The sequence below is a fragment of the Corvus cornix genome, chromosome Z (assembly GCF_000738735.6).
Source record: "Corvus cornix cornix isolate S_Up_H32 chromosome Z, ASM73873v5, whole genome shotgun sequence".
Lineage (NCBI taxonomy): Eukaryota > Metazoa > Chordata > Aves > Passeriformes > Corvidae > Corvus > Corvus cornix.
This window is the reverse complement of record NC_046357.1, coordinates 24,009,227-24,255,952: the sequence shown is the minus strand read 5'-3', so window position 1 is coordinate 24,255,952 and position 246,726 is coordinate 24,009,227. Positions and strand designations below refer to the sequence as shown.

The following is a 246,726-nucleotide window of genomic DNA, read 5'->3' as shown; positions in this document are numbered from 1 at the left end:
GGTGTTTAAGAACTTTCATTCATATGTCCTTAGTAATAAAGTGCAAGGGGAAAGAAATTCAGAGCATGTATAATGCATAAGTTGAATGATTTCTAAATAGGATTGTTTCCACATTTTCTATGAGCCATCAATAGCTTTTTAATGGTCCATCCCCAAATCCTGAGAGATGGTAGAATGTGCATTATGCCCATCTGGTGTTCTGATGGGCTCCCATGATAGACAGAAGCATTTTTATTTTACTTTAGTTTTTCCAGGAACATATTCTTTTTCTTTCAGAATAAAACCCTGCTTGCAAAAAAATTACTCCCCAAAAGAGGATGGGAAGTATCTTACTAACTTTCATTTTCCTTTCAACCAAATTCCCTGTGAACTTCTTCATAAAGGTGGTGTGGATGTGCATAATTCAGATGCCAGATCTTGCTAAACCGAAGAAAAATGTCTTTTAAATTTGCATGTAGAAGCTTTAGGCTGTAAGAGATCAGACAAGGTCAGTGTCTGCCAGTCGGCTGACATAGTCTCAATTCTAAGCTGAGTCTGTATATTAACCCAGACCCAAACTGATTTCAGAAAAAAACACATGAAATGGGTTTTCTGAGTCCTAAGGTAATAGGTGCAGGTGACCTGTTAACACAGATTAGAATTTTCCTAATTTCCCAAGTGGGAGTTAAACATAATTCTAGATTTAATAACTTGCATTACAAGTACACATAAATGGCCTTTAAAAAATGAGAAATTTTGCTTTTGAAGCAGAACGATGAAGGTTGCAGCTGTATCTGTAATTTTGCAGTGTATCCTGTTTCTCTGGGTATGCATAACAAAGATTTGTCACTTTCTTCTTCTCAGAAGGTGAGAGGCATGATTCTGTGTGTCCCTTGTCCAGGTTATTTGGTATTCTTTGATCCCAGTTCTGATGTTTTGGTCATCTCACAACTCTTGCTGGGTTCCTGGCTTTTGTGTTTTGTGTTTGCTTGTCAGGGAGTGATGGAGAAAAGTCCTGGTCACTGCTTAGACCTTTATGGGCTGCTGCACACACTTTAGAGGGAAGGAGGAGTAACAGGTAGTTTGACATAGAAACTACTCTGCCTTGTGATTTTATGCTACTTTGAGCCCCCCCCACCCCCCCCCCCCCCCCCCTTGGATATTCTTGCTCTTAGTAAGATATTTTACATCTTTTAAAGAAACTTCTCCTCCCGAGGTATCCCATAGCAGCATCTCAGGCTTTTAGTCCAAGAAAGTTGCACAGCAGCAGAAACAGCTCAAGCTGGGTACCTTTGGGGAGGGACCCTGAAAAAAGAAGTTCCTGGCCAATTAAACAGTCTGAGTTTCCAAACACTTATGTGGCAGCTCAGACCAATAATATCAGGGTCTGGGGTCTTCCTGTTGCTCATCAGGTCTCTTCGTTGTCTCTGGGTGGTCTATTTGTTATCGTATTTAGCTCTGAGGCTGTGTTTTCTGCTGATAGCTGGAACTTCCTTATCTTCCAGCTCCAGCCATCTCTTGGGTCCCTCTTTCAGGGAAGTAGATAAAAGCTCAAAAGTTCAACATATCTGCATGACAGTTCACAGCCTCGAGCCTAAGGATTCAGCCGATTTAGTAACTAGTGATAAGCAGACAGCTTCAGTCCCATGTCCAATATTCCTTAACAGCATCCATCACAATCTTCTTGCTCTTCATCCATCTTGCTTGTCATCTGGCTGGAACTCCTCTAGCTTGTCACCCTCTTGAAAGAAATTTCACATCTTAAATGGCTTGCCATAGAGGGGAAAACACAAGGTGCCGAATAAAAACTTCATTACTTGTATCAGAGTCAGGGAACTAAATGTTTCTTTACCATTAACAAATCTGCTGTAGATAGGATGAAAATGAATTATATTCCCACCTGGCAATTCTCTGCAGCAAAATTCTGCTAATGCCCTTGAAAATGTGAGTATGGTCTTTGATATGGCTGCTGGCCCAATTGCTGGGATTTTCACAACATATTTAGGTTATGTGTATGATCTTGGTATCTCATAAAGTGGATGACCAAGACTCATGGCTGAGGTCTGTTCTGATTCTTGCTTGCTTCTGTTGTCTTTTTGCTGTGCTCTTTAGTTTGGGTTTTTTTACATTTTACAGTGGGTAATGCACATGTCTGAAGGAATATGGAAGTTTCTGTCCTTCTCTGCTGTGTTCTGCAGGTTTTTTCTTCCCACTGTGGATAGTCCATGCATGGAGATGGCTGGAGACAGAGAGCAACCAGCACAGGTTCGGCTGTACAGAGAAAATACCCAGCTAATTGTAATCAAATACATTCCATCCTAAGAAGCACTTCATGGTCCACCTACTTCTCTGTAGAAAGCTTCCTGTCAGCATTAGCTCTGCTGAAAAAACCCCAAACCTTCTCCAGCAGAAATCCTGTGGGCAAACAGGAAGACAAGCACTGTGGAAGATACACATTAAAGTGAACTCTAGTTTGCATTTCAGAAACTCTTTTACAGTGAATTAAGCTGAAGGTTGTCATGGATTTGAAGACCCTCATTGACTGTGATGATTTCTGGCTGGAAGGATTTGTTTATTTTGTTATTTAAGAGATTGTCCCTCTTTGTTTTTCCTGTGTGATGAGAATTGCAGAAATAAACTTCTGCCCTGCTCTGGCTGGAGCTGTGTGTGCCTCAACACTTTTCGCAGAGCATGTTCACATACCACGTTGTATATTTTTGCTTTAATTTTTAACAACAAAAAAAAAGACTTTTAGAGAAATCATTGCTAGATGGTGTGCATAGGAGTAAAGTTAAGTGCTTAGGAAGCCAGTCTTTCTCATTCTCCATCTTCCTTCCTTTTCCCACCTAAACCCAAATAAATTTAGTCACATGAAATATCTGAAACAGAGCTGACAGACACCTTGCTGGGCTCTTCCCCTTGCCTTTGCAGCATGAGGGCAAAGCAAGCACAGGTGATGCTCTAATGCCAGCCAAAACATGCTACAGCCCCTGAAAGAAGCAAGCAGTTGGAGGCACCTAAAAAGCCATGACTTTTAGGAGTTCTGAACAAAGCAACACTCTGTATTTGGGGGTGGATCGTGGTGGTTACTGCCCAGTGCTCCAATTTACTCTCTGTAAGAGGAAGTGGGAAGTAAGAAAGCACAAGAGCCAGCAGATGGCTTATCTTTTTCCTCTTGCTGACCAAAGGAACAGCTCTGACCAGTGGGTAAATCACTCCTGTTTTTCTGATGAGATGCCCAGCAATCCCTGCCAGATTTAGCTGCAGCTCTTTGACTCTCCACTCAGAAACCTGTGGAGGGAAACCTGTCTCTGATGCTGAAGGAGAGGACATCACTTACCTCACCCAAAGCATTCAAGGTCCTTGTATGTTGAACTCCTTTTAGGCAGCTAAAGCCAACTAATGCCTCCAAACAAACCGACTATACTATTAATCAAGCAAGAGAGAAGTGAACTAAGCTGTAGAGATAGCTCCACCACCTTAACATTATTCCTTTGATTCAAGTTAAAACAACAGTAGTGTTGCAAAAAGGGACCAGATGGTTCCTGGTTGGAAAGTTGGGTCTGAGTCAGCAGGACCCTGGCAGCCAGGAGGGACATCCCTGTGCTGGGGGCATCAGGCCCAGCATTGGCAGCCAGGCCAGGAAGGGGATTGTCCCTCTCTGCTCTGCGCTGCGGTGGCCTCACCTGGAGTATTGTGTGCAGTTTTGGGCCGTTTCCTTTTGTTCTTAACACCAGCAGGAATGCACATATCTTCTCTTTATTCCTCTTCTTTTTTTTGGTGGTAATGATGGAGTTAGATGTTACACATGAATATCTAGCATGGAGAGATCTATGTCTTCTACATCCTACAAATTTTAATGCCCCCCATTAATGCTCTCCCTTCGCAGAAGCCAAAAAACATTGAAAGAAGAGGCAGAAAGTATTAGTTTTGCTGTGACAATAATGTTCAGGAATAAGGATGGACAAAGTAGAGCACTCTTGGTTCCATTGACTCCCTGTTCCAAGAAAGGTGTTTTAATGGCATGGTAGTACTTCAAGGGCTGAAAACATTATTGAGACAAACATAATAACCCCCCTTATTGGCCTACTAGATCTATGAAGAACTTCAGTTCTTCACAGCATGTGTCTGAGCTGTCAGTAGTGCTTATTCTACTGAAATCAATCAGCTTCTCCACGAGACAAGTAGTTATTCCCAGTTTTGAGATGAAGGCCACCAGTCAAAAAAACCCCATAATATTTTCCAAAGGTAAAAAAAAAAAGAAAAAAAGAAAAAAAAGAATAAGAGACCATGAGCAAAATCAGCAATAGAAGACTGATCTTCATGTGTGAGAGATTGGTTACGTGAAAAGGGACATATAGATTCAGGATATACAGATTCTTTGCAGCTTACTGATCTGAGAAGCTGGCTACGTGAGAACGGGCACATAGACCCTTGCAGCTAGCTGAGCAAGGTCTCATACGACAATGCACCACGCATCCTGTGTAACAACTGAAGTTACAGAATATTACATGTATCTTGCTCAGTAACTGAACCACCATTGAGTCTTACTGCTGAACTATGGGTTTATTTGCAGAGCCAGCAAGGTTAGGTTTTGGCAGCAAAACAATGGACATCTGTGGTTAGAAGGCCAGGGAAAAAGGCAGAACTGCTGACCACGAAAGGGGGTCTAAGGAGGGGTTTAGAATCAGCTTAGTCGACGTGAACCACTTAGAATGCGCCATTACGAATATGCATAAAGCTTATTATTGTTAGTATATAAGGAGTTCTGGTACAATCAATAAATGGGATTCCTGCTGATCACTCATATTGAGCGTCTGGGTTTCCCCTCTATCGCGACACTCCACAGCTCTTTCTGGAAGACCATTAAGAAAACTTTAAAAATTAGACTTCTTTCTTACTATAAGCACCCCTAAACACCTCCACTCCAGATCTTTTCTGTGCACAGCTGGAAATATTGTCATCTCTCCCTTTTAGTGTTTCTCCGGAGTAAATGCATTGATTCTTCTCAAGATGGATTTTCTTCCATTTTCATCTGACTTTGCTCTTCTCCTGCCAGCACAGTATCCAGTATTCCAGACATTAATCATTCAGCTTATTTGTGATAAATTTTCACTAGCTCTTCTAATCCCTTAATAGCCTCGTGAGCTTTCCCATGCACATTCCAATTCTTGTCTTGGCTTTGTTGTTCAAGCACATTCGTTTTCCTCAGCCGTGTGTTATCTTCGTTCATTCAAGCAACACAACCTTTTGCCACCTTCTGGTCACTCATATCCCAGCCGTCGCCCCTTCCCTGAAATGTCACTGGCTACACAGTGCAAAGATGTAAAAACCCGTTCACACTCTGCTCCACAGACAAATTCATCAAGTGACTGAAAGCTCTACTTTGACGTCACTTCATGTTTTGAAAGCTGAAGCACAGTAAACTTACCCCAAACTGGACTGGTAAATAATGCTCAGCTTCATCAGTCACTTTCCAATTTTGTTGTTCTCCCTTTTATGACCCATACCAACTCACACTGTATACGTTTGTTACAGCATGCTGGTCTTCCTACCTACCTTCAAAGCTTGCAGAACTTTGGGATCCACACATGTCAAAAGTAGAGAGGGGAAAAAAAAAGAAGAGAGGAAAGTGTAGACTTGATCTGAAAATCAGACAAGGATTTACATGCACACACTCCCTAGAAGAAACCAATAGAAAGCACTTGAAATTCAGTTCAGTACGACAAGCTACTACATGGAACGGCAAAATACAGGAAGAAAGCTGTCCTTTTCACTCCCAAGTCTTCCTTCCCTGCAATAACATACCCCACCTATGATTTATGGGGCTGCATCCCAAATATACTGCAGTTTAAAGGTACACAAGATTCACGATACCAGCACGAGATCAACTGACACTTAGAAGCACCATTAGTACCTGCTTTCCAACCGCAGCTGGTAACCAATTGTCTGGCCAATCTTCTCTCTCCTTTCTGCTGCCACCCTTTCAGCCACAGCAACAGCTGCTAAACGTCTCGGCTGAGTGCAAAACACACGACAGGGAGCTCCATTCTTGTAGCAGTCATCAAGGATAAACTGAGGGATCTGGAAAGAAGTGGTTCAAATTTACTTTTTGAGAAAGTCACAGCTTTCTCAGCACAGGGAAACAATTTAACTGCATCTCAGTATTACACGTTGCAACAGACTTTTCAATAGGATTATAACTGCAAATATACCTGAGTGGGCATAAAATAAATTTCAAAGTACAACCTGTTTAGGGTTTTTTTTTAAAAAAAAGTTGAAGTGTCTCTCTCCTGCTTCAGAGAGATCTATAGGAAAAAAAGCCCTGCAGATAATCTCTCATTTTAACACAAAAAATGTATTACTCTGGGTACTAAGAACAGAACTAGCCTTAGAAGAAAAAGGGTTATACAAACATCACAGCTACTTTCCCTTCAATATTTTGTAATATTTTAATGAAAAAATTATATCTATCAGAAAACTGTGAGGAACCATTCATGCTTTTAGTACCTATCTGCTGGCTTAGTATTTCAAAAGCTAGAAAGTGAACTGGAACACAAGATTTTCAATCACACAGGAAAACAAAAGCCTTAAAATAGCATAGAAATATCCCTTACCACATATTACAAAATTGGCATTAGTTTAGTATAAATACTGTTATCTTTTTCATTTCATTGAGGAAACATACTTGAGTAGTTTTTCCCAATCCCGTCTCTCCTATAATCAAAACAATTTTATTGTCCTTTATTGTTTGGACAATTTCTTCCTGTTTTTCAAGAACTGGTAGTGATTGCCTGAAGGAATCGAACTCTGATTCCCCTCTTTTCACTGGGACCTGGGGGATACCGTCATTAAGTCAACCGCTTGTCTTGTTCAATTCTTTGTTTTCTGTGAAGAGAAATTAAGAATTTACTTATACAGACAGAGGAAGGTCACTAAAACACTGCTCAAAAATTATACTTAACAATTAACCTGCCTGACTTTTTCTGCACCCCTGTGGGTAAAGTGACAAACCCGGCACACATTTAGAAGTCAGACTCATAGCAACACGTCCTGTTATGGTGCTTGAAATAGGCATTTTTCAGAACAGTTATTACTTCCATAGGTATTTCAAACACAACCAGACTCTCCCAGAGCATTGCTCCATGCCAAAAAAGCCCACAAAGAGCAAAAGGAGAAAGAGAAACAAAATCCGGAGAAAACCAGCCTGGTGTATTTTGGTGGCCTTCGTATCTGCGTGCACGTTTCACATCTGCAGTTTCCCTAGAAATACACGCTCACAGAGTTCAACCTTTAAGCTATTCCATGCATTTGCCCCAAATCGTATTAATCCAAGCGCGCCGTATCGGGGGTCCTGGACGCACACAGCAGCGTGGTGTGTTAGAAAGCAGTGCCTAAGTAGCCAAAAAACGTGCACATCTTCTGAGGGAGCTGCTTCAAACCCAGCACTGTAAATGCTACTCTGTAATTCCTTGATCATTATTTTCCAGAAGAATGAAAAGCTTGCTGCAAACTCAATGATACGTATTTAACGTGATTAACAGATTCACATGCTAAATTACAAGCTCTGTTGTACTAAGACAAACACAGACTAAAAGATTAGGAGAACTAAAAATACATGCTTGAAAAGCAGAGAAAGATAAAGGTTAGACTCTTCATTAGCTTACCCCTTACATTTCTAAGACATTGTGTTTCAGTACTTTTATTATAGCTGCCCTCTGTTCATTAAACAATCCTATTAAACAACTGAAACAACTGAAAAAAGCAGCAAAGGAAGCGCTTTAAGAACAGACACCACATATCAGAAATATTTAATTAAACAAGGCATATTGGTACAAGTGTTTTCTCTTCACTACAGCCACCTCTGCACACAGAAACACAGTATAGCTCTTCCACTCACAGCTGTTAAAGCAGTAATCTAGATAAAAGTGTTGCTTTCAGAAAAACCCCAACATTTTATCAGATGTTTGTCTTCAGTGAACTCCTTCATATCCTAGAAATCAAGAAGTCTGGACAGTAGTGTCTTAAGGATCACATCTATTTTGTAGAGATCAAGAAACAAAAACTAAACTTCTTGCTTTGTCAAGTACGTGAATTTCTGTAAGCAGCACAGCCAACCTCATTCTTTCCTAAGGGTGTTCTCACACGGCATCACGGTAAGACCTGACTCTTCAATCCCACCTCATGGAACTTGTATGAAGCCACATTTCACAAATGTGCTTCCGAAAAGATTTGGCTGGAACTGGCTCAAAGATCCTGAATTAACTCAGCACAGATCCTAAATTAACTCAATCCCACCTCATGGAACTTGTATGAAGCCACATTTCACAAATGTGCTTCCGAAAAGATTTGGCTGGAACTGGCTCAAAGATCCTAAATTAACTCAGCACAAGGTAGACATCGCAATGTGCGTGATACGACTGCCCAAGTTCCTCACAACACCAGTTATAAAAGACCTTGAAAGTAAAGAAAATTCATGTGTTTGTTTAAAGGTGTATGGTAGGGCAGGCAAGGGGACAGAACAGAAAGGGGTTTGTTGTGTACTCGGGTCGTACGTTGTTGTTTCGAGTGGTGTTGACGGACAAGTCCAAATCCGAAGACACGCTGAACGTACCAGATTCAACAGCACGGGCACTTCCTCGCTCTGTCCTTGGCAAGAGTTCCGTGCGTTCCTTGTTTGTGACATGAGATAGAAACGAAACCCAAACCTCTTGGGCATGACACAGGGCTCGGTATTGAAGGCTGCTGCTTTAGAAACATCATTAAGTCAGAGGGAGAGTACTTGGAAGAAGAACAAACTACTCCTCAGTTGTGAACTGGAGAATTAAATAAATAGAAAATAAACACCCACTGTCTGATGGAGCTGGCTGAAAAATAGCTCTTAAGAGACGTCTACCAAAGCTGTGTACAAGGCTCACTTCAGCGTAATTCTGCACGGAGAGGTCGCACTGGAGCTGAACAATCGATCTATTATAAGGTTATTTTAAGTTTTTTTTCAGTTTTTCAGTTCAGCTATCTGCCAATGCATCTTCAACCAAAGTACATAATGCTAGCTCCTCATAGCTGCTCCTGTGACATTCAGAGCACATTTGATGTGCTCTGTCACCTCAGAGCACATCACAGTTATTACGGAAAATTAAACAGCTGACTAAGATAAGGATTCCTCTTACCATCTTTGGTATCAACAGTAATAAAGGAGAGCTCATAACTCATTTGAAAGAGTCACATCAGAAATCTTTAATTATGAACCCAGACCTGTTACCAGTTTCTGCCTCTTAACAGCATCATCTTGCCTTCCTACAGAAGAAACCCCCATGATCCTGAAAAATGACTCCTCAAGCCCAGTTCTGCTCTCAATTTGCAATCCTGTAAATACAGCAGGGCACAGAGGTAACTGTCTGTTGGGTTAGCTCCCATTTATACGGCTAAGAGTGGGGTGAAGCCTGAGTGCATCCTGCATAACAAAGTTCTTCATACATGCCTTGCTTCTCTCACTGCTTTTTTGACTCCCTGATGCTATCAGAGGGTGAAAAAATGGGAGAATGTAGTCACCCATGCATTGCCTGCTGCAGCCCTGCTAAAGACTGAACTGCAGTCTGCACTCAGCATATGAAAAAACATGAGCAAAGACAGAATTGTGCTTGCCCAAGCTCTTAGACATGGAGGTTTATATAGACTCTTTATACGTATTCTCTTAATAAAAATGACTGGCTGTGGATTTTCTTATTAGAATTAACAAGCTGTAAGTCTTTAAAAATTCAGTTTTCGTGATTGGCCTCAGAAATACCTTCTAATGTTTACTCAAAACAAATAACTCCTGGAATAAGAATTATTTCCTTCTATTAACATATAGCTAAATGCCCATGTATTTTTTTATAAGAAGAATTAAGAGGCAGCACAGTTTTGTGCAAAAACACATCTGCGTGTTTAAATACAATTAGGCATCCTTATTTTACCCTCCCTGGAGGCACTTCTATTATGTAGCAGGTTTTGCTGACTTTTTAATTTGCAGAATATTTCCTCTCTCGCAAACACTCCTATATTCCACAAAAGATGTCAGCTCTAAGAGAAAAAGAACTGCAAAGGAAGTTTATGAAACAATATTATCTATTACATACTGTGTTAGATAGTGTCAGATTTGACTGCAAAATAGTTTGTCTTTTTGGGTTTTGTTTGTTTGGGATATTTTACAGATTTTAAGTGTTGTAAGGCTTGTTAGCTCTTGAAATATGATGCAAGGATTACTGGTGAGCTAATACTATTCTTTAAGGTCAAGTTAATGAAAGAGCACAAGATTTATTTCTCTTTTCAGTTCCTTGACTACAAAAAGTAAAAGGTATTGCAGTATGGGGGGTTTTTAAGCATCATAGTAAATTTGTAACCAGATAGCTGTTGGCTGCTATGATTATTAGTGATCCCATCAAATAAGTTATGTATTTACACACACTTAGGGAAGTAAGACTACTGTCAAATTATAAGGAGCAATACTTGTTTAATTAATTAACTGCAGTGAAAATGGGCATCTCTTGCTTTACTGCACACTACTGTATACACTGGTAGTTCCCCAGAACTTTGGCTGCTGATGTGGGCTCTATGGGGGTGATTGCCTCTGCCCCATTTCTGTAACCTCTCCTATCATCTACTACTGACAGATCATTTCTTATTTATCTGTCTTTCCACTTCCCTTATTCACTGCCATTTTAATTTCTTTTTGAGACATCAAGGAAAAAGCCTTTTGATCAGTTCTGTCCTTGTAAAACAACCTCTCTCAGGTCCTCACTTGCAGCAGTCCAGAGCTTGGGCTGTTGAACTTCCAGGGGAAAACTGCAAGCCTTAGTGCAGCTCAAGGCATGCACAGAGTTCGGCAATGTCTCCAGAATGAAGGCTGGAAAGAGCATGATTCCCAACAGGGTCAAATATACCCCGGTTCTTCCCACAGTTGTCTCCACTACTCCTCACTCCTAAATTGAGAAACTGTAGTTTCCAGGGTGAGCAAATGACAGAGGCCAGGAGGGAGAGTGCAATGATCCTGTGCTAACAGATCTTCCTGTGTCTAGAACATGTTACAAAGGCAGCATGAAAACTGCAGGGATCCCGTGTCTTGTGAGCCTGAGGGGTAGACTGAAGGCAGAAGGATTTCATACCTGTGATTCATGTGCTTGTCTCTGCTGAAACTGGAACTGCGTGGAACTGATGTGCTTCCCAGGGAGATTTATTTATCCAGAATGTAATTTCCTGTTGGAATACCGTTTCACTGAAATATTTTGCCTAAAATAATACCTATGTTGCAGAAATTTTCTGGAGCACAGAACACATTTAACTATTGCAGTCATCAGAAAAAGGTTACTGAGGTTACCTCATGGTCACAGTCTACAAAAAGACCAGTTATCTTTACAAGTGCCCCCACTTTTTTCGATCAAAGTAGTATTTTGTTAACAGAGATACACCTTCAAATGATAGACTCAATAACAGATAGTGAAAATATTCAGTATCTTTATTTACACCTATATAGAAGAAATTAATGAAGGAAAATGAACTTCTTACTTTCTGTATCCGAATTGTGGATCCGTATGTAAGATCCAGGAGTAGCAACCTGTTTGAATAGGAGGGCAGTTTAGGATATTTTTGGAAAAAGGGGCAAACCTGTTCTCATTTATATTCATCATCACAAAAAGGTCGCACTTTTTAGGACAGTTTTACAAGGAGGTTGAGCATTTATGAAGGTGAAGAATGAGTAGGAAGCTTCTCAAAAGAGGCACCAATAAATAGTCTATTTAGAAATTAATATTCTATCTAAAATATTTTCAATCCTAGCTAAAATATCTCAGTTTCGCAGATCACTCTTGGAGCAGGAGGAGAAAAATCAGAAAAATTGGCCTGACAAAAAAGGGAAAAAAAGTATTTTCTTATTTTCTTTTGAATATACTGTTTTAAGAGTTTTCAAACAGCTCTGCTTGCTGAGAATTCCGTGGTAGAGGCTGCACAAGACTTAGATTTCTAGATGGAGCTTCTAGATGGTCTGTGATGTGAAGTGGATCTAAACAAAGTAATGTGAAGGAGGTAAGACAGTGACTTCAGACACAAGATTTTGATGAGAATTTAACTAGCAATTTCCTAGCTAACCCATGGCTCTGTTAGCAGCAGATGCAGTTGGCTGTACACAATGATGTTATTTAAATAACATTCATTTGAACTGACATTAGATGTCTGTTACTTTAAATTTTGTTACCGTGAAGATCAATAAACAGAGATGGTCTTCATCTGAAGCCGACTGAAATACAGGATAATCTCTCCTTTGATACCACCAGGCGTTGCTTTTGATCGTCACGTACGTCAAAGTCTCCAGTCCAATACCTAAGCAGTGGCAGCAATTAGACTAGCTAATCCCCCTGTCTGCCCTACAGCAACATCAGAAGTACGCATTTTCTAAGTTACATCATAGAAAATAAAGTAGGCTTCCAGTTTCACTTCCCTAATTAAAAAAAAAAAAAAAAGGAAATAACTTTTACTTAGCCCTTATATTGCCTGGGCATGGTTTATATAGGCTAGGCACAGATTTAGGTCTGGGCATATCATCCGCATCTTAGTACCTTGGTATACATGTGCAAAGTCATGTGATGTGAGAGTACCTAGTGGCCAAGCCAGCTCCACCCTGGTCCCATGTCCCAGGCTGGCCTTTGTTGTCCCCAGGGAGGTGTCTGATACCCTGGGCTGACCTGGCTGGGATGGCTGGGTGGGTCCTGGCTGCCAGGCCCTGCCATGCCTTCCCAGGCAGCCCCCGTAACCATGGATTGGGATCTGACCTGATCTGCAGAGGGTCCAAGTGATTAGAAATTAGAAGTTAAATTGTCTTATAAATTCCCTACCGTGCTACTTACAGACTGTACTAGGCTGACTCTGCCCGTAGAAATCCCGTGCCATTCTAATAATAAATTCTCTTCTATGTCAATCATAACATCCTGTTAGGAAAGCAAAGCTTTAGTTGTACCTCTGGTTTAGTGCCATCGTCACTCTGCCAATATCCCTAAGAGAACCCGTCTGTGTTGGGTGACAGTGTCACTCACATAACAGTGTCTGTTCACCAAGAACCTCATGGAGCAACAGGGAACTTTTTAGCAAGTGTGTGAAAAGGGCTGATGCAGTATCTAGGAAGTTGAAAGGAATGGTATTCTGGGCAATTGGACTCCTGATAAGTGAGAAAATCTCCTGTATTGCACACCCTGGCTACCTCGCTCAAAGGAATATTACTAAATTAAAACTTCCTGCTTGCAAATTAAGATACTGTTTGTTTTGTTGGTGGGTTTTGAAAGAGGTTAATTGAAAAGTGCTATGGCTGAATGCTATCTAGAAGGAAATTTTTCTCTTTTTTTGGTCGATTGATTTTGGTCATTTGGCAGCTTTTTATGCAGAGTGACTTAAGCTGTTTTCTACTGCAAAAGCATTTATAGTTAAATTTCGAGAGGTTTACAGTGCTTTTCTTCTTCTATTGTTCAACACCTAATTTGAGGCAGACTTGACTTTTGGAGATCACATGAACTTAAGTGTCCTGTTGATTTGGTGGAAAGTCAGAGAAGTCCAGCATCTCTAGAAATCGGGTGCCTCCTGCCCATCTTTCAGAGATGTCAGATTTTGGGTCTCTAAATGTTGGAGAAAAAGTGCAGCGAGTAGTGCTCCAGCATTGTTATTACTGTTTGCATCGACTGTCTGGTATGTGTTTATTTGCATTTGGAAATCAGGGCATTATGGAAAATTTATATTGTAGAATATAGATTAATACTGAAAAATTACAGATCCATTTAACTTATATGAAAAGACAAACAAACAAATACCCAATGGATTGACTGTTAAAATCCACAGTCTTAAATAGAAAACACACAAACTTTTCAAAAATTTCTTTTGAGAAATATCAAGCCTATTTTGCTACTCACAGCAGTTTGGAAGTCTCACTCCTTGCCCTCCTTCCTTGTTCTCTCTTCATAACTTTCTAGGCACCACACACCGCTCACAGCAGGGACACTTCAGGAAGAATTGTACTTTCTGCTGCACAGCACAGTCTGTGTTTTAAATGTGGGGGTTTTGCCATCTGAAGTTCACATTCTTGGCTGTAGGAGTGAACTGCCACATAAATCACAGCAGGCACAGGAATGTGGCGAACTGCAGCTTAGGGCATTGCTCTCCAACTGATGTGATGCATCTTTTTAAAAAACTAGATGGGCATCACGGTACAAGCCAGCAAGCTCAGCTGGTTTTACAGTCTCGCATGCCCTACCACAGCTAGGATATCAGCTGTTCCTATCAGCAAGGAGGAACTGGTATGGGGGATTTGTTATCAGGGGAAGTCAGAACCCACTGCACCAGGTTTGCCTGGGACTGGTGCAAATGCAAAAAAATTAACTACAGCTGATCCCCAGAAACGAAAAAGATAGCAGGAAAAATTCAATTCAACCAACTCAGAAATTATTCACAGTGAGCAGGGAGAAGATAAGGAATGGGTGAATTCCTCATTCACAGAGAAAGGTACTGTGTGAAGCATGTGGCTAAGATGAGAACAAAAGATGAAGTGTTATCTAGATTAGAGGAGCAGTGGGAGACTAGTTTAAAAAAAGGTGAGAACTGGCCAGCTGTGAGGCTTAGCAGATAGCGTCAGGATGGAGAGAGGTTGTTCTTGGAGATTCTCATTGCTGTATCTTGGACCCGATCTTGCTCCATTGATATTGGTGGCCTTGTCAGGAAACACTGTTTCAGGACTCTGTAAAGAATCACAGAATCAAAGAATATCACCAGATGACAGGGACGCAGACGGATACATCGCGTCCAGCTCCCTGTGGTTAAGAATTTTCATTCTTAGTAAGAAGCAGTTACTGTGTTTGCAGAATGTGTGCACGGATTCTTGTCTGTGGTATTGAACAGCTCGTCTATGGGGTCTGGCTGAGCAAAGTGGTGTTGTGACTTCACATCTTCTCCAGTAGCTGCAGTAATCAGCTGGTATCACACATCAGCAACATCCTACCTGGGACTGAGAAAAAGCGTGCGCTAAGAGTCAGACCACTATAGGTCAGAAGATGGAACATCTGAAAGGGTAGTTGCAGTATCCTCTGGTTTCGGTGCCTTGAAAGAGTGTGGAAGTGTGTTGGCTCTGTTATAAATAAAATCTGTAATTCGTGCTATTATATATATAAAACTGAAATGTGATTAGACCCTACAGAGACCGAGTTTCTAAATCCCTGCACCAGCCCGGCTGAGAGAAAAATTTCACAACACTAAAAGTATTTCTTTCACAGTAAGTGAGGATTCCACCTAGGTGGGTGTCGCGGGTTGGGTTTGTGAAACCGGGCGGAAACACCAATTTAGTGTAGTGGTTTGGTCCAAAGTACTCATTACTGTTTATCTGCTGTGAGATAAGAATTAGGAGAAATGCAAAGCAGGCACCAAACTTGAAAGAATATAAAGAAGTTTATTAACAAACCTAAAAGAGGGGAAAAAAAAATTATACCACCTTTAGAACTCTCCTCCTCTGCCCACCTTCCTCCCTTCTCCCACTGACAATGTAAAAAGACAACCCTTAAGATGTTCAGTCTGTTTACCACTTCCATAATAACCTTGGTCAGGCCATTTAGAAAGTCTCTTCTTGCTCGTGCCATGAAAACAGTATCACAACGAGACAGCCGCCCACTTGCAAATATTGTTCAGTCCATTTAGGAAGAGGAGTCTCTCTGCCTGCATGTGAGTCCCTTCCCCCGACTTGCAGCTTTTCCCACAACTGCTTTCAAGGGTCCACTCTTGAAGTTTTTTGGGTACAGTTTTAAGGTTGAGCCGTTCAGAAACAAAAACAGAGGCCCTTCTCCTTCCCTGGGAGCAAAGGGTCTTCATCATCTTCATCGTTAGGACTATCTCTGGGAGCATCTCTAGGGACTGAGGTTTTCTCCTTTCCCGTTTGGAGCAAAAGTCCTCATCTGGTTCATTTCTCCTGTCCAAACTTCTCATGAAATTACAGCTGCGTCAGCATCTGCCTATCTCAGCGCAGGTGCTTTTGCTCACGAGTTGAACACTCCACCCCCATATCTTCATGAAATTACAACGGGATACTCTGATATATCATAGCTTCACAACAGAATTTCAGCTTTAAGCATCTCCTCTCTCTCTTCCCTCAGGTTTTCAGCTCTTCACAGCAATAAAAGGGTTAATCTCACCTCGGCCTTGCAGCTTTGCAACTGGAATGTTGAATTTTTCTTATCGCAGTGGAGAGGGGGGAGAGCCAAGCCGCTTCGGCTGCCCACGGCAAGGCAGTGGGGGGGGTTCCACGGCTGGAACAGGTCCATGGCTTCAGGATGGCCGTGGCCCGGCCCGGCCTGGCCCAAGCAGGGCCTGGCTGGGCCCGCTGGCCCCCACTCGGGGCCCGCAGCCACCTGTCCCAGCACTGGAAACGAGAGAGAGCTTGGAGGGGGAGTTTGCCTATTCTTAAATGTGGATCACAGAGGTGATCACAACTTTAAGTGGCTTAGAGACTTGTCCATATTCAAACTGGCCAGCTGATAGGTTCTATCAGTTCCCAGAGGAAACTGTAAGCACCCCTTAGCAAGGACGTCCCTTCCGGGACTATGCTTGCTAACCTATGACAGTGGGGTTGGATCTTATCACCGGGACATTTGCACCATGACGACTTGATCACCACACTCTGATATGTACATCGCATCTGATAAGGAATCTGGACATTCTGGGAGCTAAAAATAACTGTTCCGGGAACCAGAGATGGCCCATCCATCAGCAGAAATGACCCACTCATCACCCAGGATGGACAATTCATCAGACCCAGGAAAGGCTTTGTGCAGCCCAGCTCCGGGACAAGAAAACTTCATGAATACGAGAAGAATAGAATTAATTCGGACTCTGCCCAAAAACTGTATAAGAAGGGACCAGCCAAAGCAGCATTCGCGAACTTGGGAGGTCTGGTGCGATAGAGATCAGATCTATGAGTGTTCACCCAGCTCCGACCCCGGGCTTGGTGCTGTTTTTCTCGATCGTGGCGTTTGAAACCGATATTTCGGTCGCATAATAAATGTCATTTCTTTATTAATTTTGATTCGGCAATTTTGTTTATATTAGCTCCATACCACAGTGCCCTGGTCATCCAGCAAGAACTAATGTGAGCAACCTAATTTGGAAATCTGCAGACACTGAGAGAATCCGAGAGTGAGCGTATGCGTGCTTGCACTTGCAAGCAGCTCTAGTTAATAAAATGCCAGAGGGACTCTTTACCGTGTAATGACTTACTTAATCAAGGTACAATAAATATTAACAATTAGAACTGTTGCCATCAGTTAGCGTACTTGAAAGGGCCTGTGCAACAAGTGTGATAACTTTGCTGAATTTATATATTCATTAATCCCTGTCAGCAACAAGGAAGATGTTTTGTGGCATGAGCTGGATGTCTTCAAAGACTTCATTAATAGCAGAAGGATAATACCCGATACTGTGAGAGAAATGCATGTCCTTAATAACAGGGTCTTTTTTTTTTTCAAATACAGAAACGGGTTAGGAAAAAAAATTAGTTGTCCCACATTAATCACAGAGTGATGGAATAAGAAATGTAATGTGTGGTGATGTGATACCTTTATTGTATTTTTATATAAGCTTTCTGTACCCCAATGGTTCATCCCTACCTTCCCCACTCCTATTCCCAGCTGGTTTGCCCCAGACCCAAGCCGCTCCTCCAGTGCTACGTGGTTGTTCTCCTCCCCTTGTTCTAGCTCTTTCCCTATCAATCACCCAAACCCCTCCTGTTGTTCCCGAAGGTCCAGTGTCCATCATCTGAAACCTCCCAATTTACCCTTATATGGTCCCCATCAATCCCCCGAGACCCTACCCCTCTAGATACCTCCCCCCTTGGAAATCCCCTAAACTTCGATGCCCCATTGGGGCATGTGATCCCTTTCCCTCCTCCCCTTGAGGCTATTGGCCCAAGGAAATGTCTATCCTCGTCCATAGCCCTCCCTTAGAGATTTCTATTGGTCCCCAGTTAAGCCATCCCCATTGTAACACCTCCCTTTATAAGAGGTTCCCTGGAGCTGCTGGAGGCTTGTCTCCTGGGAGTTGCTTCCAGTTAGAGTTGCATTATCCCGTGTGGCAAGCCTCCTTGCTACTTTTTATCCTTTCCCTCGTCCGGACTGCTGACAGCCACTGTGCCTGGAGCTTCGGCTCCCCTGGGCAGAGCTGAACTCCTGAGGAGCAGCTTTAAAGCCAAGAGCCTCCAGCTGCTCCCCACTCCTGTCGCACAGCGCAGGAGCCTAACCTGGGCAGTGGTCTGTGGCGGTCATTGCGACAGTGATGCTAATGTAAACAGAAATGCTGTTCTAGACCCTTTCAGAATACCTATTTCCAGTAGAGATAAAACACCACCGTGCTGGTGGTGTATCAGTTCTTTTCACAGAAATAAGGATAAAAAGCAGTGCCTAGAACTTAACTAGGTATTGAGAAGGGTGGCAAAGATACTGAAGGAAATTAAGAAGCCATACTATAGAGGCAAGATTTTTTTCTTTTTTCGTCTGGCCTCATGGAACCCGCAAAGAAAATTACTTTTCTTTAAATGAAAAGGAGACCCAACAGACATGGAAGGGTATAGGCCACAAACGCGTTCAGGGACAGAAAAACGAATTGTTGACCTCGCAGGTAAAATTTGATCAGTGGGAAGGAACTGGATGAGGCAAGAGGGGCACCTCAGAATGCTTTTACCTGCATTACCTGACCATACCCCACCAAACAGCCTCCAGTGCAAACGCAAGGCTACAAAAAACGCTGGCGTTTGTTGGTTTGTCTGGGCTTGGCTTCCGCAGCCCAGCCAAAGCCGCAGCCAAAGCAGCACCTCCGAGCCCGGGAGCCGGCCCTGCCCAGCCCAGAGGGAGCAAGCGAGCCTCGGGGCGAGTTTGGGGGGCCCGCACTCGCGGCGGACGCGTTCCCCCCGCAGCGAGGGCGGCTGGCTCGGGCTGGCGGCACCGCCCCGCTCGCTCCCGGTGGGTCCCGCCGTGATCCCGGCGCCGGGCAGCGGCGGCAGGTAAAGACAGGACGATGCCGTGCGCAGGCGGGGAGCTCCGAGCCTCATCTGCCCTGTCCTCCGCTCCGAGCCCCGGCGGGATCCCGGCCCGGGTCTACCCCCGCGGGCGGTGGGTGCGGGGCCGGCGGGGCCCCCACCCCGCTTTGTGCTGCCGCTCGCACTTTGCGGCGCGGCGGGACTGGAATTCCGGGCGCCCGAGGCAGCCTCGCCTCCTCTTCCTTCCCCACCTCCTTCTCCTCCTCCTCCTCCTCCTCCGGAGCGGGGCGCGTGATGGCGGCAGCCGCTGTAGCGGAGGCGAGCAGCGCCGGCAGCAGCAGCACCGATACCTCCAGCACGGGCGAGGAGGAGAGGATGAAGGCGGCTCTTGCAGACCTGCGACGGCGATGGGGATGGCTTCGTCAGCAGGTAGCGGACAGCGGGAGGCCGGCCTCTTTGCTGCTACGGAGCCGTCCCGTCCTTCCCCCCCCCGCCCCGCGTGCCCCGGCGCTCAACTTGTGGGCGACTTGGAGCAGTTGCGGGAGCGCAGCCCCGCCGGGTGCTCTGCGGCTCCGCCCCGCTCCCGCCGGCACCGGGGAGCTCCGGCGGGGCCTCGGCGCCGAGAGCTTCCCGGGACAGCGGGCGAACGCTGCCCGCAGCACTTCCACGTCCGCCGGGGCTGAAAGGTGACGCCTCCAACCTGGTTTTTTATCACCTCGTGCCCCGGGGCAGGTGGTTTTTGCAAGTAAACACACAAAAAGCCGGTCGTAGGTAATCTAGGAGAAAACTCGTACTGTTCTCCCGGATCCTATGATTTTGGTTGTCAGTACGGTACACAGTTTCGTTTAAATTCCTCTGCTGGTCCGCAGAGAGTTTGAGGAGTGTCACCCAGGCTGGTATTTTGGTGTGGAAGGGTGAGCATGTACATTGGCAGGAGATAGTTGGAAATAAGCCACAGTGGAAATTTGATGTGTTTTGGTCAGGAGTTGGTTTTGTGGCAGTGGTATTTCTGAGCTCTCACGCCATCATTTAAAAAATACCGAACTTCAAGAGGTGGGATTTGCCAGAGGTGCTGGAAACTTGCGTTTTCAAAATGAAACTTACGCTATTGCATGCAATTAGTAAGTGCCTCTAGAGAACTGGGTGATGAGCGGGAAAGACTCCACTACTGGAATAAGGAGTAAAGTAGGCACGTTTATTCCAGCGCTGGGACGCATGGGGGATAATTCCTCCAAAGTCATGCGTGCCCACAGCTGCATTCAGCTTGGTACGTATCGGGTTACGAGTCCCATATTCATTGAGTTTCCCAATACGCCGATACATATTCATTGCCTAGCCCCGCCCAGCCTCGCCTCGTATTACAATGAGCCCAAAAGTCATTTACATCCGCGTTGTGCTTGCACAGTGTTGTCTGGTGGTCGTGGGCAGGGGTCTCCGAGATGAAGTAAGAGTCTTCCTCAGATGAAGTAGAGGGTCTTCTTCATGCTGAACTTTTCACCTTTCCTCCCTGTGCATGCTCTTTATGCCCCTGGGCTAAGTCCAAACTTCGAGACTGGTTTGAGTTAGTTTTAGGTTAAAAACAGGATCTTTGGTCAAGATTCCTTCCCTTTATCAATAGTCTCCTATCTTCTTATCCTGCTTTGGTAGGCACAATAAGTGTCGGGCAAGCGGTATGCATTGCTTCTAACAACCCCTTCTTAGTAAATCATTTAATCTCGGCTCCCCCATGCCCCTGATTCAAGGGAATTTCTTCAACTGGCCATTTAACCTGTAACCTAAGCATATGACCCCACAAAAAGGCAAAGTAAACTTGAATCCCCACTGCCATCTCTTTGGAGCCAGAAAGGGTCTGAAAATCTGTAACAGCTGGCAGTCACTTTAAAAATAAAGTTTAAGGATTGTGATATTTCTTATCTAAACAGCTCCCTGAACACTTCACGCCCCCCCCGCCCCCCCGCCTAATGATTATTTTGACAGTTGTGGTTCTGAAATATAAACTTAGAAAATGTGTACTTTCCAACCAGTGTGCTAAGACTGCTTCTCTTTCCGTTTGTTTACAGTCTTCATGGAATTGATTCTGATATCTGAAAACTTACAGTGTTCACGTAAAGTGTGCACTGTCTCCTCCGAGCACACTTGCTGATCTGTACTGTGATGTTTTTTCTGCAGTGTAAACTCTCTGTGTATTTATAATTTAAAGATCTTACTCGGGGAATGTTAATGTTGCTGTTCTAGAGTTTCATACAGACGATTGAGAGATGTTACCATGACACAAGCTACCCCTTTCTGATCGACTAATCCACATTCCCTTAGTTTTGTCCCAGGTTTGTAGTCTGTGTTCTTCTAAGTAGGTGTTTCAGAGTGTTGCTTGAAGTACAGTGTTGAAAACTCTAGGATGTGTCTGAGTAGGGACGCTGGATTTCATGAGGAGATGGAAATAAAGCCCGGGGCCTGGGTGGTGGTTGAAAGTCCTTCAGGAGATGGTGGGTTCATTGTTGAAGGTTGCTGATACTTTGCTTCAGGAGGGAGTTGTGCCTTCAAGGCAGAACTGGCCTTTATCAGAGGACACGGTGTTACAAATTACTATCTTACTTTAAATCTCTGTATGTGGTGTATTGGTGCGCAAAGCACGGTCCCTAGACACGTATTTCTCTGTATGTGTGAGAAAGGAGGGAAAGAATATTTAAGAAATGATCTTTTACATGGCTTTACTTCATTAGATAGCCTGGGTAATGAGTTGTGTAAATGGAATGCCTTTCTTGCTTTCTGTAGTTACTCAATCTCACTTATAATCTGTTTTATGGCAGTGGCTGATGCAGGAGAAGACTTGTCCAGTCAGATTTGGATGTCTTTATAGTATGTGCCATCATAGTCGTAGAGCCAACGTGGTCTGATGTATGGACTCACTGTCCTTGTCAAAAGTATAGCAGCTGGGGGTTTGTTGTTGTTTAGAGCCCTAATGTTTAGGTAATTGCATCTTTTTTAATGTCACAAATTAAAATACAGAGAAAAAAGTTACAGCTGCTTTTACACTAAACTTCATCTTGCCACGCTATGCATCCTGTTTGTCTTGCTTCTGGGTTTATTCATAGAGGGTTTTTTTGTTTCATACGGGCCAGTTGCTTGGTTTTCCTGTTCCTTCTTGCCCTGCTTCCTTGGACTTCCCTTCGCTCATCCTTGTGGCCAACAATTTTTTTGCCTTTCTTGCAGCCTCAGTGGAGTTTGGAGGCTGACTTCTGCATGTCACAAGGTCTTTTACAGCGGGTTAAACAATAAGTAAGCAAGAAATGCCCAGACATCTGTATAAAGAGCTGAAGAGATAGAAGCCAGCACTGTAAAATCAGCTCCTTTCTTGTGTACTAGAAGTAGACTTCCCTGTGATCTATAACCTATCACTAGCATAAGCTTTTTAAAAACTAGCTTATTTTCAATGAAATGGGGCTGAAGTTTGCAGTTTTGCAGCGGCTACTGAGTATAAATTTTATCTTTGAAAATTAGAATCCCTTTGTTTGCAGAGCTGAAGCTTGGTCAGTCATTTCTTTGCCTGGCACATGCAGCAGTTTGTTTATAAGATTTCTGTTTCTCCAGCTCCAGAGCTGTTAAGGAAGAGAAGATCTTTATACTTCTTACTCCTTATGCCAGCAAAAGCAGGCATTTTGTGTGTGTGTTTATTTAGTTCATATTGCATGGGGAAAAGAGCTATTTGTATTCCTAATGAAGTAGCATGGTGTCTCAGCTGTGGAAGTGCTTTGTCGTGCATCAAACTGTAATAAACTGCTTCAAGTAATAGCAGGGAAGTACAGGCACAGATGGAGAGGAGGAGCATGTCCTGAGATACTGATTAGTGTTCAGGCTCTCACCTGAGATATTGATTAGTTTTCAGGCTCTAAATAGGATGATATCAAAACAGTAAAGCCTAATGAAGCATGTACCATTGGTGATTATAATCCAGAAGACACTGAGCTAGGGGATATGGAATGCTAAACCGGTGTCTCTGAGTCTTGCATTTACATGTGCATATTGAAATTTTGCAGCTAGAGAAGAGTACTAAGGAAACGCCAGAGCTTTAACTTGTTGGCTTGTACTGAAATGCCTTTTGATTCTTTTGGGGTTAATATTTATTACTTCATTATTTTAACGTCTTAAAATGTTTGGCATTCTTCTGATACTTCTACAACAAGACGTAATTTCACAAGAAGCAACTAACCAACCAACCAACCAACCAACCAAAAAATACTTCCCTGCCCTCCCCCCAACCCCTCGGTTGCAAAGCAGTCCACAGTTAAGGCTGGATTCTGAACGCTTGAGATCAGCTGGATGAGCATTGCTGAGAGCAGAAGGCTCTTAAACACTGTTCCCATCAGAACTTCAGTTTTGCAGCTGTAGCTGGATTCTGTTGTTACTAACAAAGAGCTGTTAACTGAAAAAACAGTAATTGCTTTTCTTTGTTTTATTCTGTTTGCTTTGAAGAACTTCAGAATCTGATGTTACAGTTATAAACATTTTCAATTTCAGAGGGTTGGTGTTTTGGGGAGGACACCTGTGCTTTTTTTTCTTTTTTTCTTTTTTTTTTGGGGGGGGGGGGTGGGGTACAGTCTGCATATGTAGTCTTGAGTGCTGGGTTTTTATGGGTGACAGGCTTAGATTAATGTCTTCTTCAGAAACCTACTTGCCTTGTAGCTTTATTATATATGGATTGTACTGAAATTCCATTTAGCACATAATGAATTTCATCTTCACTGCAGAAGTCACTCAATGGGTTTTGGATTACTCTGTTCTAACGCTGCAAAGTCTAAAGAAGGTAACTTTGAATTTGCAGGAAATACTTCTGCTTTAAAAAAATTAAGGTATGAGCTGTGGAAATAATGGGTGAAGAAAAAATTAATTTCATTATTAAGTTACAAATATGCTAGCTTTCCAATTTTAACTTTTAAGCATGGATAAATAATTTTAGGATTGTGAAGGAGAAAGGTAAAGCTAGTGTTTAGTTCAGATAGAACTTTGTCATCATATTAACAATAGTGGAATGAAGTTCTGTTTGTAGAGTTTGTGTGAAAATGGTGTTGTCTGTGTACACAATTTTTTTTTTATACACTGGGGTGAATGTCTTACAGAAAATCTTGGTAAAAGTAGAGTAAGATGTTAAAAACCCAGTAAACATACTAACTTTGTAATGAGCATATATGTGCTGAATGACTGTGCCTTCTCCAGCCCTGCACAGAAGCAGTTAAAAGAAACTTGTTGGATTTGATTTGTTACCTGAGTGGTTTTAGTGGTACCTTGCTTTAGGAGCTCAAAGCCTTTGCAAGTACAGGCTGATCCTTCCCTTTTTCATGGGTTGTCACAGTAGTAGGACATTCCCAGCTTTCTTGCTGAGTGTATTTTGGCACCCCCTCAGTGTTTCTGCATCTAGCGGCTGTGTGCTATTAGAGGAGAAAACCAGTACTTTCAAGAAGATAAAGTATGTATCTATTCATTGTGTTTTTAAGGGAGGAGATTTATTCTTCTGTGGTCTCTGTTACTCTCCACAGCAGTCCTTGCCATTTAATTTAATGTTTTTTTCAAGTGCCTGATTTTGCTAATGTGCTTCAACTTCTGTGCTTAACATTTAAAGAGATGCCTATTTGAAGCACAAAAGGACCGATTAAAGGAAGCAGCAAAATCAGTGTGGGTTCTCTGTGACCAGTCAAGTTACCACTGGTGGTAAAACACGTGTTTAATCCATAAGATGACCATTTATGAAGTCAGGCAAACATGTTCAGTCAGGGTTTCTGAGAACTGACTTCGGGCATGAGCTAATATTCTGCAAATAGAGGCTTTCTAGTCTCTGCAGGGTATTCTGTGCTGTTTGAAAGCAGTATCAGGAACAAGCTGTTTGGGAATGGTAGAGCTATTTATCCTACAAGCAAGAGGTTTATGAAAGGTCAACTCTAGCAGAACAGGTGGAAATAAAAAACTGCCTTTGAAGACTTGTGAGAGAAGTCATATTTATTCTGCTAGTTTTGCAGCTACTGGGATTTCAAATTTCAAAAGCAGTTTGATCCCAGTACTCTACAGTCCTAAGTCTGGCCTCAGTCCAGCTGTCTAACAAGGAGACATCATTTAGAAGCAGTCTGCAGAATGTCAGCAAGATTGGGACAAAGCTTTGTTTAGTCCTTGCCTTCAGTCTGGCTCTTCATACAACGGGCTGTTCTTACGACAGCTAAAAAAGCTGTTAAGACCTCAGTACAGGATTTTATTCTCACTTGAGGTCTAGAGTATTTGCTCTGTTTTCTTTAAACCAACTCAGTTTTAGAAATTCCAGGGGAAAAAACCTCCCAAATCTCCAGAACCCCCAAACTGCTGCCCCTACCCCTCCCTGCCCCCCCTCCCCACCCCACCTTGGTAAAATGTATTTTGTCCTTGCACGAGTGCTTTAGTTTGTCTTGAAAACAATTTCATCTTCCAGATCTGTTCCTAGACTTAAGCTTAGTCTCCAGCCGTCTCCATTAGGAGGCTGTCACGGTGTTTGTGGTCCACGTTACTGAAGGATTGCTTTTATATGGATACAGCAGAATACTTACTGTATACCAAGTCAAATGGTGCCTGGAAGCACTGTGCTGTTTTTCACATGATTGTAGTCTGTTTTCTCTGTTTCTCTTGGGACTTGCCTTAGTCAATGATTCCACAGTTTTATAGAATTTCGTGGGGTTTTAGTCCAACTTTGTCTTCCACAGGTCCTCTCAGAGCATCATAACCAAAAAAGGAATAAGCTATGGGGAAAGCCAGGCGGGTGGATATATATGAAAAGCCAGAGAGACATGCTTAGTTTAGGATGGAGAAAAAGGTATCCCTTTTGTTAAATACTGTGTCTAGAAAATACACCAAGAATCAACATTCATTAAGGGATTATGTATTTCAAAGTCTGTATATGTTACAGCTGATACACAGTTGGAGGAACGTATTCCAGCTTGAATTTTCTGAACATATTATATTTTTTATTTAGTTAGCAGTCCTGTTCTTATGTAAACAGCAGACACCTGAAGGGTGTTTTAGCTGGAGCTGCTACTGTTTTGAAGTTAGTGAAGTTACTTGGTGTGTTTTGTGTAAGCTATTGCTTTTGTCTTTCCTCATAGGCACTAACAGTCTGGTAAAAGGGACTAAAGTATATATCTCAGGCTTGTTGTTACAGGGCATTACTGTATTTTCTTTCTTAGGAGCTTGTTGTCCAGGTAGATTGTACTGTGGAAAGACTGACTGAACAGTAATTCACTTGAAAATACAAATGTCAAATTTTTTGATCCCTTTGAAAGCTACCATCCAGCTGGCTTCTAAGCATTGAAGTTATTTGTTATCTTTATTATTTTTAATTGATTTTTCTTTATTTTTCATTGAGATTGTTGCAAGTACCATGTTATTTGGGTTATTACTGTACCTCTCTTTAAAGTCAGTAATTTCAAAGTTAGTTACTTCCCTTTTGTGGTGAAAAAAGAAGTAATTGTTAAACTGGGATGTTTTTGCCTTTTGTTTTCTTGGGTTTCTTGGTGGCAATTCTGAAAGATGAACTTCACAAACATACTCTGTTACTTTCTTCCCAGGGGTGATGGGGAGCAGGGGCCCTCATAGGATGCTTTGGTACTTGGTCTTTCTAGCAAATGCATCACCCTGGGTTTATAGCAGAGGAACCACTGGTGACTGTTCCAGCAGAATGACTGGGATTATGGTAAATATTTGGTCTTAGCTCATGTGTGACTGCATCTTCCATTTACAGCAGACAAGGCAGATGGCGTCCTCCTTAACCGCTGTTGGTTAACTTGTGTTAGGAGTTGCTAAGGAGCAACTTCCTATATGTTTTCAAATTTAGTTTGGCAAAACCTACAGTTTGAAATTCATGGATGGGTTGACTCTGTTGGGAGGCATTTGAATGAGAGAAGAATTGTTCCAGTCAGCTCCTTGGTTTTATTTGTATTTATTGTTTGAGGGTGCCACATGCAAGCTGTGGGTGGCTTCTAAAATTACTTAACAGTCCTCTTTGTCTCTGATTGCTGGGGTAGGCTAGAGATTACCTGAAATTGATTGAAGCAACAGGTCATACATGTTCTGATTTGAAGTAAGTAACCTCACAAAATACTTGGGCACCTGGCCTTTCTTGCAAAAAACACACCCCTCAGCTGTGTACCTGCACTCCTTATGCAGTGAACTGGGAGTAGCAAGTGGAGGGTTTCATGATTTTTTAAGTCAGCCTGTTCTGCCAGATGAGTTGTTCTACTGTGCATGGTCCTGAAGTTTCACTCTGTCTGCACTAGAATTTGTTCAAGGAATCACCTTAGCTGTACACTAGCTCAGTAAGGAATATTTCTTTGCAGCACGGCCAGTTTATATTGTGACTTTTTATCTGGCTGTGTGACTTTTAATGTTGGCACAAGATGGTGGAGGGGGGGAGAAACGAGCTTGGGGGTTAGTTGTGATCCCTCTGGTTATGTCTGCTTGATTTTTAAACACACTTCACTCCAAATGATCTGAACTAAGAAATCCCTCTAAAAGTGAATTCATTTCCGGAAGTGTGAAAGGACAGCGGAGGTTTTATTGAGACTCTGGTATCTCAGCTGGTAGAGGAAGGGCATTAACAAGGCTCGTGTTGTGCCTAGTTGAGTGTTGTCCAAAGGATGGGCTTCAAATGGCATTTAAAGGAAAAGTTGTGCTGTGGATACGTGGCTTTTCAAATCCACCTTATTTTTACTGTGAACATTCACATGCATCTTTTAGAATAAATAGTACATATATGGAATTCATCCTAGTGCAGTGACTTTTGCATTATTGACCTGTGTTAATTAACATCACTGTAATGCTTAATTGTAATCAGCACATTCAATATCTCCTTTCTTCTGAGGGTTTTTCTGCAGCAGTATTTTTTATATTTAATAGAAAAGAGCAGTATTTATGTAGTATTAGTGGTTATTCGATGAAATCCCTTACGTAATTTTTGAGGCTAAGTCAGGTGGCAGAGACCAGACCATCTCTGAATGAAACCTGTGCTCGTGGTAGTTCCTGACCAAGTCTGTAGGTTGAATTGTTACTGTGTATTAGCAGTATATTTGAAACTAGCGAACAGCACAAAAGAAAGCACAGAATGGCAGAGATTCTCTTGACAAGCTCCGCTTCTCTGTTGACAGATGGACCTTTGTTTGCCTGCAACAGTTCAGTCTCCAGAGATGAGAGCCTTGGCCACAAAGGGGACAGACACCCGGTCCTCACAGGTTGAGAGATGCAGTTTGTGCTATCAGTAGGGAGTAGGTGATCAGAGCACAAAGTTTAAGCTATTTGTAGTGAGTAGTAGAATATGCATTTGTTGTGTCATCCGGAAAACACATTTCTGTTCTGGGAAGTACCAGTCGGGGGCTGGCTGTCTTGTCCATACCTCGTATGAAACGGGGGAGAGACACACACAGACACACACCGTGGTGGGGAGGTGGGGAGGGAACCGTCCCCTGCTCCCCCAGAGGAAGGAGTGGTGCTATAGGCTGCCCACTTAGAATAGTACTGTGAGAGGTAGCCAAGGCAGGACAGAGCTGTGAAGTAAAAGCTCAGATGGCTGAATTATGAATAAAGCACACAGGGTTTTGGGGCTGGCTGGTTGTTAACCCTGTCTTTTATCTGATGATGCTCAGCATTGTGGAACTGGATCAAGTTGCAAGTTAGTTGTGAACAAGCACCTGAACATGCAGAAATTGAAACTAGCAGGGAATTTCAAGTGTGAAATTGTCCCACAGTATGGAAACAGTTTTGGAAAAGTGACAGAAAAAACAGAGAAAGAGTACCCAGGAGAGGGAGCCAGTGAGCTGCTGCTGACTAATGCTGACAAGTGTGAGGTGTTTTCTCTTTTTTGTTTTGTTTTGCTTTCTACACTGAAAATAACACATATAGTGAGACTGTTTGTGCAAATAGGACTGGTAACAAATACCTTAGATGGTAGAGGGAAGAATTTGAGGAGTGCTTGGACTTGTTTTAGTTAGTTGTACTTGAAGATCTTTGTGTAATATTCCTGAAGACAGCCTCAGAATTATTTTCCATTCTTTCTCCCTGAGCTCTTCTAAAAGATGGAAGTAACAGAAAATGGGGAAATGGTTGCTCTTCCCCCTTCAGAAGTCCTACTGCAGATGGGTTCTCTGATAGTCTGGGCAAGGTGTTCAATTGCTTAATGCCCTCTGTCTCCACAGCAGCTATTCCAAAAGCCCACCTTGAGTCCCTTTGGGTCTCTGAAATACCCGCTCCGGAGGAAGTCTATGCCCAAAATGCACGGGGCCTCTGGGCCACTCACAATGAGATGTCTCTTCCACTCATTTCCGGTCAGGCTCACCTCAGCTTCCAACAGGGTCAAATCTTGTGATTCCCCTGTCACCTCAACAATAGAAACAGATTCTGCCCCCACGTGTTGCGATGGGATTATTGTACACTGCGCACCAGTGTCAACCAAGGCCTCGTATTTCTGTGGTTCTGATGTGTCAGGCCAACGAATCCACACAGTCCAAAAGACGCGGTTTTCCCTGGCCTCTACCTGGCTAGAGGCAGGACCCCTCTAGTCCTGGTTATCATTCCCTCCCTGGGCATACGTTCTAGAGGTTCCATCAAGGGGATTGGGCGTGTCACCTTCCCTTCCATTATGCCTGACAGCTTGGCTATGGGCAACTGGAGCTACTTCCTTTCTGGTGGAACTTCCTCTCTGAGTCTTGCCCTCCTTCAATTCATGTACCCGTGTTGCCAGGACAGACGTGGGTTTTCCATCCCACCTCGTCATGTTTTCCCCATGAGGTCACACAGGAAGAACCACAGCTCAGCTCTTGGGGTGTACCCTCTCTCCCTAGCTGGGGGACGTCTGCTCCTGGTAACAGGGCCTCTGGTCTGTACCGATGAGATTTGGAGAAGGTTCTCTTCAATCTCTCCTGAGTTTCTGGTGAGTCTCCTCAATCTTGTTTTCCATTTTCTGTAGGCGTTCTGACAGACTTGTTTCCACAGCTGAGATTCTTGCATGTGTTGGGCCATGCACAGTATCTGCATGTGCCCGGAGCTTCCTCACCATAGCAATCATGGTCTCATTCCCCTCATTCCACTTCATCATTGCTAAAGCAGAGGCATGTTCTTGTGGCCCAAGTCGTATGAGTTTTAGCCACATCACTGGTGTACATTTTACCAGGTCTGGACTCTTAATTGTTTGGTCATCTGAGAAAATGATCTTTACCACTGCCAGTTCTCTCAAGCATTGACTCCCTTGTTCTGTGGTCTTTGCTGCACCTGGAGATCTTCCCGGCACAGGTGTCTTTCCTTCACACTTCTTTCTTAAGAGCCGTGTCCACAGACTGAGAGCTTTGGGCCCCCTTGCTATCCCTTGGTCGATACCCGCATCACGTGACAGGGATCCCAAATGCCTCGCTTCAGTATCATCCAGAATTGTCTTATCACCTGTGGCGTCCCAGATGCGCACCAACCAACTTAATACAGATTCATCAGACCATCAAGTCTAATCCTTTCTTAGGCCGCGAAGCTTTTCTATGGACAAAGACTCAATAATGATTTCTGGTTCTGATTCCTCTGCTGGCTGTGAGGATCCTGGCTCCCCATCATCACCCACTGGGCAAATGGATTTAGTTTTGTGTTTCCTTTTCTGGACAGGAGCAATTGCTCTTGGCTTAGGCTCCCTGTCTGGTTTAGCTGCAGCCTGAGTGACTGGGGTGTCTGCTGATTCATCTTCCTGCCCCTCTGCCTGTACCTGCTGCCCTACAGTATCTGGCAGTGTGCAGTAAGCATTAGCCAGGGCCCAGCAGATTGCAGTGAGTTTCTTCTCACTAGACTTGTCATTGCACTTCTCTTTCAGATATTTACCCACCTCAGCTGGGTTCTGAATTTGTTCAGGGGGAAAGCTCCCCCAGGCAACTGGGGCAGAGAATTCATAGGTTTGGCCTATGTCCTCCCATACCCCACACCACTCAGAATTTTCCACACCTGGGGCAGGTGTCTGGTCAGCCTTGCTAGAAATCTCAGCCCTGATTCTAGACAAGCTGCAGACTGTATAGAGGGAACCTACCAGATGAAACACCAGGAAGGTGGTATCTTTAACATCCAGGGAAAAGGGAACATTCTCAAAAGGTGGCGTACCGGATTTGAAGGGGAAGAAGGAGATGAAGGGCTGGGAAACATCATCCCCTACTTTTCCCCTAACCGACTGGGTGTAATTACTAACAGACCCCCAAAGCAGACTACCGAGACTAGGATGGAGAAACAGCAGAGCATATACATTTCAACAGCTCCCAGAGTACCTCTGTTAACCTTCTATAAACCATTATTACCAAGCAGATCAATAGAGCAATCCTGGTTCATATCCCTGCTCTGTAAAAGTTATATGCCAGGGACAAAAATACCTCTGTCTGTGGATAGACAAACATGCCTAGGGACCAGAGAGAGATTATTACATCAAACAGCATGGTGGCTACTGACCACTGTACTCCAATACAAAGTGCTTAAAACCAGAATGTAATTATTACTGTTTTTTTCACTTTCTCAAGCCTCATATAGGGGCCAGATTTTGTCTCAGTTTGAGACACATGTAGGGGGAAACGCTCTGGAAGGAATGTCTCCTCCCCAGAAGTCAGGTTTCAGCACTCCCTCCCCCACCAATATGAAAGGAATTTCTTGGATAAAAGTGAAAAAACCTATTTATTTAACAAGCAGAGTGCCGGCAAGGCACAGGAAACAAATGAGTAATGTCAGATAATAAACCTTCTCGATGTGGAAAAAGCTGGTGGATTCAGAGTTCTTTTCTGTAGCTGGCTCGGCCCCTCCTGAGGTCCGAGGCCAGGATGTGGCATCCCCGCAGCCTCCCTGCCGGTCCACAGGGTCTGATCATCTGGTTCTCGGATCACAGCTAAGCCGAACAGTTCCAGAAGAAGAAGTAGTTCTGGAGCATTTTGGTATGCCGCTGTAGGAAAATTTCTTGGCTCAGCTAAGAGGCTGGCTAAAAACAGGAAGGTGCTCTCTCGGCTCTGCAGTGGTGAGAACATGGGGGAGTGTGTGAGTCCTTGAATACAAACCGCGCTGAAGAATTTGTCCAGCTTCTCTCCCCCCTCTCCTGGACCCAGCTTAAAGCTGCGGGACCCATTTCTGGGCAATAAGCAGATGGTAGGGGAATACAGTATTATCATAAAATCACCCCAAGACAATGGTATGAGGGTCTGGTGTTGGGGTCCCTCCCCCTGCCATGTAGCCCTGGGAGAGGGGCCCTGGAGGGGAGGCACGGGGTTTCCCTGCCCCTGGTCAGCCTCGTTCCCCATGGGTTGTTTTGTGTTCCCCTGCGCGGGCAAGGACCCTCGGGTCCTGTGATTGCCTCAGTTCCTCAGCAGAGCCCCGGCCACGCGGCTGGAGAAATAAACATCTCTGAAACATCTAGCAAGAATCGGTCCATATATATTTCTTTCCCACGGGCCTCCTTGTTTGATACATCGTGTTACAGTATCCCCACTGTAACAAATGGTGGAGAATTGCGAGCAGAACTATCCCTAAGCGACTGATGTGTGAGTAAAGAAACTTTGGATTCCTCTTCTTGTTTTTGTTTTGCTATTCCATATCTAAACTATGGAGGAACGGTGGAAAGACTCTTGTCTCTCAGAGCCACATATGGACATTTATCTTAAACTTGAAAAGATTCTTGAACAACGATTTGTAAATTTTAGCTTAATTCAAGCTCAAAAAGAACTGAAACACTTCCTGGCATGGTTGTTTAAGAACTTTTTCTACGTTTCTTGGGATTTAATTCTTACCAAAGACTTTTGGAACACCATTTGGACACAGTTAATTTTTGAGTCAAAATATATGCTGATGGAAGAATATTTTCGTGAATATTATTTAATTACCGAGACTGTTGAGCAATGTCAGCTGTGTCCTGGCGAAGGGAAGTGTGCCTCAGGGACCGTGTGGCCCAGGCCACGTGCACCGAGCGCTCTGCGAGCAGCAGCGAGGCAGTTCCCGCGCGCGGGCGGAGCCACGCGAGCCGCAGTGTTGGCGGCGGAGCGAGGCGCGGCAGGAGCAGCGGGACCCAGTGGTGCCCGCCTGGCCCCGCGCAGCGCGTGGTGGAGCGAGCCCCGAGAACGCCCGACCGAGAGGGGCGGCGTGTGGGCAGCGGCTGGCGGCGGTGGCGGCGCAGCGGAGCCACACCCAGCGGAGATGCGCGCTGGAGCAGGGTGTGGGGGGTCATTGCTCGGGGGCCCGGCCGAGACGTGGGTGCAGTGCCCGGCATCGGCAGTGCAGCTGTGACCAGAGGAGGTGACGCACGGAGAACTGAGCAGCGCGGCCCGGCCCGGCCCACGCAGCCCCGAACGCGATCCCGGGAAGAGCGTGCAAGCACAAGCAGCTCCGGCAGCCCCAGCAGCCCCGACAATTCCAACATGGGAGCAACCGAAAGAGAGAGCAAAGATGCAGCAAGACAGAAAACAGCAGCCACTCGGAAAAAGGACAAGATCATGGTAGCTAAGATCTTAGGGATAGTAAAATGGTATAATGTTAAGCAAAATTATGGTTTTATAACAAGATGTGACAACCAGCAAGACATATTCGTGCATAGAACTGCTATTAAAAAGAATAACCCTGAAAAATGCATCCCAAGCTTGGGAGATGGAGAAGTCGTGGAATTCAAAATTGTTCTAGGGAGAAAAGGGTTACAGGCATCGCAGGTCACTGGGCCTGATGGTGTCCTGTAAAAGGCAGTATATATGCCAAAAATCGTAGTCATGTTAGACAATATCTCCATTGTAAGTCCCCCCTACAGTCTCCCTTTCCTAATCCCACCTTTCCCTTTTACCCTGTGTCCTATTACCCCCAGTGTATTCCCAATCCGTTTTTTCATCCATGGTTTCCCTCATAAAACCATGCTTTTGCCAATTGTTTCCCCAAAAATCCCTTCCAATGCTGAGTGGGGGATGAAAAGGGGGAGGGAAGAAGTTAAACCCTCTCCTGCCTCAGTTTCCCCACAAAGCATGCTCAGAGAGTTCTGTCTCCCTTCTGTCAGCCCTAAGATGTTCCACAGAATCTGTTTGGACATTTAAAGACTCAGGAGGGTGGCTTGTTTTGTTTTGAAACTGTTCTTGTTATGTTTATCCAGTTGTTTTCATTCTCCTTTTATTAAAATAAAACGGGTGAGGTGTTGGGGTCCCTCCCCTGCCGTGTAGCCCTGGGAGAGGGGCCCTGAGGGCACAGACACGGGGTTTCCCTGCCCCTGCTCAGCCTCGTTCCCATTGGTTGGTTTGTGTTTCCCTGCGCGGGCAGAAGGACCCTTGGTCCCGTGACTGGAACAGTTCCTCGGCAGAGCCCCGGCCATGCGGCTGGAGAAATAAACATCTCTGAAACAGCTAGCAAGAATCTGTCTGTCCATATATATTTCCTTTCCACGGGACTCCTTGTTTGATATAGGCGTGTTACAGTATCCCTGCTGTAACAGTTCACTGCCCAGAGAAGGAGCACTCTGGCAGTTTGTATCTCATATTGAAGAATGGAGTAATGCTGGAAACTGCTTTGGCTGTGGACGTTGCTTGCCACAGACCATGTGAATCCTGTGTTAGTAGATAGAGCTGTTGCACAACCAGTGTTCCCCACCACGAGGTGAGCGGCAGTCCTCTGCAAGAGGTGCGGTTGCTTTTTAAAGCAACACGTGGTCAGATTTACAACTAGGCTGGTTGAGTTGTGAGGTTGTGTGGCTCAGCCGTCTGCAGTGTATGGTGCTTTTGATTGCTGTTGGTCTCCATGATTCATGTTCTTTAATAAAGATGACTTTCTATTCACCTGCATTTAAATTCAAAGCTCTCTTAAGAGGTATAGTAGTGTCCCAGAGTAGATAAGAGCCTATATGGACTTTGTAGGAGCTTGGACATTTGTCAGGGCACTTCTTGATGTTCTGGAGCCACTGTCATTTGAGGCTGATAGTGTGACAGCCTCCCTTGCTTTTGCTGTTTTTGTTGCCAGATTTAGATAGGCATGTGCAGACCTCTGTGTGGGGCTATGTAAACTCCTCAAATTCTTTCCACCTCACTCAAACTGGAGAGAGCTGTGAAAATGGCTCTGTTCTTCAGTGTTTCTGTTTTCCAGCTGTCCATGTTTCTTTGAATTGCTTATGCACTTTCTGTAATGCACAGGAGGAGAGGTTTCAGGGTAATCTCTTCAATCCCAGATTTAATACCAGCAGGGGAAAGATTCTTTAAGCCAAACCAGTCCCTGGAAAATTTAAGTGATGTATCTGTTTTTCAACTGAGTTGTGGAACTGGCATGCATTCTTGAATTAGTACAACTTAAACAAATGCAGCTGAGTATTTTCTTTAAAACACAAGGAAGAAAAAATTTCTTGACAAGATTTTCATTTCGCAGTTTCAAATCATATGAACTTGTTGGTGTCTCATATGAAGCGGTTGGTGCTATTAGATACCAATTCACAAATAGATGAAAGAAAAAACCTAGAAGAGATAACTAATGGAGTTATCTCTTTTGTGAAAAGAGAAATGGTGGCCCAAATATCCTTGCTGTGATCTGGTGTATGTGTTCAGAATTAGCCTTGTGTTAGGCACAAAATAAAGAGGTGAGATACTGGTGATCTGTTTCAGCAGTGGCAGCAGAACATGGCCTCAAACATTTAATGTATTCCACTGTTTCTACTATACACTAGCTGCCTTTTTGACAACTAAGGCCTGAAATTGGTTTCAGAAGCAGAGACTGAGATCTAAACGGGTTTTGAGCCTGAAAAATTTGAGTCTGGGGGAAGGGTTGTTAATGAATCCTCTCAAGTGAATGGAAGGAGCTGCTCTTGAGCTTGAAGTGCTAGAAAGTACTTCATACAGCTTCCAGTGTCTGTAAATGCTATGCAAGTTCTGGTTTGGAAGAAGACACCTCCACTCTCGGCAAGTGCAGCAGATCTACTAGCTTGAAGGGGAAAGAATCTTACAGGTATTCTTTAAATTATTCAAGTTGAATTGTTAAGTGTTGACAAGTGAGTTGTACTGTGGCATTGAGTACAGCTTTATTCTGGTAGGATGATGGCTAATACCATGTATAATTTTCCAGCTATCCAGAGGACAAACAGCTAGACTGCCCTGGGATGAGAGGTCTCGGATTGGCAATTGTAAAGATGTGCTGTAATTCCTGCAATGTAGGAGTACACTGCTCACTTTGTGAGGTGGCAAACACGAGAGACTGTATTCTCATCCTGGCTTTTATTGCTCTCACATGAGCTATTGGTGATGTATTCACCTCGCAAGAGAAGTGATAAAGCTAGTCTGACAACTCAAGCCCTTCTGTCAGCTATAGCATTTTAACTATTTCTAAAACTTGTTTACCATTAAAGCAGGTGGGTGCATTATAACATTTGATGCAGTAAGAATGTAAGAGGAACTTTTGTAATGAATGAAATTTACTTAAATTCAATGCTTTTCATTACCCCTATCATTCTGTTCTCTAAGTCTGCTTTTTTAGGTCCAAAGGCAGAATTTGTCCACTAAGGCAATAAAAAACACAGTGATTTCTGCAGTCATGCATATCCCACTGCACAGAAATTGCCCTTCTGTGTTGTAGTTATGCTCAGGTCACTGGTGTGTTTTGTTTGCCAGTGGATAGAATAGAAGAGGCTGTGGGAGCAAGGAAAGACAGGGAAATGGTTCACTGGAAATGTGCAGAAAGTACCCCAGACAGGAGGCTTAAGAGTGGGAGGAATTTGTGGAGGGCCATTGCATGCAGGTTATGGACCCTGGCTGCTGCTCCTGGGATGTGAGGCTGGGTGGGGGTATGGAGGATGCTGCTGCATGCCAGTCACATTTGCCATAGGGCAGCCTGTCACTGGCCATGGAGAAAGGATCGCAGCATGAATTGCATCATAAATTACATTCTGTGGCAGGAGTGTCTTTAAAGACTGGCTGTCAAACAGGCTGCTCTAAAATGAGTAAATATCAAATATCTATTTACACATTGTGCCAAACTCCTTTTCTCTGTTAAGGAAACAAAGCAGTGAAATGATGTCACATCAATAGATGCTAAAAGCTGGAATGTCTTTCTTTCCTGACAGTTTCCAAGTTTCAGATTGCATCCTCTTCCTTGCCATGATCCAAGGAAAGCACATTGTCCTTTATTCAAGTACATCTGCATTTGCCTGATGTACAGACCTGGTGATGTGGGATTTACTCTGCAGCATGTTTGGGGGAGTGCCAGGCCTTGGTCTGGCAATCTCTTAGCTGGAACAGAGTTCAATGTGATTCGTGACTGAAGTTGGGTTTTAGGGCTTCCCATTTTTCTGTTTAACATCTACAGAATAGGGAAGTGTTGACTTGATCCACCCAGTAACTTTTGAGGCACACCATCTTCAACTGTTTTCAAAAACAAAAATTCCACTTAACATTGATCATAAGCTATTGGGAGAGGGGGAAAAATTATGGTTTGTTTTTTGGGGTTTTTTTTCTGAAGTACTGATGGCATTGAAAGAGATGTGTTTGCAGGTTTTTGAATTTTTAATAGCATGCTTTTACAGTGTTTTCAAATCCTTTGTTCATGCCTCTTTTCCATTTTTTTTTCTTCCCACAAGAGCCCTGATCTAACCTTGTGATTAGCGTAATACTTAATATGGGATGTCTGCTATCTATTCTGGGGAGAGTTTACACTTCAAGTCTTGGTAAATGCAAGGTAAAGTATTGAATGGTATTGGCATATTTTTATTTTCAGTGTATAAAGCTGAATGTATTTTTTAATATTCCTGCTGCTTTCTGTCTCAACAGAGAGAGACCTTGATCTGTCTTTCCTAAGTAAATATAGTTTTGTTGTGATTCCAATTTCAACATTTTCTCCACTTCCTCAGGGTCAAAGTGGTATCACATGACAGTTAGTAGCACATACTGTTTTTCTGATTGAGAAGCAATAGAAGAGAACAGAATTTATCCCAGAAGTGTTGTTTATTTGTGAGCTTATGCACTCCTACTCCGTTGAGGACAAGGTAGGCGTATAGGGAGGCTTCTCATTATTTTTGTAGCATCTTGTGTTTCTTTATTGTTAGAGAATAATATAAGTAAGAAAAAATGGTGTCTGCTTCAGTTTTCAGTGCTTGAAACTTGCAGGGAGTAACTCATTTGCTGTGGTGGTTACTGGCTGAGATTGCAATGGTATTTTCTATGTCAACAGCAGTTATTTTGCTTCTTAGGAAATCACGGAGTATCCTGAGCTGGAAGGGACCCACAAGGAGCATCAAAGTCCAACTCCTGGCCCTGCTCACAACAACCCCAAAAATCACACCATGTGCCTGAGAGTGTCATTCAAATACTTCTTGAGCTCTGTCAGGATTGGTGTTGTGGCCAATACCCTGGGGGGTCTGTTGCAGTGCCTGACCACCCTATGGGTGAAAAACCTTTTAGTAATTATAATCATGATGATGATGAAAATAACAGTGATGATGATAATAACAAAAATGATATAATGCAATAATGACCATAATAACAAACCCCATGTTAAACAGCATTTTCAGACCTTTGTAAAGATGTCTAACAAAAGTTTGAATTTCTGCATTACAGTGCAAAAAAAGACTAGGAGAGCAGGGGTAACTGGAGGATTTAACAAGACTGACCTTTAATAACCCGAGATGCCAAGGAAGAGGCAGTACACTGCAGTAGCTGAATTGAGATCTCCTCTGAAATCTGTAAAGGGCTCCTTATGTACTGAACATTCACTGGGGTCAGCAGAACTGTTATTTGTATTTGTTCTGCTTTCAGCAAGTAAAGTCAAAATCTGTATGTCAGCAAAAGATTATACTTAATGAATTTTTTGTTTAGGTTCTGCCTTAGTGCAGAAAGAATTTGATCTGTTCATCTCTAAGCACTTTCACTTTCTTGTGGCTTGTCTTTAGGTTTCAAAACGTAAAGACAAGGGCTGAACTCTGCCATTGCTTTACAGGCTTCTTAAAAGCATTGATACCTACACTGCAGTGCAGAATTTTCAGCAATCCATTCATTTCCAGCACGGTCAAAGAGAAAACACACATGCACAGCTTCTGATTTACATCGATGTCAAGATCATGGGTTTCAAAAGAAGGCACTGTCTCAGGGCAGAGTTCACAGGACTCCATGGTTATTATGTTTCTGTGCTGTCTGAACTGGGTGTCACCAGAGGAATTGTATCTTCTCTGAAGATCCTGCTTAGCTGGTACTTTGATAACATGATTAGATTAGTAATTAGTGCTGAGTGTGCTGTGTGGCCTTTCATGTGACATAGGATGTGAATAAGCAGGTGGCTGTTACGAAAAAATAATCTACAAAAGGCTTATGGTTCATCGCCAATAAAAAGGCATAATAAGAAATTTGTAGCATGTTTTGGTTTTATCTGAGTCTTTTTCTCTTGCTTACAGGAATGGCAAGAATTGGGAGAGGGAGTGTGAGGTTCATTTGGGAGTTTTCACGAATAAGCAAATTCCTTTTAACACCTCTTTTTTTTTTTTTTAAAGACATTACACCAAAACAGCCCCCCCTTTTTTTTCTTCTTCTTCTTTTTTTTTTTAATAAAGAGACTGACAGAATAAGGTAAAGGTGAAAGAAACAGTTTTTGTAAATTAAATGCTATGACAGCTTGTGCTTTTCCCAGGCAGGCAAAACAGTCCATCGTTTTTTCAAAGAAAAAAATGTTGTGCTCTTGGCTGATGTCTGTGCTAAGAAGGCACTGAAGGAACTACTTGCTCTTGTTGTTTTATAGGTGTTCCACTTCTCAGATTCATTTAAAGAAGCGAGTGAGCAAAGTTCCTGACCTTTCTCTGTCATCACCTTCTCTTAGCCATTTGTTTCAGGTCAGATAATTGTGCTGGTACATGCAGTGCTGGAACAGAGCAGGGAGGGGTAGCATGGGGTTTGCTTGAGCATCTGTAGCTGCAGAAGCAGGTACAGAAGAATAATCTGCAACTGAGGTTTTCCTCCTGCTACAGGAGAGAAACACCTACTTTTCTCATGACTGGTGGAGCAAGGATTTGGGAAAAGCATATGCAAATTTGTTACCTGAACTAGGTCTAAAAATATTTGATGTGAAGCGTTCAGTTCTTTGAGTGTTGCTGTTAAAATAAGAATGTGTCTAGTGTAAAATTGGATGTATCACCTCAAGGCAGTGAATCTTTTCACATGTCTGCCTACTAGTAAAAATTCTGTCTGGGAAGCATTAGAGCATGCAAGTAAAACAAGAAAACTGCTTTGTTTAGAAGTACAGCTTTGGTAATGCCTGATAAAGCACTTTCTAAAATAACTGTTGTTAGTGCTTTTGCACAATACTGCTTTCATCCAATTTTGACATTTAAACATTGAAATACTATTGAGTTAGTGTTTGCAGAATGTTTTCATGATGACCATATTACTCCAAGGAGTCTGATCAGTGAGCCAAAAAACTGAATAACCTCAGGCATCTTTTCTCCTCCTGCATCATCTGTTGGAAAGTTTCTCTCAAGGCACACATTCAGAAATCATGATGAAGTATACTGACTTAATACATCCTTAATGAATTTAAAGTACAATTCTGCCTTGAATAGAGGTCATGTTTTAAAGGTCAAAAGTGCTTGAGCTGGTGATAAAAATGAGCCTTTGTTGTAATTCACTTCTGTTAGCTATGCTGGCTTATGGTGCTGTAAGTGAACCGTGCTGGATTTTCCTAGAGGTATAAGACTTCTAACTACAATTTATTAATTGATGTGAACCTGTCAAGATGCATCAGAGACTTATTACTTGATCTACAGAAGTTACCTAACAGCTTGTGAAATAGCTTATTGTCCTATGGTAGATTTTCAAGGTTGGAGACCGGAAGAAGTGTTTTGAGTTATAAATTTGCCATACCTGCATGTGAGTTGAAGATGGACTCCTGCCCTTTCCTGAGCAAAACTGTGTAAGAAACACTCAGTAAGTGTTTCATAGTGATCCAGACCTTTTCTTCCTCTTTCACTGGGAATGTGAGACGATATATGAGAGGAGACTGATAGCTTTGTTTTATTTGACTTGTTTATATTCAGCAGGTTTGACAATTTTCCATGATGTGAATAGTAAAGGGCCATGCACCCAGGTTTCTAAGGAGCCCATTAATATCTTTTTTATAAAACTTAAAAAATGCCATCTCTAAGATCTAACTTCTTCATGTTCATTTCTGAGCCTGCCCCATTAAAGTCAGCAGTAGCTGTGTTCTTCTGGTGTGTAAGAATTACAGTTGGCAAGTTGTTACCACTGATTGAGTGTGTTGTAGGAACTAAAATACTTTTAATACAAATCTGATGCTAGCTCCTGAAATCAGAGAATGGTTTGGTTTAAAAGGACCATTAGAGACCATCAATTTCCAATCCCCTGACTTGGGCAGGGCACCTTTCCCTAAACCAGGTTCTCAAAGCCCCTCCCTATCTGGTCTTGAACAGTTCCAGAGATGGGATATCCGTAACTTCTCTGGGCAACCTGTTCTGGTGCATCACCACCCTCACAGTAAAGAATTTTTTCCTAATATCAAATCTAAACCTACTCTTTCAGTTTTTTCTCCCCTGTACTGTCCATCTTTCCATCAAAAGTCTGTCTCCATCTTTCTTGTTGGCTCCCTTGTAGGTATTGGAAGGCCACAATTGGGTTATCCCTAAGCCTTCTCTTTTTCAGGCTGAACAAACCCAAGACTCTCAACATTTCTTTGTAGGAGAGGTGGTCAGTTCCTCTAATCAGCTTGGTGTTCCTCCTCTGGACTTGCTGCAACATGTCAGTGTCCTTCCTGTCCTTGGGACTGCCCAGAGCTGAATGCAGCACTCCAGACTCTAGGATCCCACCAGAGCAGAGGGGCCCAATCTCTTTTTTTCTGTCATTTCTCTCCTTTCACTCCCACTATGTCTCATTTTAGAAGTGCTTCACTAGCTACTGAAGATCTAAGTCTACAGATAAGGGGGCCTCAAGGTTCAGACTTTGGCAAGTTATTGCTTTGATTAAATCTGGGGTTTTTTATAGGTAGTCACATTGATTGAGCTCTGTGTTTGACATGCTTTTTCAGAGTATTTGGGGAAATACTGTTTTCCAGATACTTTCTCAGTGGTGTGTGCAACACTGAACTCTGAGTGACCTACTTGAACAGATTAGGGATGAATACAGTGAATATCCTGTCTCAGTATATATAAAAGACAGTGCACAGCAAGTATGGCACTGCTGTAGCACACATGGCTTTCTGCTAGGCAGGCAGAGAATGAAAACTTTTGAACATGGTACGGTGCAGATGCTTTATTGCTGTCACTGAGTGTGTCAAAGCATGAGGTTTTGATGAGGAAATAGCAATACTTAGATGTGCATTGGTAAAAGAAACAGGTTAAGATGATGTTCAGCTTTCCCCTCTGATTATACCACAACCAAATGGTTTCATCAGCAGAGAAAAAGGGAAGGGAAAGATGAAAAGCTTTTCTGAGTGTGATATTTGAATGGTGCTTATGTTCCATCAGCTGGATCTGCATGTTGGGGACAGATTTGGGGTCGCAGTTACCTAGCCACTGCTGATAAAGTCTGTTCCTGAACTTGAAGAGAGTTTGTCTTGCTGTTCATCTGCTTTAGCCTCAGAGTATGTCCTGGGAAGAGCAGCTGGCAAAGTCATGAACAGACTTTATGGCAGAAATTAGACTAGGATGACATCAGAAGAATTAAAGTGTGAGCTTGAAGGAAGGGAACCAGATGAAGAGCAGAAGCAAACAGGGATTGATGGTGTGGGTGAGTAGGGGTGACCCATACAGGCAGAAGAGGAGCAGCCACAGCAAACTTCTCCCAGGAGCCTGCCCCAACAGGACACAGTCAAACAGTCCAAGAAACTGGAAAAGCAGTGAAGAAGGAGATGGGGAACTGAGGGTAGCTTTTTGGATGAGAAGATTGATTCTTCATAGGATGAAAATACTGTTCTTGCCCTCCTTAAGCACGCAGGCAAGAGGTGGATAGATGGGATTGCAAGGCTGTGCCTTTGTGGAGTGGGCAGAAAACTGGAGTCTAGCCTGGCTGGAGCTGTGATGAAAGGGATGGATGAAAACTCTGGTGGTGATGTGTTGTGCAGAAAGCTGACAGCCTTCAGGACCATCAGGTAAAGCAGGCTTGCCCCATGGTGGGCTTCTGATACTTGCCAGGACATAGTTTTGTTGTGACCTCTCTCAGCAGGTAGGATAGTAATACCTTAAGTAATGCGATGAACAGCTATATTCATAATGATTCTTTTTTTAAAAAGATAATTCTTTGCAATTTTTGAAATTTTGAATAGGTACAGTTTAAACATTGCTCCTCCCTCAGAAGAAGTGCTGAGTGCTCACTTCTGTAAGGATAAGAAGATCTTTGTTCTGCTCCATCCAAATGTTGAACTGTAAACTGTATACTCATGCTGTAAACAATGATTTGCGTCTAATAATGAACTGCTAAAGCACACTGTGTTCCTTGCTCTTTTAAAGTAGCTTAGATGTGCTATAACTATCAACACATTTATGCTAGCTATATGGTGATTATTAGAGGATCACAGCTCTATATTTGTTAGGGGACTTGCCTACAGAGAGGGGGACAAGGTCTGCCCATCCTTGGTGATGCATTTCTTGGGAGTGCCTAAGCCCTGACAGTCACTGATCCCTAGATTAAACAACTTCTGAACTTGTCAGATTAAACAGTTTGTATAACCAAGATATTTGATGATGACGTGGTAATTAGCAATAGTAATTGTGAGAGTTAAAAACATGGTGTTAAACACTTGCATTAAGCGGGTCATTGGCGGAGTTTTTGTTTCGAAGATATTTTCTAACTCTTGTTCTGTCTCCTCACTTTGGTTTAAAAAAAAGAGTTTTCTTCTGGCTGCCTTTTTGCAATTCTCTTACAGTCAATCCTAGTTCTTCCCACTACTGCATCTTCCTCAGCCTTTGCTTTTGAGGCTGTTGAGAGACTTGCTTCCTGTTTATGACTGCCAGATAGGCTCCCACCCTTTACTGGCATCCCCTTCTTTGCCCCAAACAGGTGTGGGTCTTTATCTTGAACATCAGAAGCAAAAGTATTTAGAATCAATATCATCTCCCTGATTTTGCAAAGATAGTAAATTATGATTAAAACACTGTACCAATTTGTCTGCATCCTCAGAAATTTGGTGATGTTTTTATGTTGCATTCACTTTTTTTTTTGCTGTAATGAGAAACCCTAACCACATATTTTAATGAAATCTTAAATTCTATGAAAGTTCATCCCCCCAGGTCAAACTTCTTGTTTGCAAGTGATGGAAGTTTGCCAGTATGCTGTGCTTGAAAGGAATCATTGTGTAATATTTGTCCTTTTAGGCTATCCTACCCCATAACAGAATGCTATCAGCTCAATAATGCTGCTTTTTACATGAGAACAAGCATAATGACACAGAAAACAGATATACATCTGTTGATTCTTATTTTAATGTTCAGACTTGGGCTTAAGAGGTGCAAAATTTGTCAAAGTAAGCCACCTAGCCATTTGGTTTATTAATAAGCATGTGTCTACACCTGGGTGTAGTCTGTTTCCAGGAGGTTTCTTTTTCATGCAAATCATGATTGCTACAGACTAAGCCTCCCTGACCTGAATAGCTTTCATCCTCTTTCAGAGCAAACCCTGGCAGGTGTGATGCAACCTAGGGAAGAAGCAGTTGTGATGCAACCTGGAAGAGATTTTCTCCTCTTGGCTTCAGCAACTGAGTATTGGTAAAGGAAGTGGCTGCCATGGCACAGCTGCAGCTCCTGTGCTACGCTCCTTGCTGGCTGACACTTTTCTTTCTTGGAAAAGAGAATTGGTTAGGCTTCAGAACAGCTGTTTGTTATTATGTGCAGTGCAGATACTTTTTATGGCAAGGATTTTTCCATTTGATGTGCATGAAGGTAGAAACATTAGATACTTTTGGTTCAGCTAATGCTCTTCTGTGCTCCACAAAGTATGATTTGATGGTAGCCAGATGTTCATCATTGTTAATCTTCATTCCACAGTTTCCAGGCATTAGAACAATTACTGCCTTTTATCATTGAATTTGGAAGCTCTTGCAATTTACTTGGTATTTCAGTTTAGCATTTGATGTAGGAAAGGCAAGTGACAATACAGTCAGTGTGCTGGGCGGTGTAGACAAATAGTGCTGGCTGTGGCTTTCATTACATCTAGAAATCAAATTAGCATCCAGTATTTCTAGGTTGTGGTCTCATCTGATTCTCCCTGTAAGAGTACACTTGCTTAAGTCCACATACCCATCACTTGCTGATTAGACATCATACGATTAAGTAGAAAATGTGTAAATCTAGTACTTGTGGCCCAATTATTCTTATTTGTAGGTGTTACTTAGAATTACAGAATATGTGGTTCTGGGGATCTGCTGCTACAGCTGAATCCCTACAGAGCTATGGGGCCTGATGGGATCCATCTAAGAATTCTCAAAGAGCTGGCTGAGTCCATTGCAAAACCTCTCTCAATTTTTGGGTGGCCTTGGAAATCCAGAGAGGTGCCAGCTGACTGGAAGCTGATGAAATTGTCCCAGTTTTCAGAAAGGGCAAGGAGGACTACTCTCATAACTGCAGGCCTGTCAGTCTCACTTCAATGCCTGGTAAATTTATGGAGTGGACTATTCTGGGATGTTTTGACAAACACCTGAAAGACAATGCAGTCATGGGTCACAGCCCGCATGGCTTCATGGGAGGAAAGTCTGGCTTATCAAACCTGATTTCCATTCATGACAATGTAACTCATCTAGGTGATCAAGGGAAACCATTTGATGTAATCCTTTTGGATTTCAGTAAAACTTTTGATACTGTCTCTCACAGGATCCTTCTGGACAAAATGTCCAGCACACAGCTGGATAAACACATCATGTGATAGGTGAGCAACTGGCTCATGGGTTGGGCCAAAGGGTTACTTCAAAAAATTAAAGGAGATGTTTGGCTTTCCCTTTACTGGGGAACCCTGATACAGCGGATATCAGTGGAGATACAGTGGAGACTACTAGACAGTAGTGAGGCAGAAGCTGGTTATAACACATGGAAAAACAATAATGAAACTTTATGAAAACAGCTTTCTGCTGGATGCCAAGGTTTCTGTCTAGGTATTAATCACTTGTTTGAGGTTATTGCAGCTTCCATCAAGGTACTTGTGGAGATCTGGAGAAATCCCAGCAGTTACAGTAGTAGCCTTTTCTGGGTCAGAATGAATGAGGCTTAGTGGCTTTACTTCAAGAAGCACTCTTGGTTAGAGACAGATGCCAAGTTCCTTTCTGTGCGAGATTTATTTCCTTTGAAATGGATATATCAAGGAAGACCTCTGTATGAGCCCTATTGACCAGATGAAAATTTATCATGAAGATGTTGTGTCAGAGCTGTTAGTGAGCTAAAAAGCCACCCATATTCTCCTTTTTAATCTTAAATGTTTCCAAAGCATCAACTTAGGGTTCTTAGGGAAATAACTCTTGTTGTTTTGAAAATATCTCCATCCAGAATGTAATTAAATACTACTTGAATAAAAAAAAGAGGTTTAAATAGAGATTAAACATAAAAAGAACAGTATATATGTTTAGTGAGAGTGTTGAACCATTTAACTGGAAAGCAACCTTTACACGTCAGCACATTTGTCACTTGAAAGGGTAGTGATAAGGACACACAGCCTTTCTGTACTTGCTCTCTGCTAAAGGTGGAGGGGTCATACATCTGTAGCATCTAACTTGCTATGTCAGATGGTCAACTTCAGATGCTGTGTAAGCGATGTCACTTTTTTTTGTTAGCAATTCAGATATGGCCCATAAATCCTAGGCTAAGAATATGTGGTGTTGGGCAAGAACATAAACTTAGCTTAAGCTGCCCAATAACACAGCGGCTCTGGTGATCTGTGCCTAGGAAGCAGAGTAAAGCATTTTTAGAAGATAATGAGTACCGCTGTCCTCAGACTCATGGCAATTCCTAGGTTTGTAGGGGAGATACATAGAGGACCATACACAGAACAAGTATTCAAATCAGGTGAAACAGACCCACACCTCATAATGAAACCCGCTGATCTCTTTGACAAAGAGCAGGCATGTACATCTTTGATGGGTAATGTAATCTTTACTGGGGTAATGATCTATGATTTAGTGACAACCTTTGATCTACACAAGCTCTCATTTTAGATTAGTAAAAAAAAAAAAATTGAGCAGCAGCTTAGCACTGCTAATTAGACCAGTCCCTCTTAGTCCTTCATACATTCCATGTAAATGCATAGAAAAAGGTCTAGATGCATTAATAAAACAAACATGAGTTAGATTTCAGCCTGACATGATTTTAAGTGCTGTGTTTTGATGCCTTTGGAAGGAACCAAGTAACTTTGAGCCTTCAGTCCTTGGGAATGCCGCTTTTCTTGTGCGCCATCTGCACACCTGTGTGTTCCCACAGTGCAACTGCTGGAATAAATGGCTGTGCTCTGTAACAGCCTCTTGAATAGTGTTCAATGCTGTTTGTGTGCAAAGAAGCATGATTTCTTGTACCTTAGGTCTTATACCTTAGGTCAGAACTGAAGCTTATTACAAACATGTCACATTTCTTCCTGCTCTAGTTATCCCCTCTGAAGTAGGTAGTACAGACAATTACATGTTTAAAATAATTTTTAACTTCTGAGAAACTGAGACTCAATGAGACTTAAAGTATTATGAGATTGATTAATAAACATATTTGTACCTCTTTGTTGCATGTGCTGGACAGTAAGGTACGGAGCTATGGATCTGTTGTCTAGCCTGTGTGACTGTCACTCCACTTTATGTTCTCTGGTATGTTTCTCATATTCAGGTAAACTTCTGGATGCAGGGCTGAAATTGTCATAAACTACTTGCTTTGAGTCTTCTCATGGCGAGAGGAAACTGCATCACATTGGATTTGCTCTGTAAAGCCCAACACACTTATGAAGACAAATACTTCTCAGAGAGTGGTTTAAGAGGATTATGAAATTAAGATACTTGCTCACGTAAATAGGTGAGAACCTGGTCCTAAAAAAAATTATTTCAGATTTAGTACACAAAACGTGCTTTTGTAAGTATTTGGAGAAGACTGAACAAAGCAGGCACCAGATCTGGCTAGTTCAGTAGTTTGACTTGAGTACTGGCTTTTGAGAGTAAGCATAAATAGTGCATACCAAACTGCAATATTTTATTTATTCTGGTTGACAAAACCCAAAATGGTGCTGTTGACTAGCTTTTTTAGAAATCCCATTTTTCTATCAGAAATACTGTGCTTTTCTTTTATGGTTTCAATATGCATGTGGGTATGATAGATTCAACTGACTTGACTTGACTCACCCAGGTGAACGTTGGTTACTGCTCCTTCTCCAGATAGCCAAGTCCTGGGGAAAATTGCTCTTTAATCAAAGAGCTGTTCTGCATAATAAGAGCAGGAGTGATTGCTGCACCCAAATTCACTGAGCACAGGAATTAGACAGAGCCATTCTTCCGCTACTTTGAAAGCCATGCTCTCCTCTTGTTTTCACAGGTGTGCAGAGAAGACACATTTTCCCATCTTTCTTGAGATGTGAAGGTCTGACTGCTTTTACCTCACCATGCAATTTTTGTGTATTGTGGTATAGCCATAGGCAATGGTCTTCTATTTAGAAAAGCAGATAGAAAACAAACACTGATTTTCTGTCTTGAAGCATTTTGCTTTGAATAATTTCATATAAAATTCAGGAACCAGTAGGATTTGCTGGCATTAAAATGATCAATATTCATAAATTCTCATATACTTTTCTGCTAAAAGACACACTGTATATTGATAAGCCTGTTTCATCTCTGCTTGAAAGTAGACCAGCATGGTTGCATGAAATAATTTTTCTAACATTTAAAAACAGAGCTTTAAAATCACCCAAGTGCATAACACCTTAGCTTGGAGAGCCTTCCTTGTGACTATTTTTTAGGAGAAATATGCTGCTAATGTATATGGCTTAGTGTAAGTGTAGCAAAAAAAGAGAAAAAGCTGAGGAATTTTTTTGGTAGTTGAACTTGATACAAAACCCAAAGCATCATGAAGATCTGTGCTTTCAGTGACTAAATGTGGTGGTAGTAGCCAATGAGGGATGTTGGGCTGCTGGTCCTTTTGTCACCTGTCAGCTTTGCAGTTCTGCAGAGTGGTGCTGCTTGATGCGACAGCTTAGCACGTGTAAGTTTCCTCTTGTACATGGCTCTAAAAGCAGAGATAGTGAAAGCCCCTCTGCTGCTCTTATGTCAGAAGCACAGCTGCAGTTCAGGGGAGAGGTTGGGACCTCTCCCCTCAACTTTGAATGGTGTCTGGACGACTCAGGGCGGGGTGAAGATAGGACAGGGCAGAGCTGGCTTAACAACAGCTGTCCTCCATATCTTTTTACTGCTGAGGATTTCTTGGCCCGTGGAGGCCCTCTGGTACCTGTGTCTGAATACTCATCTAGTGCTGCCTGCTGGGAGAAGTTAGTGTCCTCCACAACTGGAGCACAAAATACTTCAGGATGGTGTGGTCTCTGCTGGAGTTGGAAGAACATGGTGTATCTTTGGCCTTTCCTTGACTAGAGGTCAGAAAGCTGAAGTGGAAGATGATTTTTAAAAAAGTAGAGAGCACTAGGCAATACTCTAACATGAGGATGGCTTTTTGATGGTGTGTTAGTTTGTTAATGTCATGAAGAGCAGAAACACATCAAAATTATGTAAGTTGGGTATAAATCATCAAATTATGGTGAATTTTAAACAGTTCTAATTACTTTAGGGACCGGGGTAGAAAAATCTGGTAAAAGTCTGTTTCCAGTGTCACACAAAGGAGGTGTACACACATTGCAAACTCAGCCATGGTCTTTTAGGTGTTTTTAGCTAACTCCATTTTTTGGGAGGGGAGAAATGGTTGTGTCTGAACCAGGGGGATGTTGGTACAGCAAACCTGTGTCTTGCTCCTGTATGCACCATGGCATTCAGTGAGCAGTGCTTGTTCTCTCTTGGAGTACATATCTCTTTAAGCAATTAATAAACCTGTCATTCAGTGCGCAAACAGCCCTTCTGGTTGGCAAACACTTGAAATGAGACGCTGCAGTTGCGGTAGATGAAATGCTTCCAATACACCTTGAGAAGAGTTATTAGTGTTAGATTTTACCCAAGCTACAAAATGAAAGCTAAAAGGAAAGTAGTGCATGTTAATGTGTGTCATGCTTTTATCTGTGGACAATATTTCTACTGTCTCTGTCAGCTGTGGATAGCCATTTAAATCTTCTGCCCCTACAGCAACCTTGTTCCCAAACTGTGACAGACTTAGAAACAGAGATTGGCTTTACAAACAAGATCCAATTAGTGACTAAAGAGGGAACATTCTTCTCGGGGTGGATAAGTGCCTGGATTCAGTGAAGAACTAGAAACACTTCCATGATAATTAGCATTATTCCTCAAGACAGTATGTAATGAGAAATTGTTTCCATAGTCTTCTGGGTCTCTTTCCGTCTATTTCCCAGATAGGTTAATTGGAGGGCTGGACAGGGCTGAGTAGAGAAGCCTTGTTGTAATCCTGTAGCCCTGCCTTGTGCAGAGGGTTAGTGAAACTGCTGCTTACAGCTGTGGAAGTGCTCAGCTGGAAAAAGCAGATAAAGTAACTTGCACCTCAGTGTGTGTTTGCATACCTGCTATGAATTGTCCATTAATAAACCAATCCGTGCAAGCATTTGATAGTGTAACTCTGGTATTTCGGACTGTACAATTGTATTTGCGTGATCACTTCTCTAAGGTGCTGCTTTTCATTTCAGTCAAAAGTGAGATTTACAGCTGCTTTTTCTGTACTGAGCAGTGGCTGAACTTGTGTGGACCCCATGGTCCACTAGAACAATAGAAACCTGTGAATCCTGTGTACTTCCCTAGCTAGGCTCTCCCCACATTTTGCGAAGTGACTCATAGGCTAGGCCTGCCATAGTTGCCAGAAAATGATGTCATCTGGATACTGTAGTATCCCACATACAAACCAAAGGCTATTTAGAAATTAGGCTGACAAGAACAAAAAGGAAATAGCTGCATAGCAGATGCACGTCTCAATTTTAAAATATGTATAATTGTGTGTGTGCTTATTAAATACAGGGATAGTGCAAAAGGTATGAAGAATAGCATCAGTGTTTCTTGAACTGTGTTTTCTGATGACTGCAGGGTGGGTAATCCTGTTCTCCTGCTGTCTGTCTTGTGCCAGCAATAGTTCACACAGCCAAGCTGTGTCAGATCAGAGAACTGATTTGGTCAAACACTAACATATGTATCTTGTGTTGTTGCATTAGTTCTCAGCAGGATCATTTCTCTGGTTCCACTCTTCACACTATCCCTGGGGCACTGGTGTGACCAAAAATCTAGGGGAAAATGCAGACAAGAATGCAGCAGAGAATGGGAAGCAGGAAAAGCACATTAACTTGTCCAGTGGCTATCTATCTGTACTATAAAGCAATCTTGAAATTACATCCTTAGCCTCACTTAAGTAGTTTGACAGAATTTCAAATGCAAATATCTAATGTATTTACATGAAATGTTTCTTTGTGTTCCCTTCCTCATCCTGCCACATTGTTCAAAAAACCAACATTTGCTCTTGGTGGTCATTGTGCTGTACTGTAACCTGGGGAAGGGCTGCCCTGCGGAGCAACTTGCCATCCTTAGGAGTCCTTTGTCACAGTAACTTGGGTTATTCTGTCTGTTGCACACAGCAATGGAGCTCTGGGCCAGTGGCCTGCACAGGCACATGAAACATGCATTAACTAAGACTAGGGCCAAAGTCTTTTCCTTCATAAAATGTCAAAGGCAAAAGAGGCCAACAGATATGATTTTGTGGGAAAATTAACAGTCTTCTAACACTTTTTGTTCTGTTCTTCTCCTGTTTCTGGCAGATGTATCAATTTGAGTTCTGCTGGTTTGGGAATGTATGTGGAATTTAACTTGCTACTAACCATCATGTTGTCAGATGTCTGACCCTGGCCTGGAATATAGCACACAGTGTATTCCCAAGATGAATGAACTGAGCAGCGTGTTTCTTATTACTTCATTTCTGTTTCTGTGTTAAAACCAAACAGTGAATAAAACCTGGCATGTAAACTGACCCACCTGTATTAAAGCACAGCTCTAAGCAAGGTAAGTCTAGGTGTTCAGCTTATGTAGTTCATTTCCCTGTGTGATGTAGTACTGGTCCTGCCCCTAGGAGCAGTGTTCTTTGCTACTTCTGCTGCTCCCGATTATTGCAACCAGAATACCAACAGATGTTCCTGGTAAGACCATTAAATACAGCATTTAAATCAAATTTTTCGTAATTTAAAACTCATTCAGAAAGAGATCTTTGCCCTTCAGTTGTCCCTAACCTATATCATATCTTGGACCTGTAACTTAAAAGAAGTTAGAAGGGCTCATTATTTGGCTGCCTCCTACTCCTGGAGTGGGATTTTGCATTTAGGCACTGAGGGTACTATCAAAAGAGAATATGTTCCCACCAGCCTGTAGCTAAAGAGCATTGACCATCAGATATTGTTCATCCTGGTTCAAATAATTGTTCTTCATATGTCATAAATGCCAAAGAGATGGCCATGGTGACTGGTTTACATAGATGTAAAAGCCCACAAAGTATGCTTTTACAAAGTAAACAAAACGTAAGTCAAATGTTAGGCATTAGGAGAGCTAAGTACAGACTTGATAATATGTATGCAATATAAAAGGGGTTACAATGCATTCCTCTTGTTTAAATATTTCAAGCCCCCACCCAGACTTAGGTCCACATTGCTTCAATATTTCTAGATGCTTTTGATGTTAGCAGCACTCTGCTTTCCCTTGACATGCACATTCTCCTCTTGGAAAACTCCAGCCATGCGAACTCACATATGTTGAACAGAGCTGACATGATCCCAGTGCTTAGACTGGATTATCGTGGTGACAAGATTTGTGGATTCAAAATTAAGTAACTGGAGGACTGCTGGGCAGCCTGGTGCATGTTCCTGTAAGCATACATACCAATAATAGACGTTATTATGATAATATAAATTTACTTTTAGTCATGTTGAAGTAGCATAGGCTAAATCAAAATTTTTGTAAAAAAACCAAAAAACAAGCAATCACCTTTTCGAGCTTTTTGAGAAGATGCAAGGTGAGGGCACTGGCAATTGCTGAAAACTAGAATTAAGTTTTTGTGCAGGTATTTTGTCATAGAAAACTAAGTCCATTTGACAGAGCACCAAGGAGAGACTAAAAGACTTCCTTAAAATCAAGAACTACAATTGTGTACAGGCTAGTTTTTGTTCTTACATGGGCTGCTGCTATTTCATCTATATAACAGAAATTTATCCAACACAAAGGCAGCTTTTGAGCTCTGGCCACTGTTGAGTTGTAGTAATTGGCAATATAAAGACAATGTTTCTGTTTTGCTCACCATCTTTTTTTAGTTAACTCCTAAAAGTAAAGGCAGATGTGTGGTTACTGCTATACAGCAAATACTGTAATGCATAGTTCTGTCTCATAATAAGCAAATATCTTAATTTAAATTTTTTAAAAAGTCCATGTAAAGTTTGTGTTTGACTTAGAGCCGCAAATGATCTAAAAGTTTGCATAAAGGAAAATCTAATTAACCCTAACACCCAACATGAGAGAGATTGGGAGTTTACCATTTGCATATAAGCACAGCCAGTAGTAGAATACACATATACCGAAATTAGTTTAAAAATGCAATCATGAAGAAACCATGAAAACTTTCTGAAAAATGTAGGTTTAGTCTCCCTCTTAATCTAGAGTTTTCTTTACTCTCTTGCTTCACACAGTTGGTGTTTCTCTATTCAGTTGTTGCAAATACTTCACCCCAGATGTGGTATACTGCAGTGGCAGGAGGGGTTTTTTTCCAAAGCAAACCAGAATGGAGAAGAGAGGCAGTGTTTATGTAAAGTAAGTGGTGTGAAAGGAGTGTGCTATAATTCAAGAATATCATATATATTTATAAATGTAGAATTAAGTTGCTCAGGATTTTGTTAACAAGCTGTTTGTATCTTAGAACCACATCTGCCACCAGAGTGATATTGAAAAGACAGCTTATCTTTCACTTAATGTGTTTGTAAATCAATTGGCAAGGAAAAAAAACCCCTTATTTCTGAAGAATAAATGCTTGCACTCTTTCCCTGGCCAGCCATAGTGAAGACAAGGCACTTTCGTGCTGATACATAGAAGACAATAATTTCCAGCTCTTTGTCTATTCCACTATTTTTCATAGCCCTAAGAGAAGTAAAGATTATGTACTTGCCATGATCAGTTGATGGATAGAAGAATTAAATCTGGTGTTTCTTTCAATGTTCACCATCTGTTCTGTCCATGAATATATTTTATTTTTCTTGAATGGCAACATAAGTTGTAAGACGATTAGTGGAAAAGCAATTGCTCTTGAACATTTTGATTTCCAGCAGCCATCAAATGAGCTGATCAAACCTGCTGCTCAGGTAGGAGCTGTGCATCCCATTTGGCTTATTAGGCTGGATGTATGCTTTTTCTTTTTACTTTCATATGCTTCTCCAGCCCACATCTTAGTGTCACCTTGATGTGCTTGCAGACAGTGCCCTATAGCAATAGGGATTGAGGTTGGTCAGGTGTTGGCTGGGGTGGGCAACACTGGGGTTTGCTCCCCTCTTTAATAGCCTTCTGCACTTCCTTTTCTAGACTGCCATGCCCCAGGTACTTCTATGTTGGCATCAAAATTCCTCTAATATCTTTATGTGCATATCTAGAAACATTCTTCCCACTTAGATACTGGATTTACAGGTTACATTATAGAATTCAGTAGTACTGTTTGGTTTCTTCAATATAAATGATTGTTCATCCCCTCCATGAGAAGCCTACTTCTGCCAGACCCATAACAGCTGAAATGTGGTTTTGATTATTTTCTTCTTTTAAATGAAGCATTTAGTGTGCTATTGCATAGTCTCAATAGGGCTTACCCTATGTGCAGTGTTGTAGTGGCAGCATTCTAAGGAAGAACACAGTTTTTTAATTTTAAGGGACTGGACATTTGACACTTGGATAAACCTTCAGCCTCCTGATAAGCAAGTATGTTGAAAGTAGCTGAATGCTAAAGTTGCAGAGATTTGGCCTGTTTGAGAACTTGGTGCTATGGAAGATGGGGGCACTTTGTCATTGGATGAGGTGTTATATGGCAACCGGGAGGAGTTCTGCTTTTCCACTTTGGAGAAACTCCCTTATTGTAGTGTGGTGATGAAAACATGCCACCAGTCTGGGGAACTTGGAAATGGCTGTCTGCACAAATGTCTCCTGCTTGTACTAGAAACTGGCATTAGAAGCAGATGAAGTTCTAAAGGCTCGCTATATTATGAAGGAATAAAAAGGGCAAGAGGACTGTGCTTTTTCCTTTTTTTCCCATCTGAAGTAGATGAAATTTGTTGAGAGGGTCTTTGGGTATTTTTGCAGCCAAGTGAGAAAAAAGCCCTTGCACCTCTGCATAGGGAACATTTGCTTTGGTGAACACAGAACTTCTGCTGGGCTTTTCATTTCATTGCAAGAACCCTTGCACTCCTGAAATCAGTCAAAGAGTGTAATTCTCATGTTCAAAATTAAGAGCTGTTAAGTTTCTTTCAATATACATATTAGTTCTCCTGAGGAAGAAGAGTATGAAGACATTTTGACTGTATTGCATTTCATATGAAAAGTGGAAGTAAAATATGCTATATAAGGGTTTGGCTGGATTTCAAAGGAAATGTGCAGAAGTTCTGCAAAACATGCTTTTTAAATCTTACATGAAGGGAAATGTCTAAGGATGAAGGTGCTCTGTGTCAGAACTTTGTATTCCTTCAGTTTCAGCTTGCATCTGTTGGAATATGTGCATGATTATACTAACACTTTCTTTTGGGGTCTTCCTTTTTTTGTAAGTATTTCTTGAACAATTTTAGATTCACTATTTCAGCCAAATCTACTGTGATCCCAGGCAATTACCTGCCCCTGATTAAGTGTCTTTTCCAGTGCTCATGTTCAGGTTTCTGACAGTTGAGTTGATGGGAGAGTATGGATCTCATGTATTCCTTGGAGTTTGGCAAGTCGTATTTTTGCTGGGGCACTGCTGCATCTTGTTCTTGACCTGGGCTAAGGTACACAACCCTCCACACCGCTTTAAAACCTTGGTCAGCGTTGTCTACCAGATTTTTCTTCCCTGCTGTAGATCTTGCTGTCCTGGTGTTCATCCTGTGGGTCTGATGCCTTGGAGTGGCTACCTGAAAACAGAAGCTAGACAAGATTAAGAGAATAAAAGAGGGTATTTATTGAAGGGCCTTCAATAAAGGAACACTGTGGTTACAGAGCCCTAGGGCTACACCCAAAATGCACCTTGGGTCATGGGTTTTTCACATTTTTTAAAGTTTGGTCCATTTGCATATCAGGGTTAATTCTCCAGTTAGTATTTCAGGTAATGATGTAGTTACCCCAGGGTTGTTCCACTTTTCCAGAGGCTTAGTTTACGTATCTCAGGGCCTGGGACAACAAGGTGTCTTTGAGTCCAGGCCCAGAGAGGATTTGTTATGTCTAACAGTAGGTAACAAGCTATGTGAAGTTTTTAGAGTTACACACTAAACCAGTACAGGGTCTGAAAATGTAAAAGCTAAATCCTAAGGCATCAGGTTTCCCTTATCTAGTTTCTACTGTGGTTGGCTCTTCCTGTCCGTTTCTCTTGTTGACAGGAACTGTTTGGCATGGTGGCAGTTGCACTTCTCTTCCTCTCCCCTGTGGCAGTTGTTTTCCCAGCACTGGTGTATGAGCGGTGTCTCCACACTCTGCATTGCTGTCTTGCTTGCTGCCACTGCGCAGGCTGGCTGGTTTGCACTGCCATGAAAGCCAGTAGCACCAATGCCCTCCTGCAGGAGGCTTCACACTGCCCACGATGGTCAGGCTCTGCAGGCTGCAACTGCCAGTAGCTCAGAACACCTGTGCCCTGCTAAAACCATACAAAAATATGCTCTATGAATTATAGGGGAAAGTGGTGGCTTCTGGGCATAACTGCTGCAGTATCTTCTTAGAGTGCATGAATGGCACTGTGTAGGTGCTTGACTGGGATAAAGAGTAGAGGAATGGGCAGAGGACGAAGGGGAGCAAATTTGCAGGTGAAAATAGCAACCTAAGTCGCTTAGGTCTTGGTGGAGGGCTGAGTTAACAAGTTGAGATGGTTTGCTGATTAACTTGATCAAAGTAACTAGGTCATTAATAGGCTTGGCAACAAGGTAAATTGACTTAAAATATCTTTTGGTTCAAGTTCACAGGTACAGGGGGGTTTTTCTTCTGTGTTAAATTGTTAGCTGGCTGTAGATTAGAGACCCTGAGAACTGCTGTTTATGAAGAAAAGTAGGAAAGTGCTCCTGTAAAGCATTGTGGTGTTTTTATTCTTGTCGTCTTTTTGTGGTAACAGTAAAGTGAGCTGTACCACCCTAAAAATTAGTTTCCTAATGAAAGAGGGCTGATAAGGATGCCTGGGTGTCTACCCTGTGTTTCACTTTGATTTCAAAATAAAAATGATTGTCATTACTTCCATTTTCTAATACAGAAGTTTTTATGTTAATTTGCCTGAGAGCTCTTGGAGGTGGTACAGGACTATTTCCAAATAGGGCACTGTGTTGGTTGAAAAAGTCTCTGTTGAGCTTCTCTGCAGCAGTTTTTATTTTTCAGAAACTGCTTCTATAGAAATTGACGAGCAAACTATTGTCTAGAGTTTGTGCAGCTAACAGTTTGCTAGAGGGCTAGAGCATGCCGAAACCTCTCTGGAAACAGAGTTGTAGTACATAAGCTCCACGAATTTTGAATTCAAACCATTTGAATGGTTTGAAATAGTCCCTAAAACTTGTCAGTTTTTCCTTTGGATTTTGAAATTCTTGCATTTTTATTTCCTCTTTGTGCATGAACAAGGAAACAAAGAAGAACTTTGTTTTACATTTTATCACTTTGCATAAAACTCTGTGGTTTCTCGTAAGTAGTGTCAAACACCCAGAATAGAGCTTAAGAAGACTTTTCTTGCATATGGCATCTTGTTTGTAAACAATGTGACCAGTAATGGTGATAGCATTCTGGGTGGGGTTGTGTAGCTGCTGTGTGCTCCACTTGGCTTGGGCTACCACTGGCAAGGAATCACCTGCCGCTTTGCTTTTTTGCTGCTGGTTGACAAAATGATGCTGAATATGCAGAGGCATTCGTGGCTTGCCTGAGTGGCAGCTGCAGCGGGAATGGTGTTACAGGACATGAGAGCTTGGGTCAGCCGTGGATGTGTGGTTGTGTTACTGGGTCAGGTAGCCAGACAATGAGGGCTGCTTGGGGAGGGGAGCCAGCCAACAGTGTAGGTGCTGATAGATGGTTTGCCCATTCAAAACACTGAAATACTTCTTGTTTTTTGACAGGATAGAAGAAAATATTTTTGTACTCTGGTACTTGGGGTCATGGTAGTGGCAGGGGAGGGTGTCCTGAATTGGTTCTAGATTCTGTAAGACAGACTTGATAACACCACTGATGTGTTTGTGGCCTTTGAACCAAATGGTGTCCCAGTAGCCTGCTTTTGCCAGTCCCTAATATCTTGTCTGGTAACTGGAAGGCTCTTAGCCGATTAAGTATTCTTTGTACCTCTCTTACTGTCTTGAGTAACTTGAATACTGGTGCATAGATGGTAGGTAGATTCTTATCACTTGGTGAGCACTCTGATAGGGGTATATCACTATTTGCTCTTGGAGAAGAGATTGTCTTGTGTACACGGATGTTGGGGATGGTGATCTCAAAACCCTTAAACTGAAGTATTGTCACCAGACACTGGGTATTTGTTGCATGACATGATTAATTGCACTGTTAACTTTTTACCATGCTGATTATAATCAGCTTTTTTTCTTCCTAGCCTAACCTAGTCTTTGAAGTAGAGTTTAGCTTTCACACTACCTTAATACATTAATATAATTCCTTAGTACATTCCTCGTTCCAAGGGAATATTTTAGAGTTTCGCAGCTAAAACCTCTTGTTCTACCACTTAATTTCTCCAGTCCATTTTCTTAAAGAATTGTTTTATTGCTGTATCTTGAATGCTATCTAGAAAGAGTTGCTTGAGCTGCCAATGACTATTGTAGTTATATGTTCTCAAGAAAAATTCAAACTTACACTGCAAAAATTGCAGACAGTTCTTCACCAAGATCCCATGTCTACATATCATATAGAAATTCTGGTTATGACCCTTAGTGTAAAGCAGTGCTAACTGTCTGCCTCAGCTCTCTGAACAAAACACAATGTAGTTTTGAAACAGGCAAAAAGATATGGTCCTGGAGGATCCAAAGCTTTGTTTGGCAGTTATTGGCTTATATTCTGATGATAAAGGTGAGGCTGAAGAGCACTCAATATTTTTGCTGTTTTCTCTTACAGAGAGGCTGTTTACGTTCACCAGTGTAAAGCAATACATTAATTCCTTTGGTTGGCATTTCTTTGTGGATTATTAAATGCTGTTATACTGCTCCCTGAATTTTCCTCATCTATACCAGACTTGATTTGTATGCATGTGCTTCTTGGAATTTTATAGATTGTTATTAACTAGGTAGGGGAGTACTGTCTCTCCAGCCATGGAAAGTGGAGGAGAGCATTTCTTGCATGATCATGGGAAGAAGTAAACAGGAAAAGGTAACTGTATGTGCTGTGCATGGCATGTCTCACCTAAATGCCTTGGTTTTAACTTTATTCCTCAATCTTGTGTTTCTTTTTGACATGGGACCAAGTTTAAACTCCTTGTTGCAGTTTTGTAGAGTTTACATAACACTAAACACTTTGAACAACAGTTCAGCCTTTCACAAGCTGGCTCTTTCAGTCTTTTCACTTACCTTGTTCTCTCATCCATGTCTTTTAATTCTGACTTGGCTGCTGTCCTGCACCTTTCTTTAAAAGTTGCAGCTGCCTGTCTAGTAGATGTATTTCTTGGGTTTAGTAGTTTCTATACCTGCAGACTTGGTGCTAGTTGCTTTCACAAAACTAACCTTTATCAGATATTAGACAGAAAAATATAAATGTCCATGTCTGATCCAGTGGATTTGAACTGGTCAAGGAGTCAGAACAGCACTCTGCATCCTGCTATGCTCAAGTTCAGTTTCCTCCCCTGCCACAGGTCTTCTCTGTGGCCTCGATGAAATCTTTAGTCTGTGCCTCCTTTGGGGGTTTCTGCTGACCCAGCTGCATTAGTTGCCAATGTGCAGGTCTGCAGGCGGAGCTGTGTCCTTCTGTTGCTGGTCCTGAATCACAGCCTTGGCTTTAACACTTTTGCACACTGTAAAAGCTTCTGTGTTGAACCTGCACTGGAGCTACCTCCCTGGGTCACTTTTTTTCCTTAGAAAAGTGTGATGATTGTAGGCATGGTGGTAATGCTTATGCCTGTCCTCTCAGCTGCAAAGAAAGGTAATAGCACATCCCTCTGAACACCTGAGGACTAATACTTGCATGGAAGGCACTTTGCAGTGGTAAGGGGCAAACACATATAATACTAGATTGTGATGTAAAAACTGCAGTATTACTTGGTTTTCTTAGATATTGTTCCATTTTTGGCTAGTTTGACAGCTGCTAGAAGCAGCACTTCTGATGATGTGGTGGATTTTGGGAGAGGGTTAACAAAAGATGCATGTTCCCTAATGGACAGGTGTGGTTTAGTTTCGGTAGAAGCTTCATCAAAATGATTATTGGATAGATCACTTCATAGAGACTACAGCTCTATTTTCTATGGATTTGGATAGGAATTACTGCCATGGCAGGGTGTGGACTTTGGGTAAAGACGGTGATTTAAGATTAGTGGGACTATCGTGTGAGGAAAGTGTGAGGATTAACTCAAGGACTCATTATTGGTTATTTTACTGCCACATTTCTGAGGCTTACCAAGGGCATGTATCTTCTGCTACTCTTCTGCTGAAGCGGATTGCTTGGAATACTATGAGATTATTCAGGCCAGAACCTTTTAAATTGGTAAGTCTAAAATACCATATGCTGTTTTAAGAGGGTGCCCTAAACTGTATTACTGTACTGTAGCTATAGAAGATGTAACAGAGCAAAGCAAACTGCTGTAGCATGTAGCAAGACAGTATAATGTGCAAGTCTAAACTACAGTCTGCTCAGTGTTTTCCTAAAGCAAACATGGTGTGTTTGGGGGGAAAAACTTGTTTTGCAACATTTCCACACGTACAAATGCTGCATTGTATAAATGCTTTTATTGTTGTGTCTGCTTCTGTTTATCAAATCAGTGTCTGTACAGATTTGTGGAAAACTAAGTTTAGATTAATTCATGTACCAAATTAATCTTCTTTTCAGAGAAAAGCATTGTTTTATTTGTCGGGAGACCCTTTATGTCTGTACGTGGGACTTGTTACAGAGCTTGTATCTGCACTACCTAAATTTCATTAGTGATTTGAGTCTGTTATCTGTCTGAAATTATGCTATCCAGGGCCACCACTGCCCGACTAACACAGGAAATACTTGAGTTTCTGCTGTTGTGTCTCTGCTGCCTATTGGAAGAGAAGGCTATTAAAACTGGAGTTGTGTTAACTTAGTTGCACAGGTTTTGCATGACTTTTAGGAGAGGACTGTTCTGTTCCATCCTTTTTTTTTTTCCCTTTTCATTCAAATCAAAATCCAGTTCTTCACATAAAAAAGGGATACTTCAGACTGTACATTTCAGCAGATACTTTTCCTCTCTTGAGACCTTTGATCACAGACTTAATAATTCCACCTCATTTGCTCACGTAATCTGTTGAGGACTGTTGTTTCTGCTTAGAAGAATTATGTGATGTGGAGATACTTATAGCTTTTTACCAGCTAGGCTCGTAGTTCAATGCCTTAGAAAGCCTCGGGCAGCCTAGAGAGGTAGCACGGGCAATCCAGCATTTCAGTAGCTCTAAGAGCGGCAATAGTAGCTGCAAAGCTGATACCACCAGCAGAAGCAAAGAGGGAGAAATACAGCTTTTGGTTGCCAATTCCTGCAATTAGAAGCTTTCAAATAGAAACAGAGACAAGATGTTCGCAGAAAGGGTGCAAGCCAAAGAGGCCGGGCCCCCTCTTGGTCCTTTCTTTTATTGGGAGAAGGGGAAAGGGGAGGACTGGGGGCGTACCCAGGGTGACCGGCCAATGAGACACTGCTGAAGAGTTTGAGTTACATTTGGTTTTGCCCGCGTTTGGAACAAAGGGCTTCAGAGCACATGACAGAGGCAAGTGTCTTGGGGAAGGGAAGGTCGGAACAGGCAGCAACAATGTGAGAGGTCTCTTAAGGAGACATACTTGCTGTGGTTGTTCAGTCTCCACCACCATGGTGAGCTCCCTTCCTGGCACTGCCTCTTCAGCTTTCTTTGCCAAACCCTGGCACCTTGGAGCCAGGCCAAGAGCGGGGGAAGAGATGAGGCATCTCTGCTGCCATCAGGCTGAGCTTTGCTGGCCCCCCCCGCTCAAGCACCATTATCTCAAGTAGCAGTCCTGGAATTTGCGGTTGATACCCGGTGCTAAATCTTAATGTCTCCTGCAAACAGACAAGGCAGCAAAACAAAGCCTTGCTGATGCTAAGGTTGAGGACTGTCCTGAAACACATGCACATGTGTTGCTGTTGTCAGTTGTGGTGCTGCTGGAGAGTGTCTGTTTTTTCCCCCACCAAAAGACTGCCGAGTAAACAGCACTTGGCTGCTGCTGGGTGCCCTGCAGCCTTCAATGGCCGTGGGGCCATGTCGGGGCTCCAGAGCCAGCTTTCTGAGCAGCACCTTGCCTTGTGGACTTTAATCACTGATTAACCCGCATAAAGGGTGGCTGGAGTAAAACAGATTAAACCAGCATGTAGTATCTGTGCTGCCATCTTGTGCACCAGAATTTTATAACAACTTTAAGATTATTTTGTAAATATGGCAGTGTTGTCATGGCAGCAGAAATCTGGTGTGGAAAAATGTTGCTGACATGATTTATTGCTGGTTCAGTGTGCTGTGCAGGTCAGGCAAGGCGTCACTGCTCCTAGCTTCTGCTTATCTGAATTGAATATGAAATGCATCAAGAAGGGCTTTGATCAGGGAAATGAATGTCACAACAAACTTCACGCTGGCATGCACAGCTCAACTAAATGCAATAATGTGCAGTGAGATCTGTATTGTTTTGACATTTATACACAAAGAATCCACACATTAATGTTTCATAGTTTTCACTATAGCTCTTGCTGAAAGTCAGTATCCTCCCTGATGAAATCATGATGGTAGAAAGCTGATGCTGTTAAATCTAACACTAGCTGGAGACTCAAATGATATGCAGCTTTGAATTTGAACCAGCTTATGGAAGTGTAAAAAAACTGACAACTGCAAATTAATCCAAAATTCTTGCTAAAGGATTTGAAACTTTCTTTATGTGCTGAAGTTCTGAGATCTTGTGTAGCCGAGTGATTCATGGTGTCCTCCATGTTGCTACCTTCATGTTACTTCTTGTATGTAACATGAGAGAACTGGTGACTGGAATGACCTATATCATACCTTCCTTCACCCTACTGCTGTGGTGACCCACAATCGCAAAATTTTATTTATTTCAGACAAGATAAGTTCTTAGGATGGGTGAAACTTTAGATGCAGTATAGGCTGTCTCTGGAGTATGAATCTAGAGCTTCAAGTTTGGAAGATTGTTTCCAGGGTGCCTGGCTCCAGGAGTAAGTTGGCATCAGAGGACTATAGCTCTGACTTGAGCTAAGGCTCCCATGTGTAAGGAATGTTTGGGGCTGAATGCACCAGAACATGAGGGGGGAAAAAAAAGGGTGTGAAGAAAGCAGTTTTTTCAGCTAACCACTCTACTTTCCGCAGCCTCGAAATCAAGCCTCCAAGGCTGTGCACTTTTTTATACAACTCATAGCTTTTGCCATGATGGTATTCAAATTGTATTGTATCTATTTGCATGGGATAGCTGGAAGCTTTGCATGGTTTTCCTCTGGAAATAACCCGTGGCTATTTGTGAAATAACCTTTTCCTAAGTTTTCTGGTTTAGGAGATGTATCATACTAAAGCTTGCAGTATAATGAGAACAAATTCCAAAGTTAACATACAGGTTTTCTTTATAAACAAATCAACGCTACCACCACTAGTCAGCCAAGGAACACACCTAGGTTGCTTTGGCTGCTGTCACCATCCTTTATAAAGCAATATTTAAGCGAATGTTGGCAGCTAAATGAAAATCATATTCTTTTTTAAGCAAATGAAGATTTAAGAGCTGAGATTTCTTAACAAATCTGTAGATTCAGAAACTGGAGACATAGTAGTGTGGAATTTTAAATGATGAGCTCACATGCTTCAGACTGTTGTATATTTCTGAGTATGTCCAAGTAAATGTTTTGACTTAAACCACTTCCACCACTTCAGACATTTAAAGCTAGAATCTAACATTTTGCATTGGGTCTGATTGTGGTTACTATTATTCTCTACCAGCAAGATTTTTTCCTTTGGAACCAATTGGCCACATTGTACTTTCTAGGGCAGCAGTCTGTTTCACTTGTGCTGAAGTAGACTGAAAGGCTGTGGTTGTGAGCCAGAGAGGTAATAAATGAGAGGTAACTTATGTTTATCATGTCTTCACTACACCTTTTCCATAGCAGCATGTAGTGTTCTGAGCTGTGACTCTGGAGTCCCATTTTTTCTTCTTTGAAGGTCTCCTCCCCACAAACCTGGTGCCCTTGGATCTACATCTTGAGGCATAATCTGAAGGGGCAGGGCAGCAAAAGTATAAATTTCACTGCAAGATTGTGTGCCAAATGTGATGGACTTTGGGTCGGTTGTAAAACATATCCTTTCTTCTCTGCTGAATGTTGACTCCAGCATTTCCATTCTCTTGACCTGTGTGTGTACTTTGCTCACCACACACTGTCAATGACGTCTTCATAACTGGTTAAGTTTGTAGTGCAGCACTGTGTCTTCCAGTTCCCTTGAACTTGCCTTGAATGAGATTCAGCAGGGGGTTTTTGTTTTAAAATTCAGTCTGAGCTAATTGTACTGCTGCTGTTCTCACAGAAAGACAGAATGGTTAAGGTTGGGAGGGACCACAGTGGGTCACCTGGTCCAACTTCCCTGCTCATGCAGGGCTATCCCAGAGCACATTGCACAGGATTGAGTCCAGCCAGTTCTTGAATATCTCCAGTGAGGAGACATCCACAACTTCTCTGGGCAGTCTGTTCCAGTACATAGTCAAATGTGGAAACAGGATCTCCTAGTGAGCAGCATGTTGTTTGCTGCTCTTGAGTCTGGTATAGAAGGTGTATTGTTATCTTGCCAGAAATTCACTGCTGAACAGCTCTGCCATGGGTTGTCAAGAGTTAAAACAGAACTGAGCAAAGCAAAAGGGAATTGTACCTCAATATTCATTCCTGTCTGACTCTCTAGTACTATGTATTGGAACTAAAGTTTTGGAGATACATTTTCATTGATCAGATCTAGGTTTGCTTTTTGTCTAAGGCAAATCCTTTGTTTCTGTGTTGGCAAGTACTGCAGTACTATGAAAATCAAAGTGGGCTGTACTTATGCATTCCTAAGTATCTCTCCTTAGGAAAATTCCTGTTTATGCATATTTTATCCAAACGGTAAGACTATAACTGGCATGGGTAGCTCTGTAGGACTGTCTGAAGGATTATTAATTTTAGATGAGCTTTGGTGATGCTGTATGCTTTACTCTGCTTCCTGAGGCTGACTTTTGTCCCTCCACCATGGAGCAGGGTTTGGGTTTAGCTTAAATGAGTGACCAAATGAACCATCATGGTCACCACCGTCAGTTTTTCATGGCCTACCTCAGTCACTAAGTTAGGGTTGTTAAAAGCACAGTTACGAGATTATGTTGTTGAAAAAGGATGGTAGAAATGCATGTGCACATTTGATAGCTATAATAGCCTTACTCTACAAGCTTGATACTGAAGGAAAACATACTGTCTGAGATTGACTTATAGACACCTCATCATGTGTATCAGTGGTATTTACTACTTCTGTTTGGGCAACAGTTTCTGCAACAGACTTAAATGTGACACTGATGCTGCAGTTCTGTGTGCTCAGGAAAACAGTGGGTGAGCCAAAGGCAATGCTGCTTCTTTAGCCCTGAAGAAAAAGAAATTGCTCCAAAGGTATCTATAAATCCTTACTGTCATGTGGACAGCCTCTGTTTCACTTAAAGAAACAAAAGTAGAAGGATTTCTGGTTTTCTCAGTCCGGTCTGCTCCTGCTGACTGTACCATGTTATATAATAACCTTCATAAACTCACCAAACTATGTCTTAAAAAGCAGAACCTCACAAGGTTTGAAGTAGTGGTTCTTTCTGTTTAAAACCATAGTTGCCTTTTGGCTGAATCAGTGTAAGGGGAACAAAACTTCTGTAACTGCAAAAAGCATTGGGGAGAAAAGTGCTGTAGATAATGCTGGTTGACAGGAAGCTCAACATGACCCAGCCATGGGCATTCACAGCCCAGAGAGCCAAACGTGTCCTGGGCTGCATCCAAAGCAGCGCAGCCAGCAGGGCCAGGGAGGGGATTCTGCCCCTCTGCTCTGCTCTGCTGAGACCTCACCTGCAGTGACGCATCCAGCTCTGGGGTCCCAGCACAGGAAAGATGTGACTTAGTCCAGTGGGTCCCAGAGGAGGGTTGAAAAACTGATCAGGGGGCTGGAGCACCCCTTCTCTGGGTGGTGAGAGAGTTGGAGTTGTTCAGCCTGGAGAAGAGAAGGCTCTGCAGAGTACTTACAGCACCTTCCAGCTGTTTGCATAACTGAGTTACAAGGTTGTTTGTATACTAGCAAGATTTAATTAAAATCCTGAGGTTTTCCTTCCTCTGATTAAACATGTGGAAACACAGTAAATCTTTTCACAGTAGATCTTGTTGTAGCTAAGTTCTGCAACTTCCAGACATTGGTAAAACATATCTTATATGTAATACAGCTTGTATCTGTGTTCTCAGTCTTGGACACTGATTACCAAATGCTGTAAGTTATAGTTGCCCTATTGCAGACCCCTAATTTTTTCTAGAGTAGATATAACTTTTAGATTTTTGGCTATAAATGGAAAGAAGCTTTACATCTTTCAGGTCTGCTCCACTTAGTTCTCTCTAGTTTTTCCCCCTCTTTTTTTCACTGACTTACTAACATCCTCCTTCTCAAAAGATTTGTTCTCTTGTATGTTTATCTGGACTTGCGGTTTGACAGGTGTATTCTACATTACTTTTTTTCTTCTTTCTTCTTTCTTTGCATCCTCATACTGTTTCCAGGTTGTTCCTCAGGGTACTGCATTTACCCTTTAGACACCATAGCCTCCCTAACTAGAACAGAAGGGTTCCAGATTAATTTTAAAGGCTTATCACCATGCTGGGAAAAAACTCACAACAGTTTTACTGCTGTTGAATTACGAGAAGTTTGAAAAGCTGAGGAGTAGCTTTCACTTTGGATCAGCATCTCATTTAGAGCTCAGGGAATGACTCAGTTTTATATATAAGTAGTAAATTTTTGTACTGGAAGAAAAATTGCAGGTGGGCACATGTGTGTATCTTCAAAAACAGTTCCAATGCAGTAGCTTTCTGGTGCCCTGGACTTAAGATATTAGAAAAGTCTTTTCACAAGAAAACTGAGAGTTTGAAGTGGAAAGAATACAAAATGCTGCTCTAGGCACACTGTTCATATCTCTGGAGATGATCCACTGAACAGCAGAGTCAGCTGTGGCTCATGGTGAATACCTGCTCTGGCTCAGCAAGCTCCTGCTGCTTATCTGTACAATTCTTTTTCTAGAAGACACATTCTAGGAAATAAATTCTATAGGAAAAGCTAACTGGCTCAGGTAAAAGCCATATTTGGCTGGAAGTACACTTTCTTTGTATATTCTTCCTTGTCTTCTTTGGAGAAGACAAGTGTGATTCCTTAGAGTATAAATCTATTTGGTCTATAAAATGTCATTAGTAAGGGTGACTTTTGGGACCCTTGGCATGGACCCATAATACACAAACATGCAGTGCAGGATAAAGCTGGGAAACTCATCAGGAATATGATTCTCCTCACTGAAGCAGCTTTTGTACTGCAAAACACAGTTCTCCTAATGACACTTGCTTAGTGCAGTTTTGTGTGATATTGTGTCGGATTTATGGATGTTGGTTTCCTAAACAGCTATTCAGGTAGTCTGTGCTTCAGTGAAACAACTTTCATATGTCCTGTAACAAATCCAAAAGTGGAATGGAGTAGAACATTTGTCTAGAGTTTTAATGTGAAACAAAATGATGTAGTGAGCTTTCTTCTACTCCATGGTGAAGTAAAAACTGGCTCATTTTCAACTTGGATCCAAGATTTCAGGTTTCTGAAGTCACCCCTATGGAGGTGATGTCAGATTTGTAATGCTGTCTTGCTTAAAATGATGCTGCCTTAGTTACAGTAAGCAAAGTGAACTAATGTCTTCAACTTTATTCTTGCCTTTTAGCTTTTTATTTGTATTGATATTAATGTCCTAAAACCATGAGAGATTGACTAAGCAAATTAAAAAAAAATACTGGGAGGAAATAAGCAGATTTAAAGCTCTTGTAATGTGATTTAGCTGCTGGAAATAAGAATAATAACACAGGGCCAAAACACTTAGACCACCAATGTAAGGAACTTCTGGTCCAGTGATTAGGACACGAATCTTTTTCAGAAGGGCTTTGGAAGCAATTTCTCTTGGCTACTCAATATAAACATACTAGATAATATGGTTTCATATCTGTTATTTGCCTTCTGAACTGGTTATGTATTCAATTAATACTGTTTTGTCTCCTACCATGTCTATCACATCTTAAATCTCAAACACACAACTAGTTTAGCACCTTGCAGGATTTAGTCACTGTCACTAACAAGAAGCCGTGTTTCAGCCTACTTACTGCCAGGCAGCTCTCAAATGCATGAAGTACCTCGGGCTTTTCAACAAAACCCTCACTCCTCCCTCCAGCACCAGTACTGCGTTTCATGGGTGAGAGTGCAGAACTCCCTTGCAGGAAGGAGGATAATCTGCAGGAGTGCTCTGTACTGTGGTGGGCATTGCTGCAAGGTCATGTTGCAGAGCACATTGGCTACAGGAACCTGCCTCACCCAGAACATTGCTGTCCTTGATGTTCAGAAGGTTCAGCACTGGTGTAGAAATCACAGGGTTTTTTTAAATGTAAACATCAATAATACACAATGCTCCACATTTTCTTCTAGTTTTCAGCTTAAATTATGGTTTCTTCATAAGTCTAGTACTGTTTAAAAGATTTGAGTTAGACCCCTTGGAGTGTGAATACCTCAAAGCATGCTGTTTGCTTATTGATGGGTCACAATCACAGATACGACTCTCTAATCATTTTGATATGCCATGCGAATGAATACGTGGACTTTCTCCTTAGCACTTGTCCTTCTGTTATAATTACATTGTGGTAGTGACATTTAAAGTATGATAGTTGTAGGCAAAAGCTGTCACTCCTATTAAAATACAAATAACAATGTTTCTCAAATGTCTCTGTAGATGGATGGAGGTCTGCTTGGACGAAGAGCTGCCCCCAACTACGGAACTGGAAGAAGGCTTAAGAAATGGTGTTTACCTTGCCAAACTTGCGAAATTCTTTGCACCTAATGTGGTGTCAGACAAAAAGATCTATGATGCGGAGCAGTCACACTACAAGGTAATAACTTTCTCAGTTCTCTCACCAAGATGACAAAACCCAGTAATATTTGTCTTCCAGCTCTTAAAGATTCCTAAGCATGGCTAGTTAGTTTTCTGTATCTCTTTTAAGGCTGTAGAGACTAGATGGAAGATGCACAGGTGTAAGAAGCCTGTATGATAAGTTAGAGATATTTTACCCATAGAAAAATTGTTTTGGTGTGGCTTCACATTTTTAAAACTGCTCAAATTACACTTCTGGCTCCAAGGAGAACATGAGCTTTGCAATTAATAAAGTTATTTCTCATTAGTAATAGAAGTCAAAAGCAATTTGGTAACTATTTCAAGCTTTCTTCATCTTAGAATGTGAGCATATCTGACATTCACTTCATTAGATCTCTGTGTTTATTTTATCAACTTTAACTATGAGAAGCAAAAAGCAAGCTACCAGTAAATGAGCTTAGCTTGTTCCCTGCACAGGATTTTGCTAGTTCCAAGGACCTGGATAATACAGAAATATGTATTCATACACATTAGTCCCACTATGGAAAGCATTATCTCAACATGTAGAGGGGGCAAAAAAAAAAAAAAAATGGTTAAGAATTCCGGTTACATTTAAATGTTTCTCTTGAAAATCTCCAAAACTTCAGAGATTCCTTTTTCCTTTTGCTCTAAAAGATAATATTGAAAATAAAATAAAAATACTTTCCCACTTTATTCTTATGCTGCTGTCATAGGCTTTAGGGAGGGTCAGGTATTCAGGTAGAACTGAAGAATTCCAAGACCTCCTTATCTGTTCTTCATGGAAGTGCTGAGCAGTGTAACTATTTCTGTATTTTGGTTCCTGGTATTTGACATCCAGCCTCTACTCCCAAAGAATACTGAAGGACTGTATTTCTACTTCAATCACAGTCCGCCCTGATCCATACAAATCGGGCTTATGTAATGTGAAAGAATGAGCTGAACTCAGTGTGGAGCTGTTGATGTGTTAGAATGCTTCATTAGCAAAATTGAAGCTGTTACACTTTGGTCTCCGGGTTCAAATAAGCAAACATTCCTTGAACTCAGCTTCAGGATATAAAACTGGGAAACAGGAGGATCAGTAAGTAGAGAATTTGCTTAATGTGACTTTAATAATCTTCTCCTATGTTTCTAACAGAGATCTGGCCTTCATTTTCGGCACACTGACAACACTGTGCAGTGGTTAAGAGCAATGGAGTCCATTGGTCTGCCTAAGGTAAGCCTTTAAATTTCAGCAAAGAAAGTGGCTGGAAATCACTGGCTCACTGAGATCCCCTTTCATCTTCTTGAGCATAAACAGTTCCTTACAGTAAGTCTGCAGGGAAGGGGTAATTCAAAAAACAAATTGAGGAGAAGGTAATGTGGAAAGCAATGGGAGTGTCAGTCCTGTGTTGCTGCTGCCAGTTTGTGTGGGCTGAGGTGGGGAGACACTAGCCGTGTTTTATATCTTATTGCTAGTGCAGTCTCTGGGGGGGAGGCCCTGAAAGGAATATGGTTTAAAACAGAAAACTTAAATATTTGCTTCCTTTAGGTTACCTCTTCACATCGTGCCTCTTGCTGCCTCTTCCTCTTACTGTACGTCCCAGTTTCTCTGCCTCTACCCTGTTTCCAGACTGTTCTTGCACCCTTCAGTGCATCTGCGTGACTGTGCTGCTGCTCTTCTTCCACCAGCTGCTTTCTTGGGTCACCTCTTATATTTACCTTCCTCCTTGTGGGTCTTCACTTGTCATCTCCCCCCTCTGCTGCTGTTTCTGGGCACCAGTGAGTCTATTTTGGATGAAAATCCTTTAAGAAAGGGCTGTGTGCAAACACCCATGCTGCTTGTTTGTACATTTTGGTGGCCACACGCAGCCTGAGGCGAGCAGTTCCCACCCCAGGGTGCCTGGGGGCCAGCAACCCGGTGCTGCCTGAGGCACTGTGGTCAGGCACAGTGGGGATGCTCAGGCAGCTGCTTGAAGGGCTACATGGGCTAATGGTCAGCTACTGTAGGCAAGTTCACTGCAGGCAACCTCACTGCAGGTGCCCATAACTGGGAAAGGGCACTCACGGCTGCCATCAGAAATGCCAGAGAGATGGGAAGGCCTCCTGCCTTTTCCAGATCAGGTTTTTTTTTCCAGTTGAGACCTTGAGCCTTCTGTTCAGCTGGCTGATTTCCACCCTGCCATCCCTCCTCTGAAAGATTATGTTTCTGTTGCAGAGGATGGTCATGCCAAAAGCTTTCCCAATTTCCCCTCACAAAGCTGTTTTGAGCAAGTGATGAAGAGGGCACTGTGCTCCTGACTTAACTCAGTCTGGTCCTATTAACCATAGGACAGTGCAGCCCCGAGTGACCAGCCGGGGCTGGAAGCATGCTGCCAACTCTCACAGTTAACTAAGTCTTTTTATTATATTTTTGTGGAGAAACAGTATTTAGTGACTGGGACCAAGGCCAGGAACAAATTAGTGGTAGAACCAGAACTGGAACTTAGGATGTGACTTCTTGGCTAAATTGCTTAATATTCCTCTCTCTCAATATCTTTCTTTGTAAATGATGTATTCACAAAGTTAGGGGTGCTGGTAATTAAAATTATGCATTTTCAAACCATACTTGATAGGTTTGGTTTGTAATGAGGCTTTGCAAATTGTAACTGCATTCCAGGTTTTGGGCGTCTGTAGAGGACAAGCACTACTGGCTGAGCTTATGCCAAAGGACATTTTCTAAAAATCTTGTTGAAATGCTGTCTGCTTATCTTCCTGTTTTCCCCTCTTATTAAATAGCTTTTATGCTTTATTAAGCTCCTCTTTGTGAAAACTACTGATAAAGTTAAAATAGCATCAGAAGAGACGTGACTCATGGCTGTATAGAAGTACCAGCTGAAATTCTGTAAGTTTAAGGTATGGTTCTGCAGAGTAAATGTTTCTGCTCTGTAATAGGTCTTCTTATTTAACTGTGTGCTCTTCGCTTTTTAGATCTTTTATCCAGAGACTACGGATGTCTGATAGGAAAAACATCCCTCGGATGATATACTGCATTCACGCTCTAAGGTAACTGCTGACAGGAATAAAAGTTATAGTACCTGCCAAAGCTAGGAATGTAAGTCTTGAAATGGCTTTAGGGCAGCCAGTATATCAAAATCTGTCAGAATTTAGAAGTTCATTAATTTTAAGTTGGAGACAAAAGTTGAACTTTGTCAGGGCATTGGCCTAGTAATTTTCAAAATAGAAACTAAGGGCTACTGAATTCAGCACACACATCCCTCTCTCGATAGTACACCCACTCGCAAAGTGAGCATACAATTTCAAAATGCATACTTCAACAGAAATCAAGCAAATTAACAGAAACTTAGCAAAACATTAGTGCAACCATGGAGCAGCCATGCTGATCAGAGTGAAAATAATGATGAACTGACATATTTCTGTCCCAAAACTGAAGCAATTACTTTATTCTGTGGTAATTTATGTAAAAATGAAACATTTTCAAAGATTTCAAAATTCTGAGCAACTTGACTTCTAATGTAAAGTAAGAGCCTTTCACTACACCACTGAAAGTAGAGATTAAAATTTTTTCATGTTCTGCCTTAAGGTTTTCTTCATGTTTAGCACAAAAACATCTGCCCTGTGCTGTCCCTGGTGTGAGAGACAGTGGTATTGGCAGACAGCTCCGCTCTCCTGTGGCTCTTCTAGTTCATTTCCTGCACACAGAGACCTTTCCCTTTCAATATTTTTTGGCACTAATCTTTCAGAGAACATAATTAACTTACACCCCAAACTCTCTTCTGTTTTTAATGGTGTTCAAAGGTACATCAGCTGCTCCAGGGCTAACAGACAGAAACTCTTCAATACGTGCTTTATTGAAACTTTTTTAGGGCTAATCCTTGAAATTGTGACCACTCTTGCACTCTGGGATGTGCAGTCACTCCCAATAAACAGGACTTACCACTAAAGTTCACTGTATTTGCTTTATATGCCAGATGTTCAGTTGACAGTTCAGTATATTTTTGCCATCTTTGACGAGAGTTGCCCCTTGAAATTATTACACTTGGTGTAATGTTACCTGGGAAGTGACTCCAGGACTATTTGAGGGTGGCTCTCGCCTGTAAAGAGGATCCATGGGGCTATAACCCTAACCAGGTCAGGCTGACTCAGTGGGCTGTGTGCCCCCCTAGCTGTGTTATGGGCCAGCTCAAATGTTTTGCAGAAGGTGAAAGAACACATTTAATTTTTCTAGTATTTGCCCCTCATGTACATAGGACATATTAACTGTGGATTTGATTGCTACATAAACAGCAATCCCATCAAATGCCTTCATAATATCTGCCTTATGATTGCAATGGCAATAACTCTCATCCTGAACTGAGGTTTACAATGGATTGAGCTATGGTAGAAATTTTCCTTTCTCCATTGACATGCCCCAGGATTTATGCCATTACCAGAATTAGTCTGTGTTGTCTCAGTTTTCATTTCCAAGTTAGTCCTGTTTAAATTACTTTTTCTTGATGCATATCAACACAAAGCTCTAACTCTGTACTTCTGTACTTAGTATGGGGGTTTTTTTTAGTTCTATTATTTTAGAAATGAACTTTATATCATACGTGTCATGACACACTGAAAGGGACTAGGCCTGGAATGCTTTTATTTATGATGCTTTCCCATGAGGTTGTAGGCTCCTGTGCCTGCATCCTGTGCAGGATGTAAGAATAGAAGAAACAATGACTGAACTTTATTTACTTCTATACCTTCTCCTAAAATGCTTGCCGTAAGTCCTTCACTGGAGTTTTTCAAATCAAACTCCAATCTCAGTACTGAATGGCACTCAGGCTACATTGAAAACTGTCTGGCAAAGAATAGAATTAAGGACAGGTCACTTTGCTTGGCCAGCTGTGTTTCCAGGTGGGTTGGCACCAGAGGAATGCTGAGCTGTATCTGAAACATATATTTGACATCTGAAAATAGTAACATTTTGCAGGGAAAGTCATTGGCTGTTTATTATTTTGCTGATCTTTTGCTGCTAGGAGGCCTGAGGATAGATGGTTACTCTAAGCATGATTGTTTAAATATAGTTTTAGGATATGTCCTGATTCAAGTCTGAGGTTAAGACCATTGCACTTAAGTCATTTGGAATGACTTGTGCTGTCAAATACAACACAGCTCTGGCCAGGAAGGAGTGACTTAGCAAACTATTTCTTATTATATTCCTGTTGAATGTAATTACCTCTTGCTTTTCTCTTACTGAAACATCAATACTTAAAGTATTGACTGGGACCAAGGTCAGGAACAAATTAGTGGTAGAACCAGAATTGGAGCTTCTGGTTCCAACTTGAAAAATACAAAGGCATAGGTTTCATTTCTTGCACCGTTTTTCTTGTGAAAGCAGACTTGGATTTGTTCCTGCACTAAGTGAGGTTAAAAACAGCTTCATTTAAAGTAAGATGTTAACAGTGATTCTTCTTCATAAATAGCAGTGCTTGGAGATATTCTTTCCCTGAAGAATTTAGTTTTCAAATTTTGATCAGTGATCTTGCAAGAAGATCACTGCTACATTCTAGACAAACTATCCCTCTAGAAGCTGGACAGCTTCAAAACATTGTTTTCCTAGGAAGCAGCAGAATAACAAGCATGCCTTGAAAGAAAAAACATGCTATTTTCAGATCTGTTTTTCACAGCATGTTATACATGAGCTAAGCATAAAACAAGTCCTGGGAACATCTGCCTGATATGAAATGCAGTTCTGTATGGGTGATGCTTTGTATTGAAAGGAGTTTCACCTAGGAACTGCTCTTTCTCCTTTGTTTTTCCTTTGTTCCTGATGCCTCCATATTCAGTTTTCTTAACCATGAGGCCCCTGCTTTTGACTTTGTGTGTTTTCTGAGGTTCAAGTTACACAATAAAAGCATTAAGCAAGCTGTTTCAAGTGAAATTATATGTTAACTCAGAGTAGAAGTGTCTTTGTGTTCCCTGCAAGACTAGAAGAACATTTTCAGCACCATCTGGTGGTTAATAAGTTTATGCAAACAAAGGAGCATAGGAAATATCACACATGGTTCAGCATCCTTCTGGAAGTGCTGAACAGCGAAAAAAATACTATTTAATGTTCATAGCACTCTTTCTTCTTGTATCTTTTTATTGTGATGACCCAAAAAAGAGTCAGCATAGTGATGCTGCTGATTTCCATAGCTGTTTGTATGACACCCAGCATTTCAGACAGGATTGTGTCCCTGTCTCAAACTTGGAGCAAAATCTATTTCTGCCCAGAAAAGGCTGGAAGGCAGACGAGGGTAACAGAGGAACCTGGTTCATTACTATAATCTTGTAAAGTCTATGTGCTATTTTTCCCCTGAGGTAGCTAATTTGCATTTTGGACAGATTTGAAAGGTAAGAATGGCATCAGCAATGATTTTGAGAGGCTGCAAAGGAGTGTTAATCTACCTGATATCCTTTGTTGTGTTCATCCAGATGGGGACAGGACAGAGGAGTAGCTGTGGCAGCGTGGAAGATAAATGCTGATTCCACATGCTCCTAAATAAATACAACAGCTACAAATATGTGCTTTGAAATCTCATCCTATTATTTGCTATTAGCAAAAAACCTCTACAACAAAACACAAAAGGGAAATATGCCTCTCTGGAAACAAAAACCCTAAACCCCAAAGCACAATTGCAATGAATGATGTTGGGGTGAAGTAAGTTTGAAAAGAGGTGGAAAACAATCCTTTTGGAGGAATGTGTTGTTTAAGTATTGATTTTAAAATCTATCTTTTTTGATTCTTTCTTGCTTAACTCGCTTATTGAATTTCACTGCTAAATTATAGAAATATCAGTCTTTTGTAGATAAACACATGCCTTGTGTTTGGAAGCTACTGAGAAAATATATATGTATTCAGCTGTTTTCTTTCAGATAGCACCCCAGAGCTCTAGGAATGGGTGAAGATATTTTTCATGCTATATTGAAATTAAAATATTAGCTCTTGGAGAGTACATTGAATCAACTTTCTTTGTTTTCCAAGAACAAAATAGCTAATGACACAAATAATTTTGAGATGGTGTTGGATGGACTTACAGGGTCTTGTTCCTCTACACTTAGTAAGAAGGGTTTCAGTGATTTATGTGTCTTCAGCTAGTAATTACAGGGATGTAATTAATGCAAGTCAAAACAGAACATAGATCCAAAGATATAAGCTGTGCTAAAATGCTTTCAGATCTCAATTTTCCCCCAGTACTAGCTTTTGCATTTCTTTACCTATCTTTCACTAAAGTTTTCTACTTGTTTATAAATCCCCTGTGACCTGAGATACACTGACAGTGACTCTCTCTTAGAGATGCTTCTTTTTCTATAAGACTTAAAAGTACAGAACAAAGAAAATTTTAGTGTCAATTTATTCTGTACTGGCTCATGTAAGTCAAGGGTTAAAGGACAAAGCTTCATAAAAGTGCTTTTCTCTTGTACAGAAAGCAAACCACTGAATCACATACGGAACTTTAAAGCCTAATTTTCTCCTTTGCAGTTTATATCTCTTCAAACTAGGATTAGCTCCACAGATCCAGGACCTCCTGGGAAAAGTAGACTTCACAGGAAAAAAAATGCTAATATAATCATATGTTAGATGGTTTTTTTACCCTGTAAATCTGCTAACATTGTGCATATATTCTATTATGGGCTCTCTCCTCTGAAAACATTGTTACAAACAGTGTTACAAATTAAACAGGTGGGAGGCTGCTGTTTTTAATGATTGTCAGTCTCCAAGGGACAGGAGGGAGCGAGTTTGCATGGAATACTTGTCATATCTTAGAGTCTTTCAAAATGGGGAGGAAAACTGCTCAGAAGCCCTGGCCACAAGCACTTTCAGAAACGTTTTTGTAGGTCTGGTTGTTCGTAGTGAAATTGTCACGCTTATGTTCTGATAATGTTTCCTTTTATTTTTTTGTCTGAACAGAGGAAGAAATCAGCAACATGCGAAAGGAGCTAGAGAAATATGGTATACAGATGCCATCTTTTAGAAAAATTGGTGGCATTCTGGCCAGTGAATTATCAGTGGATGAAGCTGCTTGTAAGTGTGACTCTTGTTGTGTTCTCTACCGAGTGCTTTGACAGGATGCTAACAAAATATTTTCTGTGTTCTAATTCACTTCATTTGCCACCTCCTAATAACTAGAAAGAAAAGCAAGCAAGTTTTCACTATCACATTGCTTCATTGTTACAAGGCCTCTTCAAAATTTGCAGTCTGAGTTTTTTAGTATCCCCATTGAACCATAGGAAGTGCTACCAGAAGCAAAGATTACTTACAATATTTTGAATGGGTTTAATGTTTTGGTAGCTAGTGCTCCTCTAGAATAATGAATTGGGCTCTGTGCGTGCACCATGTGGGTACAATGTAGATGGCCATGGGAACATGGATGTGTATTTTCTGTGTCTCCTCTTTTTATTTTTTGCCTTTTGCAGTTTTCCTAAAACACCTAAACAGGTTGATGTGTGGACAAGTCATTGCTCCAGACAGACAACTCTCTCACATATGGTGTTGTATATGTGGAACTTGCCTCCATGGGTAGCTTTCAATCTGTCTGACCACTGGCGTGTGACCCACAGCATGGTAGAACCCTGCTGGGGGGTAGGTCCTGCTGGACAGTTATGGTTCTTTTGAGCCTGTCTTGAACAGCTTCCATTCAAAAATAGAATTAAATGCTTTTTCTGCTGTCCATGCCTATTCATCTATAAGTCTGGTTGTTTTTCTCTATATCACTATTTTTTTTTTAAGAAATGAAGTGATATATTACAAAAAAATTGCTTGCATTTAAATGATGTGAAATCAAGTGTGCCCACTTAAATCAACACTTGAGCTCCAGTAATTTTGTTCAAGATCCCATTCTTTTCAGCAGGGTAAACTGAAGAACAGAAGGGCTGGCTTTAGAATGTTCCATTGCTGCTTCATTCAATCTTGCAAAGTGGCAAGCTGATTCATTATGGTATTTAGTGTGCTGAAAGTTTCAGAGCCCACAACACACTGATGTTGATTCACATTATCTGTGTTGTATATTTTGAAGCCTGCTTAATATGTGCATGCTTCACCAAAGCTAGCTCTTAAAATGCTGCCTTTTGAAGTGGCAGGAGTTTTTTAGCAGATTTTTAGATATTTAGTGACTATGAAGCATTTTTTCAGGGAGCTTCCTCTGCCGAAGATGAAAGGGCTGAAACATCCTTCACTGAAAGCCTTATTATAGTGTGTAGGGCTTCCTTTAACTCCGAAGTGTTTTCAGTCTTAGAAAAGCAGGGTTTCCTGATGCTGGTTCTGTCCCTTGCTTTGCCCCACAACAGGAAACATCTGCTGTAGGAACCCTCGCACACTAGGGAGGTTGGATAATGGAGATCCTACCAGAGGAAGGGGTCTACCATCCTTCCTAAGTGGAGTATGCAAAAGGAGATACGAAAGTGAAACAACTGCTGATGACTCCTACTCAGCTCCAGCAGTTGTATAAATCAGCATGGAAAGAATAAGCTTAAGTGCTTTCACAGAGAGCTCATTCTTCAAGGAAACCTCTCTCTTATTCTGTGCCTCCAGCCTGCTCTTCCAAGTCCAATCAGGCTGTTTCTCTTGGTAGGTGGGTTGACATCTACCAATATCCGTTCGATTCTCTCCTATCTTGAACCTATCCTTTGTCTGCTTTTTGCTAGCTTCACTTAGGTTAGTGAAGCTTCTTACACAACTGTGGAAGAGATAATATCCTTCCGGTGTGTTCTGTGAGGATGTTTGGATCATGTATGTGCCTAAGGACAGTTTTCTTAGTCCCTTGGAGTGGATATGGATGTACACAGAACCACAGAATGTCTCAAGCTGGAAGGGACCCATATGGACAGTTGAGTCCAAGTTCCTAATCCTCACAGGATTACCCAAATCTAAACCATAGAGCTAGGAGCATTGTCCAGATGCTCCTTAAACTCTCTCAGGTTTGATGCGGTGACCATTTTCATGGGAAGCCTGTTCCAGTGACTTACCACCCTCTCAATGAAAAACCTTTTCCTAATGTTCAATGTGAACTTTGTCTTTTCACAAAGTTTAGTGACAAACAAACCCCTGAAAATCCTCCACCATGCTAGCTGTTTGTACTACCCAGCTGATATTGTGCTGAACTGAGCTAGAGTGAAACAATTTTAGAACAACTTGCTGGCATGAACTTAGTGCTAAGCAATGGATTATCCACCAACAGCTATGCAACTCCCAGTAGCTGCCATTTCTGAGGATGTATAGCTTCACTTCATCCTTCATTTGCCCCATTGAGTTTTCAGTCACATGTTCTTTTGTCTGACTTCCCTAAATTTGTACACTCCTTTGTTTTTCTAGAACCACAAATCTGAAGCATCTTTGCTTTCTTTCATAAACTTGAGCGAAACTGAAGTCTTTCAGACTCTGATATTTAGACCTTCAGTTAAACTTAACCTAAATAACAGCTTTCTAGTGCATGCTTTTCTCCACTTTGTCAGAACCATGCACGGCCATGTAGAGAGAGGGTATTGATAGACTAAGGAAAGATGGTCATTGTGTTTTGCCTTCACACATGTCCTTGGTGGCATGAAAGTAAATCCTAGGCAAGCTGCTGTGATGATAAATGGGGAGCTGCAATGTTCCTCCTTTGGGATATGATCTAGATACATATTTATCAGGAATTACATTTTATATAGTAAAGCCTGTAAAATATTTGAGATTAATGTGCCACCAGACAGCCATTGGGGTCTCTTTGTGGCATGAAGGTACAGATAAAGTGCAGCTCTAGTTAAGTTCTTCACTTGCACTAGAGTGATCTTAGGACCAAATGTGTGCAGGGAGTAACTGGGAAGCGTGTGTGAGCACTAAACTTAATTCAGCTGTAATTGGTTTTGAATTTGTACACTAATGAAAATTTACTGTGTGAAAAAACACGAGCTTTTCTGACTCTTAAGTTTTTGGAGTCAAGCATTTGTTTAGTAGCTGAAGTTTTCTTGTTTTCTCAAAGGAAAGGCTTAACACTTAAGCTGATCAATGGCTGTAGTGAGTCCTATGACACTTTTTTCCCTTTTTCCTGTGTAGTAATATTTTGAGAACCCTCAAAAGCCTGCTGGGTGTTTTTTGCCTCCATTTGAAGTCTGCTGTTTTGCTGTCTCGTGGCAGGTGACAGGAGGAGGGACCATTACATCAGTGTCTCTCATGTGCCTGGTGGTTCATGGAGATTTTGATGTGCAAAGAACCATCTCAGAGAGGCTTAAATGTGATGTGCAGGGCTGCACCCTGCCTGGGGGGGGGTCTTAAATGTGTTTTTCCAGAGGACAAGTTTATTGGATCTTCAATTTCCTTATTCTTGTGTAGCATTTCTCAGGTATACTCCATTTAGACAGTACTTTTATTTGGACGCAAACACACAGCTTGAAGGTAAAAAAATACTTTCAATTCCTCCATGTAATTAGCTTCTAAATAAAATAGGACTTGAGTGATAAAATGTAACCCATATTTTTTTGTCTGTCAGTACAATATTAACCATGTTACAGTTTAGCCCCAGCCAGCAGCCAAACCCCATACAGCTTCTCACTCACTTTCTCAGGTCTTGCTGGTGGGGGAATATCAGAAGAGTAAAAGCTGGAGAACTCAAGGGTTGAGAAGAAGACAGTTTAATAGGGAAAGCAAAGGCTGTGCACACACACAAAGCAAAATAAGGAATTCATTCACTGCTTCCCATGGGCAGGCAGGTGTACAGCCATTCCAGGAGAGCAGGGCCCCATCACACATGATGGTGACTTGGGAAGACAAAACTCCATCACTCCAAATGTTCCCTGCTTCCTCCTTCATCCCCCCCTTTATACACTGAGCATGGTGCCACAGGGTCTGGAATATCCCTTCGGTCAGTTGGGGTCACCTGTCCTGGCTGTGTCTCCTGCCAGTCTCCTAAGCACCCCCAGTCCCCTCCCCAGTGTGGCAGTACCAAAAGCAGAAACAGCCTCGGCTCTGTGCAAGCCCTGCTGAGCAACAGCAAAAACATCTCTGTATTATCAGGCCTGAGTTCAGCACAAATCCAAAACACACCCCCATACCAGCCACTGAGATGAAAATTAACTCTACCCCAGCTGAAACCAGCACACCCCAGTTTGGGTGAAGGGTGAACATGGAGTAGACAGTGATTTGCCACCTTTAAGTAAACACGAAGTTCTACAGTCTAGAGAAAACATGGAGTGGAATGTTCGAATCTGTAAATTGTTGAACACAAACACACCTTTCAAATAAATCAGAAGAAACAGTGACAGCTTTGACTTTTTTGCTTCCTGATATTTAGGACTATGCTTTCAATTTTAGTGCATGCAGCTGTAATAGCAATCAACGAAGCTGTTGAGAAGGGAATAGCTGAGCAAACCATTGCGACTCTGAGGAACCCAAATGCAATGTTGCTCAACGTGGATGAGGAACTGGCGCAGGACTATCAGAATGAGCTCTTTGACGCTAAAAGGAAGAAAGAATCAAATGCAAGACTCAAGGCAGTGGTGTTTCATTTGTACTCCTAGTACATGTGTTCCTTCATGTTTCTTCTTATGCTGTAGTATTATTGTTTCAAAAATAAACCTAATTTTTAAAATTAGTACAATTAGGAAGAAACCCCCACTTTTAAGATAACGAAGAGAAATAATGGTAATGCAATGAGCTAAAAGCCAATTTTATAAGAATATGATTACTATGAGTATGATGCAGCTTAACTTTGCCCAAAGGCTAAAAATACCAGAAGACTAAATACTAAAGAAGACTAGTTTTCCTCCATTAATTGCTTTAGAAAAAACAAATTTACTGCTTAAAAAGTTGTAAACAGAATAATACCCTTTTTTGAGTATAAAGTATAACCTCTGCCACAGATATTTAATATGAAATTATTTACATGAGAGCTAATGGTCTCCATAGTTAAAAATGCTATACTATATTTACATTATTATTTTACAGGAAGCAGTAAACTGCTCAGCCAGTTATGACAAAGTGCTAATTTCTTCAGTTCACTTAGTCAACAAATTGCTTTACAAATACATTCAGTAAATGCTTCAGCTGATGCACTTTAATGACTTCGGCTAATAGCTTTTTTCTCTGCAAACTGTTATGTGTGAACTAGCAACAATTTTGCTTTCTTAGAACAGCCCAATTTCTGATGAAGAGAGAGATGTCTACGAGGAGTTGCTGACACAAGCTGAGATTCAAGGCAATATCAATAAAATAAACAGTAAGCTATTCTGGATCCTTGTGGAAATATGCACACAACACGTGATCTTCCAGATTCCAGCTGAACACAACTTGAGTCCACCTGAACAAACAAAATATTTCTATGGAAACTTGTAAAATATGCACAAGTTGCTAATACCTGCCTATAATTGTTTTTTTCATGCTATTCCTTCTCTACTAATCTTTGGTGGGGGGAGCTAATGTCTGTTTGTGGTTTTTGCTGTAAGGTTCAGAATGAAATCATTTATTGCCTGCTCTGTTTCCTTACATTCTTTTTGTGGGCAGAATACTGTAAATTTTGACCCCTCTTCTGTATAGGCCCAAAATTCATTCATAAGCTTCCACTTAGCTGTGGTTGAACTGCTTCCACACAGGCTCACACAGAGCCAGAGACTCCCTTTGTAGGACTGGACATGAAAGAGGTAATTCTCCGCTAAGTAAAGATTGCCACCCTAGCTGGGTTTTACAGAAAGTGAGATGCTGACAGCAATGGACTTTTTTTCCCCATGAAAGCCTTATTTGCTGTTTATAGGCATTGTTTTCATTTCAGTTCACATAGCTTTAGTCCAAGTGAATGAGGCTATTGACCGGCAAGATGAAGGGGCACTGATGGCAGGTTTGAACCATCCTGCTCTGAGCCTACTTGAAGTTCTGCCACAAAATTCCTCATGGTACCTATTGCAATTGTGTGATTTTAAAGAACAGAAAATGCAGGTAATTGAATGGAACAGGTACTACGTGTCAGTTTGCACATTTTTAGCTGGTTTTAATCTAGAGAGAAATTATCTTTACTCTGCCTTTCAGCATCATTTATGAAAAGTTTTATAAAGATTTGAGAATAATTGATGAACTAATCAATACCAAAGAGCTGCATTTGCTCTAAAGAGCATGATATCCTTGTATTTACTAAGACATAAGAAGAAAATTTAAGGTATAACATGCAGCCCCTAATACTTTGTTTCCAAAATTAGTTATAACTTGAGTACAAATAAAGGTAATATTGAACATTAACATCATCAACATCAAGTTAAAGTGCCAATTGGGTTTTAAGGAGAAAATCTATTATTTTAACTAAGATGAAAATCACAGGAAAAGATTAATGCTGTGTTTACTGAGTCTTGTATTTGATGCACAGGTGATAGTACAATCAAATCCCAGTGTACCATCACCAGACTTTATCCCTTATCTCCCATCAAACAAAAACATAATTAAATTTTGTTTTTCTGATCTGTTAGATAGCAGGCATTCCAAATATGCTCGACAAAAGTGAAATACAGAAAGAAGTTAGTGTTGCCAATGCAGAAGCTGAGGCTCACAAGCTTAGTGGGTAACTGTTTTAATACTCTTTTCCATCACCATTTAGTTATGTTAAGCTAATTGAGTCCACCATTTCTTGCACATAAACAAGGTTTCTCAAAATGAAACCATATGTATTGCATTTTATTCTCATAATCTTTCTTCTCAGTGTCACAATTGCCAAGTCACCAATCTGTGCTGCATTGGATGTACTCCTATTTGAGATAACTAATTTGAGCCACTGGCAAACACAGTGGCTAAAACTGAAAACAATGCATGGCTTGATGGCTTGAACAAATATTTATCAGTGCAGTATTAATACTCAGGAGCAATGGCCATACTTGTAGAATTAAAATGGGAGAATATTTTGCAATCATATTGCAGAAAGAATTATTCACACTTTTAGACACATATATCTAAATCTAACCTATTCTTAGTCTGTTAAGAATGCCACATGACACAAGTTATAGTTTGTAAAAAAAATATAGTGAAAGGGGGATCTAAATTTGCAGTGCATGTGTTGCTGCTTTTGACTGGAAACTTCTTTGCTAGGAAGTTAACCTTTGGTTAATCTGCTGTCATTTCATGCTGTATCTGGGCATGGCTGTTTTGTCTCTGGTGCTGTTTCCAGTGCTTTGAAATCCAGGCTGATTGCTTTTGTAATGTGCCTTAAAGGCTGTGTTGTGAGGTCAGCTTAACTCAGAAGATAAATTTTACTTCATACCTTAAATTTTAGCCTGTTTCAGATTAGTTATGGTGAGGAGTACTTTCTCTGAAAGAGTTACCTCTTGGTAAAGGAAAGGAAGAAGAAAATGTGATGCGTGAAAAGCATTAACAGCAATCTGGAGAGTAACAGCTCTTATGTTTGGCTTGAGAAGGAAAAAATAGTGGCTTTTGTTATAGGACTGTGAGCAATGTAAAGTATGTTTTGCAATTTGCATGCTGGGTTTCAAAACTAGAAGTCAGTACCTTGGTTATTGGCTGCAGAAGTAGTCTAGTCCATTTGTGGACCTTGACTCTTTTCCTCTTTGCTCTTTTCTTTAAAAAAGCATGCATGCTGTAGCTGTGAGAGCCTTTCCTGGTTTCTAACTTTATGAAAAGCCAATAGAGTGAGTCTTCAGGAAAAATGTGGCCTGGTATGACCATGTTTCAGAGAAAATTAATTGAGAGGCAAGGGGTTTTTTTTTAGCTGGGCATGGTTAAAAGGTTTTCCAAGCCTTTGTGTTGTATGATAAGCTCTGAGTGTTGCTGTATACATGAACTGTGGATGGTGTCATCTGTACAAGTAGTCTTGTCTCAGATTTGGGCAGTCAGTGGTGAGTAAAAATGTTCCCTGGGTAACAGTACGCAGAAAAGCCATATGATAAGGCAGAGGAGTAGGGCTTATTGATGAAAAAAGGCATTTGCATAATTGCTATTCTTCATTCGGCCACGTGTGCTCTAATCGTCAAGGTTGCTTCCCTTTTCTGCAAGATCAGAGTGGTGCCTTGTACACTGTGTTCCTGGGTGTGTCCTGGCCTGGGTTTCTTCAGAGGTGACTCCTCCAGGTGTGCAATTATGGTGGCAATGACTAAGCTGAGGGATGTTGTAATGCTTCTGCAGCTGCCCAAGTGGGAAGTGTTTTTCAGCATTTTTCTGCTGGGCTTCAAACCTCTGACAAAGTCAGTTCTGCAAAAAGCAAAACAGGCAAGTTGTTCAGGTGCTGAAAAGGGGTTACACTCATACCCTCATATCCCTCTGTTGTGGTCTGTTTAAATTAAAATCTGAGCTGTAGCAAAGGAATTCATTTCTAGATGGCAGTGCCTGTAATGACTGATGTTCCACATTGGCAGACAAACAAACAGGTGCTGGCATGCAGAGGAAGTTCTAGAAACCATAGCATGTGGATTTCCATCAGTTCAGCTACTGATTTTCTGGCAGAAAATCCCACCCCTCCAACATATTTGGCTGATTTCTACCAGGCCTCCTGAAATAGACACTAATAATGTTGTTGGTACTTCAGGTACTAGCCTGTTTTAGCTAACTCAATTAGATCCTGCTAAAGGAGGAGGTGAGAGAGGAAACGTGGTGCAGAAGGAAGGGAGCATTTGGGGTGAATCAAGACTGAGGTGCTGGAGCTGACATCCGCAGCAGTACCTGCTGCAAGCAGGAGGAGTTAGATCTTTCTCTTTGCTAGGGTGGGGTCAGCTACTTGTTTTGTGTCAAAGGTAAAACAAGCAGTCTCTCATTTCTAAAAGCCCAGAAATTTTAAACTCCTCCAGTCAATTATTTGCTGCATACGTTTGAATAGACACTCTTTTTGCAACATTCAGCAGTCATGTCTTGAAAAATTTCACAAAAATGGTTTTTTCTCTTATGACAGCAAATTATGTTCTTTGTAATAACCTAGTTGTCATCTACATGGCATGAAGAGCAAACAGCATATTAAAATTAATAAGCTTTTTTCCCTGCTGTTCTTTAGAACTTATAGCGGTTGACAATATCAATACAGCAATTCGTAACTGTGATCCTAGTAAAACACTGGTTGCACTGATGAAACCCGAGGCACAGCTGCCTGTTGTTCACTCATTTGCTGCTGCTGTCTATCAGACTGAGCTGTTCAACCTCCAGCAACAGAATGCTGTGGTAAGAGTGAAAAGCTTACAACCTGCTCGTTGATGTTGTGTAGTCAGACCATGAAAGAGCACAAACATAGCATATAGTTGTGTAAAATCAGACATAATTCTCTTGCCATGGTGTTAGGGTTTGCATGAATCGTTTTGGTTGAAAAGGCAATATTGAATTGCAGAACTTGTTTCTTGCCACATTTCAATCTGGCTGAGCTCTTGTGTTGCAACAAATCAACTGACTTTTTTTAATTGTTTCATGCTCTGAATGAGGACTAACTCTGGTTTATATATTGTGTAGAAAAGTAATCCCCTGTTATGAGTAAGACCAGAAGAGATGGGATTGTGGGGAAAAAGAAGGAAAGGCAGAGACTGGATGGGATGTAGAAACCCAATGAGCTTCACCACCACTATTGTGTCAGTCTTGCATGCCTGTGACTAGGAAACTTTCCAGGCTTCTTACATAAAGTCCATCTCCTCAATGGTATCTAGAGTGCGTAACTCAAATTTGTTACACTACTTATTTAGCTCCCTGACTGCAGTACATTATTGTCCCACAGAACTACCTGGCACGTGATGAACTGTCTATTGCAGTAGAAATGTTGTCAGCAGTTGTGTTGCTAAACCAGACCTTGGAAAATAAGGACATCCTAATGATAAAGAATCATCTCAGAGACCCATGCATTGGCTTCAGTAATCTGGAAGAGGAAAACTTGCAACGGTAAAGGTTCATTTTTGTCTTGTCTGGATGAGACTTGGCAACTTCTGAAAAAAATACGCAGGCGTTTTACTGGGTGGGCTGTCCTGTGTTGTGGCTATGAAGTTGAAAGAGCTGCAAGATAAACATGCCTGTTTTAAATTAATAAGGGATCATGTGACAATTGCTGAACTAGTTGTATCTAAATATAAGCAGTAACACAGCCTTGAAGGCTGTAGATGTGTGAGGTGCAGGGAAAGTATCCTCAGAAAGCAAACATGAAGATCTGACAAGAACTTTTGCAGACACTAGAACATGAAACAATTGTAGCTGGAAACTGTTAATCACTAACCACTTTGCAGTTCTAAAAGATGGTCTTTGGAATGAGATAGTGTTTACTGCCTCAGGGTCCAGAAGATCCCTTAAGCCCTGGCCAAGCCCTTTTTTGCTTGCTAGAAAGGTGAATACAATGCTGTGGCATACACGTGTGTTCAGCATTACATTATAGCCTTCATTTGGCTGCCAGCTGCTCGCCTTGTCACCTGCCTGACTTATCACAGACACGTGCTGCTACTGCAGTTGCTCTCTTGTCTATCAATAAAAAATCAGGCAACACGACCATTTGTGAGAGACCTGTGCCCCCAGTGTGTAAGGGAGAGAGCATGGGTATGTGGACCAGTTCCTGTCTTGGCACAGGCAGTGGAAGCCTCCACATGCTTCTGGAAGGCATTAGTAGGCAAAAGAGACCACAGTAGCTGAAGGTCTTCACTAGGTTGTCTGGGGATATGAATCTGAGAGTGGCCTTTGCTGGGTGTCTTAAAGCTGGAAGGAAGGCAGTCAGATTAGGAATAAGAGGCCAGTGTTTTGGTTAGAGAGAGAGAAGAATGACGTAAGATGGTGCAAAACTAATCTGCTACTTTGCCGCTGCTTGTGGTGCTTGTGAGCAAGAGAAGCAACATTATAAACACACAGAAATGGCCCCAAAGTGTCCCAAGTGCCACATTTCTTGTAATGTTACTGACCCAATCTTTAGATTAAGCTGCCAGTCAATACAGATGAAACAGTAGGAATTAATTGGACTCAACAACTAAATAAAATTTTATTATGCCATTACGTTAACCTGTGCTGCCAACCATACGTAGAATATCACAGGAAGCTTTGATTTGCACAAAACAGGAAGAAATAGAGCTAGAAAAACTTCATTGAGGGAGATGCTGTTCAAGGGCTTTCTATCAGAAGAGATGAACTTGTTGGGAATGTGTTTTCTGGAAGAGAGAATTTAGGGGAATATGTCATAGGTCTCCAAAACTGTGCATGTTGTGGAGAAGGTTAATAGAATCAGTTACTAGCTTCTAATAACTCTAGTTGTTTAGGGATTCTTGAGAATTTAATAAAGAAAAGATTGGACCCTATCAAATACAAAGTTTAATTTTTTTAAAAAAGCTGTCATCTTGCAAAACATGTACTGGGGCTCATTCCTCAATAATACATAAGATTTTAAATTAGAGTAGGTAAATTAACAGAGTGTAGCCTTGTTTGCAACTATTAAAGTGATACACAGTCTCCAGCTTCGGAAGCCCTTAAATGCAGGCTACTAAATGCTGGAAAGACAAATTAGATTGGGAAATGATGAATCTCTCCTATTTTTTTTTTCTAACAGTCATTCATTCCTCAGGCTTCTGATGGAAATAGAAGACACGTATTTGATCTGACATATTTTGGCAGTTCTGTGCTTGATTCAGGAATATGAAAATTATTTAACTTATGTACACATAAATTTGCGCTACTGCGAAGGTTTCGAGCTCATCTGATCTGTGAGCCTTCTAGGAAGAGCAGACACAGGCTACAGAGACTGTGCTTGGAGGATCTTGAGCTGTGGGAAGAGTGGCATAATTTTTTTTTTTCAGTCCCTTGCACATGGCTCATTATCTTCCACATTGAGGTAGCAGGAGGTGCTACTACCTGATACTACTGACTGAAATTCTGGTCTTTGAATTAGTGTCAAGAAGACAACAATCGTTTCCTAAAGCAAGAAGCTGACTGTAATTTTTCCCACATTTATCTGTTGCACCATACAGCAAGTTGTATGTATGTACTGTCATCATGCCATGTAACCAAGAAACGTTCTCTGAATTAGTGTACAGGACATTTCTTCAGATCCTGAAGTGCATGTGTAGAACAGGGAGCTTGCATGTCTGCATAATTTCTGGCAAGAGCTGCGTTTTTGAAATTCAGTCATTGGAAAAAATAGTAGCCACTAAGTGATGGTTGATACATCTGACTATATGGCATTTTATCTTGTATATGAAATACACTTATGTATTTTGTATCTTCTTATAGTTATGCTGATACACTATTGTCTATTAAGTCAGAGGCTTCATCTCAAGGCCAAGATTATTTAAGCTGGAATAATATCCAGAACTGCATTGACATGGTTAATATGCAAATTCAAGAAGAAAATGAAAGTAAGTAATTCTTCCTCCACATTGCCCGAAGAGGTCATAGTCGGGTCTTTGGTATGTAAGTCTGTGAACTGAGTGGCCTTGTTCAGACACTCTTGAAAAGAGCAGAGCACTTAAAAATTTTGAAAGCCTCATGATCTTTAAATGTCCTTGAAACATTCCTGTTTGTTTCAGATGGCTGAAAGATATCATAGGGTGCCTGCCTTCTGCAGTGTTAAAAATGCCATGGTTCTGCCTGCTTGGCAGTATCTTCCAGCCCTGGGTGGTCTCACTTTGGGGATTTTGCAGTTGTAAGCAAAGACCATATTGGGACATAGGGGAGGAAACTATAGGCAGTGTTCCATGGAAAAGTGTGTTTTATTGTGTAGATTATTCCAAGTGCTTGTTTTCAACAAGGGAGTTAGTAAGAAGTTAGACAATGCAAATATCTGATTTCCTGTAAGTTGATTTCCTGTCCAAGAGTAGCTTCTTATGCCCACATGTTCTCATGTGAATGGATTTAGAGTTTATTTTTGAAACTGAATGTAACTATATTGCCATAAGAGGGTGGTATTATATTAAATGTGATAGCTGGTCATTTGGTCTTCAAAAAAGATAAAGCACTGAATTCTACCACTGCATATAGAAATTTGAGGCTATCGAGTTATGCCAGATTTGCTGGAGCAAGGAAAAGAGAGGCAGCTTTCAGACTGCCTGCCATTTCAGAATCTGCCTCAGTGCAGTTTGAGAGCCTTTTTAAGACACGGGCTGCTCATGCCCTTCCTGTGCTGTCATTAGTGTCATGCATGCTGCTGTTTCATACTGATAAGGGAGGTTTTACATTGCAGAATTTCTAAAACTGGCTGGATTATTGCTTCCTAAACCTAGTCCAGTGGTTGCCATGTGCCCTCTGGCAAGGTGGGGTGCTGAACAGTTTATTTGACTGGCAGAGTCACTTTTTTGTCTGAACCTCTGCACTTAGTAGGAGTTGGAAGAGACCTTGCAGTAGCAGTGAAAGTCTTCAGGACCAAAATAGCTGCACTTGGTCCCAGTGACACCGACCTCTGCCTGGGAATGTTTGGAGAGGGCAGATGGGCAGAGAGAAGAGGAAGAAGGGAGGCCTCTGTTTCCATAAGCAGGTCCCATAATTGCATGGTTCCTCTCTGGGTCCACCTTGGAAAAACTTGCTCCTTCCCCAAGCCTTATGATGACCTGGATCTGTGACCGCACCAGGTGGGTTGTGGTGGGTCTGGAGACACCACACACCGTTGAGAGACAGTCCATCGGGAGCAGGGATGTCATCCCTCACAGGTGATGGTGAAACCCTTGACTGATGCCTTTCTGGGGTTGCTTTAGGGACAACAAGCAGTGCATTTCAGTACTGTTCAGGGGTAGGAGAAAATTGATTTGACACTTCTTGGCCCAGTCTGAAGAAAATGAGTTAAGGTTTTATTAAATACACTGGGCCTTGTTACTTCCTGACTGAAGTACTGAGTGCCACTGGTCACAATTGTCAGATTGGTTATTAACAGTGACATTACAATGAAGAAGGTTAATTGCTATGTAATGCTATAGCTGGAAGTGCAGTATCTATATATTTGTCCAAATTGGAGTTTCAAGTAATGCGGTCAAAAATCACTTGAGAACAAAATTTTCAGCCCTGTGAGCCAATATGTTAGTCAACATATTTATATGTGATACCCAACTTTTTCTTAAGCTTCATGTAGGTGCTTCTGCCCAGAAAATAGGGGAATCTGTTCTCCTTTTTTTGTCAAGGGTAATTTTGATTTTTAGGAAGAGTTTTATCCAGATATATCAATAACTATGGTATGAAGGAAAGCTGTATAGCATAATAGCTTCAAATGGATATAAGAACAAAAATAATTTAAAATCGGCTGCTGTTGCTGCCTCTGCTTCTTATGTGATTTTTCTGTTCTTCATGTTACTGCTTTGTTTGTACGTGATATCGGAAAAGTTGCAACTTTCTTTGGTAAGTGCCTCTTTAATAACTTTTCTGTTTTATAGGAATCATTGCAATTGGACACATTAATGAAGCAGTTGACCAAGGAAATCCTGACAAAGCTCTAGAAGCCCTGCTATTGTCCACAGCCAAGCTTCAAGATGTGAGACCAGTAAATGCAAGGCATTGTCAGGATGTTCTGCACCATGCCAAAGCACAGAAATGCAAGGTTAGAATTTTTACTGTTGTTTTTTGTGAGAAGTGAAATGCCAATTCTTTTCACTTGCTTCTGTGTCCCTGTCCTGCTGCCCCGATGTTTGCATTAGCTTTGCCAGTGCGGTTGTAAATAAGCCAGTGATGACAAACTAGCGCTAAGTAATTTTGCACTACAACTTATTCTGACTGGCAAAATGGATTAATTCTCAATGTACTAAACTTAAGACTTATTCTGCATATGTCTTGCTACTGACTTGGTGTAATCTCATTTTAATTCTACTAGGTTGTTGCAGCTATTACAAAATATGGGCAGCAGCAATCCTCACATAGTTATGAATTTGTGTAAGGATACAATTACAGGACTGTGTCAGGCAGATAGCTACAGTATGGATGGAAATTGAGGTTTTTGCCAGAAAAAAGTCACAATTATGGTATTACTTAACAAATCTCTGGGAAATATTTTGAGGAGTCTCCTTTGCTTAAGTTGATTTATTGCAGTGGTGTTTTGTACATATTTCTTTTACAGCTTTAACCAAGGTGATGCAATAACAAGGTGATGGTCTTCTACGTGCCTTCAGTTTAAACCTATCTCAGCAGGATGTTGCTATCTGCTTCCCCAAAAGCAGTGGCCTGGTTAGCATACAGCATTACGGCTCCGGGAAGCATAAACAAAGATCAGCCTAGCAGCTTGCAGGATGTGACTGAACACAAGACTAGCTAAAGCTACTAGCACAGCAGTTAAAATGTCCAGTGACTGGAAAACACAAAATTCACACAGTGTCTCTAATGTAACATGGTGAGCTGGGGAAAGTCTGCAAACCCTGGCTTGTAAAGTATCTTCCAGCATTTTTGTCACCTCCTCTGTGGTACCTGCTGTGAAACCATGTGTTTCTGTAATCTGCTGTCAGAACTTTTGAAAGGTCTTTGCACAAGTTAATTTCTCACCAGGGTTCCCAGGTAAGGGCTGGTTTCACTGAGCCCTCAGTGCTGAAAAGCCTTCTTCCTCGCCATGTGTGCTGGGGAGGCTTTTGTGCATTCTGACTTTGCCTGTCCTGGACGAGCCAGGGCCAGTATTTGCGCGCAGTGCGGGTGGTGGCTGCACAGTGAGTCAGGAGGACCCCAAGGCAGAGACCTATAGCCCACAGGTACCTGCACACAGCAGCTCTACCCTGGCTCACTCCTGCGCTGTCCCAGTGCTCCCCAGATGCAAACCTGGTGCCCACTCCTGTCCTGGTGTGAATGTGCTCATAGGAAACAAATGAGTGTTTCCAAATTTTGGAACAAAATTGTACAATCTCTTTGAAATCTTCTCACTCTGAAATGTTTGATGTTCCTAGAGACTTCTACTGACCTTTCTCTTCTGAGCTATTTTGGTTTTGCAGTCTTTTGGCAACTACTTAGAGTACCTCTTCTGTGAACAGGAGTGTTACTTCTGTTTCAGAAGAGAAGAAGACATGGTGCTCCCAAAAGAAATACTCGGATGCGTACTTACTCTTTATGGTGATCAATCAATAGATATCACCGTTCTTTAGGTAAAGAAGTTATTTTGATTGACATTTCCTTAAAGAAAAAAAATCCAGACACAAATGAAAAGGTAGTGCAATTTTTGACGTCTATTTTCCTCTTTTTCTGATCCCTGTTTATAAAGCAGATCTGTCTTAATTTGTGTTTAGCGTGTTTTAAGAGTGAGCTGTGGTAAAAGGAAGTATTTGATTTACAAGGATCAGATAGGTCTCCCTATAAACTTCCTGCCCCAGCATCTGGAAAAACATGTGTGTCAAACCTTCTCAGTTACTCTAAGTAGCTTGCTGTCACTTCCCCACAGCTCTGGTAATTTGGGGGAGTAGAGTCTGCACCCAAATCTACCAGAACCCGTTACAGGTCCTTATCTCAGATCTGACCTATTTGTTCCTTGCTTGAAACTGAAAACTCAAACCTGGAACTTATTTTGTCCTGTAAATCTTAAACCACAGCTTTTAACAGTTGTGAAGGCCTTTTCAAACCAAATGCATTCAGGTCCCGGCGAAGAGAAACCTTGTGTTAAGGGAGTGTATTGTGGATAACTGAGAAGTTAAACAGATGGACCAAATTGCTACATTTGGTTGTAGGGTTTTTTATGTGATAGGTACAGAGGTTTTAGTTAGGTTCACCTTGTTGATATTTTCAATAGTTGTGTCATATTTGAATTATTTTAGAGTTATCTTTAAAATTTGTTCTTGTGTATGTTGAAGGAATGGCAGGATTAAAACTATCTTAAATTAAGAGCCAGAAGAAATAGAAGAAAGAGAGCCTCACCAGGCTGCAAATTCCCCTGAGGCATTTTCCAGTGCAGCTTATTTTATTTAAGTAAAGTTTTTTTACAATAGTATTATCAAAACAACATAAAACATTTTTATCGTCACTTCCATGCTGCAGTTACAAATTCAAATGACAACCACTGAGCTAATTTTCTAGAAACTTAGTATATGTGTAGGTTTTGGGTTTCTGTAAAGGTAAAAGTTGACCCATTGTTTTACTAACAATCAATGATAACTAGTTGCAGGATTTGTAACACTGTAGGTATTTCCTGTGAGGATGTGGAAATAGAGAATACTACAAAATAGCTTCCCGCTTTTGCTTACCAAGCAAGAGTAACACATGCCTGCATTCACACTGATAAGGGTTGGCTCCCAGCAATCCCTGTGGGCTAGGGGAGTGCAGGCGCTGACAAAGTGGAAGAACAAGTCTCCAGTGCAAAGCTGGTTAAGCAGTTTCATAGGAGAGGTAGTCTTGGAAGAGTCAGGTTCTGTGTCCAGGGCTGTAGATTTACTGTTCTGTGAACCTATGGGGACTCTATTTCCAACATCCAGGGCAGTGTTTGCTCTTCACTGCTCCAAGGCATGTACGAAGTGCTTTTACTTGTTCCCATTTTCACTAGGCCAAAAGCTTGGTTTTGTATCACTGTTTCTGCAGTGATCGTTGGCTGAGAGCTAATTTGAAATATTATGAATTGCCCTAAAAGTGCTGTTTGAGTGCTGATTCCTCTTCTGGTACTTAGAAGCTGTGGTGACTGATACTCTGGCAGTTTCTCCATGGCCAAAAAGTGATCTCAGAAAGAAATGGAGGTGCAGAGCTACTTACCTGAATCTAGGCACACAGGTGTTGCAATACGTGTAATAAAATTATAGAGCTGGAGAAGTGTATTTCTGGAGATATTCCTTGTGTGGGAGGAGGTAAATTTAACTGAGATTGTGTTTTCTAATATGTTTTACTTGAAGTATAAATATCACACCTGAGATTTGTTGCTGTCTGGGTTAATACTATACAAAATCATAATTCCAGTAATAGAAATAAATTCATCTTTCCCTGGATATTTTAACCATTGTTAGATAAATATTGGATTGACTTCTAATTTTTGACATCAGAAAATAAAGGAAAGGGTCAAGACAACTGTTTAGGCTGCTAAGACATAAAGCAATTAGATAAAAAGAATACAACCCATCTGTATTGTAATAGTAATAGTTGATGTGATGGATAATAAGGATAATATTGCTCGGCACAAAGCAAATAGCAAAGATGGTAAGAATCAAAAGACTGACTTTTACATACCAGAACCATTCATGAGTCTTGAGTGTTCGTATAATTGAGACATAGCAGAACACGATAGTTGCAAGTGGTATCAAAAACCCGAATATCGCTAAGGACACATAGTAGTAGAACTGGAAGGAAGATATGGTTTCACAGGCGCTGTGCACGTCGTGGCAGGTGTAAATGTCCAGTTGCTTCACGTAATAGCTTTGCTGCATGATGCCAAGCGGGAGCATGTACAAGAAGACGATGGCCCACACAGCAGCGCAGGCGGCGATGGCATAGGCGCGCTTCGGGAGGCCCTTGTAGGTGAAGGGGTGAACGATGGCCATGTAGCGGCTGACACTGATGCATGTGAGCAACAGAATGGAGCAGTACATGTTGCCGTAAAACACTGCCGTGGCCATTCGACACATGGTTTCCCCAAATATCCAGTTGTTCCCATTGATGTGGTAGGCTATTTTGAAGGGCAGCATGATGCAGAAGAGCAAGTCTGAAACAGCCAAGTTTGTGTAGAGGACAGCAGTGCACACAGAGCGGATCCTGAAGAGTAGCATCCACAAAATGATGGCATTAGATGGTACACCCAATAAAACCGCACTGAGGTAGACAGCAGGTATTAGTTTGGTGCTCAGAGAGCTGGTCAGGTACTCTAGAGTGGTGTTGTTCACTTCTGTTAGAGTGGAGTCATTCGACTTTTTTGAGGTGCATTTGTTTTCTCTGATATGGATGGTTGTTGTCTCCCCTTCTATAGCATAAGGGGGGATGTAATCATAGTCTCTTGCTGAAATTCCACGAAAAGTTTTGATAAGAGACACTGTTTTAATTGCAGACCCATTCAGTGAAAATTCTGAAGCTTAGAAATAAAACAGAGTTAAAATTGTTAAAAAGGACAAACTACTGTATTAACATTATAACTCACCTTCAGGAACACAGAAGTATAACCATCTCCATGGGAAAAGCAATAGAAGTTTAAAAGATTTGGTGACATTCTGCTTTGGGTGTTCATATCAAATGTACGGACAACAGTCTTCATTTGCCATTTCATACGCACTTGAAAATTCATCATTAATGTAGTATTAGCTCATCTTTCTGCATTTTGTGTGTTTTCAGTAATCTTTGGTGAAAAATATCAGACACTTCTGTAATGCTTATGACCAGTGGAGGGTTTTTCCCAGTAGTAGGAATGTTGGTCATTCATAATATAAGCAGTCTTGGTTTAGGCTTGATCAGAATGTCCAAAGCAAACACCGTTACTGTCCTTTTCACTTCATGTATGAAATGCATGACTGCAAAAGATGCAAAAAGCCCTATCTAGTCTAACACAGACTAAAGCTTTCAAATTAGAAAACTGAAATTACACTTGTTTTCTTTGGTCTCACATGTGAAATTGTTATTCTTCAGCTTCTGACTAAAGCAAACCAGATCTTTTCAGCTTCTCATACCTGAGCAAGGGCAGTGTCTTGAGAACTGAGAGCAAATGCTTGGGCAGGTATTAGGTGTAATTTACTGGGAAGTGAATAAAACTTTCCAAGCAGCAGGAAAACATCCATGAGTACATATTGCCAGCATGTGGGCAAAACCAGTAATATCACTTCTATTAATGCCTGTTCCTGAATCTTTAGTAGAGAAATTTGTAGAGACATTGACATTTCCACATGAAGCACAAATGTTTTCAAAATGCTTTTTGAAGCCATGTGTTGTAAGATAAATTTTGCACAGTAAGCAACTGTGCAAGTATTTGTGTCAGTTTTGTTTTCTTGGCTGCATTTAATGCAAAATTCCTTACTGTAAAGCCTAGAGCATGCACCATGAAACTGTAATTCAGAAGCAAACTGAAATATGGATGAAAATCTTTGGACTTTTTTTACCTTTCCATATTTGAATAAAATATGGAAAACAGTTTTATTAATGCTTACTGGCAGACTTACAGTAGAATGTTTTAAAATAATAATTAGTATAATTAGTAGACTGCATCATTTTTAGTGGTTTTTTGATGGTTACTCTAGAAAACTAGTTTTAACCGCTCTTTAAAAATCATACGTGTGCCTGCATGGGCAGGTGTGTGTGTGTGTGTGCGTATTTATTTATTTATTTATTAAAAAAAATATTTATGTATACCAGCTTTCAAAATGAGCTTGGTTTGAAAACAGTTCTAATTCTAGAAAAGAAAAAAAACAGGTTTGTTATTTGATCATTTCCTTTAGTTATTTTTATCACAATAGTCATCTGAGCATTTCCTTCTAATAACACCATCTGTGAAGTTGTAACACAAGACTCTACAGGTTTAAAATTATCATGTAATTACAAAAATACTAGATAAAAGATGTGTCTTTAGTAAGTGCAGAAAGTTCCCCTAAATTCTTTACAGAAAATGACTGGGAGAGGTAAGGTGTCACTGAAATGAAAAAATAAAAATCTGCTTAAAAGGAGACATCCTAGAGTAGTTTTCTGTAGTGATGCTTGTACAACTCTTAGTTCACAGCTGGTAAAGAAACTCCATTATCAAAAGCCTGTACTATTTACTAAAATATGGAATGGATACAGAAAGGAAGACTCACCTGTAGTGCAAAGACTGGCTGTAAGAGAGAGCAGTCCAGTGAAAAACAGTATCTTCATTGTAGTGTGTGAAATCCAGTCAGCTGAATGATAGTGCTGCGCTAGTTCATCTCGAGAGGTGTTTTGTGGGGGCTTTTCCCCCTCTGTAAGGGACTAAAGAATGATTGATCTGTCCTCCAGAAGCATCCTGTAAGCATGAGGTTTATGGTAAGGAGCTAATTTGTTCTTTGTCTGCTACAGCAAGAGGGTGTGACGTATCCAAATATGCACACATGACTCAGTTTCAGCCTCAGCCCAACACAGAGATAAAATTGCTTTACAGCAGCAATTTAACTCCTAATTTACCACAAGCCTGAAGCTGATGTGCAGGGTTCTGCTGAAATTAGTACCTACAGATATTTGGAGTAAAAAGGTGTTTTCTGGAAAAATCAGTCCTCAAGGGTCTCATTCAGAGACCAAAATGTCAATGGCTGAACTCTGTAACCTTCTCCAGGGAAAAGCCAGGCTTGGAGAAGAGTGTGATGATCTCAGTTTAGCAAAAGGCGAAGATGGAGAGAAGCCACACATACAAACATGCCTTAGGAAAACTGCATTCTGCTTTGCCTTTTGCCTCCCTACCCACTGTAAGCTGTCTGGCTCCTTTGATCCAGCTACTGCCTCCACTCAGATGGTTTCCACCCCTCCATAGCCTGCAGCTTCTAAAACCTTTCCCCTATTTTCATTTGCTGTTTTGTTGATCCCTTCCTTTTTCTCTGCCTGGCTTTTTTTTTTTCTTTCCCTTTTTTTTTCCCCCTTCATTGCCAAATAACAACAGCTTTTTTCAGCAAGCAAAACTAGCCCAAGTCTTGGTCTGGCTTCCAGGCTAGTTGTGAGGCTCAGCATAAACTGTACGTGGCTTCAGAGCAGTATTTGTGTCTGTTCTTGTGTTTAATGTGTAAAATCTGGATACCAGATGAGGAATTCTTTTCAGTTTCTCAATGCTTTTCTCAAAATTCAGTGGCAGTTTGGGAATTTATTACACATTCTCTCAAATGCTAACTCTTAACTCTCACTTGGTAGAAAAACAAGCAGTGTGTGTCCACTGTCCTGTGATTGTCTGACAACACTTTATGTTATTTATGTATTCTGCTACCTTATTTACATAGATGATGCAAAGAAGAGCATGTCTTTAGGGTTTTTTACCCTGTTTTCTCTTTGTACTTTCTGTGGATATCAGATTTATTAGATCTTTGGCCTGAGATTCAGTGCTTAACCAGGGATACTCATTGCAAAGTTGCTTATTTGTCCCCACTCTTTTAGCTTGAATGTGTTTCTAGCTATTTTTTTTTCCTGAAATATTTGTGTCTATATTATCCTAGAACTCTGTCAATCAATACATTACAGCTTCTCTCATCATTAGTCTGTTATAGGCCTGGCACTCCTATTTCCTCTTTAGCATGAATTTCCCCCCCACCTACTGGATTAGATTTTAAATATTACTTTAACCCTGTTTTATCTGCTGAAGTGCTGGTATCACCAGTGAGCCTGGGCAGTAGGGTCGGTTAGCAGGGATGTTGAGCCCACTTTACTGCACCTTCTATTTTAACTGGGGTTTAATGTCATGCACTTTTAGCCTGTAAGAAGAGCAGTCCCAACTCTGCTGCTTAATTACAGAAATGTTTGCACAAGCTAAGTCATCATTACTAAACCTGAGCTGTGTTGTTATGTCAGTTTTCACTGTTATTTTCTAATGTAACGTGTACTTAGATATATTCAAGGATCCTTTCCAAATAAGGGTTTTGAAAGAAAGCCAACTTCCTGCAGTCTTCTGCTGCTCTCTCCTACTATCACAGTGCTGCCTGATAATGTGGGATTTTATGTGACTCAGACTATTTTGCTGACATATCATGGAAATAAAAATGTTTCAATTTTTACTGATCTTTAGTAGGATGAATTCTATGCCAGCAGTGTCAGCAAATTCTCCTATTCTTTTACACATCAAAACTTTCAGAGCTTTGTATCTGAACGGGATCTTTTCCAAGTTATCAAATAGTATATGAGTGCATTTCATTCCGATTTTAAACAGTCAAATTATTTTTAGTGTTCAATGGCTTTGCAGAGATTGTATATTGGAGCTGTATCAGTATATTGAGACAACTCTTGTTATTCTGTTTTTTCAAGCTTTTTACTGTCCTTTTTCCAGGAATCTCAAGATGAATCAGTGCTTCTCTGGCTGGACGAAATACAAAGAGGAATCAATGACAGAAATAACAACATAAAAGAAGCAGAAATCTGTAAGCATTAACCTGCATCTGCAATGCTCTTGTTTTTCTTGGTCATGGGAAACTAGAATGGGTAATTTATTTTTTCCACTTCAGGGAAGGTGGAAGCCCTTCAAATATATGAGAAGAAATGAAATGCATGTTCTTTGTCATACTAAAATTGAGATGACTTAAAACTATAGGAGTGGTGTTAGTTCTATCTAAAGTGGTAATCTTTAAGGCATGGCTAATAATTCAGTGGATTTGGTTATACAGGTTAACATCATGACCAATCTTTCTAATGTCAGTGTATCTTCATGTGGCTCCCAAAATATATGAATGAGAAGGGATATGCTGTTCAGGAGCTTGTTTTGCTATGTATATGAGACTAAAATCTTTATGCATGTTGTAAGAGCAAATTTTTAGGTTTACAATTTTGCTTATTCATATTTCTTTATATTGTCTTTTATGAAGTGCTAACAAACAAAAATCAGAAACATATTTACTTTTAAAGCAGTGTAAAAAGAAGGCTAGGTCCTTCTGAAACATATCTGCTCTTCCAGTCTGTAAGGAAGAGGAAATCTGTAGGAAAAATGCTGAGGCTTAATCTGTCGGAGTGTTGTGTACTGAATGCACTCAACACCTTTTGTCAAGGCTTGGGCTGAATATAATAATTTTAGAAAAAATATTCATAACACGTAATAATCTTTGGCAAGTAATGTAGAAGCAAGCACAGATGGGTGTGTGGGGCACATTGCAGAGCACAGTGGTGTGCCTGCCTGTTCCAGGGCCAGCAGAGCCCAGACAAGGCACTGGGTATTGGTCAGCCTTCTGCTCCACTTGGCTTTGGGTGAGTCAGTGTCACCTCCTCTTGCACCTTTGGAGCTAGTGAATGCAAGTGCTGGAGTTGGTGCATTCCTGCAGTGCTGTGCTCAGCCATCCCTGGTGCAACGCGACTGCTGTGAGCCCACAGGCACATCAGGAGTTAGTGCTTGGGAAGCTGTGGGTGGAAGAGCTGTCCATTACGAATAGCTATCTCTGCCACAGGAGCATTGCATTTTGTGCTACTATTACTTTAGAATTGATCTACACAATTAATACAGTCTTCACGTAAGAAGGCAGATACACTAAAGATAGCTGAAGTATTTTTGTAGGTCACACATCCAGAGAAAGCATTTGGTTTGGGTTTTCTGAGATAGGGTCAGATGCACACACACTGTCTTAACCAAGCTCTTGTGCTGAGGAGTGCTAATACCTTCTTTTGTGGAAAAACACCTTCTTTTGTGGAAAAACCTGGTTCCCATGCATGCGACCCAGAGCCATGAGGAAGCATCTGAGCACAGAGAAGGGAAGGAAATGCGCAGCTTGTAAACGGATTTGAGTTAAACTTAAAGAGCAACTTGAAAACACCCTCATTTGTGTTCACTGGTGTAAAAGCATTAAGAATATCTATCATAAGCAGCCTGCAGAAATTAGAACAGCATCATCCATATAGCAATACCATACGATGTTGCTATTGGTAAACCACTGCTCTATCCACTACCTAGTTGTAGTAAAATCTTCTAATATAATCTGTGTTGGTAATAAATGCACAGCTTTTCACAATCAAGGATGCTCAGTGGAACTGTTTTAACATGTCACTTTTAGGAAAACAATACTAATCTCCTGTATGCTGCCCTCTGGGTTGAAAGGAAGCATTGTCAGCACAGCACATTCTTAAAGAGCTCTAAGGTTTTGCAGCTAAAACCTGAGATTTAACATTTCCCCATGGCACAGAACCTGATACTTCCTATAACCAACACATCCTGTCTCCGGAAGTTTGCATGTTGTGTTCACATAGTCTAAACTTAAAGTTCATCTTGATCGCAACTTGGAAAGGAACTTCTATTTCATCTATCACAGAGGCACTGTTTTTGAAATGCAAACAACTCCAAAACTTTTGCAAGGTAGTTAAAGATGTATTTTTCAGTTAAAAAAGTGGCTTTGAGATTGCTGCAGTAATGGCAATAAAATAAGCAGTAAAATAAGAGAAGGTACTGGCAGCAGTACTGAAACAGTCTTGATCACTTCCAAACTAACTTTTATGCCTTATATGAATACTAAATGGTGCAGTATTAAAGTTTTAAAAGGCTTTTATAGTTTTCCCTGTCAGTAAAGGACTCTGTATCTTGTACCTTTATTGAGGAAGAAGTGTTCAGTGCACTTCCTAACACATTGTGGTGCTTGCTGTGTGTTTTGTATCACCTTGCTTCACTTGAATGAGTTCAACCATTGTACTCCTTATCTAAGTGGAGAACAAAAAAAGATTGGCCAAGTATCAGCTGTATAGCCTTCAGGAACAGATTTGAACACTGACTTTGGTCTTGCACAGGGAGAGTCTGTCAAAGCAGGAAGTCTGTCTGTCCTGAGAGAGTCCGAGTTACAGGAAAAAGCTGATCTTTGGCCTTGCTGAGAGTTCAGGCTTATCACACCAGCCAACTGCAGCTTTGTATATCACAGCTGTTTAAAGGGAGGATGGGTGTGGAAAAGAGCCCTTCACAGTGTTGATCTGGTACTGGCATCCCAACTGCTAGAGAAACAGACTGGAGCTGACAATTTTCTGGCAGTTGGGGATGGCTAATCCCCAGTTATCTTATGATTTTCCAGGGTCCGTATGGCCTTTCTCTAGAGCAACAGCCACAGTATTAACTGCTAGCACTTAAAATTAAAGGAATAATTTCTGCTGAGTTGAGTTTTTTCCCTGATAAACATTTTTCTTATATTTTCCTTCAAAAATACAAGCATAATTAATCTAAAGACGAGGAAAAGCCAGATGACAGTGGACCTACATAAACAAATCTTAGCTTAAATTGTGTTTTGTCTTTGTAAAAACATCTTCCAGCACCCTTAACTATACGATGAAACAGAGGAAGGAAACCATTCAAATCCTGCCAGAGTTGATGAGGCACATTGGGACTGTGTAAGAGTCTGGGGCCAGCAGCAGCCAGCTGTAATGTGTGGCTTCCCAGTTTTTCCTGCTTCCTTGCTGCTGAGGCCAGGTGCCTGGATATCACAGTGCCACAGCAATGGTGGAAAGACATCTCCAGTACACATGTGCTGGGGAGAGGTCTGTTTCAAAGCACAGAAAACTAGCAGGATGCTGTCTGATAGAAATCCAGATGGTGGTGGTGTGGTATTGTGCATCTGCTTTGTTACTCAGTTGGCTGACAATGTATTTTTGGTTGATCTATAACTGCCTAGCCAAAGCTACCCATTCCACTTTAGTCAAACTAACAACAAAGAAAAACTGTTTCTAGTAGTGAAATCCCTTTCTGCTTGCTCAGTCTCATGGAGTCACTTCTGTACATGGGCTTCTGATATTAGATGCATTTCGGGTCAGCTCTCTGTGTGCAGGGACCTCCTTTATACTGATGTGGATAGACACAAGATTGGGGAAAGTGTTTGGTGCTGCAGCATGAAGTGCAGCTCTGGGGTGCAAAAGTAGCCAGATTCCCTCAAGCCAGGGTATAATGTGGATGTTCTAACTCTATTCACTTGTTCCTCTATGCGTCTTGAATTTAGATGTAAAGGAACTCCTTTAAAGACCAGAGCAGCCATTTCTAAAGCAGCCTAAACATGTAGTGAGTAAGGTACTGTTGAAGTGGCGTGTGCTTCCACTTATGTGCTGCCAGGTGTGGTGGAATCTGTTCCTTTGGTGATGGTGGGATCTGTTCGAGGAAGTCCTGAATTAGAGTATGGGTAACACCAGATAACATCAAAGTTTGCGCATGCTTCACAGCATCACCTCTCAGGGTGCTTTTATGTGCCCTGGAAACAAAAGCTCCCTCTCTGGCGAATTCAAGGGCATGAATTTGCTTTAAACAAGTTCCTGAGGACGGTGAGTTCAAGGGTTGCTTCAGGATACTGACTAGGTTGCTGCAAGAATTTACTCAGGGCCATCAGTTTTCATTCCCATTTTGTACAGTAAAAGTGCATGCTAATGTTCACAGCTTGTAACCAAATTACTTCATGTACCTCTAGAAGGCTCCCAAGTGATCAGCAGATGATGGCCTGTTAGGGCAGGCTGAGTGTGGGGGTACTTGCCATCCTCAGTGCCTGCCCTACTGTCTCCTGGTGTGTCACTTGACGGGGAGCAGCTATGCCCTCAGACTGCTCTCGGTTGTGCTGTGGCTGCATCCCAGCCTGGGTGGAGCATACACTTTCTACCTAACATGCTTGCTGTTCTCCAAAATACTTGTCCTTACAAGCATGAAGGAAGCTGAAAATGGGCAAAGCACTGAATGGCTGCGTATGACATGCTGTCTGTGTTTGCTAGTGTTAGAAGTACATTTTCAAAGTTTCTGGAGGCTAGAGTTATGGATACCTAGAGTATGAGACACTTAATTTTCTATGTTATTATTTTACCCTAGTGGCTGTTGGAATATCAATGCTTAACAAGAGCTTGGAGAAGGGTGATTCACAGCCAATCCTGATGATACTGCAGTCAAAGTTTGGATTACGAGTCATTCCTGAATGTGCTGAAGCCTACTTCAGGAACCTCTCAGAAGCCAAAAACATGAAAACTACAGAAGGTAAAACCTGCCTGAACAGGACAGTTCCACATGTCCATATCACTGAGGCAACCAGAAAGCTAGAACAAGAAGCTTACCTAAAATCACTGTAAATTGAGGAAGATAGCTGCTGGTTTAAAATCTTTTGAGAAATGTTATATTTTTCCAGGTGCTTTTTATATGACATTGAGCTGTTGTGCACATAATGCAGATCACAGTACATGCTGAGAAACAAGTCTAGTGATTTCCAGAGTCTAGCTGAGACTTTCTAGAATGTCAGACCTGCCTCTGGGTGAATTTAGGGCAGCTTCTCTGTGACTGTCAACAGACTAGTCCATTCTCTCAGAAAACCGTATTACCCTCTGATAATTTTTTTCATATTAGCAGATTCAGAGATGCACACATCAGTCTTACAGATTACTGTCAAAGACCAAGCCAGTACCTGACAGTGTTCACAGCCCAGTTATGGTCCCTGTGCATTGCCAGAGCAACAGTTACCAGCAAAAGCTGGGGCTATAATCTGGTTTTAGCAAGATGATGGGGTGTTTTGTCATGTTAGAGCTGCAAAAGCTGGTCACAGCTAATGGCAGCCAAGGTTAATGGTTAACAGACAGCTAACGGTTAAAAAATATTACTGTCAAGGTAGTGCCTGTTCTTACAGTAGATGGGCATGTTTCACTTTGCAACATGAGCATTTTGAGGGCCTTGCTAGCTTTATCTTGGGGCGTTTTGTCCATGAGGAAATGAGGTTTTTCCTGCCTGTCAGGATGCAGACTGGTTTACCAAAGCAATAAACAAGAAAATGATGTGGATATAGGAAATGTCCTGTATGAGGTATGAGTCAGTAAGTCCAGCATTTGGGCAGAAGACAAGAAAAATATTTTTTATAAACACAGTCTGTTTCACTTATGAGTGATGATGTAAGACAGAGCATGCACTGTTTCAGGAGCACTAACTTGGCACATTAGGGTTTGCAGAGGCTAGCAGTGGATCTGTACCAACCTCATAGCTGTTTCACTAACCTTATAGCCATTTTGTTCTAGAGGAATGACCCTCATCCACCCAGCAGGGTATTTTGAAAATCCTTACTACAAAAAGGCGTAAGATACAGAGATTTTGCATGTCAAATGGCTTCACAGCAAGTACAGGGAGGGGAAATGAGTAGAGAGAGCTGTAATGTATCAGTGAAACAGGACAAAAATGTGTACTAATGGTATGAACTGCTTTTAGGGTCTAGCAAAAGTCCATGGATTAAAATTGTAATGAAAGCCATGTACGATTACTATTACAATGTGGAAACTGAGGAAGGTACCTGTGTTGCGCCCGAAGGAGTTCTACCAAAAATGTCGTGGTTAACTGGTGAAGAAATCCAGGTAGGTGGCTAAAACATTTGCTTTTATTGCAAAAGCACCATAAACATTTGAGAGCACATGAGACATGGCAATCTCAAGAGGCTGTGGTGGGTGAAACTGAAGGTCACTTTATCAGTTATCTGCTTCTGACAAGGGCAGCAACTTAAGTCTAAGCAGACAGTAATAGCATAGCCTCCTGTCTAGTGTCTGGCAGTGATTTAGGGATTTCCTTGCTGGAAGTTACAGCATTTCTTTTAATGACTATCAACAGACACCAGTGGAGGAAAGTCTGATTTCTTCCATATCCTTTTTTATTTTATAGGACTTTACATTGATGAATAACAAATAATTTTATTACGTATTTAGGAGCAAGTGGAACCACCATTTTCTGTTTAAATCTAATCCTCTGACAGCATTCTTGTATCTCCAGCTTCAAGAGGATGGGTGCGCTGTTTGAGCTCCCTTACTGTAGAGGTTTTGCACAAGTGTGAAATAGAACAAAGCAGATCACACAAGCCTCTGAGTAATTTGTTCTTCTATTATTCTGAGGCAGCTCATCGAAGTTACAGGCTTACTCCTCTACACAAACAGAAGTCAGTGTAAGTCCCTTTGAAATTCGTAATGCAGCAGTACTTGAGTGTGCTTCTCAGCAGAGAACTCACTGATTCAGTTAGTATTCCTAGATGTCTGAGTTGTACAAGACACTTGTAGGAAAGCAGAACCCTGCTAATGTATAAAAGAATACTCTCTTAAAACAGCATATTCACTTGAATAACTGAAGCTTGAAAGTAGCTCAGTTACCCTTCCTATATGGTTCAGCAGTAACAAAGTAGCTCGCTCTTCTTACTGATTAAAATCTAGGGGCAAATCAGAGGGATTTTGGTAGGGTGAACATAAAGTGCAGAGATGGAGAGAGCACAGTCCAAAGCCTATCTTCAAAACCAGGAGCGATCTGCCATCAAAATACAGGTATTGTTCTAGAACAAGAAGGTAATGTGGCTTGGGCAGCTTTTTGCATGTAATGGGTGACGTGACTGATTGCTACCACTGATAAAATTCTCAAGCAGGTCTGCCTCCTTGTTTTCCTTAGCAGCAGTTTAAAATTCTACATCTGCAAATATGTGCTTTCATACAGCAAATATCCAATTTTAAAAGAATGGATCGTATCCACCTCTAGTGTAAGTTAGTTGGGAAAAGCTCGTACACAGCCCTGGCTTTGTTCTGACATGCTCAGATTTTTTGTGGTGTGCGTAGCTATGCACAGTACAAGACCAGAAGATGTTTGTTAAGCATCGAAGCAAAAATTCCTTGGTAAAGCATGACTTACGAAACACATTCCTTTCTAGACTATCCCTAGTTGGAAGTGGTTTGTTTCTGTTCCATGAAGTTATAGCTGGACAGGGAGTGGCAGCTGCCATGGTGTTCTCTGGCAGTATGTCTTGGATATTTCCAGTTCACTGTACTCCAAAAGGTGTACAAAGGAAACGTTCTGCTGAGTGAGCAAACACTGACAGAGGCATGCATACTGTTTTTAAGTGGTGAAATAGCCAGCTCCTATTAGGAGCAATTTATTCCACTACCCACTCACAAAAAAAAAAAAGAAAAAAATACATGTGATTTTTTTAATCTACAGTAGCTATACCTAATGATTCATTATGACAAATAGCTTTACTGCTAGTCATTATTGGGATTGACTTTTCATTTTCCAGCATGGTGCCTGAGCCCAGTAAAGAATTGTACTTTGAGAAATTCAAAGTCTGTGTGAACAGGTTCAAAATATGGAGAAATGTAGGTAAATAAAGTTCTTCTGTTTTCTTTCTATTGGCATTAAAGTAGAAGTTACTTGTGGAAAGACAACAAGTAGAGGACAAGGCTGGTGTCACGGTCTGGATAGAGATGACAGGCAAAAGCAGCAGTAAAAGTGTCTGTTATGCCTGTTGCTGGGTTCCTTGACAAGTGTTTGTTTCTGAGCTAGCAAACAGAGTCAACTGAGGGAATTGAGAGGTTGTCATCTGTGGTACAAGATGATCCTGAGTGGCTCTGGAAGATTAGAAACTTGGAAAAGAGGCCAGGGCAAGAGCAACGTGGGTCCAGCTAGGTAAGGGATAGCTTTAGGATGCAACAGAGTGACAGAATGTGTAGGGCTGGTAGGGACTACAGCAGGTCATCTGGTCCAACCTCATTTTTCAAGCAGGGTCATCCCAAAGCACATGGCGCAGGATTGCATCCAGATGGTTCTGGAATATCCCCAAAGGCTCCACAACCTCTCTGGTCAATCTGTTCCAGTGCTTGGTTACCCGCCCATAAAGAAGTTCTTCCCCCATATTCAGGTGGAATTTCATGTGCATCAGTTTCTGCCCATTGCATCTTGTCCTATTGCTCAGCACCACTGAGAAGAGCCTGGTCCATCCTCTTGATACCCTCCCTTCAGGTACTGATAGACATTGATGAGGTCCCCTCTCAGTCTTCTCTTCTTAAGGCTGAGTAAATCCAGCTCCCTCAGCCTTTCCTTGTAAGGGAGATGTTCCAGTCCCTTCATCATCTTTGTAGCCTCTGCTGGACCCATTCCAGGAGTTCCATGTCTCTCTTGTCCTGAGGAGCCCAGAACTGGACACACCATTCCAGGTTAGGCCTCACCAGGGCTGAGTACAGGGGCAGGATCGCCTTCCATGACCTGTTGGCAATGCCCTTCCTAATGCCCCCCAGGATACCATTGGCCTCCTTGGCCACCAGGACACTCTGCTGGCTCATGGACAGCTTGGTGTCCACCAGGACCTGCAGGTCTGCAGAGCTGCCCCCCAGCAGGTCAGACCCAGCCTGTGCTGGTGCCTGGGCTTGTTCCTCCCCAGGTGCAGGACCTGGCATTTCCCTTTGCTCAATTTCAGATGGTTCTTCTCTGCCCATCTCTCCATCCTGTCAAGGTCCTTCTGAAGGGCTGCACAGCACGCCAGGGTATGTTGGCCATTCCTACCAACTCTGTGTCCTTGGTGAACTTGCTGAGGAGGCATCTGCCCCTTCATCCAAGTCATGGATGAACAAGTTGAACAGTTAAGCATTGAACCTTGGGAGACACCACTAGGGACAGACCTGCAACCAGACCCTGTGCCACTGATTTTGACCATCTGGGATCTGCTCTTCAGCCATTTCTTGACCCACCTCACTGTCCACACATCCAGCCCACATCCCTGAATTTGTCCATGAGGATGTTGTGAGAGACAGTGTTGAAATCCTTGCTGAAGTCAAGTAGACAATATCCACTGCTTTCCCCTCATCCATCCAAGCAGTTGTTTCATTGTAGAAGGCAATCAGGTTGGTCAAACACTACTGTAGTGAACCCATACAGATTATTCCTGATCATCATCATGTTATCCATGTGGATAGAGATGGTTTCCAGATTGAGGCACTCCATCACTGTTCCAGGGATGGGAGGTGAGGCCGAGTAATGGGCAAGAGCTGGAAGTCACTTATGTGGGATGAAGCCAGTGACTGGGATGCCAAGTATGTGGGTGGATTGCTGATAAGAGTAAAGATGACTTCAGGAGAGTGAAGGAAATAGCATTGGACAAAAAAGTGTGCTGAGATTGGTCAAAATTAACATGAAATGTATTAGGACACCTTAAAAATACAGAAGCAAGCTTAGTTTTCTCTTAATCACAATGGCAGTTTTTTTCAACAAGATAAACAATTATTTTAGTGTGTTACATAGATTTAATAAATATTAGTTTCTTATTAGGGATAATGGTTTCCTGCCTTCTCTAAAATAGGCTTTCTGGAAAGGATTCAAACAAAGGAAAAGCTATGTTGACAGATTAAATGTGCTTCGAGGCAATGTTGCTGCTATTGTTAAGGTAAGAACCCCCCAAGTATGTTTAATCCCTTGACATAGTCTATCACCACCTGGGAATCAGAGACTAGGAGCACAAGTTGGAGGGTTTCCAGAAATCTGTGTGGCATTGGAAGTTGTTTAATTGATAGCTTAAGCAAATTGCTTCTTGAAAGCCGTGTTTGACTTGGAACAGGCTTTGCAGAATTTGAGGGGCTCTTGATAGAGATTTCCTTACATTCCCCTTTTCAATACTAAACTAGAACACATTTGGGATGACAGTGTATTACTTCCTTAAAAGCTGTCAAATCTCTCTCTGAAAAGCGCTCACTGTTCTGAGATGCTAATGGGACTGTTATATCACAATTAGATTGTAGATCATGGATGGAATATTGTGACAGAATCTCCTGTTTCTGAGGGATACTGGTTTAGAATTGAGTCCTGAGACCTGAAGGTAGAAATTATTTCCAAAGATAATGCTACACACAGATGGTAGAAACTTGAACTCAGCTTGATTAAGTGATTTAGTGCGAACTCGTTTATCTGGTCACTGTCCAGTAGGAGCCTGGTAGTACAGTCATCTGTGGCCCTGAGCACACAAGAACAGCATGCTTGCAGAAGTAGACATTCAAAAGTAAATGTAAAACACATACACAAAGTTTGAGCAGTGTCCCTTAAGTTTTTTAAAAATTTCATTTAATTTTCAGATTCAGTCATGGGTCAAAATGTGGCTAGCGAGGAGAGCTTACAGGAAACGTCTGCAATACTTCAAGGATCATGTAAGTAATTTTTCTCCATTTTGAACATGAAGCATTGAAGTAGGGTAGTATGCAGGAGCAGTTTTGGGAAACAGAAAAGAGGGTGCAAGTTTTGCAGTATATCTCTGAGCAGAAGTGTGTCATAACTAGATCCTTTTGCCTAACCTTTCAGAATGACCAAATTGTGAAGATACAAGCATTTCTTAGAGCAAACAAGGCCAGGGAGGACTACAGAACACTAAGTAAGTAGTAACAGTTGCATGTTGTACGTTTGGGGACAAGTATGTTACTGTGTTTAGTCGTTTTATTTTATAAGTTTCACATGGGAATTCTCAGTCTCTTATTTAACTTCAAAAGAGGGTGCAAGTGTTTGTAAAACAGCTGTTCTATAGATGAAACCATTTTGCATAGCTGTACTTTTAATGCATGACAAAAATATTGGTAACTGGCATAAACTTCAAATTTTCTGCTTAGTGATCAGTTTCCTGAGGGCTTTCGGTATTACGTCAACTAACAGGCCTGTTTTCTTCAATTGTAGTTGGTGCTGAAAATCCACCCTTGACTGTTCTGCGCAAATTTGCCTACCTCTTGGACCAAAGTGACTTAGACTTTCAAGAAGAACTGGAAGTAACAAGGTTAAGGGAAGAAGTGGTTACAAAAATTCGATCCAATCAACAGCTGGAGAAGGATTTGAACTTAATGGATATAAAGATTGGATTGCTGGTGAAAAACAGAATCACTCTTCAGGTCAGCAGGCTCCGTTCAGGCCCCCTTGGTAGCATGCACTGAGCACTTGCCCATGTTGAGGGAACTGAGGGTTACACAATCACAGCTGAGGCTGGAAGGATCTTGGAGATCATCTGGTCCAAACCCCCTGCACAACCCAGAACAGGTTGCCCAGGACCATGTCCAGATGGATGATTCTCTCCAACAGTGGAGACTGCACAACCTGAGCAACCTGTGCTAGTGCTCAGTCACCCTCAATTAGTCAAAGTACTCCTGGTAAATTAAGCAGTATCTTTGCATGTTTCTACCTTGTGCTAGCTGTTGTTCTGTTGTCCTGAGTTGTACATCACTGTGTTTTCTTGTGCTGGACACTATTGTTGTGGACAATAGTAACTACTTGGCAGATTTAAAATCTTTCACGTCTTTTCTGTGTTAAATTAGAGTAGACTTCTGATCATATGGAACAAGTTGTTCAATGTTAATTAATCATGAATGAGTCTGTGTAGGAGATCAGGTTCCATATAGTCACTGTTGGCAACCCATACTGGTGAAAGATAAAAATGTTAAAAAACTGGGTAGTGAATAGAGCAGCAAAATTTACAAAGTTGCTAATTAAGGCCCTTGGAGTAATACTGTATTTAACATGACTGGGAAAATGTTCATTTTTCCTGTTTTATGAATATATAATCCAGATTTTTGATTGTTTTTCTGCAGGATGTGGTACTGCACAGTAAGAAACTTAACAAAAAGAGCAAAAGTCAACTGGAGGAGATGGTTATGGTTGACAAACAGGGCATCCAAGGTTTGAGTAAAGAGAGAAGAAAAAAATTGGAGGCTTATCCAACACTTATTCTACCTCCTACAGGTAATTTTTAATGCAAAAATTAACATAGCAGCAAATTTTTAAAGAAAAACTAAAAATATACTGTACTGCTTATTTCGTTTTAATGATTGTAGTATATGAAAATGATTGAGTATATGAAAATATTTCCAAATAACATGCAGACTGCAACAGACACTATGGTTAATTTCTAATCTTTCCTGCAATTGAGAAAATCCTTGTTGTTTTTAAAGTGTGCAGCAAATATGGCTGGTTTTTGCTTGAGTATACTTCAGTCTGTACTGAAGCGGAAGAGAAATGTTTACGTCCATATATCTTTTAGTCCATGTAAATTACTGTCAGTTACTAATACCATGCATTATACGTGGTGGAAGGGAAGTGGTCTGCAATGCAGTTCACAGAATATACTGTATCTGTTCTTATGCTATTTTTATCTCACCTCACTGACATTTTTCTAGAAGAATTTTAGATCCTCCCAGGGCAGCCGCTCTCCAAAGCAGACATGTAGTATGCAAAGTTTTCTTGGTAGATAGCCATTGTCATTTGGTAAATTCTCATTGTCATCAGATGCAGAGAGGTACTATGCAGAGACTGCAAATAAAATCCTTAATGGTGCTTCTCACAGGTTGTGCAGTATTCCGTGTTCCTTATGTACTAGGATTTGGAGAAAAGTAAAACCTGCGTGCAAAAGTGACAGATATGGAAGTCACCATAAGTGCTTTAGGCAAGAACAAATGTAGAGAGCTGCCCTCCAAGTGGGGGAGCTTGTCCTGGACAACAGCATGCATGTCATTTGTTTGCTTTGTAGACTAATCCCACATACCTGGCAAAGCTGATTTTCCAGATGCCACAAAACAAATCAACAAAGTATATGGATACAGTCATCTTCACTCTATACAATTATGCCTCCGATCAACGGGAAGAATACCTGCTTCTCAAACTCTTCAAAACTGCTCTAGAAGAGGAGATAACGTATGTGCACTCACAGAAAGGATTTAGCTAGTTTGTGTTTCAGACAGTTCAATGAATGCTTTGTGCCTAAAAGAAACTGGTGGTTAATCTTTACCATAAAATTACACACATAATTTTATTACAAGAGAACTTTGTTTTCTGGGTGTTAAACTCAAGTGATTGCTAATTCAGGAAAAAAATTATCTTTCTATGGTGGAACATATTTGTCTACGAAAAAATTGCTTGTAAAAAGATGCTAGGGCTTCTTGGTTTGTGCTTGAGTATGTAAGGGTAGAGGAAGTATTATCCTTCTTTATGTAATTTTATGTTGTATAAGTGAAGATTGGTGGTTTATCCTGAAATAATGAAATGTTATTTTATGCCCTTAATAGATACTGGCTGAACAGGTATTTGGGTCTGAATCAGGTATATATTAGCTGCCATTGACTATGCTGTGTTCCAGGACATTACTATAAGACATGCACAATTCAGGTGGTAGTTTCTATATATCACCTTGTTTTATATAAAAGCCTTAAGAAATAGACTATATAAAGAGGTTTCAACATAGAAATAGGGTAATTTTAAAAGTGTGGGGTTTGAAAATATGGATAACTGCATATATAAATCAGAACTCTTCTGTTTCTGATACAGCTCGAAAGTAGACCAGATTCAGGATATTGTTACTGGAAACCCCACTGTCATTAAGATGGTTGTCAGCTTCAGTCGAGGCGCTCGAGGACAGAACACTCTGCGCCAGCTCCTGGCCCCGGTGGTGAAGGAAATCATGGAGGACAAGTCTCTCATAATCAACACTAGTCCTGTAGATGTTTACAAGTCATGGGTAAACCAGCTAGAAATGCAGACTGGTGAGGCCAGGTGAGTGAGGAAGCTGGACTTACTGTGCCACACACATGAGGAATCCCTCAGTGCTGCTTTCCTATTCTTCCTCTGAGAAATTGTACTTGTGTCCATGCACCCCTTCTCAATCTTCCTCCAGCAGAGAGATTTTGGGGAGGGATGCTTGAAAAACAGGTGCTTTAACTTGTTCTGAACAACGAAAAGATCACTTCCCTTGTCATGACCTTCCGAAGTCAATTACTTAATCTTTGTAAGTGTAATAGACTATGCCATGGAACAACTTAGTCTTTTTCTCAAGTTTTTTACTACCAGCATGTTAGTAGTGTCCCAGGCTTTTGAGGAGCTATGCCGGGATGGGGATGTGAAGATGCATTCCTTATATTTGTATACTACTTACCCTCAAAAAAAGGAAGCCAAAGCATCTGAGACTTTTAGTAACAAAACCCAGATTCAGTTGTATTTGTTGGACTTTTGCTCACTGATGGCCCTTATGAAGAAAAAAATAAAGTATTTTATTCTCAAATGTATTTCACTTGGTTTAATTTCTATTTTTTTGCTTTGCAGCAAACTCCCATATGATGTGACCACAGAACAAGCATTGACACACACAGAAGTTGTCAGCGAACTGGAACCATCTATTCAGAGTTTGCGAGCAGTAACTGACAAAGATCTCACATCCATATTCTCCTCTCTCAATATGATGCCGTAAGTGCTGAGCTAGGACTCTCCAAGCAGCAGTTCATGTGCAGTTCACTTGAACCTCTGTGATGGAGATTCTTTAAATCCTTTCTATGCTTTCAAAGGCTTGTGATACGTGCCTCTCGAATCACTTCCCCAGTAGAGGGAGTGGTTTCTCTGCCTCTGCCCCACTTCAGCAGCCGAGCAAACTTCTCCCTGTACTTGAAACATTTTGTGTTTTCCATTATCAACTCATTCTTGAGTTTCAAGGGAGTGGGCAAAAAGCCAATAGCTTAAGCTGACTAGAATGACTGTTTTGTGTTTCATCTAAGTATTTTCCAATATTTTTCCTTTTCATCTGTTCTACATGTAGTTATGGAATGAGATACATAGCCAAAGTTCTGAAGAGCTCACTCCATGAGAAATTCCCAGATGCAACAGAAGATGAACTACTAAAGGTAGACTTCTGAGCACAAACTGCCAGCAGCTTGTTCTTTTAATGCCAAAATGGATTTTTATTAACACTAAACATTCTAAGGATGTGGGAAAGCAGCATTTATTGAAGGAATTTGGCACTTCTTATTGAGTTGCAAAGGGGCTGAGGGAGAAGGGAATTTTGTTGCCACAATCTAGGTATGTTAATCTGGGCGCTCAGCAATTCTTATGGAAGAGAGTGCTCAACCTGTTTTGGATAATAACTGTACTTAGAAGGCTGGAGTTTATCTGAATCATCCTGTGGCTTGGGTTGATACTGAGGTCCTTGTCATCACCAGTTCTTTCACTGAGATCACTGTAGTCCTCTTTTTTTTTTCCTCCCCTATCTGAAGTTGTTAACATGTTAAGATACTGTAATTTAAATGCAATGAGAAAGGTCTCTAAAAGAAAATTTAGAGTAGATTATACTACACTTAGATTACATTACACTTAAGATGCTTGTAAAAGTTATAGAAATGGCATTTGTACAGACTGAAAAATAAGGTGTGAGTGGTAAGTATGTACTGGCATAGTGGCCACTGTTACCCTACCACAGCCATAGTGTCTCTTCAGAGGATTTAGGGGAATTGCTCCATAAGCCATCCAAACAGCTGAGAGACTGACAATGCTCTTAGATTAGGACTATTTTGCACTTCAATAAAGACCCTTTTATCAGTATTTAATGACATGGTTCTAAAAGTACAAGGTTTTAATTTTAACAGAACTTTCCTATTATTCTTCACTGTCCATCACTCCAGCAATACAGATTAAAAAATTACTCATGAAAAAACTTAGATAGCAAATGGAGCACCTGCCTGAAAGCCTTTAAATGTGTAACTTGGAAGTTCTGCATGTGCATACACATAAGCTAAAGCAAATTGCAGAAAGCAAAGTCCTGCCTGTTTCTGAGACCAGGAATTCTTCGAAGTTGACATCTTCAGAAGCTACTGTACCATTGTCATAGAAACTGCACTTTGGGAAATCTGTTCTCTAGATTTCTAGGCTGCATTGCAGTCCAGCCCCATTGGGAAACAATTGGGGTCCCCTTGTCAGTGAGTGCATTAAATGCTGCCAGTATCTGCAGCATTTGGGAGAATGTGCCTCCGGAGCAGAACCTTGCAAAATATAGAGGAGTTGTGTTTGTGTTTAACTCCATGCCTTGCATTAGCTGAACTACAGACAGCACCAAATTGAAATGTGGTTGTAAAAGTCTGCAACTGATGTTCACAGAGGTGTTGTAGGAGGAGTATAATGTAAAAGACCACAGGTTCTTCCAGCTAGCCTCATAGGTAACGTGTGTCTTGATGATTCTTCTAGAACCAGTTCTTATGGTCTAATTCAGAAGTAGAAATGATTGGTCATGTTTTGTGAGGTGTCATTACTGTTTGTAAAGGGAATATCTCTTAACTTTTTTCTCTAACTTTTTCTTTAGATTGTTGGCAACCTTCTGTACTATCGCTACATGAACCCTGCCATAGTTGCTCCTGATGGTTTTGATATAATTGCTATGACAGCTGGGGGCCAGATACACCCTGACCAGAGGAGGAGCCTAGGCTGCGTGGCAAAAGTCCTCCAGCACGCTGCTTCTAACAAACTCTTTGAAGGAGAAAGCGAACATCTGTCCTCTATGAACACTTACCTCTCACAGACCTACCAGAAGTTCAGGTATGCAAAGCCCTCACAAATACCTATAGAATAAGTGCTTTCCTCTAGGATGATTAAGGCAGGTGGACTCCTCATTGATAGGAATTTCCTGTTCATAGTTAAAAATGTTGAATGATACGGCAAAGAGAAATGCTTACTGACAAGGAAATTGGAGCAGGAGTAACAGGTTGTATTTTAGCTTGTGCATTAATTTGAGATCATCTCTGCTGTCTTGGTTGCAGTTCCTTACTGCAAACACAGACTGAGAACAGACTGAGGTAACTCATTATCTAGCAGAAACAATGTCTGCTTTGATTTGGGAGGACAGCTGAACATTTTGTCTGAAGAAAAAAACATTGTTAGTCAGGAAAAAGTTGCAGGTTTTTATTCTCTCATCTTTGCTGAGAGATTCTATACAGATTTCCTTCTTTTATCATGCAGTCATAGGAAACTGCATGTTTGCTACATTCTCAGACAAGTTTTTTGGGGTTATTGCCCATTTTTGGGGGTGACTGTTATTACTTTGTGGTATTGTTGAGTTTTGCAACAAACTTGCACTCAGAATTTCTGTCTTTAGTGTCTGCCCTTCATGAAAGCAAATGCACTGTTCATATAATGGGTTTCCTTGAGAGATCAACCATGGATACAGAGATAATTAAACTTAGTAATTTTAATGAAGTAGTCAAGGGAATGACCAAAACATGAAGAAGCTATAGGGTAGAAAGTGTTATAATAAGAATAACAAATGCTAATAAAAGAGCGCTACTCTAGTTGGCCCTTGATCGCTACAAAAGGAAGAATCCCTCTCCTAATTAAGCTAACTTAAATATCTGTATGCCTGTGCTCTGTACTTCAACTAAATCCTTCTTAGACAGCAATGGTGGCTGCCCTTAGCTGCCTGTTCCCTTTCGGAACAATATTAGCAATATTAGCTATGCTAAAAGCTACTGAGCCTGCCTAGTTCTTTTACTCTGCACTTACGAACTTGTGCAGGAATTTGTTCACACCCTTCCTAAGCCTTTGAGATCATCTGCCTCCACACCCCCTCCTGTAGCAATATTTAGAAGTTTTCTACCTGTTAGTTAAAATTAAAATTTTCCTGCAGTTTCATTGCATACCCTCTTGGCCATTAATTTTTGGACTTGAGTATGAATTCTGCACACATCTCATGCAATACCACTGTGATTTTGTACAATTTGATTTGTAGTCCCCAGCTTTTCCTCTCCAAAGTGAAGAATCACAACTCTTCCCCTTTTTTCTTTTTGGGTTTGGTTTTGGGTTTTTTTCCAATTATTCTTTTCTAATACTTTAAATGTGCTGTGAACCTGAAACATGTATAGTTTTCAACACCACAGGGCTGGCACAACATGGCTCCTGGAGCAAATCCATAGGCATCATCCAAAACCCTGTTTTTCCCAGCTGCCCCATTTCAGGTCCTCTCACTTTGGAAAACAAAAGTGGTTCTCTGACTGGAGGACTCTGCTGGTTCTCAGTTGTCTGTGCACATTCCTGAAGAAGTCAGTAGCTTGGAGAGACATCATTTTGCGAAGCAGGTCTCAGTAGTCCGTGTACATGCTAGTCATACTGAAGTAACACTTCAACCACACTCTGCATTTTTTCCTCTCAGGATTCTTATATTTTTAAACAATATTGCATTTTCTGTCATTTTGAGCAGCTCATTTTCTGCCTAACAGCAAAGTAAACATTTGTGGGACAAATGGGAATTTTGTGCAGCTATTTCAATCAATTCCTTCTTGGCATATCTCATACTACAAAGTGCCTTCATAAAATCAGAGGGAAATCTTTTTATAACTTCTAGAGCATTAAATAGATATTTCTCTAAGTCCTTAAAATTTACCAAGTTAATAACGAGGGGAAAACAACCCAACCCCTTTAAAACAGTCTACCACCAGCTACCCAGGAAAGAGAACACTTCATCATTCATATTTACATATCACCTTCAAAAGGGTCTTTGAAACATTGAGGGTAGATTGCAGGTTATAAGAGAAATATAATGCATGTCAAAGACTTGACTGTGACTCTTTTATACAGGCTAAATAAAGTGAATTTATAAGGGACAATTATTGAAGTCTTTCTCATTTTCTCTTAGGAATTTTTTTCAAGCAGCATGTGATGTTCCTGAACCAGAGGAGAAATTCAATATTGATGGATACTCTGATATGGTGACCCTTAGCAAGCCTGTCATATATATCTCCATTGAAGAAATTATTAATACCCATTCAGTAAGTCAATGAAAACAGACTTGTCAATGGACTGTAGCATACAGATTATCAAATATTTGCAGCTAACATTCTCTGGGGAAAGCTTAGTTTTCTTTCTTACTTTTGAAGTAATTTCTTCATCTCTGAAATGTTCTGAAGTTAAATATTAGATTTTTTTTTTCCCCCAGGAAAAATGCAAATACTGCTTCCATGCAAAAGCATCATCTTGAATAACAATTAGTACATAACACTTTCTGATGAGGGGAAAGAACATTTATGTTCTAGTCTCGTGTGACATTTCTAACTTTGAAACAATTTTCTGTCATGGGTAAAAAAGTGAAAGCAATTTGAAGGAGAGCCTTTGACTCTGGGAATAGAAATTGTGTATTGTGGCTCTGGCATTCTGTCACGTGACTTCTTGGAAGCAGATGCAAACATCTGATTTAGAAAAAATGAAGCTGTGCTATCATGCCTGTTCTTAGTGTGGGTAAAGAACCGAGTAACTGCAGTCTGAAGTATGACTCAATACAGTGTAAGTTAAATGTTTACCACATGTTCCTCCTAAAACTGGGATATCACTATCTGTTTCCTGGCTTGCAATATGTCCCCTGTGTGTCCCCCCGCCCAAGTGAAAAAAAAAACCCCACAAGAACATTTCCCCATTTAAAAAAAAAAGCCCACAAAGAACCTCTCACAAATACTGCCAGATACACTATGGAAAAGGTAGAACACCCAACTCACAGCAGACCACACTGTAAGGCAGTTTTATTCAAGTCAAAACAAATAACCTAATCTGCTAAAAACATACATTCTGGCTTGTCTTTGTGCCTGTTCTTCTAAATTATGAATAGACCTACACCTGCATTTTAATGATCAGCAGTTGTATGTGAACATTAGTCCTGATCAAGTACTCCTTTTAGTGAGTCTAGTGACTGGCATAGCATATCTATTAGGGGCAGTGGTTGCTGCAGAGCTGGTTCCTCACTTAGAAAATACAGTCCTTTCTGAAAGGTATCACTGACATTGTAAGCTACTGGAATGGATATACAGAAAACAGGTATCTTTCTGTGGACCACCAACACTGTCTTTATTCCTTTGCATGTTTAAGGATGAAGCACCAAAATGCTTTGCTTGGGATTAGCACCCTTTATTCTGTAATGATTAGGACTTTGTTAGTCCTAATTGCAAATCTTCGCTCAGCCGTGACATTTAGGACTCCAGAGACAATTCCTGGAGGAGCAACAGCAAGGCTGTTGTTTTACAGCAAGGGCAACCTTAAACTCCAGCCCAGAATCCAGGGTGCTTCCTGGCCTTGGGAAGGTCCTCCATAATCCCAATCATGCCTGGTATTTTAGTTTCCAGATTTATTTTCAAGTATAAAGATACCAAGAAACCTTTTTCTGGATGATGATTTCATTCACACGTGTTTATAGCTGCTTTTGGAACAACAGGATGCCATTGCCACTGAGACTAATGACCTGCTGAACGAATTGCTGGAAGGTCTGGGACCTGTTCCTGATACAGAATCTTTCCTTGGTATGCTGTATTCTGTCTTTATGGGCAACTTCATTCTAGGGGCTGAATTAAACAGAGGCTTGCCTTAATACTCTTGTGTCTCTCAGAGCAATAGCTTCTGGTTCTCTGTTTACTGCAAAATTTTTGTCCAAACACTTATTGTAACATTGCACCTTATACTTGAACCTTTTTCTAGCTGCAATACTCACTCTAAAAATGAATGATGTGATTCAAAATACAAACATTAGTAATATTTTGAATGATCCAGTTGTGCTTAAACTGCAGATAGGAAGCAAGGGATTTTTTTAACAATCCAATCTTAAGATTTGCTAGTGTTGGCTAGAATTTAGAAAAAGTATATAGAAAATTCTAAAACCAGCCTTTTTTTTTTTTATACTTAATTATCCAAATAAAAATTTCATTTTTGAGATCATGCAAATTTATTAGAAAGTAATGCATTTGACTGATACTTAATTTGCATTAATTGTAGCAAATTGTTCAGAAAGTAGCTAGGAGTCATGGATAACACCAACATTCAAGTGAATAGCCTTTTAACATAGCTGCTACTCTTTCACTTCTTCATTATCACTGCATGTTAGGATAAAGGACGTTAAATTGTTTGTATTATTCTTTGAGAAGACAACATAAAAGTTTTGCACATCAGTAGCCTGAAAAGCAAGGATTGGCATGATTTCCAAAATACTGTAATTGGGCTCATAAATAGCTAAGTTATGGTTTTGAATGTTTCCTTTCAGGGGAAAGAGCTGTTGATCCCAATGACCCCAACAGGGAAAGCACACTAAATCAACTTGCAAAAACAGAGATTTCACTGTCTCTAACAAGCAAATATGAGTTACGGGAAAGTGAAGATCAGGATCTCAAAAGTCTGATGATAAAGTAAGTTTTGCTCCAATCTTTATATTCTGGCAATGCTTTTTGTTTTGTTTTTACTTTTTTTTTTTAAACTTTTTTTGACAACTGCCCTGCCTAAGTGCATTTCTGAGGTGCTGAGTGCATTCAGTTTTCAAAAGCCAGTTTGTGTTCAGTGCTACTCAAACTTTTGCCAAAGTCAGGTGAACTGTCAGTTCTTCCAGAAAAATAAATATATTGCCGTTTGTGTTTTGGAGCATGACTGCATCATTACCTAACCTAGTAAGTGTTTTTTCATGAAGCTATAAAAGCACTCTGCTTTAAAATGCCACAGCCTTGAGAAAGCAGAGATGAAAAGCAGTCTAGACTTGTAAGGGTCAGAGAGTATTATGTCCTTTCTTCCCCCTCAAAAATAAACACTTCCCTGATATACTGTCATTAGCCATTTGAAAAGGATGTAACTGTTACTTCAGGAGGAATAGTGCATATGCTGCATGCTTTTATCCAGGAAAGCAAATTGTGTTTATTCTATCTGGTGAATAAATTAAAAAATGGCTATGGGGATACTCTGGAATACGGTCTACTTTATAGTAAAAATTAATTACATAACAGCACTTAATTTCAAATTATTGGCACCCATCTTCTGAAGTCATTTCAAGCTGTCCAGAAAAGGGATTGGCCTACTCTAAGATCCTAGTACAATCTGGGGAAGAACAGGATGCTGCTCTCCTCTATTACCATGCTTATATGTACCACACGTGTGAAGGCAGAAATTCACATTAAAAGTGAAAGACAGCACCAATAACTAGGAGGGCAGATATGGGCTGTAATTAAAATATGATCTAATAAGCTGTTTGGGGTTTTTAAAATCAGAAATAAGTATTCTGGATTTATTAGATGGTGTGAAGTTTTACTTCTGAAGAAGTAACTGTACCTAGGAAGACTATCACTTTAAACCATTAGGTTTTATCATAGAAATCTTGACCATATTTAGACATTTTCCTTGGAAACTTATGCTGCATCTTTAATTTTCTGTTAATTGTTAAGAATAGTGAGCTATTTCAGTAATCCTGTTCGCTAAATTAATAGAATTCTGTAACAGGAAGTTCTTGGAAGTATTATGAATGAATAGGCAGCAGGAATGAGATAAATTCTTACCAAGAAAAAAACTGGTTAACATATCGGAGTCTAGCAGCTTCCCTTTTTTAGCAAGGAAATGCTCTTTGTCTGTTGTCACTAGAGAAATATCTGCCCTTAGTGGTTTGCGTAAACACACTGCAACAAATATAAAATTCCTTCAGAGTTCAGCAGTTCGAGTGCATTTCCACTTTATTCAGTAAATATGATGTTTAATGGAATGATGAAAAGCTTGGGCTTTTCAAAGGTTACATTTATGTCTGCTGTTTTGTCATTATCACAATTAAAATCCACATGCAAGTTGTTGCTTGTATTTTTGTTAACAGTAACTGTTTTACTGTGCTAGTTGGTTACCTGTTTTCTAAAATAAATGGAGGGAAGCTTACATGTATTTCTCTATTCAGACTGTGTAGAAACCAGATACTCAACACTATTAAGGGAAGCCCTGAAACATAAAAAGCTAGAAAGCAAAATTTTACCAAGAATCTATAATAAAGAGGGAGTTTGTGAATTTTATTGTTGAAAAAATGACATGTACAAGTGATCCAGTGATAACTGTTTTGTAATATCCATATATCCCTTTCAAAAGGACCAAAAGACTTATTGTGGATGTGATACGAACACAACCAGAGGATACACTCTCAGAAATATTAGAAACACCAGCCACTGCACAACAGGTAAGTGCTATACTGTGATTGAATAGGGAATAAAGTAATTTATTATAGCTATTTGAAAGCCTTAACAGATCTCTGATAGCTTTCTCCATCACGTTATAACAATGAAATTGTTTGTTGATGGCTTTAGACTATGCAGATTTAGAGTCTTCCAAAATATGAGGCTTGCAATTTTTTTTTTAACTGTATAATTGAAAACAGCTTCAGAGGAAAAGAAAAAAATAAGTCTTGCTGTGAGCTAGGATGACTAGGATATTTTTTTCTTTACACTTTTTGTGAGCAGGGTCTTTTCTCTCCTACTTTATAATACAATCAAATAGCCTGAGGTGAATCTTTCTACTCTTATCATTCCACACCCCCACCCCCCCCATTAAATTCAGTATTGTAATTCAAGTTCCCTGACCCTTGAGTTTATTTGCTTAATCTGTACAAGCAAATCTCAGGGAACTACTGCTATCCTCAGTATGGGAATTGAGTGGGAAGAGCTCACAGTTGAAGTCTTTCCTGTAGACACTGACACAAAAACTGCATCTTAATAATGTGCAGATTTTAGTTAACCTCAGTGTGTGCATGTGTAGGAAACACCTGTGAGATCTGGACAGCCAGGTGACAACTAGGTGTTGTCACTACATACTTAAGATATGCCCAAAGGCATAGTAGAAATGGGGTACTTTGAGACCAAGTGGTAATAGGACATAAAGCCTGCACCCTGATTTTTGATAATCTCATTTGAGAATTCAATGTACTTGAACATTTAACAGTTATCAAAATCTGGAAAATAACTGCTCTGGATTTTTTTTTTTTTTTTTTTTTTTTGCCCAGGAATCTGAGAACTTGAAACTTGTAGAAGAATGTGCCATCTTAGATTCAAAAACTCCAGAGAAAATGAAGAACAGCCAGGCTATTTTTGAAGATGGGCAGCTACCAATAGAACAAAAGAAAAGGAAAATTCAGAGAAATCTCCGGACATTGGAACAAGCAGGACTAGTGTCTTCAGCAACTAAGTACCAAGAAATTATAAATGAGATCTCTAAGGTAAATGGAATGCTTCACTGTATATCGATGGGTTTTTAGCATCTAGCCTAAATCCGTTCCAGTTAGAAAAGTAAAATACATATTTTTCAGGGAATGCTACCCTAAACTACTCAATCCACATATGAAGCAAATTGTTTTTGTTTCCTGGCAAAGTAAGTGAAAGACAGTACATCCCTGCATAACTTCCTGAACTGAATAACATACAACTGCAACCTTTGTTATCCAAATCTGATATTGAATTTGATGATGATGATTTAACTCCTCCCCTGTAATGTATTTCAATATAACTTTGTATATTTTAACAGTAATTGGAATTACTCAGTGGTGTTTCAATTAAGAATGGCTGTGGTCTTGGTAAGGTTTCAAAAGACTCAAACCCCTGTGAAATATTATCTGATTGGTATTAATGCTGATCTGCTGTGGTTGGGCAGGACACAAGAATAGTGGGCCAATGCGGTGCCCATCCTGACAGTCATAAAGCACAGGGACTGTTGTCAACAAATCCTGTTCCACATCCACAACCCATTCTGGCCATAAGAATCTTAGTATATTGAATTATCTTCAGCACAACAATGACATCTTCCTTATGCGTTCTGGGTCTGTTAGGCCCTGCAGAACAGCAAAGTTGTCAATATACCACTGCTTGTATATATGAGTAGCAATGTGATTGCCAGATAAACTGTAGGACTCCCTACAGGTACTGTTCTTTTAAGAACTAAAATGATAGTTTGTGCTTTCTCTCAGTAATTAAGTCAGATTGTGTAATTACAAATTTGAATGGTTATGAACTGAGGCTTTTTAAAATTTCAAATAAATACAACAGTTACATTAATACATTTTTTTAGGATATCCGGAATCAAAGAAGATACAGACATCATCGAAAAGCTGAACTGGTGAAACTCCAGCAGACTTTGAATGCACTTAACTCCAAGACAGCATTTTATGAGGAACAAATTAATTATTGCAACACCTATATAAAAACTTGTTTAGACAACTTAACAAGAAAGTGAGTATTTTGTCTTCTAATGTGTCTTTTAGTGTGTTCTAACAAGAGGGAGATCAGGTGATAATCTGTAGTTTAAAGTTTTGATTCCAACAGATTGACAATCTACAAAAGGTCTGTGAGAGTTGTAAACTGCATCAGCATCTGGAAACTAAAGTCTTGCATTTATTTAAGACTTCCTTTGAGAAAGAGAAGTCTGAGATGTATAGATGTTTTCAATATATTCAGTTGGTGCTACTTTGCAGATCCATTTGCATGCTTTGAGTTCATGAAGCTTTGGGAAGTAATTATTGGTTTCTTCCTTCTTTAAAAGGTTTGGGGTTTGTCTTTAGCATGGAAAAGGAGGAAATAAATGCCTAAATAATTTACCTTTCAGGTATGATGCAGTTACTTGAAAGCAATCCCCCCTACCAATGCCACCAAAGTGTCAAAATGAAAACATTTTACTGACATGAGTAGGAATTTTCCTAGTACACACTTCATTGATCCAAAAATTATCTCTAATTACAGAGCATTTAACATTTATGTCGCCATAAGTTTACAAATTGCTCTTTTAAACAGGGGATTGCGGACCCTTTAGGATCAGGGTTGCATTTCACAACAGAATTGAAAGAAGTGCTAAAAGATGATTAAAAATCATTGGCAAGATGATTAGATGATTCACTGCATGCTCAGAATTCCTCTAACTCTTAGATTTTTTGGGATGTTAATTCTGTTTTTTTAGAGGAGTTCAAAAAAGAGTGAAAGAAAGTTGAATATGGCTAGAAGAGTAGCTGAAGTACTAAAGATCTGACAGGCACATCAAAAGCAAGTTCTCTTGTTCTCTTTCCAGAAATTCACGGAGGTCAATTAAATTAGATGGAAAAGAGGAGGTGAAGGGAAGCAAAAAGCTGAAACAGACCTCACTAAAGTACATAGCTGCAAGACTTCATGAAAAAGGTGTCATCCTAGAAACTGAAGATCTTCAAACCAATCAGTAAGTGCAGTACAAAACAATTCCAAGCATTTTCTAATCAACAATTTCTGAAGGGGTCTGGCTTTTGATGAAAGAAATCTTAACAATTTCCTGTGCCACAGCTAAAATTACCTCAGACTTTTGCATTCAGAAGGACGCTACAATCTAATTGTTGTAATTAATTTTTTACTTTGTACCTTGCTCTATGATTACCTTGGGAAAATATTTTAACAAGCCAGCCCTAGCACCAGCTTACATGGACAAGTACAAGTTTGGCAGCAGACTCGCTATTTATGACCACCTTTTTAAGCAGCTGTAGCAATTTTTTTTCATATATTAACCAGTCATTCTCAAATACCTTAGTAAACCCCAGGTTTTCTGCTCTTCCTCACTATGGCAGTGAACGGATGTGGTGGTTTAACATCCATTTTGTATTCATCCATATTGAGGCTGTGGTAGTGAAAGTCTTCCATTCTTTGCACCTTCCCATCCACCTTCTGCATGCAATTTTTTTTTCCAGGTTTTTTTGTTTGTTTGTTTTTTTCCAAGTGGATTCATCAGGTAGAAGAAGCCACATGAGGTAAATATGTACCTGCAAAGAGACACTTGGGCATGGTAGCAAAGAAAATATGGCTGTCCTGTTTCTGTCCACTGGATGTTTGATCTGATTTGTTCACTGAACTTCCCACAGCCTTTTTTTTGTTTGGCTGGTTTTTTGTTTTGTTTTGGGGGGTTTTTTGTATTGTTTCTCCTTTACAAATGACTTCAGAATTCTGTATTTCATACTACCTGTACACCAGAAAGTCTCTAAGACGACACTGCATGGAGTGCAGTGCAGGGAGAGATTGAGTGATTCTTTTGACAGCAACAACACTGCTTGTGGTCAAAGTTCTTCCATGTTCTGCAGGCTTTTTCCCCAAAACTGTCTCTGGACTATATGAAACTGCACAGCCTATGTATTCAATTACTTTTCCTCTTTCAAGGTTTAAGAACGTGATGTTTGATATCACACCTGGAGAAGAAGTGGGTGACTTTAAAATCAAGGCAAAATTTTTAGGAGTTGAGATGGAAAAAGTGCAGCTTCATTTCCAGGTTTGAATTTTGTTACTTTGCTATATAGTTGCTGTTGCATTTCCTGAAAAACTATTTCAGTATTTTTTTCACATATATGCATGAACTAGTCAATCAGTACAGAGCAGCAGATCAAGTGGAGAATAACAGTGTAACTTCTGCAGGATGCTGGGCATGGGCACTGAGTTAATGTTTATCTTGGGACAACTACATGAAATCAAACCCCACATTAGTTCAGTGGCAAGCAGGACATACTAAAAGAAAATTGAAGTATACCGAAAACAGTATTTCTTTTGGTTTGCTGTTACTGACCATCTACAGCTTAGGATCTAGAGGACACATAATGTTTTCTACACGTATCCCAATGGTTGCTTGAAGTTGTTTAAGTTATGAAGAACCTGGAGTTGGTGATGTTTATCACATCTTGTTGTTGTAAGGTATGGATTTAGACAGACACTAATGATTTTTTTCTCATTTCAGGATTTGCTTCAGATGCAGTATGAAGGTGTGGCTGTAATGAAAATCTTTGATAAAGCTAAAGTGAATGTGAATTTGCTTATATTCTTGTTGAATAAGAAGTTATATGGAAAATGAGTATTTTCAGATATCATGGACTTCATCAATCAGTGGGAAGTTTATTCAGTATTTTTTTGCTTATAAACATTTGTTTGAAGTTTGTCGTTGGATGCTTTTTAACTTTAAAAAACACACCCTAAAACACCAAATGCTCTGAGGAATGTACACAGTGCCTTTTCAGCATTGATAACAAAACAGAAAACCAGGAAAATCGATTCATTTAAACAGTTCCAGATTTCCTTGGTGTTGGTACTTTTAAATCAAAATATTCTTTAGGACACACAGCTATTGTGTAGATCTAAAGGTAGGCAGAAATTGAATTTAGTTGAATATATAAACCTCTTCCTATTGAAACATTTTTAAATTACCTCAGATATATAATATAGTTAATACTAGACTTTAAGTATTTACCAAAAGAAAACCTAATTTGTTTCTAAGGGATAGTTTGAGCAAATATTTAGTTACATACTAGGCCTATTTTGTGGCATTTGTCAATTGCAAAGCAAACTTATTGTGCAATTCAAAAAATTTTATAGGTAATTATAAAGCGACAATAACGACTTACTTCACAAAAATATATTTTGTGATTCATTCCTACTAAATGCACTACTGCCTCGTGCAAAATGACATTTTCTACTTTCACAGCCTTTGGAGTGGTATTGGGGAAATCTGAATAGCGAACAGTTGTTCAGTTTGAAGTATTTGAATACGTAAATTGTGCCTGTCTTTTTTTTTTTTTTGTAAGAAAATAAATGCAATAAAATCAGTATTTAGATTGGGTTTTTTAAATATTCTTTGGAGATTGTTCTATGTAAAATAAACATTACCTAATTAAACTGGCTTGGTCCCTAAATTTCATTTCAAGGAATTATTAAAGCTGCAGTCTAGATGGTAACTGAAAGAACTTCTTTCAGTGCTTTTATAAAATTGCATGTAATTAAGCCTGACTGTCCTCGGTACACTTAGGGAAAGCTGCTCAGCAGTGAAGACTTCATGGCCTTTATGCCATTGAATGTGATGATGACTTTGCTTAGGAGCTATCACTTATACCTACAGAGCAAAAGTGTGTACCACAGGTAATGTGACCAATAGAAAATACTTCCTTCTCTTACTTTTCTTGTGACAAACACTTCAAAAGACAGGCAGTGAGACATTCTGGAATGAATTATAAAAGCAAATATTAAATAAGTATTAACTCTGGTATGGGAATAGAGCAGTGTTAAGTCACTGGCATATATATAGATTACAAGCTCAGCTGATACACTAACTGACGTGTGGTGTTACACAAGCTGAAGAAATTATTACATTTACCAGAGATATTAATTTATGCATGACATTAAGTTTGAACACATGACTACTTTAAAACAGCTACTATCCCTAATTAAAGGATTAAAAAACTCCCACATTTCCATTTTTCTTTTAGCTGGTTATGTATAAGTCATTTTAACATGCCATAAATGCTGCAGTATTGATACCCTGGATAGAAAAGCGAAAACAGCACTTCACTTTTCCTTCCGAAGAGAAGTGAATTTTATTTAAATATGAATTAAATTTCCAATCTTTTGTTCCCCTATTTGCAACAGACTTGATTAATCACAATATTTTTAACAAACTCGAGCTGAGCACTAAGTTTGCAACAGGTGTGATGTTGCTTCTAAAACCAGATTCTTGAGGTAACGTGCCAAAAGCCTGGAGTTCTGCTGGTGAGACATGCCAGAGCCCCACAGACTTTATGGGGAGTAAGGTACTCCTGGATATGCAATTTTGTGTAATACACTTGACACATCTAGTATCTGCCTGGTTCTAAAGCAAATAGCACGTTTCTCAGTTATTTCCTGGTGTAGGCAAGCTTAGAAAAGCGTCTTTGGTCCCGATGTAATGACAAGTATGAATGGTACAGTCTGTGTGCCAGCACTCCCCTTTTCTGACTATTTCCTGGGCTTCCTGTTCTTCCTAGTGCACATCAAAGAGTAATTTCCATTTAATTTCTTTAAACTCCTTTGTAAGCTTTTTTCCTTAATTAGCTAGTTCCATTTAGGGCCTTGTCACTGAACAATACTACGCACCCTGATAAACAGGACTGACCACAATGTTTTCTATCTCCATGTAAGACTGATGGTAGTGTGAAGTACCACACAAATGAGCAAAGTGATTCTGTTATCACCCAATGCTGCTGACAGCTACTACGTACAACAAAAAGACAGGCTTTTTAGAAGCTACTGCAAGATGCAATGTGGGGACTTCAACAATAGATAGGATTTGCTGAAACCAGTTTTAGTCATGCAATGGTGGTGTGGAAAGACTTGCATTGCTGGTTCAAAAGCTGAGAAACAAAGCCAGTGCAACTGAATAGGGCCTCTGCATCAGTTGTCACTACAGGAGAAAATGGATCTTTCCTTGGACAACTTGCCTATCTCTCAATTTTGTCCTCCTTAACTGGTGGTAGTGAAAACAAATTATAATAGACTATCATCTTAGTCTGTTAACCCCACAGCATGCATTTTTCTATCACATGTTTTTAGAGTTGACTAAGAGTGCTTGGTAGCTAACTTAGTTTATTTTGGAACTTTTCATTTTCAAGGGCCTCTGAAGATCCAAAACTATCCATGGAATTGTAGAACAACATCCTTCTGCTTAGGCCAGGCACACAGAAACACCAATACAAGCACTAGCTTTGCTCTGTTTCACTTTGCACTTATCTGTGGCCCTCCTTTAGCTGTCCGTCTTTCTTTTAAAAGAATACAGGAGTAAAAGAACCTTCATTCCCAGAAAACTGAAACACTGGCAGTCACATATGATTTCATAAAGTTTATAACTAGATAGACAACTTTCTTCCTAGATGACCTATTTCCCCTCCTGTGGTATGTTTCTACACTCATCTTTCAGCAGTAACTACCCACCTCTGACATGCACCAGGGTAATCTGTGTATTAAGCAGCAGAAAGATGTCCTTTCACAAACACTAATGATGTAGCAGTCTCACTAGATAGGTACAGGCTTTTTTTGGTAGACTTGGTGTGTTTAACAGAAATGAAGTTTTTTTCTGTAACACACTTCTGCCAGAAAAACCAAAACTCTGAAAAAGGTGCAAGAAGTAGAATTAAAAACTAAAGCTTTAGATATCATGAACTCTTCACCTCTGTTACAATAAGTTGATCTTGAGAGAGGAAAGGAGCAAGTTGATTCACAAAATTACAGGTTACAAAACAGAAACTTGGGTTTCACATGCAGACACAAAATTTAACAAGCATAGTTTTTATTTACTTGCTTTATTTATAATAACTACTTTACAAAGATGAAAGGACATAGCCCTATGACTGTTTATAATGTCTGTGACTAAAACACTCCCTGGAGGTTCCATCTGAGTTTCTCTTCATATGTTTCACAAACTCTGTAAACTAATTTATTCCTCAAGCATGGGCCCACTGGTTAAGGCTTCTTGAAATGTAAGAAAAATACTGGCAATATATGCTTTTTTGAGATCTTGAGTAATTTTTACAATTACCTGTTATACTTCAGTTCTATTTTGGGTTTAGGAAGTTACAAGAGCAACCTTTATGTATGCTTATAGAACTGTGAGACCACCGGAATGACCAAGAACTTCACTTTCTCTTCCAAGATAAAATGATTACATCTGATTAAGGTCTTGTCTAAACAGATGAATAGTTCAATTAAGGTATTTTGTCTAGGTTCCCTAGAGCATCTGGGATGATAGAGGTGTAGAAAGGCTGGCCAGCTGTAAAACATGGATCTATTTCTTGCTCTATACAAATGGAGTCAGCTCCAACCGTACTATAGCTAGTGGGACTATGAGAGGAACACTGTAGAGACATAGAACTTACTGGGAACCAGTACTTATGATTAGGGGAATTTGTTTTTCATGGTTTTTATTCTCCATTAAAAGCAAAGGTCGGTGCTTCTGCAGTAATAAAGGCACTTCATACATACAAGTTCAGCTTTCCCCTCCTTCCTGTTTTTTGCCTGTACTGCTGTAAACATAAGGATATACAGTTGAGGCAAGGACAGCACACCCTAGCAAGCCAGAATGTCCACTTGTAACGCTTCTGACTGTCTTACGGGCTTGATAAATACAAAGCACTTAAATACCACTGGGATGTTCTTAAAGCAAAGAGTCTAAATAATAACTGCAAAATTACCGAAATATTTTCGTACATAACTTTCATGTAGGTTAGTTTTCAACCACCTCTTGATTCATGAGAGTCACTAAAGGAGTACACAAGCTTTCCGAAGTTTGTCCATGGCACATGCCACTGGACTGGGGAGTGGCACCACTTTGTCGGGGATTTTGGAACAGCAGACAGGTCTGCAGGGCTGAGCAATGAATCACTTGTGGGTTGCCCTGTGTTTGTAGAGCAGTCAGTTTACTGAATCCATGCAATACAAGCAAGCTTGGACGTCATCTCCTTTATACGAAGCACATCAATTGTAAGGAGCTTTTCTGAATCAGCGTGATCTTTCAGCTGTGAGTAATGCCGGCATTTCATCTGGCCTTGGAACTGCTCCCGTGAGGCATTCGAACTGCAAATTTGGCAAACTTAGCTCAGAATAATTCCTTGAGCACAACCCTTTGTTCTGGAGCTCCTGACCTCTCAGCCCGCCCAAGCCCGCCACCGCTTCCCGTGTCGCAGCTGGGTGCGGGGGCTGCTGGCTGCGCTCTTTGTCCCGCGGGGGCGGCGGGCGCTGGCCCCCGCCTTCTCCTCCCCTTCCTTCCCCTCGGCGCGCAGCCCCCTCGCGGCACTGGAGCGGCGCGGCAGGAGGAAGTCCCGGAGCGTCCCTTCGCCGGCCCCAGCCTTCTGTGGGCTGCGTTCGCCAGCCCCGCGCTGCCCGCACGCACGGACGGACGGACGCACGGACGGACGGACGCACGGACGGAGGGCCTGCGGGCGGGACGCGCGGCCATGCAGCCCCGGGCGCTGTTGTGCGCCCTGGCGCTGCTCTGCTGCCCGGCGCTTGCCGCCGCGCCCCGGCCAGGTGGGTCCGCGGGCAGGCGGGGCCGGGCACGAGCCCCGGGGGGCCGGCGTGTTCCGGGAACGGGGGGAATAAACAAAAAGCGCCCTAGCGCACAGCACCGTGTGCCTGCACGTAGCCGGGTCGGGGGCCTCCCGCTTGGGATTTTCAGTGCGAGCTTGGGCCGAGTTTTCTTCGGCGTTGTTACACGCGGCTCTTTGTGCTCATGGCAGCGGTGGCGAAAGGCTGGTGGTGGTGGTGAAGGATGGCTTGGAGTGACGCCGTAGCTAAGGAGGCGGGCCGGCAGCAGCAGGTGATGGTGGAAAGAAGGGACCAGACTGGCGAGACTTGCTGGTGGATTCTCTTAAAAAACTAGCATTGCCTTTCATTAACAACTTAAGAAGAGGGAGTGCCAGCTGAATTTCTAGGCGGTGCAAATTTCGGAAGACCTGCCAGCACAAAAGTTCAGAATATCCACCCCAAGTAGATGACTTTCAGGGTTATTCACTAATAGCATCATCAGTACCCTAACTGGTGAGCCCATGGATCCGTCCAGCTCAGAGCTTGTTAGACAATGGAGATTCTGAGAGGAGGAAGGTGAGAGAAGACAGGCATGCACATAACCTCACAGTTTATGGTAGAGGTACAGCAGTATGAAGAGCTATGCATTTAGAGATTAGCAAAGGGCTTTTTCTTATTACTATTTTGCTTGGTTCAGTTTGAGATTTCTTTCAATCAGCTAGTGGTGGTAGTGCTGCTGTAGAAATAACTTAGTCCCATGAGACGGCCTGCAGTAAAGCTCAGGTCCCACGTATGTAAAAGGGCTGATTAGGGGAGCAGATAAGAGGAAACTTCAGAGCATAGCACACGTTGACTACTGAGCTAAACTGAAAGGGGATAGACCTAGTGTTTATCCTGGGAGGGAAGCATCAGGGAGGACAAATAATTCTTGCTAGACAACATTTTGGCACAAGGACAAGTTGTAATGAAGCTGTCAAAATCATGTTTATATGGGAAGCCTAAGGAAAATATCTTTTAAAAAGAAGGGAGTGGTGGTGTGAAAGATAAACTATACATGTTAATGATAGGAAAAGGATTGCACTGTTGGGCGCTATTCTTCCAGTTACTTGATGCACAACAGAACTAATAAAACCTGATCATCTGAATATATCTTCTGCTCTTCTTGTGCTCACTCTCATTGTAAGAATATAATTTCCCCACTGTCGTAGATACCTTCCCTGTTTTTACCACAATGTGCTTAATTCCTGTGGCCCTGCATTGTTGTATCCTGAGGTCTGCTCTGCCCTTGGACCTGCAGCTTCTCTCCTGCTTTTCCCACCTCCACCAGTATGCACAGTTACCACCACATTACTGACCTGTGCTGTTCCTGTGGGCAGGTTAAAAAGCCCTAGTTTGGCAGTAGGTTGATTTTAAGTGTTTGCAGATTATCTGACCAGGTGCTGCTGAGGTGCCTAAGGTCTGAACTTGCGTGGACTTCCCTGCCTTGGGACACTGCTGGCAAGATAGAGGGATGTCACTGTTTGAAGCCAGCACATGTAGTTAAAGTGTTGAGAAAGGAAAGTAAAAAGTTGCAAGAAAACAATATTTCTGGAAAATGTGTTCAGGTTGCTACTACATCAGTTGTGTGATCTAATAATGAATTCTGTATAAATGGAGATGTGGACTCATAACCAATTCAGTGTTTATTTTTATAAAAGCAAGTAACTGTCATTACTCCTACAAGATTGTGTCTTATTTTGTTGATTAATGTGTCTGGCATGCACTTCACAGTCTGCCTTCAAGTGTCTAATTTTGGGCCACTGAGTAATTTAGCTTCTAGATGCTTATCGCTTTGGGTTATACACAGGGGAGATAAAAGAAACCTTTTTGTTATAAGCTAGTATACAGCTGTCACCAGTAATGCCCAGAAATCAGTATTAATTGTTGTCCAGCAGCGCATAGGAACATATTTAACCGGCTTGTGTAGGAGCCTATTCTTTAGTCTCTCACATCAAAGATATCCCTTGGGATATGAAGTCTGCTTGTTTGTAACATCTTGTCCATATTTATAGACCTACAGAAATATTTTTCAAGTTTCTTCTGGAGCTCAAGAGTGCTTTGTAAGATTGGGGTTTTTTTGCTCTGTATTTTTGCTCTGTAATTCTTCCACAGAATAGTATGCAGAGTAGTTCCTTGCATATGAAAGTAGACATGAAAAGAAATTACAACATATCTCTGTATTTTAAAAAAACCCCGAAACGTTGGAGTAAGCAGAATACGTGTATTCTGATTGTGAGATGAACAATATCTATAGTTCTTGATGGAAAACAGCAGAGTGTAGATTGTTAAAATTAGACAATCACAAACGTACTGAGCTTTCTACATAATTCCTCTATGTCCTTGTTGGAGAATTGATGCAAAAACCACAGGCAATAAAAGAACATTCTGGGCAACTTGAATGTTGTGCTGATTCTATGTAATTTTGCCTTTTGAAGTACTTGTTGGAGGCAAAGAAAAGACTTTCTGCATGTCATTTAGTGTCCTGACTGCACACACCACAAGGATAAAACCTCAATGCTTTATCCTGCTCTTTCTTTGTTCATAGTTTACTCATCTTACTCTTTCATACATGTTTAAATTTTGTAGGTATTTCGATAGAGCTGTTACTCTCACTGCTGACATGACAGAGTTACTATTAGTCATAAAAATAGAAATCCACCAAGCTTGATTACTTCTGGACTGGATGACAGCCTAGAAAAATAAGATGACCCTTTGAACACTTATAATCATTATACAAGCTTTACCTCTCTTTTCCTAACATTATTTGAATTATTAAAAAATAAGTAAGCTGTGGTGAATAAGTAGATACAGATATCATTTATATCATGTGATATCTGTAGCTTGAAAACAGTTAGAAGGAATTGTTTCACAGATTCTGGTATAGTTGTAGTTATTTAACAGTACATTCAAAATCTTTTCTGTAGACCTGCTGTATATTGGCAGTCTTGTACTAACCCATTTTAAAGGTAATGTCTGTTTCCCGTACTGACCTTTTTGTTTGTTGTAAAGGTTCATGAAGATCTTTTGAAATAATATGACATAATTTCATCCTGTTCTCTTCTGTGAATAAATCTCTTTTATCTTCAGCTTTGTGGTATAAATACTGACACAAAAGGAATGAAAAGTCTCAGGACAGTATCTATCTTCCTGTCTGTTTCAGAAAGTATGGAGTGCACACTGTTTTTCCTGGAATTACACAGACACTGTGTTATACCAGCAGCTTGGTAAAGGATAAGAACCAATACGTGGCTGTCAAGCTTTCAAATTAAATTTAGTTTCATCAAGAAAGTTTAGATCACCATGTGTTGTATTATCAAGTGGAACAGAAATATCAAGTGTGGTGCCTCATTACATTTTTCCACAAAGCTGGCTTTCAAGTAGTACCTCGTGTCATCTAAGTTAAAGATGGGGACATGGACTGCATACAGGAGTCAGCATGTGTCACAGTGACCGCTATCTTCAGCCTGGCCAGCACCTGTGGTGTGCGGCAGGAGTAGGGAGCAGCTGAAGGCTCGAGGCTTTAAAGCTGCTCCTCTGGAGTTCAGCTCTGCCCAGGGGAGCTGAAGCTCCAGGTGCTGCGGCTGTCAGCAGCCCTGATGAGGGAGAGGATAGAAAGTTGTGGGGAGGCTTGCCTTTGGATACAGTTTCAGGTTTATTGCCCGAGGGGAGTCCAAAGAGCACAAGCACTGATCAGATCTGTGCAACAACTTATAAAGGGAGGTGTTACAACGGGGATGACCTGACAGGGGACCAATAGGGGTCTTTGGGGGAGAGATATGGACAGGGATAGACATTTACGTGGACCAATAGTCTTGAGGGGTGGAGGGAAAGGGGTCACATGCCCCAATGGGGCATCCAGGTTTAGGGGATTTCCAAGAGGGGAGGTATCCGAGGGGGGTATATCTCAGGGGATTGACAGGGACCATAGAAGGGTAATTAGGGAGGGCTCGGGTGACAGACACAGAACAGTCCAGAACTCCGGGAGGGGTTTGGGTGGTTGATAGGGAAGGTGCCAGAACAAGGGGAGGGGATAACCATTTTGGGAGCACCGGGGGAGCGTCTTGGATCTGGGACAGACCAACTGGGAGTAGAAGTGGGGAGGGTAGGGGACGAACCATTAGGGTATAAAGAACATACAAAAATACGATAAAAACATCGCATCACCACATCTCCCCCTTAAAAAATTTAGAAATTGTTTTCTTGTTCACATAACCAGTCTGGTGGAGCCACTGCTGCTTCTTCAGTAACTTCTGTGTGGTTGACTTGAGGGAGTGCAGTGGTGGTGACAGAAAAGCAAAATCTCTTTAACAAACTGAATAGAAACAAAACTAATAGAGTAATGAAGATAACAAGATCAAAAATCATTCACAAGAAAATCAAACCATAAACATGAAAACTCAGGGACAAACAGGGATCTGGGGAAATCTTGGGGTTGGTGACGCTGCTGCCTCCTCCCAGTGCACACATCCACCTGGGGGTCTGGGGGTCTCACTGGATGTTTTGGGGTATATGGTTTCACCCACTTTTGTGGGATCCACCTCACTCCTAGGGGTGTGGATATGCAGGAGTACCCATGACCCCATGTGACCAGCTTGTATGGCCCCTCAACCTTACCGCTCTCCGGATCTCTTATAAGGACTGGCGGATGTTCACACAGAGGGTAGTTGCTGTGTGGGCCGAAGTGTCTTGCCACTGGCGGGTTCATGTTTGTAGAAGAGCAGTTTAGAAAATTGATCACAAAGAGAGCTTTGCTTAGCCGATCCTGTGGGGAAAGCTCTCTACTGCTTGCCCACTGGTGCCTCAAGGTGATCTTGAGAGTTTGGTGGGCCCACTCAATCACCGCTTGAGCAGCTGGGGAGTAAGGGATGCCCTTCTTATGTCTTACTCCCCAGTCATCCAGGAACTCCTTAAAGGCCTCGGATCTATATGCGGGGCCATTATCTGTTTTGATTTCCTTGGGGACCCCCAAGATTGCAAATGCCTGGAGAAGGTGTTTCCTGGCGTGTTCAGCCTTTTCTCCTGCGTGGGCAGAGGCATAGACTGCTCCGGAAAAGGTATCTATACTTACACGTACATACTTTAGTTGGCCAAATTTGGGAAAGTGCGTGACATCTGTCTGCCACACCTCACAGCTCGCCAACCCTCTGGGGTTCACCCCAGTGCCTAAAGAGGGGAGGCCCGACCGCTGGCAATGTGGGCACATATCCACAATGGCTTTTGCTTGACTACGCGTCAGGTGGAACTGACGGACCAGCCCCGGCACATTTTGGTGGAACATTTGATGGCTCAGTTTCGCCTGCTCGAAAACTTTTGGCATCCTGGCCATCTCCGCGGGGGCAGCAAGGACATCCGCTCTCTCACTGCCCTCGGCTATTGGGCCTGGCAGGTCCGTGTGCGACCTCACGTGCATTACAAAGAATGGGTGCTCTCGGTGGGAGACAAGATATACCAATTTCGAGAGCAACCAGAAGAGATGTTCATTTGAAACCTCTTTCAGAATAGCATTTTCTGCTTTCACTACCACTCCTGCGACATAAGCCGAATCTGTGACCAGATTGAATGGTTCAGGGAAACTCTCAAAGGCTCTGACGACAGCGACCAACTCAGCAATTTGAGGGGAACCCTCAACGTAATCAATAGCTGCCTCCCACTGCTGAGTTTGAGGATCCTTCCAGGTCATCACTGATCTATTGGATGCTCTGGACACATCTGTAAAAATTGTCACCGCTTCTAGAGGTTGCCTGCTTCTGATGCCTTTTGGGAACAGAACAAACTGTTCCTGGAATAATTTATGAGTAGGAGCATGGACTGAAATCTGTCCCGTGTAGCTATCTAAAGCTATCTAAAGAGTTCCATTCTCAGCCAGTAGCTGCTCAAACATCTCTTTGGTCAGTGTTCCGGTTTGGCCAAATCTAGAAGTATATCCTTTGAGAGAAGGCACAACCACCCCTCCCCCACCAGGTTTGGGAAAAAATAAATTTTCTTCGAAGGAAAGTGAAGGAGATAAAACTATTTATTTAGCAAACACACGGGAAAGGAAAATAATGCTAAATAATAAAACCTTTCACTGTGGAGGAAAAACCTGGGAAAGTGCTAGAGTCCTCCCTTTGGTCTTCTCAGAGCTGGGGCTTGGGCCAGGGCCAGGCCCTCTGTGCCCGGTGGAAAGTCCTCCCCATGTGCTCTGATGTTAAAGCAATCAAGCAGTCCAGTAGAAAAGGGAGAAAATCTGAAATTCCAGGGAAGGAAAAATTCAGCTCTCAGTCTCTCTCTGGAGAACAAAGCAGCTGAGCCACTGGCCAAAAAAAACCTGTTCTGGGCGCAGCAAGCTGGGTGCTTCCTCCCTCCCCTGCCACAGCTGGGAAACAAAACTATCTCTGTGACTTTGAACAAGCTCCAAACTGCTTTGAAAAAGTTTTGCTCAGTTTTTTCCTTCCCCCTCTCAGGCTCAGTTTAGAGGCATAGAAAGGCACAAAAATTAATTTCTGGGCATAGGCAGCGATATGGGATACACATCATAAAGTGACCCCAAGACAGTCAGTTTGGTGGAGGACAATTTGTCCTGCTCCAAACAGACCAGCAAGTGGATGCATGAAAAGTCACACCCAGCCAGTTCCCAAAGCCTCACTCGAGCCTTCCGAATTAACTGGGCCATCAGTTCCTGGGCCTTAGTGATGGTTTTGGACCTTGTGTTGCTCAGAAACACCCACTCGAAGATTAGGAGAGGGTCTTTCTCGCCCCGGTCCCACTGGAATATGAGCCCACTGAGGTGGGGCAACTTTCCCATTACAATGAATTTGAAGGGCAGTTCCAATTTGCAACGATGCGCCTGCCTCTCATGCATCTTAACCTCTACCTTTTCCAAGGAAGCCCTTGCCTCTGAGGTCAAGGTCCTAGGAGAACTCAGCTCCTCTTTCCCTTTCAAAAAATTGAAAAGGGGCACTAGGTCTTTGGTGGTAATCCCTACCCAGGGCCTGATCCATCCTAAAGTGCCACACAGTGAGTGGAGGTCCGGCAATGTTTGGGGATCACTTTTAATGGCCAATTTTTGAGGAACAATGGTCCTCTTAGTGATCTTCAACCCCAAATATTTCTAAGGGGGCATCTTTTGAACTTTGTTTTCCTGGAGCATGTACCCAGCAGATGTCAAAACATTGACGACTTGGTCAAGGGTGTCCTGAAGTATATGGTTGTTGGGAGCGCACACTAGCACATCATCCATATAGTGCAGGATGATGGCTTCCCTCATGGTGGCACGAATCGGGGACAGCAATGAGGCGATATACCACTGGCAGATGGTAGGGGAGTTCTTCATGCCCTGGGGAAGAACTTGCCAGTGGTAGCACTTCATTGGGGCTTCTCGGTTGGTGGTGGGAACCGTGAAGGCAAACCGTGGAGCATCGGCAGGGTCCAGAGAAATTTTGAAAAAACAATCTTTGATATCGATAACAACAAGATTCCAATTTTGGGGGACCATTGCTGGGGAAGGCATCCCTGGTTGAAGGGGCCCCATGTCCACAATGACTTTGTTGATTTCCCGAAGGTTGTGGAGGAGTCGCCACTTGTCCTTCCCCGGCTTTTTGATGACAAAAACTGGAGAATTCCAAGGGCTGAAAGTTGGCTCGATGTTTCCTAGAGCCAACTGCTCCTCGACGAGTTTGGTGAGCGCCTTCAGTTTCTTTCCTTCTAGCGGCCACTGATCCACCCAAACAGGGAAATCAGTTGTCCAGTCTAGTTTTTGAGTGGGGTGCTCCGCAGTGGCCACAATTAAAAATCCCGAGGGGTTTTCGGGATCTCGAGTCTTACCCCCCATTGGGACATGGCGTCCTGCCCCCATAGGGGTGCCTGGTAATCAGTCACGAACGGGCATAGAGTAGCCAATTTCCCGTCCAGTCTCTAAATTTGTACAATGCTCTTTGATATTTATGCCAATTTTGTCCCTCCGATACCCTGGATTTTTCCTGCTACAGGTTGCAATTCCCAGTGTGACGGCCATTCCCCGCGGGGAATGATTGTGACATCTGCCCCCGTGCCCAGCAGGCCCTCCAAACAGATAGTGTCATTGCCTTGCCGGACATTACAGTATATAATTGGTTTACTTTTTCCCACCACTTCTGCCCAGTAGACATCTGGTGTCTTGCTGTCTACTGGGACTCCCAATGGTATGGGGATAGCCTGGGCAATGACTTGCTCCTTGGCCAGGTAGAAGGGTGGGTTAATACATCGTGCCACCAGCAGAAGTTGTGCCAGGTCATTCATGAGAATGGCCAGGCACACTTCTAGCTCTTGAGGTGTGTGCTTTGTGTCTCCGATGGCCATGTACTTACAGTGTTCCCCTGAAGGCACCAATCTTCCTTCCAGCAGTTCCACTGTAACTACCGTCCATTGATCTGATCGCCACAGGTGGTCCGTTGCAGTCTTCAGAGACAGCGATGGTTGAGGGTGCCAGGTTTTGCTGGGATCCCTTGCTGTGGAGGGAAACCCTGTACAAGAGTCACATCCGATATTGAGGTCACATCCGGTGAGAGTTTCTGTCTTTAATTTCTCCCCACTCCCTGCAGTTCCTGCCTCATTTCTATCATCACGCGAGGCAGGACCAGGCTGTGCACCTAGGTTTTTTTTGGTGCAGCCCCAGGTGCCAATGTCATTGGCGCTCTTCCCCCCCCTTTCCCTTGCTGCATCTGTTGCCCTTTTGGGGCAGAACTTAGCAATGTGCCCCACCCCCAACAATAAAAACAGACGATGTCCCCTCTCAGTCTCTGCGATGTCGGTGTTTGTGCTGGAGCTTGTGGGTGGACCGCCATGGCTGTTGGTGGAACAGGCCACTGAGGTGGTGGTCTGGCGTCCATTGTGGAGGCCTTCTTCATACAGGCCTCCACGAGCGCAGGGAGCGTTGGCTCAGGGTAGACTAGCAACCTGGCGATCACTGTCTTGCGTGCTTCGTTGGTGTTCTCTTTGGCTACTCCGAGGATGATCGTTGGGTGCATGGCTTGGTTCTCCACTTGTCTCTCCGCCTGCGCTCTTATCTTGTCCGCAAACTCAATGAATGATTCGTTAGGGGCTTGTCTAATATTCAAATAACTCTTGGGGGCTTCTGGGGTAGGTGCGGGAAGGGAAAGGAAAGCCTTTCCGCTGCCACCATGATTTTTTCTAGGGCAGCCTTGGGTAAAACCCGGGCCTGCTCCTTAGGCTCTTTGTAGTCCTCCTCACCACACAGGTGGTCTAATGGAAGAGCCAATTCATCGGCATCAACAGCCATACTTCGGTCTCTCCAAAGGTCCAGAAGGAGTGCCTGCAAGGACCACTTCCATGCCTGCTCCCACAGCATGTATTCAGTGGGGGTCAGCAGGCATGCAAACAGGTCCTTGATGTCCCAAGGGACTAGGTCATTGGAGGAAAAGGTGGCCTTAAGAAGCCCTTTAAAATACTCACTTTTCCTCCCAAACTCTTTCTGGGCCTTGCAGCGCTCTTTTTTGTTTCAGTAGGAGAAGGGCCTCCATTCCCGAAGGCCTCCCCCTACCCCACCAAATGAAACTGGTGCGGCATGGTAGACTACTCCCGGTTCTGGGTTCTGGGCCCCAGGCCTGCTGCATCTAGTCCCAGTAGTGCAGGAACCGGATGTCGGGGCGTGGGAACAGGAAGTCAGAAGCAGGGAGGTGGGGTCAGTGGAGAAGGGGGAGGGAACAGGGGAAAAGAACCAGGGCAGGACCAGCTTCCGCCCCGAAAAAGGCGGATTGGTCCTGGAGCACTTCCCACAAGGGAGGAGGGAGGGGCTCAGGGTCCTGGGAAAAGGGGTGTGGTGAAGGGCAGAGAGGGAGTTCCGGGGAAGTGGAGGCAGGGGAGGAGTTAGGAAGAAGGGAATTTTGGGAAAAAGAAGCACAAGGTGGGGCCTGACCCTGCAGTCCCCTCCATCTTGTGTCCTTCGGGGGCCATTTTGTAGATTGGGGAGGGAACAGACTGAAGGGTTAGGGAATGGATAGGGAGACGGGAAAGGGGTCCAGGAGCACCAAGATGGGCGAGGGGAAGGATAAGGAGATGGGTGCGAAGGTTGGGAAGAACGAGGGTAACACGGGGAGGGACAAGGGGAATAACTTGAATCAGGGGTGGAGGAATCGGTACTGGGGATACTGAACCAAACAGACTTTGGAGATGGAACTGGGGTAGAGGGCTTAAGGATAGAAGTCCTGGCCGGCAGGCCCTGCCAACCAAGACCAGGGGGCTGGGGGGTTTGCGAGGAGCCAGGGAGACTACAGTCTTGCCTACTCTGTGCTTTGTGGGTTGCTCCTCGGGGACCACCCAGAGAGGGACTAAGGGAAGGGGTAGAAGGGTTAGGGAGAACTGGGGACAAATCAGATGGCTCTCCTTCCATTATGAACTGCTCCATAATTGTGCTTCAAATTAAAATATAAAGAGAGATAAATTTGGGTACCTGGGTGTCCCCCTCATTAGTTTTTTGTGTGAGCGTCGCCCCCACCAAGTTCCAAAATGGGAGTGAGGTCACATACCCTGGGGACACCCTAGAGTAATAGAAGAAGAGCCACCTTACAAACGGTTTTAACTTTCCCTTTTCAAACTTTTTCCCCCCCGCCTCAAGGAGACCCACAACTTGGAAATAAACTCCCTGCTGCTGTGCCGACAAACATGCACCCATGACTGAAAACTTAAAAACTTGGGGGCCAACCACTCACAACTAAAAAGTATCGGCAACAGCACCTACCCCTACCCACAGCAAAACACAAACTTAAAAGAACGTAAAAGGGTCCAGGAGCACTCAGGGGTACACACTCTCACCCCTCCACACAATCACTATGGCCCCACTTGGGTCCCTTGGCCAACAGGGATACTCACCACAAGCTCCAGGGGACAAGGGTACTACAAGTAGGGTCCCTGGACATGATCCCTCCGGCGCTGAGGGACTACCGTGTCCATCCCCGGGAGCGCCACCTGACAAAAGTGGGTCTGCTCCTACCGGGTTGCTGACGCACCAAACAGATGTAGAAAACAATCCTCTGCATGGGGTCTTGGACCCTCGGGGAGGCCCCACATTGGGCGCCAGCTGTCGCAGTGACCGCTATCTTCAGCCTGGCCAGCACCTGTGGTGTGCAGCAAGAGTAGGGAGCAGCTGAAGGCTCGAGGCTTTAAAGCTGCTCCTCTGGAGTTCAGCTCTGCCCAGGGGAGCTGAAGCTCCAGGTGCTGCGGCTGTCAGCAGCCCTGATGAGGGAGAGGATAGAAAGTTGTGGGGAGGCTTGCCTTTGGATACAGTTTCAGGTTTATTGCCCGAGGGGAGTCCAAAGAGCACAAGCACTGATCAGATCTGTGCAACAACTTATAAAGGGAGGTGTTACAACGGGGATGACCTGACAGGGGACCAATAGGGGTCTTTGGGGGAGAGATATGGACAGGGATAGACATTTACGTGGACCAATAGTCTTGAGGGGTGGAGGGAAAGGGGTCACATGCCCCAATGGGGCATCCAGGTTTAGGGGATTTCCAAGAGGGAAGGTATCCGAGGGGGGTATATCTCAGGGGATTGACAGGGACCATAGAAGGGTAATTAGGGAGGGCTCGGGTGACAGACACAGAACAGTCCAGAACTCCGGGAGGGGTTTGGGTGGTTGATAGGGAAGGTGCCAGAACAAGGGGAGGGGATAACCATTTTTGGGAGCACCGGGGGAGCGTCTTGGATCTGGGACAGACCAACTGGGAGTAGAAGTGGGGAAGGTAGGGACGAACCATTAGGGTATAAAGAACATACAAAAATACGATAAAAACATCGCATCACCACAAGCATGGAGGTGATGTTGACAGAATGAAGGTTGAGTTCAACTCTGAACTTAGAAAGTCTCTGCTTACACAAAGAACACCTAGTTGTCACCAGAGTATTATGCCAGAGAATTCTAACTGAACTTAAATTACTTATAAAATTTTTTGTTCCAATTTACTGTAATAGGATGCTATTTTTAGAAAATTTTTATAATGGAGTAAAAGTGACTCTAATCCTTTCATCTGATAAAGATGTAAATAAGATGTCTCCAAGAATTCAGGATATAATTAGCATTATCAGTAGTGTTCAATTAATTGTAAGCAATAGCTAAGACAAAGGCTGGTAGTTAGTAAAAGGCACCTGACCCAATCATAGCATATTTTTCTTGTAGCCTATTTTTATACTGTTCTCAGTTAGGAATTAGTAATGAGAAGTGGTCAGGTTATCACCGAGGGCATCCACGCTAAGTGACTTGACCTCAGTCATTAAGGGTCAGTGGCTCTTACTGAGTTGGATTGCTAGTTCTCTAAAGCGTGAAACTGTAGCACAGCTCAGGTCCTTCAAAGTTCAGGGACACTGGGATGAGAGAGGTGCTGGTGCCTCAGTTACCATGTCATGCAGTGATAATCTTGGCAACACAAGTACCTAATGCCAGGCTTTACCTTCCCTCTCTTCAAGTCTGTTTATATCTGTGTTCCCAAAAACATACCTTCCTCACATGAAACCATGTCACCTCTTTGTTTGGTTCTCCACACTGTTCTTCAGTGATGGAGAAAGCAAAAAGAACATGTAGACCTTTGGGGGACTAAAATCATCACTGTCTTCTCTTTCAATTATTTTCTGGTTTAGAAATACATATTCTTAGCATTCAAAGTCTTGAATTCATAAAACTTTTGTGTTGGAGATACAATAAGTACAGTTAACAGATTTTTTCTTCACTTTTACTGTTGTCTTTACCATGGAGACAAGCTTCTGGGCATAAGAAATCACGGGGATTCTTTTCATTCAAGTATAGTTATAATCCTCCCAAAAGAGATGAAGACCAGTGGTGTCATTTGTGACACTTCTATTGCAATGATCATTAAATACAGAAAATCTCCTAACTCTGATGTCAGCCACAGGCTGAAGTTAGAGGTGTTGTACAAGAGGACTTGTGCTGCAACTTAACCACCAAGCTAGGAGCTGACTCTTTGAGCCATCCAACTGCTTGGACTAAACTTCTAAAGAAGTGTTAAAGATTAAGGCTCTATAGTTCTGCCTGTTGTTCATGTTCTCTTTAAAAAAACAGAGTAGACCCTTGTATAAATGCGTTTAGTGCCTTCTGTGCAAACACTGAATCTCTGTGTGTGCTTCTGTAATTTCTGCTTCAAACTAAATCATTCCTACTACAGTCTGTGTAACAAGCTCCCAGGCTGAGATTCTCATCCAGCATCTTTTGTTTTCTGACCGGCAGAGGTTGCAGTCTAGTCACTTTGCATATGAAAACTATTCTCTCAAACACTTCCCTTGTTTTGTCTCTCTGCCCCTAGAATGCTGCTGTGGCACAGCATGGTACATAAAGCACAGCAGCTTTAAAAAAAAATCACCAAATTGCCTTACCAGTCCTCTAATCTCCTCCCATATTCAAGTCTGAATTTCACAAAAATCCATGCTGGGTAGGGCCCTTCTCTCACTGCCTGTGCACAAAGGGAGGTAACTGGCTGCTTAAAGCTGCAGCCACTCCTCTCTTTGCCGTCTGCTTCCTTCAGAGGCTTTGGTTAAAAAAATTGGTTTCAGTTACTATAGAACAAATAATTGCTTCCAGCAAGCAGCACCTTACACAGGTGAATAATTCCCATGTACTTTCAGCTCACAGATCTGAGCTAAGACACCCTCATTTTTATTTTAATTGTCTAGGATCCAACAAAGGACCAATTGCACAGCCAAAGAGGTGACCAATTATTTGAGTTGTTGTAACTTTCTCACTTCTGTCTACCCACAGCACACTTGAATTATCCTATGCCAAAGCAGATTAAGGCAAAACTGAAAATGACAGTCTTAAAAATATTTCTCCATACAAACATCTGTGGCTACCTCTCTGTTACAAGCAAAAGTTTGATCCACATCTACCTTGAAAACTGCATGCAGACTTCTGCCATCTCTCTTGATGGGAGCCTTAGGGTTAAGTAAGATGTCTCCAGAGCACACAGAAATATTTCAAAACCATGATGTTCTAATTGCACTTTTACTTTTTGTGATTTTGGCGATGAGTACTTCTAGTGGGAATTTTGTGTATGAGTACTAGTATTTATGCCAGCATCTCATTTCTTACAAAATGTGTGAAGGGTCTGGCCTAGACAGTTCAAGGGTGGCAAATTTCCTGTTGTGTTTGTGTTAAAGTTGCCTAAAGGGAGCATAGATTAGATTGGATCCTTATGTATAGCTAGAATCACTACTTATAAAAGCTTTCAAGCTAAGAGATAGGAGACAAAGGAGGACATCTTACCCAAATCTGTAGCAGGAGGAGCTAAAATAAAATGGCTGATCTGTGGGCAACCTGTGCTTTGAATCAGAAATTAACCTTATTACTTTGTTTACCTAAAGTAATCTTAGTTTTCCTTCTTGAAAGATGTTTTCACTTCTCCATACCATCTAAATATTGGCTTATTAATCTTAATACTTTCTTACTTTTCAGGCTTTCCAAATAACAGCAGCATACCAGGCATCAGAAGTTTTTCCATGTTTTTTTCTCCCAGTGAGCGGGATGATCTTATACCTGTTGATGGTGATACTGAAAACGACTTGGAAGTTGGACCAGGAGCCACCAATCAGACTGGATCATTCCTACCTGAGCAGCGAATGATGTCAGTTCAAACAGCAAAATACCTCACTAGTCCGTGGCTGACACGTTTTGTTCCTTCAGTTTACACCGTAGTGCTTGTGCTGAGTCTTCCTCTGAACATTACAGCGATACTTGTGTTTCTGAAAAAGATGAAAATTGAAAAGCCAGCTGTAATATACATGCTGAATTTGGCCCTTGCAGATGTTCTGTTTGTTAGTGTGCTTCCATTTAAGATTGTTTATCACTTTTCTGGAAATGACTGGGTTTTTGGGCCTCAGATGTGCCGTTTCATCACTGCTGCCTTCTTTTGCAACATGTACTGCTCAATAATGCTTATGACGAGTATAAGCTTTGATCGCTTCTTAGCAGTAGTGTATCCCATGCAGTCCCTGGGGTGGCGTACGCTAACTCGTGCCTCACTGGTTTGTTTCATCATATGGCTTGTAGCGATAACCGGGGTTATACCTTTTCTCCTAAGAGAGCAAACAATGGAAATACCCAAGTTAAATATAACTACTTGCCACGATGTGCTAAGAGAATCTGAACTTCATGGCTATTACCTTCACTTCTTCTCTGTCTTCTCTTCTGTGTTTTTCATAGTGCCATTCATAATTTCTACTGTTTGTTATGTGTGCATCATTCGCTGTCTTAGTTCTTCTACCATTGTTGCAAAGCAAAACAAGAAGACACGTGCCTTGCTCTTGTGCGTGGCTGTCTTTTCTGTTTTCGTTATTTGCTTTGGACCAACAAATGTTCTCCTCTTAATTCATTATATCCATTTTTCATATGACAACAGCTTAGAGTATCTCTACTTTGCCTATTTACTCTGTGTCTCTATCAGCAGCATTAGCTGCTGCATTGACCCCTTTATTTACTACTATGCTTCTTCTCAGTATCAGAGACAATTTTTCAGTCTCTTCAATTGTAAAAAGACTTTTGATCCTAACAGTAGTAACAGCAGTGGCCAGTTGATGTCTACCACTAGTAGTAGAAGGGCTACGTTGACTACTAATGTGAATAACAGTGTCTACAGGAAATTACTAGCAATGCATTGAGATAATGTGTCTGATACATGTTTAATTTTTACACAATTGCAGACAAAAAGAAGACTCTTATATCCAAGAAATGCAAAACCTTTAACCAGGTTGTTGTATGATACATAGCTTCATGGATCTATTATAGTAATGCACAATTCAAATTAAAATTCTGTTTGTGCGTGTGCATATAGGTATATATATATATGTATAGTATATGTAAATAGGTTAATGTAGAGGGGAAAAATAATTTCTAATAGTTGTTGAGTGTTTTTCAAATAAACTTTTTTCAGACAAATCCTTTGCTTTGTTCAGTTTATTGTAGAAATCCCATTTTAGTATTTTGAACTGTATCTATCAGGTTGAATAAATTCTTATATGTGGAACCACTCCATCCATCCAGTAGTTCCTGAAAAAAAAGTGAAAATATCTTTCCAGGCTTTTTATTTTTCACCTATTTGTCATTATTTCTAGAATTATCTATAAACCTATTTTCTTAGCATTATTTTGTATCTCAGGACACTGAAATTGTTAATTTTATATTTTTATATATTCGACTTCAAAACAGTCTGTATGGTTTTCAGAATGTGAGGAATCAAAAACCAGCTATTGCTTGGTGCAATGTGTGACTTGGGAGAAAATTTCCAGCAACTGGAGCTAGCTTATCCTTTGGTGTTCCTACCATTAGCGTATGCTAGGCATCTTGGTTAGGAATGTGGTATTTTTGACAATTAGTTTCACAAAAAGTTGTCAGATTTTATTTCCCAATAAGTCAATGATTCTCCAAAAAATACATGGGGAAGGTCTATTCATCATCTTGTTATGCAGTTTCCAAACATGCTTTCTTGCACATGATTAGTCATCATGCATATTTAGGACTTGAAAATATCCTTTATCCCTCCTAGCATGAACATTTTTCACATTTTACACTGTGTCCATATCTACTGAAATGGCTGTGCTGTTTAGCTAACCAATAGCTAACTTCATTCTGTGGAGCAGTCTTTTGCTACAAAGAACACTAAAGCAAAAACAACAGAAATTCAGTTTTAGAAACAAGCATGTAGGTAATAGGACTGTACATGAAAATAGAAATCAAATTAAGTAGGAATTTGTTTATAGCATTTGCCACAGAAATCTGCCAAGAGGTACAGCTGTCTTCAGTCCAGCATAAGTGATACAAGACCTAATATTTCTGCATATAGTGTGACAGTGAGAGACTTTCTAACCATGACCTGTTGTTGGTTTGTGTCTGTTCCTTAATGGATTTAAGCATGATTAAGTACTGCATTATCAGGGGTTTCCCTAGATTTTTGTTCTCAAGGTTTTGCCATTTTCTAAATACATGAGTGATGAAAATATATCTATATGTAGTTGGCAAGCCTAAGATGCCACAAATGGACATACTCAAGTTACAGTCTCACTTTGTTTAATATCACATTAGGGATGGTCTTGTTTTTTAGCAAAATCCAGATCCATCTTGAAACTATGGACATCTGCTCCTCGCTTGTTGAAAAGAATTACCTCTGTGCTTCCTATAGTTACAGACTGAAGGACTGCTTTTTAGCCCAGGTTCAGAGGAAAGCTATGAAGACGATCAGAGGGCTGGAGCACCTCTCCTGTGAGGACAAGCTGAGAGAGCTGGGGCTGTTCAGCCTGGAGAGGGCTCCAGGGTGACATTATTGCAGCCTTTCAGTACCTGAAGGAGGTTGGTAAGAAAGATGGGGAGACTTTTATCAGGACCTTCAGGGATAGGCTATGGGGTAATAGCTTTAAACTGAAGGAGGGTAGATTTAAATTAGATTTAGAAAGAAATTTACAGAGAGGTTGGTGAGGAACTGAAATGAGTTGTCCAGAGAAGTTGTGGATGCCCAGTCCTTGGAAGTGTTCAAGCCAAGGCTGGATGGGGCTCTGAGCAACATGGTCTAGTGGAAGGAATATCCGTCCACAGCAGGAGGTTGGAATCGGACGATTTGTAAGGTCCCTTCCAATCCAAGCCGTTCTGTGAACTGATGATTCTATGAACTGCTGAGCATGGCCATGCAGCAAAGCAGAATGTGGTAGATTTTTGAAGAAACTAAACCAGGAAAGTACTGCAATTTAGACTGACATATTTAAACTAACAGGAAAACCTAACCATACCTTCATGCTTACTGCACCTTGCACTGCTAGCTGGGAAAGAAAATAAACAGCTTGTTTCAGGGGAAGGAGGGAACATCCGACCAAGAGAAGTGAAACCATTGATGTGTATGCTGTTTTACCCATATCTTCTCCTCTTCAGTTTTTCCTTCATTTTTTTCCATGATGTTGGAGGTAAGGTGCATAATTTTCTATACGAAGCAAGCTAACAAGCTTGTGCTATATAATGTTTGGAGACAAGGATGTGCCAGGCACTAAACATGCATAAGGAATCTTGCTAATGTTCCAGTGATGCCAGGTGCATATTGTGGCAATATTGGTGGAGGCAAGATTTGTAAATCAGCATGGTTTGTGTTGGAAAAATACCTCATACACCAGCCGTCACTAGTGTAACTTATTTCAATTGGGAAGATTTGTTTAATTTAGCATGACAAGAATTTTGCAGGGATTGGTATGTTCTCACATGAAGCATTTCGTCAGGTAATGCTGAGCGTGCATCAGCCTTACAACCTACCTCCTGCAGCCTGACTGCAGACAAAACATGGTCTGCTGGCTGTAAGCTCTACTTCCCTATTTAGATGAACCCTAGTCAGAAATGTGAGCATGGCTGCAAAGTTTGTTAACAATGTTTTGCACCAGGCAAACTCCATCAGGTCATTGGATCTCTCCCCACTTCAGACAGGATTCAGAAATGGAAAGAAAGTACAAGCCAGTTAATAGATCACCAGTTATGGCTTTGCACTGGAGCTCTCTTAAGAGCTGGGGGAAGAATGAGAAGGGTCTGACATGCTGGGTGCAATATTTAAATAAATTTCTGGGTAAGGCCTTTTTTTTTGGATCATTTTATCTTTTTTGATCTGACTGCAGTTTAATCTTGCAAGATGCTGAGCAAAAAGAAAAGAATGTAACCCTCAAACATGTTTAAAATTAATGACCCAAATAAATGCTTTTTCATGATATTTTGCAAGTGCTGTAGAAATGGTTTAGTCATTGCTAATACAGCTGGTGAGGGAGAACAAATACCATGCTATATATAATCCAAGTCAACACTAGAGAGCATTAAAATAACTAGATATGGCTGTTGTAATTTAACTTGTTGGGGAGGAGACCACTAGAAACCAGATCTGAGTATCATGCTGAACTGTAAAATTCTGATTAGCCCTCTAAACCACTATGTGTTCTTGGAAAGGTGCAAAAGTATTGGAATTTTGTTGGAAAAGTAAGTGGCTTTATTTTAAACAGGACCTGTAAAAAGGTTCAGCAAAGTTTTGGGAAATAATTTTTCCTATCTTTGTGCTACCAGCTACACCAGTAGTGGTGCCTGTAGCCTCCCAACAAGCTTCTCTCTTTAAAAGCAGTATCTGACATTCAAAACATGTCACTAAATGCATTGCACACAACATAACTCCATCAAGGTCAGAGTTGATAATGTCAACCTACAATAAAAATCTGTCTTGCTGTTCCCTCACTAAAATAAAAATGAATGACATTGAGTCAGATTCTTTGTCATTCCTTAGTAGACCTGGGAAAGTCACTGTTCTTGCCTTTGGATCATTTTGGCTTTGTGTAAGGAACTTGGTGTCTTCACTATTTTTTTGTGCCACACTATTATGTACTAGAGGCAGCAATTCTTGGGAAGTTCTCATGTATGTGTTCTCATCCTCATGGATGGGGCAGCCTGTGCCCAGGGCAGCACTGAAGGTGGTGCCACAGGGCCTAGTCACAGGGCTCCCAGTTCAGGCTCCAATGGGGCTTGCAGCCTGCTGTTGCTGGCTTGCCATGTCCCTCCCTTTGACTCCTGTAGAAATGGCAGGCTTCTTTTACAGATGCTTCCCTCAGAAGGGAACACAGAAACGAAAAATAATTGAATAGACTTTCAGAGCCAGATTGCCTCTAAAAATTTTATCACTATTGGCTCCTTATAATGCTCTTTTTTTTCTTTTCTCTTCAGATATGTATTTCAATAATGCAATTTTTTTGCTTACAAACTGGAAAGAGCATTCACCATCAGCAGTACAGGAAGCAGGCTAGGTTCCTGAGACCAAACCTTTCAAATCTCTGTTTCAGCCAGGCCCATCTACTCAGTTTATACTCCAGAATGTGCAGAGCCCTTAGACCCTATGTACCTGCTAGAAGGTGATATGGAGGTACACAAGCCAGTGGTAACACTGATGGGAAATAATGCTGCTGAACACTTCCTTTCTCACAGAATGGTGCTTAATTGAAAACAGGCATCCAGCTCTGGAAGGGTGCATTTTGTCACTGCCACCTCCTCCTAGGTCCTGTTTACTGAAACCTCCCTACCCACTGAATGTTTCTTGTCCAAGACAATATCCCACAGAGTTTCCATCATCATTTACATAGCAAGAGGCCTTGGAGATCTACTTTCAAATCACACAGGGTTTACTGTCACCTAGCTATTTTTTACTCAACAACTTAACTCAGAGATTCAAATATTTCTTTTCTGATACGGTCACTCCTGTGATTTTCCTCTCACCTTTTCTCTTTTAAAATAAACAACCTTTACTGCCTATTCAATCTTTTATTGCTCATCAATATTGTTGCAAATAGAATCACAGAATCACAGAATATTCTGAGTTGGGAGGGATCCACAAAGATCATCGAATCCAATTCTTAAGTGACTGGTCATAAAAGGGATCCAACCCATGACCCTTTTGTTACGAACACCATGCTCTAACCAAGAAGATTTCTTCCTGCCTGCAGCAAACTTTAGGATTTGTAAACTGATACCATTCACTTCTGACATACTTTGTAGGAACAATACAATGCACAAAATTTTAGTTCCAAAATTGGGTCAGCTAGCATAACTAGAATAATTGCATAACCTGAATGTGGATAAACTTTTACAGCTTGCCTAAAGCATGTGTACTGAGAACTCAGTCCCAGATGGGGAAAAACAGAGAGAATGAGGGAGAAAACAGTATTAGCCAAACTTCTACATTGTTTTATCTGCCTGTTCAAGTATTAATAAACCTCCCTCTTTCTGAATAATTCCAAGGACATTTTTCTTTAATGCTTTTCTTCTAGGTAACATAAGGAGTAAACCTGTATATTAGTGCCGCTTGTAGGATTTTTTCAGTTTATTTTCAAACTTTTTTTGGTCTCCTTTTCCTGACTCTAAGAAGTATATGCAATCCTACCCAGCAAAGAATATAATACATCTAGTTCCTTATCACAGCTTTAATGACCAAGGAAATGAAAAATATGAAGATTTCTGCTTTTGTCATTCAAAAACAAGCTAGGAGGTGTAATAATATAATATAATACTCCTATCACTGAAAATTACATTTACAGAAGCTCTGAAATACAGCATAGATATCTTACTTTGCTTTAATTTTTTTTTTTTGCATGTTATCTTTAGCAAATTTTTTGTAAGGAGGGACTTACTGCATTTCCCTTGTGAGATGAAACATATTTTAATTTGCTAAACTATATGGACTTTTTTCATTAAATGGTTTCTAACCCTTTTATATCTACATCAGAGATACTGAATGTTATTACTGACAATTCTTTCAAAACTACATTTCAAGTGTTAAAACTACTTAAGAGACAGGCTTGTCTAAAAGTATACTATCTTTTGTTCACCCAACTTATACGTTGTGGTAGGAAAAAGACAGTGTTTTGTGTTCTTCAAACCAGTCTGGATACCTTTCAGGTCTGTATTTTCTTATCCTATTTTATGAACTGGTATTAGTTGTGCACTGACATCTTCTGTGAAAGCAGTGAAAATATTTTCTAACTTGAAAATCAGTCATTAAGCAACTGCTATTTTGAGCAAAGTATTTTATCTTTGCTTGATCACAGTATCTACTGTTTGTACCCTAATGAAATGAGATGCTTTAGTTTCTAACTTCCTCACCCCCCCTTTCCAGACCAAAACATAAAAACCAAACTGAGCAAAGAACAGCCACTCAAGAAAAAGCCACTTCTCCATTCAGGGCTATTTTTTACCCTGGGGGTAAACTAAGGCTTGTAAAAATGCTGCCCACATCATGAGGGTTACAGTTCTCTTATGAATATACGGGAAACTCTGCAAATATACTGATGGTATCTTCTTTTCAACTTTTGCATGCTTTGTCAGGTGCTCAAGGGAGCGAGGTACCTGGAGTGGCTGGATAGTGATACTGGAATCTAAATGGGATTTTAGATTTTCTTTAATTGCCGTGATTTTCAAAACCATTAAAGAAAGGCAAATCCACTCAGCAGAGCAAGCAGACAATTTGCAGCTACACTGAGTGCTTCATGTATCCAGCCCAGCATCACATCCTCAAGCTCAGGCTGGAGACAAACCGCCCCCAGGTCCCTGGGGACAGCTGGGGCAGCAGCAGGTGCCTCTCTGGCTTGGCTGTCCTGGCCCTCATTGCCCTTCGATCACCCACCTGCCAACTCTCACAAGCAGAGTTGCACACCCAAACGGAGGAGGAGGAGGAGAGGCAGCAGGGATGAAGCAACATCCACCTACCTCCATCTGATACCCTCTGCTGCAGTCTGGGCTCACATGCAGCAGCATACAAGCTCTAGGATGTGCAGCAAGCAAGGGTCTGCCTCCTGTTTTCCTGGGGCTCAGGAGCTTGCCTAGCCTCTGGCCCCAAGCATGGGAATAGTTGTGCCTGAGAGTGCTTGTACCATGCAAAGCCTGGGATTCCTCCAGCATATGCAGGGAAGGAAATTTTGCTGGCCTCATCAATAGGCGGGTCCTAGTCTTGCTTGTGCCACAAGTCAGGCACAGCTTCTAAGATTTAGCTGCCTCTGGTGAAGGAAACAAGACTTAGCTTAATGAATCAGCAAACAGGCTTCTCCCACCTAAATTTTTGTGGTTTTGCCTTTTTGAGTAACCTTGGATAGGCTAATTCAGGAGTTTCTGTTGACTGAGGAATAATGTCTTCTGGTCATGGTGCCAAAGAAAAGCAATTAGCTGCCTCCAGCTTTCTTTCATCATTTCCTCCTCCTCCATGAGCAATATACAAACAGCCCAGACTTACTCTGCTCTTAACAGAGGAGGAGTAGGAGGAAGGCCCTATGTGAGGAGGATGGGACCATAGAGCTAGAAGTGGCATTACCCTTTGGTTAGTGAACTAGAACAGCCTCTCTGCTGGCCTGGGACTTGCAGACATGTGAGGTTATAGAGCAACCATATCGAATGCTGCTAATGCACAAGTTACAGCCACTCAGGAGTGTATGCAAGATGGGAACCCACCCTGACAGCCCCCTGCCCTGCATGATACATGTATGTAGTAGTCATTTATCAGAGTTTTATTTTAATCCATTGCTGTCACTGTAAAAACGTCATTCTCAGCAGGCATTTCCTGTTTTTCTTTCTCACATACAGAGGCAGATGTTTTCTGAGCCATAAAACCAGAGTCAATCACTCTTCATAATGACACTGATAACAACATCCAGCCCCACAGCCTAAACCCAGGGCTTCTCTAGCAAACCACAAGTTACAGTCTGCAGCAATGAGACTATATGCAACAAAAGCAAGAAATTTTCAAAGATGACCTTTCAGTATAGTTCAATGGGAACAAATTCTACATTAGAAAAACATTTGGAGCTCATTTTATAAACAAAACTGAAATAGCATGTGTGAGTCCTTGAAGGTGGTGGTGGCTCCTTAAACTCATTGAACAAATGTTTTCAGACAAAGGTAGGGACAAATAAATAGCATTGCTGTCCCAAGAGGTTGCTTGGGGAGTTTTTGATTCTTGCTTGTTGTATTGGACAAGAACCTACTATAATTGTAACATATTTTGACTGAAGCACAGTAAGGGCAGCTTAATTTTTATTATGACCAGTACAGTTTGCTATCACAGCCCTGGTTTTATAAGTAACTTTCACCATATAGAACATTTACTGCTTATTCTAAAATCCTATTGATTGTTGCAAGCAGTTCACTGTGATGGTGAAGAAAGACCGTCAGATCGTCACGTGTCCTTCCCTCCACCACCACTTTCTCTCTAGTGGTCAATGTGGTTTGTCCTAAGATAAAAACACCAGGCAGGTATTGCAGGAAGAACTGTCTGGATGCTCGCATAATTAATGTATTCCAGAGGTGGGGGAGCTGAGATGTTTTTGATTGATTTGCTGCACAGCAGCCTGCATAAGGGTAAAGTGCTGATGGAGACTGGGTCAGCTGGGCAAATTTGTCTCCTGATGTTGCAGGCAGCTTCAGGGTGGATTCCTTCCCTGGCAGAGATGCCTGCAAGGAACACTCAGTTTTGGAGGGTGAGTAAAAAGCACTACCATAGAGACATACAATCCTAACGTAGCAACATAGGTGCTTTGTTGCTTTGTAATTGTGACTTCTGCAAGGCCAAAGACTCTAAACATGTACATTTCTAGCCAACCTGCTTATATTATAGCCCTTTAGAGATCAACTGTTGACCAGTCTTAGATAAAGTCAACCTAGCTGCACCTAGACTTCCCTGAGAAGTTTAGAAAGCAAGAGGGTCTCACTGAAGCTTGTGACTCAACAGGAGGGACAATGACCTGATTATACTATAATCTATTTCAATAGATGACAAAGTGGCTATTTAGTTATACTTCCCTGGCAATATTATTATATCAGCAGTAAATCTAATCATAATGATCCACATAATCACTATGCTGTCCTTCTCACACCTAGCTGAGAGCTTTCTCTCAACAACTCTTTCACAGGTACAAATTATGTAGTTGGATGTTTACTGTGGCAGTTCTGTTCATTCCACCACAGATTTTAATCCCACAAAGAATGAAGATATTAGATAGAGAGTAGAAGGGCTCTCTCTCTGCTCATAGCTCCTCTTGTTGTGTAGTCAGAGTTCTGTCCAGAAAAGTTTTCTAGGCTTTGTTGCTGAGGTTTCTGCTGGAGTCACTGCCAACACATTTTGCATGTGTCTTGGTTTTGGTATCATGGGCTTGTGTGTAGGGTGTAGCAGCCGGTTCTATCAAGTATAACTGTTTCTTTAATTAAAGGCAAGTTATTACACTGTGCAATTTCAGTGAGATGCAGAACAATGAATTGCTGAAAGTGTCAGCAACACTCACTCTATAATAGCTACTGTAAAATTCAGTGCCAGGTGGGAAGCATGACTTCATAACCATCCAAACACTAAGCTGTTTCGCAGATTACTTCCTTCCACACGTTATTCTTGCTGTGCTTTTTGTCACTGTGTTATGACTTCATATATAAGCAGGGCTGGGAAAAGTTGACAGTAAAGAAACACCCTCTACCAGTTCATAAAAAAAGAAAAAAAAAAGTTTTGCTCTAAATCAAGGATATGGCAATCATTAATAAGCATGAGATTTTCACCCTTTAATTAGCTTTCACTAATGCATTCAAGGGATTTTCCCTTCTGTTCCCCAGTCTTGGGCAGGACTGAAGAGCCTTTCACCTACTGAAGGTCTGCTTTTAAGCATACGTGAAAGTGCAGCTTTTTCGGGTTACTCAATTAGCATCACTGACATACTCTCCTCCTATTTAAATGCACAGATCTTGAACAGCCTCTCCCCAAGTCAGAGCTCAGCTTAGACTATCAAACATGCATGATGAAAACTACCCATTATCATCTATTGGAACCTTACACTCATTGTGACAAAAACAGTGAGATAATGAACCATTCTGAAGAGTAACACAAATTACAAATTATCGTTCTTTTAAATCTGAGAATTTACAAATAGAACTAAAAGAACTGCCTATTATAGAACCATTTAAATTAAAAATTACCCTTAAGATCATTGTGTCCAACTGTTAACCTAACATTGCCAAGTTCATCACTAAACCATGTCCCAAAGTGCCACATCCACATGTTTTATGAACACATCCAGGGATGGTGATTTCACCACTTCCCTGGGCAGCTTGTCCCAATGCTTGACAACCCTTTTGCTGAATAACAATTTCCAAATATCTAATCTCTCCTGGTGCAACTTGAGGCCATTGCTTCTGGTCCTGTCACTTGTTACTTGGAAGAAAAGACTGATCCCCACATGGCTACACTCTCCTTTCAGCTATCTTTGGAGAGCGATAAGGTCTCTCCTCCAGACTACACACCCCCAGCTCTCTCAGCTGCTCCTCACAGGACTTGGGCTCGAGACCCTTCATCAGCTTCACTGCTCTTCTCTGGACTCGCTCCAGCACCTCAATGTCTTTCCTTTTGTGAGGGTTCCAAAACTGAACATAGGATTTGAGGTGTGGCCTTGCCAGTGCCAAGTACAGGGGGACAACCCCTACCCTGGTCCTGCTGGCCACACTGTTGCTGATCCAGGCCAGGATGCCATTGGCCTTCTTGGCCACCTGGGCACACCCTGGCTCAGTCGCTGTCACCAGCACCCCCAGGTCCTTTTCCTGTGGGCAGCTTTGCAGCCACTCTGCCCCAGCCTGTGGCACTGCCTGGGGTTGTTGTGACCCAAGAGCAGGACCTGGCACTGGCCCTTGTTGAACCTCACACCATCGGCCTCAGCCCATGATCCAGCCTGTCCAGATCCCTCTGCAGAGCCTTCCTGCCCTCCAGCAGATCAGCACTCCCACCCAGCTTGGTGTCATTGCTGAACTAACCGAGGGTGCACTCAATCCCCTCATCCAGATCATTGATGAAGATACTAAACAGGAGCTGCTCTCCAGTGCTGAGCCCGGCCAACAGCACTGGTGACCGGCCACCAGCTGGATGTAACTCCATTCACTGCCACTCTCTGGTCTTTACTATCCAGCTAGTTTTTTACCCAGAAAACAGTGCACTCATACAAGCCCTGAGCAGCTGGTTTCTCTGGGAGAATGCTGTGGGAAATGGCCAAAGGCTTTTTAAAAATACATGCAGAAAATATACACAGCCTTTCCTTCGTTCACTAAGTGTGTCACCTTGTCATAAAAGGAGATCAGGTTGGTCAAGCAGGACCTACCTTTCACAAATCCATGCTGGCTGGGTGATGACACTCAGATGATCTGCTCCATGACCTTCCCTGGCGCCAACGTCTGATTGACCATAGTCAGTTCTGTGGATCCTCCTTCCAACCCTTCCTGTGCCAGCCTCCAGCCAACTGGGACCTCCCCAGTTAGCCAGGACTGCTAATACATGATGCAAAGTGGCTTGATTGAGCATTTCCAGCAGCTCCCTCAGTACCCTTGGATAGATCCCATCTGGCCCCATAGACTTGTGTATAAATGGTAAGGCAAGTTATTGACTATTTCCCCTTGGATTATGGGAGCTTCATTCTGCTCTTTCATTTTGCTTCATTCTGAAACACAGAAGGCATTTAAGTACCTCAGCCATTTTTTCCTCCTTTGTCGCTGTTTGGCCCCATATCTAATAAAGGATGGAGATTGTCCTTAGACCACCTTTTGGTGTCAATGTATTTATACAAACATTTTCTATTGTATTTTATGGCAGTAGACAAATTAAGTTCTGGTTGTACTTTGGCACTTAGAGTTTTCTCTTTGCACATCTTCATGGAATCTTTATGGTCCTCTTGAGCTGCCTGCCCCTCATCCAAAGTTCCAAAGTTTTTAAGTTCTCTTTTTTCCCCTGAGGTCACTGAAGCTGGTCTTCTTTCCCAGCAGCCCATCTTCCAGCTCATATAATGTTCTATTTGACTGATGAAAATCATCAGAGGATGCAGATAGTGTCCTTGGGTACAGGTTCACTAGGTGAACTGAGACACCAAGTCCTTTCTTTTAGCACTGTCCAGTGGGGAAGGGGTCCTGTATCCTGTGGAAGGGCAAATATGGCATAGTATTATCGGACTCATTTTGCTGTAACAGGAACACTTACACATGGGTGGGAGACAGAAAACACAAAAGAAAAAGGCATAGGCATCAATGTATATCGTTGTTGCTCTCCATGGACAGTGAGCTTCTGTGCCAACAGCTCAGTGTTGACATCAACACACACTGGCATCACTCCAGGCTACTTCCTCATTTCATCACTTCAGGATGGGTTTTTCTTAAAAGTAACAGAATTGAATGTATATTTTGATAGCACCTAGAAAAATCAAGCACAAGCAGTGCACCTACTGAGTAAGCCACTATGCAATCCTTGCCCTGGAGAGCTGATAATTACCATCCAAGAGGCTTTATTATGAGGATTATAATTACTGTATTTTCTTAAAGATTTAATGCTAAAATTAGTTACATGAAGTCTAGCTTTTGTGTAAAATAAAAAAAAAAGTTCTGACTTTCCCAAAAGTAAAAATCCTTTAAAAACACAACTTGCATATATTCTAATGGCTAAAGGTACAGACAGTAGATGAAAAACTGTATTTATTATTTGCAAAATAGTATCAACCCGGGTGGCAACTGTCAACAGCTTCTTTTTAACTCAACTACAGACATGCTGTTACCACTGTCTAGTTTTCAACAGGTCTGTGGTTTTTTCCAGTTGCCCGGTAAGTGGTAGTGTTTTGGGCACTAAAGAGAGAGGCCTAAAAAAAGGGAAAATATATATTAGTTAAAATGAATGGCAATAATTATTTTACAGCTCCATGAACAAGCACTCTAAGAAAGACTGGTCCTGTCTGGGGATGTCATGTTTGCCATTATGTTACAAAGTCAGTGATGAAATTGGGGAACTCATTGCTGTGGGGGATGAACCTGATAATTTTGTAAAGTTCTGCTGCATGTTTAAATTGTTTGCTTCATTGTTGTAGACATTGAGAATGTGGAAAGCAATGTAGGGAAATGTGGAAAGCCTGTAGGGGTAGGGAATGACCATATTTTTATTTCACATTTTTGAAAATTTTGTGGTGTTAGGTCACATCCTGCCGCATCACTCTTAATAAATAGAATGCAAAATGTCCAAACATTACAGTAGTTTTTAATCTGGTGGTAGGAGTGCTGTTTTAGGATGAAGAGATACCTGGGCTGAAATCCCATTTACACATCTCAGTCCTCAACATAATGGGTAAAAAAGGGCAGTGTTCCTCTTCCTTCTGTTTCTCTGTAGATTATCTTTTGGGCAGAAGAAGGTTGAGAGCAAGGAAGAAATTTGTTTTGCCACATCCAGTGGTAAAGCAGAACTGGGATCTTCTGGATTAGAGACCTGATGTCTCTTAAGCATGGAGCAGGCTGCACCTTTACGTTCGGCAGCTTCCCCCTGAGCCCTTAGGCATGGAAGGCCCTAACTCAGTGCCTGCAATAAGGACACTGAAAGCATACTGCTGTTTTGGGGCATTTTTTTGTCTTTGCAGTCAGGCTGTTTACTTTAGTGTCAGGCTTTTACAGAGCAGAAACAGCCAGACGTTCTCCCCCACCTCCACTCATACAAATCTTCCACAAGAGGGTATCTGTAACTCCCAATAAGGCCAAAGGAAGCTAGCTTGTTCCAGCAGGGACAGCCTTGCCTGCAGTTCATGCAGAGGTCCAAGCTCGCTGGGACAGCCTCCTGCTGCTCTGCCCAGCGTGGGAGGCTGGCAGGAACAAGGCTACTTTCTCTGCAGGGAGTTGGAAGCCAAATACCAAGAGTTTTATCTCTTTGGAACTGGTTTTTACCTGAACCACCTAATTGCTTTTCATAAATCCTTCAGATCTTCATACAATACTTCATTGTATTCTCCTATGACCTGCACTGAATATTTAATTACATATTAATTACATATTTAAAATGTATTTTTCTCTATAAGTAGATGTAAATTAACCATATTTCAATTATTTTCATGTGTACACCACAATATGCATGCTATAAAAAAACCCCTATCTTTCATCAGGTCAGGAAAGGTAATACAGTTATGACTCCATCCTAGAAAAACCAGATCAACCAGCTTTTCTGCTAAAGCTGAAACAAGCCTAAACACACTGGGCAGAATAAAAGCCAACATTTTCTTTGTTTCAAATCCCTGGAACCACAGACTGGTGGGTAGGTAGAAAAGCATTGTGCTTCGTTTTGCAGAAAATGCATAACAATAAGGCTAGTGTTGAAGCTGGCAGCATCAAGTGATATGTTGAATTAGATACTGAGAATTAACTTTTGCAGCCCTAGGAATATACCTTTCACTGAGCAAACATTTGTGAAACATTTAGACTTTCTTAATTCCCACACCCATACTCCTAGCTAATTTGCCATCAAACCCAGTGATGATAGCTAATATACTGAGTAGTGTTAACAACCACGCAGAACTTGTGGGGAGTTAAACTTCAACTACTGCTGCTCCTGCACTTTAGCCCTTTACACTGTTCTGCAAAAAGATATTTATTGACTGTTAGAAGACTATACAGAGGTAAGATCATATTGTTTCAGTGTAAAATTATTGAATATAGTGTAAGAAAGGTTTACTTGGATTTAGCAAAGGAAGCTGGTGGGTGTGAGTTCATCAGGGATCTTCCCCCAGCAGTGGGGGAAACCAGCAGGAGATCTCTCACCTCACCCTGCTGCTGCAATACTTGGTTGGGAGAGAGGAAGAAAAAGGGGAAACCAGCTCCTCACTTATCAAGAGCCAGAACTGTGAGCTTAGTTGCCTTAAGCACAGCAGAAATAGTGCCAGGCAATAGGACAAGAAGCAAAGGGCAGAAACATGCAGAGGAAGTTCCACCTGAATATGAGGAAGAATTTTTTTACTGTGCAGGTAAGCAGGCACTGGAACAGATTGACCAGAGAGGTTGTGGAGAATTTCACTGGAGATATTCAAGAACCATCTGGACACAAACCTGTGTCATGTGCTCTGGGATAACCCTGCATGAGCAGGGAGGTTGGACCACATGAGCCACAGGGGTCCCTTCCAGCCTGAGCCATTCTGTGATTCTGTGAGAAAGAAGGTCCCAGAAGGAACTGTGCCTGCAGAAGCCAAGCCCAGGCTTGCCATCGATACTGAAATAGAACCTTGGCAGAAGCAGGGATGTGAAGCCTCTATAACAGACCCTAGCTTCTGCCAAGTACACCACTACCTGAGAACTGGAAACAATGAGGCCATCAAAAAACCAAGATTATCCCTCAAAAAAAGCTGGTGAAGGACAGGCTCTCAATGAATGCTCTTATGCCTGCATCTTGGGTTGAAGCATCTCATTTCAAATAGTCACCTAGCAACCAAAGTAGTGAAAATTGCCTGGGACCAGTGCAATCCAGCACAACTGGAATAAACACAACTGTTTCACCCCTCCTGAAGGAATTAACTGCTTTCTCCTTGGATTAGCAATCCAAGTCCTGCTTCCTCCCCGCGCATCCCCCAAAGACATTTAACAGTTTTAGCCAGAAAGAGGGGAAAAGGAAAAGGTTTCCTGATTCTGTGCCTTGCAGCAATAGCCCCACACTTGTAGTGGGATCACTGCTGTGCTGTGCTCAGGTGATCAGGGTAGGGTTGCTGGTATACAGTGTTGTGTGGATTCACTTCTCCCTGCCACCCCAAAGGAAGTCTGGGCAGAACCAGGGACAATGTGGCATCCGGAGGTAGCAGTGACATTCCTACATGGTCCTGCAGCAAGGCAGCTGGAAGTCTTCAGTCCTTCCCATCCTCTAACAGTGTTTCATTTTCACCTCTTCAGTGGTGAAAGTGGCTGCTCAGCACATGCAGCAAATAGCAAATCCTAACAGCTCTATTCACTTTGCTTCTAAATGTGCATTGACTAAGCATTTTCATAATCAGTGTCTAGAACATATTACATGTAGGACGTACACATGTTATGTATCTGGAGTTTAAAAGTTTGAAAAATTTCAGCTGAATAGAAGAAAAATATTTTTCTAAATACGAATTATAATAATAACTATGTTGTTCATTAAACTTAAAATGAAGTTAAACCATCCATAATAAAATTATTTTTGGTCATAACACTAGCTTTTTAAAATACTGTAGCAGTCTTCAATTTTGGGCCAATTAACAGTATTGAATATGATAAAGTGCTTGTGGTTTTCCCCTGATTGTGCAGACAGTGGGAGGTGGGTTGAGACACTGGGAGGGGACAAGGGTGTATCCTGCCACACTGAATAAACACTGTGAGAACAGACAGGATGCCTGTGTGGAAAGCCTGTGACTCAGTACAGCTGTGTGGATCTCCTCCTCACATTCTTCTTAGTACTGGGAGTTTCCAAATAATTTTCAGGTGTCCTGGTCAACTGACACACTTTTTCCATTGAACTAATGGAAAAAGCAGAGCCCAATGTCCACTTTCTTTGTGGACATTGGGCTTTGCTTCTAGACAGACCACAATCCCACTGAAAAAATAATTACAGAAATAGTTACAATCTCTGCATTTTTTAATAAACGATCCTTAAGTAGGACAAAAGCAGCCCCCTTTAACCTTAATGACAATGATGGCAAGAATTCCCAAAAAAGTGATCTTCAAACCACTTGAATTATTGTGCAATAGCATTTACTGGAGTTAGAGAGAGGGATGACACCAAAACTATGAAAAGACCATATATGCTCGAACCAAACAGACACATCTCTTCCACATTAGAGAACTGGGAGGTACAAGGGTTCAAACATTTCTTTTCTCCTTCAGCCTTTCTAATTTGCCCATCCTGAAGCTACAACTAACAGTATCTGTTTCCAAGGAAGGTATATCACAAGGCAGTATGCATGCAGACCTGCCCTATCCTTCCACAGATAACTTTGCAGGGAACTCTGCAAAGTTATGAAGTGCCAGAATATCTCTCAAATGGCGAGCTTTACTGCAGTTCATTGTTGTGGGTGCTTGCCCAGCTTGCAGATCCTGCCAATTCATGACACAGTTGCTCTCCCTAGACTGCACAGAGTGGCTCCAGGAGTTCTCTCCATCAGCAAATTGTGGTTTTGGGGCTACACAGAAGGAAACACAGAGAAGCAATGGAGGACATCAGAGTGGAACCTAAATGACATCCATAATGATACATGGCCATATTAAAGTTCAACCTATACCTCAGAAGAGCCTGAGAACTATGAGAAATGACCACACTATTCAAAGACCCACTGGCCTGGATACTAGCCACAACAGTCACCATAAGCACATGCACAAAAAAGAAAGAGAGGAGGACAAATATAAATAGTATTTCCCCAATTACACTCTCACTCAAATACTACATTCTGCTCAGGGAAATTCACAAGTTAGTTACGGTTTGTCTCCTTAGTAATCCACAGTGGAGCCCTCTTTCAAGAGTTGCACCCTCTTCCTGGGAATTTATGGAAACCTCTTATATGCCCAGAATCCTTTGTCAAGAAACTTCACAAGTCTCCTACCTACTGGATGTCCTTTGTGCCATGATTTTTATATCTGAACTTGGTTCATAGTGTTTGAGTGATTGACCCCAGCCCCTAGTTGTATAGAACAGGTTGTGAATAGAGTGAAGTGTTTCCAGGTGCCTAGTCAGGTCTTAAGCAAATGTTATTCCATACTTTCTATAATGTGCCATAAATACTGCTGGACTCTTTATCAAAGCCAAAATTGTTAATGTGACCATTTTGTATGTTATGCCCAGCTGTAGAAGTTAACTTTAATCCTGTTCAACATAGCATGCAAGAGCCATTGGTATTCCTATTGCTTAACTTCCTTGATGTTAATCTATAGGCATAAAACAACAATAGTCAAGATATTAGTCTCTGCCAAACGAGACAATGCCAAAACAATAATTTATTCTACTTGCCTTTTGAACTCTAATGTCATGCATCCTTTAAATGTCATAAACCAGGACTGTTGCCACATGAACTGCCTGACCCATGCAGCACCTTTGGACTTTTTAAGCACATATCTCAAACACTCCCTCTTTTACATCAACAGAGGCATGTCATCAACTGGACTGGAGAACTGATGCTGTTAAAATTCTGCCTCTTTTTGGATAAGTATGCCATGATTCTTATGTAGTTGTCCCAGCCTATGGGCCAGCCCACAGGGGTGGTATGGGATACTGCAAGTTGATGCACATTGTGAAAAAAAAAACCTACGGCCTTTCAAATATTTTTCTTTCCCCCCATCCTTCTACCAGATGGTAGTTGCAATATTTCACTATCATGATGACTAGAAAAATTACAATTGTTCGTATCTTACTTAGATCACTGATAAATTAATATATGTACATAACATGGATATGCTGACATACCAGCTAAATAGTCAGGGCAAATGCTCAAAATGGAATTCATGGTCAGAAGTTAATAAATGCATGATTCTGTTAAAATTTTCACAATTAGATAGAAATGTGGCCAAAATGCTGTATATCATACTTGCAGCTTACAGAGCAATTCAGACTAGCAGATATCATAAACTTCCAAAGGCTGCAGAATAAAAATGGGGAGATAAACAGATACAGTACAAACCTTAGACTCATTCCATTTTAGAACATGATATTGTGATTCAATAAATCCTATTTTCCTAAAAGTTATGACTTTTAACTATTTATTACAAATATCAATTTTCAAGGATGAGTAAGAGATAGGTCCTAAAAATAGAAAGTTGGTGAAGCAACTACAAAGAGAAAAACTATTTAGAATAGGAGAGTTTTCAGATTTAGGAATTTTGTCCTTAAGCCCTCCTTTACTTTACAATGTTCATATTGTTCATATAATTTTTACTTTAGTCAGCCCTGCCATGAATGAATGTCACATGTTTATCTGTTCAACTAAACTAAAATCTTGGCACAGAGACCTTCTATGAAGCTCTCAGAATTAATTTCTATTTTGTTTTTTGCAAATATCATTTGGAATCTAAAGATTCTCTGATTAGACAGATCCCAGTATTAGCAAGTGCTTAATTGGTGTGCACAGGATTTCATTGTTGCCATTAAAAGGATGCTGATTCTTGGCATTCATTCACAACTGAGAATGGCATTACTGCTTGGGCACATGCAAAGTTCAAGGAACCATCAACAATTCTCAGAGTTCATCAATCGCTACAGCTGTCCCAGGACTTATCTACACTGTGATAATTACATAACATCAACACAACTGAGTTAATCAAAACCAACATGTGCAGAATGCACTGGCAAAATCACAGCTCACATTCTATTGGCTGTTCACTTCAGCAGTAAAGCACCACCTGCCTTTTATTGACTATGGCTTAGATTAAAGCAAGTTTACAGTTTTAACTTGGTGTAGATTTCATGAGACTCTTCTGAGGAAGACTTCTTCTTTTCACACAACTCCTCCTCAGCCCATCCCTACTCCACATATTCTTTCCTTCACACTTTCTCTTCTGCAGATTTGCTGTGAATTTACTTAAATGTTGCACAGATCTTGTGTGCTCTGGCAAGAAGATAAAGGGATCTTAAGAAGGAAAAAAAAAACATATCACAAAGTCATCAGTCATAAATCACTGCTGTTCCCCTTGATTTGTGAATTCCTTTTCCATAGGCATCCCCTGCAGCTGAGCTAGAAGGAGTCAAAAATCCTGAGTTCTGAGAACTGTGATGTGAGGAGTAGTAAGTGGGGTAGCAGAACAGTACTCAAAAGTATGTATACTTCTAGCAAACTGAGAAACATTAAAGGGCTGGTGGAAGTATATGCGTGAGGTACTGCTCTTTGAAGGTGACCAAGTGTGTGGTTCAATGTCACTCTCTTTGTGCTCTTTATCTCAGACTCAAAAAGCAATTATTCCCAGCGTTCACCAAATTTTGTGGTTTGTGATTGGCATTTTTCCACACCTGTGGTCTAGCTCTTCAAAATGGGTACAAATCCTATGGGGTTTCTCAGAGGTCTACTGCTACTCTGAAATCTAGTTGGTGGTGGTCTTCCTTGGTGCCCCACCTCATGCTTCTACTGCTGAGGTCCTGGACTTTCATTTGATTTGGAAAACTGTTGTCTGTGTGGTGGGGAAGTAAGAATGCAGGGGACTTGAACAAACTTCTCTCCCAAAAGGTAAAAACACGATGATCTCAGCAAGTTTCCTTCTTGTTGCCTGACTCATGATTGCTCAGTAATGTTGAGCATGACCTAAGGATCTGAAGTCTTCCTAGGCAGAATCAGATTAGACAGGGTCTAGATAGCATTTTAGTAGCGCTTTTTTTTTCTGAACAGAGGTACACCACTGTGAAACCACTGAAGGTGACTCACAAAGTAGAACACTATATCAAATCTTACTGTATTCAGATTCCAAACAAAAGTAAGACCACTGAGGTCAGTGCAATAAAGGACTGGGATTTTATTCTGCTAGAAACATCACTAACAGCTGCGCTGGAGGTATTACTTCTGTGCTCAAGGCATCACTTGATTCCCCTGCCAGGATGAACTAGACATACCTACATCATTCCTGTTGGTCTAAACTTTAAAAGTGACAGTGATGGAGGTCCTACAGATTCTCTGGAAAATAAGTGCTCAATAAAACTGGTGCTGATTGTTAAAACATTTTTCTCAATATCTAGCTTTGCCAGCACTTCAACCTATTCAGTGAACATGGAAAACATGCCACAGCCTTGAACATACTTTAAGTATGTCATCAGGCCTCTCCACAATCTTCTTTAGACTAAAAAAGTCTTTAGAATACAAACATTCTTCAGGTTGTTCCAGTTGTTTATGTATTCTCTGGACTTCGTCGGTTTTCTTTCAGGAAGATTTGGATGGAGTAAAGAATATCCAACAAATAATACATTGGTGCTCAATGGAGCAGTAAACAAATTACATAGAAGTATGTTACAGACAATAACCTTCATTGATGCAAGACAACACTGTGGGCACACAGTATGCTTGTGATTCACTATGTAATGATTCAGATTACCAGAAGAGGAATTGTTATTTTATACACTCCGCGCTATATTCCTTCCAGTGTAGAGGTACAAACTACACATGTATTGTAATAAACCCATACTGAAAACAAATTTCAAATCCCTTCAAGACAATTTTACAAACTCAGTCTAAACTAGTGGCTGTGCTGATGAGTTGTGAGCAATCTGCGCATCCCTTTCTCTGCATTCTATCCATGCAGACAGAGTTCTTCCCCAGTTTTCAGCAGCAGCAGAATAAGAAGTCAGTACTAGCTAAATAGTGGTATTTCAAATATATCTATACATGTAAGTAGAGGTGCAAGTGCAAGATCATCTGTGTTTTCATGAGCACACTCCATCGAGAGCACCATAGAAAGACTGAATATGACATCATAACTAAATCCATTTCAAAATGCATACACACAGGAATGCTGAATTAAGATTGAACAAAAGCCCAAACTGGAGCATCTCCTAACTTTCAGTTTCTTGATTTTAATACATTAACATGCTTTTTTCATGTAGCTGCAGGCACACTTGAAGACAGATGTACCACAGGTTAAACAACTGGCAACACAAGTACAGAAGCACTGCTTAATGTTCTACTTAGACCAAACTGTTTTGTTAAATTCACAAGTCCTCTATCACTGCAAGGTCATGGTGAACAGGAGTCACTCCTGTATTTCTATGCCAGCATGAAGCCTGGTTTGGGCCATCTATGTTTCTACTACTCAGGCATTGGGAATACGTAACATTTTAACCTAGACCTTTAACCACATTTCTTTATCATGTCTCCAGCCCCACCCCTGGATCTTGCTTTTCAGAAAAGTGAAAATATACAAAGAGTTAAAAGCCAAACACAGAAACAAACACAGGACACTGCTGGCAGAAGGTCAGGAAAATTAGGATGATACCCAATAACCATTAAGAGACCACCTAAAACAACCAATAATACCTATATGTTTTGCCAGCTCAGTGACCCCAAAACGCCATAAATTACTGTGCCACTCACACTGGCACCTCACGGAGTAACAACTTAATAACACATCAGCACAATAGGCTTATAAAAAATGTATTTTCCATGGCCAGAATTTTAAAAATCTGCAAGAATCTTGGGATAGATGGGTAAGGGAGGGAATGGAACAGATTTCCTAAATACAGAGTGAAATGAAGTGGATCCTTGCTATCAGAGAAACAGAAAAAAAAACAGCTGCTGCCCATAGTCTCTCTTGTTTCCTCACCTCCTTGCTGGACACACATAGAGCAAGGACCTTAGTGACAACCCTTATGTAGTACCTGACAAGTCTGCCAGCAAGGCCAACCGACTGAGCAGGGAATAGAGAGACCTGTTTGAAGGCTCAGGAAAATAAGCAAGAGAGACCACTTAAGATGGCACAGAGGATTTTACAAACAAGATACAGAAGGAGGAACTATAAAGGGCTTCATCACATTGAAATGAGTCATCGAAAATGCTTATTATATCCAGTCCTGATCTTGCACTACTAAAGCAGAGCCTTGCTGTAACTTAGTACCCTGCTACTCCCCTAGTTTCCAAGAAGAAAGGTGGCTAGCCTGAGGGCAGGCAAAAGCACTGAGAGATAATGCATCAGCTCTTCTGAATCAAAAATTAAATTAGTTTTTAAATTAAATTCTTCACATTGTTTCATTTGACCCAAACTTCACCCTCCTTCCCAGAATACTTGCACTAGCAGCATTCTTTGAAGCATATTTTAAGTGTTGTGCCATCCCTGCAAGACATATTCATTTTTAAAGTTAGGGTATTTTTATTTCTTCTCCTTTCCAAAACCAAGTTCTTCTTTCTCCTTTAAAAAAAACCCCCATATATTTGTGTCAGACATATGGCACAACCAACCATCCCTTACCTTCTCTCCCAACAGACATGCCATATAATTAAAATAAGCTGCATACTAGAAACATATTTGCCATCTGAATTCAGAAACTCCCATGGAGAAAAAAAGTACACAAAACAAACTCTACATAATAAAAATGTTCCCACCCATTTATTCTAGCACAAACTTCACAAGTACTGACAAGTGCCTTGCAATGAATCCACATTCATTTCTTAATTAGTAAAGGGGTAACAAGTATCTTTGACAGTCACACATCTTCATGATTACATGACACCACCATGCTCTTAAAATGACTCAAGACCCAAGGAGTATATGCCAGAAGGTCCCCTTTGGAGCCCCTGCGCTAAACTGCATTAAAACCACACTCACCAGCTACTCAAAGTGCAAGGGAGGGTACACTTCCAGTGATGGCCTTTGTCCCAAGGTGCACGAGACTCTCATGACAACACGCTCCAAACAAACATTGATAAAACAGGGAATTATGAGCTGTTGTTTACTTACCTGTCGTCAGTTTTGGGTATGCTTTGATAAGCCATGATGTGCAAGGTCAAAGCTCCCTTCAAGCTACTGTATTAAAGACAATTCTTCCCTACTCATTATAAGATAACATAGGAGTGTGTACATATATATATTTTATATATATGCATATGTATGTATTACATATATATGTACACTGACATATATATACATATTTGTAATGGAAAAAAAAAAATGTATAGCAGAAAACCCAAGAAATTATCAATTTGTAATTGAGAATCAAGGTTTCATAAGCCTCTACAGTCATGTACTTACTCTTCCTGTGGCAGTTGTATTTATCTCAATTATTATCCAATGAAAAACAAGTGTGAACAAGAACACAGTTGCTTTGTGTTCATGTAAAAATTGCTAATTTTCTTTCCAAACTGTTTGACAAATGACAAGCTCAAACTGCAAATAAGTTTGACAAATCAGATGTCTTCAATAAAAGCATCTAAAATCAGCAAGTTTTGATGCTGCACTTCTGAGAAGTCCTAGTGATTTGAACAGGGGTAAGACCATTTCTAGCTTCTATTAAACATATCTTAAGTCATAAGGAAGAACTAATTTATAGATTAGAAGCGGGGAATCTTCCTAACAAATACTATCCCTTCTGAAAGTGTAAACTAGGAACTCCAATATCGCAATAAATTAAATAGAACAAAATCAGAACAAAAGCCTGTCTGGCACAGATGAAGCACCAGGAACTGCTTTCAAGTGCCAAAGACCATTGGTTTGCTATACAATCATAGAGTAATTTGTGTTGGAAGAGACCTTTAATAATCATCTAGTACAATTCCATTCCATGGGCAGGGACACCTTTTATAAAACCAGGTTGCTCAAAGCCCCATTCAACCTGGCCTTGAACTCTTCCAGAAATGTCCCATCCACATCCGTCTCTTGGAAACCTATTCTGCCATCCCACCACTTTCACAGTAAAGAATCTCTTTCCTTATCTCTTATCTAAATCTACCTTCTTTTTATCTAAAAACATTAGCCCTTTTCCTATCACTACAGGTAAAATGTTTCTCCCCACATTTCTCAAAAGCCCCCTCTACGTAAGGGAGCAATAAGGTCTCTCTTATAAGATAGGTTGATAGAGTTCTCTGATGTTAAAATCACCTGGCATTCCCTCTTACAAGCTCCATTTTTAATTGGAAATCTAATGATTTTATATTAATGTAAGATTTTTAAGGGAGATTATCTTCACATCACTTACATGTTTCTGACACTTCTATGAGAAACTAGACAAATTACAAATCTATGTTGGCATACTTTCCTTACACTCACCTGGAGCAAAGTCCAGAGCTGCATTTCCAGAAGAGGCACTTGCAGTGACACGTGCCTCTACACACAGCAGCACAGATTCTCCAGTTGCAGCTCTGGTCTGTCATGGGACAGCCTGGAGCCGATTTTGCTTAGCAACAGTAATGAATACTTTCCCCGTGTGTTCTCAACCCCTTCCACTGTTGCTGGATCCAGGCAAAAGAGAGAAGGAGTTGTCTGCTTTGAATGTAAAGGGGACAAAAAGATGGACTGGATGGAATAAATCAAGAGAGAACCAAGAAGGAAAACTATGACTGGGCATTGGCAGGAGAGCACCGGCTACAGCAGAATTGGATGAGAGAAAGACTGACAACTCCTTAATAATAGAGATCTGAGAGGAAAAACTCTGGAGACTAGCAAAGGGAGGTTAAATAAAAAGCCAAATGAAAAGACTACAGATCACTGGACAAAGTGATTAAAAGCAGGATATTAAATACCTATGAAGCAGTTTATAATGGTAAAGTAAATAAAACAGCACTGAAAGTGAGACAGAGAGGGAGGGAGTCTGGAGGGATGGGCTATGACTTTCCTAATGTTTAGCAAGAAGGCTGCGACTTAGATGACAAATCTGTAAACTGACTTGTGTGGATGACAAACAGGAACTGTGCTTTAAGTATGCAGTAACTATAAAAAAGACGCAAAAACAGGAGGCCCTTGATGTCAACTCAGATGCCCAAAACTTCCTAGTGCATTTATCATCTCTCTGTACTCCCAGACATCTACTCCTATCTGTATTTCATGACCATCACAGAAAGCCCTCAAAAAAAAAAAAAAAAGGCAATTTTCATCTTTCAGAAAAATGTAAAACAGTATATTCATATCATGCTCATTCAAAAAAAGGAAAAGAAAAAAAGCAATTCTATCACTATTTGAACACTGAGCTTTTTGCAGACTAAGGCAGAGAGAGCATTACTGTCTGGAGGTGTGAACCAAGGTTGAAAACGTGGTTTTTATTTTGGAATCTGGTAAGCAGTGTGCTTGATTTGATGATACTGAAATCCTTCTACATTTGTATTTGTGTGCATAAATAGAAAACACTTATAACATTGTGTTCTGCTTAATTTTTTTTCTTGAAATCCCTACTTGCAAAACCAAAGGGAAGTTGGTGTAGTCTAAGCTTAAGTGAGGCTGCCAAGTGAAAACATCCCTTACTGACCCTTTCTTACTTGGTCATGCCAGTACAGTACCATAAATGTGTCTGGGTTAAGCAGCAATTACACATTTTCCTGCCCATCTGTCATATGAGAAATGTAACCCATATATGACCTATCTGGGCCCAGTGCTGTTTGACTTGCTCATCCATGACTTGGATGAAGGGCCAGATGCCTCCTCAGAGAGTTTGCTGACAACATAAAGCTGGGAAGTGTGGCCGATACCTGGAGTGCTGTGCAGCCCTTCAGGACCTTGACAGACTGGACCCCATCAATGTCTTTAAGTATCTGAAGGGAGGATGTCAAGAAGAGGGACCAGGCTCCTCTCAGTCGCACCAAGCAATAGGGTAACAGGGAGAAACTGATGCACAGGAAGTTCCACCTGAACATGAGCAAGAACTTCTCTTCTGTGAGGGTGACAGAGCACTGAACAGATTGACCAGAGAAGGTGTGGAATCTTCTTCTCCAGAGGTATTCAAAAGCACGAGACAGGACAAAAATCCTGACTAATGCACTCCAGAGGACCCTGCTTGGGCAGGCAGATTGGACCAGATGACTTTCTGGGGCCTCTCCCGACCTGACCTGTTCTAAGATTCCACGATTCTGACACAGAAGAGTTAGAAACCTGGAACGCACAACGCAGTATGTTACAAGGCAGCTGATGTAACAGACCCCCACTAAACGCTCCTGGGCCCTGCCGGTGTGATCCAGAACAATTTTGCTGTCGGGACGGACCGTGGCTACTGCAGCGGTGGCCGCTCCAGCCGCGCAGCTCGGCTGTACTGGGCAGCCAGGGGCCGTTAACAGCGCAGCAGCCGCGGGCAGGGCTCGGGGACGGGCGGCCGTGGGCGCAGCGTGAGCGGGGTAAGAGCCGGGACCGCCGGGAGCCGCTCCGCCCCTCACCGGCCGAGCGGTCGCCAGGCGCGGCCTGAGGCCGACCAGCAGCCCGCGGGGTCTGCGGCGGACCCTGCCATTTTGCGCCGAGCAGAACGGACCCCGTGCCGCCCAACCCCAGCCATTCCGGGGACACCGCCACCCGCCCTGTTCCGTGAGGGAGGGGCGCGGCCTGGGCCCGCCCGCCACGGGGCTGGTGCTGGGCCCGGCCGCGCCCTCCGCCCCGCCCCGCTCAGGTATCAGGTGAAACTGGTCGAGAGTGCGGGCGAGTGGTGGCGGCTGGAGCGCGGTGAGAGGATGGCTGTGCGTCGTGGTTTGTGCCTGCTGCTGCTGTTCTGTGCGCTGCTGGGAGCTGCCGCCGCTGGAGGTGAGCGGAGCGGCGTGAGCGGGCAGCTCGGCTGGGGTCAGCGGGGCGGCCAGCGCGGCACCCCCGGCGGGCTCGTCCGCTCCTCAGCCGCGGGCAGGGGCACGACGGGGCCCTCGGCGGGGCAGGTGTCTGGCCTGGCTGCGGTGCGGGGAGCCCGGAGCGGACGGGGCGGGGTTCCGCGGATTCGAACGGGTCGGATAACTCGTGCGGGTGGCAGAGTGGCTGCCGGGATCCGCTGGTAGGGATCCCCGGCGGGGAGGGAAAGCGCTCCACGGGCAAGCAGCCGGGCGGGGCGAGCAGCTCCCTCAGGGCTTGTGAGGCGCGCGGGGCTTTTTGGCTTCACCCGCCTTGTAGAGGACCGTGGAATGGTGTGGCTTGGAAGGGACCGTGAAGCCCATCTAGTTCCAACACCCTCTGCCACGGGCAGGGACAACTTCCACTAGACCAGGTTGCTCAGAGACCTGTCTAGCCTGGCCTTGAGCACTGCCAGGGATGGGGCATCCACAGCTTCTCTGGGCAACCTTTTCCAATGCCTTACCACTCTCACATGAAGAGTTTCTTCCTACTCTCTAATCTAAATCTGCTCTCTTTTCATTCAAAACCATTCTCTCTAGTCCTGTCACTTAGTGGCCTTGTAAAAAGCCCTTCTCCAACCTTCTTGTAGTCCCCTCCCCGCCCCCTTATGACAAACATGAAAAAACTTTAAAGACCATGTTCTTGGTTTTTTTTCTGTGCTCTAAAAAGCTAGGATTCTTTTAAAATTGTTATTCTATATTATTGCTTGTTGAACTAAAGTGCTGTTTGAGGAAAAAGAATCTAAGCAGTCATTCATATTAATATTTCACTGCATGATGTTAATTTTTGGCCGCATTTTATAATAAACCCCACTGCCATATCTGCGTACCTTTGCGCTGTGTCCTTCTATATTTTATCCTGGGCTTATTTACCTAATAAAATCATATGCGTAAAGATTGTGTAAATATTGAAGCCAAGCATAGGATATACGTTTTGAAGCCAAGTATACGTCATATTTTCTCAAGGGATAGATATAGGTACCTGCAAATTGTGTTATTCAGAGCAGAGTTCCTGAAATTATACTGCCACTTAATAGCCTAACTGTCTGACCTGGACGAAGTGAGGAATTTGGAATTCTCGGGGACGAGGGAGAGAGGGAAAAGTAATGTGCACAAAAGTTTTAGCGGGGCGCTTGATATCCTGGAGTAGGGAGCTGAACTGAGCTGAAAATGTGATCCCATCCCAACCACAGGAGATTCACTAAGCCAGAGTTTTATTGTGACAGATTTCAGACAGGCTGATGCCATTATGGCGTTGTGTCGAATCTGGGTTGCAGATCCAAAAACCAGGATAATCTTAAATGTGGGGGTATTACTACCATGAGTAAACTAGTTAATTTTTGGATACTCCGTGGTGCTGTCGCTTTTGTGCCTGCAGGGTAGGCATAATCCTGTGTTTGTTATGTAGTGGGTTATATCTTCTGGACAAATGGCAAAGGTATTGAAACAGTCCTTTGTGGGCGGAGAATACGCTTTTCCCGTGGGCAGATTAGCAAGTCGACCGCATTCTCTGTATGTGAGTCAAGCAGAGTGAAACTCGTCTTGGAAAAGACCTCGATTGTTATGGAAAACGGGAAGTGGTGGAAGAGTAAGAAAAGGATGTAGAAAATGCACATACCTAACAAAGGATTGGTTACTCGGTGAGGGAGTGTTAACTGCAGGGAAACAGGACACTGTCTCCCTATATTTATAGGGTGCTAGTTGGACTGAAAAAAGCTGCCCAGTATCTGTAGTCAGAACTTTTGAGGCTCGAATTAAAGTTACATAAAAACAAGACTTGGACTCTGCAATCACTGTGTGTTACAAAGTAGAATACAACAAACCTTTGTCTCTGTTCTGCCACTCTTGCAATACGAAGTCTTGTCTGTGATTCAGGTACTGTCCATTCACTTTAGTGTACCTCTTGCTGTAATGTCACACACTAACAGTTTAGGACTTTTTGGTGAGGTTTTTGTTTTTTCTGCCTACCCTCTGAACTTCAATTACAAAGCATTGTTTTATATGTGATCACAAAACATTAGTGAGAACAAAGTGGTAGTATTTGCTCTTCTAGTTCTCTATATTTTAAGTCTTTGGAATGGAATAAAAATAGTATGACTGCAATTTGATAATATCAACTACTTTCTGATGGACAGGTGCTTAACATAGCACTGTACGGTGCATTTTCCTACTGTATCCTTAGGACTCCTACCAACTTAGAATATAGGGTCTGCTTCCAAGCATCTCCAGAAACTTTCTCAGCTAAGCTGTAGCCTGAGAAAATCAGCATTGCTTACCTAATTATCGCTTTATTATCTGGTATCTATAAGCTATGTCCTTCAGGCTGGTTTTATGGCTTCTCCTATTCACTGCTCAGGTTAGGGAACCAGGATTGCTGCATTATAATTAAACTTTGCAGTCCTTAACAGTATTGCTGATGTAATCATGGGGCTTGAATATCTGAAAGGAGAATTTGTATAATTCTGCCTTGTTGTAATTACACCACATATAGACCAAAATGACTATTTGGCATTTGAATTAATTTTCTTTAGAATGGTTGTTTTGTTAGGATCATTTAAGCTTCTGTCTTCAGTCTATTGTTTGCAGTCTACTCCAAAGATTTGTCCATATTGTTGTACCAGCAAAAAGTTTTCTTACACCTCAGTTTTCCAGTGAAGGGGGCCTGGGCCTGGAGATTTTTAAGTGCTGAAGTGGATCTAGGATAACTTAATTCAAAACTCTAAAAAGCATTAATATATATGTATTTCTGTATACCTCTTCAGAAGGTTGCAGAGTCTAGACAGGAGTCTAATGTTGTACATCAGACTTTTGCAGTTATAATTTGAAAGGAACAGCTATCTGAAGTGGGCTACTTTGGGGAATCTATACTGGGAAAACACTCATACTTGTGTATTTGCATATTTCTTGCGTAAGAATTCTTTAAAATGTAAGGTGTATGTATTTTTTCATTCTGGAACTGTATCAATTATTTATTAACAAACAGGTCATGCTTCAACACTGTTCATGGCTATTCACTGTTCAGGTACTCAAAAAGATTCTTTTTTATATTCCATCTGGGGGGGGGGGTGGCTAAACAAATCCACAAATATTGATAGAAACTGAGTTTAGAAATAATTCTCCCAAAACCAGTCAACTTACATGTCCGTACAGTTCAGCTGTATGGACTTGGAAGTCTGTAGGTGACTGACTTTTTGGAATGGTGTTCATTCAAGGACATTGTCTGCCTGTGCAGTTTAGCCTGTCAGCAGAGGAGGACTGTGTTGTGCATGCAGGGGTTCCGAACTGGGCTGAAGTCTGTCCTACAGGACTCAGCAGTCAGGAGTGCCTGGCTCTCCCATTTGGTTTGTAAGCTCCCATAGCATTTGAAGAGGCAGAGCAAAGCTTGTTGTGGCAGCTGATTGTGTATGAGGCAGCCTTAGCTGTCAGCTCTACCAACCAACACTTTGCGTAGAAACCACAGAGAGCGTCTCTCCTGAAGGAGATTCCAGACCATGGACCCTGTTGCATCTTTGTGCACAGAGCTAGTATGTTCAAGTTTCTGTTCAGATACACTGTAATGTGTCATGCCCTAGGGATCACTTCTGCATGGCCTTGGACATGGCATTCTGACTTTCAGTTTTAGCTAGTGTGAAGGTAATATCTGCTCTTTATACTGCATACCTGATTCTGAGCCATCTAAACTGGCAAAGCTTCTACTGCAGTTACATTAGCCTGCTGTGAAGTTCTGTAAGTCCCAGCACTCAGGTAATCTGGCGCTGCTATGTGAAAAGCTAATGGTGCCCTGGGGTACTTGAAGAAGTTTCTACTGTAACTGTTCAGGTGGTAGGAGAGCCTGTCAGCCCATTTTAACAAGGCATTTTTATTATCACTGATGACATGGAAAAGTGTTTTGGTTGCTGGTAGAATCCTTGAATAGGGATAAAGATTGTCTTTTGGATAATAGATTTAAAACAAATAAAAGATAAATTGTCAAGTGTTTGAACATCAGTCTTAATTTTTCTGTTGATAAGGCTGTTCGCAAATGTTCAGAGTAAATTGATGTATCTAATTTATTTTTTAAAAGGGCAAAAAGTCTGTACTTCAACAACAACAACAACTTTTTTTTGTTTTTTTGTTTTTTTAATTTTAGAGAATAATAGATCCCGCAAACAAGGAGGAAGAAGTTTCATTGGCCAGAAAGTTCCAAATACAAATAATTCTGAAGAGTTATACAAGGTGGATGAATTTGCAGCAGAAGTCCTCACAGGAAAGCTGACTACGGTTTTCCTTCCCATTGTTTATATCTTTGTGTTTATAATTGGTTTGCCAAGTAATGCCATGGCCCTCTGGGTCTTTTTTTTCCGAACAAAGAAGAAACATCCAGCCGTGATTTATATGGTTAACTTGGCATTGGCAGATCTTCTTTTTGTTGTCTGGTTCCCACTGAAGATTTCATACCATCTAAATGGTAATAACTGGCTATTTGGTGAAGGTCTCTGCAAAGTACTTGTTGGATTTTTCTATGGAAATATGTACTGTTCCATCCTCTTTATGACATGTCTCAGTGTGCAACGGTATTGGGTTGTAGTGAACCCCATAGTGCATTCCAAAAAGAAATCAGAAATTGCTTTGGGCATCTCCATTGCTATCTGGATACTGATTTTGTTGGGCACCATTCCATTGTATCTTGTTAATCAGACAACATATATTTCAAATCTTAACATCACAACCTGCCATGATGTGTTGCCTGAAAATGTTTTGGCTCATGATATGTTCAATTATTTCCTCTCACTTGCAATTGGACTCTTTTTAATCCCAGCTATCATCACTGCTGTCGCATACATACTAATGATTAAGACCCTGAGTGCTTCCATCGTAGATGTAAGCACTGGGAAGAAAAGAAAAAGAGCAATCAAACTCATTGTTGTTGTCCTGTCCATGTATCTCATCTGTTTTACACCTAGCAATGTGCTGATTATTGTGCACTATTTGCTCCTCAAAGCCTACAGCCAGAGTCATCTGTATGTGTGGTACATAACAGCGCTCTGTCTTTCCACTTTGAATAGTTGTATTGATCCATTCATCTATTATTATATTTCAAAAGACTTCAGAGACAACCTGAAATATGCTCTTCTTTGCCGAAGTGTGCGAACTACACGGAGGATGCAAGTGTCTCTCTCATCAAGCAGATACCCCAAGAAATCAAATTCTTATTCTTCAAACTCAAGTAGGACCACTAAATCAACCTACTGAGAAAAGTGAACTTTTATTATTATTGATGAAAGGATGTGAGTGACAATAGACTTACTTTGTACAAGAGAGTCTGAAGAAACATCTCTGCATTTTAATTACATTAAAGCCTGGAATTTGGAACTGACAGCTGCTTATTTTGTGTAGAAATCATAAGCAGATAAATATTCCTACTAGACTGGGGGGAAAATAAAGACATTTCAGATGCTGTGCAAAAATGTTGCTGACCTAAAAGTGAGTTGTGGCTGAAGACATTCTTGTTGAATGTAAAAGTTGCTAAAAAGCAACTCTCTGGAATATTGTCTCTGGAATATTGTCTGGTGTTGTTAGTATATTTAATTAACAGATAAATCTGTTCTATTTAACTGTAACTGTAATGTATTAAGCATCGAACAGATTGTGTGTAGGACCTTGCTCTGTGTACCTGCTTACACTGAACATCATTTGAAGCTATAGAGAGAAGAAGAGAATCCATTTCACCGTCTCGGATTAGACTGCTTACTATCTTTGGTATAGTATGACTTATGTATTGTTTTCCAAGTTACTGTGCTGTAAATACTAACATGACAAAAGCATATAATGTTATCCTATTTGAGTTGACAAGCTGATCTTGTATCAGCTAGCACTGGGATAAAATGTTAGTTGAGATTATCCACTGTTACCTAACACTTGCCAGTACATGATCTTATATGGGGATATACAACAAAGTTTCGATGGATAGCTATTTGATTTTATATAATATGCCTTGTATTTTTTAAGACATCTAAATAAGATTTTTTTTTTAATAACACATTTGAGTTGGGTGCTTTCTTTTATTCTTTTACATGCACTTCAAAAGTAATTCAACTTGACTAGTTCAGCTTGCCTGGCTTCATGTACAAAAGATATTATTCCTAACAGTTAATTATAAGCGTGACAACTGTAGCTGTAATGTCTAAATGGATAAAGTAAAATTTACCTAATGACATGTTTCTTTAGAGAGCAATGAAAGTAGGATGTTTTGTGATAGTATTTCAGAGGACCAAGCTAAATTAGCAATGTTTATTAACATATGTCTCATTAAGGGGCAGAGTTTACAGCTGTAGATGGCATGGAATACAAATGCTTCTTGGACATAAAGTTCTCTCTTCCTGTTTCCTGAAAAATGCAGGGAAATAATTGCATATTTATTACTGAACTGAAGGTGTTAGCATCCTTACTGGAAAACAGCTGTACATAAGATGCCATGGTTCACTGGAACTATTTGGAATGAGGAGAGTTACACTATCTTCACAAAAGGCTGTCTGAACTCCTCCCTTAGTTTGTGTGTCCTTTATCTTGCTAAGCAGCCCAGTATGCTTCTTGGTCCATACACAGTAGTGAGTAATATGAAGAGAGGGCATCCAGTTCATGTACTTACAGACCTACCTGGGCTCTTTCAAGAGTCCAAGGGTTACAGGTTGTGTGTGGTAAAGATGATAAATTGCCTGTGTGTCTGTATAATACCACAAAGATATTGCTCATGATTCACAGATGACTGTTAAATGTCTAAAACATGACATGCTTAATATAGCTGGTCTTTTGGGGATCATTATTTAATAAGAAGTGCACCAAGCACAGTTTGTATATCTATACTCTCTTTGTTGTTTCTTTCCTGTCATTCCTGTCAAACAATCAGACAGCTCTGTTGCAGCTCATGTGAAGGAAAATGCTGATCCTCTTGACCATTTCTCCCCTCTAGCTTTCATCTGCAGGCAAAGCAGGCTGCAGTGAAGGATCTTTCCTACCTGCAGCAACAGTGGAGGTCTGCCAATGACATGAGTAAGAATTAGATGGTACCGCAGTATGTGGAAAGGTTTTTGAGAAAGAAATTTTAATAAATAGAATGATTTCTTTTAAAATTAGGCTGTACAATGTGTGACAGATTTTGGAGAATAACATTCAAGGAGCCCACAGTCATTTAAATGAAGGTTTCTGCCTGTGAAGCTGCATTGCAAATCCTTATCCTGAATTTAGCATGAATTAGTTTGCTCCAATTCACAGAGCAGGCAGACTAGGCTAGTTGTTCAGTCAATTTGAATCAGTTCCTTGAACTGACAATTGCTTGCCTGTGCAGCCATGTAGTAATGGGGTAAGAATATGTAGCCTAGTAGTGTGGAGCCGGTTACTTAAACCCTTTTTTTGGGAGGTGGAGAGGAGGGGGCTGGGTCGGCTGGTGTAAAGCTGATTGTCTTCAGTTTATAATAAATATATTCCTGGTCAGTGCCAGCTCTGCAATTCAAGCACTAAGGGAAACAAAAAACTCTCCCTACCTATTGCTGATTAAAAGTTTAGATGTGAAAAAAATAATCAGTGCAACATTCAGGAAAGCATTGAGCAGTTGAAAATCAGTGTATTTTATGTGCAAGATGTCAAGCTTTCACAAGCAGCTCAAGCTTATGCTGCAGCTGAGAAGTAGATTAGTCTTTCCCCTAACCCAGTTGCGTGATCACGCTGTTTCCTCATACTGTCACAAGCAAGTGTGACCTTGGGGTGGATTGGATCAGTTCTGGGTTAAAGTTAAACCAGGAGGATGGGGGAAAGTTTACTTTTGACTTGGAACAGCATTTGCTTGTTTTGCTGGATGAGCTCTTGGTTCAGCACAAGGGAGAGGCTCAGATTGTCTCACCACCAACAGGCATCTGCTGTGCAACTGCAAAGCAAGTTGGAGCACAGTAGCTGCAAAGCTTCTGCCTAACCTCCCAAGCAGCAGGGAGCAAGCCTCCACCCATGACCATAGGAATGGCTCTGCTCACTCAGGCTCAGGGTTGATCCAGCTCTGCCAGAGTAATCTCACCTGTGCCTCTGGAGGTCAACAAGACAGCAGGGCATCAAGAGACATGTCAAGAAAACAGCAGGACTGCTGCACAAGGCACCTGGCTGTCATACCAGATGCACTGAAGATGTGGCCAGCACCACTTGAGTGCTGCACTATGGAGCATAGTTGAAACGTGCTCTGAAGCTCAGAAAACAAAAGAGACAAAGGCTGGGGGAGCTAAGCTCCTTGCCAGCTGTGAGGAAAGCTGCTGCCAAGAAGGACTATCTGTGACTAAGAACATGTGTAACAGCAACAGAAAGGAGTTAGAGGCAGATACCCAGGTAGGAGTAAAACCAGCACAGCCAAGTATCACATCCCCCATCTTACTGTCTCAACATCCTGCTACTTTCAGCATGAGAATTTCCTTAAGTCTAATTTGGCTGGCCTAATTTGAGTGTCATGTTGTCAACCTCACTTTATTCACCTTGAATCATGACCCACAGTCTTCATTGGGTGGCCCCTCGTTCCTAAAGGAGAAGAAAATATGAATGAGTCCCTAACTGTCTTGTCCATCCACTTGAAGTTTTGTAGGCCAGTATCATATTCCCTTTTAGGTACTTTACATATTGAGGTGGTGTAGCCAATTCCTTCCAGGTCAGCCACTCTCAGCAATAGCTTGTTTCCTTTCTCTGAGACCTTCCCATTTCCATGCACAGTCTCCAAACAATACATAGTATTGGAGCTGTGGATGGTACAGTGATGACTTCTGTTTTGCTCTGTGTTGCTTCCCCAATAGCCCCTAATATTCAGTGTTTGCTTTATTTTTTTCTCCTGCTCCTTAGCACTGAGCCAATGTTTTCGTGCAAGCTGCCTGTAACTACAGCTCTCTCCTGATTGGTTACAGTCATTTTACAAGCCATAGTTCTGTATGCCAAGTTAGAATGTTACCAGCGAACTTTTGTTCCTCAGTGTTCTATCTTCTTCAGACCATTTATAAATGTGCAGAACAGTACGGGTCTGGCACCACACTGGTGAGTTACTGGCTTAGTGAAGACAGACTGTTACTCTGCTACCATGTGTTTCTTTCCTTGTAATCAGTTATTCTTAAACAACCCTCCCTCTTATTCCACAGCTGCCTAGTTTATTTGAAAGTCTTTGATCAGAAATTTTGCCAAAAAGCTTTTGGAAATCCATGTAGACTGGATCACCTTTATCTCCATTTGTGTTTGGCCTCTTCCAAGAACTCCACAAAGTTTTTGAGTCCAAAATTCTCATTACAAAAACACTGGTGACTTTTATCAGAAAGGTCAAGAAGTTCCACAGTGTCCCTTCTTAGACTCTTCACTAACTGCTCAGTACACATATTGAGCTTATGGAACGATGTTTCCCTCGACATGTCAGAACCTTTTATTGATTACAGCATTAGCTCCCAGTATTCAGGTATAATTTTGGCAAGAGATGACACACTTCTGTTAATAATTCACCTATTTTGTCTTAGTTTTTTCATAACTCCTCAGTGAATACCAGCTGGGCCTGTTGGGGAAGATGAAACAGGAAAGCCTTATAAATATGATTGCCTGACAAAAGATTTTGGGAATATGAAAACTATAAGCGACATCGAAATGAAAGCCACCTTTGAATTACCAAGTCTTAGTTACTGAACAACTGGAAAACAATGGTATGGCCGACTGAAGGTAATCCCCTCTTGATTGAACAATACCCTCTGCTTGCAGGCAGGTCCAAGGGTCAGAGCAGACCCTACTAGCTCAGCAGAAGGGGTCCAAAGAGTAGTTTTTAGAAGTTAAGATGTAACACTCTATGGTAATATAAGAACTCTTATAGGCTGTATGTAAATGCTATAGGATTTGTATCTTGTATTAGATTGGTTAGTGACAATTAGAATATTCAGTACAGAAGATGATTTATTGTATTGTAACCAGGACTTCAGACACTCTTACTACACTCTCTCTCACTACTACTTCTTCATTCTCATTCCTCTCTCATTCTCTCTCTCTCTCTACTTACCCGCTTACTCTCTTGCTCTCCTGGGCCTGCTCCGAGCTGAGTCTGGCAGCTCTAAGCAGTGCCCCTGTACCCACGCCCTTTGCAATAAACCGCATGTTCCAAGATCTGACTTCAGAGATCTCTCGTCTCCGTCCGTCCCGACTGTCCGACCCACCCCAAAGCTCCCACCAGTCTGGCGCCCAACGTGATTGCCGAACCACACCAAAGCACCTGCAGTCTGGCGCCCAACGTGATTGAAGGCTCGGTTCAGCTTTTTCCATCTGTGGGAGACTTCTCCATGGACGGTAACTAAAAGACCAGTTATAGCCACCTAGAACGTGTCGTGAGCACGGCATACCGTTGCTGTGCATCGTAAAAGCCGGAGCTCTATAATTCTGCCGAGGCAGCCCTTGAGCACAGGGATTACCTGGAGCTCTTGGAGGGAATTGCCTGGCAGTCCTCGAGCACAGGCGGCCACTGCTGCGCAGCGGCTCCCTGGAGCTCTTTGAGGAAGTTTGCCGTGGCACCCCTCGAGCACGGACACGCTGCTAAGCAGTGCCGACCGGAGCTCTAAGGAGGGACCCTGTCGTGCGCCCCAAGCACAGGTGAGTAGTGCTCAGCACCGCCCGCACTGGAGCTCAGTGTGGACCCACCCGTGAGGTCCTGAGCACGGAAAGCTGTTGCCAAGCGACGCCTAAAACCGGAGCTCTGAGAAAGGACCCAAAAGCAGCGTCCTGAGTGCCAAGTGGAGTGCCTGGCCAGCCCCCCACGACGGACCTCTGACTAACGACACTGCTCCTGCGACATCATCTAAGTGAGTATCATACTGGTCTAATAATGGGACAAACTCACTCTGCCCATGACAGAGATCTCTATAAGCAACTTAAGCATTTACTAAGCTCTGGTTCAAGACAATTACCTAAACAGGAGCTAAAAAACCTCTTAGAATGGACTCTGATTAATTTCCCAAATGCTGACCGTTCAGCAGTCTACACCAGAGACTTTTGGGATTCAGTGGGAATCAAATTATTTAATGCCATATCATGCTGGGACAAGAGTACCGCAGAACTCATCCTGGCTTGTGCAGCGTTAATGGAACTATTCGCTGCGCCCCCCCCCACCGCCGTGCAGCTCCGCCCCGCCCCCTCGCCCGCCACCGCCTCAATCGGCCGTGCCTGTGTCACGGAGCGGGTCCCCCGTGGCCCCACCGTCTCCTCGCCTGCTACCACCGAGATCGGCTGCGCCACTCCCGAGCTCTGCCATGCCACTCCCGAGCTCTGCCGCGCCATCACCGCCCCCGCCGGGCCCCATCCCCGCGCCGCAGCCGCCCCCACCGGGGTCCCCCGACACCGCGCAGCCGTATCCCTCCGCCGCCCCGCCGTATCCCTCCGCGCAGCGCAGCCTCGCCTCACAAGCCACGAGCAGGGAGGGAACGGGGAGCAATGATGCAGCTCCAGTGGCAGGGGAGACGGAGAGCCCCTCTGCCGGAGCTGATGCTTTAAATCTAACACAAGTAAACCCTGAAAAGCAGCCAGATTTGTTTGCAATGAGCCCCAGAGTCCCGCCAGCGAGCGATGGGGATCTTGCAACCCAGAAAGAGAAAACGAGTTCCAAGAGTTTGTCAGTGCTACCTTCTGAATCAAAAAATCCTCCAAAGTGCTCAGATTATTCTCAATTAACAGATTGGCATGAAATAAGACTCCAAATCTATAAAGATGAAAGTCTTAATCTATTAGCTAAGCCTGTGATAGCTAGCCAACAGCCTGACAGTCCTAAAACGTGGGCTCCCATCCCCACTCTCGAAATTAAAGAACTAAAAAGGGCTGTAAGATACAGTGGCATTTGCTCACCGTATCTTAAACAACTGCTAAAAAGTACTCTAAAAGGAACACATCAAACTTTAAAACGCATTTTAAGTCAACAGAAAGGGGGAAAAGCCCAGGCTACACCTCAAAGAAGGTTGAATAAAGCCTTGTATGTTTATAATTTCTTGAACAGCTCTGCAGAAGAGCCTGATCCCCCCATTTTCAGACATTTCTTAAACAACAAAAAAGCAAAACTGAAAGAGCACCCCCCAGTTTTAATTAAGAATCTAGAATCAGGAAAAATAGAAAGACCATATGATCTTATAATGTGGGGAAAGGGATTTGCATGTCTCTCCACAGGTGAAGGAACCAAGTGGATTCCAGCAAAGAACGTGAAGCTGTACCACACATCAAAGCCCGCTGTCGGTTCCACTCCAGCCAGTGACCCCGCGAGTGGAAGCTGAGAAGCCATCACCCAAATGTGAACTAGGCAGAACCACTGAGAGAAGATTGTCTGCCAGAAACGGCTCAAGAAAAGAATGGAGTTTTAGTATTATTTGTGTAGATGCATGTTGCTTTTATTCTTATGTTTTAGTTTTTGTAGTGAAGCTTTACCTGTAAATCAACCAAAGACAAATGTCTGAGTTGCTTTTAGCCAAGTCCTCAGGCTCCGACACCATCTGTTTATCCAACAAAAGCCCTGACAAACCTTTCTCAACTTATTGAGTGCCTTTCCCAGAAGGTTTTGGTAATGTTACTTTTAATAAATATTGGCCATATGATAATCATCACATTTCTCCAACTCCCAGCCATAGACACCAAACTTACATTGATTATCTTTTATTAGCACATGGGCATGGCTGTGAAGATTTTGAAGGATTATGCTGTATGAACTTATCCGATCATTCTGTTTCTATTCACAAACAGTTACAAAACCTAAGGGACCTAGCTAACCAAATTACAACAGATTACCCGTCTTGGCTTGGCTAGACAGTTTGATGGTTGGAGCTTTGCACCCTGGCTAAGGGAACTCTGTAAAATAGGCTTGATTATTCTAGTAGTAATAATTATAGTTTTAGTAGCAGTACCTTGTATACTTCAGTGTGTGCAAAAAATAACGAGTAGGACTGTGTCTAATATCTTAGTTGTTCATCAGAATGGGGGAGATGTTGGGGAAGATGAAACAGGAAAGCCTTATAAATATGATTGCCTGACAAAAGATTTTGGGAATATGAAAACTATAAGCGACATCGAAATGAAAGCCACCTTTGAATTACCAAGTCTTAGTTACTGAACAACTGGAAAACAATGGTATGGCCGACTGAAGGTAATCCCCTCTTGATTGAACAATACCCTCTGCTTGCAGGCAGGTCCAAGGGTCAGAGCAGACCCTACTAGCTCAGCAGAAGGGGTCCAAAGAGTAGTTTTTAGAAGTTAAGATGTAACACTCTATGGTAATATAAGAACTCTTATAGGCTGTATGTAAATGCTATAGGATTTGTATCTTGTATTAGATTGGTTAGTGACAATTAGAATATTCAGTACAGAAGATGATTTATTGTATTGTAACCAGGTCTTCAGACACTCTTACTACACTCTCTCTCACTACTACTTCTTCATTCTCATTCCTCTCTCATTCTCTCTCTCTCTCTACTTACCCGCTTACTCTCTTGCTCTCCTGGGCCTGCTCCGAGCTGAGTCTGGCAGCTCTAAGCAGTGCCCCTGTACCCACGCCCTTTGCAATAAACCGCATGTTCCAAGATCTGACTTCAGAGATCTCTCGTCTACGCCTGGTCCAGACTGAACCCCAGAGCCCCCGCATGGGCCCATCAAGTTTAACATTTTATCTGACTGTGGTATGATGACTGAAGATATTTGGCACATTTTGTTGATGTGTAGCTGCCCTGGGAATGAAGCATCATAATGCCTACCTACAATACTGCCATTTGGGACCCAAGTTTTGTTACAGATGCATTTGATCTGACATAGGCTCTTGGAACAGGGTTAATAAATAGCATCACTCTTAAATACAGCATAAACACAGTAGTCATAGTCATTTTGATTCAACAACAGCCAGGAGAGTATGTATTACCTGCATGTTTTGTCTCAGGAGTGATAACCTTCTTTAGGTTTGCAGGTAAACATTCTCCAGGCACTGTTTGCTAGCAGGACCAGTACAACAGGCTGACTACATAGTCAGCTCTCTGTCATCCAGGACAAAGGAGGTGGAGATGCTTCAGATAATGAAAAAAAGACTAGTGATTGTAAGGGATGCATGGAATGCTGTGCAGAGATACTGCACAGATGTGACAACTCCCGTGAATCCATAAAGACTCACCAATCCAGTGCTAGCTTTTGTGACTTAGACTTTTCAGTCATTGAAGGGTGTCCGCAACCAGCTCCCCGGTGGTCTGGCCAGCTCTTTGGAGGCCAGGAAAAGAGAGAAATGCCTATTTGCATGAACATGGAGATAGGTAGGTTCATAGCTGCACTGGAGTTTATAAACTACCTGGGACTGACAGAGTTAGTCAGCGCAGTGGTACCAAGGTCTACCTGGTGTTATCTGTGACTAAATACTGTCAGAGCCAAGCTCCAGTGTTTATGCCTCAATATAGATGCAGCATTCCAAATGAAGAGATAGCTTGTGTGTCCACTCCCATCTCTCTGGGTACCCTGCTTTCCTGTCATATAGCTGTTGAATGCTACATGCAACTTGTGTCAGTGTGGTGCTCACCTACTATGTAGTACTCACGTAGTGCTAAAACCAGAGCTTAAGAGTGTCCACAGGAGAGAACCAGTGCAATCTCTGATCGCTAGAGCCCTAATGTAACTGTAACCTGAGACTGCACCTTTGCTTGTAGTACTTGCTACACATGGTGTCCATGGGATTATTATGCGTGTTGTAAAGCAGAGTCCTGCTGCTAAGATTAGGTCTGCATTTGGAGGTCTGCTTGTCAACAACATGGTCTGCAGTTAGCACACATGGAATAAGCCTCAATCCTTTGTTTCAAAAATGTTAATAATGTGCAGTAAAGAGCATTAATGAGCACTTGTATAATGAAGCAAGGCAACGAAATGTGGGAGGAGAAGAAAAGCCTAAATTTGACCAGTCTACATATGGAACTTGAGAGAAATGCCCTGGTAACAACTCTCAGCTCTATCAGTAGGTCACCTCCAGGTATTACAGCTCCCATGACTTGACAGTTAGTGCAGAGAGCTCTGTGGAAAAAATGGGCAGGAAGGATGTCTGTATTTTATGGCAGTTCTAAAAGTCAATGTATAGTAATTCTTAAGGCTGGCATGATTTTAATTGCCAAGCATGCATCAAGTGGCAAGTGCTCTATCTGAGAACAAGCATGAGTGGCATGAGTGGATATCTCCGTTGCAGTTATCACCTACATTTCATTCAGCAACTGCACTCCAGCTTTGTGCCTCACCTTCAGGAAGCAAACTGCTGGAACTGAGAGTTCAGTATGTTTGAGACTGAAGTGCTGTTTATTGATAATACCCTTTTCCCTCCCTCCCCCAGTTTATAGCACTTACCAGCTCTCAGCTGCTGGGAGGAAGTAATGTGTAACAGTGTAGCAGTGCAGAACACCATCAGTATTCATGCTTTCTCCAGAGAGTCTGAGTTCAGGATGGTATGTACTCATGGCGTTATGATTTAGCAGCTGCGTCCATGCTTCCCCAGCTGAATGACTGCAATAGGGACTGCTCTATCACATAATCCTGTGGACTGCAGCCAAGTGGAGAGGTAGAGCTCGTTTGCCTGGAGCCTGTGTCTGTATATCTAAGCACTTGGGAAAGAGGAGTAATTTAAGTTGGTAAAACAAAGGATACACTGCTTCTTTGGAGAGGCTAACCCATTGAATAAGAGGAAGTGAATGAAATAATTAACTTGAAGAACATGAATTAAAAGATGAGGTATGATGGGTAGAAGGAGTTTCCTTAATGTCCTGAATAGTGTCCTGTGTCATGCATTTACAAAGCCAGGGGGATATAAAGAAAACACAAGAAGCAGTCCATCAGTTGACTGTGTCAGCTCGGGAGGAACACCACACTGTGGTGCTCCCTGGATTTAGGTGGCAGTGACTCAGGACTAGCACATACTTTCAGATTGACGCAACATGACCCCTTGACATTTCAACTTCAAATCCCAGTCTGGCAAACCTGTCTGGCTTTCTGTGAGTGGATGAACTGAACAACATGGTTCAGAGTGTAACAGTATCTAGGACAACCCCTTAGCACTAATTCTAAGTGCTAAGGACATGTTGGAGGCAAGGGATGCCGTATCCCATTCAAATGAAGTCGCCTGCTTTTGTTTGAAGTCGCTAATGTGTCTCCATTAATTTCAGGAGCACAGCTGGAAATGCTGGGGGTGGCTTGTATTGTGGTGATATTTGGGAGCTGAGGTAAAGTGTGCTATTGCTGTGAAGAGTGATTTGATGGTGAAATGAAATGCTGAAAGGAAGTTATGGAGCTGTTCTGTTATAATTTATGAGACTGTGTTGTGTGTATTAGGCTGGTTGCCTGGAAGCTCCCTGTGTCACTATGACTGGTTAAATAGGCAGAGTCGTGATATACTACAACAATAGCCAGTAAGATGATACTCAGTAAATGTCTGAGTGGCTACCAGACCCTAGGTGAGCAGACAAGACTGAGGACCCTTGCTACACTCCCAGCAAGCATGGCATTTTCGTTAGCAGGGTCAGCAATGGAGATGACAAAGGAACTCTCTAAAGGTGATGGCTAGTGCACTGCTTGTCCAGGGTCTGTATGGTCTGATGTCTCTGAAGAATGCAGGTGGCTTAGTCCAGGTTTGCTCCTGAAGGATATAGAGTTTGCTCCAGCATCAGCCAAAAGTCAGCCCACAGTGAACTCTGTGTAATCAAATTCTGCAGCAGGAACCAAGAAGGGTGCTGAGGAAGAGATGGCAAGAGAGAGGGGAGAGAGAGAGTCCACCCCAGCTACCTTCACTTTGGTAACTCTGCTATAGCAGGGCATGGGCAGGTGGATAGAGAAGGTTCTGTCTCTAGGATACGGGGTAGCACAGAGTGGAGATAACTCTTCCAGGCATGGGGAAATGGCAGTGCCTGACTTTGCTGCTAAGGTCGTGGCTTCCACTGCTTACACCTCAAATCAAGATAGCAGGTCTTTAGAAAGGAGAGATGTCAGCAGCCCTGTTGTTTCAAGAGCCTTTTATCTTTCGTGTGTGGTTTAAGTTTAAACAATAGTATGAACACCAACCCTAGAGTCACTGCTGGTTGTAGCACTCAAAGACACTGAACCAAAACCTGTCAGATGTGATGGGGAAGAGCCGGGCTCTGCAGGGCATTGTGGCTTGAGGACCAATCTGCGTTCTTGTTCAGGTAACGGCGTCACTCTAGTGTGCATGTGGCACACATCCTATGCCAGCTGATGCACAGTTTCTCTCAGCATGAGTTCATGGTACCTTTTGCTGGGACATTCATTTCTTCTTCAAAGTGAGAGCTCCTCACAGTTGTAATTGAGAGTGGACTCAAGACACACAACTCTGTTTCACTATCTAAGCATCCTACATGAGTATGGCAGACACATGCAGAAGGCAGTTCATCATGCCTAGCAGCCTTCTTCCTTCCTCCAGAGCACCCCACTTCACCATGAGGAGCTGAAGCTGCTGCACTTGAAGTCAGAGATGCAAGCTCCTTGGTTCTCAGTGTTTCCGTGGAGTAGAGGGCCCACCTTGAAATTCATGCCCACACCATTGCATATCAGCCTCCTAGGCTTCAGGAGACTTGCAGGGTTGGGAAACAGTGCCCGGACAAGGCACACGGCATGGTGCAGGACCATGGCTTCTCAGCGAAGGGGGAAGAGGTACATGTCACAAGCCAACCAAGCTGTCAACCCAAGCCCAGGGAGGTCAGTGGTATTCAAGAACTAGATGAGAGCTCTGATCATCAGCTGGGGAAAGAATTTTTACATACAGCATCATCTGAATCATTCTGAATATCTGCAAAAAAGAGCTGATTCTGCGATTAAAGGCCTCCCTCTTCTGCTTCTAACTGCTACTGCACATTCTCTTTAACAAACACTCAAGCGTGAAAGAATCCTGTTTCTTTGTGTTGCACTTTATTTTGTAATTCCCCATTTCAAAACACACATTCATATCTGTTGTAAGAGAAGAAGAAGGACTTAACAGGTGATATTAAATATCCTTGCTAGGTTGGGATGAGGGGAGAAGATTTCTGGGGAGATATGGGGCTCCTGGAGTGTAACTTTTGAAGCAGAATATTCTCACAATACCTTTCAGTCTCCTTTGGTTTTTTTCTTGGATTTAAACCACTGCTGAAAGCAAATCTTCAAAGCATAAGCATATCTGAGCAAGAAGAGGTTGTGCTGTCTAGGTCTTGTAATCCCTAGATTTCTGGAATTTTATGACATGCAGAAATTTGTCAGTGATAGCTGATTTTTGTCTTTATTTCCAGAGCATCTGAGCCCATGTGAAGCTTTCTATTGTGGAAATGTTGCTTCACCTGCAACTTCTACCTGTAACTTAATGCATATTTACCATGGCCACTGTAGTTACAAATAACTTTGTGCTGCTGAGGGTGGTGGCTGAGGCTGCTTCACAAAAGTGAACTCCAGAAAAAAATGTACTTCTTTAGTAAGGAGTCAATCTTTGAGCAAAAGCAGAGCCTTATATGTACTGGTTTTTACCAGCCTTTCATCTTCCTCAGTGAGGAATTGTAATACTCTTGCAAGATGCTGCAAGTCCTCTTCTCTCTGATACCATAGGCAGAACTTAGGCTGGGATGCATTTCTTGAGCTGCAACCCATGATGTCAGGTGAGTCAGGAACAACTGAGAGTGTTGGACCTGTCCCATTAGTGGGATTGCATCATTAGATGAAATGAGAGCATCTGTCTTTCATTTTACTTCAGACTTCTCTTGACCATGACCTGATGCATGAAGAGTGGGAATGCCTGGACTCAGTTACCTGAAAAAAAAAAATCTACATACTTCTTTATGTCATTTAGGAACTTTCCACAGATCAGCAACATCTGTAATTTTGGTTGTTGGAAAATTCTATGAGTGCATAATTTTACATAGATAACCTGCAGAATAAAAGACTGTTACTCTTTCTTCAATGACCACTGGAAGATATAATGTGTGTAATTAATAAAGGTACATAATTAGAGGGCTGTACAGTTAAGGCAGAAGTCAGTACTGATATACTACTAGTTTCTGCCTCACTTCTGCCAGAGTATGACTCCAAGGAGTGTTAACAGCCTCAAGTATTTGAGAGATTGCTTCTTTCTTTCTGAAAATAAGGATACTTTCACTTTTGTTCCAACTCAACACAATGGAAAGAAGATAGTAGCATGAACTTGCTCCTGCAAACTCACAGCCTCTTATATCTGCCAATTACCCCAAGAAACCAGACTATTCTAGAAAAAGAGAACAAGTAGGGAGGTGATATCATCAAGCTTTTTAATTCAGGGATGGTAGTCTTTGTATCATCAAAAGTATATCTAAAACCTCATTTAACACCAGTCTCTGCGTATGGTCAGAGCATTGTCTTGCTTTCACTGGAAATAACAGAGTGACAATGAACTTCAAAACAACCTTAAACTATGGCAAAAAGAGTTAGTTTGGAAAAGATTCCCATACAGGTAAAATCTAACATCACTCTAAAATCACTGCAAAAAAGGCAAAAAAAAATACTTGCAAGGGAAGTAAAAGCAAAAATTAAAAATGTTGCACATATATCAGTCACAGACATTCTCCTTTTCACAGATCAGGGACTTTGGTATTTTCAAATATCTGAAAAACTAACAGAAATTCATATGATTCTGGTTATGAAGAATTTCTTTTCACAGATGTATGCCTCTTAGAAGGTACAATATAATGTTATTAAACTCTCAGGATAACAGATGTGGAGAGCTTACTGCAATCACAGAGTTTGAATGCAACCTGTACGATGTCCTGTGGTTAAGAAAGAGTTTAAACACTGTTACGTCACTCTTTGAAGTAAAGAGAAGACACATTGATAAAAGGTGCAATACTTTTCAGCATGGCAGGAAGGAGATGAGGAGGAGGCTGTGAATGTAACTCAAGGTTTTTCAAGGCTTTGTTATAGAGGTGTTGCTGCCGGTTCCGAGCTTCCCCTCCCCCCTCCCAAAGACATGTGCTCGGAGCTCCTTTGTTCCAAGCGCGGGCAAAGCCAAATGTAACTCAGACTCTTCAGCAGGGTCTGATTGGCCGCTCACCCCGGGTCCCCCCAGTCCTCCCCTTTCCCCTTCTCCTAATAAAGATGCTCGAGGGAAGGGAAACGCCCTCTCGCAGCTCAGCTACCTTCCTGTGAACATCTCTGGTCGTCTGTCTCATTTGAAGGCTTCTAACTGCAGGGAATTGAGCGAGCAGGGAGCTATATTTCTCCCTCTTTGCTTCTGCTGATGGTATTTGTTCTGCAGCTGATTCAGGTACCGATTTTAGAGCTACTAAAGTGCTAGATCGCCTGTGCTACCTCTCAAGGCTGCTCGAGGCTTTCTAAGGCATTGAAATACAAGCGCTAGCCGGTAAAAAGCTGAAAAGATACCTTCCACATAGAGGTACTTGGGAAGTGGAGCAAGACCAATAAAACATCCTTTCAGATGGCAACAGAGCAGTGGATTTGTGGATGATTGTTCTGTTTTCTACAGCAGACATGATGGCTATTTATAGTGGGACATAGTGTACATTTCAGTGTAATTGCTTTTAGGCTTTCTATCCTTCAAAACTTTTACTCACCCATTTTAACTCACTTTGGTGATTTTATTTCAGTTTATTTCCAAATTTTGATGACATATTTTAACCATGATGTGTATTGGTTGAGTAATAGTTCTGCAATCACCTGTGTTTGTTTCGTCTCTTCCAACATCTGTGTCTTTGGTTTTATGCACTGAAGGTGTTTGCTGAAACCAGTTCCGTTTACACTAATTTTGTGTATTTAATGTAGTAGATTTGAAAATGTGCTAACTGATCACCCACAAAAAACAGGCTTCCTGTAGCAGGATGATGGGAAACGATACTCAACCTTGTAAGGGAAACTCATGCTGCAGAGTGAGATGTGATGAGGGCTGCTAGACCCGGGGGAGAACCGTTACAAATGCAGGGGCTGAAAGGCTTCAAGTGTTATTCATGGGAGATGCAGAAGCAAGGATAAAAGCAGCAAGGAGAAGTGAAACACAGGGATCAGAACAGCAGTACCCAGCAAGTGCTGGCAAAGGCTGGAGAATGTGTTTGTGCTATTTGCAGGGACACACAACTGCAAGTGCATTCTCTGTCACCATGCTGGGCTTCTACCAACCTCTCAGCGCCAGACATGCCAGCTGACACAGGACTGTGGTAAGAGATTTGCAGTGTGTGACCAGGGTGTGAGCCAGGAGAACAGGAAGCCCAGGGGCCATCACAATGTTTGACATGAAGGAACTCCCTGACTGGCCAGGTATGGCTTGCATGAGGTACGGCTTGCATGAGGTACCTGCCAGGGCTTTGTGAGCCAGAGCTCCTGCTACTGCCCTGCAAAGGGAGGGATGGAGGCACAACAGAACGGGTGGTGCATCTTGCTGATACACTTGAGTATATCTACACAGAACAGTGCATTATCAATTTTTCCTCCAAATGGAGAGAAAACATGCAGCCCTACATTCTAAGGAGCAAAGAGGAAATGATGCCTGTTGACTTTCTCTGTTACTTCCACCATCTCAGCTGTTCTTGATTTGCACATGCATGCACTGTATTTCTGGGCCATTTATGGTGTTCATTAAACCAGGAACGACCAACAAATTTCCTTTTCTTTTAAAGACAATTACATCAATTGGACCTTAACAACATCTGTCTCTGACTCTTAATTCACATCAGCCTCTAACGCTGAAGCTGGTTCCCGCTGAGACGTGCATTGCTCTTGTAGGGTCAGCCCAGTTTCTTTCCTAGTACCATCAGAAATTCACTTTTGTAAAGCAGATCCCTCAGAGCAACTGCAGTTTTAATAGCTGTAAGAACATACAGGGAGTACTGTAAGCACCAAGAATAATTACTTCTTACCTTCTCTGTGCCACTGTTGAGTATACATAATTCTTCAACATTCCTGGTTACATACTTCTGCAGGCTGAAATGTCTTGAGTATTTAGCTGTTTCTAACAAAGAAGTTGTTTCTTTGCTGCTCTTTTAATTCTGCTGTGCTGACTGTAAGATGAAGGCAGGAAGACCACCAGGTCTTCCTACAGAGGGAAGGAAGGGTTGAATAAATGGGCTTCCCTTTAACTTAGTGGCATAAAAACAACCCTGGTTTGTTGTTTTCCATTTCTTTCCTAGTCCTATTTGTTCTCAGATTCCTACTGGACCACCAATTTCACTTGCAGTAGCTCCAAGATCTCTCTCATGAATTCTCATAGAAAACTCAGAGCTTATAATGTGCCCATGACACTTTGTGTTTATTCTATGTTGAATTTATCTGACACAGTATCTCTTAATTTCATGAGGTCCTTCTGCATCCTTCACTGCGGAACTTTAACTTCTGTCTCTGTATAACTTGCATCAACAACAAAAAAAGTACCCATCTATTCCCCTTTCCTTTCCAAAATCACCAATGACTATGATGAGTAGCACTGGCTCGAACATATGCCTGTGAGACCCCACTGAATGTTCTGTTCACTTGTAAAACCCAATAATTTATTCTTTATTACCTTTCTTTCAGTTAGACATTTTCTTTTCATTGTATCCCATGGCAGCCTAATTTCCTTAAGAGTGAGGAATGCCTTCTGGGAACAAGGTAGGCAGTAACCAGTGAGGTCACTCATCATGTACTCCTTCAGGGAGTGCCAGCAGATTAGCATTATGACTCTTCTTTACTTTTCCCCAGTGTACTGTGTTTAGTCATGTTCCCATCCTTCTGGTTTTCAGGTGGGTCTCTACCTCTTTATCCAACATGGCAGCAGACCTAATGTTCATCAGCTCTCTAGATAGCACTTAGCATTGTACCAGCCAGTTTTCTTTGCTGTGGTCCTGAGCCAGAGGCTCTGGTTTTTCATCCACTTCAAGTTGCCCTAGAGCTCACAGATGGATTCCATCCCATCCTGGCTTGTTACATATTGTTTTGAGGATCTGTCCTACAACATCTTCTACCTTCACTTCAGACTGAGACAGAGCCTTCAACATATCTCTTTTTCCATCCTCTGGGAACCTCTCCAAACTCCACCATAGTGAAAACACATGCAAAATACTTAGGCTTCCTGCTATGGCCTTACCCTTTTTTTAAGCCTTCCTGCTATACCTTCACCATCTACTGGCTCTCGATGCCCTCTTGAGGTTTCTTGATCCCATTGCACTTGGACAAGAATTCGTGGTTATTCGCACAATGCTCCCATAACAGTTCTGGAGAACATTACATTACTCTAGTCTTTTCTTACATTTACTCTCCAAACAGCAGCATTGACCTTAAGTGCTTCTGAACTTTCTTTTTCCCCTCTGTGAATGATAAGTTTGGGATGAGTTGTTAAGGGCCATTAGTGGAATATAAAGCCTGACTTCAGCAAATCATGTGCCTAAACCCCATTATTTTAACTCTGACCTGTATTAAGTACTTAAATTCTCTGCAGTTTTACCTCTAGCTAACAAGGCTGTGTGCAATGGTTATTTCTTTCCTCTGTAATTTTTAATGATAATGGTTCTTGTTTGGTGTGCTGTTGACAATGCTGGCCACTGCACAGAGCTTAATGTAGTAATGCAGTAGTGAAACATCCACGTGTGCCTTGGAGCAGACAGGTGGGAATTTATCTCCCTTGGTTCCCGCAGCTTTGGCAGTTGTTGCTAGCTTGAGATCTGGAAGCAGCAGTTCTTCAGCAGGACACTAAGGGGCAGCCCCAGACCAAAAGACTATTCCTCCTTTCTTACGTACGCACAGACTAAGAGAACGCTATATTTGCTTCATTTTTCTATATTGATTTAACATCAGTAGTGCCCAGAAATACTGAATCAAGTTCATCTGTAATGTTTTTTTTAATTTTGTTGCATCTTTTAATATTTATTTTGGCACTGGTGATGAAGAAGGTGTGAGTTTATTTGCCAGTCATCTGCAAAGGAGCCCACCTGGAGGTGGGTCATCTGCAAATGATCTCACAGGAAGGGTAGAGAAGATGGAAACGATGTGGTGAGCTCTGCATCTGGAGCTGTGGTGGGCACCCCACACACCATGGTATAGCCAAGCACAGGTACCAATGCCAGGGGCCCTCACTGCTCAGAGATGCTCCTTGGCAGCAGAGTCACACAAGGCCCTGGAGTCCCATTCCCAAAGTAACAGCTGCTGTATGAGTAGTTGGAAACCAGGAAAGAGGAACTGAGGCAGGAATAACTCAACAACCCACCTAGGGTCATGGAAAATCTGTGTACAATTTTCTAACCACTACAACTTGGTAGGTGACTTGCTCACCATCCTGGGACACACGACCACCCCCTGCAAAGAGAGGTCCAGTAATTATGAAACATAAGCTGAACCTAGCTGCAAAAACCTTGTGGAAGGAACTGGTCATCAGAGAGAATTAGGATGACGGCTGCTGCATGTTGATATGAGTTGGAATTAGAAAAAACGTGAGCCAGTCAGAACCAGCGTATGCCCAAGGGGTGGGTTTTCCCTACTGATCAGTGGATCTGATGCAAGGGGAATGAGTGTCCTGGCTTTGTTCAGATGGTGATGTATTGCCAAGTACCAGCAGTAATGTGAGCTGCCACTGCCAGCTGGGGCTGGGTGCATGGTCTCTTGTTACCAGGCTGCTCTATAACGGGACCCTCTGCCACTACCTGGGCCACAGCTGGCTCAGACTCTCCATCTACTCTGGGATATATTACACAGTATTGGCCTCCTTCCTGGGCATAGATAGACAACATTCAAGTCATACATTTCTGGGCTGATACACAGATGGATAGATGCGTCTACTTCAGAGCTATAAGAGGAAGAAAGAACTGTAGTCAGAAATACTCCTAAACTCCAGTTTAGAGTTAATGAAAGTTTTTCTACACTATTTTAACAGATAACAGTACATTCATATACAACTTGATGTTGCCTTCACAGGCTAGTAAGTGAATGGTTACTCACAGAGGTAGGGAATGGTGAGCAATTTTCTATGAGGAGGAGAAGAAAGCAATCAGGTGGTAACTGAAGTCAGTACCCTCAATTACAACAATGCTCCAATTTGTGTCCTAAGTGTATATCACAGAGAAATGACCACCTATCTGAACAAGCAGGGTTCAATGATCTGGACACTTCAGTGAAAAAGTCATTTATGTATTTTGGGAAAAAAGAGGTGTGTGACTGTTCAAAACAGGACTCACAAGAATATAAGTACACACTTCCAGTTGAGCAGCCCTTGAAGTGTAAACCCACTAAAAAAGATACCTAGAGAGTAAACCACGAAAAATTGCTGCTAAAAGCACCTAGCAAGACATTTATTTAACTGTTCTTTGCTATTCTGCTGCCCCTGGGATCACAGCAGTTAAAACAGTTTTGAAGGTGTGATTCTGGAGCCTGTAGGGGAGGAAGACATTCCTGATGTAAATAAATATATCAATCAGCCACCCAGATATGGAAACAAACCACCTATGAAAATGCTAACAATCCTAAAATGAGAAAATGCTCATTACAATTTAACAAGAACTTCTGATTCAAATGTAAGTCTCATAAATTCCTTGATCTATTTAATACACTCTCCAGTATAATCCAGGCTCTAATCCAATATAGGATTTTTATAGTGTAGTATAAATGTCCTTATGAGCCTTGCAGTGTTGCTTCCCATCTCACCTTTTCCCACTTTGGGGTTACAACACTGATTCAAAATATGTGCATACCAAGAGCTGTAAGAGTTTGGGAAAAATAAATAATGACAGGATGTGGGTGGGAGGCTGACTTGCTTTCCAGCACAATAATTACTTTTGAGAAAAATGTTCCCCACATGCATTCTGGCAAATGTTGAAAAGCCAGATGCCCAAAGTACAAGATTCTCACACTTAAGCTGAGTAGTATTTTACTGTGGCTTAGAATGGCACTTTATAAAATGCTCTGGCTTAAAGGCAGCTTGTGTCATGTTGTCTCAAGAAGAGATCAAGGAAAAATCCTGGTGAATAAGTCAAAGCTCCTTCCTAGCTGTGGAAGAAGACTGCTGACCTACGTCAAAGACTGACTGCTTTCAAACAAGTCTGAGTTCAAGACCTCTGCTCATTTGTTTGAGGAGCCGAGACCAGTGATAAGGTTTTCTGCCTATGGTCTGACTGCCCCATGTCCAAGTAGGAGGGGAGGAGCAGTGCCATAGAGCCTCCCAGCTGGCTGCATGTTTACACTACCCTAAACTAAAATAAAGGAAACAGTGGTGCTTGTTGGGTCCTTTCTCAGATTTACAGGGCAAGGAACAACCTCCACTTCTCTCAACAACCTCCCAGTGAAATCACAGAATCACAGACCAGTTTGGTTTGGAAGGGGTCTTAAAGATCACCTAGTTCCAACTCATCTGCTATGGCCAGGAACACCTTTCACTGGACCATGTTGCCCAGAGCTCCATCCAACCTGGCCTTGAACACTGCAGGGATGGGGCATTCACACCTTCTCTGGGCAACCTGTGCCAGTGCCTCATCACCCTCTCAGAAAAGAATTCCTTCCTTATATTGACTGTAAACCAACCCTCTGTCAGTTTGCAGCCATTACTGTCCTGTCACTACATTCTCTTGTACAAGTCCATCTCTAGCCTTCTTATCAGCTGTGGAAGGCCACAATTAAATCACCTTGGAGTTTCTCTTCTCCAGGCTGAGCAACCCCAAGTCTCTCAGCTTGTCCTCACAGGAGAGGTGCTCCAGCCCTCTGACCATCTTCTGGAAGTCACGGTGACTGAGTCATTGCATAAGCCTAGCTAGCCTATAACTTGCTTGAGAAAAGATGGCAGAATTCAGCCTTAGAGAGATTTTGTGCCGGGCCCCGTGAAAACTCTGCCCTTCCCCTTCTGACAGCCATTGCTTCCACAGTGCACATTTTAATGTTGAAATACTCATCGGAAAGGTGTAGTTGGGACAGTGTATAAGGGTCAAGGACATAACATGAAGGGGACAGTAAAACGTGGAAATGGATTGGATGAGTCAAGGGTTATAGTGCTTTCAGGTTTAGTTTTGAGTTTGAGTGAGGAGTCAAGACTATTTGAAGGAAATTTGTAAAGTCAAAGTATTTGTGGTAGTGGTAGGTGGTGCAAAAAGGGCCAATGCTCTCAACTGTATCTTGGGATGCTCAGATTGAATATTAGGGCAGCCACCTTCCCCAGAGAGGTAGTGCAACACCTGAGCAGATTACCCAAGAACTTGTGAAATCTCTGTCCTTGGAGGTAGTTAGTATTTACCTAAACAAAACTGTGTCTGTCTAGTCTGATGCTGGAGATTATGCAGCTTTGAGCACGCAGTGGGACTAGGCATTTCCAGAGGTTCTTTCCCACCAACACTGCTGTGATTTGGCAGGCTGTGATGGACAAAGTTTGGTAATGAACGAGGAAGGCACCATCCTTCACCATGTCTATAGGCATGCTGCAGTCCTGCATCCTCTGTCAACCACGTCTGGTGTTGCTCCTGTGCTTAACCTACTGGAAACCAGAGTGCAGGGTGAGGATCAATGGGAGAATGGTGGTTGCTAACACAGAGTCGGGTCTTGGCCTGATACTGAACTGCTTTGCATTCTGTGCTGATTTTAGTTACCTTCAGTGCCAACTAGATATTATACTAAATCAGATTGTGCTGGAGTGTTGGATGAGGAAGCATGTAACAGTTGATTGATAATCATTAATTTTGAGTAGACACTCCTGGCACCTGCCTTCACAGAAGTTATGAGACAGCTGCTGTCACTGGAGCCACTGGCAGGATTTCGCTAGCCAGGGGGGAAAGAACTGGACACAGCAAATTGCATGGACCCCTTGACAAACAAGCTCAGTGCAGCTGCTCCCTGTGTACGTCACACACTAGTGTAGAAAAGAAGGTTTCTTACACAATTAGCTGGCCTGAAAGTAGCTATAGAGAGAGTCTGCACATATTATATCGCTGTATAAGTTATTGAGCTGATGTTCTGGAGATAATAGAGGAAACCCTGCTTTATTCTGTCCTGAGGATGGCAGCTCTGAAAGTTTACACCTGCTTCCTGGAAGTTGTACCTCCTGTAGACTCTGCTTAGATAATTATTTTGCAATATTCATTAGCCAGAGGATCAGTGTAATAATATATAGACAAACAGAAGGATTTCATGCTTACGTTACGACTCAGCTGTGGGTTTTTTCTGGTTGTGGGTGAAGCTGCTGTTGAATAAATGGCAAAAACCCACATAAACCCAACAACGAAAAGCAACCAAGTATTTTGATGTTTATCTGGATAATATTTCTGAGCAATAGTTACAATTATTAGTGAATCACAGGCAAGACAGAACCCTGTGGCTGTAGCTATGTAAGGGGCTCCATTCTTTCTCTTCTCCTCTGCAGACACAGAGGATTCCCAGAACTGAGTGGGAGAGACGTGCTATGCCTGATTTCACTCATGTTCTTCTCTCATATGCTCTATATGATCCAGCTAGATCCCAGTGCTTACAGGAGCACAGGGACAACTCCTGTACAAAATCAGGCACCCATGAGCTTTCCGAAACACAGAAGAGGTACAGAGGGCAGCTCTCCTCCCCAGCTCTCCTCTGACTCCAGGTGAGATTATGCTCCTCTTGTTCCTCTGGTTTCCACCTTAACTTTTTATAAAAAGTCCCTGAGCACTAGCTTGCCCCTTCCCTGGTGAGGACTCCTGGCCACAGGGATGGCTATTGGAGGTGATGTCCTGCACACAGCACTATGCATGCCCCTAGGGACCTCTAGCCAGAACAGCCTGCCTATTTTGGAAATGACACTTTACACATGGTCACTTCTCTTACCACTGGGATCCAGTATTTTTAGTGTTCCACCCCCTCCTTCCCTCCTTTTTGTCCCAGAGGCCCACACAAGGCCCCTCAGGTTGTGCAGACTTGTCACAACAGCACAGGCAGAAGAAACATGTCTGAAGGCACAGGAGGCAGGGAGGGGTGTGGGCCGAGATATATGTTGGTACTCAAAATTAGGAGTGCTTGGAGAATTTCAGAGCTAAAAGCAATGCCCACCTCATTCTCTTTCCCTCTGGCTGGAATGAAACAAGAAGCTGCAGCTCTGTCCCCTGTTCATCTGCACAGTTGTGCTCACTGGACATGTGTGTGCAGCTTTATTGAGGGAAAGCAAACCCTCAAGCAAACTCACAAGCAGTTTTTCATTTCATGTGTCTGTCATTTGTTATTTTGGGTGGTAAGTAGGCCCTACCACAATGAAGCTGCTGTTTCCTGCATCCCTCAGCAATCACTTCCAGCATCAGCGAGTTGCTGGGGTTGGGGCAGAGGTCATTTATTGCCTTTCTGGGGCAAGGTCATTTATTCAGAGAGAGATGCTGGGCTACAGTTGTTGTGCAGGGCTATAAAAATGAAGCCAAGTCTGTTGTTCAGTGTACACTGTAATTCCAGGCACACCTTCCACTGAAACTTGTTCCCTGATTTCCTCGTGAGGACACAAGTACTACAGTAAGAATTTCATTTGGCAAGAGACAGTGTTTTAGGTGTATGGACATACCTGACAATTCAAGTAGATGTCCCAAGGGATATGTGGCAAACTCACCTACATGCCTACTCCCAGGTACCCAGGTACCTTTGAACTCTGGCTGCCAGCACTGAGGCACTTAGATTCTAGAAATGCTGAAAGACAGATTAGAAAGTGTTCTTTTGAAAAAGGTGGAAAGTTGTTTCATATCGATTTGGTGATTGCTAGCATTTTCTAATTTTGACCTTCAAGACCCTGAATGGGCATATTTGTAAAAGGTCAAATGATAAAAAGTATCCCACGTGTTCCAAATGCAGCCCTTTACTCTGCCTGGTGAATATTTTAGTGACCCAGTTACAGCAAGAGGCTTTTATTGAACAGAGTAGGCAAATGCAGAGGGAAACAGAAGACCTGTCATCCCTGTGACGGTTATACGTCTGTCTCTATGTGTGTAATACACCCTCTCAACCTGATAAACAAGAGCCTGTGCAGGGGTTTGAAAGGAGGGTGACCATCACCTTCTGTGATCTGGGTATTTTCTTGTGTGCACCTCCGCTAGCCTGTAAAACAGGTAAGTCTTAACCTTTGCATGATGATATTGCTAAGGACTCCAGTCCTACCCTCAAGCGCATTCTGGCTTTTTAATCTTTCTCCACAGCTTATTCATCATAATTTTTCACTTACACCTGATTTCTCCTTTAAGTTACTTTTCGGGTCCACTACTTTGCATATAATTGTATTTCCATCCGTTTTCTTGGTGCTGCTTCCCTGTGTACCTTCTTATTGTACACTCAAGTGAGGCAAACCTTGGGGGTGTCCAGCTCACATCCATTTACTGCAGACAATTTATAGGAAAAAGGCTCAGCCCAAGCAAACAAGACCAAATAAATTGAAAGATGATACTTGTCCTTATTACTGGTGATCCTCCTCTGATCATCTTTAAACCGGTGGGGATCTTTCTGTATAAAAGCACATTCTCTTTTGCAGATGGAATTTGTCAAACTCATTTTCTTGGGAAAATTTTTAAATTAGGAGGTAAGAAGGTATGGCTTCATTTTTCCTGTATTTTCTGCTATGGGTATAAAATATTTCCTTTTGAAGTAGCTTTATAAAACGGATACACAGTAGATCATTTTCTTAAATAAAAATCCTTCCTTTCCATTTACCTTTTTGAAGCAATTGCGTGTGAGTTCAGGACAATGGGTTTTTTATATAGTGCATCCTTGCTCACACACAGCCAACAGGATGGATCAGCTGAAAGCCCAACTTTTCAGTACTGGTAACAATTTCTGTCTCCATCTGGCCCTCCTTTCCTTCCCAGAGACTGGCTTTTGGTTTGACTCCTGTGCAATGTCAGTGACGGTATCTTTGCCCCACAGCACTACTATGACCACACAACTGGAGGATGCAATGGACACCTTGATCAAGATTTGCCATCACTACTCTGGCAAAGAAGGAGACAGATACAAGCTCAGTAAAGGAGAACTCAAGGAGCTTCTCACCAGTGAGCTCACTGACTTCCTTTCAGTAAGATGCAGCTTCTGAACCTCCTGAGTGACTGTTTCATGGGTGGGTTAAGCAGCTATCCAAGTGCTCGGATAGGAATAGCATCTCCTTGTGCAAGGCCCATCCTGTCACAGTCTCTCAGCTGACAGTTCTTCGTGGAGTTGTACAGAAGAACGTGATGTCAAATGTCCCATTTCAGAAATGTGTTTTCAGAGGGTGGTTGAGCCCCAGTGCCCTCCCATGTACTACTGGCAGCTGAGATGGGTACTGGAGCTCTGTATACTCCATGGTGCTTTTGAGCAGGAGGGCTAGGCCAGCCTAGAAGCAGTAGCAAAATCAATACCAAATACAGTCCAGTTAGTTTTTTGTTTGTGTGTTTTTCATAATAGGGCATAGATAAGCCCATCAAAGAATTAAATGCAGCAACCAGTTCTCATGAGAAAGGAAAGTAGCTTGTGCACACGGGCCACACAGTACTGCTGCTTGTGTGCCCTGCAGAGAGGTGCTAAGAAAATCCTTTCAATGATAAGCTGCTCATCTGAATATCTCTTTGCATGTTTGTTATGTTCTGCATTGCATAGAATGGATGCTTTTATGGAATCATAAGCATTAATAATAATGTTTTTATGAATCCTCTTAGTCGTAAAAATTATTGTGGACCCTATGACCACCGGATTTTTTTTACATTGTATCCATTTCCTTGAATTGGATTTTCTTTTAATCTTAGCTATTGATTTATTATTATGAGATTCAATACTTTTGCAGCCACTGAATAGGATGTGTTGTTTGCCAACCAGAGATCTTTGAATGTGATGAATGGATATATAATATGATCATTTATGAGTAGCCTGTTGGAAATCTAAGTATTTTTTGTTGCGGGATGATACAGAGAAATGCACTTCACAGATCCATCTTGTCAAAAGGGATCTGTGCTCAGCATCTCCTAAAATCTGTTTGATTTATTTCAGTGCCTATTTAGTACCTGTATTCCTTCTAAGGGTTGCACTGCCTTTAGTTTCTGATGCTGTAGTGACTAGAGATATAATTACTGTTCAGGTGCACATTTGATGCAGCCTTTTATTTAGTAACACCAGTCTCATAACATAGCAGTGGTGCCAGGTGTGTCAGAATTGCACATTCAAGATCTGTACAGCTAAGTCACTTTTCTTTCTCTCTAGGGCCAGAAGGACCCCCTCCTGGTTGATAAAATTATGAATGACCAGGATTCCAATAAGGACAATGAAGTGGATTTTAATGAATTTGTAATTCTGGTTGCTACTTTGACTGTGGCATGTAATAGTTTCTTTGAAGAACAGCTAAAGAAACAGGGATTTTAAAAATCCTCGATGTAATCAATCTCCTGGCCACAAACGCAAGCAAAGCATGCCTAGTTAGGTAGCCCTCACTGGTGTTTAGTGAATACAAACCATCATTCCTCCAGCTGTTACTGCTGTAAGACATTTATGGAGCTGATCAGCAGCTGGTGTAAGCTGGACCACAGCCAGCTTACATTACTTGAGGTCTGGCTTTTGATATTTCCAGTCTTTGCACTCCCTGCATCTGTAACATGCCTTTATCAGTTGCCCAGGTCAAGGGCTTGGGGTTACAGATCATTTGGCAGGAGTTGAGACTTCTATTTCTTAAATGTCAGTGGAAAGCAAAAGGCATGGGAATGTTACTTATATACTTCCTGAATGGAAAAAATTTGGAATGAGACGTAAAACTTGCAATTTATTTTTCAGTCATTTTATAATGATCTCATTTTGCAGCTCAAAACCAGCCGATTCTTTTTAGCTCAGCTCTGCTTATTCTAAAACATTTTTTAGATGCTGCTCCCCACACTCATATTTCAGATGTGGTCACAGCTGTCTCTTGCTGCCTGAGCATACAATACCGCTTGTCATTGTTACAGGTTCATTTCCTCTATGTCTCCAGCTTCAATTTTGTTTTGTTGGCATTACTGCATCCCAGTAGTCAATTTCTTCACTCGGCATAAATTAATTTATTCATATGATAAATTATTCAAATACATAGAAGATTTAGTCAGCAAATTGCTCAGAGGGCTGATGGAAGGACTGGGTCTTTGGGGGGAATGTGGAAATGCCTTCTGCTTTCACTCCTCTGGCATGGTTAAAAGGAGGTCTTTTAGAGGACCACTTGTGGAGGATTTAATTAGATGGAATTCCAGGGTACAACTTTGTAATGTGAGTCATCTCATGGAAAAATGAGATTTCATCTTACACTGATCCACCCCATGGAAGCAGGGGTTCCCTGGACCCCATGGCCAGGCAAAGAGAGAGTAGGACAACCCCTTCCAGTGTTAGCTTGCTCTTGGGTTGAAGTAAGAGTACTTACACACTCCTGTTTGATTTAAGTGTACTTCTGAAGCCCTGAAAATCCGTAGTGGCAGGATATTGTGGTTTTTTTCTTGCATGGAGAGCTCTCTTATTTCCTTGTTATTTTGTTTGTAACTCAAACTATAATAAAGGGCATCTGAATTAAAAGAAGACTTTCTGTTTGTGTAAGAGGTTATTAAAAAACCACTCCCCAATGAAGATGTGCCCTGCTAGGCAACATTTGAGGAATGTGGTTCACTTATCTCTCCTTCTCAGACCTCCAAATATCATTCAGTAAAGTGTACAATTGTATGAAATTATTTATGATTAAGAATATGTAATCAATTATAAGCAGGGGATTCTACAGGGTGTAATAAATATAGCAAGGGGCAGACATCCTCCTAAGAAAGGAGCCACCACCAAATGGTGTTATCCCAGAAAAAAAAGAAAACTTTGCAATGGTGACAGAGCCACAGCATGCTTTAACCCTTCAGTGGCAAAATTATACAGGATTCGCAAAATATCTTCTAGATCAACATGGCAGAAATTATGAAAGTAAAACTGGTAACAACCGGACAACTTTTTGTCCCCTTTAATGTCATGCACCTCAATATCATTGCAAGAGTTGGACTGGGATGGCAAAAGTATCAGCCAGAAAAAATGTCACTGTTTTTATGGTTTCTCATGGGTCCCAGACTGTTGCTAGCCTCTAAGCCTTTCACTGTCCTCCAAGGGGAAGTGAAAGAGCAGTCTAAAACTTCAACTCCAAGCTAAAGGAATAAGATTATGCCAGTAAAAACCAGTTTCTTTTTTACAACATTTGAGCAAGAAGCTTTTTGGAAAAAAGCTCCAGAAAGTTCATTAACCCTTTGCCCATCCCTGATGAACGTTTGGACATGTAGCAGCCCATGTGCATAGCAGATTATGCTAGGTCACAGCTGGCAGCAACAATGTGCCCTGGAGTCAGGCAGCAGGAGTCACTGCTGTGACAGAGAGGGCTAGTGGAGCCATCTCATCTGAATTTACTAGGGATTGTATACATCCTAATTCCTCTGTGAAAGGGGCTTACTTGCACATGAGCTGTGGGTGAATCAGAGGAGAATGACTCAAATAATCTCTTTTCCAACGAAGTTTTATAAAACCTTGTAAATCACTGGTTTGGGCTTGTCTTATTAGGTGTTGTTTGTTTCTGTTTTAACTGCAAGGACAAATGTTAAACTCTGTCAGTTTTAAAGAAGAATCCTTTTTGTACAAAGACTGGAAACCGAGCAGAAATATAAGAAAATGCACAAAACACATGCAAAAGCTGAAACCCACAAAGCCTTTGCACAATGTGGGGCCCTGGGGTAAGACTCGCCGTCCTATTCTTGGGCTGTGGGCTGACCTGCTGGACCAGCGGCCCTCTCGGACTCCTCTCCTGCAGAAGCCAACTAAAGTTCCAGTAGTAGACATCACTGCTAAGAAAGATACATGAAGATCACCCAAAAATTTTGAATTGCTTCTGAACCAGAAAAAACTGTGAGCAATCCTCTGTTCCATAAGCACTCCTCAGGAAGGAAAACAGCACTGAAGCCACTTATACTGGCTGTGCATGATGGTTCATGCAAGGCCAGCCTCACTATGAACATTATGTCCTGAAGATGTGAACATTTTGGGTTTTCCTTCTCTCAGAAGGGAAAAATGTCTCCTTCAAATCTGAAGGCAGGATGTTTTTCTCATTGTTTACTGATATTTTCCTGCTGACTTCAACTCTTTCTGCAGTTCATGAATCTAGGAAGCACTATGAAGTTTTACAATGCAAATCAAGCTTGTTGTGTGGCGTTCTCCAGAGTCCCTCAACTTTAGTAATGATGTCTAATTACAGACATTTTTTCCATTTGTTTTATCAGGCTGTCTGAAAAATCTATAGAAAATTGAACACCACAGTATGGCCTAATATTTTTAAGTTACATCAAAGACCAATAAAAATACAACAATGCCAGACAAGATCTTCTCTATATATTGTGAAATTGCTTGGTTTGACATCTAAAGAGCAGATGTGCAGAAGATAAGTTCCATTATCTTGAAAGCCTCAGCCTCTGCCATTTGCTTTTATTTCGGTTCAAAAGAGACTTGAAGTGCCAGTGCAACTGGCTACACAAAGCTTGATGCATTACCTGTTAGTAAATTTATAACTTCGACAGTTTCGTTATCCAACCACCAATCCCAGAGTGTATGACACCACCATGAAGACAAGGGGTTTGTAATGGAGCTGTGCCTCCAAGCTGTGACTTACCAGCTAGGTCCAGTAGGAAGGCACCACCTTTCCCACTCTTCAATGGAAGGTCTGGAAGTGCAATGGGATAATGATCCCAAGCAGTGTGGAAGGTATCAAATGCAACGGGATAATAATCTTCTACAACATTTTTTTCTCCCTGTGAAGGTGAGAGATGAAGTTGCCTGGGGTTGTGGAAAGGGCAAGAGAAGTGACCCCAGAAGACCCCAGCAGAACAGGTGACATTTCCAGTAGCCAACAATGTCATTAATTGCTGTCCACCAATTGTAGTAATGCAGGTCCACCCCACATCCCTCAGCCACCCAAGGTGACCCTTTTTCAGGCTCCATGCTACAGCACAAAGCAGAGTATGGCCAGGAGAAAAACTCTCAGGGACAGCCCAGAGTCCATCATACCAGCTCAGCAGCACACATTAAAGATCCAGCTTCTCTCTGATCACAGCCTTGAAAAAGTTGGGTGAAAGGTCACATACAAAACTTGTATCTGAAATCAGATTAATCTATATAAAGATTTTTGACTGGCAGGAAGATTTAGATTTAGATTAAGATTTAGACTGTGATGTGACATCATGTGCATGTCTAATAAGGGCTTTGATTGGCAGGCCAACAATTATTACTTGTGTTTTTAGGGATAATTAAGTCTGTTGAATAGTACTGTATTATTTGAAGAAAAAAGGGGTCATATTTTCAATTTTATATTTCTTCTCCCACATGATATGGCATGAGAGAGAATGTTTAACTTATTATCTGGAAATTCATTTTTAAGCGGGTTCTGTCCACATCCTTTCCTCTGAGTTGGAGTATGCTGGGCTACAGGTCCTGGACAGCCATCAAGGAGAGCAAATGAATGAACTTCAGCAGAAATATTTTCAAAAAAAGAAACACCAAAAAACTTGTCCTTTTTAAATACCAACTCTCAGCCACCTGCAATCAGTTGTGTATAAGGGGCAACTCCCAAGGAAGAGAACTGCAGCTGCATCCACTTATTTTGCCCTTGCAAGTAGATTCTCAGCTGATGTAAAATGACAGAGCCTATTGCACTTAGTGGCATAATTTTGCAGCAGCTGAGAACATGTGCTTGAGACTCTAAATTAGCCTTCAATGGAAAGCTGTGTTTCTGTGAGCTCGTTGGCTAAATAAGGACATGTCTGTAAAACTGCAAATATTGCAACAAGACAGCTAAGAGGAAGACAGAAGGAGTAGTTACTCAGAGCCCAGGTCTTTGGGGGAAAATCAGTGGAAAATGTTCCTGTTGAACATTTGCTTTAAATTCTAAGCTGTCCTCTCAGGTCCTGTTTGACTGCATGGGTTGCAGAGCAATCATCACAGTATAGCTTTCAAATATCTGTCAGTGGGCTCTGCCCTAAAACTCTGTGTATTGCTTTGACTTTACATTCCCAGCAGTTGCATGAACTCAGAAAAGCACTACAGAATAAAGCAATGGCAGCAAAAAGATCTGTGGGTAAAACAAGTTATAAAGGGCAGAAAAGCAACTGTACCACCTGGAGCACTACTTAATGTTGTTTTCTGGGAGTTGAAAAATGGCAAGAAGTTGAGAATGCTACAGAAAGATGTGAAATCCTCATCTCTGTCTGGGGGCATCAAGCAGCAGTAGCAAACAGACCCCTGTGGCTGAGGAAAATGTCTGGATGAGACATGGGGCTGGAGAGTTCCATCTCATCAAACTATTGATGCCTTGGGTAGGTGAAAGCAAAACTGTTTTTGCTGTTGCACTAATGACATAATTCTGCAATTTTCATTTGGGGGAGAGGGTTTTTTTTGTCATTTTTGGTGCCCTAGGAGTTGTATTGCAAGAAGGAGAACAGTTTATATTTGAAATTAAAAAGCCCATTACTGCACTTGAGGTAAAGATGCTCTGTGACATTTCTATCAAAGGTGGAGCTGCCTTTAGACATCAGGAGGTGGAAGAATGCTGACCAGGTGACCTCAAGGTCCTTCAACTTACATGATTTTTACACTGACACAAGATATTCCTGTACTTTCACCTAAAAGCATTTGGAGCCTAACTGATCAAATTGGCACTGCGGGCTGCACAGTGCTGGGGACAACTGGTAAGGAATCACATACATGAAAAATAAAGGACTACATAGAGGGAGCAGTTGAAAAGATAAATATACCATTATGTTGGGTATGCTGACATCTCTTATCTGACTCATACTGACTGCTTGAATTGTGTAACAATTCACAGTGTTTCTGGGGTTGGGTCCATTACTGTGATGTCTAACACTACCAGAATTGTGTTGAATTACAGTTTTTTCCCAGATGAGAAAGATTCAGTCAAGGACGGTCACTTCAGCTAAGAAATACTTGTCCTTCTTGGATGAAAAAAAAAAAATCTCAAAATATCACTTAGGAAAGTGGTGTTTTGTCAAAGATAAAGTTCATACTTCACAGATTAAACAAATTTTGGAACATGATACATGTAAATACAGAGATTGCCCAACACATCTGAAATTATATTCTGTGTAATAAACTGGCTCAGCATGGAAAAAAAAGTGGTGAATATTCTAGTAGCCACAAGCTGAACAGGAAATTTGGGAGAGGAGGAACAGGGGCTGGTGCTTTGGGAAGGGCTGCTGAGAGAAAGTTGCAGCTGTGGGAAAGGAGATCTAGAACAGGATGTAACCTGGGCCATGAGGGTTGCACTTCCAAGCAAAGTCTAGATGCAGTAATTGTGCCATGTTTTGGAAAGGAGAATGTTCTTCTGCAAGGGCACTGGTACTGATCAGAGTAGCTGCTGCAGCTGGCAAAGGCAAGTATGATCAGATGGAAGAGGCTGCCTGGGAGCCATGCTGACACCTGTGTGCAGCTCTGGTGTTGAGACCTTCCTGCAGCAATCCTTGAGGTCTGAGCTTCTGTGTAGAGGATTCACAGAGGAGAAAGGTCCACGCTAAAATTGAACAGTTCAACAAACCTCTGGCACCTCTCCTAACACCAGAGCGATGGCATGTGCCTTTGCCAGTTGCCCATTCTCATATCTCTTTTCTCCTTCCTGGGAAAAAACTTTTCTCCCACTTCTTGGCCCTGACTGCTTTGTGTAGATGCTGGTTGAGTCACAGGCAGAGCTTGTAGTGATAACCGCCCTCAGGGTAATCTCAGTGTCTGAATATAATGTTTGCTTGATTATTTGTAACCCACTAAACTGCGAGTTTCAAAATCTTTGCTTTTAGACAATGCCATAAATAGAGTTAATGCAACACTTATCATCAAGCCTGCATGATGCTGATAGGCTTTCAGTTCATAAATCACATGTGTTTGTCATCCCTCTAAGCCGCTTAACATGACAAATCACACCATCTCTTGTGTCAAACTGCCCAGAGTTAACAAGCTACACTTACTTCACCTTATGGAAAGTTCAGCTCTATTTAAAGCAAAGTTAGACACACACAGAGAAGTAATAGAAGTGGTGTTACAGAGAGATGTATGGTGAGGCTTGGAAGAGGCTTTTCATAGCCAGCACAAAGCTGAGGCAGACAGGTAGCAACAGAAATCAGTGATGGAGGTGCCCACTGATTACAGACGGAGGAGTCCTGGGCTCAGGTTGGATCATGGACAGTTGGGACACCTGCCTGACCCTAAAACAAACACAAGAGTAAAGGATTGGAGCACAAAATGTGATCTCAGACTTTGTGTTTCTGCTGCTGGAAATGCTCTCCTTCAGCTGTCATTGCAATTCTGATTGGGTTTTTGCAAAAAGGACATATCAAACCATTGACAGGGCCAATTTACTTACTTTAGTCATGCTGAATTTGATCTTCCCTATTGTATGTCCATAGTCCAGGTGCTTAAATGGTGTTTCCAGCAGTTGACTGATGCATTTTGTAGAATAGGCAGTTATTCATTGCTAACTGCCACGGCATCAAACTCATTTCTCAAGCAGTCTCACGAACAGTTCCTAAATGTAGTTATGACCACGGGCTCTGTTAGCATCCTGAATGCAGTCACACTTTGGGCCCTCTAGACAGCAAGGGCTTTGGAACTCTGAACTCCACATTTATTTTTCTAGGTCTGTGCTCTGGGCTGCTTCCTGGCTGGGTGTCAGGCAGGGCAGTGACCATTGCAATGGGATGTGGCAGTGAGTGGATGTGCTGGGTATCTTGATAATTTGCCCTTATCGAGAATGGTAACATGAAGCATGGTGTAACTTCTTAGTGTTGAGAAGACTGATGGATGCTATGGGATGGGGCTGCTAAGTTCCTCACAACTTTAGTGAAATATTCAGTAATGATTTTGAGAACTAAGTATGGATGAAGTTATCCCAGTGTTTTCTGTGGTGACATAAGGTATGAGGGAACTGGGCCAGGAGCAGGAGCTCCTTACATGTTTGTCTTTGTCTCAGAGAGAGTTTGAAGTGAAGTCTTGTGCACGTCTGTATCAAGGACATGATTTCCTAATTGCCTTCAGGACTGTGATTTGCTGTACAATCTTCCCCTTGCTTTCTTTTCTATGGTGTTATTTCAAAGCAGTGACTGATTGCGATTTAGCAAAGATGGGACAAAAAATTTAGCCTTCACTGTAGCATAAGTGACACTTTAGAGCCACTGGATTTCTTTCTCACCTTAATCTGGGCTAACCAATCCCATTGTTCAGAAAAAATATACTGAAGGATTCACAAACAGTTGAACATGTACAATAAACTACAAATGATGTGTAGTAATCTCTACTCTTCAAAGACACTGACATTGATATGAGACCTGCAGCCGCTTGATAAAAAGACAGGAATGACTAGTAGTACGTCTCCCAGACACCATGAAGGAAATGAAAAGCTGATCCCTGAATGAATTCTCAGTTACAGTGGGAAAGAGCATAAGGGAAATAAATGTAGCTCAGCACAATGTTTAGCAGCTGACACGATATGAAGTGTAAAGTCCAGTCAGATGTCTCACACTGTGCATGACCCCATATGGCATCTCTTCAGCCAGCTCTGAGCAGTAGTGAGAAATCAGCATGAACAGCTGAGGACAGAGTGCCTGAGGCAGGACTGCTCCCCTTCATTGCAACTGCACTGCAGTCTCGCTGCTGCTCCTCTCAGTTCAAGAAACCACCAGCCACAGACAAGCAGAGGAGCCTCCATGGGATATGCAGCAGCCAGGCTGAGCCCTGTGGTGTGGAGTCAGAGCTTGCTTGGGATTGTGTCTATACAGGAAATACTAACTCATGTTTAAGGTCCCAATGCTAGAGAGAGGTTTGCTCTACTCCAGCTGCTTGTTCCAGGAGTCAGGCTGCAGCTGAGGAGTAAGAAGAGCTGTATTAATGAGCTGGGGACCCAAGGGACCCTTTTGGAGAGCAGAAAGGATTCATAACACCTGGCCCCTCTTTGCCACAGGGAGGGATCCCTAAGGAGTGTCTGTAGCTTAAGCGCTTCTCGCTAAGAAATCTCACTACTGAGCACTTCATGCATATTCTTCCTGCAACAACTACTTTTACTTTTTAGGAGAAGAAACTGCATTTACCACCTGTATTATAGGACAGAGCATGATTTGATCACAATGGGGGAAGGTAAATGGTGTTTATTTCACTACCATCTTTATTCAGCTTTATTTTCTCCACTTCTTACCATAGCTGGGATCTCTTCTTTGCTATAATAGCTGACAAGACACCTACAAGCTTTGAGCACTAGTGGGTCAGGCAGGTACTCCAAAGCACGTTCCTGAAAAGCCCACCCATGAGCCCAGCTTTAACAGCCCAAGGCTCTGCAAAGGCTGGGGTGCCTAAACAATGCCATCCTGAGCTGCAGCAGAGCAGAGGGAGTGATGCCCTGCACTCAGCCCAGACTCTCACCAGCACCATGGCTTCCCATCATTTCTGCCAGGGAAAGGGGCTGCTCCCAGGGTAAGTTACGTGTGTTAGCAGATCAAGGTGACAGTCAACTGGATTATTTAGCCTGTGGCAGGGTGTCACTGGGGAATGCATTTGACTATGTTAAACAATTTGATATTAACAAAAAAATTTGTCCTTCAGGGTGTCATCATGACTCAACTCCGTGAAAGAAAAATGACACTCTCTTCGTTCGCCAAGGGTTTGTATCACATTGAAGGTGCTTTTCTCTTCTGAAATGCTGCAGGGGTGTTTTGAACCCAGTTCAAAGTGATTTTTCTTTGCTTTGTTAGTCACATCCTCATCTCCTGAAAATCTCAGTTTCTGCAAGTGACTTTTAACAAAAGCAGTGCTGCAGCAAGCAAAGGGAGGGTAGAGGGGAAGTGGATTTGTGATACACTCTGAGGAGACAGGAGAGTTGAGTGAGAAGATGGCCTCCCATCCTCTCTCACCCTCTGACAGCTGGGAGGCAGGGCTAGGAGATGAACCCCTCTTTCCCCTTCAACTCGTCCCTTTTGGGGATCTACCTGCTTGAGCTCTACCTGAGGCAGCAGAGCCCCAGCCAGCAGCAGCAGCTGCAACTCTTTGTATGTGATTCCCTATCCCTTCCCAAATACTTGCCTTCCCCAAGCATTAGAGCTGCACAATGGAAAGCATATGACACTGGGGGCTGAGGACGGCCCTTTGTTTGAAGACACAGAGAGTTACCCCAGGCTCTGGGAGGCTTTGTGATGAGGCTGGTCAGGATGTCACCATGCTTCATCTGCTCTTGCTGAGCCCAGAGATGAAAAGTGGAAAAAAAACCCCAACTTAACACCTCTGTTAAAATTAAGTTCCACATCAACAGCAAAGTTGCTTTTGCACCAATGTTACACACAATATTTGTACACTCAAAACTCCTACAGGTGTTGCATGGGAATTTCAACATCACCATAGGCCCTGTTTGAGCAATAAATTACAACAGATATGGAGGTGGCTCCTATCCTCCTTTCCACCACCTTGTTTATTGGAGAAGGACAGTGCCCTCACTTCATCTGCCAGGATGTCCTTCAGACTGTGGGGCTTCCTGCTTTTCTGGGCATCTCCACTGGTGAATGTTATGCTAAGCCTGGATCTCACCTCTTCACAGGCAAGTGTTTAAACTGTGCTGACATCACTGTCGGTATGTCTCATTCTGAGTAGATAACCTCACATCTGGTTTAATAGAGTCACAATAATTTATCTGCAGTGCCATGTGTCCTTCACTCCTTTTTGGAGTTGAATTCTGAAATCTGAAATTTTCGGTAACAAATTCACACACAATTAAACACTCTCTCTCCTTCACTGAAGATCTTCAAGGACTCACAGTAAGATAATGTCCCAGTCTGACCATTCAGGAGGCACTCAGGCAGTCACACTCCCACCATCAGAAACTTCGACTGCTGAGACCAAAGCCCCTTCACAGCAGGCAGCTTAACTGAGCCAATGGGTCCCCACTCAACTCCCTACACATCCCACACTCAGACAGGCAGACCAGCTTTCCTCACTGGCTCAATCCCAGGTTTCCCACAGCAGAGCCTCAGACTTCTGTCTCCTTTAAGTAATTTTATAATGGTGCAGCAACAGAATGAAAACCTCGAGCTGGTGCCTCCAGAGAGGGACCCTGAACAAAGGAACGTCTGGGCTTTTATACCCTCACAGTCTATGTATATGATCATCTGTGATCTTCCAGCTGATTCCTCAACTCTTGCTGTGCCTCTGAGTGTCTGGTCACCTGGCTGGTGCCACAGGTCCCTGGGCCTTCTGGAATTCAAAGGGTCAGCAGTTCACAGTCTCTTGCCTTGGGCTCAGACTCCTGCCCCAAGGAGCTCAATTTACAGCTCCCAGTGCAGCTGCACACCAAGCTCCCTGCACTGAATATTCCTCAACACTCAGCGTCTGAGGTCTAGGCTGGGGACTGGCAGGGCAAACTGGGACACTGCAGCCAGAATTTGAGACTGGATTCTGCAAAATGCCTCGGGGTGGGGGAGAGTGGAGGGGTCAAGCTATAATTTTAAGCTTATCAATCTCTTTAGATGGTGAGCAAAAGAATAGCGAGTAAGGCTGGGCTCCCCTGCAGCCCCTTCTGATCCTGATGGTCTCCAAGGCACCTCTCACCTCCCCGATTAACCTTCCATCCATCCTCTAATGCAAACTAGGGCTAAACCCTGCATTTTTTCCAGCAAAGCTTGTAATTCCCAAGGAACTTCAATGGATTTCAGATTACAAACTTCCTTGTATAATCTTCTGATAATCCTTGCTTAAAATGACAGTATTTAAACAATTCAAGGTAAGCACATGAAGAGAATCAATTCGGTCTCAGTTCATGCAGTGATTAATTATTCATTTCTACAAAGCAGTTTTACCAACTTTTGAATCCAACCTGATGCCAAAGTTCAAAAATAATGTTTTCCATTTCCTCAGTATTTTTTTTCTCAAAAAATCACAGAAGTTCCATGCAGATATGGAACAGTATTATAGTTTACAATAAAGCAAACCGTAAGATAAGAATTGCATCGTAATAAGGTCAGAGCCACAGGTGTGTAGACAGAATAATATTTATTTGTTTATTTTTCAACCAACAAATTGTGCAAAACAGCAAGCAAATGTTTCTGATGTTTATAAATCCTTGCAATGAAATCAGGAGCAACAAACTTTAAATTTTGCAAGTCTTGCTCATATTATTTCTAGGTTTTGTTGAACCAAAATGACCTTTGACATGAAAACACAGAGCAAAAGGATACATTAGCAAGAAGCCTCAGGTGGGGAAAGGGTAGTCACCCTCTGTAGCGTATTGACGGTTCATCCTGGTCAGGGGAAAACAAGACTATACCCACATCTAATACCTCTGCTGAGTTCCTGATTTTTAGTACTCTGCAGAGTTATAAATTTTCACTCACAGGTTCAACTTTTAAAGATCTTCTCAGATTTCCCTTGAGGATCAAGGCTGAAGCTGTATCAGGAGTTCTGTGATGAATATGCCCCTGGAACCCCGAGTTTTCATAACTTCTGTATGATAGCTGTTTCTGGTGGGGAAAACTGTCTGGTTTTTCTTGTATACTTGCTGCAGAGCCCTGGAGGGATGCTGGCACAGGCTGCAAGCCTGCCTGGGATGCAGGGGTGCCCACCCAGGCCCGGCCAGCAGGAAGCACCTGGCGTAGGCACTGCAGAGAGCTGCGTGTCACAGAGCAGCAGAAGGGAGGCAGGAAGCCCTGCAGGTCCGAAATACCCCGGGACTGCCCCGGGAGGAGGGAGGAATGCTCCTCGTTGCTCACTTCGAGGTAACTGGAAATGAAAACTGCATGAGTGCCCCATTTGCATGGGGATGGGCTCTCTTCCCCGAGGTTGTCAGCTTTTCAACCAGACAGATAAGTAGAAAAGACATCTGCCAGAGAGGGGAATTCAACCGTCTTGAAAATTCGTGGCTGCAATTTGGACCCTCGTCATGCCCACGTACTGTGTCACTGCGAGAGGAATTCAGTTACCATGGGTTACCCTATCAGTACGGGGACCAAGTGCCTCCCCTCCCAACAGCTCTATAAAAAGAGTCGCTCCAAGACACCCCAGCGGCTCCTGCATACCGGCACAGACCCGGAGAAACTTCGCCACAAAGAGAGGGACGGCCGCCAGAGGAGGTGTCAGCATGCCGTCTGCTTTCCAGTTTCAATGCCACCTCGTTCTCATCTTCCTGGCTGCCTCCAAGGGAGAAACCAGATACCTAGAGGTGAGCAATAGGGCTGATGATTAAACACCTCGCTGTGCTTTTAGCTGCTATCTTCTAACTTGTCTCTCAGCTTTCAAGCATTGTGCCTTATTCTCTCTCCCTTTCGTATTGCCACTTTTCCTGCATTGAACCTACACCTGGGTGATATTAATGCAACAGTCCCATGTATTCTGTACTACCCCTCCATTTATTTATCCTCAGCAATTTTACTGAGGATTTAAGAGACTCTCAGTGCACTTAGCTGCTGGGATCACCTCTTATGTACCAGGTTTATTTCCCCTCTACTGCAGGTTGGCATCTTTCTGCCTGAGCTCTTCCACAGCTGCACTGTTTCTGGAGAAGGGATGTAATGTGCTGTGCCTGTTCTTGAGAGATACAGGGAGAGGGCTGCATTTCACTTTGCCCCAGACTCTTTTTGCCCTCCATCTTTCACCAGGTGAGAGATGCTGGTGAAGATGACCCCTTCCTACTACTCAGTGAAGATCTGAAACGAGAGCTGTCTGCAGGACAGATCTACCGGCGGTCACTCCGTGAGTTTCTTTGGTGCTCTGGTAGGGACTACTGGCTGGTGGGAGAATCCTGGGAGTACCTCAGGGGGGGAAAAGGGGCTAATTGGGAATGACAGAGCTGCAGGAGCTTTTTGCAAGACTAGGGAGAAGAAGGACAAAACATTACAACCACAGAAACCTGTGGTTTGAGGCAGAGGGTTAGGGTTCATAGCTGATGGTCCAAATAACTGGAGCAGGATGGGGATTCTACACCTATGTACCTGGGCAGAGTCACATTGCCAAGGGGTGGGGCAGGTGTAGCAGCTGTGATTAGAGAGAAATCTGAAAGAATAGAGTGTTTGTGCACTTGTGCACATACACACACAGAGTTTTCTGCTCAGAGATGCTTTGACACACCACCCCCCGCATCCCCCCATAACATGCTTGTGCTCACACCTGCAAGTTACTGTTTATCCTCTGATGCTCAGCAGGCTCCTAATTGCTTCAGCTGGTTCTCCCTGTCCTCACAGCCAGCCGGATCCCGGTGCTGGGGGGGTCTCTCCTATCCCCCCCCTTTCCCTGCGCAGTGGGAGCTGTCACTGAGTCTCCCTCCAGAGAAGGCAGAGGCAGCAGCCCTTTGTCCCTGCTTCTCCAGGGTGCATTGACATGCTGAGTATAGAGGGGCAGTTCACCTTCACCGCAGACCAACCACAGCTGCACTGCGCAACCTTCTTCATCGGGGAGCCTGAGGAGCTGATCACAATAGACTACGACTTTGTGAACATCAACTGCCGAGGGGGTGACTTCCTGAAGGTAAGAAGCTGCACGTCTCTGCTCTCCTCTGACTTGTGAGGTGTTTGCTGTGCTTGCAAGGAGCAGGCGAGTGCACGTGGACATCTCTGTATGCGTGTGTTTGTGTGTGCAAAACAGGCTTTCACAGAGCAACCATCTCTGGGATGGCTCTTTTTCCTCCCTGAGGCACTCTGAGTGTGTGTCCCCCCCCATCACAACTCCTCTAAAGCAAAGTCAGATGCAGGATGAGGATCCCTCTCCAAACTACAGCACTGGAAGCGCCTCTATGGAGTGTCCATACTTTTAGGAATGGCTGAAAATTTGGTTAGTAGGATTTTCTCATTGCACTGTGAATCATTGCACTGTGAGCCCTGCAGATAATGATACAGCTCTCTGGGTGGTTGTTACTGCTCTGGGACCTCTGCTCACAGGTCACTCAGCATCAGATTAATAGTGAATGGATCATTGCAGGCTTTCTTTAAAATTTCCCTGCTAGAACTTTTCACGACACTGGCTCTGAACAGAGAGAGGCTCATGACTCAGAGCCATTGATATCCCAGTGTTAAAAAACTTTACCAGCATGTTTCTCTCGCAGGCAGGAACATTCACCAAGATCTGAACTGGGTCAAGGAGAGAAGGGGAGGCTCGGTGGTCCCTGGCTCTCCTCTCCCTGCATCTTGCCCTTTGGGCTGCCCTGGCCAGGCACAGCACAGACCACATCCCGCCTAGTGGCCAGCTGAGGTCCAGGAACGGGGAGAATGAGGAAATCTGACTTTTAGGCCTTTCCTTGTCTCCTGCTCCCTTTACCCTGGAGAATTCTGTCCTTCCATTCCATACCTTGGCTGAGACCTCTCCCCATGTAGCTACAGGGAGGCTGATTTCAGTCTCTTGTGGGTCCAAGGCTTTTGTACCTGGACTTACGGTCACTCGTAGAGGCTAGAAAAATCCCAAGAGATCTTTTTGTTTTATTGAGCTTTCCTTTCTTTGGTAGCGGTGTCCCAAACTTCTGTGTTATATTGCTGTATATATACAGGCAGCTTTCCCCTCCTGTAATTTGAGCACCTGCATCTCATTACTTCAGGAATTTACAGTTCTGGCAAATCCAGAGACTGATCCTAATGGTTTTTTGCATCAGGAAGTCCCACATACTCACATCAGAATTATGGGCTGAAGCGATGGCTGAATCTGGTCCTTGAATTTTGGGAGTATTGACTGAAGTGTTTAAGGAATTACCATGTGAGAGCAGCTAGGAGGGAATTGAAACAGCAAGGCAGGCAACTGCATATCTATGCTAGAATTAATAGGTATTTCTACTTCTGATACATTTCTCTGAAGATGGTGAGGGAAAATTGTTACTTTTTTGTTATGAAGGAAAGATTTGATGCTTAAGGTGCAGAATTTGTTTTGCTTTCTAGTGGTTAGGATGAGGTGGAAGAGCCAGCACAAATGAGAGCAATACCTCTGCCAATAGTTCCTCCCCAAAGTTTTTTGTATTCCAATATCTCTGGAAGGCCACCGGGACAATTTCAATGACAAGCTGTAAAACATGGATGGTGGAAAATTACAGGCCAGATCAATTGTCATAATGCCCAGAGTTTGAAAAGGTTACTTATATTTCTTGTGGCTCCCAAATAAAATTGGTCAAAAACTTCTCATAGTAACAATGAAATTGCGAAAAAAAAATAATATGATGATGCTGAAGCAAAAAGAGATACTTCACTCAAAAAAAAGATAACCAAAATTGTCACTTGAAGGAGGTAAAAACATTAAAAGTTATATGTATCCCTTTCCTAAACATCAGTTGAAGCATGAATAATTAGTTAAATGTTAGGAAATCAATAAATACAAAGAATTTTTGTTTTCAGTTTGTCTCTTTGAAGAGGTTATATGATGTCAAAAAAAAAGAGTGTCTGTTATACTTCATGTTTCTGTTCTCTGCTAATAGAGCAATAAGCAAAACCCTTGTTTTAAATTATTGAACCTCTGTAGGTGTTTGATGGGTGGATACTCAAGGGGGAGAAATTTCCCAGTTCCTTGGACCATCCCCTCACCACATCTCAAAGATATGTAGACTTCTGTGAAAGTGGGAATATTCAGAGGAGCATCAGATCATCACAGAACGTGGCAATGATCTTCTTCAGGATTCAGCAACCAGGCAACGGATTTACTGTCACAGTCAAGAAAAACAGCAATCTCTTCCGTAAGTCTGCATTTCATACCACCAAAGGGGCTTGAATTTGGGGTAGGAAGCAAAAAGAATGTGTTGCTTTTCACTGGATTCTCTCACTGTGGTTATCTGCACTGACATGGCTGCAGTAAGGCCAGCAGAGCCATGCACACCTGCATACCTGCAGGCTTGACTCAGACTTGCTGTCTGTCCAAAGGAAAAAAAAGGAGCTTAAGAGATCACACAGGCTTCAATACACAAGACCATATGGCTCCTTCTTTCAAATAAGATCCCTCCCAATCCAATATTGTCATGTTCCAACACATTTAGCTAGAACAAACAGTATTAATTTAGCAGCTTCAATCTCAGCATTTTCTAGATCTGGGTGAACAACGAGGAAAAAATATTTGAAATAGTTCAACAGTAAAATCAGCGTATTGAATAGTTATGTGGCAGTTATGAGAGATATATGATCACAAGAATATATTTGCAAGTTCTTTCCCTAAGCCTCTGAGCTGGCAAGGCACAAATTACCACAGAATCATAGAACGGCTTGGGTTGAAAGAGATCATAAATATCATCTTGTTTCGACCCCTCCACCATGGCCAGGAATGCCACACTCTAGACCAGGTTGTCCATGGCCCCATGCAGCCTAGTGTTGAACTCTTCCAGCAGTGGGGCTCCCAACTTGACTGTACAACCTGTTCCAGCACCTCACTTGAATTGTTTTATCCAGAGAGGACAGGACATTTAACAATTGTTGTTCGGGCCAGTCTGATTTATCTGCCTAACCATGCAAAGTAATAAAAAAAAAAGAAAGGTGGCAGCATGCCTGCCCCATCCTTACTCCAAGTTATTCAGACTTGAGCCTGCAAGTCGGGTCCCCACTCTGGTGTGGCTTCATGCTCATGGATGTGATTATTGTATTCAACTGCTGGAGGTGGCTGGTGTCTTTCACCGTCCTGCTGAAGCAGCTGCAGGACCCCAGGTCTGTGTCAATGATCCCTCGGGCTGCTCACATAGATGGTAAGTTAGTCCTTTACCTGAACTCCTAAGTTTGAACTTAAAATCATGCTCTCATTTCAATGAGATCTTTTGTAGGATAAGGAACTCCAGTTAAGAGGAGCAGAATAGGATTTAGGAGGTTGCTGGCAGTATAAGGCAAGAAACTGTCGAAACTAAACAAAATCCCTCCCTCCACCTGTGTTGAGTGTCCTTCAAACTGACAAACTCTATGAGCCCTTGACAGCACGAGTCCCTGACATATAGATTTGGGGTGTGAGCTCTCCTATTGACTGCTTCACCCTCAAGTTCTGCCAGACCTCATGCTATGTAGTAAACAATGGGGAGGGAATTTTTAAGGAACAAATGCTATGCAAGAACTTCAGAAAATGCCACACACATATTTTTTTGACATTTGGTTGTAAGTCACAGTAATTAAATTATCTCTGCTTTTTTGGTACCGTACTTACGTAGTTTTGCTACGTGCAGTGATGACTGGACAAGTAACTCTAGTACCTTTTCCTGTGTCCCAGCTTGCAATGTCATCTCTCAGACTCCCTCAGGAAGGTTTACCATGGTCATTCCTCACCAGCACAGAAACTGCAGCTTCTCCATAATCTACCCAGTGGTGATAAAAATATCTGATCTTATCCTGGGACAATTAAATGGCCTCTTTTTAAAGGTGAGTTCTTTATTTGCTAAGAAAATATTAGCCTGTGCAATTTTCGTGGGCATGGAAGAGAGAAGGGGTGAAGCAGGGACAGCCTGTGACACTAGGTGCTAAGGCACGTGTGCTCCAGACCGCTTGCATGCATGCTGAGGGCTCTTGTTTTTCCTCAGAGAGGAGAGCCGTTGTCTCTGTAATGTTGCAATGGCAATCAAATTATGCAAAGTACCATTAATGCGTGTAATGATTGCTTGCCATAACAAAGGATAAGGATTTCATTATAAAGAAAGGAGCATTTTCCCTGAAAGCTGTCTGTCTCTAAATTAATGAAAGCAGCAAATGCTCTGAAGAGAGAAAGGAGACATTAGATAGCAAGGTATTATCACGGAGAAAATACAAACGTGCTCACAATTGATTGCCTGCTCCACATGCTGAGCATCGTCTGCTCCATCTGCTCTGATCTGGGGTGTTTGGTGCTTGGTGACAAACAGACAGAAGATGACAGGAGCTGTTGGCGATACCTGTGCCTGGCAGGTCTAAGAAGGTGTCAGTGCCAAAATATCCAGAAGAATAGAGCAAGGAAATTTGTTTTCTCCTGCCAGTGAGTCTCGCAGTCTGAGTTCTTCAAGGAGATTGCCAGTGTCTGAGCAAGCCAGGCTTTGAGAGATGGGCAAGTGAATTAGTTGACTTATTCAATGGTGGGCAGAAAAGGGACAACAGCAAAGGAAGATAAAGAAACCAGGCACTTAAATAACAGCATAGGGGTGACAGCCCAAAGGTGCTCAAGGTGTCCATGCAAGATAATTTTGGCAAACAGCATTAATTTCAGGAAAATTGTGGGTCTAATATATAGTAAGCCATTGTTTTCAGACAAAACTATTCTTTTTGTTACTTTCTACTTTAATTGAACTTTCCCACAATGGTGCATTTTAGCATTTTTATTAGGAATAAGTATGGTATAGTGGAACTGAAGTTCCTGCCTGCCAGCTGAATGTAGGCATACATGAAGCCCATGCCTGCGTTAATTTGATATAAAGTCTAAGCATCCAGAACCAGATTGCTTATATGCAATAAAAGCAGTTGAATCAACACCTTATCTACATGTCAGTAATTTTCAGAGTCTACTTAGGTCTTTATTTGGAATCCCTTAAGAAAATTAACTTACTAATGTCACATCAAGGTAGTACTGCTGAGGATGAGAAATTGTTTTCACACAGCTTTGAGCACAGGGGATTTCTAAAACCCCTATTGTTGGCTGCAATCATGTATGGAGAACTGCTACATTTTGTAGGTAAATGGTAAATAACTTTTAGCCTCTGCCTTTTTAAGAAACCGTCTGCAGGCTGTGCTGGAGTGGGAGATTTTGTAGAGCTTCTTGGAGGAGCTGGCTTAGACCCATCCAAGATGTTTCCTCTAGCTGACCTCTGCCACTCCTTTCATGGGTCTGGTAAGAACTCCTTCTTCCAATTACCTCCACATAATAAAATAATTAACCATAATAAGACATGCAGAGACCCCCACACACACCTGGACTTCCTGCTAGACCGGTGAACTTCACATCTGGCAGAAAATGAGAGCTAAAGCTATTCAAGCCTGTGGTTTGGCTGTGTGTTACAGCACAGCCATGACTACCTTCATTTGCCCCTTCAGCAATCATTATGACAAGCCTAAATTATACATATTTTAAAAATTCTTGTCCTATGACAAAAATAAATATTAGAATGTCAGCACATTAAGAAGTCTGGAAATTCACAACAAACAAAGGCAGATTGTTACATTTTCGGTTAAGGAGCTTTTGTCTCATTTACTCAGTGTTTCCAAGGCCTTTTCTGCTGCAGCTGTAATACATACCCCAAAAGCCTCAGAGCTCCCATTCTCTACTTTGAACCCTGCTGGGGCTCTGAAATTGTTTCACTATCATGCTGGTGCAGTGACTTTTTTCCCCATGAAAATAAGAATTTCCAGTTTCCCTAATATTCAACAGCAGACTGCAAAGTGTGGCAGTGATATGACAAACTAACTCCTGTGGCACACCTGTCATATCTCAGGAGTATCAACAGGGCACTGGAGATTTCCACAGAGTTGGAGAGCAGGAACGTTCCAGGCCCTTGTGGTCTCCCTTGCCTTTCATCACACCATACCTTAGCAGTCCAGGCACTGTTCGAAGATTTAACTGGCAAGTGCTACTGTTGAATAAGAATGCTGAGCAGTGGAATGAGATTAAAATGTGTTTTCCTGGTGGTGTGAAGGAAATGAAAATCCATCTCAGCAGCTCCTGCTCTCCCAGTGACTTACCATTTTCTTCCCAAGTGAGGAAGGTGCTCCAAATTCCCCAAACAAAAAGGCTTTGCCAAGCCTCCACTCAAATGGCTTATCTAAAGCAGCAGTTAGTGGTACACTTGATTTCCCTCAGAGTGAGTCCATGTGCTGGGCACTTCCATTTGAGTTTGTCCTGATGGGGCTCTCACATGCCTTTGTTCCTGTGAAGAATGTCCTTACACACAAACCCACTCACCCCTCTAAAAGGAAACATTTCAATGTTGCTAGTTTTGACTATCTCCAGGAAAGAGTGCCGTTGCCCTTACCCATCACTCATGGTATCTAACAGTAGCACATAGATGTGGAGTGGCATTTGCATGAGGGAAGGACACTTGATTAAATACTCAAGCGTTGTAAAGCAAAAGTAACAAACACAGAGGTTGATCAGCAGTATCACCACCAGCAGGTCATTACTACATGCAAATTTGCTTTATTTCCAAAATTGCATGTATCGGTGCTTTATAATTCCCATCATTATATATCTCTTTTCCCTTACTCTCTTTCATATAAATGTATCTTTATATCTCCTTTATATCTCTTTTCCCTAATTAGCCCAAATGAAGATTGGCTGTGACAACACAGTGCTGCGAATGGTCTCCAGCGGCAAACATATCAACCGTGTGACAATTGAGTATCACCAACTTGATCTGCAGGAAACAGAAACAAGAAAGGAGAACAGCATTGAGGAATTCTGCTTTCCTAGCATCTGAGAAACCAGGACATACATCTTCACATAGCTAGTAAGGTTCTATAATAACATATTTTTTCCTTTAACTAGCTGGTGGTGTTGAGCCTTTCTATAAGTATATTTTTTTTTCATATAAATCAGTCATTCCCATGAGCAAGCAGGAAAAAGCAACAAATGTATTCATCTTTGTTATTATCATTACATTCTTTCTGCAATGTTTTAGTTCATTTATCATATCCAAAATCAGTAGCAAGAATAGAAGGGTATGTTTCCTGTATAAATATTATTAGGAAAATAGACAAAAACACTAGTCTGGGGATATATGAAACCCACAATAAATATAAACTTCATGCAGCAGCTTTATCCTTTTATATCAAGTATAAACAAACAAACAAAAAAAGATGGTGAAATACGCTTCCAGTTTTGTAAGAGGAAGCAACATTAGTGTGCGTAAAAACTACTGGTTTATTTATGACTATAAATGTACTATTTATTTCTAATGACATGTTTTTAATAAAAATTTATAGCATGAGACTTCCTTACACAAATCCAAACATAAATAAACACATTCAAACAGTTGGCAAACAGTTCTTATGTTGTATTTTTTCTGAAGAAATCTTTTAACATACTGATTAAAATTCCTGAGTCTTGTTCAGTTCTCTGGAAATTAAAATTCTGAATACATGTTGCTGAAAAACCATGAACTATTATGAGCAAAAATTTGGCTTATCTAGGTTGCTTATACCTGCACACAGAATAAGTTTCAGCAGTACACTTACTGGTACCTTCCCTCCTTCAGATTTTTTGGTCAGGTGTCCTGCTGACCCGTGAAGGCCAAGATACAAAAATATAGATTCATTTTTTCCAGGCCTTTGCTATCCCAGAAAAGGAGTGTCAGCCTTGAAGAGCTCTGGGAAGCACAAGCTCAGCAGAGGACCAGAGCTGTGTTTTAGCTCTGAGAACAAGAGCTGATTGGTATGTTTTCTGGGAGTGATACCTGGCAGTAACAAGAGCAAACTGTTCTTCCTCCAGGGCTCAATTAATGGTGAAACCTAATTAATCCAGCTGCATTCCTGAAATCTTTCACTCTAAATTATGGCTCTTAATCTCACAGTCATTCACACAAAATCAAGTGTCTTGATTATTCAGCAGCTCTGCAGTTAATCTCCCTGACTGAAGTGGGTGAAAACCACAGGGTGCCTCAGACTCTCCCCATTTTTCGTTTTGGAAGCCCTGATTTTGTAACTGACTCATGAACAGATGGATGTGTTTAGCAGACTGGTCAGACCCAGGTGAGCGTATCCATCCTGTAGGGCTGTGTTTATGGAAAAAGTGGGGATTGTGGGAATGTTTCACTTTGTTCCAAAGAAAACAGACAAAAGTTCTGCTGGCTGCTCCACAACATGAAGCAGCCCTGACTCAGGTCTCTGAGTGGGGGGTCCTTGGCCACTACATCCCTGCTCCAGCCTTATGCAAACCACTGTGGGCTTTCTGAGCCCTGCTGAAGTGCTAGCAGTGTTGGTGTCACCACCCAGTATCAGAAACATCAAGTCCTAGAATCTGAAAATCATAGAATGGCCTGAGTTGGAAGGGACCTTAAACCTCATCTAGTTCCAGCCCCCCTGCTGTGGGCAGGAACACATTTCACTGGACCAGGTTGCCCAGAGCTCTGTCCAGCCTGGCCTTGAATACTTCCAGGGATGGGATATCCACAACTTCCTTGGGCAACCTGTTCCAGTGTCTCACCACCCTCACAGTAAGGAATTCTTTCCTAATATCTAACCTAAACCTACTCCCTTTCAGTTTGAATCCACGCCCCTTGTCCTGTCATTGCATGCTCTTGTAAAAAGTCTCTCTCCATCTTTCTTGTAGGCCCCTTCAGGTACTGGAAGGCCACAATTAGGTCATCCTTAAGCCTTCTGTTTTCCAGGCTGAAAAAATCCAATTCTCTCAGCCTGTCTTCATAGGAGAGATGCTCCATCCCTCTGATCCTCTTGTTGACCTCCTCTGGACTCGCTCCAACATCTCCATGTCCTTCCCATGCTGGGACCCCAGAGCTGGATGCAGCACTGCAGGTGGGGTCCCAGCAGAGCAGAGCAGAGGGGCAGAATCCCCTCCCTGGCCCTGCTGGCCGCGCTGCTTTGGATGCAGCCCAGGACACGTTTGGCTCTCTGGGCTGTGAGTGCCCATGGCTGGGTCATGTCCAGCCTCTCAGCCACCAGCACTCCCAAGTCCTTCTGGGCAGGGCTGCTCTGATCTGTCCATCCCCCAGCCTGTGCTGATACCAGGGTTGCTCTGACCCAGGTGCAGCACCTTGCACTTGGCCTTGTTGAACCTCGTAAGATTCCCATGGGCTCCCTCCTAGAGCTTGTTAAGGTCCCTCTGGATTTAATCCCATCCTTCTGCTGTGTCATCTGCAAATTTGCTGAGGGTGCACTTGATCCCTTTATCTGTGACATTAATGAAGATATTTAGTCACACTGGTCCCAGTACAGGCCCCTGAGGGACACCACTTATCACTGATGTACACTGGAACTCTGAGCCACTGACCACTACACTCTGCATGTGACTGTCAAGCCAATCCTCATCCACCTAACAATCCTCCCATCAAATCCTTCTCTCCAATTTGGAGAATTTTGGGGGACTGTGTAAAAGACTTTATAGAAGGCCAGAAAAATAACCCCTATAACCTTTCCCTTGTCCACTGATGTAGTCACTCCATCATAGAAGGCCACTGATGTGGTCAATCAGGGAGAGAAAAATCAGGACTCAATGAAAAAGCTTTTTTTCTGAGAAAACTTGAAGTGACATAGCATCTTTGTCCCGTCCCCAGACATCTCACTCAGCTCATCCTTTCTGGGTGCCTGTCACTGTCAGGGTAGCCCTAAGTGCAAGCAGTCCCACTGATGCCATGATGATTTTTGGCCTTTTCTTTTATAACCGTTTTATACACCTTTTGTAGCTTTTGTATTCTTGGTGTTTTTTAGCCTACATTCTTGGACCTGTTTGTCAAGCTAGGAGACTAAATATCTTAGAAGCCTTGTAGTTAGGGATCAGAATGCCCCAGACCCCAAGATCCTCTCCAGAACACATTCTGTAAACCAAGATAGAACCATCCAGGGGAAGGTTCCTCAGGGAGGGGGGCTCACTCGAGCCTCTTATTGGGGAATCATTGATAGATATGCTAATTAGTAAGACCTATAATGTTATACCCGAGCTATTGTGGGTGTGCACTGCGGTGTGCATCTCAGTGCATTACACCTGGACGTGGTGCACCTAAGGATCCTTAAAATAAATAGAGAGGCAAAATCCCTTTTTCCCTTCTAACCATGTTTGATTCTTGATTTCAAGACCAGGGAAAGGCACCACCACCAGCCATTCCTGAGCACCCTTCAGTGCAGTTTCTGGGTTGTGCCATTTGGGAATAAGATCTTGTGTCAAACTGTTCCCATTCATATGCCTGCCTTCAAACTGAGGAGATGTAGAGGTCTCTAAAACACTACACCTTGGTCACTAGGAAACAGCAGGGTTGAAGCTTCAGCAGCAGATTTCAGATCCAACAGCCGAGGACTAAGTCACCAGTGAAGGCAAACTCAGAGTCTTTTGCTTCATGCAGTTTCATTGTGGGATTTTCCACCTTTCGGCTTCATGTGGTACTTTTTTCAATGCTAACATGGATTAAATACCGCCAAAACACCAAGGCCTTGTAGAAAAGATTCTTAATGCTAAGAGATTTGATAAAACCCACAAAGTCATCAGGGAAAGGTGTGAGTGACAGACTTAGTGCAGACTCTGATGTCTGAGAATAAATCACTTTTCCTCATCTTTTTTCCTTGTTATCACCGCTGATTTTTTCTTAGGGAAGTGATATAAAAGGTGTCATGATACCACAACAGCACATGACACAAGAGCACTGTGCTAGAAAGAAAGAAAAAGAAAGAAAGAAAACCACAGACCTTGAACTGATACGCTAGCCAGCACTCAAGCAATGACTGAAAAACTCTTCAGCACCACAAAATCTACTAAAGATCCTACTGTTAAAAATTGTTGTTTGCAGGGAAAGAAAGTAATCAGCAATTCTTACTGCAAAAAAAAAAAACCTCTTCAAAGACAGAGGGATACAGGACATGAATCAACTCCTGCATTGCTGGACTAATATTAAGCCCAGGGTGACTGCTCAGAAAAAATAATGTAGTGAGTTGCCCAAAGGGAGGCTGAATTTCGCACCTTAAAAATCTCAAATCCATTGAGATTTGACAATGAAAACTCTTCTACTTAAAATCTTGCAATAGTTCTTCAGCTGAAATGTTGGGGTTTTTCTTTCCATCTACACCAGGTATAAATGCAATATGTGAATAATAATGCAGAGATTTAATAGAGGCTGTAAAGTCTTTGTTGTTAAAATTATTCAGAAGAGAAGGGAAATATTCTGGAGATACTGGGAAAAAAATCTGTCCCTGGAGAAGTGACTCCAGGCATTTGAAAGAATCAGTCAACTGAAAAATGTTTGCCGTGAGTTTTTTGGCAATGGAAAGGGGAACATTATTATGGAACCCACCAACACAGAGCACTCACAGACCACAGAATATTCTGAGTTGAAAGGGACCCGCAAGGATCACCAAGCCCAACTCTTCAGTGAGTGGTCCATACTGGGATCAAACTGACAATCCTGGTGTTACTTGCACTGTGCTCTAACTAACTGACATAATCTCAGACAAGGGCCTTATAAAATAGGACTTGATACAGGAACAGATACAGACTTGTTCAAGCTGTTTGGGATTTTTAAGGAAAAAAACAACTCAGAAATTAAGGGTTATTTTCAATAAGTAAGGTGCATTAGAAATCTTTCATAGAAATTTGTCTGATGACACTAAATTGGGAGGAGCTGTTGACTCCCTCGAAGGCAGGGAGACCCCATAGAGAGACCTCAACAAATCAGAGAGATGGACAATCACCAACTATGGGAGATTTAACAAGGGCGAGTGACGGATTCAGCACTGAGATGGGGCAACCCTGGATGTACAGACAGACTGGGGAATGAGAGGCTGGGAAGCAGTGGCATGGAAAGGACCTGGCGGATGGCAGGTTGAACATGAGTCAGCAGTGCCCTGGCAACCAGGAGGGCCTGGGGGGCATCAGGCACAGCATCGCCAGCCGGGCAAGGGAGGGGATTGTCCTGCTCTGCTCTGCACTGGGGCAGCCTCACCTCCAGTGCTGGGGCAGTTTTGGGTGCCACAGGATAAGGGAGATATAAAGCTATTGGAGAGTGCCCAAAGGAGGGACACAAGGATCATGAAGGGCCTTGAGGGGAAGCCACAGCAGGAGTGGCTGTGGTCACTTGGTCTACTCAGCCTGGAGGAGAGTGAGGACAGACCTCATTGCAGTCTACAGACTCCTTGTGAGGGGAAGACGAGGGGTAGGCGCTGATCTCTTCTCTGTGGTGACCAGTGACAGGACCCAAGGGAATGGCCTGAAGTTGTAACAGGGAAGGTTTAGGTTGGATGTCAGAAAAAGATTCTTTACCCAGAGGGTGGTTGGGCACTGGAACAGGTTCTCCAGAACCTGTCACCAGGTGGTCACAGCACCAAGCCCGACAGAGCTCAAGAAGAGTTTGGACAATGTTCTCAGGCACCTGGTGTGATTTGCTGGGGTGTCCTGAGCAGGGCGAGGGCATGGACTTTGATTCTTGTGGCTTCCTTCCAACTCAGGATATTTTACGATTCTTCGATTCTTTTGATTTCTGTCTTCGGAGGTAAAAACTCAGAAGAACAATTCTAACTTAGAAAGACTGACAATAGTGAGATATTAAAATGATTTATTGCTTTGTGAAGTGACCATCTGTTCCCAGAATTGGATTCTTTCTTCATAAAACAGTAACAAAAAATCATAGATTTATTGGCAGTAATATGCAACTCCCTGTAATAATACATAATAATTTTTTAAAGTTGAAGTTTTTCTGCTAAAATTATGTTGATTTTTATCTTTCACAACTGACAATAAAAATAAGCACGCAGAGAAAGACAAGTCTGGTCTTTCTGAATGGCAGTCTAAGAAACTTCTAAAACATCTTCTGATTATCTGCTCTGCTAACATTGAGTCTGTGCAATCATGCCCTGCTTTCTCTGTGGTGAAGTTTCGATCAATAGTTAGGGAGGAGTTGCACGAAACTGAAAAGTAAGGAAAGTAGATTTGCAGAACACATTAAGTGCTTGACTATACAACTTGCTTCCCACCTAATGTCTGCTCCTGCAAATTTCCAATATATCTCCAGTGCCATCACACTGCACTGGCTTCACATGCTAAGTAGAATTTATGTATCTGCAGGGACTACATTACTTTTTGTGGCTAGGGTACAGAAAGCTCTGAATTCCATTGTCCTTCACTGGAATATATTCAGTACCAATTATGTTACAGAGATCAAACTAATTTTTAATGACTCTCAGAAATTTCACTTGCCTTCATGAAATGCACACTTCTTAGGACCGCAAAGCTGTACTTACTCAGTTCTAAACACAGCTAAATTATACTTCAAGGAAGTGATTCATTATAGTCATTTTTATTCAGAGACTCATTACTTCTGGTATCTGAGTAACTTTCTTGTTGATAAATTGACACAGTTTTCAATTTTTTTCCCCCCACTTTGCTTCTTATCTTTAAAGATCAGCAACAACTAATCATAGCAGCTATGGATTTTGTACGCACATCATTTCCTATTAAAGGAAATGCAGTGTATTACACGTGAGTCACTACAAAATGAAAAGTTTTCATTATCTGTTCTTTTGAATAAAATTGATATTCATGGTACCGTGCTGCTGCAAATTACCATCAAACCATCAATTACAGTGTTGACTAATAGTTTTTTTTATAACTTTGCCCCTAACAGGAAAGCAAGCAGATTTATAACCAAAATTTGCCTTCCATCTATATACTGATGCTCAGTGTCCGTCATCAGGGCTCACACAGCATTTTGAAGACTCCCAAGCATGTCCTTCAGGTCAAGCACATGATGCTTGTTTCATGAAGGGCACATTGCTCATGGATGTCCCACCACTTGGCACCCACCGTGCCCTGGCAGCCAGGAGGGCCACCCACGTCCTGGGGGGCATCAGGCACAGCATCGCCAGCCGGGCAAGGGAGGGGATTGTCCTGCTCTGCTCTGCACTGGGGCAGTCTCACTTCTAGTGATGGAGAGACACAAAGCTATTAGAGAGTGTCCAAAGGAGGGCTATGATGAAGGGAAAGGGCCTAGAGGAGAAGCCATATGAGTGCCTCATTGCTTCTGCCAGGAGCTGACATTCCCCAAACCTGGAGGAGAAACATCTTCTGAACTTGAAGCTCACAGGCACAGCACCCCAGGTCTTCTCCTTTCCCCTGGTGCATCCCTGGCTCTGCCTTGCCCAGGCTCCTGGAGCCCCATGAGAGAGGACCACAGTATTACAGACTCTCTCTTTACAGTGTTCCTGGGAGTCTGAGCAAACTTGTCGAGTGAAGATAATCTTGGCTCTTCTCCTACAGGACTTCTCCTACCCTGGGATGCTTCCCACTGCTGGTGGTGAGGATGTGCTTGGGGAGGACTCTCTTTGGTGAAGGAGAGCAGCAGAAGCTGCTCTATCATTCAGTCTGACCATCATCAGGGCCCACTGACCACTGTGCCTACCTTGGACATGTGCAGCTAGAGGCAGGCCCTAGCACACATTTAAATAAAATATGATATAAAGCTCAGTTATTAAAACAATGAGGCAATAGTACAGGGGATGACTGAGTACTTATCACACAACAAAAAACAAATTACAGAATTATCATAATGGCAGATGATAAAAAAATCATAATTATTTTTCTGAAGAACAATCACTGTCTTTGGAAAACTCAGCTGGAATTAACTGACAGACACCAGCAGACATTTACAGCACAGTAAAATGGGCTGAACTCAAGTTGGATGGTGATGACTCCTTCTGTCAGCTTGTTCAGATGTCAGAAGTTCAATTATGCTGATGGGGGTACTTGCTGAGAGTCTCAGCTGATCCTACGCGGCTTACCCCAGTCCAAAACCCCTTCTAGTGGTGAAAAGTCACACAAGCTGCATGGCTCAGCAGGAGCTGGACACATGCTGCTCCACGACCTATAGCTGTCACCTACCACAAGCCAAACAGGTCCCTCCTGATATCAGAACTATCTGCATGTGGATTTTGCAGATCCCAAAAATATGGAGTTGGGTGTGTAGGGACACAATCAAAACCTAACAACTCTGGAAAGATTTCACAACCTTTGAATTAGGAAATCTATATTTACAAGGGAAAAATACTTTCCTGATGAGTTCTTTGGGCCCAAGGACTACACCAAGCAGACAGGACAACAAGCAGGTTCAAAGCACTTTGTTGTCACTTCTGTGAGCATACAAGACATGACAAAATCAGCAATATCTCTAAATAGCTGTTGGTCTCAATCCTGCTCAAATTCAGGTATTGTAGTAAACTGAGCATTAAACTGGGCACCTTTTGAAGGAGGTCCAAACACAGACCCAAATTTCTGGTTTCTCTTAAAAATCTTTTGGTTTGGAAATCTGGCCAGTTTGCAAGGTGAGTGAGATTAATAAGGTATGTTTCTTACATTGCCATAATTGAACCTGGGTTATAGTAAATCCTCCTTCAGTCCTGGAAGCCAGAAATGAAGTGTCCCAAATGAGGTGATAACCAAACAGGGTCTCTGACTGTTTAATCAGTCAAGCTCCAGCCTCACCTTTGGGAATGTGTAGGCAGTTTCTTATTGTATTAAAAATCCTTTGTCTTTGTGCTGCTGCAAGCTCTTCGGTTGAGCTGAAGCTTTGGGAAGAAGCAATATTACTAGTATTACCAGTGAAAAAAGACTCCTGTTAAAGTACACTGGGTTCCTTTGAGTAGAGGAGATGATGAAAAATATGAAAGGAAGAACTGGATCCTCAAAATAAGAGGCAGAAAAGAAGTAAATCTGGGAAGCTTCACAGAGCCATCCCTGCCTAATAAAGTCCATTCTTAATGCAGCTAACACACAGATTTATTATCTCATTACATCCAAACATGTAGCTATTTTTGGAAGGGGATTGTTTTTGGCTGATGCATTTGTCACTACAGCTATATCAGCCCTACCTCTCCAAATACAGTATTTTTTGTGTTAGAAATAGATTCTTCACAAAATATAGAAATTGCTGTGTGTGTACTATCATAATCTGGTTAGATTGAACACAGATAATGGGGATTACAAAAATAAGAAATCTGCTCATTCTCAGCCCATCTGAGTTGTCAATCTCTACAGCCAGAGAATGGTACAATTTTGTGGGGAGGTGAGGATACAGTGGAAATGGTGTTTAGATGATCTAATATAAAATGTAGAATGAACTAGACTGAATCCTGGGAGATTTGTCCCAGTGGTTGTGGCTTGCTGTCATCCAAAACCAGCTTAATTGAGGCACATGATCCATCAGAGTGTGTTCCCATCTACTGGCTGATTTGGACAGTTGTCCTTACTAGCCTTACTAAAGAAAAGTGGAGCAGGAGGGGAAAGTTCTGACAAGTGTGTATTTGCATACTTTACAGGACACATCAAAGTCAAGTAGGTCTTGGAGCCTGCATTGCATGAAATGCAAAAGGAAAATCATTTGGAAAAGAACAAGCTTTTGGTCACCCAGGGGTGTGATTAGGAGACCCCAGAATTGAAAAGCCATCAGTTCTGCTAGTGACTTTAAAACAACTGTCACAAAAACTGGAGCACAGCTTAATTCTCAATAATAAGATCACACAAATAGATCCCACCTATGCTCATATTTCTTGTAGAATTGATTAATTGCCATGCATAATTAGTTATTGATTACTAGTGGATTAACTACTAATTCCTGTACAATTTTTTATTACTACTAATTACAGCTGTTTTTCCTATTGGGATATGGTTTCTTTGATGTTTTCTAATTTACAGAGGGGTAGTATAGCATGCAGTAAGCTTGAAAAACTGAAAACTGGAGCAAAACCGAGTGTGTTCAAATGCCAGTGAGCTGCGTGCTCGCTGTGGGCTGCAGCCCCTCAGAGCTGTTCTGTCTTGGAGACCACTCAGCAGATCATCTGGGCACTTGCTCATAGTTGCACCCAGTTGCTCAGGGCCCTAGCCAGCAAAGGATGGAGTTCTCCACAGAAAGGGAAGCCACAACCTGGCTACTCAGCATTATATGTCCCTCCAGTTGTTTCTTAGGTCTAAAACACCCTCTCCATCACAAGGGAATTGGAGGAGCAGTGAATAAGGTAGGCACCCTGTCCAGCACCATGGATCCTACTAAACAGCTGCTGTTCTGTCATCAGCCTACCATCACAGACTCTCAAAGCAGGTGGGTAGGAATGGTGTCCTTAGAGAGGCAACTTGCCCAGCTTCACTGCAAAGGGAGATGCAGCCTGCCAGATGGGTTGGAGAGGGTTTTGGAACAAACCTAATGACCACTTCAGTGGTGTCTCAACATTGACATTCTGATGCAGGGTGGAAACTGGATGCAGAGAGCAACATGGTCACCCCGTGTGCTGAGCAGAGGCCGTGGGAAAGGGTTTCCCATCTGTAGTGATTACTGGAGTAATAATGGAGCTCAGAGTTGTGCTGTGAGCCAAGACTCTCTCAAGATCTGTCTTACTGAAAATTGGAGTCATCCACGGTGTCAGGGCCCTCTCACTGGTCAGGGGGGAGAAACAGAGCCTGGGAACAGCAGGCATCCAAAATGGATCCAGTGACTAGCACCAAAACCCTGTTTGTTTGGCTCTGCTGAGTAGGGGGCCCAGGATTGCCACCTGAGTTGCAGGTATCCCAGCTTCTCCATATGCTCTGGACATAATACTGGATTAAGTCATAGAGGTGCTTCAAATTCATGCAGCAGTTAATAAAGAAGTTTCTACACAGTCAGATACAAGGATTTATTCGTAATTTCTACTAAACAAACAGTAATTTTCACTGCTTTAGAAAAAACTATTGATTGAGATTTTTTAGAACATACTGTCTGGGTACCCTACATGTGAGTATTGAAATCTTCAAAAGAGGGAGGGGAAATGCTGCCCAACCTGTGACTGGTGTTATCATCTACAGGAATGGAGGGTTCATACACTTTTCTGAAAAGAGAGACTTAAAGAAAGCGCATTGCTCATATGTAGAACAAGAGAACTTACGTAAATTCAAAGTGATGTTCTATTTTTGCCACTGTTAATTAAATGTTATCTTGCATGCTTCATGCTTACAAATCACTCCAGCTATTGTCAGATCTCAAGTAGCTTCCCTTCATTTCTTCTTCTTCAATGAAATCAATTTGAAAGTCTCCTTCAACAATTTGCTTTTAATTGGAACACACTCCCAAATGCAAGACTGAACAATATGGTCACTGATGTGCATTGATACTGATAGAGCATTATTTGTCAAGCCTGTGTTTAGAAGTGAACATCCAGCTGGAATCTGTAGTGTGGTTTATTTTCACCCTTTTGTTTTTTCCCCCAAGACTGGATAAGCCTCAGGAGCAGTGAAGGTAAGTGAGCACCACAGTGCTGCCAGGGCGCACACAGACCCCAAACTACCCAAGGGGAGTTGCTAGGAGCCTACACAGACACACCAGCAAATGAAGGCAGCAGGTAAGTTGTGTTCATAACATCATCATCATCCCTCCTGGTGGTCGAGACAGGGAGAAGGGAGGGTCTAAAGCTGTTTACTTGTCCTTTAAAAATAAAAGAAGCCAGGAAAAGAGTAGGTTTTGTCTGCTCTTCTGAGGTGTCAGAGGATGCTAGTGACTGAGGCTGGAGTCACACTGCTCATGTCCTCCTCTTCTCTCCTTCTGGCTTCTCCAGTGTGTCTGACCTTCCTCTGTGCCACTCACATGCAGAACCTGTCACATCTCTCCCTGCCAAGTCAGAGAGACAGTGCAGTTTAGCAAAGGAGCCACTGAAATTCAGGGCCAGGCATGAGTAACTGAGGCTAGGAGAGGGTGGAAACACAATCTCCCCTTTCTGGCAGTGACAGGTTGCTGGAACAGCCTGAGCCTTCCCAGTTTGTTGGGAACAACAGCTAACAACAGATCTGATGGCACTTTGGAACACGCTTTTGCTTTCCAGGGACAACCTATTAGGCAGAAGATTGCAAATGGAATATTTTAAAGGAGATTATTTCCCTTTGCATCCTTCAGAGCACACTCGGGGGCCTAGCCACCTATCTCATTTGTTTTCTTCAGTATTTATATCTAGAAAAAAGACTCAGAATCAACATCCCTCTCATCCTCTATTTATGCAAGCTGCAAATACCGTAAGGCAAATGGCTCCCCTGAGAAATGATATACTAAACTCTATCCTGATGTTGCACACCTTTAACAAGAGCTATAAAGTGGCACAATCTTAGCTGAGCATTGGAAATACGTCTCTTGTTCTAGATAATGCTGCTCCTGGCTTAATAGCACTCTTGAACAGGTTATCTGACCTTTTAAAAGAAATATATAGAAATGATTCTTTTTTGGCTTTTTTGCAGGACTGTCATGGAGCATTTTTACCCCCAGTAATATACTGCTCAGTGGTAATCCTCATTACACAGATAGTAAAAAGCCACTGGGTCAGGTTTCACTAGAAATTCACGTAGCTCTTCCACTTGTCTTCTCCAAATTGTTCTGGTGCTCACATAGGTCCTACCTTGCCTGTAGTGACCACTGCCACAGGAGTAGAAACGCTCAGCTTCTCATGGATGCACTCAGCACCCAGTGAAACCTTGCTCTCTCTGACTCAGCTGTGATTACTCACTCCTCTCTGTTAGGGGATTAGTCTCACCTTTGGTTTACCACAGAGTTTCCCCACTGCCACTTACATAAACCATTTTTTATCCCACTGATATTTGTGTTTGCAACATTGTCTATTAAATAATGAAAAATAAATTGGTCTTTAACAGGGATCCTGGCAAGGGTCCAAAATCCCCAACCCTTCTTCCCTCCATGCTGGCTTAAAGAGAATGATTGCAGGGATACATAGTGAGATCATCTTTTAGCTGTAATGATACTAGGTTCTTCTGTCCATTTATTTTTACTGATACTTGAATAAAGTGGAAGGAGATAGTACTTTAATATGTGTGTAGGAACTGAAGCCTAGTGGTACAGGACTTTAATAACAAAGATGCCTCAAGTAGGTAATACAGAATTATTCTAAGCCACAACCTGAGTTTGCATGCCTCAAATAACCAAGTTGGGAAAACCTATGGGTCAAAACTGAAATATAGTGGGTCAATGCTGAAATACAGTTGGTTTGGGGAGATCAAAACACAGAGAAGTAATTTCCCCTTTTTTTGGCAATTCACTTAAGTTTATAAAGCAGGAGGATATGTTAATGGAATAGCATAAATTTGTTATCCTGGGTGCTGACTCTTGAGATTCACTGAGAACATTTATATCATTTAACCAAAGGGTGCCAGCAACCAAAAAGGGCTGATGAAGCAAGTGTTGACCTTCTGCCAGCCTCTGTTGTGTACCAGATCTCTTCAGTACAAAACCTGGGCATGTTTCAGGGTTCCAGGCAGCATGGACCAGCTTGCATGTGACTAGCTTATTCTGCCATAAACCAGGCACCAGTAGGATTTGTAGCTTCAGTCATCCCTCAGACACAAGGGACAAGAGCTGTTAGACAACGTCATGATTGCAGGTCAAACTAACATTTCCAATAGTAAAATAGAAAACAGACATGTGGTTGGAAGATGTCATCCAGCTGAGGTCAACAAGAGGTGCTACCTCCATGCTGTCCCACCTCTGCTGTTCCCTTCACACCAGCCTTGCTGAGAATGCTGCAGAAGCTGATGTCTGGGGCATATATGTCAAATGTGCTGGGGGGTACCAGGTATGCTCTGGAGAGGTCACTGAGCCCCAAAGCCTAGAGACTCAGATGGCCTAGGTGTTCCCAGACTGGCGTGGTCTCAGTGACCACATGAAACTATCCAGAACTGGCCACTGCGTTCAGCAAGATGCTGCCAGCTGCTGTAGACACAGCTGTATCCTCAACAGGGTGGGAGATCTGAGTGTTCTCCCTCACCTCAGATCTTTTCTCTTTATCACATTAGTTGACTTTCTTCTCCTTCTGAGCATGCCCTAGTCTGTATCTTTTGCCAGTGAGCTGAGCTTTTGACCTAAAAATCCATTAGATAGGTGACCTTAAAAGTTCCATATGACCTTGTGAGACCAAAGAAAGTCAGAAAAACAGGTTTAAGTGTTTTACACCCAAATTTTGCTTGTAATGAAGCTGAGAATAAGAGATGCTAGAAACGCAACTGGGATTTCTGTCTCTGCTGTTGTTTCCTCCCGTGGTCTCTGCATGTGTGTCTTGTCTAAGGCTTCACAGTCAAAAGGATGCATCAGCTGCACCCCTCATCTTTCCTACAGAGACTTCTTCTTAACAAATCTCTCAACTGATGAATAAATATTAATGTTGATTACATGAACACCATTCTTGACTTTTCAGATGCCTTTTACTGCATTGGCAGAATAGGAATGGGAATGAAAAGCGGTTTGTGTGTTTTGTAAGAAAGCTCTTCACTAACAGCAATTGTTTTCAAATTACAAAGCTGGTAAATGTCTCTATCCAGCCCCTAAATCTTATTTAACTTCCAAAGGAGGAGATCAGGCTTACTGAAAGATTTGATGATGTCTTGTCCATTACGTGGCAAAGACTGGAGTACAAGAACAGAAAGAGCCAAGAGCAGCACCAACATTTTGAGCTCCTGAATGCAATTACTACTCGTCCTTTATGACTAGAGCTATGACCAAAGAGGTTTTTTACTAGCTGTGAATATGTTTTTACTTCAAGGACCAAGAAAATCTCAGATCTCTAGAAAATCTCTAAACTCTCCATGTGTTTTTCTGAGTGCTTGTGAGTCATGGAAATAAGTGTTGTTTGTTTTCTTATTTGGGGTGAATGAGCTCCAAGACTGTACAATGAGCAGGATAAACAATTAAGAACATTTAAAACTCATGTTTACTTCTAACCACCCCTCAGTACATTTCTTAACAAATGTGGTTGAAAGGCACATTCATGACATTTTGATGTTTAAAAGAAACAAATACTTTTTGTGCTGGGGAGAAGGAAGGGGGTTGGTATTTAGAGCATCTGAACTGTTACTTTGAATTTCTGAAAGATATGTCACATTCAATTAGCTTTAATTTTTTTCAATTTAAAATACTTTACTTCAAAACTGACTGTTTATGATATTTCAGTGCCCATTTAATGTATTAATTATTTGAGTCAGAGGTGAAGTTAAAATGTCAACACAATTCAGGTTTCAATTAAAACATTTTCAATTAGTTATTAGTATAACATCACTGTAGAAGTCCCATTTTAAAGCCACTGAGTCACTAACAAAGTAACAGAAATCACCATTATAATAGTTCTAGAGCAGTCAGAGAAAAGAAACTGAAGACAAATAAGCCGTACTCCTGGAAAAGGGAATGTTAGCCATGACCTTGACATTAGTGATGGGAAAACAGCCATTTTATCCTCCTTCTGACCTACACCTCACCTTCCTGGGTTGCAAACCAAACTTTCCATGTAGTAAGAAACCCATGGTGATGGAGAGGCTTTTTGTTTCCAGAACCATGCTTCCCCAGGTAATGCAACTTCTGCACAGGAAACAGATCTTAATATTAGTTACACTTCAAGGCTAAATTAAATGGGCTTAATGGACAGACAGTCAAGGCTGAAGAAATTAGGGATGGTATTTGGTATATTGCACTTCCCAGCTTCTTCCTAGCCTCCCCAGGTCCACAGGAGTTTTCTGGCTACCCTTGGCAAGTGAGGCAGGCCCCTGGCTCCAGTCCCATTACAACCGCATGGTCCACCAAGCTGAGAGCCACTGCACCTGCCCCTGCCTTCTACTTGCCTATGAAAGTAAACACAAATCCCCTCTTGGGGGGCAGAGGCATAAGCTGGGACTTCTTGCAACCCTTGGCTCTGGTAACTGGTCCAGCCACTTATGTAAGCTCCTGGCTGGCTGCATCACAGCAGAAGCAGCCGTTACAGAAAAACATTTTGAAATCCATCTTTCCTGCTGAGGAAGGGCTTGACAGAGTTCATCACTTGGGATGGGGTACTGGAGATCTCGCCTGGTTACAGAGGCAACACTGTACGGCAGAACAGGAAAATGAGGCAGGATAAAAGCAACCTTTTTTTTTTCTAGCTATTGCCAGAAAATGTTGACAGACTCAAACAAGAGGTTCACAGTGTTATGGTAATATGTGGCTGCAATGCAGAAGGTGGAAATGCTTGTTGGCATTGCAGAAGCGGTGTCTTTGGAGGTTATGACTCAACCAGAAAGTCCTTCCAAATTTCAAATTAATGTATGACAAAGCCCTCAGATCCCAGCTGATGTCTTTGGATTCTCTGAAGAATCAAGAACAGATGAGGACTGAAATGAAATAAAATCCTGCAAATATAATATGTTTCCAATGTGTCTCTTGAATGCACTCAAATGTTCATGAGACTAACTGTTTATGAGTTCATAGTGTTTGGGCTTTGATATATCTGCTTCTTTTCTCAGGTATTAAGGAAAAAAACCCCTAAATCAGACCTGTATTTACTGATATTCAGGCATTACCAGTCATCAAGGTATCCCTGAAATTGGTCTATTCAGTTTTAGTTCCCGAAAGAGCCAAACACAAGCAGTTGTGTAGAGGCAGCACATGCAGCAGTGAACATTTCCCAGGAGAAATCATGGGAAGTGTTTTGGTAAGATGTATGTAAGTCTCCCTTGAAAAGATGATTCAAAAGGAAAATGCATATTCCAAAAAATCATTATTCTCGTGATGAATATTTTCTGAAGCTTTTTATTATTAAGCCACTAAAGAAAAAACAAACATTCTCAGTTCCATGAAAAAATTCAGAGGAAAGGCTTTTAAAATTGTATTTTTGTCAACTAATTAGCTAAGGCTGTAACTTCACATAATTAAATATACCACATTAGTTATACAGCAGAAGACATAATTTATTTATTTATTGCCTTGTGAATGCCTTGGGTTTAACAATTTGTACTTTAGGGAGAAAGATCATGTAGAAAGTATGAAACATGATCAGTCAAAATCCATATAAAAAGTCCCAGAGCTAACAACTGGAATGCCGAGCTTTTCCCTCATTTCCCTTTTTTGGCCCTCACACCAGCTTCTCCCAAGAGCTTCCAAATACGTCTTTCATTTTTGCTGTTTTATGCCAGAGTCTTACCATTCCACAGAACAAACTGGAAAACTGCTACATATGTTCACCAGCTAGTCTAGAAATCAAGCCTGTTTTTGCAGGTTTAGATAGAATCTTGCAGAGAAACTTTTAACTTCCACATTTTAGAAAAATATCCTGTATTTCTTCAGATGTAGCTGTCACTTCCATATGAATGTCCTGAAAGAAAAATATTTTTATATAGTATAATTACAATTTTTCATAGTACCTGCTTCCCAATTCCTTGCACATATTTTCTGCAGTGCTACCTGCTCTGCTTGCTCGGTGATAGTTTTGTGATTGCATTGGTGAAGCAGATAAGGGGAGGAGGGGGAAATGCGTCTCTACAATTTACGGGTTTTAAAAATGATTAGTTATGTTTCTCTTATCATACGTTTTATGTATGGGGCTTCTTCTGGAAACAACTATCTGAGTCACCGGAAAGAAATTTCAGCGTGAACCCTCTGTGATTTATGTTTCTTTTTTTAGACCACTGTATGGAATAATACAGATTGTTTTCACTTTGAATAGTTATTTAGAACCATAGCATCATAGAATTGTTTAGGTTGAAAAAGACCCTTAAGATCATGAAATTCAACCATCAGCCCAGCAC

At 42.0% G+C, this 246,726-nt stretch overlaps 7 protein-coding genes and 1 long non-coding RNA gene across 14 annotated transcripts; 6 read left to right on the top strand and 2 right to left on the bottom strand.

Moving 5' to 3' along the window:
• Window positions 1-192: 192 nt before the first annotated feature.
• Window positions 193-14,979, bottom strand: LOC109143649. Of its 3 annotated transcripts, none has more exons than XR_005603944.1 (8): window positions 13,908-14,979; window positions 11,524-11,572; window positions 11,124-11,214; window positions 8,594-8,724; window positions 6,668-6,867; window positions 5,897-6,063; window positions 3,666-5,555; window positions 1,785-2,394 (listed from the first exon to the last, which is right to left on the bottom strand). It is a non-coding gene; the product is annotated as an uncharacterized LOC109143649 (long non-coding RNA). The 3 variants fall into 3 exon arrangements; XR_005603946.1 differs by having other exon boundaries at window positions 5,539-5,555; window positions 13,908-14,148; XR_005603945.1 differs by lacking the exons at window positions 1,785-2,394; window positions 8,594-8,724 and adding an exon at window positions 193-1,032 and having other exon boundaries at window positions 5,539-5,555; window positions 13,908-14,131.
• Window positions 14,980-19,282: 4,303 nt separating this feature from the next.
• IQGAP2 (IQ motif containing GTPase activating protein 2) lies at window positions 19,283-128,848 on the top strand. The gene is given in 38 exon segments (XM_039567604.1): window positions 19,283-19,432; window positions 69,455-69,611; window positions 70,749-70,826; window positions 72,560-72,585; window positions 72,587-72,634; window positions 77,091-77,158; window positions 77,520-77,633; window positions 81,897-82,075; window positions 82,713-82,800; window positions 83,350-83,513; window positions 84,035-84,122; window positions 86,557-86,720; window positions 87,262-87,422; window positions 89,739-89,863; window positions 91,865-92,028; window positions 100,324-100,414; window positions 104,791-104,952; window positions 106,162-106,304; window positions 110,048-110,131; window positions 110,814-110,885; window positions 111,037-111,106; window positions 111,403-111,611; window positions 112,305-112,430; window positions 112,432-112,455; window positions 113,240-113,403; window positions 114,034-114,258; window positions 114,805-114,945; window positions 115,292-115,376; window positions 116,825-117,057; window positions 119,147-119,279; window positions 120,692-120,794; window positions 121,529-121,670; window positions 123,370-123,457; window positions 124,277-124,489; window positions 125,335-125,495; window positions 126,325-126,468; window positions 127,431-127,539; window positions 127,999-128,848. Coding segments are annotated over 37 exon segments (4,656 nt in total). The 5' UTR covers window positions 19,283-19,432; window positions 69,455-69,458; the 3' UTR covers window positions 128,113-128,848.
• On the bottom strand, window positions 94,291-98,436 carry F2RL2 (coagulation factor II thrombin receptor like 2). 2 transcript variants are annotated; one of them, XM_019279977.3, is made up of 2 exons: window positions 98,144-98,436; window positions 94,291-96,432 (listed from the first exon to the last, which is right to left on the bottom strand). In XM_019279977.3, exons 1-2 carry the CDS (start codon window positions 98,199-98,201, stop codon window positions 95,351-95,353), a joined length of 1,140 nt encoding a protein of 379 aa, XP_019135522.3. In that variant the 5' UTR covers window positions 98,202-98,436; the 3' UTR covers window positions 94,291-95,350. The 2 variants fall into 2 exon arrangements, with proteins under 2 accessions (XP_019135522.3, XP_010412254.3); XM_010413952.4 differs by having other exon boundaries at window positions 94,291-96,438; window positions 98,144-98,426.
• Window positions 128,849-132,401: 3,553 nt separating the features above from the next.
• F2R (coagulation factor II thrombin receptor) lies at window positions 132,402-149,035 on the top strand. 2 transcript variants are annotated; one of them, XM_039567563.1, is made up of 2 exons: window positions 132,402-133,085; window positions 147,557-149,035. In XM_039567563.1, the coding sequence occupies exons 1-2, from the start codon at window positions 133,013-133,015 to the stop codon at window positions 148,756-148,758; spliced, it is 1,275 nt and encodes a 424-aa protein (XP_039423497.1). In that variant the 5' UTR covers window positions 132,402-133,012; the 3' UTR covers window positions 148,759-149,035. The 2 variants fall into 2 exon arrangements, with proteins under 2 accessions (XP_039423497.1, XP_010412252.3); XM_010413950.4 differs by lacking the exon at window positions 132,402-133,085 and adding an exon at window positions 140,693-140,779.
• Window positions 149,036-175,409: 26,374 nt separating this feature from the next.
• F2RL1 (F2R like trypsin receptor 1) lies at window positions 175,410-181,666 on the top strand. The gene is made up of 2 exons (XM_039567693.1): window positions 175,410-175,573; window positions 179,777-181,666. The coding sequence occupies exons 1-2, from the start codon at window positions 175,504-175,506 to the stop codon at window positions 180,877-180,879; spliced, it is 1,173 nt and encodes a 390-aa protein (XP_039423627.1). The 5' UTR covers window positions 175,410-175,503; the 3' UTR covers window positions 180,880-181,666.
• Window positions 181,667-185,304: 3,638 nt separating this feature from the next.
• On the top strand, window positions 185,305-188,702 carry LOC120411464 (protein VASP homolog). 3 transcript variants are annotated; one of them, XM_039566468.1, is made up of 2 exons: window positions 185,305-185,346; window positions 185,781-188,702. In XM_039566468.1, the coding sequence occupies exon 2, from the start codon at window positions 186,918-186,920 to the stop codon at window positions 187,923-187,925; it is 1,008 nt and encodes a 335-aa protein (XP_039422402.1). In that variant the 5' UTR covers window positions 185,305-185,346; window positions 185,781-186,917; the 3' UTR covers window positions 187,926-188,702. The 3 variants fall into 3 exon arrangements, with proteins under 3 accessions (XP_039422402.1, XP_039422404.1, XP_039422403.1); XM_039566470.1 differs by lacking the exon at window positions 185,305-185,346 and having other exon boundaries at window positions 185,742-185,961; window positions 186,262-188,702; XM_039566469.1 differs by lacking the exon at window positions 185,305-185,346 and having other exon boundaries at window positions 185,742-185,961; window positions 186,257-188,702.
• Window positions 188,703-206,473: 17,771 nt separating this feature from the next.
• On the top strand, window positions 206,474-207,930 carry S100Z (S100 calcium binding protein Z). Its single transcript, XM_010413949.1, has 2 exons — window positions 206,474-206,614; window positions 207,772-207,930. The coding sequence occupies exons 1-2, from the start codon at window positions 206,474-206,476 to the stop codon at window positions 207,928-207,930; spliced, it is 300 nt and encodes a 99-aa protein (XP_010412251.1).
• Window positions 207,931-220,592: 12,662 nt separating this feature from the next.
• LOC104698559 (corticotropin releasing hormone binding protein) lies at window positions 220,593-229,491 on the top strand. The gene is made up of 7 exons (XM_010413947.4): window positions 220,593-220,783; window positions 221,220-221,313; window positions 221,927-222,084; window positions 224,053-224,263; window positions 225,766-225,914; window positions 227,229-227,346; window positions 228,771-229,491. The coding sequence occupies exons 1-7, from the start codon at window positions 220,703-220,705 to the stop codon at window positions 228,926-228,928; spliced, it is 969 nt and encodes a 322-aa protein (XP_010412249.1). The 5' UTR covers window positions 220,593-220,702; the 3' UTR covers window positions 228,929-229,491.
• The last annotated feature ends 17,235 nt before the right edge of the window (window positions 229,492-246,726 follow it).

Coding starts and splice junctions, on each gene's coding strand:
- F2RL2 (XM_010413952.4), bottom strand. CDS start 98,201: ATGAAGATACTGTTTTTCACTGGACTGCTCTCTCTTACAGCCAGTCTT. Junction 96,439..98,143: donor AGCCAGTCTTTGCACTACAG/GTGAGTCTTCCT, acceptor TTTATTTCTAAG/CTTCAGAATTTTCACTGAAT.
- F2RL1 (XM_039567693.1), top strand. CDS start 175,504: ATGGCTGTGCGTCGTGGTTTGTGCCTGCTGCTGCTGTTCTGTGCGCTG. Junction 175,574..179,776: donor GGGAGCTGCCGCCGCTGGAG/GTGAGCGGAGCG, acceptor TTTTAATTTTAG/AGAATAATAGATCCCGCAAA.
- LOC104698559 (XM_010413947.4), top strand. CDS start 220,703: ATGCCGTCTGCTTTCCAGTTTCAATGCCACCTCGTTCTCATCTTCCTG. Junction 222,085..224,052: donor GAGGGGGTGACTTCCTGAAG/GTAAGAAGCTGC, acceptor GAACCTCTGTAG/GTGTTTGATGGGTGGATACT. Junction 225,915..227,228: donor TAAATGGCCTCTTTTTAAAG/GTGAGTTCTTTA, acceptor TGCCTTTTTAAG/AAACCGTCTGCAGGCTGTGC.
- LOC120411464 (XM_039566468.1), top strand. CDS start 186,918: ATGCCACTCCCGAGCTCTGCCGCGCCATCACCGCCCCCGCCGGGCCCC.
- S100Z (XM_010413949.1), top strand. CDS start 206,474: ATGACCACACAACTGGAGGATGCAATGGACACCTTGATCAAGATTTGC. Junction 206,615..207,771: donor AGCTCACTGACTTCCTTTCA/GTAAGATGCAGC, acceptor CTTTCTCTCTAG/GGCCAGAAGGACCCCCTCCT.
- F2R (XM_039567563.1), top strand. CDS start 133,013: ATGCAGCCCCGGGCGCTGTTGTGCGCCCTGGCGCTGCTCTGCTGCCCG. Junction 133,086..147,556: donor TGCCGCCGCGCCCCGGCCAG/GTGGGTCCGCGG, acceptor CTTACTTTTCAG/GCTTTCCAAATAACAGCAGC.